The following is a 279,883-nucleotide window of genomic DNA, read 5'->3' on the forward strand; positions in this document are numbered from 1 at the left end:
TGCACGAGTTGCCAGTCGCCGGCTCGGCTGAGCCAGTGCCGGGGCGTAGCAGGCAGCCGCCCGGGAGGGGCGTTGAGGTGGCCGGGCAGGAGAAGCCAGGGGCGTGGGGCTCTCACTCCTCCCCCGACCCTGAGCCAGGAGCCCCCCGGGGGCTGGCGGTCAGCTCACGGCTGCTGGGTCAGGCCCCGGCCGTGGGGCAGACGCGCCCCGCCTCGAAGTGCCCCAGCCCCAGCTGCTGTGACTCCGGCCCTGCCCGCTTTCGCGCCGCCTCGTTCCTCGAGTGGCGCCCCGTCAGTCGGAGGGCGAAGCACGGCTCTGTCTGGGGTTACGGGAAGCGTAACCGGCGGGGAGGGTTTGAGAGCCTGACCCTTGCGGTATCACACAGTGCGGCTGACAAAAGTAGGTCGGGTAAGTTCCTCCCTCTGAGCATTTGTCAAGCAGGTATAAAGAAACTCTTTTCTGAGAAAGAAAGCGAACAAAAGGGGAGTAAAAGGTAAATACACACTAGCTCCTTGTCTTTGCCTTTAAGGCCCCTCACCACATAGCCCTGCTCTCTGGGGTAGAGATTGTCTTCATTAACGCTTCTCTGAACAGGGCCTCATACAATGGGGCTTGGTTGGTATTCCTAGGCATTACAGTAATACAAACAAGTGATCTGAACCATAACGTCAAACATCCTTTCGTTTGTATTCAGAGGATATGTGATGAGCTGTGTCCTCACACAACTCCTAGTTTTCTTTTGTCTCCTAGAGCGTAAACTTAGTTGTCGCAGGCATTATGGTTTCTTTGGCATTCTTTTCAGCACTAAGCACGTTTATTTTTATGACAGGTTTCACAGTAGCAGCCGTGTTAGTCTGTATTGGCAAAAAGAAAAGGAGTACTTGTGGCACCTTAGAGACTAATACATTTATTTGAGCATAAGCTTTCATGGTACAGCTCACGAAAGCTTATGCTCAAATAAATTTGTTCGTCTCTAAGGTGCCACAAAGACTCCATATATTTTTATATTGTTTTCATGGGGCAAGAGTACTCCTACTGGTTCAAGCAGGTACCACTGAGTCAGGACTGCTGGGTTCTACTCTCAGACAGCTAGTGACATGCAAGGTGCCTCAGGCTATTCACAGTCTCTGAACCTCAATTCTCCGTTCTTTAAAATTGGTAAGGCTAATTAGCTTTCTTGTGGGTGTATTGTGACCTCTAATTTATTAATCCTTAAAGTAATGAGATTCTCAGATGAGAAAGTGAGAGATCTGGAATATTAATTAATTGCAAGTTTTTAAAAGAAGTTAGACTATCAAACTCATTTGTATTTTTTTTATTTTCATTTTTGCTCTTTATGCAATGCTCAAAAGAGAGGTACGTCCCACTACTTATGTCCACACTTATCTGGTAGGTTTCAGAGTAACAGCCGTGTTAGTCTGTATTCGCAAAAAGAAAAGGAGTCCTTGTGGCACCTTAGAGACTAACCAATTTATTTGAGCATGAGCTTTCGTGAGCTACAGCTCACTTCATCAGATGTATACCGTGGAAACTGCAGACTTTATATATACACACAGAGAATATGAAACAATACCTCCTCCCACCCCACTGTCCTGCTGGTAATAGCTTATCTAAAGTGAGCATTAGGTTAGGCCATTTCCAGCACAAATCCAGGTTTTCTCACCCTCCACCCCCCCACACAAATTCACTCTCCTGCTGGTGATAGCCCATCCAAAGTGACAACTCTTTACACAATGTGCATGATAATGAAGTTAGGCCATTTCCTGCACAAATCCAGGTTCTCTCACTCCCTCACCCCCCTCCAAAAACCCACCCCCATACACACACAGACTCACTCTCCTGCTGGTAATAGCTCATCCAAACTGACCACTCTCCAAGTTTAAAACCAAGTTAAACCAGAACATCTGGGGGGGGGGGGGTAGGAAAAAACAAGAGGAAATAGGCTACCTTGCATAATGACTTAGCCACTCCCAGTCTCTATTTAAGCCTAAATTAATAGTATTCAATTTGCAAATGAATTCCAATTCAGCAGTTTCTCGCTGGAGTCTGGATTTGAAGTTTCTTTGTTTTAAGATAGCGATCTTCATGTCTGTGATTGCGTGACCAGAGAGATTGAAGTGTTCTCCGACTGGTTTATGAATGTTATAATTCTTGACATCTGATTTGTGTCCATTTATTCTTTTACGTAGAGACTGTCCAGTTTGACCAATGTACATGGCAGAGGGGCATTGCTGGCACATGATGGCATAAATCACATTGGTGGATGTGCAGGTGAACGAGCCTCTGATAGTGTGGCTGATGTTATTAGGCCCTGTGATGGTGTCCCCTGAATAGATATGTGGGCACAATTGGCAACGGGCTTTGTTTATCTGGTAGATACTGACATTATGTGCAGTGAGGTAGAAGCCATCACCACTACCTCTTGTTTACACTTAAGTGATTTAACAAGTGTCTTTGCATTTTTTGAGTGGAGAAAAGGAGAAATACTTAACTTACAAGTAAACTACAGATACTAATCGAAAAGATCTAACAGAAAATTCAGACATGCTTATAGATACTGATCAAATAACTTTTATTTAGATGACCTGCTCTCCACTACGCAGAAATGACCTTATATTCCTCATCCTTTCTGCCCCAACTCTTCCACACAAAACAACTGTGGACCAGTTTCACAGTTAAAAACAAGATCTAGTTTGTTACAGCATCTGGTTATCTGATCACATCTCAGCTAAACATAAATCAATAAGGCTTCCAACAAAGCCCTTTGCTTCATGTGCCAAGTTGCAACCATTTCAGTACATAGGAGGTTCAGAACCAATGTTAGCACTTAATGTCCCAATGAGTTACAGATCATTGTAAAAACTTAATCCAATTTAAAATTAGATACTGAATATTAATACACACCAAGAATGAACATCCTTGATACATGGAGGGAAAACAAATTGCAGGCTTCTTTACTCCTAAATCACAATATTTTTAAACTTAGTTTCAAGTTATCAACCTAGCTGTTTGGCAAAACAGCATAGAAGGTGGGATGTTTTTAGATGCAACTTCACAGCAACTGGCATGTCTCTGCTTTGCTAAACCCTTCAAAATATCTACTTTTTTTTAACCAGAGAAAAACTTTCCCAGAAATAGCCAATCAATGAGGTCTGTGTTGTGCAACCATTTGAAAGATTAAAAAGCAGAAAAGGAACATACAGTGCAGTCACAATAAATAAAGAATATGAAGACTTTAGTAAGCATCTTTCCCTGAACTCCTTCCCCATTGTTATAATTTCCTTAAAAGGTTTGATCAATCAGTTTGCATGCATCATTTTCTTTATAGTATCTTGGCTATCTTATGAACATCCCCTCTTCCCATGCCCTATGTACAGTAGCTCGCATTTACAAAATCTAGCTTTCCAATCAGAGCGGTGGTGAATCTAGAGTTCTCCTCCAAGATTTTAGTAATGGTTGAGGTAGGGAAGAGGTAAGCCATCAACTGGTCTCAAAGTGCACCCTCAGAAGTGGGGAAGAAATACATTCTTAGTATTTTGATATCAATCTTAGCTAAAGGAGGGGAAGGTTTTTCATGGAAAGTGATGTTATCATCTTAGCGCGTTGAAGGAAAAAAAAAGCTGTAGAAGGTTTTTTCACACTGATTCAGTGAAGTCCTGGACAGATGAATGTTCCTTTGTAGTCTCATTAATTCCTTGCCAGCGGGTGGAATTCTTCCCAGGGGAGGCATATTTTTCTTCCACCGGCAGCTCCTTCCTTCAATGTCTCCAGGAGAAATGTGATAAAAAGACTGGCCTCCGTCACAACAGTACAATTTATAACATATAATTAAACCCAGTTGTGTGCACTCCAGCAGATGATCAGCTACTCAGAATCCCAGCCAGCCTGTTCTCCAGCCTCACCGGTGCCCTCAGTGTTCCCTTCACCCACGCGCTTAACGCCATGCACGGTTCAGCAGCTTCACCTGAGCAAGTCTCTTTGTAATCATAGTGGCAAAAACCAGTCCAAAAAGGACACTACTTATCAGCACATAGTCATAGTCATCTTTCAGAACATCAAACTGCTTGGATGGGTAGACTCTGGTTTGGAAGATGTCCAGGCCGTACGCAACAACCTAAAGAAGTGAGACCACCAGTTGTTACAGCAGCTTCAAGCAGAAATCCAGATACATTAATAATAGATAAGGCTACGATTTTGTCACGGAATCTGACTTCCAGAGACCTCCGTGACTTCAGCCCCGGTGGCTAGGAGCTGCAGGGTCCTGCTGCCTCCCACAGCAGCAGGGAGCTGTGAGGTACCCCCGCCGCCTGAGGAGGTGGACCCCCACAGTTCCCCAGCTGCTGCAAAGGGGCAGCAGGGGTCCTCCGCAGCTCCACAGCCGCCGGGAGGGGCAGGCAGACTCTAGAGCTCTGAGCCCCTACGGGTGGTGGGGGCCCCCAGAGCTCCCAGCCACCCTGCAAGCTGCTCAGCCATTTCCTATTTTATCATGGATATTTTTAGTAAAAGTCAGGGACAGGTCACAGGCTTCCGTGAATTTATCTTTATTGCCCGTGACCCGTCCCTGACTTTTAATAAAAATATCCATGACAAAATCTTAGCCTTAATAATAGGCCCATCCCTATGGTTCTGATCAAGCAAAGCTCAGTTCAGGAAATCATTAAGCAATGACTTATAACAAGGCTTGAAGTTGCATACCTTCCCTGAAAGGGTGTGTGATGGCATACTGTTGTAGCCCGCATCATACTTTACAAAAAAAACCCTAATCTAGACTCACCAGACATGTGGACTCTAAGCCAGAGGGGGCGGTGTAAATCCCTCTCATTCGGGATATGGTTTGATTGTAGTTGATGAACCTCTCAGCATGGATCTGGACATCTGGGGAATAGGGAATCAAATTTTCTTCCCTGAAAGACATTTGAGAGATATCAAAACCCAACCAAACACAGCATAATGGCTAAATCCCTAAGCAGCCTGCTATCTGGAACTCAAGTCTGGTGATACAACATTAGAATCTTTATACAGATAATTTAGTCATTCACCCATGGTGCTTGGTAAAGGCTATTAGGACGAGGGAGACAAACTGGTAGCCCAGGACATGCTGTAATTAGGGTAGTGTCCACCTCCTTCTAAAGTCTATGACACCAACCAACCAGGTTCAAGGCCATAGGAATAAATCAGTTAAAGTATCACTCTAAAAAAAATAGATAATTACGTAGAATACTAGTCACTAGTATGACGCTAACAGGTGCTTTTTGATAGCCTTCTGGACTACTGTGTTCCAGACTAATTTATTCACACCTGGACTGGCAGTAAAGCAGTCCAATTGCCAATAAAGACAACAGCCTCTCTAAATTTAGAGTAAGAATAACTCTGAATCTGGCCAGAGAGAACTGATAAATTAATGTACTCCAGACTAAAGCATTAAAACACTCAACCTCCCCCTTCTGGCAGATGCCTGGGAACGGGGATTACTGCCATGGCATTTTGCTTACCTGCTTTGTTCTGTAGGGATCTCTGGGCGTCGAGGATCCAGCAGAGCCTTTGGAAGGGAGAGAACTGAGCCAGAGGGAAGCCCAACTGCACATTAAAAAAAACCAAAGAACTCTCTCTTAGCAGTGACGATTTATGTCTGCTCTCTGATGGCTAATCCAATCGTCCTCCTGATGCATGCCAGAGAGAGCTTGCCGAGTCCACTACTCGGTGATGAGGGAGGGTGTGTGGAAGCAAGCAGAGGGCTAGGCTGAATACTGCTGTTGCTCTAAAGGCAGCTCATGAGGGAAAGGCGAAGGCACAGCCCACGCAGACAGCAGCAATGTCTGAATGCACACAGAAGAGTAGCATGCACCAGGGTTTAAGTCAAAGGAAGAAGGGCTGTAGCTGCAGTATTTCTTCAAATCATAGGCTAGCTTTAAAAATATACTTTCCTCTAACGCAGCCCCTGGGACCGTCATGGCCGATGATTGCCCTAGATACTGTAGTGACCTTATCTTGAATACAAAATTTGACACACATGTAATCCAATCCCTCCACCCTGCCCTAACCCAATTCTTACTGAGCAAGTGACGGCTGGTGATGCCACGTTCAGTGATAGTGGCCTCCATGGCACTGATGGCAGATGGAAAGATATAAGACTGCTGGAGGACCTGAGGCAACAGCGGGCGGTCAAGAGAACTGAAGGCTGTGGCATTATACTGCTCCGTCCCTTCGTACAGCTCCAGCACAGTGAACTCATTCCGGCGCGCCTTAGTATTCCAGTACTGGTACTGAGACAAGAGGGGAAGACACTGTTCAGGAGGGCAGAGCAGAATGCTCCAGCACAAGTCAATTCACACAGAGGGTGGCTGGACAGTCATTGGCGGGGAGTCGGGGAGCATTCCCTGGGCAGCATAGGTATTTGGTAAAGGATTACAAGCAATAACTTTTCCTTACCACAACCCAGTTCTCTGAATGGACAATGTGGACAGGTCCCTTTGCTTTCTTCTGCACAGAAGAGTGGATGATCCGGCCTGTGACTCCATCAATCAGATAGATTCCAATGAAGGTGCGTTCATGGTGCGTATCTGTGCTCTCCGTTACCACTGCCAGCAGGTTAGGGTTCAAAGACTATAACAAGGACAGGGAAAGAGATGTGAGGAAACCTCTAGTTAATAACCATTGTGCCAGCGGCAATCTATGCAGATTTTCCCAGACCTATGTAGCCAAAGATGGTGGCAACAAGATGTCTGTTAGCAGCACAAATCATCAGGACAGATTTATAATCAGCCGCAGCTGTCATGATACAGCAATAGTCTTTAATAGCTGCCTGAAAACTTTTAGAGAGGAAAAATTTCCTCTGCCCAAATTCAGCTTCTCCTGTCTTCCAGTAAAGTTTAGAGACACTGGTGGGTATGCAGAAACCTGGCACCAATTGTCCCATCTCAGGTCAGGACTCAGGACCAGCAGTGCTAGAAATGGGCTCTGAATTACAAAGCTGTGCTCCCCAATCAGGAGAGAAAAGAACTAAAGTTCTATCAGACACTTGTTTTAAAATCTTCCCCCAAGGCAAGTGCCTTGATATGCAATACTTCACTTGCCATATCGCCCAACCAGACAGTCAGCCCCTCCAACCTGGGAAGCAGTTCTGCAAGAATGCAGCAGCCAGCAACATCTTCCTGGAGACCATGCTCAGTGGTTCTGTAACTCACTTGTTCTCTGTTTACCTAGAGTCATTAATCTCCAATCCACTTCCAAACCAATCTCTCGGCTGGAAGCTCACAACACCACTGCCCAGCTAGAATTGTTTGATGGAGGAGGATGACGACGTTGGGAAGCATGAGAGGGAGAACAGGACCATAGCAAATCCAGAGTTAGTTCCTTCTGACCTCCCTTTACCAGTCTGGTAAAAGGCCTGGACAAGTGCGGATGCATCCCAGGATGGACATTAAGTCTCATTATTTTTTCCCACCCCTTCTCCCCCTTTCTCTCGACCTCAGCATTGGTCTAAAAAAAAGGATCAGGAAAATAATAAATAGCAAATTAGACTTGCTACCTTTGTTGCTAATATATGGGCTGCTCCATAAAGAGAATTACCAGACAGCTCAAGATGACAGCATAGCTGGCAAAAACATCTTTCCAACCAGGTTAAGTGTAGCTTTTAAAACATGCTTAGTGTCTACAAGCCCAGGAGGTGGGATGCTCCCCGACGCTTCCATGCCACATTCCATAGAAACCTTAGCATACAGCTCACAGCCACCAAAGCTCAGCTAACAATGTCTGCAGTACCTTATAGAGGACGCTGCGATCACCCATCACACGGCCTTGGGAGTGTACATGCTCATTTGATCTCTTCCCCTTCACAATCACTATTCGCTGCACTTCCGTTGGGATGGTCATCTGCCAGCTCTCCTCTGTTGTCAGATCCTACAGTGGAGACAAGATGCAAAATAAGGTTTCCTGAGCCTCTGAAAGACACCATCTCCATTTATAGGACATATGGAGATTCCCCCCTAGAAGGAGAGTTCCTGCAGTGAATCAGATCAGTGCTCCATCCAGTCTGGCATTCTGCCTCTGTTTTCAAAGAAGATACTGAAATGTGATCATGTAATTAAAGACTATCATAAGGGTGCTGAATTAAAGGCAGCCTTAATTCTGTCTTTCCCAACTTTTTAGCACTTGATTTTGCAACCTTAATGTTCTTGCAGTGTCTTTTTTTTTTTTTGTATGTAATGATATAAATAAAATTCTGTCTCATAAATTATCCAGATACATGTTTAATCCTTTTTGGAATCCTCCTAAGCTCTTGGCTTCAATGATATCATGTGGCATGGAGTTCCGTAGGTTAATTGTTGTCTCAAATACTAAATTCTATTTATCAGTTAAATGCAACAAATTTATAAACTTCATTAGATGTCCCCTCATTCTTGTATTAGAAAGGACAAATAGGAAGGTTCCCTATTTATCTTCTGTACACCCTTCATTCTTTTACATGCTTTTGTTGTCCCCAATCCTGACAGCCTTTCCCCACCTCTAGTTATTTTTGTCACCCATCTCTTGGCCCTCTCTGTTTCTGCTAGATCTTTCTTTAGACTGGGTGATGAGAAGGGAACACAGCATTCCAGGTGAAGGCATATCAGTGATTTATTTGCATAACACGTTCTGTCCCATTATTTGTTCATCCTAACGTTGTTTGCCTTTTTGTTCACCACTGTGCCTTGAACTATTCACAGTGGCAGCCAAATTCTTTTTCCTAGTGGCTACAGTTAATGTCGCCCCCAACACTGTGTACGAGCAGTTCAACTTATTACTTCCAATGTACTTTACTTGGCATTTGTGGACACTGAGTTTCACCTGCCATCATGCCACTGATTTGCTTAGCTTTGTCAGGTACCTCTGGTGTTATTCAGTCTTCTCTAGTCTCAACTAATGCAAACAGTTAAATGCCTCCTACACGTTTTGAGACCTCACTGTTCGTTCCCTTTTATAGATGGTTAATTAATATATTAAACATCACTGGTCTAGTACAGATCTGTGGGTGATCACAACCCTCCCACGTAAAACACACAGATGGAGTTAGAGCCATGTCATTTGCTGCTAGCAGAGAGTGTACTTTAGAGCAGCAGTTCTCAACCTTTTTTTTTCTGACGCCCCCCTCAACATGCTATAAAAACTCCAGGGCCCAGTGTGGGGAGATGACTCAGGGCTCCAGGCCAGGGGTGGGACCCTTGGGCATACGTGTAGTTTGACATCTGGGGGGGGAGCAAGGGCCAGCAGGGCTCAGGCCAGTTCTGCACAGCAGGGTCCAGGGAGGAAGCGCCACCTTCACCCCTGGACTCACCTCAGCCGGCCACTCACCTGTCTGGGGTGGTGTGCTGGTGGGGCTCTGCCAGCCCCGGAGCCAGGTCCCTGCCTGGGCAGTTCTGACCGGCTGCATGAGCAGTCAAAGGGGGCTGGGAGCTGAGGAGCAGCCGCAACCCTGGGCACCAGCAGCAGACGGGGGAATGCGATGGCCACCCACTCCATGGCACCACCAACCAGAGGAGCAGCTGCCCCGCACTGCCTGGCTCCAGCTTCCTGCCTAGGATCTGGCCGGGGGGGGCTGAGGGGGCCTGAGGGAGAGGAGGAGGTATGGGGAGGTGGAGCTGCCCCCATGACTGCCCCACTCTGGGTAAGGCACTGCAGTTTGGTGGGGGGGCAACACCCTCATGCCCCCTCAACTCTGCCTGTGGGCTCAGGGATTCTGCCCATGTTGGGGCTTCAGCCCTACTGCTCCTGCTTCAGCGGGGGAGGGGGAGGGTGGGGAGGAGCTCGGGGTTTCAGCTCCCCGCTGCTCTGACTTCACGGTGGGGGAGGGGAGCTCCAGGTTTCAGCCATGCGGGGGGGCACCAAGGGTGGGGCTTCAGCCCCGCAGGGGGGTTAGGAGTGGGGAGCACCAGGGCTTCAGCCCCAGGCTGCTCCTGGCTTCAGCCCTGTGGGGGGGCCCCGGAGCTCAGGGTTTCAGCGGTGCCTGAAAGGGCTCATGGAGCCCCAGGGAGCCATGGACCCCCAGTTGAGACCCGCTGATTTAGAAGATCACCAGAACAGGTGTCAACCCTTTTTACTAGAGGAAGAGCACATGCTTTCTCTGCCCATTGTTTAGGGCAGCCAAACTAGTTCTCAGAATAGGCAACAGCCTTGGGGAGCTGGGTGGGAAAGATTACTTGAAGTACTGTGCTCTCATCTCGCCTCAGCTCCGAAGTGCATCTTAACAGGGAAATATGGGAGAACTGCTCCCTCTTGTGGAATCCCACCAAACTGCAGGATGGAGACAAGTCTGGATTCTTCAGTAAAACTATTTACAACTGAGAGTTTACAAAGATTTCAGGAAGCTTTTGAGAAGTGTCAGAAGTCCATACCCAGCTCTACTTCTTATACATCAAACCAAAATCCCATACAATGACAGCAAAGATCCACCATACATCCACTCTGTGGGATAAACATGTCACTTCTTACATAGCACAGAGAATCTTCTGTACCTTTAGCAGCCGGAAACCAGAGAGTTTGCCCTGTTCAGCATCCACTATATAAAAAAAGATGGAGTGGACTATTTCCTCTAACTGGCGGAGGATGTTTTTAGTTGCTGGGAAAGCTGTAACCTGGGAAGATAAAGAAGAGTTTAAACAAAGACATTAGTTATCAATTTTTAGTCTCACATATATAAGTAAGCTAGTCTAGTTAAGCTTACTGGGCCCAATTTACCACAGATGTAAATTCCACTGATGTAAATGGCTTGAATTACGGATGAATTTGGCTAAACAAGGGCAGAGGCACCCTGGGTAATAGGGAAGCTAACACTACCCTTCCCTGTTCAATAAATGGCTTATATTTTTGCCTGGCAAGAATATAAGCCATTTACCATCCACATAACAAGGTCTGTAGGGAATCTGCATCCACATAAAGAGGTCTGTAGGGAATCTGCACTGGGGAGGGGGCTGTGGCCTGTGTTTGAAACACAGCTTTCTGATCTGTAAGCCAGAGACTTGCTATATTTTACCTCTGCACCAGGAGGCCAAAAAGAGGGATAGAATCATTTTAGTGCAGATTGAAAATTTAGAGTTTGTTTTAAAAACCATGAGGGTTTCAAATCCTAATGTGACTAAATAGGTTCTCGTGACTCTCTTTCAATTGCAATGAAAGTCATCAGTTTTGGGATGTCGCTCTCCCCTGCAGTATTAAACAACCAAATAAAACAAATGGCACTATGCCACCTAATGCACAAGAGCCAGGAGAGTTACACTGTCTAGAGTCAAGCGTGAAGACAGCGACTGGTTTCATGGTACAAGCTGAATGAAATGGAAGAGGTAAACAAAGCGCAAGAACAACAAGGAGCAAGTTAGATTTTAAAGTTTCTGTGTTACTCTAATGGGGTTATTAGTGACAAAGATAAAGATACGGCTTTAAATATGTGTTTTATCTTGATGAAGTCCCTTGAAGTCAGCCCACAAAGGGAATGAGACTTAATTGACAACGTTCTTATTTCTTGCCTTGACAGGGGAGATATTTATCCTGCAGATGGAGATCGTTTTGCCCTAGGAGCAAGATTACCTTGTATTCATCATCGATCAGAAGTAGCACTTTGGCATAATCTTGATCCATGATGGGCAGAAGCAAAGACTGAAGAATTGGACGCTTCAGAACAGGGGGAGCCACCTGACTCCACTTCCCAAAGATGGGGTTAAAGACATAGAGAGAGCTCATTTTGGTCTCCTGAAACAGACAACAGGATGGGAAACTAGTTAGGGCAAACACAGAGAAGGGTGGTTGTTCTTCTAGCTTATGAAGTTGCCTGCTGGCTTGGTTTATATTTGGATGTAACTCTCTACGCCTCCTTTCTCCCTTCACTGAGCTCCTTACCCTACAGGTGAACATACTGTGCGCTCAAATCACCTTGTCTCTGCTGATCCCACAGCGTTCACGTATGATATATACAATTCGAACGAGACCCTACTGTGGCCTGCCCAGAATGTCACCGAAATAAGCAAGAGTGTTTCTATTTTCTGTGGAGTATATACTGTCGTGTGACCAGCAGAGGGAAAACCTTATTTAACTAGCATACATGGTTTGCTGACTTTCTGCTTCATGTAGTGGACAAAGCAATTGAGTGAAATTATTTATTTTTTTTGTCGTTGTTTAAAGCATTTACAAAACACAAATCTGATATTTTTAACACTGTGGATTTTTCACTATGGGGAGGTAAAACCCACCCGAGGAGGGGGGAGTGGGCGTGTGTGTGTGTGTGTGCGTATAAAGGACTCACCTTGTCCTTAACAAGCAGCGTACATTGTGGGGGGTGGGGGAAGTGGGCCGTTGTTCTCTGGACCATCAGTTTAAAGGAGGAGCCTGGCCTCATATTCTGTAGGTATTGCTTCCACAGGATGGTGCCGGAGCTGCTTTCAATACCAAAGAGCTGAAGCAAAGAGACAAAAAAAAAAAACCCAACGTATGTAACAGCGTGTCTTTCACATCTAGATGTTCCATTCTGCTTTGGGTTCCCTCCTCCACTACAAGACACTCTGCTGGTCTCCTGACACCTTTCCCACCACAAATCCCCCCTCACTATTGCCAGGATAGTATGCTCCATTTCCAGGAATGGCTTCCAGTCCCTGCCCTCCTCACCTTTCCTGCGGCAGTGACCATCACCATCATTTTCTGTAGGTTGAACTCATCTCTCGCCAAGTTGTCAATATTGATCTCATTCTTAATCTGGCTCCGCGGCTTCCTGGCATCATAGAACATCTTCCAGAGATGTGCAGTCCAGGCCTGCAGCAGGATGAGCTGGGAGGAGAGGCGCTTCAGAAACATCCCCAGCAAGCCATCTGCAAACAAGTCAGTGACAACCGTTAGCACAACAAGCAATGGTCCACAGCAGGGGAAACATACACACAGCCCAGCAAATAAGACTAGTGCCTCAGTCTATAAAACTCATGTGCTGCCATACTCGTATATATTAATTAAGAAAATTCTGCCTCACCTTCCACGACACCTGGATCATATTATATCCCATTACCATCATAGAAGCTCCTTTGCCTACCAAGCCCCTAAATACACACTGCCATATCCCACTTCAGCAGGCACTCCGCTCGCCTCAGATCAAGCTTTCCTGCAAGCCGCAACACTACCGTGTGCAGAGTCTCTTCCCTATCACTCCCGCAAGTACCCTTAGTGCACTTGATCTTACAGCTCCTGCTTTCACTTCTCGCATAACAGGAGCCATCTTTATGGAGAAGCACCCAAATCTTGGCAATTGAAGTCTGAATTGGCTTCCAGTTAGGAGCCATGTCCTATGCTTAATCTATCTCTTCTCTGAGAAAGAAACCAAACAGGGAGGACAAAGATCCACCAGCAAAGAGAGGAAAGGAACTGCATGTGATTCTTTGGGTTACCTTGAATGGCTGGATCCGGATGGCAAGAAAGACAATAAAGGCAATTATATTTCAGTCTTCAGGGTAAGACAATACAGGATAATCAAACAGAAGCGTTTTGGTAAGAGCGGGCAAGCTGGTTATTGTAATTTCCCTATCACTCTATGTCTGCTAGACCCAGAGGGATATGGAAAATCTATTAGTAGAGCTTTTATGTGTGATCTCGTTTTAGTTCAAGTTCAACTCTATCTGGCTTCAAGATTAAACAAGATTAAAGATTAAGTTTATGGAGGAGATGGTATGATGGGATAACATGATTTCGGCAATTAACTGATCTTTAAATATTCATGGTAAACAGGCCCAATGGCCTGTGATGGGATGTTAGATGGGGTGGGATCTGAGTTACTACAGAGAAATCTTTCCTGGGTAACTGGCTGGTGAATCTTGCCCATATGATCAGGGTTCAACTGATCGCCATATTTGGGGTCGGGAAGGAATTTTCCTCCAGGGCAGATTGGAAGAGGCCCTGGGGGTTTTTCGCCTTCCTCTGCAGCATGGGGCACAGGTCAGTTGCTGGAGGATTCTCTGCACCTTGAAGTCTTTAAACCATGATTTAAGGACTTCAATAGCTCAAACATAGGTGAGAGGTTTACCGCAGGAGTGGGTGAGTGAGATTCTATGGCCTGCATTGTGCAGGAGGTCACACCAGATGATCATAATAGTCCCTTCTGACCTTAGTATCTATGAATCTATACATAGTGGGTCCTAAGTTCCCTGTAAGCTGCGTGGTTGCGCAGCAGCCCATTTAGCACCACACAGACACTCAGGGAACCCGCCCAGCCAGGACCTGCCACAGCCAGGAGAGGGGTGCCCCTCCCCCAGCCCCAGCCCTGGACCTGCCATGGTCGGGGGAGGGGCGGCCTGAACCCAGCCCAGCTGCGGCAGGCGCTAATTGGTCCAAATCCTCACACCAACTGAGGCGCTGTTTGGTTCGTATTCTCATGCCTCATGGTGGAGAAGGCTCTGATTGGTTTAGAGCCGTGAAGGAGCACAGACTATCAGGCGCCTCCTGCTGGTCCGGCAGGCCCACTCCAGGACATAATGTGTGCTGGGACTTGTAGTCTGCGCTGGCCCCCGCACCCTGGCCCCGGAGAGAAGGCTTTGTGATTGGGTCTCATTGGGCGATGAAAGGTCGTTGCTAAGGTAGAGGCGCCAGTAGGTAGGCTGGCCTCCCCTCCACCAACCTCCACACTGGTGCACATAACAAAATTCATTCCACACACGTGTGGGAAAAATTAGAGGGAACACTGAGTGGGACCCTGGCTATTACCTGCTTTCTTTCCAAATTCCCCTTCCAACTCAGCCTGGGCACCCGTCAGAGGTAGATCCACCATCTCCAAGCTTACCACTTCCGCCAACGACTCCTCCCTGCTCCATAGAACTTTTCCTAGAGAGATACAAAGAAAAGGCAACATAGGTTGATTCAAAGAAAAGAGCAAGTGCATTTCCTGATCTGTGCTATGTTTGTTCCTGAGAGCAATCAGGAGACAGGAAGATCTTACAAATCCAGTCCCTTGAAATGGATTGACAGCTATACCCCTAACACTTGGGACTGAAGGATCTTCTGTCTGGTCTTCACAAACGTAAACAGCTGCTTAATAAATCGCAAAATGCTACATTTCTGAAGCAATTTGGATATTTACTGTCTACTAAAATAACGAACACACTGGTATTTAATCACTAACAACCCCCCCTCACTTCATTACACTAGAGACACTGTTGAAAGTACACACCCATGACTTGAGCACTGAAGGGCTTGCAAAAGGGTTGGAGTAATCAAAAACAAAAGTTTTAAAAAAACCAAACCCACGAAGTTCAACCTCTAACATTCTTGCAAGGCCTCAAAGACCCAAGCAACAGAAATGGACTCTTAACTCCACCCTAAAGTTTAACACCATACTTTGTCTGAGGAATTTCCCTTCTTTTCAAAAAGGCATCGAGGAATAGCTGCTACAGGTCCCTGTTCTGCAATAAGTTCTGTGTGGGCAGAACCCTGAAACCCTGCAGAGCCCCACTAAAGCCAACAGGCTGTTGCTTCAACAAAGCACATTGCAGGATCAGATTCTCAGCTCTGGTAGTGAAGGATATTCCTAGTTTTCTCACTCCTCTATGGGATTTAGCTCAGGAAATAATCTGCTTGACTAGACAATGGCCACTGAACTTGCACTATTGCAAGTGCCAAGAGAGGATACACTATAGGACAGGGGTAACCAGCCAATCTGGTTCCAACATACCTGGCTGCTGGAGGAACATGAGCATGTGATCTTCTGTTTGCACCAGTGCTCGGTAACCTACAGAGTCATCTTTCTTCAAAAAGACCTGGATATAGAGCTGGAAAAGGGAGACAAGGAAAGAGGAGATGATCATGATTATAACCTCCTGCCTGAGACAAGCAAGATGCAATCCAAAGGGGAGAAGAGGAAAGGATTCAAGGTCACTGTTACATTTAAGGTCCTAAAGCAGTGGTTCTCAACACGCAGGCCACTTGTGGCCCAATCAGCACACAGCTGCGGCTCATGTGACATCCTCAGAGCCATACAGGTAGTATATATATTGTGTGGATGTGGCCCACATAACACATAGAGAGCTGCATAGTGGCCCACAATGGTAAATAGGTTGAGCACCACTATTCTAAAGCAACAAATAGATGAGGTGCTACCTTCGGGTACACTTCTCACAAATCTAGAGGCAAACTAGAGTCTGGTTTCATACAGCAACTCTCATACTTCAAGTATTTTAAAGCACCGCGTTAGACATCAGCAGTGCCAAGACCACACTGGCAATTGCAGCAGCTATTTTGTGCTTGGCAATATTATTCTATGGTGTCAACCCTCCCCTGATATATGAGGTCCCATCCAATCCACCATTGCCCCGCCCTTACAACCAGGCTCTATAAACCCAGATATAAGCAATGCCACCATATCTGGATCAAAAACATCATGGGTACATTGGTGGTCTTGCAGTCACTTCTCACTACCAGCAATCCCTTCTGATCACCCAAGGAGCTCTGACCGGCTCTGCCAGTCAGGAAAGGCGGTCATAATATGCAGCACTTTTCAGCTATAGATCTTGTGTTTTACAAAGGTGGGTAAATTTCACTAACCCCCTTTTACAGCTGGGGAAACAGATGCAGAAAGGTGAAATGACTTGGCCACGGTCAAACAACAGTTTGTGGTAGAGGCACTTAGGGGCCAGATCTCCTTGACTCCCAAACTAGTATCCTACCCAACGGATCATACTACCTTAAATCAGGGATTTGTCTGTTTGGCTGCAGCAAAAAGTTTGATAAGCCTCAAAATACAGACAAGTCTGATGTAAAGAGAAACTCCATGCACACATCTCTGACCACGTTCAACAACAGGAGAGAGGCTCCTAACATACCTGCTCAGGCCTGGTGCCACTCTGCTCTAAGCTGAAGGTAATCGTGGTATCCAGCAGTCTTTGCCCAGTTTCAACCAAATACAGATTAATATTGTAGGTGTTGTTGGAGCAGGCTAAGTATTCCTAGAGCATTATAAAAGACAAGCTGACTTAAACACATGTAATCTACTTAAACTGCGCTTTTTATCACAAATGATTCCAAAGTGCTGTATACAATAAACTCTTTACAAGGATCAATTCACCCACCACTGAAATGCAGGCATTTCTGGAGCACAACACAGCAGCTGCTTAACAGCACACAAACAGCACACCAGTTTGGGACAGAAAACAAATTCTAGGTGACATTTGCATCTGCACATGCTTCCATTTGTTTTCCTGAGGAGTAACTACTGTAATTCTGAGCCCATTTGGACAGAACACAGCAGGGGTCTATGATGCCTTTCTTCTGAAGATCTCAAAGCACTTTACAAACAATTATTTGAGGGTCAGCACCCCTGCAGGGTAGATGGTATAGCACACATTAAACTGCAGGATAAACTGAGGCACAAAGAGACTACACAGCTTTTACAAGATCACACAGCAAGTCTGGTAGATCTGGGAATAGAAATCAGGAGTCCTGGCTCCCAATGCCCTGCTTCAAATACCAGGCAGCGCTCTCTCCTAACTATACAGAGGCACTGTTTCTGAAATAAACTTTGATCTTCAAAAAGCATTTTCCATTTTGAGGTGGGGAAATGGGTGTCTACAAAGCAACAGATCTTTCATTTAATGCTGTGAGAGGGTAGCATGTTCATCTAGTTCCATACAGTTTCAGGAAATGAATAGTTTTAAGATGCTTTTGGATAAAGTTTCATGGAGCTGATGCAAAAATATGATTCTCCAGAGTAACAGTCTGTCCCCCTCCGCCATTCAGCCTTCCAAACCCAAGAGACAGGAACAGCCTGTTAATTGCAAAGACTGCCTACAATTCCTGACAACAAGCTCCTTTCCATACCTGTCTATGGGAATGTCCAAAAGTGCTGTCTGCCTGATCAGGAGTTCTAGATTTCTGCAAAGAACATAGGAACAGAAAGAGAACTGGTGAGCATGACAAAGGCATGGAAAACATAAGAACATTAAGTGTCTAACAGGAACAAGTTCTGCCTCCCTGCTCAGCAGCTGCAAACTTGGGCAAATGATAAGTGGTATTGAAAAATGAAGTGGTTAACTGGGTACCTCCTCTCACAAGACTTTAGGTCACTGTTACAGTAGAACCTAAGAGTTACAAACACCTGGGGAATGGAGGTTGTACATAACTCTGGACAAAAAGTTATGGTTGTTCTTTCTAAAGTTTACTGCTGAACATTGACTTAATATAACTTGGAAAAACTTTACTATGCAAAAGAAAAATGCTGCTTTTAACCATCTTAATTTAAATGAAACAAGCACACAGTTTCCTTACCTTCTCAATTTTTAAAAATTTCTCTTTGTTTTAGTAATTTACATTTAACATAATACTGTACTGTATTTGCTTTTTTGTTTGTTTGTTTCTGCTGCTGCCTGATTGCATACTTCTGGTTCCAAATGAGGTGTGTAGCTAACTGGTCAGTTCATAAGTCTAGTGTTTGTAACTCTGAAGTTCTACTGTATATGGAAACTGTCAAGACAAACGGGGCCCAAAATGTAGGTTGTGTGAAAATACCTTACACAAAACCTAAGACCATTTAAAATATGTCATAATTTTTTCCCCTCTCTATCCCAAAGGATTTTTTAAAAATTCCCCTGCAGCATTTGCAACACAAATTTTGCACCATGCTAAAGGGATGGGGGGTAGGGATGGAGGAGATGGTGAATACATGGAGGAAAGCTGTATTATGGAGCACTATCAGTTTCTTCAGAATAGAAGTTTTCTTAATGTTTCTAGCCCTTTGGGTTGTGACGATAACCTTCCAAATGAGACCTGAAGTCGTGCTGGTTACCTGTATCTGCAGACAGGCAGCCTGTTCCACTAGCTCAGAGAGGCTGAAATGACCACATTCATTACAGCAGGGTATTAGCTCTGAAGCCAATAACCAATATTGTTTAATTCATGCTTTTGGCAGGAATATCCAGCTACCCTAAGGCTGTCAGCAGAGTCTGAGGAGTGTTTTTTCCCCCCACTTTCTCTCTTCCCCTAGTGCTCAACACAGGAGACCCTGAAAATGAAAGTGAACGGGAAATTGACTAAACAGAGTTGTAACTGACTAGGATCTTCCATTCCCCTCAGATTGAAAAATGAAGAATAAATAGCATCAGTTATAAAAAGAAAATGGATTTTGTTTTAATTCTTCCATTTTTAATAATCTCTGGGTTTAGTGAAAAATGGGTGAGGGCATTTGGTTATTACAACAGTGCAAAAGGTAGGATTTTGTTTTTTAAAATGATAGTGTCTAGTCACCCATCACCATATCAGCTAGTCAGCAGACTTTCCTTCCCAACACTAAGGTATTTATTTTGCTAAGGGCTTGTCTACACAGCGTGGTAAAGCGCATTAGAGGGATGTGATTTGCAGAGCACTCTAATGTGCTGTGTTCCAACTGCCCACGTAGACCCTGCTGGTACAAACTAAAAAGTACTTAGTTCGCATTAACATAGTGACTATGTTAACCCAAACTTACGTACTGTTTAGGTCATGCCAGCAGGGTCTACACAGGGTAGCTAGAGTGTAGCACGTTGGAGCTCTCTACCTCTAATGTGCTTTGTCGCATAGTGTAGACAATCCTTAAGAGTCATCTCGCTCTGTATATTCATTGCACCATGCTCCATTCTGAGTTTGCTCGGCACTCAGCAGCTCTCCAGAAGCTTGCATGTTGATAGTCACAACAGATGAAACCTTGGCCCCACTGAAGTCAACAGAAGTTTTACTATTGACTTCAATGGAGACTGAATCAGAATTATCAGCCTGGGCCTCTTGTGCCCTAAGGTGTTTAAGTCAAGGTGGTACATTCAGTCTGACAGTGGTAAAACACTGCTCTTCGGTGGCCCCTCAAAACCTTTATAACAGTAAAAAAGCAATACAAAACTAACTAACTAAAAAAGCCCCACAAATTTTTAGAACTAGAAGCAAATCTGAAATTTCCATTGTGCAACTAACTAACCACTTCATTCCTGCAGGTCAGGACAGCAGCCACAGTCTTCTCCCCAGTTGTTGCAAAGTTCACCAAAGCTGCCTGAAAAACAGAGGGGAAATCAGAACACATTTGTGCAGAGGACTGAATTCTCATTTGGTTTAGAACAGTAGCCCTTTCTTCAGCCGATTTCCAACAGGTCAATTCATTTTCAGCATACCAAGCAAATCTGACAGATCGAAGGACTCTAGTAAGTTTCGCTACAAGGCAGTGAAGCAACCTCTGGTACAACCACTGAAGAGAAGGTTCATGCTGGGAACCAGTAACCTTTAGCATTTTATCATTGACCAGTCAGAAGCCTGTCAAAATTCCAGGCACTGCCACGGAGGCGTCTCACCTGCAGTCGTGATTTTCACACTCGAATGCTCGGCCTGAGTCTTCGGAGTTGAGGACTAACATGGTTCCCACCCATAACAGTCATACCATTAAATATGAAAGATGAAACTCAGACGCACAAGAGATGGAAAGCTACCACCAAAGTCAAAGAAAGGAAGAAAAGAACCTAATCGGGAAAAGGTTGTCTTTTCCATCTCTACTTAATAGAAACCTATTAAGATCACTGAGCCCATCCCCAGTTAGCCAGTCTCTTGTAGACAATACTGCACTGAATCTGGAATGGTCATTTCATGTACTTCTGGTCCACTAGAACTACCACCAGCAGTATTAAATGTACGAGAACCACTGGCCACTTAGGTGCTTTCTAGCAGCAAACCACCTCTTTACTCAGCACAGACCCCGTATTAGTAAACTCACACCTTGGTGACAATTGTCAGAAACTGGATCCTCCTGAACTGATGTCAAATAGTTTAACTGCTACCGTACATAGGTTCAACCAATGCTATAGAAAGTATGATTGAAACTTGACCTTCAGCAGCTTGTTCGTAATGCTTAGTGCATGCTTTATGAAGGTTCTGGTTTTACTGGTGGATGGAGCCAGCCGACGTCAATCCACTGAATTTCTGCTGTAGTTCATTCTTCTATTCAGGGATCTGCAGCTGTGTTCGTTTCGTTTACCTGCTGGAAGTCCCGGACGATGCTTAGCAGCCCGTTTCTGTACTGCAGCAGTGTGAAGTGACTTGGAGCCAGCTGCAGGAAGAACTGAGCCCGTGAAGCACTGGCAGGATTGGGCTGAGTGGGCAAAATCCTGGGCTGGAAACTGTCAGCAAATTCTAGGTCAAGGGCCTGAGAAGAGGAACAAGCAAACATGGCAAGATGGAAACTTATTACACAATTCGATCAAACACATCCCCTTCCTCACTAACAATACAACCTTTATGAAGGGTTAGTCCGTATCTGATTGAACGTGAAGCCCATAGTGCAGAGGTCTGGGGTGACTATTAGGCTGCCAGCAATCCATGCAGGATGGAATACTTCCCACGATACAACAAAAAACAAGATTTAAAGAGCTGAAATCATCACCCCATAAAGCAACCATTACATGGAAGCAATGTGATCTCCCCTTCCCTCCTCCAAATTAGTCTGATGTGGATTATGCTTCCCCCACGCACAGCACTTAACTAGTGACCCCAATACCCCTCCCCTCCTCACTCCCCTGGGACTGGTTCAGCAAATCTCATGTCCACTTACATGCAACGCTATGTCAGGATTGCTCACCTGCAGTGAGATCTGCTTCATCTCTTGCTCAGTCTCCAGGGATAAAGCATAGAGCGAGTGTGTGTCAGAGTCCGCACACACCAGCACTGCTTCGCCCACCACACAACAGGCACCACTTAGGCTCTTCATCCAGGGGGCTGACACTCTTAGCTGCAGGGCAATAAAGGGAGAGAGGCAGCAGTTGGAAAACCCCACAAAGAAATTCCAGAAAGAGCCTTGATTGTGTCCATTTGCAAGGGGCCTGTTTCTTGCCAGCCAGTGTGTGATATCAAAGGCTTAATGTTACATTTCACTTCTAAACTTAGTCACACTAACAAAGGCCTGTGTGAAAAGCAGGAGAATCCCATTTATCAATAAACAGTGGATCTTCTCTATGGGATCCCCATAAAGCCAGGATTTTGTAACCCTGGGTAAACTGCCATCCATCTTGAGATTACCCAGGCTGATCTCAACTTTACTATGTTCTGCAAGCCCTGTGTCTGGGAGATGCAGTTGTGAAGTCTCCTTCCAGGCCCATGAGACATCCCATGGAGACAGGATGACATTTTGACCTATGTGCCAGCAATGCAATTAACTTCCCTAGACATCACATTCAATTGACCCAGATGGGAGCTTTCGTTAAATTGGATCCACACTAGAGCCAACCTGGTGACGAGCTGACACCAGGCATCAATGCATCAGTTCTACCTGTTTTGTAATTTCGCCATCTTCTACGCTGAAGGTTACAATGTTCAAATGGCTTCGAGGAGCAACTCCAAGTGCACGTACCACCCCGGTTCCATATGAATACACCAGCTGGTACTGGGTACTCTCACTGAAAGAGGAGAAGCAGCAATGAATCACCTTCTCCAACAGTTGCCCAGAGCTACCTGTAAAGTCCCCTGCTCTAGGAGCCTATTCGATGTCATCACAGGTCTCACAAGGAAAGACCAGCTAAACTAGGTGCATTGGCCAACAGGAGAATTTTTGCCCATCAACACAAATAAACGTTTTAGGGACTCCTCCCCTTCAGCCATCACCTCCTGCAGTTAAACACATTGAAAACCCAGAGACAGTATTGATGAAGACGACTTATTGGGTCACTTTGTCCATCCTTCCCTTAGCCTTCTCAGGCCAGTGCAGGATAGTAGGTGTCTCAGGCAACAGGACTTCCTCCACTTCCCTTGGGAGGCTATTTCACAAGCTAAACAGATTCACCGTTAGAAAGTTTTTCCCCTATCAACTCCACCTCCTTCCTTCAGGTAACCTAGTTTCATCCTCCCTCTCCCACTGGCCTCAGTCCCTGGAACATGGTCAGGTCTCATTTAGCGATCACTGCTTAGCCTAGTTGTAACTATTTAGTAGTTTTAATCTTCCTTCAGAAGTCAATCACATCAGCCCCTTTAAGAACATTCTTGTATATTACAAGGGGACTCCCCCACCTGGGTGGCCCCTGTTTTCTGACTGGAAGCTGCTACTGGCACAAACTGGTTTGTTCGGGGTAATATGCTTAGTTTATTCTTAGATTGCTTTTTCTCCATAAGAGATGTCATCTCCTGATCTATTTTGTCCCACTAATCTAAAAGTTTGTCTACACATGGACTCACTCAGGAATAGCTACTGCTCTTTAAATTCACACCCTATCTTAATCTGAATTGACTCTGAAGTGCAGACAAGCCCTAAGATACCATATGGTCACTTTATCGCAAGTCCATGTTAGTACCATACAGTGCATAAATCACAATGCTGTCAGTTGTCTGTAAATTGCCTGCACTAAAATCAATAAATAGAAATGTATGTGCTCCTGTCTTTATGCACAGGAAGACCCTCTTCCCTCCCTCCCCGCAATTACCCAAATAGTGCTCATATTTTCTCTTCATACTGTACAGTGCAAGGTCCCCGCTCCCGAGGAGTCTATATTCTCATATGTGCAGGGAATGGATGCAATCCCCCCATGTGATACTAAGTAGAACATTTTCAGAAGCAAAAGGGAACAATGGGGTCCTCTTCCCCTTAAGACAAGTTTGTGAGTCAGTGATCTATCCTTGTTTTGGATCTGTACCTTTCTGGTAAATGCTCCACCCATTTCTGGTGGCCGTTGGAGAGGTAATGAAGAGAAAGGGCAGCCTTCTTCAGGACAGCCAAATATTTCACTGTGTCCTGGAACCCCACCAAACTAGCCATCTGGAAACTAAGCACAGGTCAGAGACAGAGGGTGAGACGATCATACTTAGAGACTTTACCCAGCTTGTGGAGTCATAGCAACACTAGAATTATAGACGACAGCCCTGCTCTCCTCCACCCTGGTAGCGGGCACAACACCCACATTTTTCTTAAAAATAGCTACTCTTACCTAGACATAGTTAATATTGTGCAACCAAACCACCATAATAGTTGGCATTGCAGAGAGGGCAAGGATGGGACTGAAGACCAACCATCCCATCAGGCCAAAGTGGCCACTCCAGGTCCAGAATGTTGCACACTGACAGGGGAAGCTTATGTATAATTAAAGGATTTCAATCTTCCTCCTTCAATAAATGTAGACGATTTATTGTAGGGGAATGTACAATCCCCTCCACCCCCACTTCAGCATTGCAAAATAGTCATGAAAATTTATCAGCCCAGATACACCACGTAACCCACTATTCACTCCAAACAGGTGAGAATTTTGCATGGTTACCACAGGATATAGCATTAGTCCTGCTTCTGATAAATGACTGCAAAATTCAGCACCTGGACAATATTCCCACAACGGTTACTTTATGACTCTCATAGCTAATTGACATTGTCCCTAAAACACAACTACACACAAGGAAGGCAAATTCCCCTCTCCAAAGGGTATAGAATGACAGTCCACTGAAGATTTCCCACCTGCCAGTGTCCAGTGATGTCTCCCAGTTCAGCCCTCCAATATTTGTCTCCCAGGAACGCAAAATTCGCCCACCATTAGACAGAGTGATGGCATCTGGCCGGGAGGAGAGAACAACAAATCAAATATTTTTACATTGGCTTCTTTATTCAATTCCCTGCTCATCCTCCAGGTTACTTGCTCTTCCACTGGTATGAATAGAACATTAGATATCAACCACTGCACAGAAGACACCCGGTCTGTTCCATAGTCAGGAAGGTCATTTTATTTGTATAATGTGCAGAGGATTTCAGGTTCACTTATACTCTTAGCACTAGGAGTCCAGGATTTCTAATGTCATGCACAGTCACAAAAGTATTGTGTGTAGCCGTGATCCTGATAGCACCAAGTGGTAAATTAAACAGAGCAGATAAGCAGGAAATTATCCTCAAGTGTCTAAAAGAGGACAGGCCAAGGAGTAAACCACACAATCTTTAACACTGCACCTGTATCCACTACAGGCTCACCATGACTATTAGCTCTAGCAAATTTAGCCCTCTGTCCACGCTTGGCTGGAGGCCTGTAATGGGAACGAACACTCATCACACAGGGAAGGCTAAATGCTTTGCTTACCCTGTCCGTGGATCAGCATGGCATCTACTGCTCCTTCGGGGGTCCCCTTGTCCACGTGACGCCACACTGAAAGGAACAAGGAGTCAAGTGGGAATGAGATTTTTTCCCCCCTGGGGTATTTCATGCTGAAGAAAGGTATCAACTGGCATTGTCACAGACTGACATCCTCTATCTAACCACAGGCCAAGTACAGTATAGATATTGCCAATGCAAGTTTCCTCAAAACGGCCCTCAACTCTTATCCAAAAGGACCACCTCTGGGATGAGACAGGAATTCAGTCTTCATGCCCCATTCAGTTCTTGGTCCCACTGTACTGGTCAAGAACAGCTCTAGATGTAAGCTAGTACACAGACTAGTCATGCCAGCACCTAACAAGTTGATACTTGAAAGTCGGAAATGAAGCCACTAAGCCTGAAAAAAAAATTAAATAAAATGGATACGTATATTTTTAAAAATTCCCCGTCTCCAGGGAAAATAATGTCTAGTTAACCATCCCACAACCCTTAAAATGGACAACGTGCCAAAAGTTAGCTTTGGTGCGAGCAGGAGTAACTTTTAATGTATGCCAGGGCTTAATTTTGGTCCCATGTGCATTAGTTCCCACACAAATAGCAAATCCCGAGTCATAAAACAACAGTTCACTCACAGATGTCTCCGCTCCTAGAATTCAAAGCAGCCATCACATTCTTCTCAGTAGCCACAATAAGCTTCTTGGAGCCCTGTGAAGCTTCCAAGGAAGAAAACTTGAGTTTTCCCACATACTGCTGCCTCCTAAGGAACAGAAAAATCAAAGAAGGTGTGAAAAAAGAACACTTTCCACTTAACCTACTGAAAAATAGGGAAAGGATGATTAAAATTAACACAGGTGGCCAGAACACAAACTATATGGTGGCACTGGCTGCAACTATTAAGGACTGACAGAGGAAAACCACAACACTACTATAATCCTTCTTGCGGGGGTGGGGGGAAATCACTGTAAATGAAAAGAGAAATTGAGTCTGAATGAGCAAGAAAGGAATTTTGTGATATTTTGGAGCTCAGTGTCAAATCTGCTTCTAGGAAATTCACACAAAGAAAACAAAGTGTCTAAGACTCTGTTGCACTGCAGTATAACCAGTCTCATTCTTGCATCTTCACTAAATACTACCAAAGCAAACAATGTATTCTTATCCATGAAAAGAGCTGCCATGTGCTGCTTCTATTAAGATGGCCCCTTGCAAAGAGGAAGTCTCTGGTCTTCACAGCTCTTTTGGGGCCATATTAAATTCTTCCCTGAGCTCTCTGCGTCTTGGGTAGCACCAATGGATTTCTACCATCTGACCCAACAAACATGCAACTGAGAAGAGACATGTAATAAAAGTTTATTAATAATACCTAGCTCTTACACAGCACTTTGCATCAGTAGACCTCAAAGCCCGAAGGACATAAGCATTCTTAGCCCCCACTTTACAGATGGGGAAACTGAGGCACGTGATAGATTACATAATTTACCCAAGGTCACTCAGCAGGCCAGTGACAGAGCCAGAATTAGAACCCAGCTCTCCTGAATCCCCATCCATTGCTTTACTCAGTAGGTCACATCAGAATTGGATAACTTTGCTGGAGAATGTTTTTCCTATTATGTTAAAGATTGTGAGTTAGGACACCATGGATGTGAAATGAGCACTTTGAAAGAGACTGGAAATAAATGTCAGTCTCTGACAACCTGCAAGAACCCATCTTTACAATATCCAAAACAGCACTGGGTATTTTTATGGATATCAAGAATATCCAGAGCAGTCATAATTAATAAAAACAAACATTAAGCACAGAAGAAAGGCCATACTGGGTCAGACCAAAGGTCCATCTAGTCCAGTATCCTATCTTCCGACAGTAGTCAATGCCAGGTGCCCCAGAGGGAATGAACGAAACAGGTAATCATCAAGTGATCAATCCCCTGTTGCCCATTCTGAGCTGCTGGCAAACAGAGGCTAAGGACACCATCCCTGTCTATCCTCGCTAATAGCCATTGATGGACCTATCCTCCATGAACTTATCTAGTTCTTTTTTTAACCCTGTTATAGTCTTGGCCTTCACAACATCCTCTGGCAAGGAGTTCCACAGGTTGACTGTGTGTTGTGTGAAAAAATACTTCCTTTTGTTTGTTTTAAACCTTCTGCCTATTAATTTCATTTGGTGACCTCTAGTTCTTGTGTTGTAAGGAGTAAATAACACTTCCTTATTTATTTTCTCCACACCTGTCATAATTTTGTATCATATCCCCCCATAGCTGTCTCTTTTCCAAGTTGAAAAGTTCCAGTCTTATTAATCTCTCCTCATACGGCAGCCGTTCCATACCCCTAATCATTTTTGTTGCCCTTTTCTGAACCTTTTTCAATTCCAATAGATCTTTTTTGAGATGGGGCGACCACATCTGCACGCAGTATTCAAGATGTACCATGGATTTATACAGAGGCAATATGATATTTTTGGTCTTATTATCTACTCCTTTCTTAATGATTCCCAACATTGTTAGCTTTTTTTTGACTGCCGCTGCACACTGAGTGGTTGTTTTCAGAAAACTATCCACAATGACTCCAAGATCTCTTTCTTGAGTGGTAACAGCTAATTTAGACCCCATCATTTTATATGTATAGTTGGGATTATGCTTTCCAAGGTGCATTACTTTGCATTTATCAACATGGAAATTCATCTGCTATTTTGTTGCCCGGTCACCCAGTTTTCAGAGATCCTTTTGTAGCTCTCCACAGTCTGCTTGGGATTTAAGTATCTTGAGTAGTTTTGTATCATTCTGGAAGGGATGTTAAGCCTCAAGGTTCATGTCTGCCTGCTGCACGGTTCTTACTCATTCCTACAAAACTAGCCGCTGTCAGAGACAAGACTTTGAACTAGATGGACCTTGGGTGTGAGCCAATATGGCAATTCCTATGTCTTTAGGTTGAAAGCCACTGCTGTGCAAAGGTCATTTTCTTCCTCCCCAGTGAGATGGGAAGCAGAAATCGACATCCTCAGCTATCCCTTTGAGAAAAGGGAGACAGGGAGCAGCTTCGTGAGGCAAAGGGCTCTAAATCCTAGACAGCAGGACAAATACCTGATCAGCTAATGCACCTTTCCGATGGCCAGTGCGGGCCTGTTCCCTACAGATGTTTCTGAAGCTGGGGCTCTCACGCGGCCATGGCAAGGTTGGGGGACACGTTTTCCCCCAGAGATACCAGCACCCGTGACGGTGACAGGCAAGCCAGCTCGGGGCCAGGGCAGAGCTCAGCTGCCAGCAGGCTCCTGCTCACCTCGCAAAGCTCAGCTCAGCTGCAGCCGTTCTGCCCGCTTCACACCCAGTCTGGCAGCGGGGTCGGACTCGGGCTCCGATGGGGCGACGCTCAGGATTCGCTTCTTCCCCGCCTCACCCCAAGGATGGGCGGGAGATACCCGGACAGCCCCCCTTGCCCGAGAGAACGGTGGGGGGAGGGGAGATGCCCAGCCCCCCTTGCCCGAGAGAACGGTGGGGGGAGGGGAGATGCCCAGCCCCCCTTGCCCGAGAGAACGGTGGGGGGAGGGGAGATGCCCAGCCCCCCTTGCCCGAGAGAACGGTGGGGGGAGGGGAGATGCCCAGCCCCCCTTGCCCGAGAGAACGGTGGGGGGAGGGGAGATGCCCAGCCCCCCTTGCCCGAGAGAACGGTGGGGGGAGGGGAGATGCCCAGCCCCCCTTGCCCGAGAGAACGGTGGGGGGAGGGGAGATGCCCAGCCCCCCTTGCCCGAGAGAACGGTGGGGGGAGGGGAGATGCCCAGCCCCCCTTGCCCGAGAGAACGGTGGGGGGAGGGGAGATGCCCAGCCCCCCACCCCAGGGGAGGGCGGGAGGGGAGATGCCCAGCCCCCCACCCCAGGGGGCAGCGGGAGGGGAGATGCCCAGCCCCCCACCCCAGGGGACAGCGGGAGGGGAGATGCCCAGCCCCCCACCCCAGGGGGCAGCGGGAGGGGAGATGCCCAGCCCCCCACCCCAGGGGGCAGCGGGGAGGGGAGATGCCCAGCCCCCCCACCCCAGGGGACACGAGGGGGGGGGATTAAATACCCGGATGTGGCCCCAGCACCCACCAGTCGAACTTGCCCACTTGATCCTCGTAGACCGCGGCCGCCAGCGGGGCCAGGAGCAGCAGCCACGGCCAGGCACCGGCCGTCATGGTCCGAGCCCGGAAGCTGCTCCGAGTCCGAGCCCTATCCCGACAGGCAGCGCGCCGGCTCCATCGAGCGGCCCCGCCAGGCGGGGCCTCGCCCACAGAGGCTGCCGTGTTTGGCGCCTTAATGAGGAAAAACACCCGCACCCGGGCAGGGTCTGATCTTGGTGTTGGCACTAATGGCGGCGTAGGGGGAAGCCTCCGCGGGGAAAGGGGCGCGCTGGGCCGGCTGTGGCGGAAGGGAGTACCCCAGCGAGGGCAGCTCTAGTCAGGCACCTCCTCGGGCACCTCCAGGAGCTTCCTATCCCGGCAGCCCTCGCGGCGCACGGGGGCCTTGGAGCGCTCAGCCGGGGCAGCAACGTGCGAGCCATGCCTAAGTCCAAGCGGGACAAGAAGAGTGAGTGACCCCCCCCCCCGCCCCCGCTCGGGCTGACTGCCGGGGCCCCTCTGCGCTGCCCGGCTCGCTGCCCGCCTGGCGCCGGGCCCCTGGCCCCTGTGCCGGCGGGAGGCTCCGGGGTCGGGCGGGGCCACTCGCCTTTCGGTAGCAGCTTCCCTGCCCCGCTGAGGTGGAGCCCCCGGCGGGGCCTGCCCCGCCCTCAGCGGGTACCTGGCTGCCGCAACGCCCCGGTACCCGACTGCGGCGTGGGAGCCCCCAGGGGCTCTGGGCAGCGCGTGACGTAAAAACACTGTGATTTAATTATTAACCACTCAGGCTGCTTTTACTTTGTGATTAAACCTATCGTAGAATACTTGGTCAGTCAGTTTGCTGTGAGAATATTTTATTTATATATATATATATATATATATATATACACACACGCGCGCACACACCACCACAACAACGGATTCAGACTACTGTGTCTCTTTTGGGTAATGTTGTTAATCTGGCTACTGAGGTCTCAGTATCAGAGGGGTAACCATATTAGTCTGTATCCACAAAAAACAACAAGGAGTCCGGTGGCACCTTGAAGACTAACAGATTTATTTGGGCATAAGCTTTCGTGGGTAAAAAAACCCACTTATTCAGATGCATGGAGTGAAAGTTATAGATACAGGCATAAATGTATATACTGGCACATAAAGAGAAGGGAGTTACCTTCACTACAAAAGGAATTTTCCCTCTCTCGGTATTGACACCTCATCATCATTATTGGGAGTGGACCACATCCACCCTGACTGAATTGGCCATGTCAACACTAGTTCTCCACTTGTAAGGTAACTCCCTTCTCTTCATGTGCCAGTATATATATATATATATATATATATATATGTATGTATGCCTGTGTCTAATTTTCACTCCATGCACCTGAAGAGGTAGGTTTTTTACCCACGAAAGCTTATGCCCAAATAAATCTGTTAGTCTTTAAGGGGCCACCGGACTCTGCATTGTTACTGAGGTCTAAGTACCACTAAGGCTGGGGGTGGGGGAAATTGTGTGCTGACATTAGGCAGAATAGGCTGCGTTAGTTGGTTTGGGAATTATAGAACCTATTCCGCAACTTCAGTAAAGATGTTTCCTTTCTATTCATGAGTTCCTTGTCTCCTACCAGGGATGATGCAAATATCTGGCGGTGTGCTGTTGTATGTCAGTGCAATATGAAACCCTGAAATGTTTTATTTCAATGATGGTTTGTAGCTCATGGTTTTAATCAGTAAAGGAAACTCTGATCCTACAACCATGCAGGGACTCCCAGCAAAGCATCAGTGCTAGAAGGTTGCACCTGGTCTTCTAGGAGTGAGTCAGAAGTCTTTGAGGTCATTAAAGCTGATGTCCAGAGTATATTTGGCAGCCACATTTCTGTGCTTTTTAATTGTACTTTCAATAAGCAGTGCCCAAGTTATCAATGATGCTGAAGCTCTTCTTCTTCCTTTCAGTTTCCCTAACAAAAACCACGAAGAAAGGTTTAGAAGTCAAACAGGGCTTAATAGAAGAGGTAAGTAAGAACATACGTCGTAAGGTGCTGCATTTAGTTTTCCATTCTGTATCGGAGAAAAACATAGATATGTTCTTTCCCTTCTGCAGAATCTCCTTCTGTTAGGATCTTACTGTACTTTACACAGAGTAAGTCGCACTACATGCTTTCTAGATGTGGGGAAACTGAGGCACGCAGGCAATTTGACTAGACCCCAGAAATATAGAAAAGAAGCAGTTTGAGAAACTGGTGTCAGATGAATTCATTATTAATCTGTTAAGATTCTTACAAAAAAAAAGTTACAATGCATACAGTAAAACTACCTCAGGATTTAAGCTGTGTGCCACAAGGGTCATAAAAGAATTCATCATGCTGTCTGTGTACTGGGTCATACAGTTAACCAACTACATTACTGAGGCTTCTTGATCTTTTCAGGTATTGGCTTCTACCAGGGGCAGGACAGTGGGCTTAATGGCTGAATTGTGTAATGCAGTTTAGCGGTCGAGGTAGTCACTACAAACAGCATCCTGAACGACAGCCAAGGCCATCCATGTAAATCGGATGATGACATTCTCTCATGCTGGATGGAACGTTATCACAGTGTCCTGAACCATCCTCCAGCTGCCGCTTGTTCAGAGCTGGATTATCTGGCAGTCACTGCGGTTCCAGATCCAGACATTTGTACTGATGTTCCAATATTGGATGAAGTGAAGTGTGCCGTCTCTAAACTGAAAAATGGACGCACAACCGGTGCTGATGGCATCCCCTCAGAGCTGCTAAAATGTGCTATTGATCCTGTAGCAGAATCACTTCTGGCTATCTTTTGTCTGGTGTGGAGAACTGAAACCCTGCCAAATGCCTGCAAGGACGGTACTGTGATCTCACTCTATAAGGGCAAGGGACCACGCAGTGAATGTAAAAGCTACAGGCTGATCACCTTGCTCTCCATTCCAGGGAAGGTGTTTGTACATGTTTTGCTGGCACGCCTTTGCTACATGGGAAGCGTCGTCCCCAACAGTCAGGCTTTACAAGGAACAGGTCCACGTGAGACACCATTTTGGCTGTTTGCTTATTGTCAGAGATACACTGCGAGTTCAGGAAGCACCTGCACGTAGCATATGTTGATCTTAAGGCTGCATTTGATTCAGTAGACCATGTTGCATTATGGAAGGCCTTAAAGGGCATAGGTGTCCCTACCACTCTGCTGGACTTAGAGAGTTTCATAATGGAACCCCTGCCCATGTTCGTCTGGGGAACCGGATGTCAGTACCTTTTAAATCAGTATCTGGTGTTAGGCAGGGTTGCGTTCTGGCCCCTGCACTCTTTTGTTGGGCAATGGATTTCGTAATGCAGCATTCCCTCAGGTCCATAGGCATTGAAATCGGCGATCTCTCACTCAGAGATCTTGACTACGCTGATGACGTTGTTCTTTTAATACAGAGCCCCAACAGGTTTCATGAGGCACTCCAGCAGATGGAGGACGAGTTAGCTAAGATGGTCTCCATGTTTCATGGTCAAACACAAAACTGCAAAATCTAGGACCAGGTCCACCTGCGACTCCAGCCTCCTTGAACAATGAAATTGTCGAATCAGTTTCCAGCTTTTACTATCTGGGTTCTATACTTACCAGCTCCTCCAATTCTCACGCAGAGGTTCTCCATCAGATTGGCATCGCAACATCTGCCATGGGCCATTTACAACAGATATGGAATCAACATCATCATAGTACGACAACCAAGCTGAGGATTTATTTGAGCTGTATCCTTCCCATACTGTTGTACGGCTGTGCAACATGGACACTATGCCGCGCAGACCGGACAAAGCTGGAGGCTTTCCTCACAAAATGTCAACATCGTATATTGGGCATAAAGTGGAATGACTTCATCTGTTATGCAGATGTTTATGGTCGTTTGGGTCTACAGACTACTGGGGCCATTGTCCGCAGGCAGCTCCTTACGCTTCTTGGCCATGTCGCAAGGATGCCACAAGACATTCCAGCGAACTACATTCTCCGGGTGGTTTGTAACATCCGGGATAAAATTCCACCAACCGGGGGGTGGAGGCAGCCCAGAGGTAGACCCCCTATTACATGGGTTCATCAAGTCTGTTCTGATGTTGGACTCTCAGACTGTCAAGCCTTTGCGGTTGCGCAGGAACGGACCAAATGGTGAACGATCTCTGTGGCCGACTGGCTAAGCGTGAGAGAGAGAGAGAGAGAGTTTAACAAATCCTGTGTTTGTTTTATAATACATAGTTTTATTTTAATGTAAAAAAAATTGAGTTTTACAGTTGATTAGTTCAAATGGAGAATCTCGCATCAAAATCATAGTTGTTAGTTCCATGGAGTGCCCAATATTGCTGGGGAACTAGAGATGTTGCCATGAATAGAATTTTTGAACAATCCTCCCACCCCATCTTCTGTGTTTAAGCTGTTGCAGAAATGCATTGGTATGCAATGGGGATTTCTCTGATGTTTGCTATAACTGCTCAATATCATGTTCTCCTATAGTTGCGGAAATGTGTGGACACCTACAAACACCTCTTCATCTTCTCTGTTGTCAATATGAGAAACAACAAGCTGAAGGATATCAGAAGTGCCTGGAAGCACAGCAGGTGAGCAGTAGTCTCCAAGATTGCTTCCCCTCATGGCTGGTGATCGTGAATATTGTGTTATAGGTGTATACATATCTTAGACAGATTACTGTACTTACTTCTGTGGGAGGGGGAGGTAAGCTGCTAAAAGAGCTCTATGAATTTTCTTCTCTTCCACCCCTCAAGATGATAGTTTTCAGGAAGTAGCTTGGGGCTCTTGGCTGCAGTGCTGGGGTTAACCCTAGGATTTCAAAAACGTCAGCGTTTGATGGCAGCTGCATCTTTCAGGCACTGGCACATAGAGCTAAAGTGATGCAATTACTATCACCTGCCTTCCCTCTCCTGTTTGGGGCAGAAACAGTACCTTTCCTAATTCTTAGGTTACAAGAGAGAAGTTTCAGGATCCCCTTCCCTGGCCCTTAAAAAGGGAGAGGCTGCGACTCCCAGATTGAGAACCCGTCTTCATCCCTGATTCAACTCTGCAGATGTATTGAGCCCATCATGATGGATTCTTTTCCTTTTTTTCCAATAGGATTTTCTTTGGGAAAAACAAAGTTATGATGGTGGCATTGGGACGGGGGCCAGCTGATGAGTACAAGGAGAACTTACACCAGGTATGTTCTGATTTCCATAGCTTTTGCATGTTTTGGAAGTGAGCCTTATTTTCTGTAAATCTCAAGAGAAAATAAAGAATTGCTTTGGAGAGCCAGAATGGATCAATACTCTTCTATCGGCAGTAAATGGGGTTCAGATACTTAGATTGTCAGCTCTTTGGGGGCAGGGACCATCTTTCTGCTCTGTGTTTGTACAGCGCCTAGCACAAAGAGGTCCTGGTCCATGCCTAAGCACTACCACAATGATGATAAATGCCAGTCCTTCACTGATATGTAGATCTTTAGGCAAGTTGCCTTTGACAACAGTCCCGTTGCCAGTGTGGGCAGCCTTTTAACTCTGGTGATGGTTAGCTTCACGTCAGTGTAGCTTTGTTCACCATAGGTTCTTCCACTATAGTAAGAAATTTGTCCTTTTTATCAGTTCATCAAAGGAAGGGTGCATGAGGATGTTGCCGCATTTACCTCTCCTCCTTCCAGTATGTTTGGGGGTGAGGGGTAAAATCATGGTGCCTTGCTCACAAGATACCTAATTGAGGACACTCCTTGTTAGTACTATAGCAACTCAATCCTGAAGATCTGGGTTGCAGGTACAAGTGGCATCTCTCAGCCAATACTGCTTAATCTTCTTTCAGTGGAGGCAGAATTGTTGGGAGAGCTCGAAGGACCTCCACCAGTAGATGTGTCTTCACATCTTTTTAGTCTCTCACTGAAGTAGGACTGCAGCCAGTGTCTGAATAGTCTGAATTCATCCATCCAAGCTTTACAAATAATTTGGAGCCTCAGCCCTATGGAATTCTTGCTACAGTTTGAAAAACTAAACTCCAATGCTAAGAGCCCTCACAGGAGTCCAAAAATTCATAGAATATCAGAGTTGGAAGGGACCCTCTAGTCCAACCCCCTGCCCAGAGCAGGACCAATCCCCAACTAAATCATCCCAGCCAGGGCTTTGTCAAGCCTGACCTTAAAAACTTCTAAGGAAGGGGATTCCACCACCTCCCTAGGTAACGCATTCCAGTGTTTCACCACCCTCCTAGTGAAAAAGGTTTTCCTAATATCCAACCTAAATCCCCCCCACTGCAACTAGAGACCATTACTTCTTGTCCTGTCATCTGCTATCACTGAGAATAGTCTAGATCCATCCTCTTTGGATCCACCTTTCATGTAATTAAAAGCCGCTATCAAATCCCCCCTCATTCTTCTCTTCCGTAAACTAAACAATCCCAATTCCCTCAGCCTCTCCTCATAAGTCATGTGTTCCAGACCCCTAATCATTTTTGTTGCCCTCCGCTGGACTCTCTCCAATTTCTCCACATCCTTCTTGTAGTGTGGGGCCCAAAACTGGACACAGTACTCCAGATGAGGCCTCACCAATGTCAAATAGAGGGGGACGATCACGTCCCTCGATCTGCTCGCTATGCCCCTACTTATACATCCCAAAATGCCATTGGCCTTCTTGGCAACAAGGGCACGCTGCTGACTCATATCCAGCTTCTCGTCCACTGTCACCCATAGGTCCTTCTCTGCAGAACTGCTGCCTAGCCATTCGGTCCCTAGTCTGTAGCGGTGCATTGGATTCTTCCGTCCTAAGTGCAGGATTCTGCACTTGTCCTTGTTGAACCTCATCAGATTTCTTTTGGCCCAATCCTCCAATTTATCTAGGTTCCTCTGTATCCTATCCCTGCCCTCCAGCGAATCTACCACTCCTCCCAGTTTAGTGTCATCTGCAAACTTGCTGAGGGTCCAATCCACACCATCCTCCAGATCATTAATGAAGATATTGAACAAAACCGGCCCCAGGACTGACCCTTGGGGCACTCCGCTAGATTCAGACTGCCAACTAGACATGGAGCCATTGATCACTACCCGTTGAGCCTGACAATCTAGCCAACTTTCTACCTACCTTGTAGTGCATCCATCCAGCCCATACTTCTTTAACTTGCTGACAAGAATACTGTGGGAGACCGTGTCAAAAGCTTTGCTAAAGTCAAGGAATAACACGTCCACTGCTTTCCCTTCATCCACAGAACCAGTTATCTCATCATAGAAGGCAATTAGATTAGTCAGGCATGACTTTCCCTTGGTGAATCCATGCTGACTGTTCCTGATCACTTTCCTCTCCTCTAAGTGCTTCAGAATTGATTCCTTGAGGACATGCTCCATGATTTTTCTGGGGACTGAGGTGAGGCTGACTGGCCTGTAGTTCCCAGGATCCTCCTTCTTCCCTTTTTTAAAGATTGGCACTACATTAGCCTTTTTCCAGTCTTCCGGGACTTCCCCCGATCGCCATGAGTTTTCAAAGATAATGGCCAATGGCTCTGCAATCATAGAATCATAGAATATCAGGGTTGGAAGGGACCCCTGAAGGTCATCTAGTCCAACCCCCTGCTCGAAGCAGGACCAATTCCCAGTTAAATCATCCCAGCCAGGGTTTTGTCAAGCCTGACCTTAAAAACTTCCAAGGAAGGAGATTCCACCACCTCCCAATCACATCCGCCAATTCCTTTAGCACTCTCGGATGCAATGCATCTGGCCCCATGGACTTGTGCATGCCCAGCTTTTCTAAATAGTCCCGAACCACTTCTTTCTTCACAGAGGGCTGGCCACTTCCTCCCCATGCTGTGCTGCCCAGTGCAGTAGTCTGGGAGCTAACCTTGTTTGTGAAGACAGAGGCAAAAAAAGCATTGAGTACATTAGCTTTTTCCACATCCTCTGTCACTAGGTTGCCTCCCTCATTCAGTAAGGGGCCCACACTTGCCTTGGCTTTCTTCTTGTTGCCAACATACCTGAAGAAACCCTTCTTGTTACTCTTGACATTTCTCGCTAGCGGCAACTCCAGGTGTGATTTAGCCTAATCTCTGTTTAACTAATTTTTCTTCAGTAATTCTATGACTAGATCATAGTGACTTTTCAAATGGGATTTCTCTGCTTTTTCTTGATCAAACATCTGAGAATCTTGAGCTAAATTCTTTCTTAGGCCCCACTGATTCATACTTTTTCCCTCCTCCCACAATCTAATCTCCTTTCTCCAGAATTTACATCTGGAATGTCCTGCCAAGCCAGTGCTTCCATCAGCCACAGAACAGGTTTCACGCTAGGAGGAAAAGTCTCCTGAAATAGATTTGCCATCTACATCCTGTCCTTAATTTAGTCTTCCTCACAGCACCAAAGGGCTGCAAGACACATCGGGGTTGATGAATCAATATCTGCAAATCTAAGGTTGGGTCCTCTGAATTATCTGGGCTTCCTGAGTAAATTCCGTGGTATTAGGGGGCTTTAGCACAGTCCAAGATAAGTGCGCTGCTGAATTCCACATGCTGCTTATTTTCCAGGTCAGCAAACACCTAAGAGGTGAAGTTGGTATCCTGTTCACCAATCGCACCAAAGAAGAAGTGAACGAGTAAGTATCTGGGGGGGTAACAAAGGGGCTTCGGGCTGATGGCACCCTTGCCACCAGTGTTGCATCTCGATTGAGAAAGAACTAAAGTTCAGACTGAGCCTCTTCTCCCTCACTGAAACAGAAGCCGCTACTGGAAGCAATTCTCTCGCTCTCCTTGATGCTGATCCCATGACAATGTTCAGCTTAAAGTGCTTTTATGCATGCCTCCCTTTGGAGCTGCGATGGGAAAGGCTCACAGTGGAAAAGGCAGGGGGAAGGTATAACAGGTTATGCCGTGATTGAAAAGGGAATGGGAGGTGCTACGCTCTGACTCACGTGGCTGCTTTCTTGGAGATGTTGAACTACGCTTGTCCATTTAAACTGGGTAATCTCCATAACAGTAAAATCTAACGCCACACGGTGAGCAATCTCTGACCACCACCCCACAAACACATCTGACTGGACTTTTCCTTTCCTGAATCTCTTGCTCTAACATAACTTGCACTTATCTGTAAAGTTAGTGTATGGTCGAACAGCTACAAAGCTTTCCAGAGTCCCCAAGAGTTACCTACACACATGGACACTGTACACAAGTACAAATCACGTTCTGGTCTCGCTGGCCTGTGCAGGAGAGAGTGAGTGTGGAAGTAGTAGAACATCTCTTGGTAAGTTGGCCTGTCATCCGTCATGTGGACCCAGGCGAACTAGAGGAATTTTGCTCGGGGTGGGGGAGAGGTAATTGTAAACCTAGCTTGAAAAGGATGTATTTCTTTAATGAGAAAGCAGGAAAAACTGCAACCCTGCTGCCTTCTAAAGCTTTTCCACCATCAACAGAACATTCACATTCAGTCACTCTCTTTTCCTCCATCTCTCCCACCCTCCCCAAGACACATACCCCCTGCAAAAAAAAAAAAAATACTCTGGACTTTATTACTGCTGATCTGTTTTACATGGAAGGTGTTTGGATACTGTAGTGATGGGTAGTACAAAACCCATAGATGCTGATTTCACAATGTCCGCCCCTCTTGGGGTAGGATAGATGAATTCCAAGGCTGACCCTTCCCAAATGAGGTTTATTCCACAGCTGGAGGTTTCTTAAATAAGTAATACTCTTGTTTCCTCCCCTCCAGATGGTTCTCTCAGTTCAAAGAGGTGGATTTTGCCCGTGCAGGTAACAAGGCAACATTTACAGTGAGCCTGGACACGGGGCCCCTGGAGCAGTTTCCCCACTCCATGGAGCCTCAATTACGGCAGCTGGGATTGCCAACGGCTTTGAAGAAAGGTATGTGAGCTGCCTGGCACATATGATCATAATTCCCTCTCCGCCACTAAAATTATTCCAGATTTACTGGCTTTTATTCAATAAATGTTGGTAGCATCTTGGTCAGCATATATGCAGGAAGGCCGGGCAGGGTGAGTGTTAGATGATGGAAGCAGAAGTCAGAGCATATGTTCAGCAGGGAACATCTAATATTAAAAACCCCTTTCTCCTCCTATGGTTGACACTGGAATTGTTTGTTTGTTCTATATCATAAAATTCTTGTTTCTAAGAGCTGGTCAGGATAAGCCAAGCACCTGATGAAAGCCCCATCTCCTGTATGCCTTGGTTTTTCATATCAGTCAGCTGGGCTTGACCTGCAGATCACAATGATTTTTCATGGAGGATGTGATTTATTTACTTCATTATATGCCTTGACAAAGCCACAGGCGGTCATGTGAAGTCTCCTGTTATTTCCGTCAAAGGAACTGGGAGGAAGGAATCAGCCTGAATTAGTAATTGCATAAAAATGGGGGAGCCAGGGGAACTCAGCATTTGGGAGAGGACAGGCATGAAGCAAACACCTGCTAAGAAATTAGTTGCTGAAGTGGGTTTACACTGCATATCAATTTCAACGACTGATACATGCCTTCCATTATATTACATTTCCTCAAAGAACGGTCAGCCTATGTAAAAATCAAAACAATTTATTGTGCTGCTGGATTGAAGTTTCATTACTCTATGCTGCCAGCAATAGAGAACCAGGCTGGGAGCTCTGATTACCACAGCTGCTCCATTTCTTCTCTAACCTCATGTGGTATTCATCCCCCTGACTGGATCCCCTTCTTCCTCCCTGTGTCTGCAGGAGTGGTGACACTGCTTTCGGATTATGAAGTCTGCAAGGAGGGGGATGTTCTGACCCCTGAACAGGCTCGTGTCTTGGTGAGTAACATATTAGCAGCACAGTTAGCTAGCTATAGTTCAGGGGCAGCCACTATTTCCACCCAGTAACAAGTCCTGTGGATCTTTCCTGAAATTACAGATCAGTGTGACCAGTAAATTTAATTCAGTGTGTGAAACCATTTGTGCTCAAATCAAGTTACTCCAGTTCTGAATATTAACCATAATGAATAGCTGCTGTTCATTAGGGTTGTATGCATCCTTAAGAGCTGTTTTGGCTGCTAGTCAATAATGCTTGACTGGGGATTAATGACCAGCTGGAAGAATAGTCCAAGGTGCAAACGAAGGAGCCCAGCTGATAACTTGAGAAATACCCTGTGCTGAGACAGGTATTGCTTAACTATAAGAACACACAGAGAAATGATCAGGCTAATGGATGATAGATCAGGTATTGCTAAAAGAATTAAATGGCTTGCATGTTGAGATTTGAATCCTACCTTTGCATTCTAGTTTTATACTGTGCATTTTGAAACCAGCAGTAAAATCATAGCTGCCTGAGAGTGGCATGGACTGAGGAAGGGATCCATCTAATCGAGCTTGAAGGGAAAAGTCTGCATTAAAATAGCTTCATGCTTTTGGTCTAGCTCAAGTTGAACAACTTATCCTTATATTAAAATGCACCCTTTGATTCTTGCTTACATCCCGTTTTGTCATAATGCAGTTTAAAGGTGTTAGTTAATGTGAGAGCTAGCCTTGCCACAAGGAGGCTAGCAGTATGAGTGACAAGTTCCTGTCTCCCTTTCAGAAACTCTTTGGCTATGAGATGGCAGAATTTAAAGTGACCATCAAGTGCATGTGGCATTCTGAGACAGGAGACTTCCAGCAGTTGGTGAAGGAGACAGAAGAAACCTCAGAGATGGAGGAGGAGGAGGATGATGACGAAGAAAATGGCAACTAACTGAAAGACCTGCTATAGAACATTAGAGACAGTTTGTTCTATTTCAAGAATAGTCCACTGAAGCCCATGGGTACTCTCCCTCAGTTGCAGCAGGACAAAGTTGATCAACCCACAGACTTGCTATTTATCAAAGATGATGCAAATGGTTTATATATAAAATTAAGTAGAAATTTTGGATCCCTGCCTGTGCAGCCTCTTTGAGCCTGTTCTCAGGTTCTGCACATTTTCTCCTCGTTCAGGGATGCTCAAGTTCCACGTAAGAAGTAAAACCCTTTCCACTCTGTGTTTATTGTTCAGACTTGAACTCAGCAAATCTACTTCACCGCCCCATAATCCTTCCCCCTACAGAAAATTGCTTTTGAACTACTCACTTTGCATTAGAAATGAGTTATATAGAGAGCAACTATTTAAATGCAACTTGTCTCCAAAGGAGAAGGTGCTAATTCATATTTCCTAGGATCCCTAGAAGGTTGGGTTTTGTCTTAATTCAAAAGCTAAGAGAACAATCTAGACTATTCCTTTGAGGGCAGATACTGACTAAATTACCGCTGAAGCCAAAGGATGAAGTGTAGTGACTAAGCTAGTTTCCTGTGCCATCTGTTAGTAAGTTCCTTCTGTCTTCACTGAGCCTGTTTAAGAACAGTGCATCACCAGAACTACTGCAGCTTCCCTATTTCTCGGTGTAGAATGGTAACAGAGCAGCAGTTTAACCTTTTTTCATTTGCAGGCCCCTAAAAAATTTCAAGTGGAGGTGCAGACCCCTTTGAAAATCTTACAGTCTGCAGACCACAGGTTGAAAACCACTGTTCTATGGTAATGCCAACCTTTGGCAGACCCCCTAGACATAGTCTTCAGACCCCAGGGGATGTGTGGACTACAGGTTGAAAACCACTGAAATAGAAGAATTATCTTCACTCCAACTTCTAGTATAGAATACCTGTGATTTTCCTGTAACTGATTCTTGGCCCAGCACTTCCAAGGCTTTATGGGAATGAATTTTTTTTTTAAAAAAAAAAAGGGGAAAGAGTCCTAAAGGTTATACTTTAAATGTTGGTGTAACTAACCTCTGAAGTAGAGCTGCTGTGGAAGTGAGGAGTATATGTGTACAATACTCAATCTGTAAAAGCAGGCAAAATCCTGTAGTTAAGACTTTAGGAAGCAGAACTGAGGTTGCAACTACATGACCAAGACAGAAGGGGGCACTGTGGTGGTAAAGTAGTCACATGACCAGTTATAATTAGTGCCTATGGTACTTGCAAGTGTCTAGATCAGTGGTCTCCAACCTTTTTAAGCACAATACCACTTTTTGAATTTAAGTGCAACCCAGGAGCTACCTCAAAGAAAATAGAGAAGGAACAGTAACCACAAACCCAAACACCCTTGCCCCGCTCATTCCATCTCTCTCCCCCCCCCCCCCACCTCACTTTCACTGGGCAGACTCAGGGCTTGGGCTAAGGAGTTCTGTGTGGAAGGAACTCTGGGCTGAGCCTGTGATGGGGGTTGGGGTGCAGGCTCTGAGGGAGGGAGTTTCAGGTGCAAGAGGGGCTGCAGGCTCTAGGAGGGAGTTTGGGTGGGGGGCTTGGGCCTGGGGCAGGGGTTGGAGTGCAGGAGGAATTGGGCCAGCATGTCCAGCAGCAGCTCCTGGGTGCAGAAGGAGAGGCAGCTCAGCACACTACCCTTGTCTGCAGGCAACACCCCCGCCACTCCATTGGCTGCTGTTCCCCATTCCCAGCCAATGCAAGCTGTAGAGGGTGGTGCCAGCAGACAAGGGCAGCATACAGAGACTCCCCCAAGAGCTGCCTCATGGGACTGTTAGTGACCAATCTCCTGGTTTGGCTGCAGAAGGGTTGGCAACTCTAGACTAAGATCAACTGTCAAAGGCTCCATGATCACAATCTACCAGTTGGCAATCACTGATCTAGATTGAACCACAACTTTAGGTTACACGCTGCCTATGGAAAATTCCACCAAAGGTAGGACTAGGGTTGCCAGCCCTCCAGGATTGTTCTGGAGCCTCCAGGAATTAAAGATTAATTTTCAATTAAAGATTGTTGTGTGATAAAATCTCCAGGAATACCCAACCAAAATTGGCAACCCTAGGACTGGTCCTGTGTATGCTGTTCACAGTTTGAGTGGGTTGTCAACAGAATTGAGGAATTTAGAGAAGCAGCTGTGTTAGTCTGTATCCATAAAAAGAAAAGGAGTACGTGTGGCACCTTAGAGATTAATAAATTTATTAGAGCATAAGCTTTTGTGAGCTACAGCTCACTTCATCAGATGCAAACTTACGCACTAATAAATTTGTTAGTCTCTAAGGTGCCACAAGTATGCCTTTCTTTTTTTTTTTTAGAATTGAGGAAGTTACCTAGCTAGACTAGCGTAAACAAAGTGCTATTTAAACAGTTACTTAATGGGCAGGATAGTTCCCCTTCCTGAGCCAACAAACTACATTAAGGTTATTTCTGCAGTTCTACTATTTAACATGTGTTAGGAAGCCTGCACCTGGGCTGAAATTCTGATGGCTTAAGACAGTTTCAGGTGGCCTAGTTTGCACTTTGAAGTTCCTCTCTCCTCTTCAGAGAGGCTTATTTACACAGCTGTTGCCTTGGAAACAGAACAAGTAACTGGGCTAAAGTCCCTTCATGAGTGGACAGCACAAGCAAAATTGGAACCTGCACCCTTCCTAAAAGGAACTCCATTGCTTTAAGCACAACTGCCCTTGTAACTGCTACTGTGATTGGCTGTTAGTAAAACAGCTTGCCGCAGAAATTCAAAACGAAACCCAAAATTCAATTAAACAGGCATGGCCTGAGTTAGAAAATGCTTTATTCTGACAGATGATTGAAGACAAACATCCACAGTCGTAGTTGGAGACTTCAAGTGGCCATATCACAGGGCCCGTCCTTATACGAATTACATCACTGAATCACAACACTATTGTGTGCGCTCGGGTGAAAATAGGAGCTGCCCTATTAAGGGACATTCTCATGGCAATTATGGCTTTTAGTTTTGTTTAAGGAAAAACAAGACACGTTATGGCTTGAACACCACGTGCAGCTGACATTAAATCAGCACAGAAACAGTGAGGCTTGTGATTGTATGAAGAGCTTCAACTCTAGTGTCAGGCAACCCCAATGTGGCCAATATGTTCACTACGTGGAACCCCTGATCCAAGGGTGAAGTTCCCTCTGAAACGCTTTGGGAGGAGTTAGGAGGTCTCAGATGCCAGAATACTTGGTTACCATCCCCACACTAAATTTGCTACCCCCATTTTCTAGCGGAAGTAGTTGGGACAGTCATGTGTTACTAGGTGCCAGGCTCTATCAAATGCTTCCACCACAGCTGGGAGCAGAGGGCCCTCTTCACTGCATGTGAGGTTCTGCTGCAGCTGATCCATGTTGGACATCCCAATGATCACTGCGTCTCCAAGGGCACCCTGCAGTTGAAAGGGAGGAGTTTACCTTATAGGAAAAGCAACTTGTCTCCCATCTTGTAACAAACATCAGACTTCAGCTCTGTTCGTCTTTCAGCTGAATGTTGCTCTTTGGCAACTACTGGATATTTGGGGAAATATGTCGTAACTGCAGTCCTGTTAACAAGGCCAGAACTCAGTGTGCTGTCCCTGCCTCCAAGTCTCGCCAGTCCCTCAAAGGCTGCCAATTCATGCTCTGTGGGTGGCCAGAGGGATGGGAAGAGAACATAACCATTAATTTCCCAGCCATATGAAAAGCCAGTTTATCACCTCATGAGGAAGTGGCTGGCTGAGAAAAGTCAAAACTAGAGCGACTAGCCTTTAACATCTTCCACTTTCCTTCAGGCCATGGAGACAAAATACAGAAGGAAGTGTAGAGCTGATTCACTTCTATAGTCTGCTGTGTGCAGCAGCCTGGCATTGGAAGACCAGAGAAATGTTTCAAAAAGAACAGAGCAGTAGGGTCTGAGTGGATTAAACGACAGATTTCACTGCTGATGTAGACCAGAGAAATGTTTCAAAAAGAACAGAGCAGTAGGGTCTGAGTGGATTAAACGACAGATTTCACTGCTGATGTACTGCAACTGGAAAAACCAAAGAAATCCAGTTGCAGCGTTAGACTTCTGTTGTACATACCAACTGTCTATGTTAAAGTCAAGCAATTACCTGAAGTTTGGAGTGGTTGTACATCCAGCGTAAAGCAGCTGAAGTTAGGCTGGGGGGGTTAGAGCCATAAGCCTCCCCTAATGCTTTCTCTACCTGGGCAATGGCTTGGAAATGGTGCTCCTTCCAGTATCTACAGCAAAGGAGACATTAATGGAGCATTAATTTTACTGACTCAGCTATCTCTGGCTTCCTCTTATGACAAACATGGATCCATACTGCAGGCAAGAGAACAAAGGGGCATTAAGGTCAAAGACTAGTGCATGTACCCAGTGCAGCCCTTATGGCCTATGCTGCCCAAATGGTTTTTGGGTGATCCAAAAGGCAACCTCCCTAGAGATCAGAGATGCTGCAGTCACTGTTTAACAAGCATAATGTTGCCTCTTGAGGCTTCAGACTCAGTAACTTATTTCATTGGTGTGGAATTTAAATTTTTGTTTTAGATTGCTGTATCTACACAATTATACTAGCTAACAAGTTCACAGCAGCCGGCTCATGCCCCTGCATCCTTTCCAGATACCAGACCATTAGTGTACTAAGGATGCACTAGATGTTAGATGGCTAGCTAGAAAAACCTGACTACTTTTTGTTGTTCTTGTAGGCCTTTCATCAAGAGCTGAAAGCACTTTGCAAACATTCAGCTTCAGCCTCCTGTATGGGAGGTCAATATCCCGCATCTCACGAACAGGGAAACAGCTATTTAAGTGATTTTTGCAAGGGCACAGAACAAGTTGGTGGCAAAGCTGGAACTAGATTAGTAGTTGTCAACCAGGGGTCTGGGGCCCCTCGGGGCTATGAGCAAGTTTCAGGGGGTCCGCAAAGTAGGGCCAGCATTAGAGTCACTGGGGCCCTCGGCAGAAAGCCAAAGTCCCGTTGCATGGGGCTGAAGCCCAGCGCCCTAACCCTGCCATCCGGGGCTGAAGCCGAAGCCTGAGCAATGTGGCTTCACGGGGGCTCCTGTGGCATGGGCCCGAGGCAGCTGCCCTGTTTGCTACCCCTAACACAAGCCCTGGCTTTTATATGCAAAAAAACCAGTTAATGTGGCACAGTGGGCCATGGAGTTTTTATAGTGTGTGTGTGGGGAGGGGGGCTCAGAAAGAAAAAGGTTGAGAACCCCTGAACTACAGTATAGAAAGCACCCCTGCTGTAATAAAGACACCACACTTGTTCTCTTTACGATCATTAAACCATCCCTCTATTTAACAAATTCCCACCACCCGAGTGCTGCAGGGGACCGCCAAAGAATAACTGAGGGAGATCACCTGCCTGCGAGCATCATCACTGAACAGACTTCAGTCATTTGTATTTTCTCCTGCATCTTCACTTGGTGATTCATCTAGGCCGAATCAAAGGTAACATTCTAGCCCAGGGATTCTCAATCCTTTTTCTTTCCGAGGCTCCCGCAACGAGCTATAAAAACTCCACGGCCCACCTGTGCCACAGCAACTGGTTTTCTACATGTAAAAGCCAGGGCCAGCATTAGGCAGTAGCAATCAAGGCAACTGCAGGGGGCCCCACGCCACAGGGAGCCCTGCAAAGGTTAGTTGCTCAGGCTTCAGCATCAGCCCCGGATGGCAGGGAGAGGGGCCCCGGGCTTCAGCCCCATACGGTGGGGCTTCATATTTCTGCCCTGGGCCCCAGCAAGTCTAATGCCTGCCCTGCTTGGCGGATCCCCTGAAACCAGCTCGCAGCCCCCGGGCCCCTGGTTGAGAACCACTGTTCTATCCTCAGGAAAGGTCCATCTCTCTGCCATTCTACCATCTGGAAACTTACCTGTCCCTGTAGGTCTGTGCCCAATCATTTCCAAAAAACCTGCCAGTCGGTTGGCCTGTGTCTTTATCGTCATACTTGTACTTCCCTGTCAGCAGCCCTCCTGCAGGGGTTCAATGACATGCTATTGTTAATGGCCAGGATTTTGTGGTGGATGGAATTTTACAGCCTGCAAAAAGTACTGTAGCCTTGTATACCCCATGACCTCCTGCAGCTCTGTACACAGGGCCTCTCCTGCAGCCCAGGCATAAACCCCAGGATGGGACAGGGCAAGAAGAACTGAAATGTAGGGTGTAAAAACTCCACCTATTCAGCTCTGACCAGCAGAACTAGCCCTTTATGGTGAAAGGGCCCTCTGCCCTAGTAAGAGCCCTGGTAAGGCAAGATGGGCTTCTTGGCATCAAGACACTTGAGTCATTACAGCTGTCGTTTTACTTTGTGTAAATATCTCTTATGAATCTAGTGTTGGGGAAAGGTGCCAGCTTGGCAGACCTGAAAACAGATGAATACAGCATGGGTAGCCTCTGCCTTGGCCTGCAAAGGATCAGCTTTCATGGCCCAATTCAATCCTTCATCTCTGCTGACAAAGGGCCTGTTTGTAAGGGTGGCATACAGACATACAGGTAAACTAGGAAAGGATGGGGATCAGCTCATTCAATGGAGACTTACAGGTGGAGGGCTCTATAGCTCATTATCTGTCCCGTCCCCTGAGCCACCCAGTCACCCCACCGCCACCATTGCTATTCACTTCTAAGCCCACTGTTAGTGGTGGCAGTTTGGCTGAAGTGGAGGGAGCCCTATTCAGAGGGGGGCAGGCCAATATCCAGCCTATTTTTGTTTTGTTTGGTTTGGTTTAATTCCCTCCTGCCACCCACCCCATTTAGCAGACCCTTCCTCCTCACCCTTGCCCAGCTCGTACCAGCCAAAGGATTGTAGGCATAGAACCGCATTCCACAGTGTCTAAGGCACGGCAACAGCTCGGTTTCCACTTGGCGAGTGGTTGCATTGTACATGCCCTATAACAAATAAGAGCACTTAGAACTTCAGAGTAGGGCCTGGCTAGCTTATGGGGTGCTAATGCAAGAGGAAGGGCTCCCTATTTGATGGTGAGAATCCAGAAGGCTAATAATGATCCACATGTGTTGCCATCTGATGGCTATTTGGCCACCTATATGAAGTGGCTCAGTCCCGTCCCTAGTGGATTGTCAACACTGTTGGCACCATTTACCTACACTCCTGACATGCCCATCACTGCCCTGCCCCTGATCACCATGGGCGCCTGAGTGAACTGCAGCCTCAAAGCTGCACACAGATTTTAACTTCCCACAACCAACTGGACCTGATTTAGTACTGACAATTTCACAGCCACATGTCCGCAGGGCAAATTAACTAACATTCAGAAAAATGTGGTTCTGCTTTTTCTTTCACCTTGCCTTGTCTACAACTATTCAGAGATAAAACCAAGTGCTCTGGATCAGTGCTCATGGCATTAGCAGGACTGTGCCTTTTGTATAGACAGGCATCTGCCCATGTTAACCCCTTCCAAACATCCTGAAGAAATGTGCGTCCCAGCAGCAAGTTCCTTTGCAGCAGTTATTTAACCATCATTGCATATGCACAGATTGACTCCCATTTAGCTCCATAATGTCTTTGCATTGCATTCAAATCAACAGTGCAAAATTCCAGTGGAGCTGGAATAGCCCTCTTCCTCCTCCTCCATGGATACATTTTGTGCCCTATGGAAAGAGTCAGAACAGAGAGTCCCCAGGTCACACTAGATTGGTGCCTGCTGAAGAACGGATTTCCTGGATCATTGTATGGAACTGATAAACATTACTATCAGTTTCACATACAGGAAATTGCTGGAACAAATGACAGACATGTATCCTCTTAACTGCGTCTGAGTAGCGACCTCACTTTGCTTTCTAATTGCACTTGTCCAAAAAGGTCTTACCAGACTAAATGAAACATCTTTTTGTTCAATGTTTGTAGAGCAACTAGCACAACAGGGTCCCAGCCTGAGACATGGGCTCCTAGAACCTACCACAATACAGCGACAGGTTCCCAGCACTCTTGCAACAAGAATAAAAGTTTGTGAATTTTGACTTGCTTAGGCTTTCCAAACCACCCAGTAAGACTCTACAGCTCCAATTTTCCCAGGAGCTGCCCTCAGTGGGTGACGCTTCATGAAATCATCCTGGAGAAGGAGTAGTCCCCACCTGAACAGCACTGGGACAGGTGCCTCTAGCTCCAGGTTGGGTAAAAAGGGACTAGAGCTGTAGGGGTCTGTGCAGTATCAGGTAGACCATATTAAATCTGCAACTCTCACCTGATACACAGTTGGAAGCACCCAGTTGTTGTACTTGCAGATGGTATAGATTTCTGCCACCTCCCAAGCTGCATAGTTTGACAGACCAAGCTCCTTAAACTTTCCCTGTAGAGGAATACAGAGAGTATTTAATCCCAGTCTCTTGCATCATGTATTTACACACACAGTTTAAGATTAACATAGTGAAACAGACTGTCAACTGATTTTAGTCCCCAAATTAGTTTTCCTTTTTTGATCACCCCTTCTCCAAATGGGGATGACTTACAAGACTCAATAGGAATAAAAATGTTTCCTTTGTTTTGTTTTAATTAGAAGGCCTGGATTTACATCCTTTTAAAACTCATTTCCCTACCTGTTAATGCCAAACATAGCACAGGACCAATTTGCAGGAGGCAAAGATCAGAAATCCTAAAGCTTGTTAGAACTTATGAGATCTTATTTATGGTACTAAATGATTCACCTGGAGATACTATATGGTACCAGCTGTTTATACCTTACACGAGCCATTGATTTTTCTTCTCCCTGCCTTGTGGAACTCTGCCCCCTCACCACTGTACTCACACCACCCCCTGCAATGGAAAGCAGGAGAAGACACAAATAAACCTAGATAAAACAAAACAAAAACCGAGTGGACAAAGTCACAGGTTTAGGCCTCTGCCTTTACCTCCTTGTATAGCTCATTGCAGGCATGTAGTGTCTGTTCCACAGGGGTGTTGTGGTCAGGGGCATGGAGATAGAACAAGTCTACGCTCTTCATCTGTAACCTCTCAAGGGATGTCTCCAGCTGAGACCTGACACTCTCAGGCTTCAGAGTCTTCCCCTCCCATGGATTGGCTTTGGTTGCCATCTTCACTAAGACAGAGACAGAACCAGACTGAAAATAACCAATTCTGTATTTCATCTTTAGTAACCAGGGTGAAGGAAGGATAGGGATAAGGAGTGGGCACAAATCATTTAAAATTAATGCATAACATGGTACAAGCTTACAGAAGCCCCAGGCAAGACTGGTAACATCTGCCAATTGTGGTACACAAAGGGAAAGCCAAATTAATAGGGTTACAGAATTGCTAATGCTTATCTAAATATCCAAAAAAGGGAACAGGTAAAATCCTAGAGGCCCAATCCAGCTATCTACACAAGTTCTCTCATTAGTCTTCTTCGAAGGGCTGGGTGGTCACAGTGGCTGTAACAGTTGTTTTCCCCTTACCCCAGTTCACTTGATGTATAGGGCATAACTCGTTTATTTCAGAGTCAGTTCAATGGATCCCTGCTTCCCCATAATGGAGCACAAAATTAATCTGTAGTTTAGACTGTACACTCTCCAGAGTAGGGACTATGTCTTCATGTGTACAGCAATTAGTACAATGATCCTAAATGTAGCCCTTGCATACTACTAGAATACAGATTGTATAATAACGACCACTATTCTGTACCCAAATATGGCTGCACAAAGTTAGGCACCTAAATCTTGTCCAAGCCAAATGCATCAAGTAAACAGCATCAGTGGTGATTAGATTTTAAAGGGATTTTTCCCTGCAAACATTAAAGTGTTCCAGTAACACAGATGAGCAGTTGTTTGGAGAAACACAGTTTTTACAAGACCTTCAAAGTGAACTCTGTCACCACCTCACGCAGAGCACACCGGGCACGAGAATCATGAGTGCAAAGGGCAAAATAAAGCCTAAAGATAAGGGAAAGGGCTATCGAACAAGCGACCAGAGGAGTGACACCTGGCTCCAGTCTGGGGAACCTGACAACGTTGAGTGTTTTGGGGTTCCCCTGGGTGTGCAGCCGCATAAACGCCAGTCAGTGCTGTGCCCTCTGGTGGAGAGGCCAAGGAGTGGGATGAAGGAGGGAGACAGTGTGTCCACAGAGACAGGCCTAGGTGTTTGGCAGTTCCCAATGCTCTGACTAAAACAACGAGGAGTGCGGTGGCACCTTAAGGACTAACAGATTTATTTGGATATAAGCTTTTGTGGGTAAAAAAACCCACTTCTTCAGATGCATGGAGTAAAAATTCCAGATACAGGCAGAAATATGTATTGGCACATGAAGAGAAGGGAGTTACCTTACGAGTGGAGAACCCAATACTCCCTTCTCTTCATGTGCCAATATATATTTCTGCCTGTATCTGGAATTTTCAGTCCTTGTATCTGAAGAAGTGGGGTTTTTACCCATGAAAGCTTATACCCAAATAAATCTGTTAGTCTTTAAGGTGCCACCAGACTCCTCATTGTTTTTTGTGGATACAGCTTAACACAGCTACCCCTCTGATACTTAATACCCTGACTGTTACCACACACCCCCACACACACCCCCACACACATACCCGTAGGCTCCTGGAAGCCGATCTCTCCACCCAACACCCCACATTTGCAACCCCAGCAGTGTCCCTTCTCCCCTCAGCATGTGGGAGGGGGAGACCCTAGACTGCTCCCCCCTGGGGAGCAGCCCAGGTAAAGGAGATGGGACTCCACCAGCTTCCCCTGGAATGTGGGGAATCCAGGCTCCCTGCTCCACTGACTGCCCATGGGGGGAGGTATTCAGCAGGGGCAGCTCCTGCTCCCCCAAATACCCCCCCATGCCCACGTCTCCACACACACACCATGCCCTACTCCCCAGACCCTCTTACACCACCCCCCACCCTCTTACCCCATCCTCATGTCCCACCCCCCCAGCCCACCTCTCCAGCCCCCCCCGCCCTCTCTTAGCCCCTTCCCCAAGCCCAACTCTCCAGCACCCCCCATTTGTTACCCCCGTGCCATGCCCCGCCCCCCAGACCCCCTCCCCCGTGCCATGCCCCGCCCACCTCTCCAGCTCCCCCCGGACCCCCTCCCCCGTGCCATGCCCCGCCCACCTCTCCAGCTCCCCCCGGACCCCCTCCCCCGTGCCATGCCCCGCCCACCTCTCCAGCTCCCCCCGACCCCCTCCCCCGTGCCATGCCCCGCCCACCTCTCCAGCTCCCCCCGACCCCCTCCCCCGTGCCATGCCCCGCCCACCTCTCCAGCTCCCCCCAGACCCCCTCCCCCGTGCCATGCCCCGCCCACCTCTCCAGCTCCCCCCAGACCCCCTCCCCCGTACCTGCGGGCCCGTCGCCGCCCGCCAGCAGCGCCCCCAAGATGCGCTCGGACGCGCCCCCCCCGTACATATGGGCCGTGTCCAGCTCCCGGTGCCCCCGCTCCAGGAAGGCCCGCAGCAGCGCCCCGCTCGCCTCCTGGTCCGTGCGGCGCCCGAACTCCATGGTACCCAGCACCGAGGCCGGGCGCCGGGCCGGGCCGCCCGGGGACCGCGCTGACTGGGCCATGGCGGAGCGAACGCGGCGGAGCGGCCTGACCGCGACCTCAAACCGCCGCAGCGCGAAGAGCATTCTGCTGCGCATGCGCCCCTGAGCCCGCCCTAGGGAACGAGAGGAAAGGACTCACGGCGCCAGCGGGCGCTAGGGACCGTCTCCAAATTCCCACCCGAGTGACAGCGCGTTGTTCACTAGAAAGGAGCGGGGCCGGCTCACTGTGAACCGATACGTTCCCCTAGTCAATGGCTTCTGTTTTGTGTGCCCAATAGCTCCCTCTCTGTCCCTGGTGGTTGCAAAGGAAACGTCCCCAATGTAAAGTGAGTGTGAACTGATGCTGTGATGGTTGCCTGAGTCTGCAGGCAGCCTGAAACAAAGGAGAGAGGTGTGAACTGCCCCAGGCACCCCAATGGGGGCTTTAGCCCCAAACGCTAACGAAGACTATGTCTTCTCTGCAAAAAGGTGTGTTTTTACAGGCCCTGGAGTTGGGGGCTGGGATGAGGAAACCAAAAAGCTTTTTCTCTGTCAGCTGCCAGGGGATGGAGCTTCACATTTATCAGACACCTGTAAGCCAGTGGCTGATACAACAAAGAGAGCCCCAACTGGGTTCAGGGACAGCACCCTGGTAATAAACCAAGCACCCTTCCCCTCCCAGCACTTAGAGGTGGTTGGGCAGGGCTTCTTGCCAGGGTGTTGTCCCTGGACCTGTTTGATGGCCTCCACCCCTGTCACATTTCATATTTATGGCTAGTTAATAGGTTTGGTCCCCCTGATCAGAGCAGGTCTAGATGACACATGGTCAAAAGCGTAAGGGCCTAGTGCTCTCACTGCTCCTATCGTTGGTTGAGCTGCACTGGTGCTATAGAACATGAGGAAGAATTAACGAAAAACCTCCACGCACACAGACAAGGCCCCCATTGTGTGTAGTTCAAATCCTTTTAGCCCCAAAGAGACTCCTTTTAGGATACTGGGGGGGGGCGGCAGAGAGGGGACAGAGAACTAGTCTTTCCGTAAATAGCATGTGGGGAGGGGAAAGGAATGAGTCCCTGGATTTTTCTTCCTGGGCCATTACTGTCCCTAGGAAGGTTTGTGGGCCTAGGCCTGGGGACAGGGAGTTTATTACACCCATGGGTGAATTGTGTGCTGGCAATGGTGGCACTATTGCCCTAGGAGCAGGTATATGTGTGGGGTTATTGCCTCTGGGGGTGTAACTGCACCCGGGGGGGGTATTGCCCCGGGAGGGGATCTATGTGCCCTGGGGGTGCGGGTTATTGCCCCGGGGGGGTAACTGCACAGAGGGGGGGCTATTGCCCCTGGAGGGGATCTATGTGCCCTGGGGGTGCGGGTTATTGCCCCGGGGGGGGTAACTGCACACGGGGGGGCATTGCCCTGGGAGGGGGGTATGTGTGCCCCGATTACTGCCCCCGCACGGGACCCGCGTGCCCCGGGGACCCTGCCCGGCGGGCGGCTCTGGGCGGGCGGGCAGGGAAGCCGGCGGGTCACATGACCGCGCCTGACAAAGAGCCCGGGGCGGGCGGCCGCGGGCTACGGCGTCTCTCGCTCCGCCCGCCCAGCCTCGCCGGGGAAGCCGCCGAGAAGCCCGCAGCCGGAGCCGGAGCCGGAGCGGTGAGAGGGGCCCCGGCGGGGTATCTCCGAGCGAGGGCCCCGGCGAGCGGCTGGGCTGGGGGCGGCCGGGCGGGCGGAGGCCTGTGGGGGTGGCTGGGAGACGCTGCGCGGCCCCTGACGCCTTGTGGCCCCGTCCCTCTGCCTCTGCCCCGGCCCCGGCCCGGCCCGGCCCCGGCCCCGCCGCCCCAGGGAAGCTGGCGTTCGCGTCTCCCCCTTTCCTTCTCCGCCCGGCGCCCCCACCCCAACGAGCGCAAGTTCCGGTCCTAACGCTGCCCGCCTTTGCCTCCGGCTGCGTCAGAGAGCGAGTGGGGCGGCGGGCGGGGGGGGGGAGCAGCGTCATTATCCCCAGATTGGGGGGGAAACTGAGGCACGGGACATGGTTGGCTCAAGGTCCGTCAGTGACCGTGCGCAGGGACAAGAACCAGGTCTCCTGATGCTGGGCTGCCTATTGCGTAGGGCTCAAAGGAGGAAACTCAAGAGAACTCTCCCCTGTTTCCCAGTGAAGAGCCCCCCTGTCTCTCTCCACCCCCTTTGCAGGGTTCGCTGGATGGTCTCTTCCCCTGTCCCATGGTCGTAGTTGGGACTGGCACCTTGCAATGCCCGGGCACAGGAGAGACTGAAGTAGATTGAAGGGTTGAGTGCGGGAGGGCTTTCCCCACACTAGGCAGAAAGAAGGAGAAGCAGCTGCAAGGGTCCACTGCTATCCCAAGCCAGGGAGAGACTGTACTTTTTAAGCCTATCTCCCACCCTGCTCCTCCTTACTTTAACCCCTGGACGTCATGGGATAGCCAACTGCATTAGCATTGTGGGTTGTTTACAAATGTACCGTTAGCTACAGTGCTGAACAGTCCGGACTGGACTCTAGCTCAGAAAGCTGATCCTGAAGTGTTCAATTCAATGGAAAGTCCTGGAAAACCAAATAAATAGAAACTACTGTTAACACAGGAAAAGCGTGCCCTTCCCACCCGTGATAGGGAACGATCTGTGGCTGAGAGAACTGATGATCGAACACAAGGGTTCTCAGATTTTTGTACTGGTGACCCCTTTCACACAGCAAGCCTCTGAGTGTGACCCCCCCCCTTATACATTAAAAACACTTTTTTAATATATTTAACACCATTCTAAATGCTGGAGGCAAAGCGGGGCTTGGGGTGGAGGCTGACAGCTCATGACCCTCCATGTAATAACCTCGTGACCCCCTGAGGGATCCCAACCCCCAGTTTGAGAACCCCTGATCTAACAGGACTTCAACTGCTATCGACCAATATCCCAACATAATGATGTTTCTCATAGGCCCCTAAACTGACATTTGTGGGCCTGTGGTGGCTGGGAAATGGGATGAACTATAGTATAGTATGGTCACCCACATTCCAGGATGGGTGATGAGCCCTCTGTCCCTTTGTGCAAAATGCCAGTATGAAGTGCGCATTTTGCCTACCTGCAGAATCTTGCACTAGTATTTCTGCCCTGGACCTGCCTTACTAGGAAATACCTAGTGTTCCTGGAAGCACTTGGCACAATTGTAGATGGGAGAAGACAGCTCAGAAGGAACAGGATAAGAGATTTTCACCATTATGGGAAGACCAGAATGACCTGAACCTCCTTTCCCAATTTACTAGTATTTAATAACCTCTCTTTGCCCCTCCCCGCCCCTTCATCTACACCAGAATTTTATTTAATGAAAGATTAACCTAGAAATACAATCAATTGCTATGTTTCATTTTGCTTTAAGGTTACTTTTTCCTGTCACTGTGAGGTGCTTGTGGTTTGGGAGCTTATTGGGCAGTTCTGAATCATCAGACATGATGCTGTTGAAGTTTCAGGTATGCTTGTAGCTTGGGAGGGGAAGTATTATGACAGTGCAAAGGCCGCCCTTGCAGTGTAGAGGAGAGCCAAGTCTCATTAGACCCCACGGAGCTGTGATTAAACTGTGGCAATGTCGGCATCATAGACTTCCGTCAGTACCAGTTGGTACCTCCCCTTTGCAGTTACTATGTTTTCCTCTCTTACAACTGAATCTTTGCTTGATAGATCAGGTGTAGGCCTGGGACTTAAGAGATCTGGCTTCTGTGACTGATTGACTTTGAACAAGCCCCTGAGACTTGGTTTCAGTTTTCTCATCTGTAAAATGGGAATAGCAATCTCACAGGTATTTTAGAGATTTAATTTATTTTTGTAAAGTGCTTTGAGCTCTTCTGATGGAAGAAGAGTTAAGGGATCATTATTAAGTGGGTCGCTGTTGGCACATAATGATCAGCTGCTATGCACCTTCTGCTCATGGGGTGTAATTTAAGTCTTCTGTGAGTGTGTTTGTAAAGCATTACAAACACCATGCTAAATGAACTGAGGAGGTACCTCAGCTGTGTATGAAATTGAGACCTTGTGGTTAGTCATTCAGGCTTACAAAGGGTAGCCAAAGTGCAAGTTTCAGCTGCTGTACTTCAAGGAACAACTTTAGGGGTTTGTAACAGAGCCCTGCTTGGCTTGGGCATAGTGGTAATAAGAAATGGAAACTTTTCTGACCAGCATCTGCAGCTGAGTAGAGTTGACAATGCACAAATGTATTGGCACCAACTTCACCTGATCTCATGTCTGGAGTTAAATCTCTAAACTCTGAACAAAGATCCTTTCACAAAGGTATTTTGGCTGGAGAAGTCATTGTCTCTGTCCTCCTTGGGTAATGTGTAGCTAAAGCTTTGGGTGCATCTCAGTAGCTTGCCTGGCAGTAGATTGCTCTCAAAATACTGAAAACATTTCAATCTACAGTCATTTCTCAGAAAAGGAAGGGGAGAGTCCTGCTTCCAACATAAAATCTGGAGGGAGAGAATAAGTCTACCTCTTTTCATTGTCAGAACACACCATCCCCACTAGTCAGTGGAGATCTGAGTTAGTGCATGTAGCTAGCCTACATTAATTAAGATATGCTGGGGAGTTAGTGGAAGAAAAGAGTTCCAACGGAAATGTCTCAGAATTCCTAACTGTGAAATTTTCACCTCCCCCTGTTGCTTTTGGCGGTGCAGGAGCAATTTCTGTGTGATCGATGCACAATAGGGACCAGTTCTCCACAGAGTATGTGATAACAAAATACAGTAAAAGCTGTTTTATCCAGCACTTCCCCAACCGGAAAGCTCTATAAACCAGCATTTCTGATCTTTGTTGAAATTCCAGTTCATAGCCCACTTGGCGTGGGGCCAACAGGGGGTTGGGACGTGGGAGGAGATGTGGAGCAGGGGCTCTGGGAGGGAGTTTGGGTGCGGGAGGGGACTTGAAGCAGCGGGAGGGGGTGCAAGGTGCCAGATCTGGGAGGAGGGCGCTCAGGCGGCTCCCCGCAAGCAGCAACCTGTCCCAGCTACTCCTAAGCGGAGGTGACTCCATGCGCTACCCCTCTCCACCCTAAGTGCTGAATTGCCTTCAATGAAGAGAAGGCAATTCAGGTGTTCTGATTTGATAATGAGACTCTCTAGCATGAGTTTCTGCACAGCCAGTCAACCAGGCCAGCCTGACAGATTAGCAGGTGTCTGGTTCAGTTTTTTAAAAAAAAACAAACCCAGCCCTTTGCTTTTTCTTTTCTCTGCACTGACTCTTCCTTTGGAAGGAAAATAAATGAGGTCCTAGGGAGTAGGAGGGAGAAATAAATATTCTGTAGCTGCAAAGGGGCCCCCTTGCTGTCTTACTGCATCTCTTATTCAGTCATTACTGATGAACACAGGTGACCAGGGCCAGATGATCTACTTCCTACAGTCACCTGACTCTCCTAAAAATCTGTTTTAAAGACCCACTCTTGAGCATTTGCTTTGGTGAGAAGCACAAGCTGAGCAAGGGGATGTGTGTCATCATCCTGTGGGCTGCTGGAAAGACATGCCACGTAGACCTTACATTTGTTTATAGTGAACTTAGTGCTGGGTTGACAGTTCTGGAGACTGGCCTGCTGATAAAGGAATTCAGTCTGTGACTACCTCTCCACTAGGCCACTAAAGGCCCATGAGATAGTGACTGTTTAATTGCAAGATGAGCCAGCTTTAAACCAACAAACTAGCGTTCAAAGGAGCCATCTGGTCCCTTGTTGTTGTTAATAAAGGCTCTTTCCTTCTCCCCGTTTATTCCAACAGGTTCAGTGTCTGGCTCTGGATAAAGATATCCCTCCTGCTGTCTGACCACTGCAGCCTCCTTCCTCAAGGGCAGGCTGGCCCCTTGCTAACGGTGCTATGGACTCACAGCTTTGGCAAGGTTCCCTAGGAGGGAATTTCTCAGACTGTCCCAATGGCTCCCAATGGGTGTGGGATGTGTTCAGTGAGTGTGCCCAGGATATCCGGGACTTCGCCAGTATTGTGTTGGGTCTGGTTTCCATCTTCTGCTTTGCAGCGGCTTCCTTCCCGTAAGTAAAACTCTTATGCTGCCAGACCAGGTGCATGTCCTGGATGCCCAGTGGAGGGGATTTTAGATCTGGCTGGAGTTTTGTCCTTCTCCATTTGTGATGGCTTCCAAAACATAAAGCCAGGAGCCCTCATTGGAGATCTTGAGCACAGCCACTTGACTGGTCTAAGGGCTGAGTTTAAAATGGGGAGAGGGCTAGTGGAGAAGGAATAGTAGTTCAATTTACAACTTCAACTTTGTCATCCACACAAAACAAGGCATAGTTCGTTGCTAATGCCGCTATATGCTGTTAAACAGCTGTAGCGTTCCATCCACAAGGTAGGTGCATCTCAGTGGTTGAAGTGATTCCTTTATGTGTATTAGTTTGCATAACACTTTGGGCTCCTTCAGGATCAAAACTGTTAAAAGGACAGACTGTAGATTGGATGGCACAAGGAAAATGCAGATGCTCTGAGAGCTTTTTCCATTTCTAAATATACAGTGAGGTTGTCTCACAATTAGAGAGGCAGTTACTCTACTGGAACTTCTGCTTATGCATAAATTGTGGTGAGCAAGTTAGCAGATCAGCAGTGTTTGTCTTTTTCCCCCCCCCCCCTCACCCATCAGACTGACGTGCAGATCACATGTGCAGAAAAACCTCTGAGGAAAGCAGTCTGGAGAGGCTGAGCTCAACAGTCTCTTGAAAGATGAGTTTTGTCCGCAGCCCACATGGAATGGGAAGGTGTGGGTATGGCTGGACTGCCATATTAGGGCTAACCCGCTGTGACTGTTCCTAAACCAGGAAGTGACTCATTCTTGAATTTAGGAATGCAATCCATCTGCATACAATTGATGAGCATGTCTGTTTCACTCTTGCTGTCCTAGACACCCCTATAAAAGGCACAACTGTCAGTGGGGAGATTTGGAAGTGGGTCAAGGCTGGGTGTTTGCTGTAACTGGAAGGCATGTGTCACTACCTTGCAAACTGGTTAAACCCAGTCTATCTGGCCATCAGCTTCCAGCTACCTGCTTAGCCCAGTTAGACCAGGGTGGGTAGTGACTGACTAAGCTAAATAATAGCTAGTGACTAATGGAAAGCAGTCTCTCATTCTCTGCCCTCATAAGGCAGGATCTCCAGGAAGGCACTGATGGCTCTGCCTCCCCCCATAGTTTAGTTCTTGTTTTTCAGTGGCGAGTTCTCTGCCCACCTTCAGGAGCAACTCTTCTCACTGCTTTCACATGTGGGGTTTTTTGCCTCTGTTCTAGACTTTCTATGAAGAGTCTGTGGCAGGTACTAGGTAGGGCAGAGCTAGCCTGCACTTACACTTTGAAGATCCAGGCAAATATCTCCCCATGTGTGCTAGGCACCCGGACAATGAACCGTTTTACAAAACCCAAATCCCATAATGGGCGAGATGCTAGTGTTGCCAGTTAATCCATCAGCAGGACTATCAACACTCCCCCCCCCCCGCATCCATTTTCACCTCCTAAGCTTCCTCTCCCATCCTGTTTTCCAGCTTTTGAGAAGGAAATGCCATCAGCACCTTGGAGAAGAGCTGGCACAATGGTATCTGATCACTCTGTCCTAGCATGTAGACTTCATCCCCTCTTCTCCCATTGTAGGTCCCCTGTCTTTAGAGAGACCAGTTTGTTCCTGGCCCCTATAGCACTGGTGCGGCCCCATCTCAGGTCAGCTGTCACTCTTTCGGGGACTTGGAGGTCAGGTCAGATCTGGAGGTGATGCCAGCATCCTTAGCTAACAACTGCCCTCAGTGGAATCCATTCACCTCTCAAATCATTTTAAAGCTGTACTCTCCCTGCCCAAGGCCTGTTCTTGGGCTGCAAAACCTAACCAAGTGGGTGGGTGCCAATCAGTCCTCTGTGAGCAGGACACCTAACTAACATCTTATTCAGAACAAAAGCTGCCTAGGGAGGCAGCAGCAGTTGGACATGGCGTAGGGCAAATTAGCCCACTGTCTTCCCATTGCCGTTACCCAGTGGAATGAAGTGTGGAGACTCAGAAACATATCCAGGAAGGGATAGATGCTTCTCAAAGCATGAACTGAGCCAGGAGTGAACAGGGCATAACCCTCCCAGGCGCATTGGTGTCTGCTCCAGACCAACAGAGAAAGCATGGTGCAAAGAAGTGAGTTGTTTGGACAGTGACATCGAAGATACTGGAAGACATGCAAGGGATCTGATCTAGGCTCTGCCATGCCAACATCTAAATCCCTATTAAAGATCTGCTTTGGTCAGACTGCATATAGTTAATCAAGTTCACCTCTGTATAAATTGCTTATTTCCTTTTCCCCAACCTCTGTCTTTCCTCTGATAGTGAGCAGATTCGGAGCAGGGAGCACTCTTGGTCAGTGTTCCCTCTAATTTTTTCTGCACATAGAATAACAAAATCACAGGGTTGGAAGGGACCTCAGGAGGTCATCTAGTCCAACCCCCTGCTCAAAGCAGGACCAGTCCCCAACTAAATCATCCCAGCCAGGGCTTTGTCAAGTTTGACCTTAAAAACACATGTGTGGAATGACACATCACCTTCATATTGGTGCACATAACAAAATTCATGGGGTGGGGCTGAGGGGTTTGGAGTGTGAGGGGGGGCTCAGGGCTGGGGCAGAGGGTTGGGGTGCAGAGGTGTGAGGACTCCAGCTGGGGGTCCAGGCTCTGGGGTGGGGCAAGGGATGAGGGGCTCAGGGCTGGGGCAGAGGGTTGGAGTGTAGGCAGGAGGGTTCTGGCTGGGGGTGCAAGCTGTGGGGTGGGGCTGGGGATTAGGGGATCAGGGCTGGGGCAGAGCGTTGGGGTGCAGGGGGTGAGGGTTCCGGCTGGGGGTGCAGGCTTGGGGTGGAGCCAGGGATGAGGGGTTTGGGGTGCAAGAGGGTTCTCCGGGACACCCCCCCCCCCAAGCTCACTCTCCCTGCAGCAGCACCTGGGCTGGGGGTGGAGAGGCGCCTCTCCCCAAAGCAGTAGCTCTTGAGCTAGGGCTGTGGGATAGGCGGCCCGCCCCTGGCTGTGACAGGTCTGGGCCAGGGCTGGGTTCGGGCCCTCCCCCGGCTGCAGCAGGTCCAGGGCTGAGTTGGGGAAGGGGCACCGCAGCTGCGACAGGTCCTGGCCGGGGCTGGGTCACCCATCCCCCGGCCGCAGCAGGTCCAGGGCTGAGTTGGGGAAGGGGCACCGCAGCTGCGACAGGTCCTGGCCGGGGCTGGGTCACCCATCCCCCGGCCGCAGCAGGTCCGGGGCTGAGTTGGGGCCAGCGGAGGGGCCTGAGTGCCTGTGCGGCCCCACGGCTGGCAGCTTATCAGGAACTTAGCTCTTGGTCATGTCTGGCAAGTGCCTAGCATATTACTTCAAATAAATAACTCTTCAATCGGAATAAAATACTGTGCTAAGCAGGGATATGCGCACAACACAACTTGATTTACAGTAAAGTGATCTAGCATTTTCCATCTCTAAAACGCTTAGCACAAATAGAGGGTGACCACCTGTTTTGAGGTGGTGGGAGACAGAAACCAGGATGCCTCTATCCTAATCATCCATACCGCTTCGAAACAAACCAAGGAGCTGTCTAAACTAGACGCTGAAGAGCTCAGGGCTCTTCTCGTACAAGTGGGAGTTTGCCCCAGTGTCCCTCCCCTTTCCCCTTGTTGCCCAGTGTGCTGCATACCTAGCCGCATTTCACAGGGGTTGTATTAAGTTTGGAGTGCCAGGGGCTATATGAGCCCAGCTCAGGGAACGTTCAGTTACCTGCTGCTCCAGAGTCAGCCAGAAGAAGGTGCTTATGGCATTGGTTTGTGGATCCCATTTTAAAATAAATGGGGGTTCAGCCCATTGAGAGCCTGTTTGGGGAACAGGGGCAGGAGGTTCACCTTGTTAGAGGTGAACAGCCCATCAACCCAGCTGAAGGGTGAACAATGCTGCACTGGAAATCACATGGCGAAAAAACTACCAGGGCTGCTTAACACCTGGGGCTGCCTAGTGGAGGGGAAAGTTCTTGCTGCAACTTTCACTGTAGTGCCTGTTATCTGACTTTAATATTTCTGTCTGGATAGATTTAAGGGGGAGATGGGGACAGGCAGTCTTCTACGGTGGGCCTGAAAACCTGCCTTTTGCACATTGGGGTTTCTTTCCCTTCCACCCCTCTTGCAGCCACGCTCTGGGATGTCTGCCTTGAGTGACTTCCAGTTTCCATTGCGAAACGAACTCTTGAACCTACGCGGATTTGGCTGGATCAGCAGATTGTCAGCCAGACTTACTGAGCTGATAAGTTACCCAGAGAAGAGTGAGCAGGAACCATGCTCTAGTCTGATGTGGATTGATGGGCTCCTCCTCCTTGGGATTCTGATAGAAGCCTTTCCTATGTGCTGTGGGGCAGCTTAATAGGAACCAGTGTATCCCCAGGGCCAGCCCAGGAGAGTTCCAGCAGGTGGTTTGAATTGCAGATCACCTGCTGCTACTGCTGGAGATCGGGGATTGGGATCATCATCTGATGCAGTCTTAGCCTCTGTGGTGAAGCTCCAGATACTGTGAGTCAGACTGAGCAGGCTTTTTGCTGGCAGTGAACAATAGTTCTTCATCTCACAATAGGCAAATGCAGGGCAACCTGCTTTTTGAGAAGGTTGCCTATGATGGGAAGCTGTGGCACCTTGTACTTCCCCCTACTGCAAAGTACGGTAAACCTGTTCTCCATGCTGCCTCAGAAAGGGGGAGTGGCCATAGAGGTGTAGCCTGTGTCCCTTCTCTACATGCTGGCTTCGAAATTTGATCAGACCCAGAGCAGCACTGGTTGTGCCTGACTTGTAAACTGAGACACCAAGACTTGTTTAAGATCATACAACGAACTGGTTGCAAAACGAAGAAGAGAAGCAGAGTCCTAGCTCTCAGGCTATTGTTCTAACCACTAGACCTAACATTTCCCTCGTGAAAGTGAGAGGTGGATAACATTATGCACAGTGCAGGCAGGTGGTGTGTAAGCATCTTCCCACACAACCCTGCCAATCCTCCTCCGGTGTGACTTGCACCACCCTTGATAATCCGGAGTTCTGACAGCCATGCCGTTGCTGTCTGCCAGACAGCAGGGTGGCAGGCAGCAGTCATGGGCTATGTGACTAAAGTGGTTCTGCTCTGGATTTCCCACAGCACAAAGGTGATGGTGTTTAACTTGTGGAGTGGAGAGAATGAACTTTTGGATTAAGCCAGTTGATCTCCATACCCTCCTTCCCTTCCCGTGTCAGCCCTCATTAATAGTTGTGCCCTCTGGGGTTAGAGCAGCACTCATTGGTTGGTAGATTAGCAGAGCCAGCTTTCCACAGCCTCAACAAGGTCCAGATTAAGGGCACAAGAGGGGAAAAAATAGCCGTACTAGTAACGCCGATGATGTGGGGTTTCAAGGTTGTGCATTCTTGATGTATGTGACTTGCTATAATGTGGGCTGGGGCAGTGAGGGGAGGGAACCCACTGAAAGCACTCCTTGCAGATCTTCCTGCTAAAACCACAGGTGAGTCAGTGCCTTTGGGCTTGTCTACATGAGGAAATTTACCAGCAGAACTGTACCGTAAAGCTAGACTGCAATAGTTTTGCTGGTAAATTTCCCTGTGTAGATAAGCCCTTAGCCTGGTATCGGTTTGTACTCCTCTGTGGAGTTTAAAAACTAACATAGCATCCAGATCATCAGGGGGTCCAACATTCGAGGAACCTCTGGCCTCTGCTCCACTGGGGTACTGGTGAATTGATTGTGTAGAGCTGACTTTCTCTCTCTCTCTCCACCTCCACAGACAATATTACCAGGCCTGTAAAACAGGTAATATGGACCAGGCTCTCTCCATATACTTCCTGCTGGGATGGCTAGGAGGAGATTCCTTAAATCTAATAGGCTCTTTCCTGGCCAATCAGTTGCCACTACAGGTAATGATTTAGGTATTTCTGTGTGATTTGCGTTTTGGCTGACAAGGAGTAGTGTCCAGATTCTCTGTGTGGGTGGTAGGGAGGAGAAAACCGAGCTCATTGGTATGACAGGGACTCCCTAGCCAGTGCTGTGCGTGTGTGTGCACATGTGTGTGGTGGGGGAGTGAGTGGAGTTAGGACACTTATTAAAAGAATGACCATGATTGTGCTTGCTGTTCTTTTTTTATAGGGCAAGATTGTTACAATAACTAGAGATGGGCCTGAGCCATGCAGTTGGGATCTGAAGCCAAAACTCTCCAATATGCAGGCGTGTCTGGCTCAGGGCTTTTGCTTCAGACCCTTCTCGCTGTCTGATCAGTAAAGATCACCTTCTGATTGACAGAGGAGATATGACCCAGGATAGAGGCTGGTGTGCAGTCTGAGACTCTGGGTCTAGGCTCTGCCAGCGTCTTGCTCTATCCAGCATTACAGGCAGCTAAGATCAGCTGACTTACTTGCAAATTAATTTCTTGAGCACATGGGCAAGAAACGTCTCTTGCCCTGTGGATTTTCTGAAGGATGCACTGAACCAAAGAGAAGCCCCTGAGTTTCTGGAGGTTGTCTAGGTCATGGTTATGGCCTGAGGGAAGGAGGTTTCACTCTGTAAGACCAAAAGATGTTCCAATGTCATGCATAGTCTGTCTCTCTCTGATTCATTTTCTTACAGTAGGGAAGGCTAGTTGGTGAAAATCCAGGGCAGGGCATCTTTTCTCCTGCTAGATCAGGGTGGTGAAAGTGGAGCCCCAGAGTTCTACATTATCCCCATTTTACAGATAGGGATAGTGATACTGACCTCCTTTATAAAGTGCTTTGAGCTCTGCTGATGACAAGCACTGTGTAAGAGATGGGGATTATAACTACTACATTGTAGTGTCCCTCATTCTGGATGTGGCCTGTGGAGACCATAAGAGCCAGTGTGCAATGCCTCTGGCTGGACCAAGGGAGAGTTTCCTGGCTGGGCCTTGTAGTTGCCATTAGCTGATCCTCTATAATCAGACTGAGGAAAGCTGCTAGGCTGAGCAGAGTCTGGGAGTCCATCTGTGGATGAGCTGAGGGAGGCAGTTCTGCCGTATGAGTGACTGACTGTGTTTCCTCCTGCAGGTTTACACTGCCATTTACTACGTGCTGGCAGACTTGGTCATGTTGTCTCTCTACCTCTACTACAAAGTCAAGAACCAGAGCAGAGGCTGTGAGTTGATAGTTACTAATGCAATCCGGCAACACTTACATTTTGCAAATGCAACTTTGAAAGCTGCTTCCTCGGCACTAATGTTGATGGCTGTGGGAGGAGCTCAAGCAGCAGCCTGCTGGGTTTAAACATTTTTCCTGTTCAGCCAGGAGAGCACAGCAGGGATATGGTGACCAAAGGACACCTCAGGGTAGCAGTACCATGAATTTACACTATTACAACTGTTAGCAATAGGAGGGCCCTCTTTCACACAGGGGCGAGCATCTGATTTCTCTCATGAGATTAAGAAGCCAAAAAATTCCCAAAGGGCTCCAGGCTAGAGCCAGCTTAAAATCCCCTAAACACTAATGTATTGAGAGAGAAATACTGTAAATACCAGTTAGCTGTAAACTAGTAAAAAATGACTGGCAACTAGACTAGCAAGTGAAATCACTTACTGGGTTCAAGGCTTGCAACTTAGTCTATAAACATGGAAATAGCTGTGGAGCAGGAGCTCCAGCTATTTCTGAGCTGCTGCTTATCCTGGCAAAGAGTCTGATCTCTTGGCATCCTGGAGCTTCTGTAATCTGCCTCTAAGCGTAAACCAAAGCTATACTGGCCTAGGGCAGTGGTTCTCAAGCTGCTGCCCGCAGGCCACTTCGGCCCAATCAGCACACAGCTGTGGCCCATGTGACACCATCGGGGCCATACAGGTTGTGTATGTATAATATCATAAAATTTGTGTGGATGCAGCCCACGTAACATACAGAGAGCTGCCTATGCGACCCACAATGGTAAATAGGTTGAGAACCCCTGGCCTAGGGCAGAGGTTCTCAACCCTTTTCTTTCTGAGGCACCGCCCACCGCTGCCCCCAACATGCTATAAAAACTCCACGGCCCACCTGTGTCTCAACTGTTTTTCTGCATATGAAAGCCAGGGGTACCAAGCCGAGCAACTACCCGTGGCCCCATTCCACAGGGGCCCCAGCAAAGCTACGTTGCTCTGGCTTCGGCTTCCGTCATGGGTGGCAGGGCCCCAGGCTTCAGCCCCACGCAGCGGAGCTTCAGCTTTCTGCCCTGGGACCCAGCGAATCAAATGCTGGCCCTGCTTGGCAGACCCCCTGAAATGTGCTTGCAGCCCCCGCAGGGAGCCCCTGTCCCTGACTTGAGAACCACTGACCGAGAGTATTTCCTGCAGTATTAATGGCAGTCAGCTGTGCTTTGGGTCCTCTGCTAATCCCCAGACGCTACCCTGTGTTTTGATAAATATTCTGTGTTTGAGCCTAAGTAGAACTCCTCCATAGGACTGGTTTATAGTAGAGTTAGACCTATATAGTGCCTCTTTCCCAGCTATGTTCTAGCTTTGTCATTTACTACGGTATGAAAATTAATTAAGCCATAGAAAAAACACTAAGAGGAGGAAACAAACTAAGAAATATCTTTAAAAGGGTGAGGGGTTAAAACCAGCCTGGTGATTTGCAGCTTAGCCGTTATTGCAGTAATGCCTAGAGAGAAAGCACATGCACATAAAACAAGAAATAACCCTGGCCTCCAAAGAATTCACAGTCTAAATTGACAAATGGATGAAGGGCAGGAGGAAGGGAGTGAGTGCTATTATCTCCATTTTACAGATTGGGGGGCAGTGAGAGGGAGGTTGGAGAGATGACATGGCTTGCCTGAGGTGTCACAGGGAATCTGTGGCAGAGTTAAGAGTAGATATAGGGTTTGGTAGATGCTTTTCCTTACCAGGTATGCAGTCCGGGCCTGAAACTGTTGAAAAGGGCAGTAACAGAAATGTCACTTCAAAGTTCAAGAAGATTTCTCCCCCCCCCCCCTTAGATAGGAGGGGGCACTAGAAAAGAGAAGCAATATGGCTCCATCGGGACATTTTTAGTAACCTGAATATATAAAAGGAATCCACAAAAAGTGGAAACATAGACAAATTGCTAAAGATGAGTACAAAAAAATAGCACAAGCATGTAGGGAGAAAAATCAGAGAGGCTACAGCACAAAATGAGTTACACCAGAATCAGGGCCTTAAGTATGTGCTGTTGAGTATTATTAAGACAGAAAAACCTTAAAGGATTTTTTTTTAGCCTTGGCAGTGTTCCTTTTAAGAATGTTAAGCTCAGAATGATTTCCTTTTTCATAGTGGATGAATTGGCCTTATCATGAGATAGCAAATGTGGTTTTTTAATCTCTCTGAAGTTACTTGGTACTAACTATACAACCACAGGCTTGAAACAGAGTGTGCCTAGAGTGGAGCTGGAGGCGTGACTTCCTGCTTAGACAGAGTATCCACATTGGCATACTCCACACTCCAAGTGCAGGAGGGGCTATGCACTGTTTGCCTAGGGTTTCAGACAGGATCATAGTTGGGGTGGCTAGCCTGTTCTGCAGCCACGACTGCACTTTAGTTTCTAGCATGCTGGCTCAATCAAGCTAGTGTGAGGGTCTCTCTCGTCAAGCCGGAAGCTACGCCTTCCGGCTTCAGTGGAGACCTACCCACAATGAAACTGAATGTAGATTTTTAGACTTCCTTTTATTCTACAGTTTTTCCTTTCTTCACTAGGAGGTCTTGTAATGGCAAAAGGAGGGACCTTTATTCTTTAACTTTTGAGTAATCAAATATCTGCACTGAAGGCAGGTGCTGCTAACCTGTGATGTGTTTAAATGTCTGCCGCATGCATTGCATAGCCCTTCCCCAGTACCACCATGTGAGGAATGGAACTTGGTTATGGAAGGCCTGCCTTCAAGAGAAATCTGAACCTGCCACTGCGGAACTGATGCCTCCCTCTTCTGTAGGATGACACTGGCCCTGGTTTTTCTGGAGGTGATGGGATGCAGATTTAACTGGAATCCAGGTTGCCTCGTGTAGTGCATGGACCCACTCACTCCGTCTCGTTGGTGGCACTTTGTAACTCACCTCTGCTTTCTCTTCCCAGTCTCTGCTCCTATTAATGCAGCCTTTGCCTTCGTTTTTTTGGGAACGGTGTCAGCCACATCCTTGCTGGGCAGAGCTGGCTCCACAGTTGAAACGGTAACATTTAAAGGGAGGACTCTTCTGTCTGCCACAGTGGATGTGGCTGGATGCGAGGTGAGCCCCTCTTGATATATGGGGGCAGGGAGGAGGCTGAGGATTTGTGGGAAAGATGAATAATCAGTTTGAAATGGGAATGTCCCACAGAGAGGGAGAGCTGGCAATCTTGTCATGTGACAGTTTCAGCCAATAGCTAGCCAGGCAACTCAAAAGAACTATTGACCAGGTGGAAAGACAACAGTGCATACCTGGGTTTGGTCAGTCATGGACTTTAAGGTCAGAAGGGACAATTATGATCATCTAGTCTGACCACCTGTGCAACGCAGGCCACAGAATCTCACCCACCCACTCCTGTAACAAACCCCTAAACTATGCCTGAGCTACTGAAGTCCTCAACTTGTGGCTTAAAGATTTCAAGATGCAGAGAATCCTCCAGCAAGTGACCCGTGCCCCACGCTGCAGAGGAAGGTGAAAAACCTCCAGGGCCTCTGCCAATCGGCCCTGGAGGAAAATTCCTTCCCGAACCCAAATATGGCGATCAGCTAAACCCAGTCATGTGACCTCACCTCTGCCACCAGATGCCTGTAAATCCAAGGATACAGTTCTGCATGTGCCTTGTACAATGCATAACAGTTTGGTGTTTTATGTCTTGCCCTGCAGCCTTTCACCAAGAAGGAAATCATTGGCTTCACTGTTGGCTCGATCGCCTCCTTGTTATATCTCTTCTCCCGAGTGCCCCAGATCTACACTAATGTAAGTGACCCACTGGAGGTGGGGATGGGATCCAACCCGCTGCTGGGGTTATCTTTCCTTGGGGAAGGTGAAAGGAGCTCCCTTTCTGCTGAGATTCCAGAGCTGGGAGTAGGGGAGTTTCCTTTATCCCTAAGGGCTGCTGATGCAAGAGGCAGAGGGCTCCAGGCCAATAACCAGCTGTGTTTCCAGAACCTTCCCAAGGGCCATCTCTCTGTATTTTCACACTGGATCCTGATTGATTTAACCTCTTGACTTCCATGCAGCAGCTGTTTCTCCCCATTGTAAAGGTGGGACGCTAATTTTGCTTAATATTTTACAACTGGAGCTGAAAGACTATTGCTATTGAGCCCACCCCATCATTTAGGATTCTGTTATGGTGGATATCTTTGGGGAGTGGGGGGGGGAAAGAGCGAGATGAACAAGGGATACAGATGCTGGCCAATTCTCTAGGATACAATTCCCATTTTTAATTTTCCCTGCTCTTCTTGGAGTATCTACTATGGTCACAGCAGAGCATGATCAAGTGACCCTAAGCATGCCAACACTGTCTAAGAAGCTTGTCCTTCAAAGAGTGGATACCAGCACTCAATAAGCTTAGTCATCATCTAGATCCTCCTCCCTTTGCATATCACCTGGGAATCCATGCCTGGTATATCTAGAGTATTTCCGCTATCAAGGAAGTCTTTTTATTCTCCAGCCCCTTCTAATATGGCTTCCTCTTCCAGTTCAAGAGGAAATCTACCAAAGGTGTCTCATACTGTCTTTTTGCTTTGGTGATGCTGGGGAACTCGCTGTATGGAATAAGTGTGCTTCTGAAGAACCCAGACCGAGGGCAAGACGAAGGCAACTACATCATTCATCACCTCCCCTGGCTGATTGGCAGCCTGGGGGTCCTGTCTCTTGATGTGATTGTATCCTCTTCTAGTAATGCTCCCTGCCCCAAGTTTCTGTGGTGTTGCCAGCTCGTTATTTCTAATGCTCTGCACAAATAACCATTAAAAAGCTGGTCTCTTCTGGGATGGTGAGTGGGCAGGGCTGTTCAGAGGCAGATTTTTGTTGATGCTATTACACAGCCAACCCATGCTTTGCAGCTGAAGTCTCTCCCCTCCGTGTTACAGTGATCTCTTACAATAATGTTGGAACAATACATGCTTATTATAGTTCCTAGCATGAAGGGTCCCTGATCCTCTTTGGGACCTCTGGTCACTACCCTAATACAATGAAATAGTCCTTATTTGTAGATCTCAGAGTGCTTTACAAAGGAGATAACCATGATTATCCCCATCTTACAATGGTAACCATGCACCTCTTGGCATAGAAAGAACCAACCAACCTCTAGTTCCCCCCAGAACTAAAGGCTTCCTCCCTAGACAGAGCTTCCTAATTTCTCCTATCTAGACCTTATGTAACAGAAATAAGGCTTAACACCTCCTCAGATCTCCTTCCAATTCCTTGCCTATCGGAAGGGAAGACCTCGCACTTCTGAGAGAGAGGCCCTGCTTGGCAAGCAAGATGAACCCCTTGACAGCTGACAAAGGAACTGTCCCCAAGCACGAATGGATACTGGTGAGAACTCTGGCTTCAAACTAAGCCATAGCGAGTTGCCATCAGGTTCCTAGACCTGTTTTTGGGTGACTCCTGTTAACAGAAGAAGATGTCAGCCAGTGTGCGGTATGATGCTTCCTGCAGAAAGTGCTTGGCCATCTGTCAGAGGACTTTCCTGGTAGATCTCACCTGCTTGTAGTGATGACTCAAAAGGGATTAAATATTGTGACATTTCTGTACCTGGATCATAGTCACTTTTAAAAACTAGCTGAATTTGATTCCACTTTCCTCCCTCCCTTCCAGAAGGCTGCCCTGAGCCAGCTCTGCATCAGACATTACTAGCAAGAATGAAAAATCTCTAGGGGTTGGAGGAAAGATGAGGCTGTCTACCTTCCTGTTTTAAGCAAATGAACACAGATGCTGAGAGTGGCTGCCATTTAACTTCACCTTTAAGGGTTTATGCACAGTGGCTCAGTGGCTCCCTTTGCCTATCTGAATAATGTTGCACATTCTTCTTCTGGCAGTTAAGGCAGGGAGTGAGGCCAGTGATGGGGTTGGAGAGAGGAGTTTTAATACGTGTGTGTGTAATTTTATTGAAATATTTTGGCAGCCAACTTTCTAGAAAAATAAATCTTTGTCTAACATGCCTCCCTTAGTTTTTATTTTGATTCCAAAGGACACTTCAGTTTTGGCTTGTCTCCATTCTTTTCCACTTGTACAATTAGTCTTTAAAATGGCTTGTGGGGTGACTACCCCCTACCCGTGGCCATTCACTTTCTCCTTGTGAACTTTCATTTGGTCCTCGCTGAGAGTTTTTCACATCCATTCTTTCCCTAGAGGTAAGCTTTTTCCTTCATTTCTAAAGCAGATATGCTGGCAGAGACTACCATAGCTGTCTGCCATGTAAAATGGGCAGTATATCCACACTCACAGCCCCACCTTTCCCATGTTTTAAGTATTAGCTGTCCACGGAGGTTGCTGGGAGATAACTGCTCCAGACAGCAGATGCAGGATGGGCCTAGACCAGCATTTCTCACATGTGGCCACCAGAGGCTTTTCTTGTGGCCACAGCCTCCTGCACTGTGATTGGTGTAGGGGAGAAGGGGGCAAAACTGTGGCTTGTTTCCCAGGGCTGCCAGGAGGGGTTGGGTCCTGCCCCCCTTTGAAGGAAAAACACTAGAGGGGCAGGCAGCTGGTCAATTCCCCACTTTCCCAGGGACGTAGGGGGGCAAGCTTCAGACTCCATGCAGTGGCAGGCTCTGATTCCAGGCTCCGATTCCAGGCTCCAACCCCAGGCCCCGATTCCAGGCTCCAACCCCAAGCCCCGCTGCCTCCCTGCCCATCTCCCCCACCATCCAGGGCTTAATTTGTCCCAGGGCTTGCTGGGGCTGAATAAGTCTGCTGTGAAAAGTGATATTAACAAATATCACTTTTCACAGCAGCAGACTTATAGCTAGAAAATCTTTTTTTAAAAAGCCAACAAAGTGCCTTATGTCTTTCTATTTTGTTTAGGTCCAGTAAAGAATAGACAATTGTACACTTATTACTGAGTCTGAAAACCTGTTGCATAAATAAATTATAACTATGGACAAGTCGGTACATTTTGTTTTTCCTAAAGTTAATTATTTTAGGAAAAATGGTCAGCGCAGCCACTAGCAAGAGTTAGTGACCATACTGTGAGGCCACCCAAAAACATGTTGTGAAAGCTCCTGGCCTAGACTACATTCCCCCTGAGCCATCATGTAGCTGAGGAGGCTGTGGCAGCTCTCTAGGTAATGACTAAGTCAGAGATGATTCTCAAACTTGATCTCTGGGAGGAAGCTACTCTTCCCCCATTCTAGGGTGTTCGGTGACATAGAGAGACTTAACCTCATACTTTGGTTTAAACCAGACACTAACCACCCCTTTTCATTTCACAATCCCTTGAAAGTAGAATTGTTAGTGATAGAACTTGCAACTATTCTGGGTATGAGGCCAGACACGGGCAGTGCTGCTGTAATAATCCTTCAGTGGGTTTTACAGTTTCTGAGTTGCAAAGAGTGCTCCTCTCCCATGGAAAAACTGATTTGGAGAGGGGAGGTAAAAAGCTGTTATAATTCCATAAAAGCTAAATGGAGCACTCACTTTGCAGTGGAGTCTGACACCAGCTCAGTAGTAGCGGGGCCCTTCCCAGGCTGCAGAAACAAGTGTTCTACAACAGAGCCTTCAGAAGAAACAGGTCACCTAGCTGACAGCACCAGTACAGCACAGCAGTGTGTGAATGGGGGAATCTATAGCCACTATTAACCTGGCAGTACTGACTGGCAGAGGTAGGGCAAGCACAAGAGGTTGGGTGCTAGGCCTCTTGTATTCTATTCCTAGCTCTTACTATGACCTTGCAAATTACCTTCTTTGGGTCTTAGGCTTACACATTTGTAAAACGTGAAAAGTATTTACTTATCCTGGACTTTTCTATGGCTTAGAGATAAGAGCTTTACTACAGGCAGGAGTGGGCAAAATCCAGGCAGAACATCCCAACCTGGCACTACATCTGTTTCAAAGTAGCTGGTCTGGGCTCGTGAGCTGAAGAGCTTGAACCCCAATTCCATATCACAATACAGTGCAGAAGCATCTTCTACTGAGTCAAATAGAGCTGTTGTGGCTACTTGCATTAGAGATGGGAGCGTCTCCCAGCCTTGCTCGAGTGGCACCGCTGCCCCTTCAGCAAGGTTTTAATTTAAAAAAAAAGGCAGGGGGGACGTTGTGTCCTCTGCACTGTGGGTCCAAGCTTGGGGGGCTAGCCCTTGCCCCAATGTCCATGTTATCTCTGGTGGGCTAGCTTGACCACTGTTAGCATGTATCTGTTTACCCAGACTAGGAGGTACGCTCCAGCTGCAGTGTAGACGTACCTTAGATCCCTACTACTTCAAACAAGCCTAGGTCACCGCACCCCACATGGGTGCAACAATGGGCCAGTTGGTGGCTACTGATGCACACTTGGCCTTGAGGGGCAGTCAGTACTGGCCCAGTGGCAGGAGGTAAGAGGCTGACCGGTCACAGCTTATATTGTCCGTATCTGTTGTAAAGCAGAGAGGGAGAGAGGCTGTTCACTAGTGCTACACAACTAGCATGTGCTTGCATTCATCATTCAAGAAGCCAGCGACACTGTTATCCAGACACAGCTGGCCCAGGGGATGTGCACAATATGTACACTATATTTTTTTTTTTTTTTTGAAGGAAGAGGAAAGGGAGCACCTACCGTTAAAGCTTCCCTTCCAGAGGTGGTGAGGGGATTAATCTTCAACTCATAACTTTTGTAGGAAGAGGGGGGGAAGGGAAGGTTTTTTTTTAAACAGCTGGATGGTGCACAGTAGGTACAGTTCCTAGAGCAGGAAATCAGCCTGTAGCAATTCTGTTCGCAGTACAGCTCAAGCACAGGCTCTGGCAAGCAGGTGAACACAAGACTTCAGGTTGTTTTCATCATCCTTGACTTAGAAGCCTGGTTCATAGTCCTGTACTTTTCATTATAAAGTATACCAAGGAATTAATATACCTGGCTCACAGTAGCACTAAATTATTAGTCCTTTGCTACTAAAGGGAGGAAAGCTGCTTTTTTTTTTTAAATGAACAGGTACTTAGGGGCAGGATATGTGAAGCTTTCCACCATCTAGCTTTGTAGTTGGTGGCATTGCTCTGCATAATCAGGAGCACTGGTTCAGCCATGAGAGGGCTGTATAACCCCACACAACCTCCCTCATCTAGGCACCAGGTAGCTCTTGGTAATCAAGATTCCACAGCTGCTACAAACCTTCCCCTCACATGAGGTGGAGCAGCTCACAAAAGAGTTCTCTCTAATCTAGGGAAAGAACACAGCCTGTACCTACATACATACTAATCCCTTCTGCATTGTTTCACTGCTGATCTTAAAATAAGGAAGAGGCCAGGAGGACAACTTAATTGTATGGCATGATTATTGAACTTTGGCCAGGGCTCTCATAGAAAGAAATTACGTGTCTTACAAAGGCCCAATTTAAGGGAATTGCCCTAGTAGGAATATTTTTGAGAGATTAGTTAGATTAGACTCTCCACTGCTTGCTTCCATACTGGCTTCTACCAAACTGATTTTTCCAGGAGTTCTCCCACTACTTTCCTGAGGAGAGAGATTAAGATTTTCACCCTAATAATTACTAATTCATGAGTTTCATAATTCCCTCTTCTTTTGTGCCTTTTACAAGAGGATGGACTTAGATTGACTGTCAGGAATAGCTCCTGAACTTTCTCATGCTCACTTCCTCTAAAAATCCTGCCAGTTTAAGAAACTCTTCCATTCAAGTCCATGTTTTAGTTCTAACAGGTGTAAAACAGATTAGCAGGTTTAAAACAGCATATTGAAATTCAAGGGAGCCATGCCAATTCACTGCAGTTAAGGAGCTGGGCCCCTATTTGTAACCAGGTTAGGCAACAATGCTTTGTAACTAAATTCCCTGCCATAGCAATATTTGAAGCATAGACATACACACACACACATATTATATATATATATATATATATATAAAAAAAAAAAAAACCAGCTCTGGGTTAGAGCTGCTTGTGCTGTCATACCTAGACAACTATCTATTGTTGGCAAATCTTTTCTTTCAGGAAAATGGAAACAAAGTAACAGTTTCAAAAGGTGATTAGCAAAGTTTGACTCAAATTTCTGGACTGAAGCCTCAATTCAGCAGAGTGCTTCAATATACTTAACTTTAAGCATGTTCAAAAATATTTTGCTAAATCAGGGCCCTTTACACACAGCTATAGCAGTGCTCATCACTGCAGGATCTGGCTTTACATTAAATGAGGTTTTAGAACTATGGGCTCTGGCCACTTACAGGTGAGGGGCTCACTATTCCTCTGGTCCGGCTACATGATGCTAAATTACTTTTCTAGGTAAGCACTTGCAAATAGGCAGGGAGGTGGGATGCAGTATACTTGATTAAAGTGTGGTCCATGTTTTGAAGATGCATGAGAACCTCTTATTTAGAGCCACACATTTTCTCCAGTCAGAGGCTGAAAGTCTTATCAGAGCTAGACCCTATCACTTGCTAACTATATTAGTCAGCAAGAGGGAGATAATTCTTCCCTGCTGCTGCCCAAGGTATGTTGACAAGGTATTAGAGGGACACCTGTCTTGGGCCTAGTTGATGGTACTTCAGAAGCCAGAGCTGTTCCTGGTGTACTTTGAAAACTAGAAAATTGTATTTAAGGACAAATGGAGATTAGGATCCCATTGTCTTAGATACTATGTAAGAGCCTTACCTAGCCAAAAGTGGAACAGAGTGGGAGTGGAACAGAGTGGGAGTGGGACAGAGTGGGAGTGGAACAGAGAAGTGACTTCCCTCATGGTTACACAAGTCAGAGACACAGTTAGGAATGGAACTTAGGTCTCAAGTCCACCACATTCCCCATCAGACAATGCTGCTTCTGGATAGGTAGCATGAATCTTTCATTTGACTGTATGTAGACAATGCCTTACATAAATCCTACTATTGTAGACTAACTACACAGGTATAGTTAAAGCAGTGCAACCACCCTAGTGTGGATACACTGATGGCTGTACAAAAAGTGCTTATAAGGCTACAGATTATTTTCCTGTAGGGGAATAAGCTATACCACTAACTACATTCACAGTAGGTGATGTATCACTAATGGCTGATTTTAAAAAGTTATATCCCTCACTAGCATAGTTCTGTTAGTTAAGTCTAGGTGTAGACCAGGCTCATACTGCTAGCAGTATAATCCCTCTAACGTATAACATTAGTCTCACCTGTAGTTAAATGGGTAGGAGGAGCTTGTGAGAAAGAAGCTTTAGAACAGGTAACAGGTAGAATTAGAAACAGCAGGGAGGAACATGCTGCTCCCCAGCCTAAGTTGACATACTATTTTCAAACTTCAGGAGTTATTACAAATTTTGCTCTAACTTCAGAAGTTCCACATTACAGAACCAAATGGCAACACCACAAACTCAAATGTTACCCTTGAGGTTGCAGACTTTGAGGGAGGATGTACATTTACTCCTTAGCTCCAGTCCTTTCACATGACCTGAATTAGAGACACCAGAGGTCCCATGGGTAAAAACTCAGGCATGGGGCTTTAATCACATGCAGATGTCTGAATGTTAAATAGGTCACATTGGAACAGCATAATTGAAAGTACTTTTTTTACTCTATCAATATTTATGCCTACATTTTCATTTCACATTCACAGAGGGTCATCCAGAGGATAATTCTGTAGGCCAGATGCTGACAGCTCATCAGGCATTTGCTCCCTTCTCCCTCTCATTGTATTTTATGGGAATTAATCAACACCCACTATAAACAAAAAGTAAGCACAGGACCAGATAGTATGTTCAAAGCTGCTTAAAATGTGTCTCCATAGACTTACTAAAACCCATGTCAGGCCCCATTTGCAACTCAGACTGATGGGAAAGCTTGACTAACCTCTACCACTTCACCATAGTTGGGCTAAAGCTTAAACTGAAGACTGACTACAGCTAGCCAGCTGCTTCAGTTCTGTGATATTCCTCTGAACCAAAAAGACTGTGAGAAGACAGTTTATATTCCCAATAATAGGTCATCTCTGTAAATTAATGAGCAAAGGAAAGAGTTGGACAGATTATTGGCTACTTGTAATGACTTCAAATCTCTCCCACTACTGGTGTATCTGAGCACCTCCCACACATAAATGAGTTTCTCCTTACACCATCCCAGGTGAGGTAGAGAAGTATCCTTGCTTTACAGGTGGGGAACAAGAGGCAAAGATCAAGTGACTTGCTCAAGATCACACATGGAATCCATGGCAGAGCTGACAACTGAATCCAGCTGTCCTAATCCAAGGTCAAGCACAAAACCATTCTTCCTCAAACCATACAGTGCAACTGCAAAGTTGGACTGAGGTCAGTATTAAAGTAAAAGGTGCTCTCCAGTATAATACTGGCACTGCAGGAAGAAAGGAAGGTAAAGGAGATAGGTTAGCTAATCTAGCCCAGAGCAAGGGTGAACAGATGATACGGCAAGGGATTGGCAGGTGTTACCCAGCATCATGGGTCACCAGTGAAAGCTGTTGCCAGCTGAGGATAGAGAAAGTATATGCAGGTCAGGCCAGATTGTTATCAGTTCTGGGGTGAGTCAGATGAAGTCTCCTAACATTTCTCTCACTTCCTTGGCAGCCAGTTGAACAAATTTCTAAGATGTTCATAATCAACTTAATAAAGGGAAACATTGGCAACTCCCTTACAGCATTAACTTAAGCTACTCGAAGTAAGTGTGTTAACATAAGAACAGCCATACTGGGTCAGACCAAGGGTCCATCGAGCCCACTATCCTGCCTTCCAACAGTGGTCAATGCAAGATGCTTCAGAGGGAATGAACAGAACAGGCAATCAAAGTGATCCACCTCTTCTTATCCACTCCCAGCTTCTGTTGATAGCTATTAGGAGTTGAGTTATGAAGAGGAGTCACGCCCCCATCTTCCTAGGAGTGCTGCTTGCTGGGGGAAGACTGAACCATGGGACAAATGTCACTCTTTACAAAAAATTAAAGCCTTTTACTTTCTTCCATGAGCAGCCCCCTGGATTAGATTTCCCAAATGACAGTTAGTCAAAGCCTGACCTGACTGTGAGGGTGAGATGCACTTTCCTATTCCTACCAAACCACCCGCCATCTTACATCCTGGCCTTTCATGTCCCTCCTTCAACCCAGTAGCAAGTAAATACTGTCAAAAACCAGAGATGAGACATGGCGGGCTCAGTCGTTTTGTGGTGTAGTGTGAGGCTGTCTGTCCACTATGCACCCCTGCTGGTTCTCTCAGGAGACAGGCCATGGACTGAAGGGACATGGAAGCTGATGGTCTTATGGACATGGTTCTTCCAAGAGAAAGGCCTTCCAACTGCCACTTAAAAGACATTCTTGGTGTGAATAAGTAGATTTCTGACCACAGAGCTACATGTCTTGCTCCTTCCACAAGCACTAAATTCACTTATGTAAGTTAAAAAGGTGTCTAGGTGGAAATGAAGTGGCCGAACAGCTTTTCACTAGTGCCATTGCTTAGAACTGGCCACATTTAACATTGCCAAGTGTTGGTTAAGCCTCTCTTCTCCCCGAGTGCTTTAACAAACAGGTTTTACCTCAACTATGTTCAACATACGCAATGATGCCAGATATTCTAATTATTCTCAGAATACATCTGTTCCACATTTGCTATATGCCTGAAGCTCCAATCCCAGAATGCAGCAGGGTGCCAACATCCTCATGCCAACATCTTGAAAGTATGGCAAGCTAATGAAAAACACAGCCACATAAAGCTGGCGAGATGCACCCCTTCTGTGACTAGCAAAGTAAATCAAATAGTCTCCCTTCAACCAAATAAGTTTCAGCTGATCTTGGTGTGAGACAAGAAGAACTCACTTGCTTTCTGTGGCCATACTGTATAGTAGTTTAAATTACAAACGTCTGTATATAGACAGGGCAGCTGCTCCCTACTCCCATAAAAGAATGCATCATGAGCATAAACGCTAAGCAATGAGACAGGAAGGAAGAAGAAATAAAAAGGACACTGGATGCACATTGCTTCCCAGGATTTTATAATTTTTATTTTGTGGGTTTTTTTGTTTTTAGTATGGAGGCTCAAGTATAAGATGTAGATTCAATTTAAGCTTTACAAAAAACAAAAATCAAAACAAAAACCCCTTTTGCATTCCATAAAAATTGACAGAAAGGTGCCTTGGAACAGGCTATAGAAGAGCAGAACTTTCAGTGGGTCCCCAAATCAATGCTTCCTTGCAAGTCTGGTTTAGTCAGTATAGTACAACACTGAGGAACACCCTCTCTTCCCTCCCTCCCACCAGCCGTCCCCCATGCCCAGTCCCCACACATACGTGGAATACGTTTTTCCAGTTTTTCCTCTTTCACACACCACAGTATTTAATAAATTTTGTTTTACATTTTTTACACCAATGTAACAAAAGGCGGGGGGGGAGGGGAGGAAAAGAAACAGAATGAATGGTGTTTATGCATATAAATGGGAGAAGAGGGGGAAAAATGCATGACTTCTACAGAAATATATTCTAAGGTCTCGATAGTAAAATGTGGTGCAAAGTAAGCTTCAGAGACTGAAAAAGTTTGTACAGCTTTATTCATGGGGAGATGGCGGCATATGGATAGTAGTGGATGCAAATTGTGATGTAACCAAAAAGGGGGGTCTGGGGAGAAAATGAATTTTCTAAGAAAGGAATCTAATGAGTGCATGGCATGTCTTGTTAGCATGAAGAGTATTTTAACTTTGCTGCTTTTTCTTCAAAGCCTCCACCAGGTCATTTTTAAGAGCATCTTGTTTTGATTTGTCTGCAAAAGTCTGCACAGACCTGTTGGGAGGAAGGAAACAAATTAAAGTGGGACATTTGAAAGCAGTGATTTTTAACAGGTATTCTTCTGGGATTTGAGGCAATAGCAGGCTTAGAGGAAAAAACCTCTATTTGCCTGTGGCAAATACGGAGGACAAAAGGTAAAGTGAACACTTTTCCGCAAGTATAGCAAAATTCACTCTAACGGAGTCACCACAGATATACTTCCTCTGAAGTTCCACTACCTCCAATTCTTGGGGGGAGAATCCCAATCCTTTACATTAGATCTTGGGAACATCTAGTTGTCCCTCAGACTGTGTGTTAGAGGGGATCAATCTCAAAGTGATCATGACGTTAAGGTAGATAATCCAGCAGTTATTCTGTGGCAACTCTGCAATGGACCTGTTTGCAGGACCTAACAAATAGTCCAGGTAATGAATATCTCAGTATGTGGCAGCCATGCGTCATACCATCCCTTCCAATGCATTTACTCATGGGAAGAGCAGAAGCTGCTTTACAGAAAGACTAAGAAGTTTCTCTCTTCTTAGGGCAGAGTCCAAATGAGAGTTGTTTTAACTCTGGCTTGTGAAAGCTGCTTTATGGAATAAATTACCAAGATAATGAATCTCTCATGTATGTCCATGTGCTTCGAGACACAAAGCATTAGGTTCACCTAGGCATTCGGGCAGCTATTGCTTTAAGTTTAAACAGATAAAAATGTACATTAGAAAGCTAGAGATTTTTAAGAAGCTAGTCTTTGTATTTTCCTATGAGCTACGATGTAGCTGTTGGAAGGAAAGTACTCTTTCATTATGGAATGGAGGCCCACTAGCTACAAACCCCATCATGGGCTTCTAGCAGAACGCATCATATAAAAAAAAATTCCAACAAGGAACTCTTGGGGCTTATGCTGTCACTGGTACCCTAAGCAGGAAGTGTTCAGTGGCATCTCTGCTGCTGCTCTGGGGATCGGGGGAGAGTATTTTCCTTCTTAAGGAGTTAGCAACTGCAACAAAGCAGACCACTAGAGCAATTGTCAACATGGGATTGCAAACTCCAAGAGGATGGTGAGCAGATCTCAAGGGGTCGCTGTATGGGAGAGGTTGAGAGCCGCTGATATTAGAGCAGTTTAACTTTTAAAAATCTTTATTTTTGAGCTGAAGCTATAGATCTATAACAGATGAGATATTTCCGATATCTGCTGGCAGTTCTTGAGAAAGTCAAATGATGAGACAATTCTGCTTTACACATACTATTCCTTTATCCCAGTTCTTTACTAGGGGTACAGCATGTCCAGAGATTTCTGTTCAGGCATTTATTTGCATCTCCAGTTTATTCTTTATCTACAGTCATCAACTGCAACCAAAGCAAGTGAAGTAGAATAGATGTGATAATGGTATTGCAGACAAAATAGACCCCTGGCTTTCTTAGTAAACGGTTTTAGAAAAAAGCCACACATTTAAAGAATCACCTTGATTTTGCTTATTAATACTTTCATGGACACGGCTAAAGAATCTTTCAGCTGTTACAGCAAGGTACAATAAAGATCCCTAGTTAAAAAAGGGATTTTATAACTGATCAGATAACAGAACAATGGCATTGGCCTTTTAAAGAGATGCTAACACCTCAGGGAAGCTATTAGCATCCAATTTAGTAGACTCCTCTCCATATATTCTATATTTTACATTCTCTCCTATGGTCAGGGCTATGTTATTCCTGGGTGCTCGTTTCTGAAAAGCAAGTACATTTTTTGTATCAGAGAGTTATTTTTCTAATGTTCTTAGAAAGTATTTCCATCCTCTCGTCTCTGGAGAATTCAGTTGATTTAACATAAATATATACATTTTATATTTGCATTTGTCACAGGTTAAAGTAATGGTTCTGAGCCATCATCAACAAACAGTGCTCATTTTCCCCTCCGTCAGCTTAGCATGTTTAAGAAGGCATCTGTAACTCATTAGGAATTGGAGTGGAAGGTTAAACTGGCCCAGGGTTAGTCACTGCCATGCATCCTAAGCAATCAAAGCTCCAAGAGCAACCTACAGTATATGAGCAAACCCCTTTATAACGGGCTGTGCACGGCACAGGGAAATGGAGGCTAGAAACATTTCAGTAGCGTGAGTGGAGCTGAATTTTCAAGCTCCAAGAAAGACTCAGATATACAAGGCAAAAAGAGGATTCGGAGGGAAGGGGGAAATCAGCATTGGTTGCTATTGGCCTTGGAAGTACCAAGACCAAAGGGCCCTTTGTATTTCATCATTTACAATGGAAAGGACAGCTATTTACTTCCAAAACCTTCCTTCTATTCAGAGGGAAAGGAGTACTGTAAAATTACAAGGAATGAGTAGTCTATAAGATCTGTATAGCTGCTGGAAAAAAAAAAAAAAAAGTGACGGTGCAATTGTAATGGAGCCCTAGGGTTTTGGGTCAAAACAGTGAATATGAGCTACCACCACTTTGGGTACGTGGCCATCTACTGTATAATTGCCCCCCAAGACAGAGTGCAAAACAAAACTGGCAAATCCCCCCACGTTTCAGTGCACAGAACTCCATACAGTGGGAATAAAGATCAAGGCATTCATTGGTTCTATGAAGGTGAAACAAATTAAAAGTTGGTCATCAGTCTGCAGGAGTTACGGGTTAGTTCTGGTTTCAGTTGTCATGCATAGGTAAGACAGCCTGTTCTTGGCAGGGTGAGTCCTAGTTTAATGCTGATTGTCACACCTCACAGGCAGGGGTACCTGGATTGGTTTAGTTATCAGGCTGGATGTAGATCTGACGCTGGGTCAACACTTGAGAAAGCTCCCTCTGCAACTGCTTATACTTTTGGTTGTCGGGGATAGCATCAATAGATCTACAGAGAGTAGTTCAGAAATGAGTGAAGTAGAATAGGGAAAAGAACAGTCAGAAGAACCCAGTAACAGACAGCTGGCATCCTGGAAGCCACTAGGAACGAGTTCAGGAAGAACAAGTGTAAATACACGAGTCAGAGGAAACAGGAAAGGTGAGATGGAAAAGCCAGACCCAGATACTCTGGGTGATAACAGATTACCTCATTGACGCACAAAATAGTAGCTCTTTTAGACTGAGGTATTGGAGAATATATTGCATAGATTCAACTACAGGGATTTTCAGCAAGGTTCACACAGGAAAAAATAATCAGTTACATATTTCCATGTGATGTTAATGGCAGCTGCCTGGCCAATTCCCCACATACCACAATGAAAATGAGGGACAATTTTCAACCAGCACTTCATTAAATAGGTCTGTCAAGTACTAGGACCCACTCCAGCCAAACGGCCATTAGGAAGGCAGCAGAAGTGTTTTATTAGCACCATAATTCTATCATTGCAGGGCAGACTTGCTGATGCTTTCATACATCAGTACACACGGAAACCGCAGAATCTGCATATTTGTCTATTGTGTTTTCTGCATTATTGAACTATGCTGGGGAGTCTAATTTACAGGGTGGAAGAGTTTACTTAGCATCAAAGACCTCTCAGTTCTGCACTTCCCCCCCAAGAGTTAAAACACACCAACCCAGAACTTGCTATGCAAAGTTCCTGATTGGACATGATCAAGGTCCAAAGCCTCACACAACTTCCCTGCAGAAATACACAGCAGGCTCGGCTCATTCACTTGGTCTGCTCTGGTAAGCTACATTCCAGCCTGAGGGAGTGGGGAAGAAAAGAAGTGGCGCATTTTAAAAAACCTATAAACTCTGTTTTCATAGAATCGCCAGTTCCTTATGATTGTTTGGCATTTGAGAATTATTTGTAAGAATAAGTTTAGGTCTATGAGTCAAAATTTAATTACCCAGCACACAAAACCTTCAGTCTGAATAATTAAGCTGCCCATTAAAAAATAATCTCATCAAGCTACAGTACCTTATTGTGCTATGCTCTTCTTGAACAGGGAACAAGGGGTTAAAGCGCTGCAAATTCCTGTAGTTGAAAGGTGTAAGAGAAATGTTCTCTAAATACACCACTACTGGTGAATGTTTCCAAAACCCAGTGAGGTGACTAATTGGAGATATGGAAAGGGGAAGTTCTAGCAAAGGAATGCCAGTCACTGTTTGACTGTGGGACAATACTGCAGGTGCTGCTGGGAGAGGGAGAGGGGCTAAGTGAGTTCTAAGAGCCAGCTGTGGATGGTCCATTACCTCAGCCCATTAACGATGTCCTTTGTTTTTCCAAAATAAATCTCATTCAGCGTACTTCTGATTTTGTTTTCCATGTCCTAGAAGAAAGGGAGAAGCCAGCCTATTAATCATTGCAGTTGTTTCTATGGTTATTAAAAGTTACTACAGTCTCTTATGAGTACCCCTTCACCGGCTCAGTTGACTGTATTGAGATGCAATGCTTTCCACAGCATGATTTGGCCCACTGTATCCTGTTATTTAAGTTTTCATGTCAGACTGTGTGCCCCACTTCTCCTAACAGCTGCAGATTCAGCTCACATTAGTGTCTGAGGATTCACTTTGCTCCTGGTTACTGTGGAAGGCTATATACACAAAATACCTGTCTAGAACCACAAGAGGGCAGTTTCTGTTCAGGGATCCAACTCGTATCCCACTGCAAACAGGACAGCCCATTCGCCCCCTCTTAGTTCCAATCCCTAACAGAACGAACTCCCAGGTTCTGAGTCAGCCATTTAAGGAACCCAAGAAGTTACGGGTTCCATAGAACGAAGTTGAATTCTCTGAGTTGGTGGCTAATGGCACAACTGCAATATGTTTGGAAGTGATACTTTCTCCCCCAGCAACTTCAGTCTCGCCTGAATCACTGGCCACCCCTCCTCTGACAAAAGGACCAAAAGCAAGTGTGTTTTATCCTGGACGCTTTGAGTGTCTGGTGGTCTCTAGCAACAGTATTATGTGCACACACTCATTTAACTAAGAATTTTCTCCCCTCCTTCCACAGTGACTATGAAGTCTGAAATCGATGAGGATAAGAGCTTCTTTCAAAAATATGGTGTGCTAAAACAGCAGCCAACCAAGTGTTGCTCCACACCCCTTTTCCAGCAACTAATGCAATCTTAGCCTTGACTCTTAGTACACTGAGGATAAGACTGACAATTGCAATGAAGTCAAGTTCTGTGAAAAGCAACTGCAGAGCACTTAATGAGCACTTCCTACGCGCTGAGATGTCAGCTGAAAGGGCAGCTCTGTATACTATGGCATGGCTTTCAGTAATTCTGTCAAAACAATGACTCTGTAAGTGACTCCGGGTGGGAAAGTGTTTACTAATACTAAGGACACGGCCATTTCATTTCCAGGAAGGTTATTACTGTATTGAGTGGGGGAGAGAGGTAAGGAAGGAGTGACTAGAATTGTGCAGGAAGGACTTTTCACAGCTAAGAACTATTGTGAAGCACACAAAGGGTCTTAACTCATTAGACAGCAAAGATGGCTGGGAAATATAGCCTCGGTACAACGTAAGTTACTAGAGCTACGATGGTCCCAGTGTACTTACCTCTACCAAGCGTCCAATATTGGCTATGTGTGGAGAGGAATCGCTCACAGTTTCATCTTTCTCCATCTGGAGAGAAAAGAAATAGACTCAGTTGTAATGGAGAAACAAGGTGGGAAGGGATACATGATAATTCCACATACTAACAGCAGGGATGGGAGAACGTGGGTAAATGCCAGTGTTGTAGAGTAAACGCAGCGTTTTTCAGAATAAGGTCAGGTATAAAATGCATATGGTTTGTTAGCCAAATGGGAAACCCCAAAAGTACAAATCTCATTAGTGAGCAGTTCACCAGCTAACTCAAGCAACCATCTAGCATGAAGGACAAGTCGTCCCCAGACTGGAGACAGAGTCATGTTGGTGCGTCCTTCAAACATTTCTCAGTAATCCCATTTCACCTGCAGTAACCCCACAGTACCATGAGAGACCCTTTCTGTTTGCACCAGCACTCACCTATCATCTCTAAAGGGGATACGTGTATACTGCAGAGTTGGCCATGCACTGTCCATTATGTGGCTGCAGTAGATACACAATGCATGCAATTATTCTTTGATGGGGACAGAAAGAAGGGGGACACACAAGCTGTCTGGATTCATAGCCACTGGAGCTATTGATGAGGTGCACATTGCATGGAGCTGTCAGTCTAAAATCTGGGGTCTGTCCCTGTAAAACAGCTGTTTTTTTATTCTTCATCTCAGCACTATTTGTAATCGCATATGGGAGCAAATTCGGTATTTTCAGATCATCCCAGTTATCTGCACTTTGGAAATTATTTATCTTCTAACGGAAGTGGGAGCAAGACAGTGGATGTCCCAAGCTGCTGTGGTTTGGGAAGGCAAGACCACAGCAGTCTGCTAACATTAGTGATAATTTAGGTTACTGCCCACCTTCAGCTGCTACCAAACTGCAGGCACACAGAAATAGGAAGTTCCACCAAAATTCATCTCTTATTAGCAAGAGCAAAGGTGTTCTAGACACTAAGTACTTGGCACAGAGGGTTCTACTTTGCAAGGCACATATAATTAAAACGCCAAACTTTTAACATGAAGTTTCTGCAACCAAGACAAAGCTTAGCCCCACTATTGATGCTATTGTTTTAATGAGTAAAATCCCCAGTTATGCACTGCAGAACACTTGCTTAGGGAAGTCTGAACAGGGGACAGCCAATGAGCCAACTGAGACTTAGAACCCCTTTCCCCACTGAGAGTAAGTTAGAGCTGACACTAGAATACCATGTTCCCTTTACAAGCTCTGCCTCTACTTAGAGCAACCTAAGGCAGCATTCATCTGGAGACCGCAGCCAGCCCCGTGTAATCTGTAAACCTGTGGTGCTAGTGAAGAGATTCGCTCCTCTGCTGCCTTAGGTGAAAATTCTTCTTGCTAAATGTAGATATGCTGCCAACCAGTGAATATCAATCCTAGGACAGGCAACCGATACAGATGTGCTGAGAAGGCATGAAAACGAAGAAGGGAAAAAGATGTTGTAGACAGGGGATTCTTCAGAGAGTTTCAGTAATCCACTGAATTCTCTTATCCATCTGTTCCTGTCCCTCCCTCGAGGTCTAGTCTGGAAATCTAGTGCAGCTACAGGTTTCTCCTTTTAAGTTAAGTGTCTATCAAGCCTGGAGGCGCATTTAATTAAGTTGGAGCCTTGAAGACAAAAAATAACCTGGGAGGTGAGGGGAGAGAGGGGGAAGAAGAAAATTTAATTTTCCCCTTAGTCAGATTGTTTACATACAACGGAGACATGTTGCCTAGAAAAAGAATCTGACCGCGGAGAGGATGAACATAAATCTGAACTATAACAAGCACACATTATGGTGAGGTTGGGGGGCCATCAGTATATTGACCAAATGTGGGACACTGAGGCATTGGCAATGGTTGCTTTACTTCCACAGGCTCCCCACTGAATCTCCTCCACACCTGGTCAGGCCCCGCTCACTGGCAAAACACAATCTGAAAATAGAATTATTTTTGTAAAACGTATTTTATTACGTCTCCATAAAAACTGCTGCCAGAAGGAAAACATTTTTATGTGCTGTAGAAGCCCAGATGTTATGAGAGACTGTTTTAAGGGAGTTCGGAGTCAGTCCGCAGCCATGTTATACAAACAGCAGCTTTTTCTTCTTTTAAAGGCTCCTTCAGTGGGCTGTTAACGTAAGATTTCAAGCAGAAAGCCTGCAGCTGCTATAAAAGGGGGTTAATTTACTTTGGAGGGGAAATTCCATTCTGTAAGTTGATGTTAACAAGCAGCTCATCTTCCCACTGTCACTCCCCATCTGCCAATGAGCTCAGTCAAAAAAAGCTAACACTCCAGAATGAGCCAAGTCCCATCTACATGTCTCAGTCACTCCTCTCCCATCTGAGATGCACACGAGCTGGCTTCCTTGCCTCATTTCCCGAGCCATCTGCTGCAAGTCCAGCTCTGAGGGAAGTTCGCTCTTCTGGGTATATTAAGCTCTGGATAGCTAGTTGAAGACTTGGGATGTCTCACATGCAGAATACAGCAGCTCTGTGCTGCTGTCTGGACTTTTTGCAAGGTTATTTGCAGGAAAACAAGACAAGATGAAAGAGAAATGTAAGCTGGATAAGTATTTTGGTCCATCATGAGTGTCCCTGAGAATAGTAGAAAAGATAAGAAGAAAATTCATCCATGTCACCCCGAAGAACCCCAATCAATGTATACAGCTGTTGTGGAATGGAGCAATGCAAACTTCTCTAAGGGAATTTAAAATGACCAGTTTTGCCCAAAGGTCCACAAGCCAAGGCCAGCAGGCAGAGCATGGGATTGAGGTGGGAAAAATGTCAAAATGTTTGGACACCAAGTGATGCAAAACTTGGCAGTTTCCACTAAGTTTCATTCTAAATTCAAAGCAGATGCCTCAAAGTAAAATTGAGGGTGTAAACTCCACATATCTCAATACTGCCAGTTTTGCAGAACTCCACTGAAGATTTCTGTTTGTGCATGGCCTTCAAATGCACCTACTCAAGCACTGCAGCCTAAGTATGCCCTTCCTCTTTCCCCGAATTGTATATTCAAAGCCTTAAACTACCCATCTTGTGATGGTAAACCAGTTCTGCACCCTGCTGGTCTATGCATGCTCTTCCCTCCCTCCCGCTCCCATTGTAAAACCAGCTATTATGTGACTGGACAACTGGAAAGTCTGACAAGTTCACATGAAGAAGCAGAAGGAATTCCTTGTGCAATTACCAGTGAATCTCATCCATTCTATTGTACCCAAAAATGTTACGCATGTAGCAAACAGGCCAACCCCAGAGCAGGGACAATTAGTTCAAACTAGTTTCAGAGTACCAGCCGTGTTAGTCTGTATTCGCAAAAAGAAAGTACTCCTTTTCTTAGTTCAAACTAGTATTTTTCCTTGAACCGGATCTGAACTTGAACCATACATTTTGTCCTACATACTGAGCCTGAACTGGAACAGAACAGGAAAAAAAAAAGGGTATTACTGGTTAGAATAAAGGTTCAGCATTTTTTAAGCTGAATATTTAAAACAAAAAAAACCCAAAAAATCCCACACACTACTGTTGTTTTATAATGAAAATAAGATCACATAGGCATGCGATTGCTATCAGCAAGGCCTGCCTCTGTAGAATGAAAAAAAAAGGTATTCGCCTTCTCATAACTGTTGTTATGTGGTGTTCACGTCCTTTCCAATCAGCTGTATGTGCGCGCATGTGCACGGCAGCCAGAAGATTTTTCCCCTAGCAGCATCCGTCGGGTCGGTCCAGACGCCCCCCGGAGTCGCGCCTTCATGGTGCTCAATATAGATCCCTGCCGACCCGCCACCACTTCAGTTCCTTCTTGCCGTCTACTCCTACAGAGGGGAAGGTGGGTGGGTATTGGAATGGACATGAACAACACATCCGAAGAACAAGTTATGAGAAGGTGAGTAACCCTTTTTTCTTCAAGTGCTTGTTCGTGTCTATTCCAATCAGGTGACTCTCAAGCCCAAGCTCAGGAGGTGGGGTCAGAGTCTTCCACTGATTGGAGCACTGCTCGTCCGAAGGCTGCATCATCTCTGGCCTGCTGGGTAATCGCATAGTGCGGGGCGAAAGTATGGATGGAGGACCACGTCACCGCCTTGCAGATTTCCTGAGCCAGGAAAGCTGTTGATGAAGCCTGCGCCATGGTGGAGTGTGCAGTGATTGGAAGTGCAGGAACACCTGACACGTTGTAGCACTCACAAATACAGGACGCTATCCATGACGAGATACGGTGTGACAACACAGGGAGACCTTTCATTCTGTCCACCAATGACATGAATAACTGGACTGATTTTCTGAATGGTTTCGTTCTCTCGATGTAAAAGGCTAGTGCCCTGCGGACATCCAGAGAGTGGAGCCTCTGCTTCCTGCTGCTGGAATGCGGTTTAGAATAGAAGACTGGGAGAAAGATGTCCTGGTTGATGTGAAACTGCAACACGACCTTTGGGAGGAAAGCAGGATGATGTCTGAGCTGAACTTTGTCCTTATAGAACACAGTATAGGGAGGGTCTGATGTTAGGGCCCTGAGCTCAGACACCCTCCTGGCTGAGAGGTTTGCAGAATGCTACCTTGTAAGAGAGGTAGAGCAGGGATCATGTCGCTAATAGCTCAAAATGGGGGTCCCATGAGCCTAGAAAGGACCAGGTTGAGGTCCCAAGCAGGAACAGGCTGATGGATGTGAAGGTATAGCCTGTCGAGCCCTTTTAAGAAACAGCTGACCATAGAGTTAGCAAACACAGAGCGGCCCTCCGCGCCCGGGTGGAAGGCCGAAATGGCGACTAAGTGTACTCTTATTGAGGACAACGAAAGCCCATGCTGCTTCAGGTGGAGGAGATAGTTCAGAATAAATGGCAGAGGCTAGCGTTGGGGACAAATGGCGCTGCGCCAACCAGACTGAAAATCTCTTCCACTTGGCAAGGTATATGGCTCTCGTAGAGGGTTTTCTTCTGCCAAGGAGAACCTGTCTAACCTGGTCTGAACAGGAAAGCGCCATCGGGTTCAGCCATGGAGCTTCCATGCCATGAAGTGAAGCAACTCCCTGTTCGGATGTTCAAGATGACCACGATCTTGTGCCAGAAGGTCCGGGAAGAGCGGCAGGGTAATTGGGACTTCCATGTCTAGGAGAGATGTGAACCAGTGCTGATGGGGCCAGGCTGCTACTATCAATATGACTGTTCTCTCCGGATCTTGAGAAGTACCTTGTGAACGAGCAGTATGGGCGGAAAGGCATATAGAAGACAACCTCCCCATGGGAGGAGGAACACATCTGCGCTGGAGCCTGGGCTGTGATTGTGGAAGGAGCAGAACTGCTAGCACTTTCTGTTGTGTCATGTGGTGAACAGGTCCATCTGAGGAAAGCCCCACCTCTGGACGATTGAAACCACCACATCCGGGAGAAGATACCATTTGTGGCTGTGAAACGACCTGCTGAGGTGGTCCACCAGCTCGTTCTGTACCCTGACGCTTGCAGGTGTATAGAATGCTCTCCACAGAAGTCCCACAGCATGAGGGCTTCCTGGCACAGGGGAGAGAAGTCTACACCCCCGTTTGTTTAAGTAGAGCATTGCTGTTGTATTGTCCATCATGACTGAGATTGCTGTCAGTGCTGAGATCAACAGAGAGTCATTGGTGCTGAGGCCTGTGCTGACAATGGTGCCGCAGCCGATGGTGCTGGCGTGCGGGTAGGCGCCGAGGCCGGCTGCGTGGTTGATGGCGGTACTAATGTGGCTGAGGTCACCGAAGATGCTGCGGAGCAGTCCCCTGGGATCCCTCCCTCGCTCTCATGAAAGGCCCATTGGGTCCAGAATGGCCACTGTGGTGGATTCTGCCACTGAGGTGGCCACGCCTGGAGCTCACACCTTGACCTCGATCATCGGCTCCTACTCCTTCAAGAGCAGTAGGAGTCAGACTCTGACTCCGAGGTCTCCAAGACTGAAGACCACGGAGGAGCTGAGCTTCGGTGCATCGAGTGTCAAGAGTTTGGGGAGCAACTAAGCTCTCTGTCCGAGTGGGCCGGTGCCGAAAGACGTGGAGAGGGCGAATGCCTGGACATCACTGCCGGCTTCCCCTCTGACGGCGGCTGGGGTGGGACTGCCAGCACCGGAGGTTCCTCCCTCTTAGGGGGCGCCATAAGGTACAGCAGATCCCGAGCAGCTTCAAAAGCTTCCAGCATCGAAAGAAGTGGCAGCTGTTGGCCCGGAGGGACCGGTGAACGTGGGGGCCCGGGACCCAACTGCTTCGCCTGGGCAGGAGTCAACGCGACCTTAACGGGGGATCTCGAGCTGTGGCCCGCCTGGGGTCTCACTTCCTTAGATTTAGCCAGGGGTGACCGACTGCCCGGCTTCTTTTTCTTCCGAGGCAATGGCGAGTGAGAGCGGTGCCTGCTCTCTGCTGGGCCTTGGAAGGTGCCGCGCCGGTGCTGAGCGTCCGAGGACGAGTCCTTTCTCGGCACTGAACTTGGTGACAGCGCCGGGGCACTTCGCGTCGACGAGCAAGTGCTAGGAGCCAGGTCCCCTCAACCTGGGTCCGAATGGGGGCATAGAGCTGCCTCCATGAGCGTCACTTTAAGTCGCTGCTGCCTCTACTTACGAGGCATGTGGATCACTTTTTGGCATGCGCTTCATGCAGACCACACCGTTGTTAAACCCCAGGGACTGAGGCATACCATGGCTCTGGGGAGTCGGAAGGGGGGGAAGAAACCCCCAACAACTCTAATTACTAACTACTAAATACTAAGAGAAGCTAACTATGTACAAACAGCTGGAGTTGAATGCGCTTGCTAAAGCAAGGGCTCCGGGAAGTTCCAGCCTACCGTCACTGGCGTAAGGAGGAATGGAGGGGGTGGCGGGTCGGCAGGGCTTTATATTGAGCCCCATGAAGGCACGACTCCAGCGGATGCCCGGACTGACCCGATGGATGCTGCTATGGGAAACATCTTCCGGCTCCCGTGCATGTGCGCGCACACCTGATTGGAACCACCATGAACAAGCACTCAAAGAAGAAGAGGAGGCGGCCAGCCCATGGACAGGGAGAGGGTAAGCTTAGGAGCTGCCTGCACGCCACATGAGGCAGCCAGAGGGCACAGAGGTTGAACCGTCATCTCTGGGTATATCCACACAGCAATGAAAAACCCACAGCAGGTCCCAGAGCCCAAGTCAGTTGGCTCAGGGGGCTCGGCCTGCAGAGCTAAAAATGTAGACTTTGGGTCCAGGCTGGAGCCTGGGCTCTGAAACCAGAGGTGGTGGGATGTTCCAGTGGAGCCTGCATGTCTACATGGCTATTTTTAGCCTTGCAAGCCTGAGCCAGCTGACCTGGGCTCTGAAACTTTGTGCTTTAGGTCTTTTATTGCTGGATAGAAGAACCCCCTGAGGCTCCCCCCGGGGGAGAGAATGCTCCCTGGTCCCAGAATACCACTCCAAGCCCAAGGTAATGGCTCCCCAACCCTTCTCCCCCTTAGGACAGGCCCTCCTCCCACCCATCCCCAGCAGTTTCTCCCTCCAGATGCTCCACTTGAGGCATGGCCCATTCCCCAAACTCACATTTATCCATTCACTGCAAACGTCCAATATGAAAGAGCAAATACTGGAAGAGGTTTAGTTCACTCAAATAAATACCTAATAGGAAAATAATCATGTTTATTTGACAACAGAAAAATATTAGGAAAACTCATGTAAAGTTGAAGATAAAAACAAACAAATGGCCAAAAATCAAAATAATTTCAACTGTAAGTTTCAACGCTCTCTCTTTTTTAAATTTACTTCCAATAAGACTGAAATATGATTTGAACCAGTTCAAACCGGTAACTGAATTGGTTTTTTGGGTGGCTTGAATTGAAATTAAACCCAAATACACAGAATGCAACTGAACTCAAACCTGAACTGAACCAAAGTAATTACCAGTTCGATTCCCTGCCCCAGAGACAGCACATTTAGGAAACCGGGCATCTGCTAAGGGGGAGCACAAAGTTTGTGACTACCACAAGTTTTAAGAGCCCTCTGGTGGAAATACATTCCCCTACTTCTCACTTAGTTCTACAACATCTGGAAATCAGTGGGATAGGCCTTTACATGAAAGCTCTATTTGATTAAAATATATGGCTTGCCTAATTGCAAAGCCCAAGCTTGGGAGGATTTTCCTATTATGATAAATGGCAGAATGTCTGTACTGGTGTTTTACTGCACAGCGATATATCACAGAGTACTTCTTCCTGAACACAGGGAAAGCTCAGCTTGCAACAGACCAGCCTTCATCCAGCAGTGCAAGTGTTCCACCTTCACTATTTATGTATTTCAAATCTGAATATCAACCCACACATCTGCAGTGCTTTAATCTGAAATCCCAGGCTAAGTTTCCCCCCCAGATTTATATTCTTCCCTTCCCACACCTCCAGATGTGGATAAACTATAGCTTGTGAGCCAGCTTCCTTCTCAGCAAACTAGCACTTCCTTGCGACGTTCAACCTCACTTAACAAAAAACACACAGGTTCTTTGTGCATAATAAAAGTCTCCAAAAGGCACCTGTTAGTCTTACCTCTAAACTGGGAGCATCAAAGCTTTGCCCAACCAAAGGCTATTTTGACTATTTGCCAGGAGCCTGAAGGCTACATCTATTTTACTTAAACTGGAGCAGGATTGAGCAGGCTGCTCTTATCTTGAATAAAAGTGCAGACTGCTGAAATCACACCTCAGTTCCCGCCACCCCAAAAAAAACATTGCCCGTCACACTACTCAAGCAATTCCAATGTGTAAAAAAAGGCAAAGCCATCATGTCTGTCAGAAACTGATACAACACACAGCATCTGCCCAGATTCAGACTTGAACATGTCTGGGGTTTACTTGTATCCACTGGAGGACAGCATTTGACCTGAATACAACTGGTATTTTTTCTGTTCCCTGTAGGAGCTGGACCTTTATCTGTAAGTTAAAGATGGCCTGTTTCACTTTCAGCTGTGCACTACTTCCTTCGGTTGTTCCCAGTCAATGCAGACTGCATATAAGTGACCGATTCACTCTGTCCCTTCCTGAGTTGCAACTTCAGCCCTCATATTTACTGAAGCCTGCCAATGTTGGATGTGAAGCTGGAAGTTACTTCCTCCATCCTGGCCTGCACTGCCTCAATTTGGAGTTCTCTTGAACTGCGTCCAAGCTTGTCTTCAGAACATACAGTGCCTGGGACTGCATCCTGGTTTAGGCAACTGCAAAAATAAAGTTTTCATGCTGACACTTCATGCCTTTTGGGGGAGGACTCTGGTGATAAAAGTCTATCTTTTCTCCTTTCAGTCCAACAGAAGTCTAGTTCTGCAACGAATCAGAGGGCGTGTCTGATTTGGAAAATAAACAGTTATTCTCAAACTAGAATACACCGGACCCTCACTAGAACGCAAGGCTCAGGATCCATGCACGGGACCGCGTTATCGCAGGGGCTGCATTACCATGGATCCCAATTTAAATACTTAAATTTGGGATCCATCACCGCGACGGTGCTATATGCGAATCCGCGCTATAGCAATGCGTGCTCTAGCGAGGGTCTGCTGTATACATTTTTCAGGAATAACCTAACTGTGACCCTTCACATAGATAAGCAGTTTGGACAGCAACAGGATTCTATAGCAGAAACGCAGAGAACCACTCTTCTAAAGAAAACACAAAAGAGTCCAGATGAAGGCCAAAAAAAAAAAAAAAAGCAAGGAAGAAGTCCGGTACAGGACTTATATGGTTCTTGTGCTGGGCAACAATACTCCGCCAATGGGAAATGACTGCAGAAGAGAGGTACACGTGAGAATGGAGAAAGAAAACTCCCTGACCCCACCGTCCAGGCATGTAACAGTAATGATGAATTGGCCACATCAAGAGTAACCTCAGGCACAGTACAGACAACAGGAATGGGAATTAGTGAGGAGCAAGCGTTTCCATTCCAAACTGCACATGGTTCCCATAGCACAGCACCATAACATTTCAATGTGAGACCTGCCCAGCTATTTGTAGCTGCCAGAGCGGGTAAATTTGGATGCATTACATTAGCTGTTCCTTTGCACCCGCTTCCTCCACCGAGTTAGTCATTGGTGGAAAGTACACAATTTGTGACAAGGAGACCAAATTGGTTTCAAGCTATGACTCTCGGTAGAATTCCCTTTTGAGGCATCAAAAACTTCTCTGCCATCAAATCACAAGACAGAGGATTCTGGAGCTAGTGAACACTTAAAAGGTTGCAGTGAAACAAGGACACATCTGCTATTCTTGTTTCAGGCCTCAAGTTGGTCAATACAGTACTAATTTAAATGGAGAGTTAACCAAAACAATTAAATAGCCAAAGTTATTTCAAAACTATACTGGTGAGCCTAAAATATAGTGTCTTGAAAATGTCAGTGAAAAGATCCAATTAAGGACCTGATTAAATTAAAAACATGATTTTACATGTTGAACTTTATGGTAGACTGCAAAAAGCCTACCAAGGAAAATATATAGTGCTGTTCCTAGGCATAAGATACCCCCTTAGGTGATGGGATACACAGGGTTTAAAGCATGAAGAGAAAAGTACTCTAGCTGACAACTCCAGCCACCTTAAAGCAAACTGCTTACGCACGATACCCTAGACAGACATACAACTACCTCAGAACTCCTGCACACACAGCATGCTAGCTCTTCAGAAGAGCCTAAATATTTGCTGATTATTCATTTGCACTGGATTCTGACAAAGCTATTTTACATAAATAAAGCTACTATGGCATTTTCAGAGCAAAAAGTCTGAGACCTGAAGCTAACTTGAGTTTCAGAGTTTTCCATTGTTTGTATAGAGGTAGTGCATCATTTCCCTAGTGGCTTTTTTATAGTTACTTACATTGGACGCAGGCCTCTGCTTTAATGCATCACATATGAATTACATGGTCTGCTGTTAAAATGACGACAGAAGCATGAATTTCCTCATTAAAGCTCAAAGAGTGAAAGTCAAACCAAACAAAGCCTAGTAGTGCAGGCCAAGGTGTACTGAGGACAATCACTCTCAACAGGCTATTGTTTTCCTTGGCACGAGCTGTCATGCAGTGCAAGGCCATGGCCACGGCCAAATCCTTGGTCTCCATTTCACGGCTAAGACTGAAAGTATTAGGAAGGCCTAACGATAATTATTTGTCCCGGTGAGCATAATCAAGGCATAATTACTATAAAGATTTTAAACAGTACGTAATGCACAACTGTCTCCAGATGCATATTTTTGCTTTCCCATCAGTTTCTTCTGTAACATCAACATAGAAAATGCATGCAGGTCTATGGCAAATTTTTGGTGCTTCCAATAGCAACACAGTGCTTCAGTTCTGCAATGTGGATACATGTCCCTTTCCCCCTTCACACCTGGCACAGACAAAGCAATATGAATTGTTCTATTCATTTCAGAGTATGCATTGTCTGCCTTATCACAGGCACTGTGTGTTTTGGAGATTCTCATTGTGGAGCTGAATTGCTGGCCACCACCAGTATTTCCATTAACCGCTACTGCCCATAAAATGTGCCTTTGACAGCAACACTTACGACTATTTAGACAAATTGGACACCCTACTCTCAAAAGGTTGATCTTTTTCTGCAAAGGCAATGCAATTAAAATGCTGGTGTGAAGAACCAAGAATTAAAGGGAAGGATCAATAGGATTTGTTTTACAACAGTCAGGTACAGTAGCAGCCAAACACTTCTATGAGTACTGTATGTTTGAAGTCTTAGGAAAAATGCAAAGAAAGTTATTATAATCAACAAATGAAATAATCCTACAGAATACAGGATTAATCTCATAGGCCAGGTTGGCTTTAGATAGAGACATTTTTATAATTCAGCCTGATCTTGTAAGGGCAGGCAGGAGCAAAATGAACAAGTCCATCTGTAATTATGTAAGATCTAACCTAAAGGATATTAATCAGGAAAGCATGTAAAAGTAGAAGCTGTGAAAATTCAGCAAGCCCACTTCAAACACAGCATTAAAAGACTGACAAGGAAACCCAAATTCCTACTGAATTTATTATTTTTGTTAACAACATTACTACCACCAAGAGAAACTTCATATGGTAACAGGATAACCATTGAAAAGTGTACTTGTCTTAATGAATTGTGACTGCAGGGAACCCCAGCGTATACAGCACCTAGTACAATGGGGCCTCTAATCCTGATGGGGGGTTTTGGATGCTATTGCAATACAAACAACAAAGGACATGCCTTGAGTTTGTAAGGCTCTGGGTACGTCTACAGAGGGATTACAAAAAAGAAGAAAAGCAAACCTGTAGCTGGCCTGGGTCAGTTGACTCTGCTCACCAGGCTTGGGTTCCAGGGCTGAAGAAAGATAGCTGTACAGACAACTGGGCTTGGGCTGGGGACCCTGTGAGGGTGAAGAATCCCAGAGCTCAGGCTCCAGCCCGAGTTTGACAGTCTAACAGCGATTTCTAGCCCTTCAACCCAAGCCCCATGAGCCTGAGTCAGCTGTGGGTCTTTTATCCCTTCGTAGACATGTCCTCTAATGCTAGTATATTGTAGTACCTGTCTGGTAAGGCTTCCTCCGAGGTTCATGGTACCGGAACCAGTTTTGTTAGTTTGCAGCCATAACATCACCGTGGAGGTCAACTTGTAATGGGCAGTGCGACCACTGGACTTTTCCTGAAGGGGAAGAGGAGAGAAAGAAGATGGAGAGACAAATTAAAACATAAAACCTAAAAGATGGCAAAGCATGGGGGAGTCACATAGCAGCCACAGGATTGCAAAGCATAGCTGAATGGCCAGACTGAAGCCAATGTTTTATATTTTAAAAATGCTCTCTCTCTCACACACACACACACACACACACTTACTTTCCTAAAGGCAAATCTAGTTCAAGCAATTTACTCCCTAATGCCCCATTTTTATTAATTAGTGATGTTTATCTGCAGACCTTTACATTAAAATAGTGCATGGTTACATGCACAGAAAACAGCATATTTTCAGTCTTTCTGGGATCCTTTTGATTACAGCCCTGACTTATCTTCATCCAAATTGCTTACGGGACTTCAAAAATTAATAGAGGAAAGGTTTACACAGCCCCAACACAACACTGCATTGTTCAGCTGAGCACCTGTACGCCTTTATTGTCTGGAATTAACTGGCTTTTGTTTTCATTTAGGAATATCAGCTGCCTCACAGGATGTACCTGAACTTCCACCACATGAATGGAATCCCAGCATCCCTTAATCTTCTTTGATCCGTCTCCAGCTTTCTTAATAAGGATCACACCAGCAAAGCCATGATCCAGATCCCAGAGGTAGACCGAGGAGACTCCACCTTCAAAATACCTGCAGGAAGAGAGCCAATAAAGATCCCAGATAAGCAAGATCCCAGATTCCAGAACGTTTTTTTTAAACTGCTGTTGAGAGCCTAATAGATACCCAAGAACTTCAGTTTACATAATTTTACAGCATTCATTTTAATAAAAATGATGGTACTTTTCTCTTAAGGAAAATAAAAAGCTTACATTGGTTAGTGAGAAATAGCTATTTATGGATGTCTATCCAACTTGAGCAAACAACTCCTCCGATTCCAATTAACTGCAACAGCTGTTACAGAGCAAGCTACAAATCAGCTGAAAGTAACGGCTGTATTTTATAGTGTAGTTTTTCCTTCTCACTACTGAGTGTGTTTGGGAGTTCTTTATAGTAAAGTCTGCTAATTAAGACAAAAGGGAACCAACAGGTGGCTTTATGCTACAGTCTGAAGTTTGTGTAAAGAAAGCTGACAATTTTGATTTATTGCCATCAGAGTTAGACTGAAACCAAAGTTTTTAGAAACGAAGGGCCAGTCAAACAGTCTACAGAGGACCGTTGGGCCAGCCAGAGTGACCACCACTGATGGTGCCACACCAGGCATGGTGTAGTGAAGTTTCCAGATCTGGCTCAATCCTCTGAATACACAAATCTCTGGGGCGGCCCTGCAGGCTGTGCCTGGTGTCCATGGACAGTTTGAGTGTATGGTGTGCTGGAATGTTTTTGTCCATCCCAGCAACATGGCTGAAAAGAATGCACCTCTGCTTTTGAATATGATAAGTGATTGAAGGAAGGCCAGATCTCTAGGAGATGACATTTTACACAAAGTCCAACCAGTTTATGTACAGGATTTGGGACTGACCGCGCATATAGAATGTGTCTAGCCACTCCAAGTCTGCTTGTAAGAGGTTTCTGACCCATACAGCAACACAGACATGGATTTCATGCAGGAGGCTGGTACTTTGCCTGATGCCCACACTTAACGGCTGATGTAGGCCAATGATCACTGGGGTTCCAAGTCACCTTGGAGCAGCTCAGGTGGAATACCATCAGGTCCTGCAGCACACCCATGCCATAACTTTTGGATGGGTGTTTTACATTTTGAGTGATGAAGGATCAGTGTTTGTCCATGGATCAGCAGCCATGTGCTTTGCCAGGTCTCATAGCTCCAGACAGACAGTCATCGGAAATGCCAGGTTCAGCACATTTTCATAATGTGGCGTTGTTTTCCTTCTGTCCGGACCTTGTCCACTGATGAAAAGGGAGAGCCATCTGATTTCGTGATGGGAATGTTAGAAGGCTGTTTATGGCTCCACAGGCTGATGCAGATTGTCGTACTTCAAGCTGGCCTCTTCTATCTCCCAGAGAGTTGATGTAGATCCCACGGTCACGTTTTGTCGTGGCCCAGAAAATGTCTTTCAGCCATGTACTTGGACATCTTGCTTGTGTGCTTCTGCCTTTCTCGCTAATATATCAGAGACCTTTTCAGAAAGCCAAGGTTCCTTACATGACCCTCTGAAGCTAACTGTTCCATTGGTGGACATGTAATATAGCAGTATGTATACCACTCCAGGCAGGCACTTTTCATGTTGTCCGAGAAGGTACTGAGGGCCACTGGCTAGGTTTAAATATTAATCCACCTGGTATCCTGCTTGGGAGCAGGTATAAACCAGGAAATAAACCCAGAAACATTGAATTCCTTTTTTTTAGTGGCCAAAAAGTACATTCTTGCAAAACTGTGAGAACTATGAACTCTGTAAAACCCCACACCTGCTCTTCCTGCTGATCTAACTGCTTTACGCCTTTTGTACCACATTATACATGTGGTGGATGAAACATCTACTGTAAAGTAAACAGATATAGTAGGGATTGGGGAGCATACGGTTTACTTTTTGCTTTTAGCAGACTGCTAGACTGTAATCCTATAGCATTTTAGCACAATTACTACAATTCCTTCAACCCAACTTAGCAAGTGTCAACAGTGAATCTCAAGCTCTCCTTATGCAAGAGATGTAAAGCATGAATATTCTCCCACAGCATGCAGAAAACTGAGATTTTAGTAATTTAACTACTACGCAAAGAATTTCAGTCCCTGCTTCTCTTAACTTTGTACTTATAGGTTTTTCCATGACTCACACAGCTATAAGAGTTCAACACTCATATCATAAGGCTTAAGATTTGTCACACCATTTAATAGCATGATTTTAATTTGGCTTTTGTTTCTGCTTTACTGTTTAACTAGTCTCTCATACTGCTAGCTATTAGTCATGACAGGACCTAATGTGTATACTACCAAGCTGACTGTTCATAATAGTGTGGTTCTAATGCACTGTCTGCTGTTCACTCAGTCTGGTGCAAGTACAGGAAGCTGAAAAAGCCAAGAGACAAGTGCTCATATAGCTATTGACATCTAGTTCATTTTATGAGTGCTCTTTATTCATATGCTCACCATGTACATTTATGGGTGTACACAATATCAGAGAATCCATGTTTTGAGGAATGCAAGAGCAGATCATGCAAGCATCTGAGAAGGCTGCTTGAGCGGTAGCCCCCACATTGGAATAGAGGCTCATAGCCAAGGGAAGGAAAAAGTCATCCAGGTTAAACAGTTTTGCAGCCCTAACTTTAGCTGCCTTTTGAGGAGCATGTTCATTTAAATTTACAAGTGATTTCATGTTTCCCTTCAGCAAGAAAGGAAAACCCCACTCCATTATTAACATGACAAAAATCTTTTTATTAACTGCATTCAAAGTTTGATTCCATGTGCTGTTCATTTTAGATCTCCGGATATATTACAGACAGTTCCAGAAGTAAAATGTGTCCTCCCCACCCAGTGCCCACAGAATAGCGTGAACAGATAGAAAGATTATTGTAAAGGAATATGGCCTACTCTGCTCAGATATTCTCTCTGCATCTGTAGGACACAAATCAAAGCTTAAAAAAACCCCCCCCACACACACAAAGAGACCCCTGTGCTGCCCAAATTCTTCCTTATGGCACATATCTACCATCATACCAAAGAATGCTGAAGACTGGGAGACAGGTATAAACAGTTAATTCAATATCACAGCAGTTAGTGTCCAGTGAGGGACCTTCACTATGGATCAGCAAGCACAGATTTGGCATTTAGTAACAAAGAAGCATATAGTACTGTCCTATGAAGTATTGTTATCCAGAGACATTACCCCTATTAAAAAGGGAACACCTTTCAACTGAGCAGACATGCGAAGCCAGAATTCTGTTGGGTTACAAAAAAAAACCCTCACACTCTCCTGAAGCATCTGGGAATGGATTGTAACTTCTGCATTGATCAGTGTGCCTTGCAGTTCCTCAGAAACCTGAAGTTCCAGCCTGTCCGATGCGTCCTTGGAGAAGAGAGCAGAAAGGCTGAAAGGCTAGAGAATAGAACCTACATCTGCCTCCATAGCAAGTGTGCTAAAAATCATTGAGGGTGAACTGGCAGTCAGTGAGATTACTTAAGGGTATACAGACAGTTTCCCCATTATACATTTTATGAGCTTGCTATGAGCCCGAAACATTAATTAAGAGAAGGACTACAACAAGGTTTTTTGGAAATTTATTCTTACCTACTGTACTTTGATCTCAATGACATGAAACAGGAAAAAATAATTTTTATGTGGCTCACATTTATGAGATTTTACATAAAGGCTTTTGTGGGTATTTTAAGAATGTGCTAAAATGTTGTTTGAAACCACATAAAACCATCTGAAGAACCTCCCGCCAGAACTAACAGCACACACATGGAAACACTTTAACTAGTCTTTGTATATTTAATGAATCAAATATAGTATTAATATTGTTTTAAATACTAACATGCTATTTCAATAAAGTTAACTTTGCCACAGCCAGCTTCAGTATCTTGAGACCCAAACGATAATGCAAACAATTGAATACAGTCGTGTTTAAGGGATAAATGTTAGCTGTGTGCTTCACCAATATTTGATTATTCCAAAAATTCACTGGTTTTCCTGAGAAGAAAGTGTATATCACTGATCAGAAGCGCTAGATTTCAGCCCAAGTCACATGGAGACTAAATTTTAGGTTTCAGGTTCTATTCCTCCCTAATCCGTTTTTATAACCCATACTGATGTCGGACATGTCTGATAAATACAGAAACCCAGAACAACATGCTTAGAGAACATTTCTTTAAGCTTACTTTCTCCAGGAAAAATAAAGATGATGCTACAGGTTAATTGGCTACTACGTAACAGAAAATTGGACAGAGATTGGCAGGATTTGAAATCTATATTTGTAAGCATGGATTTGCTGCACAAAGACTGGACTATATCCAAGAAAGCTTTGTCAGCCACAGATAAGTCAGAGGAACTTAATAAAAAACTAAGCAGAAAGGTAGGCAACTGACTTGGAAAATTCTGCTGTATGACATAAACTGATGCCTTCTATAACGAAGAAAGGAAATGCATGAGTGAACTGGAAAGCAGGACCAGGTCAAGGGAACTAAACACAGTGAAGAACTGGAATCTACCAAGGGGCTCCTAGAACTGCTAGAACCTTCTTCTTTGAGGTGACAGTCTACATGAATCACTACTCTTGATGTATGCCCCTCTGAGCTTTCTAGATTGTTGTACCTGTAACTGCAGTGTTGGGCAGATTATTGTACATCTTCCTCAGAAGCATCTGGTTGCTACTCACTGTCAGAGAGAGGATACTGATTAGATGAACTACAGGTCCGATTCAATATGGCAATTCCTATGTTCCCGTGCTTTGCAAGGCTTCCCAAATGTGAATACATTTTTCCAAAGCTAATAAGAATAGCTAGGAACTCAAGACTTCTTCAGTTTAAGGACTGGATATCTCCAGATTATTCTTTGGCATGGAGGAGGGGGCAAGATTTTGCAGTAAGAGACTACTTAAAAAAAAAAAAGCATGTTGGTTGTACTAGCCAGCCACCGCCTTTATTAGAAATCAGAAGACCGCACTGCTGGTTGACACACTCCTATATTATGGAGGCTTTAAGGGGTAACCAACCTTCAATAAAGAATGCTGAAACTGTTTCAGAGACTTAAAGTTCTGTTTCAGGAAATATTTACTGTGCACAAGAGGTAGATCCCTGGAGTTACTGAAAAGGCACTAGATCCAATATATCAATAACTCTCGCCATCTAAAGTTCAGAGTAGCATGCCATTTTTCATTGGAACCCCTTTATAGTTTGAATGTCGTGGTCAGGTACACAGATTTTATGTCCATTACTCTTCAACCACAGAATTCCTGGAAAAAAAGTCTTTTTACACAAAAAATGTCACACTTAAAAAAAAAATTACTTTTTTTTTTAAAATGACCTACTTTATGAATGTGAGAATAAAAAAATATTTAAGTTGAGAAATCCAAAGCTTTATGAAGTGTTTGAAGTTTGTGTGGGTGGACACATAGGATGGAAACTTGTTTAAGGAACTCTAGAGAGTAAAAGCTTGGCAGAACAAAGCTATAACTTCAAGAGAGTTGGGGAGGAAGTTTCCCTTCTCCCCAATAACACACCCTAAAAAAAAAAGGGGACAGATTGATCACTTTATTTTACCATTAAAGACCAGATTATTAATGATGTTGTTTGGTGGCATTGGAAAGCTCTTTCCACAACACTTGGTATGAATTTTGGACTAGGCACTGGTAAAGTGAGTTTCCATCACACTGCAATGAAAACAAGCTATAGCTCTCAATTTCACTAGAACCAAGTCACATCCATAAAAACACTTGGGCATTTTCCAGTGGGTAATCTAGTGCCAAAGACAGCGGGTGGGTTTTTGTATCTGGCTCACGACTTTTGCAGCACAACATTAAGCCACAAAACCCAATGCCAAGTACCAATACCATTTGTTTATGAAAACCATTTTAAAATGTTAAGTGGTGCTTTAGACTGGATTTGGTAAAGTGACACTGTTCACTTTGATTTTTTCTAGATATTTATATAGATGCTTCTTGAAATTGCAGAGTGTAACAGGAACAGCTGGTCAGCACCTAGAAGTGAGTCTAAGTCTCTTGATATAGATAGAGGAAAGAGTCCTATTGTCTCCCAAAAATGCTTTTGAGCATTCGTCTACAAGCATTAAAATCACCACCAAAAGGGCTGCTGTTTTCTGGCAGTTCTAATGGGTGACTGAATACCTCAGGGAGGTCAATGGAGGAGCCTATTTGAAGGCAGAAGTTTAACTGGCTGGTAGGACACATGACAGCACAATTTTCATCGTGTACCTCCCCCACCCAAAACCGAATGTTCACTTGCATTTTTGCTTTTTAAGTATAAAGAAAATGGCCAGTTTCAGCAAGTCCATTATTCAAACTGACTACATATTACTAGCTCATGGATGGAAAAAGATTTTAAGGCTACAGAAAGAGCTCAGTTTTGTCATCAGGTAATTTCACCGTTGACCTTCTCACGATCCCAGATTTACGGCAGCAAGAAAATACAGAATACTGTTCAACAATAAAACGAAAGGCATGAGAATGCACAGGACAGTTTGAGATGGGAAAAATGAGCAGGATAGAATGCTTTTTACTGGCTCAATTAGAGATGATTCAAAATTCTTTTATTCCTTTCCCCTCATCTCACACACAATCAGGAACGTGGCCATATGAAGTTCTTTAAGGACGTTCCCTGAATACAAGAAAAAATAAGATGTGTGTCTCCTCAGTCCAGTTTAATGAACACGTCCCAAAATATGCCTGCGGATTCTGTACAGGTATTTTACAGAAATTATTTCCAGCACACACAGGTGCAACAGTCCTATGAGCAAGCATACCAATAAAATTAGGTATGTGTAACTTCAATGCCAGTTACACTTAACTGCACATCTGGACTGTGGCTGGATGACAAACTGCAAGGAGAGCTATGAAGACTAATAACGCTGCATGTTAGGACAACAGTGTTCAAAACAATGGAGCAGCTAAAAGTCAGAAGTGGCTTAGAATCCTGGCGTTTGTGGCTTTCAATACACTACCATTGTCAAAAATGACATTCCCCATTTAAAAGAGGCAAAGAGTCCTGGGGCACCTTATAAACTAACAGACGTATCAGAGCATAAGCTTTCGTGAATACCCACTTCGTCGGATGCATGTAGTGGAATTTTCCCAAACATTCAACTGTACTTAGTGATTGAAATGTCATGACCAAAACCTCTTTGAGAAGTCACCAGCAAACTACCATTAGCCTCCAACACAAAAGACTAAGTCACCTTGTAACACCATGGTCTATCTCCAGTTACAGAAAAAGCTCATTAAACCACAGGAGGCAGAGACCTGCTTGCAAGCCTTTCACCTATACTCAGTGTGACCAACAGCAGGCCATTCTGTAGAGAGCCCGCTGCATATTTAATGAAGTCGCAGACAAGTTTTACATTCTGCAAACTACAATTGCTCACACATGCTGTTCCAAAATAAACTAGAATGTCAGTCTCTTAAGAGGCAAACTGCAGAGGTACACAAAGGAGTCCTAGACTCATTTAAACAAGTAGTTCAGCACCTAGACGTACATAATGATAGGTTTCAGAGTCGCAGCCGTGTTAGTCTGTATCCGCAAAAAGAAAAGGAGGACTTGTGACACCTTAGAGACTAACCAATTTATTAGAGCATAAGCTTTTGTGAGCTACAGCTCACTTCATTGGATGAATCCAATGAAGTGAGCTGTAGCTCACGAAAGCTTATGCTCTAATAAATTTGTTAGTCTTTAAGGTGCCACACGAAGTGAGCTGTAGCTCACGAAAGCTTATGCTCTAATAAACTGGTTAGTCTCTAAGGTGCCACAAGTACTCCTTTTCTTTAGACGTACATAGTTACAGAAAGGGTCCTAGTGGAGGCAGTGCCATAATCAGGACGGGGTGAGTGGGGCAGCTGTCTGGGCGCAAAGCTGGGAGGATGGAAAAACAGTTCGGGAACACAAACATGCTTGTTCGCCGTAGGCACTAAAATGCCTAATTACAGCTCTGTGTGTAGGTCCCAAAATCTAAATACAGGTAAGTGCCTTCCTTCCCTTTCTTCAGGGAAATTATCACAAATACAGTACAGGGGTAAACAGCTTCAGATAGCAGTCTTGTGACAAACTACAGCAAGATACGCTGAGTTACAGGTCTGCAATACGTTGATAGGAATTAGATCTTGAAGGCTCTCAAACGATTTACACCTTTACAAACTAGGCTGGAGAACTCTGAAGCACTACTGGCTACTCCACCTGCTATTTGGGTGTGAATCTAGGAAGTGCAGGACAAGTCACCCTGCTGCTTTAAGGAAAGATGCAATAAACCTAGAGTTAAGCCTCCTTAAATTCACCAGTCATTCACCTTTACTGATCTACACAGAACAATCTCTGTATTTCAACTTACCACTTGGGAACATGTTATTTTTATTTGAAGCATAAAACTGAATATTAAAATATATTTGGCAGAAAAGATGGGAGGCCTAAAATAAACTATTTCTTGTGCATGAGGCATTAAATGTACTGAAATCATGCTTGGCACAGATATTGTATGGCATATTAATTCATACATCAAGTTTACTCTAGCCAGTCAGGTTACAAGAAGGACTATTATTCACTGATGAGTTAGCCTTTTAAGTAGGGTTGCCAACTTTCTAACTGCTGAAAACCAAACTCCCCTCTCCCCCACGCCCTTCCCCCATCGCTCACCCTCCCACCCCCGCTCCCTCTGCTCCAAAGCTGCAGCCTGACACGAAGCCTGCCTGCCCACGAGATGCAGATAGGAGACCGCCCTAGCTGAGTAGGGGCTGACATGGGTTGATGGCTTTGTGCCACCTCCTCCCCCTGCCCCTGGCCCCCCCACCCTCCCCCCGGAGTAACTGAACTTTTGGTGTCAGGTCATGCCGGACACTGCTAGGGGTCCCCTTTTTGACCAGACTTTCTGGTTGAAAACCGGGCACTTGGAAACCCTACTTCACAGTCTGATACTAACTTATTCATTAAAAACACAGCATACTTTTAAAACGCTGTGGGAGAGCTTTCAGAGGTGCAAATGGCAGTGTAGTACTCAACCTAAACTGAAAGTATCCTCCACCACTTTCTAGGTTCCTGCCTCCACCACTCTCTAGGCTCCCCAGTCTGGATCATAACCATCAGATAGTCCAAAGGCCAGTTTCAGATCTAGTTCCTTTTTACTGTGTACAGACCTGTAGCTCAGTGTACCTTGACTTTCAAATGGAGTTAGGAACCGTAATCTGTGCCTTTGAAAATCTCCCCTTGTACTTTTAAGAATAAACTGCTCTATTCTGAGCATACATGTATATTCTCTAACCCAGATGCAGATGTTCAGCAATAAGACAAACAGCTATATGAGCCAGAAAGTTTATCATTAATCAGTCTCACTATCTTGTTCTGATGCATCTGTCTGGCCAAACATTGTCTTGAAGGGGGTGTCAAGAGCTTTGGAATTATCAAACGACCAGCTGCACCTACAAATGTATGGCGATAAGCACTCTAAAGTGGCTCAAGAACGGGGACCTAGCAGTATTAAGGGGTAAGAGTCACTAAACATCTAAGCTTGGGTTTTCAAAAGAGCCTAGGGGAGTCTGGAATTCTGATGGACGTCAGGCATCCAACTTCCTGAGGCTCTTTTTAAAATCCCAGCCACACAGACGGTAAAGCTGTAATGTTCAACAGGCAGCATGGTCTTTTGCAAATTAAGTTTGTCTTAAGGAATCAAAATTTTTGTAACTATCACAAAATTAGAAAAAGTAAGTGCCATTTCAGGTGGAGTTCAGTAAAACATTTGATTTTGCGCTATAAATTCTTACTTCAAAAATCATTTCAGATTGGTTTGGACAGAAACATGTGGCTCAAGAATTGGCAAAGAGCACATACAATACAGATAACCGTGATTTAAGAAAGTATCTAATGGCATATCCACAGACTGGTATTAGGTCACTTCTTAGGTAGTGTTAGTGTCTTATTAATGATTAGCACATTAATATGTACACAGATTCTGCTGAACAGAGAGGAGTTCAGAACACTAACCAGAAATAAGCCTATTGTTAGAGAAACTGATGGGTTCTTTCTCTGAATTCTAACAGTGATGAGAGGCTGGAAGCATACATTTGCTTAGGGGAAAAAAAATCAAAAGTAAATGCACACATCTTGATTAAGAGGGTGACTGGTGGGGCATGAGGGGAAGAGGATATAAAATAACCCATAAATAACTGAAGATTGAAATACCAGAGAAAGGATTTCAGTGTGATAATGAGGTAGCCAGTAAGAACTGGAGAAAGTTAAATAGAAAATTTAGTGTGAATATTACAAAAGACTTCCTGATAGTGAAGAAGGACACTATAAAATGGTTTCTTAAGGAAGTAGCAGAACTTTCATTGCTTGGGACACTGAAACCTACACTAGCAACATGTGCTGTGAGGCCAATGCTGCATCAGCAGGGATGACCTAACAGGACTTCTCCAATTCTTGTGTTCAGATTTTAAGACACTAAGGATAGTGCAGCAAGGGAACCCAAGGGAGAGAACAACTCTGATGAGCATGGTCAGAATGCTCAAAGGTGCTTTAGAAGGAATTCTGCATATAGATGCACCAAAAATGAAGCATTGCAAAAGAATCAGGTCAACAGCAACTGAATGATGTTTCCCGGTATGCTCATCTTGCTTTCCTCTCTCACCCCTTTTAAAAACTCATCCCAGCCTGCATAATTACACAGACTAGTGCAAAGCTGTCTCTTATTAGGCTTTGAGCTGGCTAAAAGCAAGTTAAGGAAGGGACCCTGATTCGGCCCTAACTGCATGCTCTCTGAAGAGTTTGCTGGCATAACTGTCCTGTTTTTAATTCTGTAAGCATCTGAACATTAAAGTGACTAGCATTTTGGTGATTTAAGCTGGTCTTACGAGATGTCATCTTGTACTTATCAGTCGGACCCAGAGGCAAGACTCATGGGTGACATAATCCTGATGTCACACCCTATTGTGCAAAGCCCCAGCCAGCAGTGGGATAGAAAATCTCAGGTTTCCTTAGTGCTGGGATGCATAACAAACACATCTGGATTCAATCTGCAGAGCCCTCACTGTGAAAGCCACAGTAACTATCATGCCTGAAGAGAAAGCCATCACAAAGGGCTAGTAAGCATTAATGAGGAACAGTGAGCTAATGGTAATAAAGTTACTTCAAAGCTTTCCATGGTTTTTAGTTTGGGAAAACTAGGTTTACATCTAAACACAGACAGAACTCTTACATAAAGAGCTCACAGCTGCCTAATCACTTCAAGAGCTGAAAATTACACTGCAGGCTGGAGAAATCTGAGCTTCAGTGATTGTACCCCCCCACCTCCAGTGCACGGTACTGGTGGTTGATGTAAAAACTAAATACTAATTATGTCTCCAACACATGGTATACTCTATTTCCTTAGTGGAATCAGGATTGCTCCTCATACAGGAAACTCAGCTGGTTAAGCACACATGTAAAAATGTTGCAAGTGGTGGCATATTAGTATTTCTTTCTGGTAGCACCCAGAATGCATTAAGTATTTTCATTCAACAAGTTTCCCAATAGGCTTTACAACAGAGCAGTGTCTTTAGGAGGCACTAACTTAGTAGCAGCACTGCAAATGAGCTCATATAGGGGTAACATGGAAAAAGGCACAGCCATGTATGTGTGAAAAGCTGACCAAGTAGGTTCACAAGGGCTGGCAATATTCCCTCTAATTTTTTATATCCATGTGCAGAATCAATTTTATTATGTGCACCAATATGGAGGTGGTGTGTGACCAAGGGGTTTGGAATGTGGGAGGGGGCTCAGGGCTGGGGCAAAGGGGGGGGCTGGGGATGAGGAGTTTGGGGTGCGGGAGGGGGCTCGGGTAGAGGTGAGGGAGGGTGAGGCCTCTGGCTGAGGGCTCTGGGGTGGAGCCAGGGATGAGGGATTTGGGGTGCAGGCTGCCCTGGGGCTTTGACAGGGAGAAAGGCGCTTCTCCCTGCCTGCACGGCCCTTCACAGCCTGCTGCACAGCTATGCAGCCGTGCAGCTTAGAGGGAACTTAGGGCTGGCACCATCAATAGATCAAAGTGGGTGTAGAAAAGCGGGATAACATAAATGTGTATGAGAAGCAATGGGAAGAGTTTTGAGGATGTTTACAAGGAACTTGTATAAAGCCAGTGTAGAGATTTAGAGAGAGGAGCTGATGCACACGGTCAAACAACAAGGAGAACTATTATTTGACTTCAGCAAATGAAGTCTGTACAATACAAAGTGATTAAAACGATAGGCAAAAAGAGGCTGCACTGTTGACTCTAAAAAGAACGGTACGATATCAGCTTACCTAGGTCAATGGGATTTCATTGCTGTTTCTGACCAACAATCACCTCAATCCATCTACTAGGAGTTTTATATCTATGTAAAATCATATGTATAGGGGAACTTGGTTGTAACACTTCTTCCTCAAGCTGGAAGGACAAGAGTAGTGGGCACTTCACTTGGGCCATGTCTACTATACTGAGGGCCTCTAAATCCATGATCTAAGATCTCTATGGCAGCAGTATCGGCAGCAGCACAGTTAATACAAACTGAATGCTTGAATAAGTTACTCCATTTTGGACACTAACCAAGCCTGCAATTCAACAGGATAGCGGGCGCTATGAAGTGTTACTCAGCCAGTGCATTTTCAGAAATGAGATGATTAAGACTATGAGAACACTTTGTGATCTTCAAGTTGTCACAAACAAGGACTTAATAGATCCTATTTAACCCAAGACCGACCAAAGAGGTTCCCTAAAATGGAATGTCAACGTTTAAACTTCTCCCATGTTACTGAACTAGCCAAAGGCTGCCAAGACTCATCTTCCTGAAATCATTTTCTAAAAAAAGCCAGACAAGAGGCATCTTTCCACAGGGAAGTTATTTTAATTCACTTCAGAAGCCTCTTCTTCCTAACAATAAGGGATGATTAGATTACTTAAAGCATTGATTATCTCCAACCCTAAACAAAGGAACGTGGAATGTAAAATAGTTACAGTACATGTATCCAGACTCACTGGTCCTCATTATGCTTTGATTTCAATCAATTACACATATGCCCGTTAAAGGCAATAAATTACAACCACATGTTTGAAGGAATATTCTTCTCAGTTTGGGAAGTGGAGAGTCAAGGATTTAACCGAATTGGGTGAGATGCTAGACTGCATATGGGAGTAATAAACTAATGAACAAAAGGATATTAGGGCATTAGCTTTAGGCAGTATAAGTGTTAAATCTGGCAGCAAGAGATCAAAACTAAAGTTACCATTTCAGCAAAAGATCTGCGTTTCTGTGAAATATATGGTTTTAAGATTATTAATTGTATGGTATGTATCTGCTAGGGATTGAATTAATACCAAGTTTACTTCTTCAGACTCAAGTTGAATTCACTTCTGGTTTCCACAAGTGTTAACCCAACCCTACCTGCCTGGCAAAGTGTTCTCTTTTCCCCGCTTGGTTTCTCCCGGATTTTATAGATTTGTGAAATTAACATGCACCAACAACTGTCTGAAGAGTCCTGTGAGAATTTAAATTAAAATCAAATGGAACGGGGTAAGGTCATAACTGGCAAGGAGAGAGGAGTTTAGCACGGCTGAATGAAGTAATGATATGCAGTTATGAAGGATTAAACAGGAATAAGAAGGCTTACTGACAGAAAAACTGGGAGACTGTTTCACAACAAGGGATATGGGGCAATCCATGGAATTATTTAAAAAAGATTGGACAGGGCACCAGGTATACATGGTAATGAACAATTCTGCAGTGGCTACATAGACTGAATATTCTGCAACCTCGTAGTATCTTAATGCTCAAGATTCTACTATTCTAAGCAATTCTATATGATTTTGTAATACAAGCTTTATCCAACATGTTTTCAGATTAAAGTGCTGACATCAAATGAATTGCCAATAAGTAGTCTACGGAAGACCAAAATTTAAGACTCTGACAGTGAACAAATAAGAACAGATTATCTAACAGATTATTTATATAAAGCCCTAACACTGTTTTCCTGAAGCACTTCCCAAACAGTATCACCACTTGCTACATAGGTTCTGATGGTTCATTCATGTAGGTGACTTGTTCCGCACCTGCATATAAAGGGTTAGAACAGTATTCTAGAGGATCTAAGGTGTAGGCTGAGCAGTTCTGCCGAGAACCTTAGGAGCAGCCAATTCTTTGAACAAAGTCTGAGCTGAACTTCATGCAGTATTATTGTTAATTTAAATTAATAAAAACCAAACCTCAGGAAAGGGGAGAGTCTGAACTCTACATCCTGTTGCCTGTATTTGAAAAAGAACCTGCTCACAAAAGCACTCAATTCTTCAAGAGATGCATATATTTCTCTTCCACCCCGAGAAATGACATTGGAATAATCTGTCCGAAATCTTTTAAAACCAGGAAATAAAGCATATGCCATATGGAACGAACTCTGAGAACCGAGGTCTTAGCATTACTTTGGGCCTGGTCAAGAAGAGCTTTGCTTTCATCCAACCTATTATTCTTGCCTGCAATCTCGCAGACTGACTGGTGTGCAGTCAAGCCTACTACATTGTCTGACAGCAATAATTCCAGACAACTGCTTACTAATGATACAACTTCAAAACTCAGATTATTCGAAGATGACAGATCTAATCCAGAATTCAAATTCAGAAAGCACTAGGAGAAGACAATATGGTTCCCAATTTTAAATTATCATTCAACATCAGAGAGAGAGCTCTACAAGGGTCTTCTAATCTGTGCTTCCTGGTATGCTAGCAGCATCTCTGGTGGGATTTGCAATATAAGTAGTTTTGCTGTTTTAAGTCATCTACACAATTGATCTATGTTGCCATGATGAACAAGTGCATTGCAGCATCTTACTGTCATTGAGGGCTATGACAAATGACCAAACAACTTACGTTACCTTGAGAACTGTGAGCAAGAGGTACCTAAAACTAATCAGCAAAGGAAAGTGCTGGAGTTAAGATAAAGCAACGAAGCCCCAAAGTGCTTGTGCAAACCCCAAGATGAACCCTCACTATGGAAGACTTTAACTGCCTGGGGAAATATATACTAGAGCCTGGAGTTCTCATTAAAATTCTTCTCTCAATTTTTTTTTTTTTTTTAAAAGTTCAGAAATTATACTTGATGTTTAAATTTTATATTAGCTGTTGGTAACATGTCTGTTACCCCTCTGGCATAAACATAACAGCACAACTGTTTCAGGCTGCACTTTCAAGTACTGCATATAAAATATCCTCTAAACTGGAGGAAGAGGGAGATGTTTACCCTTGCCTGTTGAATGACTGTTGCAATACACTCAGCATCTGCTCTAACAATCCCAGAGGCATTGCTGTCATCAAGGAAGTTCTGGGGTTCCCTTCTCATCATCTGCAATGCAGAAGACAAGCATAACAGTGCAAGCAACGCAAGATACCTTCACAAGTGTGGTTTTGTTTGTTTTTTGTTTTTAAGTTTGCCACACAAAGCGTGGCTAAAAGTTGTATCACTTGAACAGAGAACCTGTCTGTTCAATGTGACTGACATTCTGAAGTGGTGAAAATGAGTTTCTAGAGCATCATTCAAAGCATTTTTGTATATTTCCTGCAACTTGAAAAGTATTACTAAGGTGTGGTTCCTTTAGAACATGAATTTCCCCCTTTTTTTTTTTCCCCACACGCAAGAGAGGCTGTGTCACTTCAATATAAGACAGCACTAAGACAGTCAGCAGCCTATTCAGGTTTCTAGGTTAACACACAATAATTCCAAACCTGGTTTGAGACATTTTACAGTGTTGGGAGGGGTCTGCCTTTTACTGGGAATGTATAATCACACTTGCCCAGTGTATTGGAATTGTTGCACCATTCAGGACTTGACCAGTGCCACAAAAAAGCACTGCCAAACCAGAGGGACCAGTGACACCTTTATTCAGGTACTTCAAGAATCAGAGCTACTTCTGGTTTTCTCATACGTGTGCAGCATTTTTTTCCCCCAGCTATACCAGACCATCAGAACTGCATCACCGCGTCCTATCACATTGCTTTCCCCTTTCAGCTCTCCCCACACTTAAATTCCCATGATTTCAGCAGCTGTTACAGTGGTAACTGCTGGAGTCAGAAGCAGTATTTATTCTATCTGAAAGCTTGAAATCCCGAGTTTTCCAGTAGTATGTATTGTTCACATCAGCTGCTAAAGTCATATACAACTGAAGAAAGACAAGAGGCTGTTTTTTAAAAAGCTCCAGTCAATCTGCCATGACTAGGAACATGTTGGCAGGACCTGTTTGGTGGCCAGCAGGATCCGTGAACGCTGATCAGAAATATTAATTTTTAGTTATGCATTTTTTAAAGTCAGAGCAATCGTGGATTGCTAACAGCCAAACCCAGCTGTGTGTTTAAGGAAAATTCAGACTCAAGGACTACTGTAACAAACTACCTATGCTGTTGACATCTCTCCATGCCTGCTTTGGCTAAAAAAAACAATTCCAATTTCAGGCATAATGAACATTTACAATGGTCACGTTTCCCGATCCCTGTTTGAAAATTCTCCCTAGGCATAAAGGAATTTTTGCATAATTCAGGAAAATAGAAGCCATACTTTTCTTCCATCAGTGCACTTCTGAGATGATCATAAAGTTCCAAAAAGAGTCCTGCCTTCACAGCCACTCTTATTTACTCTGACTGCTCTGCATGTCAGTGTGTAGTGTCTCAGTCGTTTCTGACTGATGACATAAGAAAGAAGTCTGCGTAAGGAATGCCTCACACATCCCCTCTAATAACGAAGCCTCTCTAAAAGTTGGCCTGCCAAACTGAAAGATTAACTTTGAATGCAATTTCCTTTCATCAATTTTTTTACTTCTGTAGATTATGTTGTACCACACTCCAAACCTGTTGCAGGACGGTTCACCTAAATATTAAAGAAATCTGTGTTGTGTGTTGCTTCCTGCAGATTAAATTTGTTTTGAAAGGTAGTAAATCCATCTGATGAGACAAGGGTACAATTAGGACCACCTTAGTTCCACAGACCAATTCATTTTCATCTTTTTAGGATCTGGTCAGCGACTAGAGACTTCTCTTTGCTGGAAAAACATGATCAGTGGATTGCTAGAGTCCTTAAATATTGTAGTAAGTAATTAACAGCATCTATTTTCAACAATGTTAAGTCACAACTTGCTTTCATATCAAGTTAAGTGTAGTAATAAAACTATGGATGCAGTTACAGTTTTAATCTTGGCTGCTGGGATGCATGGCTGAAGTACCTTCAACTCAAGCAGTAAAATTCTTGAAGTTTTTTTTTTTTTAATTAAATATACAGGAAGAGAAATGTGGTTAGTTATTTCCAATTTCATGCGCATACTGAATACTCCCTGTAAAAGAGCATGATTGGCTCAGTTTCCCCATATGAATGATGGGCATGACACTTCGTGATGTGTACTTAAATCCAATACTAGCTAGTCAAACTGTAACAGCTGTGTTACATCGTGTTATTTCCCGAGAGTGACTATGATTGAGTATCATTGCATTTAACCTGCAGCACTGCAATATGCAATGGAACTAGCTAACTAAAATGATTGGTTGAATCAGTGGGGATAATCCCAAGCATCCAATAATGAGAGCTGTTCAGACTTGATAATCTATGTTTAAAGTAACTAAAAACATTCTCCTCCCTTCAGACTTAAACTACAGGGGGCAGAGATACATTTTCCGTGCAATGTCGTTCCAATGGACAATTAATTCAAAGACTTTGGTATCACAAATTACTCCAGTGTTCTTCATGGTTATGCTCTCAGAGTCCTCTTGATGAATAAAGAGTTTGATAGGTCACACTTACCTAAATAGCACTGTATACACAGATACAGCATAATAAGTGCAGACTTTATGATCTTTCATTTTAACTGAGTACAGTCATGGCCTACATAGTGCATTACAGGAAGCACAGATAGCAACATCTATAGTTAAGGCTTCCCAATACTTCCCATTATAAGACCCTACTTTCACTTGCTAATAACTTACCAAACTAACCTTTCTGGCTGAAGTTTCACATGCAAAGTGGTTTGTCTCAAGCAGATAGTGTTTATTTTAAGTTTCAGAAAAAAATGGTTTAGCCATTTCCAAGAACAAAATTAGGGAAAAATACATGGCTTTACCCACATTAAAATTTTTTTTTTGCAACCATTATGTTTGAGAAACTAGCACTACAATACTTTAGAGCAGGAACTTGAAATTTGGAAGGGGTTTGCCTGTATGTCAGGGATGTGCCCTTTGTTATCCCTCTAGAAAAAGGCCCCAACTTGCACAGATAATAAGCCTCAGAAAATTTTCAGTTTGCACATGCTCAGCAAAGACTTGTTAAGGAGTTTGGCAGCTAAATTCTCTGAAGATATCCTCCAAGCTCGCTGGAGGGGCTGAGAGCCGGACTTTTGCTGCAACTGTTGCTCTCAACTACTGAGGATCGCTGTGGTGCTGGGGTAATAGAAATGAGAGCAATGAGCGTGCTCTCAATGCTTCCCCTACTGCCACCCAGGTAGACTGGAATGCAGAGGGGACAAGAATTTGAGCAGGGTGGGGCAGCAATAGAGGGAGTAGACTAGGACCAGGAGTTTAGGAGACAGGGATGTAGACTAGGACTGGCTGGGCAAAGAGTGAGGGGAAACTGGCCAATGTGGGGAAGGGGCAACAGAGATCAGACAAGGACACAGGGAGAGGAAAATAGTTTGTGATCACGTAATTAAAGATTGTATCATAACGCACAAGTGGACTGAATTTAAGTTGCACGGTCAACCTTAATTCTGGCATTTCCTAACTTTTGAGTGCTTAATTTTGTAACTTTAACATTCTTTTGATATGTGTGTGTGTGTAATATAAAAGTGTTACAGAACATGAAGTCAAAACACAGATTTAAGAATCTCAGTGGTATTCTACAGAAGGCTACCCTTTTTTAAAAGCACCAAGATTCAATATTTTGCCAGAGAAACATTGATAGCAGGTCAGATGAACAAAAGAAAGGAAGTGGTCAAGAACTAAAAATCTTTACTTTTTGCCTGTATTTGTTAGTGCCTGAATAGTCTAAATATTAACCATGGTAAGTAACTAAGGCTGTGTTTTTATCACTGGCTTCTGGTAACACGTCCATAAGTCATTGACATTTGCTCACATACTTTTTATAGTAGTTAGAAATCTCCAATAATATGGCATTTATATTTCAGTCTACTATCTATGCGTGCACGGTGAAATTAATAGAATTACTATTTACATCCCAGCAGTGACTAAGAGACCATGGACTATACAAACCCCTTGCTAAATCTGATAATAAATCAGGCCCTATGATGAAAGGGGAGTTAAAACCCAGTCCAGCCTCAGCTTTCAAAAAAGTTATTCAGTAAGGAAAGCGATTTAGAAATGTTGCCACTAAAACCTTAGAGAGACTGTCAATTTACTACTGCTAAACTGTCCCCCGACAATAGTTTTTCTACATATGATCTGGTAATTCCCACTTTCCAGGCACTTGGAATGGAAAGTAATGGAGAATTAGCCAGTCTAGCCTGCTGGAGTCCAGAAAACAGGGTATTCTACTTTGTTTCAAAGTTTTTAATGGAATTCTGTCTCTACTGATGCGAAAAAGGAGCACCTGACCGTTTGGATACAAGTCTTTCTGAATGATCCTTGCACAAACAGCAAGGTTTAAAAAAAAAAACCCACACAACTGAATATATTTCAGTATGCCTGCAAATATTGTTTTACAAATGGATGTACAAGTCACTTCAAGTCTCTTTAAAATTTACTCTCTGCTGTTGGGATTGTTTTTTTTTCCAGAGGACTCAGTTTTGGAGGGCTGGGAGAAAGAGGAAGAGCAGATGGCTTAAGACTGAACCTGATCAAGACAAATAAGAACACAGGTCATTCCAGGGCAGGACTGCAGTTAGAAAAAGAAATGCAGGTGTGCCAGGAAAGAATTCTGCCCCGGTATCCCCTTCAGAGCTTGGCTTCAGTAATAGTTGAAATGTTTGATCACTCTTTACTCTACTAATGTTACAAATGGATAAAATATATCGACAGTCAATAAGCCTTTGTGTGCCCTTCTACCTTCAATACACACTCTCAAAGGCTGCTAGTGAACGTATTTCCTAGACTCAAGATATGTAAATGATGGAAGCAAAGAAAGCAGAGGTTTCTACATGGTAGAATTGACCTACAAGTCTCTGTACTGGTCAAAGGCATTGTTGGCTTCCACCTCCAGCTTGCGCAGGCGAGCGGATGGCATGGCACCGTCTTCTAGAGGAGGATCGTATTTGTTACTCCATGGTGATCTGTGGGGAGGCAAAGAGGGGAAGAAAAAAAAAGAAACTTAGATAATTAAGTCAACTCTGAAAGGCTTTGAGAAGTGTAGGCTCAAACCACAGATGTTTGAACTTGCAACAAGAACCATTAATCTGTCAGAACTGGATCATAAACAGCCATTTCTGAACATTGATAGAAAGGGGACCCAGATTCCTAAATCTTCTAAATAGCTTCTAACTTTTCCTATGGATCACCTCTTATCTTTTGTTACCAGTATATGTGCAGTCATGTTTGGGGCTTGGTGTGTTTTTTCAAGTCTGAGTAATTTTCAGTAGTGGCTCTTTGGAAGTGTTGTGTGTTTATTTGGGAGTTTTTGAACACCATGAGATTTGTCAGGATTTGAGTCAATATTATAGCCTACAAATAAGATTCACTTTCTCTTCCACTAACTGGTTTTATAAAACACACTACTATTTTTGTGCAACCATCAGGAAATCATTTAAACATTAAGCAAGAATTAACAGGATTTGTAAAACTGCAGGTTTTTTAATGAATTTCTGCAGGTGGCAGAGATTGCGTGCTCTCAGTGAAATGCTTGGTATTAAAGGGTTGATGGAGCCTTGTGCCTGCCTCTGAGAATTTTAGAATTCCCATTTTATAAGCCCACATTCTCCTTTGCATTTCCCCTGTGAACAATCAAGCTGCGTATAACCATTGCTAGTTTAAAAAGGTATCCCTAGCCTTTGCAAAGGTGCTTTTTAAAAATGCTCCAGCCTGCTAACACACATCAGATTTATTGTAGTCCATATGCAAGGGCCTTTTCCTTCAGTAACTGCCATTTGTTATTAATTTCTCTAAGAGGTGTCTAGCTTGACATCTGTTTAACGCAACGCACAAAGAATAGTCTGTTCCCCTCTGGCCTCTGCTTCCACCACATTTCACTCCCCTCCTACTCCTCTCTGCTGGATTTGGCTCAACAGGTGAGACACTAGGAAGAGTCAAGTCATTGTGTCACATCCAGCCACAGAAAGACTTTTCAGGCAGCAGTTTCCCATTTAAAAAAAAAGAAAACTTAGCTGCTTTAGTGAATGTTACAAGACTGTATTACTTGTTTACCAGATAATTCTGTCAAGTCAGAAAGATTAAATACACAAAACAAGCATTCCCCACCCCCAAAAGAACAAACGCACACGTAAGACAGTACAAATATAGATCTAAAATCTCAAACCAGACAGCATCAGAGAGTTTCAAACAGGACATCAGCCTCTATCATGCACCCTCTGGAGGAATGAATAAAATAGAACCTGCACCCAGTGCAACCTGCAAGTATCCCATACAGTCTGCAACATTCATATAATATATATATGCTGTTTGTTCATAGTTGCAGCCTCTGTTCCTAAATGCTGCCCCCACCCATCTTTTTTTCAAAGCACATAAGTCCTGAAAAGTAAGTTGTCTTTCTGCAGTTCCAGATGACATTTTGCTACTCCCCCAGGTGAAAGGGAACCAGTGATCAGGAAACCAGTGTTGACGAGACATGTCCCTGCAGCCCCCTCCTCTCCAACAATCAATTATGCATTACTTAACATGGACACTGAACACCTTTTCCCATCAACAGTTCTTTTGCCCTTCATAACAGACTGGATCAAATATTCCAGTATCCAAACAATTGTTTATTGGGTGAAAAGAGGTCAGGCGATCACCTGTGAGGTGGACAAATGTTTTACTAGGACCAGCTGTGAGAATTAGGTCCTCAGAGCCCTAGGAACATGTAGAAAGCAGCTACTGCAGAAGTGAACATGGTAAAATGCTGTCTGACTTATAATCTGAAACCTAACAAATTTATAGACTCAGTCAAGGAAGGTTAGTGAAGGTTGGTGACTTTGTGGGGAGGTTGATCAATTTTTCTTGGGTTATCACTGGGTTATTTGATTTGATCTGGGATAACTGATGGGTCTTTATTTATAAAGGATTATCAAAGGCATCCAAAGAAGTAGGTGGGCATTCTTAAGACACTGCTAAAAACTCAAATATACTGGGTAAAACTACTAAACAAGATAGCATTTCTGAGTTTGTCTCCTATATACTTCTGAAGAGAAGCATAGTTCTGACATCCAAAAGTTCCAACTGAAGTGAAACATTCCTCAAATCAGCAGAAAGTATCCAAGTGTAAAAGACAGCAGTGCTCTGAACAAAATCTAATATGCAATTAACCTATCCAAGCAGGTTCATATGGCTACTCCTTCAGTTTTTATAGGAACTAACTATTTACACAAAATGTACAGTTATTCCATACAAAAACCCAACCATCTACTCTTCAGGCAACAAAACCTGGAACTATGTACTTACCATACCATCTCCTTCATTCACATACAGAATGTTCTTACTATGGTGTCTCCCAGCATTTTGACTTCTCTTTTCCCAACATTTATTAAACATACTGATTAATCTAGTTTTAATATAGCAACAATATACAATGTCAAAAGTGATGCACCCATTCCAACTCTTGCTTCAGATGGCACATGACAGCATTTTCTTGGTCTTTTTCGTTGTAATCTTAGAAGTGCTCAGTTTGGGATCCAAATTTTGTGCATGAATCAATCAAATGCCAACTGCAACCATATTGTCTAATATATTCAGAGCCCTTTAAGCTGGCAAGAGGAAACACACAAGGCTGCCTATCCCCTATTATAAACATTGGCCTCTGAACCCATGGCTATCCCCATTTCCATCACCTAATCTATTGCAGGAGTCAAAATTGGAAACGTGAAGTTTTACTTTTGCTGGACAACTTGCTAACATACTCAACCTCTCCACCCTGGAAAAGAGATCTAACTCCTTTCTTTTGGGAAGCTGGGTGGTCTTAAAATTAACTGAAAACTGCACCCTTACAAAATCAGACACTAATAAAATATTTTCAGTTATGATGGGCACCTATAGAGTTTTTATGTCGAGGGGTAATATCAGTAAATCTAAACAATATCTTTTAACACTCCACCACTACTCAACAAAATTCAGACTGACCTGATAAACAACCAGCGTCTCCAGCCTTCATTATGGGGCAGTGTTCATTTAGTTAAAATGAACTTATCAGCAAGACTGCTACTTACAAACCTTCCCCATTATAAAAATTCCTGGATCAAGTTATCAAACAATTTTTGTGGCGAAAGAAACAACATAGGATTAACCTTACTAAGTTATAATTATCCAAGGAAGTAAGGGGTCTTGCTCGTCCAAACAGAAGCTATGCAGCATAGAATCATAGAAATTTAGGGCTGGAAGGGACCTTGAGAAGCCATCAAGTCTAGCACTCTGTGGCGCGTCAGAACCAAGTAAACCTAAAACATCCTTGGCAAGTGTTTGACCAACCTGTTTTTTAAAACATCCACTGACAACCTCCATCCACACCCTCCCTTGGAAGCCTATTCCAGAGTTTAACTATCCTTCAAGTTAGAAAGTCTTTCCTTAATCCAAGAGCTCCCTTGCTGCAGATTAAGCTCACTGTTTCTTGCCCTATCTTCATCGGACATGGAGAACATCTGATCACCATCCTCTATAACAGCCCTTAACATACTTAAAGACTTATCAGATCCCCCTGCTCAGTAGTCTTTTCTCAAGACTAAACATGCCTAGTTTTTTAAATCTTTCCTTATAGGTCAGGTTTTCTAAACCTTTTATCATTTTGTTGCTCTCCCCTCGATTCTCTCCAATTTGTCTACATTTTTCTTAAAGTTTGGTGGTCAGAACTGGACACAGTACTCCAGTTGAGGCCTCACCCATACTGAGTAGGGTGGGACAATTACTTCCCAGGCCCTTCCTGTTGGTCAGAGTCAAGTCTAAAATGGCTGTCCCCCTGGTTACCTATTCCAAAAAAGTTGTCCCTAATACATTCCAAGAACGTATTGGAAATTTTATGTTTTGACATATTATTAACTAGCCAGACAGCTGTTAGAAAAAAGTAAAGTAAAGTCCCCCATTACTACCAGGTCTTGTGTTTTGGATATTTCTGTTATTTATTCTAGAAATGCCTCATCCAACTCTACTTCCGATTTGGTGGTGATGGTAGCAGTCTACTATAGATATCATCCCTATTTCTTACCCCCATTATCCTTACTTAGAGACTCAACTTGTCTGCCTCCCATCTCCTTCTCAACCTCAGAACAAATGTATATTTTTGAGGTAAAAACACCTCCTCCCCTTTTACCCTGCCTGTCCTTCCTGAACAAGCTATGCTCCTTTATACCAATATTCCAGCCATGAGACTTATCCCACCAAGTCTCTGCCATGCCAATTAAGTCATGATATTATGTACTAATACTTCCAGTTCTTTCTGCTTATTCCCCATACACCTGGCACTTGAGCATAGATATCTACGATGTTGAGCAGATTCCCCCCTTGCTGCTCCTATGATCCGTTAGTAATTTTCCATGTTTCTCTCCATCCTCCCAAACATCTAACTCTCTTTTAAGGTCACCTTTTTCATACTTACAGGTGGGCTTTTGTTACCTGCTCCCTTTGAACCTAATTATGTTGTGATATGGGAATAGTAACACTTCGGCTCTACCTACAAGCATTAGCATGGCAAATGATTGAACAAGATACAATTCCTCCAGTTAGAGTTATTTAACCTGCCTAAAACACGAGTTACCCAATATTGCTAAAAATAATCTGAACTTAACTCTTCTCTTGCAGAGCTGAGGGTCAGAAAGGTCCTAAATTTAAAGAATTGTTTACTCCCACGCCTACTACAGGATTTGTTCAATGTCATCCAATAAAAGAAAATGTTTCAAAACCTTTGCCCATAAAGGAATTGTAACTCTGAATGGATGTTTCAACTTCTTTATCCCCTTCAATATATAAGACACAATTTTATCTACACTCCTAATTAAAAATTTGACTAAGGCCAGTGCCTGCGCTTTCATCTCATCCAAGAAACCGAAGCAGTGCCAATAAACAAGAAGTCCTAAAGCATTTTATTTCCAAATGTTACATAAGCTTATGGACACGAGAGAGACTGTAAAAATAGGAACAAACAGGAAGAAAAGGCACCAGCACAGAAATATTAGAGGCTGACTTGCTATCATCCAAAAGGTCTATATTCAATAGATTCCTATGCTGCAGTATTAATTTGCCCATAGACTATTTCCCTGCAAACAAAATCTGATCAGAACTAACTGTCCAAATTGTAACTCACCTAGCATCACTGGGTCAGAATAGCCCATTGTAATCCACATTTCTGGGTCAAGGTTGAAGATTGTTTTGTAGGAATGGCAAACTCCCCAATGCATTTCATCCCAGCTGTTTGTTGGGTAACACCAAAGATACTAGTGAGTGTGAAACTGATAACATTTTCACAGACAGCAAAAGTGTTTATCCTACATTTGTAGATCTGTGATGCAAAACCAGTTTTTGGCACCTGGAATTTCTATGTAACATTGTTCACTTAGACTCTCAGCCTAAGGACTAAACCGGACCAACACATTCCACAGAATGAAGACTGTTCTGCATTCACCTTTATACTTGATCATAAAATACAGCCCTAGAACGGAGAAGCACCCCAATCTATTATAGATCAATTGTGCCTTCTTTCTCCAGATGTTAGCCTGTAACATGAAATCTTGTACATAATGGATTAGCTATTTCATGGCCATTAACCCTTCCTTCCCGATTCCTAAATATTCTGTTTATTCTTCATAGATATTAAGGCCCCACTCTTCAAAAGAGGCTTCACCTTTTCAGACCCCTGTGCCACACAGCCCAATGAGGATGTGTGTGTGACCAGAGCCCGTGCAAATCAGTAACCATCACTAAGTAGCAGTGGTAGTTATTCGTTTCACTCACCTTCCCAGATGAAAAAAATAAAATGACTACATAAAGATATCCTAGGACTTACACACTTCACAAATAAATATGAGCAAGAAAAAGCAGCATGTATCTCTGCTTCATTTAAATTTAAAAAGACAGGACAAAATTAATTTTCTGCCTTTCAACATTCTCTTCATTTTGCCTCTGAAGCAGGCAATCTCTGTGCAAGTGTTCCAATTTTCCTTCAGGTGGGTATGATTTAATTGCAAGTATTAGATCTCTTTTGCAGACGGCAGGAATGGAATTTTTAAGAGAAGCCTATAACTTACATTTTTTCTGGCTAGTAGATCGTGGCATTTTCAACCTATTACAGCTGGAGCCAGCAGTAATTTTATCTAAAAAAATTCATAACCCTACCCAAAATGTTTTTGGTGGAAGAGCACTCAGAACACATTTAAAAGCTTAAATGGAGACTATTTGAAGAAAGACAGATGGACAAAAGCACTTAGATTTCAAAAATCAGGCTTCTAATTTCCTTGAGAGAGAATGCTTTTTGTTTCAGCTAACAGGTTTCAAACTGTGCTGTTGGCACCAGCCTCCCCATAAGGATTCCATTTAAGCAAACGATCAAACATACTTAGGATGGAAGTGTGTGGAGAAAGTCAGAGACCTTGAAGTTTTATATCAAAAAAGCTCTGCCTTCACGCTCTGGATTCCACTGCCAGTTGATATCCCCCAGACACCTTTGTCATTGCAGGAGAATGCAAATCAGTGCCTACAAGCCTATATGAATGTGCAGCTGCTACCAGAGCAGAAGCACAATAGGATAAGCAAAACAAAAAGCCAATCACTAACCCTATCACCACCAAAAGGAGAAGATACTTTAATTTCCCTCTTCATATTTAATTAAAATTTTAGTCACATGGAATATCGATTAGTTAAAATTACTTTTTAAAGTCTCAAGTTTTTTCTAAAAATCCATTTAGAAAAATTGTAATTCTTTTTCTACTCCACTTTAGTTATTTATAAAGGGATCTTTTCAGCAAGGGAGATAATCTGAGTAATTATACAGAGAAAATAATGAAGTTGACCTTGTAGAAAGGACTGCCAAATGCACAAATTAAACACACACAAAATAACGGGGAGAAAAATGTTTTTCTCTAGTGCCTTTCAGTTACCAAAATCTCAGGTCTTTCAAGTAATTGGAGCAGGTACAATATTGTCACACAAGTGTCATTTTCAAGTGAACAGTGCCCATTTAATTTTAGGGATAGTGAAAGATGCTTGGCTGCATCTTGAAGACTGAAGTTCTCTACCCATGGCACAGATGCAGCACAACAAGCATTGCCAGCTTTCCATATGCCCTGCCAACATGCATCAACTCTGATGAGGAAGGACCTCTTGGAGGGAATAGGGAAGTGCAGTCTCCATGATCTAATCCCCTTTTATTTTGAGGCTGCCAGAGAAGATGCCAGTGTGGCATATGACAGATATAGCAATTTCCTGCAACATCTTTGCGAGATTTTACTGTACTATTTTTATACACCACTGTGGGCCAGAGATTGCATGTAATTCCATGGGGAAGTTGACCACAGCTCCTCCAGATGCAAAGAACAGTGGGAGGTGATTAAGCAAATTCACTTAGGTTTTAACACCTCCACAGATATACCACCACTGGCTCACATACATTAGTTCAAACTGGATTCTCCAGAGACCAACAGACAAAGAAAGGACTTTTGGATAAATAGCTGAACTGACTCAGGGCCTTCTTTCTGATCCAGCAAATGGACAGAACCTTCTGTCCAAGGATGAGTGCGGGGGCATGAGCAATCCTTCCTGGGAATGGTTGGACGGACTCTGGCCTACTGAGGCCCCATAAGACTGACTGATGACCTCTTGTAAGTTTTTGGCATGTGTATAGGAACTTATTGTTTTTATAGGATTTCTCTGTAATGCCTTTACCTTAAGAAGAAACGTGCTTGTTTATGGTTATGTGGTAACTTATGATGACTGGCAATCATGTTGTTTTATAGCCTTCTAAGAGAAAGCAAAGTGCAGATACTGGCCTGTTTGGGTAGCCTGAGTTACTGGGAATAAAACACAGCCTGGAAAAGCTCTGGTCAGGAGGAAGACACACACAGGGCTCTGCCAAGAGAGGAGACAGTTAAGGATTTGTGAGTCTACCGTGGGTGTCCTTGGTGAACCACAAAGGGGGAATACAGGTGCAGTTGCCCTGAATGGATAGGAATGTCTCCTTCTGGAAGTGAGGAGAGACTACAAGCTTGCTTTACTTAGGCCAAACATCAGAACGTAACCACTTCCAGTCAGTAATCTAGAAATGAAATGCTTCTCTAACCTCCTCTCATGGCTTTTAGTTCTCCCCCTGCCCATACTGACCTCAGCCAGCTTCCTTAGGGTACCTGTTGGGCAAAGGAAATGCAAACATACTTTGGGTACTGACCAACTTGGATACAGAAACCAATTAACATCCTGGAGTTTTTCAAAAGTTTCCAGACCCTCTTTGCTGGCCTGAGCATATCATCTCTGTTGCAGCAATATCTCATGGAACTCCAATGAACACTTCACCTTAGAAGGTTCTTTCTTTCTTGGCTTCCTGTCATAGAGAACATCTAAACAATTCACTACAATTTATGCAACCTCTGCAATTCAGACAAGGCTACTTACACAACTTTGCATCCAATCTGCAATTTCCCAACCTCCCTTCCACCCCTCAACCCCCAAAATAAAAGGGCCTCAATATATTCTCCACATCCATCATCTGTAGTTAGGATAATACTTTGCATATATGTCACATCTTTACATGGATCTTGAAGTGCTTATGAAAGACCTAGTATTATAATCAGGGACCTCCGTAGGGAGGCCTGGGGTAGAAGTGACAAATCCATCACTTTCGGGACCCACCCATCACTTCCAGGACCAACCGCACCGGCCAATCACACTGGCTGGCCGGGCCCCCCAAAGAGCAGAGCCCGGAGCAGTCGACCCGATTCGCCGTACCCCAGGGACGGCTCTGATTATAATTCCATATAAATGGATAAACAGACACAAAAATTAATTTGTTCAAAGTAGGTCAATCTCAAAACTGGAAGAAAACCTGTGATTCCAAGTCTCTTACTACCACTAGATACACTGTCCATTCTTGGGAAAAGTCAATCCCCGCCCCGCTCCCCCCCAAAAAAGGCTGTTTTCTGAAAGTTCATCTTGGAATGGAATTCTTGGACCATTCTAAGCAAGTAAGTGGAAGCCACCTCTTCGTGTTACTTTTTAAGCAAGGCATGCCTGAACTACTGCGAAACATTTTCAGTTGTCACCACTAAAGAATGTGAGCTGTTACTTTAAAGTAACAATGGAAGCCAGAACCTTGGAATGGAACCCTTTCTCATCACAACCCAGAATATATACATACTCAGTGACAGAGGTAAAAGGGCTTTGTTTTGCTAACCTGGGACAGAAAGATTAATTATGGCCATTACGTAGTAGTTTAGTACTCCCATGTAAGAGAAGAGTAAACAGTAGGCAATTTAACATTCACAAAACTTTCTGGAGCACAGGTTGAGTCTCTTAATAAAATCTTTGGGACTATGCCACTATTATTACAACCATTAGAAGGAAGTAGGTATTGGATAAAAGGAAACAATTTCAATTTAAGGCTCTGCAAATATTTCCATTGTGACCCTCCAGTCACCGGTTTGTACTGCTGGCACCATTTACTCCTGGTTGAAATTTAGAGCAGAGGATCTTCATCTGAAAGCATTAAAACCAAAATTTAAAGAACAATTGTAAAAAGATTAAAATAAAACCCAAAATGAATGAGGGGAGAACCTGGATCAGTATGGGTACACAGATCTGGGTATAAGTCATAATCACAAACCCTCCTAAACAAGAGAGTTTTCTGCACAATCATTCTGCACAAGTCTCTCCTCTGCATATTACGGAATATCTAAGTAGTTAGTCCACAATGCACATTAGCTATGGGGAATAGATATTTTTAGCAGTATTCCTCTACTGAAAACTTAGGGTGGGATTTTCAAAGTGAGCTATTAATGTTAGGTGCCCAAATAACATTTGTCCCCTTTGAAAATGCCAGTCAAAGTTTCCTTTCTAGGATGGAGGCTCACCTAGAGCTGTAAGAATAGACTATTTTGTTTTGAGTGCCATCATCAATTTCTCCCACTGTCCTCTACTCCAGAGATTTTCCATCCTGGAGACCACAATGTATCACCTACAGACAGCATAAGTAGAGTCCCCTTAGATGGCCAGCTCTGGTGTTAACCCTCTAAAACAGAACTGGATGATAAAAAAGTACAGAGCCCAGAGGAATCCCCTTCGCATCCATCCCAATTCAGCAAGATTCTTGAACATGTGACCAGCCCCACGAACTTCAGTGAATCAACTAAGGCCACAGTATAGATTCCAGTGACTCAGAAGCAACCAACCTAGTGCATCATCTGTGCTAAAATGGGTCTCATTCCTACCACACAGTATGTAGTAGCTCTCCCACTCCCCCCCAAAAGATATCAGACTAATGGCAATATTGCCAGGTTCTTGGAAGATTAACTCAGTGGTCTTCTAGTGCTGAGTAGAGGGGCAGGAGACGTTAGGGATTGATTCTGACACTCTTACTCGTGTTGGACAACACCTTACATGGTTCCACTGGTTCTATTGGGACTACTTATATAGTAAGGTATTGTCTAACAAAGGTGGCAGAATCAAGCTCTTCATTAGCAAGTTGAGGTCAATCTCAGCTCAGCTTTGCTCAAAAACAAGAGGAGGAAGGGAAAGTGATGCTGTCTTTTAGTAATGATTTGCACTGCGATCCTTCCGTGAGATCAGCTGCATTCCTGGGATATGAGCTCACCTATACGAGTCTCCATCTCTGTTGTAGTCACACAATAGATAGTCCTTTCCCACCACTTTATCTCGAGCAATCTTCAACGGCTGGTCAACAGAAGACAGGAGATCTTCACAGAGGCTTGGGACCTAATAATAAAAGAAGATGAGGGGGGCAAACATTAAGATTAAAAGGGGTCGGTTTCTCTACTAAATACAGGTTGTGTGATTTGTGGACAAACTTTTAAACTTTACCACTTAATATCCCACCTCCACACTGTTTAAAAAAAAAGCCTAAATTGTTTTCTAAAATCTATTTATTCTGAAGTTGCCCCCAAGAAGTTGCACTTATGATTTTTTCTACCCTATTTCTCCCTTTTCTGCCCCCCCCCCCCTCAAATAATTTCAGACTTCATTATCCAGCCACTAGTATGGTCTACTAAATTTAAATACATACATTCTCAGTGTTAGTTTCTTGCCAACAAAGACCAGTGAAGAGATTGTTGAGAACTGATGAATAAAGGTAAATATTTATAATGGAGTGGAAACCAGAGAGCTGCTAAGAGAATAAGCTGTCCATGCACTAGGACTTATTTTTCAGAGGCTCCTGCTCTGGGTTGAGTTTAGCATATTTTCCAGGCAGCCTGCCAAACATTAGTATGCTGGCTAATAAAAAAATATCAAAATATATCTGCTACACAGGTAGCTTTTAAATGGATCCATAATCCCAGCTGCCACCCTGTGCTTTATCTGGAGAAATGAACAAATCAACATCTAAATAGAACATGGCAAAGAATTTTTGACATACTGCAGGGAAGATGTAATGACATTTTGCAGCACAAAGCTGGTGTAAGCCTCAGCACAAGTAAGCGAGCAAATTCTCTCCCCTGGTCTCTAGCACAAAAGCTGACATGAGCCACACCAGCAATATCAACCTTCCCTCTGCTGCAGGCTTTTTCAAATTTAGAATAGCATCTGCCCACTCGAGTAGTTTCCTCAGTACGCCAACTCCATCTCCCCTGTACACAGTTTAGAATAGCTATTTGTCACGCTAGAGTGTGCCATATTCAGTCTGGTGGCTAACTATCAAAACACTTCCTAGAGCCACTATTAAACACAACTGGTGTATCTTTCCTTTCACCAGGGGGGAAAAGAGGGAGTTCTAGAATTTAAGAGACAGACAAAAAGATAACATTTAGATGTAAATACTGTTTGTTGTCACACATATAATTAAAATAGACAAGATTTTGGTTGTTTGAAGAGATCTGAGGTGCGTGTTTGTTTTAAGATTCTGCTATTATTTCTTCTCCCTTATGTATACACTTAAATGAACATTAATGCTAAAATATAAATATGCAATTTCATGCTGGCATGAAATCACTATGTAAACTGATAATTACATGTAATCTTCTGATAGTATCCCGGACAGGATAAATTTAAAACATTGATCAAACAAATGGCTTTAAAAAAAAAAAAAAAGCTGACAGGCACATTAGTAACAGGAGATTATACAGGTTAAAAATCAGACCCGTCTTGGCTGTCATATAAAACATATATCAATATGTGGAGAGGGGAGTTAGGTGCACCTACATTAAATTCATGAAGTGGTTTTAAACCAAGATTGCAACATTTTAGTATGCTCTGATAGTACTGTATTATAATCATTAGAAGGGAAGACATCAGCAAGTCTTAAAATACCTTATGTTGACATCTATAGACAATGAAATGGTAAATGGAAGTGTCATTGCGGCTGCTGCACTGACAGGAAAATAATGACATTCATGTTGGGTTAGTACACGCTTCCCATGCCCTTAAGAATAACAGAACAGCAGTGCAAGCAAATAAAGTAATAGAAGAATGACTTGCTCTAGCAGTATCATGCTATATTGCCCGTATAATGTGATATCATCTTGGCTTTTCCATTTGTAGAGGTATTAGAATTTTACAGTTAGCTCAAACTTCATTAAAAGTTAGCTGACCTAAGTGTCTTTCAAACTGCTACCCATAGGATTCAAAAAGTTTTGAAAGATGCACCTAAAAGAATTAGGCTGGGATTTTTAAAGGAAACCAAGGGAGTTGGGAACCTAGCTGCTTTGAAAATCCCAGCTGTAGCAAACACCTGTTTTCCTACTGCGAAGGATCTGTGGTTTGACATAGCTAACGTATGGAAGTTGTGGGAGCTATTTAGCTATATTATTGCCTATTAGCTTTTGATATTTGAGTCAAGGGTTCAAATAGCAGCATTATATTAGAGAATGTTTCCCAATGAATTTAAATGGCTTATAGGATATTTCCTTAAATTTTAGATCTGAATGTCAGCAGCTGCTCGCTACTGTAGGAGACAGAAGATCGGCTGTAAGCCCGCTTGGTGTAGGAGCCTTAGTTAGGTGATTTATCTATGTAGCTTGCCAAGTTAAACACAAAATGGATTCCATTTTTCTTTTTAAATAAATTTCCTGTAGAAATTCAGGGGACGAAGTAAATCCAACAAGCTCTACTGGGCACCATGTACAAATTACCTAGAGGTTATGAAATTGCCATGCTCTCAATGGGACTGTATCACCTCTCCCCATAAGCAGGCAGAGTATTTAATCCCAGCAGTTATGTGCCTTGGTCAAGTCCTGCGATATGGGATATACAAAGGTTCAAGCTAGGAGACTCAGCTACTTCTAGGGGACAAGGGGCTCAAAATTGCAAGTTAAAGAGCGTGTGTTTAAACACAGGAGTAAAAAAAGTAGTGAGCATTTTCTAGAAGAAACTTTCCTTTTTCCAAAATTGGACAAATCCAGTACTCTGAGTTGATCATACAAAGGAGATACAAATCAGAAGTGTCATACCACAAACTACGTGAAATGATGTATTTGTGTACATTCGCCCATCTGGTTCTACTTTGTCTCTTCCTCCTCTTTTCCATTAGCTATTAGTTTTACAATCGTTATTCAGGCAGAGAGCAACTTGAGATGAACTCTTCAGCGAAATACACAGCAATTTCAGACGCATGTACAATACGATCCAAAATGCCTTTGTCTTCAGGAACTATACTCCCTCTACCTCCTAAAACTGGCCAGCTGAATACATTCCATCTTCTGATCTGCTTTATGGCCAAGTGCCCATCCCAGAGAGATGAGAATCTAGAAACACGCTGTTCATTTTGTTGCCCATTTAGATGAGTAATAACGATGAAAACATGATTGGGAAAAGAGTGGCGCTCTTCCCAGACTCCAATTCCAATCCACTTCTGTTCCTATCACTTTTGTTTGGAAAAAGCCCTACAATGCAAGTGCAGTAGAAGACCAGCAGAGGTCTCTTTACTATTCTTCATCAGGCAAAACTGAACTTTGTTTTAAAAAGGACACAGCAGATTGAGTCAATTCCACTGCAAAAAAGTTGCTACGTAGCCACCTGGATTCCCCTTGCAAAATCAGCATAAGAGAAGATGTGACTGCAATTTCGCTGTATTCATGAGATGGTTTAAGCAACCTGGCTTACTTCTGCCAGAAAACAAGAACACAAATACAGCAGTGAGACTGTATCCACATAAGGGCACAACCTTAACGAAAAGGCTGCCTAGAGCTCTGGGATCAATACAATGGTCAAAAACTTTTCTCCTCTGGCTCAACGGAACGCTCTACAATAGCGGTCCCCAACCTTTTTAAGCTCAAGATCACTTTTTAAATGTGAGGGCAACCAAGGATCTACCCCACCTCTTCCCCAAGGCCCTGCCCACTCCATCCCCTGCTCTCTTCCCCGCCACAACTTTCACCAGGCTGGGGCAAGGGGCTGGGGTTCGTGAGGGAGTGTGGGCTCTGGGCTGGGGCCAAGGAGTTCACAGTGTAGGAGGAGGCTCCCGGCTGAGCCTGGGGCAGGGGTGCAGAAGGGGGTGACAGCTACAAGCTGTGTAAGGCTGGTGGGGCGCAGGAAGGGGCTCCGGGCTGGGGATGCAGGAGGGGGTATGGGGTGCTGGCTCTGGGAGGGGGCTCAGGGCAGGGGCTTGGGGTGCAGGAGGCAATTCAGGGTGCAGGAGGGGGCTTGGAGTGCGGCCTCCCACCAGGCAGCACTTACTGCGGTCACTTGTCCATTGGGTGCTGGCTCTGAGAGGAGGCTGTGGACAGGGACTTGGGGTGCAGCCTCCTACTGGGCGGCACTTACCGTGGGCGGCTCCCGGTCAGTGGCACAGCAAGGCTAAGGCAGGCTTCCTGCCTGCCCCAGCCCTACGCCACTCCGGGAAGAGGCCAACCAACTCTGCGGCCCCTGGGAGGCGTGTGGGGCGCATGTGGCTCTGCGCACTGCCCCTCTCTGCAGGCACTGCCCCCAAAGCTCCCTTTGGCCACAGTTCCCCATTCCCAATGGGAGCTGTGGGGACAGTGCTTGCAGGCAGGAGCAGCACGCAGAGACCCCTTCCCTAGGGGCGGGCTGGCCGCTTCCGGGAGCGGTGTGGGGCCATGGCAGGCAAGGAGCCTGCCTTAGCAGCAGCCACGCTACACCCCCGGAGATTGCGATCGACCAGGAGAGAGTCCCCAGGATCGACCAGTTGATCACAATCAATGGGTTGGTGACCACTACCCCACAATAAGCATCTAGAGCTCATCTGTACAGGAGACAGAACTTTCTCTGGGACCAGACCGAGAAGGGAAAAGAACTTCCCCAGAAATTATGGGCCATCACAAACCACACCACCTTCACTCTGAAGTGAAAGGTGCATTCCTTTGACATTGCTTTCTCTAATAGATACATAGCAATTAGTATACAAATAAAACCCCCACCAAAACAAGATGCTCCACTGTACACCCTTCTCCCTTCAAAGAGAAGACGAAAGAACAAACTGCCACATGACAGATATTAGTCATATCACCTAAAGCACCCAGTTGGCGCTCAGATACTATGGCAACTATTAACTATTTAAAAAAAAAAAAAAAAAAATACAATGCAGCGCTTTCAGGGACAATTGCAGGACAATCAACGACTTAACTCCAAAGAAACTGATTAAAGATGGGTTTCAGAGTAGCAGCCGTGTTAGTCTGTATCCGCAAAAAGAAAAGGAAGACTTGTGGCACCTTAGAGACTAACCAATTTATTTGAGTATAAGCTTTCGTGAGCTACAGCTCACCACTGCATGCATCCGATGAAGTGAGCTGTCGCTCACGAAAGCTTTTGCTCAAATAAATTGGTTAGTCTCTAAGGTGCCACAAGTCCTCCTGTTCTTTTTGATTAAAGATGGCATTCCTTTAAGTCCCCCAGTTTACCCACCTGTCAAATAGGATAATGATGACCTCACAATCGTGCTGTGAGGTTTACTTTAGTGCGTAAAGCCCTTTGAGGGCGATTAAAAAAAGTTTATAATAAATTCCCATCTCACAAAAGTCTTAAAAGCAGTATTAAGAAGCTAATTTAAATCCTGAAAAAGGCAGAAAAATTCAGTAGTCAAGTGTTACGGACAGTATTTCCCTTAAGAGCTACATGGGCAGCGTCATCCACACTTGGAGATTATTTGCAATACTACCTGCACAACTGGACAGGCAGGCTCAATTTTTAGTCAGCATTTCCCATCTTTCTGGTTGAAATCAAACCATTTCTGGACTTCCGTGAGGTTGCATTGTCTGACCCAAGCGTATGTCATCTACAGATAATCACAATAGCTTAAGTGTTGATAAGAATTGCAATCTTTTCATCGTCCTTAGATGTATTGTGGTAGGAATTATTCTGCAAGCTGTAATGGGTAATCAATTGCAATGATGCACTTACTGGATTCTGTCCCTTTTTCTGGCACAGACTTCCAAAGTGACTTAGGCAGGGAAATTTATGCCTCAATTTCCCTAGGAATAAAATGACACTTTTCTACTCCAGAAGAAAGTTGAGAGATTTAATGCAGTGATGTTTATAAAAGATCTGAGATACCTCGCTGAAGGGGTTACACAAGGGCAATGTATTATTCTTGTTCAATTAACAAGACTCTTAAGTGTGGCCCAGACACCCAACGGGGCGTTTTAAAGTATTTACTACATCAACTATGTAACAACTGCTACGCTATTTTTCTCAGAGAGGGTTCCAGGCATACTTAACACATTGGCCTTCACAGTCCATGTTGTGGAGCTGCTTATATTGTGAAAGTGGTGTTTCAAAGCTGTCTGTACAAGTTATTTATAGCTTTAAATGCTTCAGCAACACGTGTACTAGGAATGGAGTATTCCAATAGGCGTGAGTCTTCTGCAGAGTTCACACTAGCAGTACCTTTAACAATACAAGATGCTAAATGTAACACACTAAGGACAGACACTAAATAAATACAGCAATAATTTGATCTTTGGGTTAGTATTTTATACCAAAAAAAGCACCTTTCATTAAATCTCTTCCTCCTCCGCTCCCACTTTAAGACTGTCAAATACCCAGCCCGGCCCGCCCCATGCACTTATATGACTAGTGCATATTGAGATTGCGTGGAATAAGTTTTCAGTTAAATAGAAAGTTTCCAAGCCTCATGATTGCAAAGAAACAACTTGCACTGGAAGGTTAACCAGTCTGTCATCAGGAATTTACAGACAACCTGAATCATTGGTTCTGTGCTATGAGAACCCCCTTACCTATACCCTCTATTCATTTTACTGGGTTATTAACTGGAAAACCCGATGATATTAAGTATCATTTCAGCAGACGGTCGGGGAAAGTAGGTGGGATCAAAACTCAAGCGGAGGGAACTGGTATTGTTACAAGGAAGGAGATGGAGAAGAAAGTGGGACGCTCACAAGGAAGAGGTAAAGACCAAGAGAAAGGGGAAAGGCAGAGAATCAAAAGGCAAAAATAGTGGCTGATTCTAAAAGGTGATCTTATTTTCCACAATTAGTGACGCTGAAGGGAGACAAACTAAATTTAGTTTCTACATACAGGTCATACTGTACCCTTTATCTTTTGCAAACTTCCCCATTTATAACCAAAGAAGTTCTGCCAAGGACTGAGTTGAGTATGTAATCCTATCTTCCTACCCTGGGCCCAATGATCACAATTAAAATTTAAGTTTGGCTTCCTCTGCACTGTTTGAGGCTCCCAAGGTGTCTTCACTTCTGCAGACAGGCATTCAAATAGGTATGACTGCCCCTTCACACGTTGGTGTATGAGACCACCCCCAAAGTAAATTTAAAAAAAACCACGAAAAGGCAAGTCTCCAGGGCCCAAATTCAGTTGTTCAAATGGGGCTTAAATGGCATGGCTATTCACAAGCATGTACCATGGAATGAAGTGGTGGTACTTTTTTTTTTTTTTTTTTTTTAAAGTAGATATACAATGAATGAGTAGTATAAAGGAAAGAAACTGAATGAAAATGAGACCACCACATTATAGTGCATGTTGGTTGAACAAGGATTCTATTGTCTTCTGTGTAACAGTATTCTTCATTGAGTTAGTGAGCCAGGTATTTGGACAGAGTTTTAATTAAGTTAACCATTTTCATATCAGCAGTACAAGTGATCACCTGTGTCCAGGCTGAAATTGTATACCTTCTATAGCAGCCAGTCAGCCTAATAATTGTTCCTTTCTGATACACTGCTTGACCAACAGAATCACCTGCATAATCAAGAATTAAAAGGTCAAGAGCAGATTTTATATCTAGATACGATCTAACTTTAAAAACAAAAACAAAAGGAGAGAGAGAGAGAGCGCGAGCATGCTTGTGTATTGATGGAATACAAGAGTTAAACTCCAACATTATATATATAGGCCCCAAGTTTGTCCTGTGATATACCCAGGCAATTTCTAGTGGAGCTGGATGTGCATGACAGTAGAATTCTCCCCCTTGTGTACTAAGGATGTATTTAGCAACACAGATATTCATCTGAAATATTAAGTTTGCAATCTCGGTGGGGCTAGGTTGCTACTAGAGCTTAATTTTGTCTTTACAGACTTCAGTGTTTACAACAGTAATCCTAATGCTATGCGATGTTAATTTGCATATAAATAGCGTGCCTGTCCAAAGACCAAATTACAATGTGCACCAGCCCTCCAGTAACCTCATTTTGGAAAGTATGTACAAAATTTGGTGATGTTTAAGGTCCGATGAATTTTGCCCAAGGACGAGAGCTGGAAAGGAAGGCTCATTAAAGTACGCATAGCTCCAGCTTGACCGAGTTTCAGAAAAACAGTAGACTATGCACTTGGACCTGTCTGCCCTTTGCATTAGACTCTACAACATACAGGTGTCTGCAGAGACGTAAGATGCATGCAGCTTTTTAAATAAAAAGCAAACATCCCCAAATTTAAAAACAAAACATTTTAATTACATTTAAGTCTTTAAGGCTGTTATTTTTATTTGAATTCTTATAAGACTTATGTCACTGTATGGAAGTGAAAAAAAGATTGTCAACATCAATCAGAAAACCACTTGAATGCAAAAAACAGCCAACACTTAGCCAGCACTTTCATAACAGTGATCATTTTGGCATGCCACCCAGTTCAGACTGCATTCCTTCCATTTTGGGCCAGCATCTAATAAAATTTCATTATAATTCTACTGAGTCATTCTGCAGCCTTAGAATTTCCTGTTCCAGCAGAACACAGACATAGCTTAACGGATGTTGCGGAAACTTAAAAAGGAAGCCTGGCTCCACTCATATTGTGCTTACAAACCACCACTAAAGTCACTCCCCCAAATCCACATATGCTGCTCAACCTTAACTTGATCCATCATATGTCCATGCTCACAAATTCGACACAAGCTTTGTTTATTAAGTGAGACTCAAATGGACTTTGAGGCTCAAGACTCAGATGTAAATTATATTTGCAACAGCACACCTTTATACATGAGGTGGGTTGGAAGGGTCTATGTTAAATTTAAAACTGCTATATATATAAAAATGAATTTACTACCACAGAAAGGTGCTAGTCTGACAACTCCGCAGACCTGATTAAAAGTTGCTCAGTGCATAAGAGGTACATCATAGGCAGTGTGACACTTAGGTTATTTGCAGAGCACTGAAAATAGACCTCAATTCTAATCTCTAGGGACCACATTTAACGTGTTATGGTAGGTTACTCTTCATACCCATAAAATCCCTGGCCTTCTTCCTGTGACTGGCAACATAGCGATAGTTGTTGAAGCACCACCTCATTCCACGTAACCCACTGAATAGCTGAAAGTTGCCATCTGGCAGGCCCCAACCGGCCCTAGATTTTGACCAATAGCCTACAGGTGAAGGCCTTTATACCAGTTACACATCCGACGAGCAATCACAGTGTAACAGCTTGATTTTTATTACATTACAAATTTGGTTGATAAGGGCAATAGTATTGATCTAATGTTGTCTTCTGTAAGGCATTTGACTTGGTGCCACATGGCATTTTGATTAAAAACTAGAAAGATAAAATTAACATAGCAAACATTAAATGCATTAAAAGCCAGCTAACTGATAGGTTCCAAAATGTAAGTAAGCAGGGAATCACTGAATGAGTGTTTCTGCTGCAATCCCACAGGAATCTACTCTTGCCCTATGCTATTTAACATTTCTGTTAATGAGCAGGGGAAAAAAAGTCACTGAAAGTTCGCAGAGGACACAAAAATTGGGTGAGGAGTAAATAAGGATGGAGGACAGGCCACTGGTATAGTAACCTGGGTCACTTAGTAAGCAGGGCACAAGCAAACAATGTGTTTTAATGTAGCTAAAAGTAAATATACCCATATAGGAAGAAAATATGTAGGCCATATGGATACAATGGGAGACTATCCTGGGAAGCAAGTGACACCAAGTTTTGCGGGTCATGGTGGATGATCAGCTGAACAAGAGCTTCCAATGAGAGGCTGAGGCACTGGAAGTGAGATCTCACCTTTGAATCCACTCTGCCATCAGCAATGCAGTTCTGTTTTTCAAAGGGCTCATCAGGTGTCACAGAATGTTTAACATTCTGCCCTCTCCAGATATTCAGGTAACCACCTATTCACTTGCCGAGGCCAAAAGGGCTAATGCAATGCCTTGGATGAACAAATAAGGGAACCTCAAGTAAAAGTAGAGGTTATTTTACCTCTATATTTTGGGTCAGAACCCCTAATTTGAGAAATGCTGTTCTTCCCCTGTGAAATCTGTATAGCATAGGGTAAAAGCACACAAAAGAACAGATTTCACGGTCTGTGATGTGTTTTTCATGACGGGGAATTTGGTAGGGCCCTAAGAAGGATTTAAAAGCATGCCTTATAGTGATAAGGAACTCTGTGTATTTAGCTTGAGTCTGACAAAGACAAGGGTAAGGGGTGACTATTACAAGCTATAAGTATCTTCATGGGAAACAAGTATTTAATAATGGGCTCTTCAATATAGCAGACAAAGGTGTAACACTATCTACCCAATGGCTGTCAGTTGAAGGTAGACAAATTAGGAGCGAAAATAAGGTGTGAATTTTTAACAGTGAGCGTAATTACTTGGAACATCTTGCCAACGATCATGGTCGATTCTCCATTGCTGACCATTTTTAAATCAAGATTGGATGTTTTTCTAAAAAGTTATGCTCTAGAAATTATTTCAGGGAAATTCTATGGCCTACTGTAGACAGGAGGTCAGACTAGATCACCACAATGGTGTATCCCTTCTGGCCTCAGAATCTATGAATCCCAGGAGGTCTTAACTACTTGTGTCACGAATCCAGCAGATGTCACCAGTAACAAAAACAACTATAACTTAGAGAAGCACACTAATATGAAAAAAGAAAAGGAGTACTTGTGGCACCTTAGAAACTAACCAATTTATTTGAGCATAAGCTTTCGTGAGCTACAGCTCACTTCATCGGATGCATCGAAAGCTTATGCTCAAATAAATTGGTTAGTCTCTAAGGTGCCACAAGTACTCCTTTTCTTTTTGCGAATACAGACTAACATGGCTGCTACTCTGAACACTAATATGAAGTGCATTATAGCGATGTACCTATTCCCCAGCTATTCCAGTTTTCAAAAAGGGAACTCAATTTTTGATCAAAAATTGAGATTTGTATAAAAGTCCAACAAATAAAGGTATGGATTTCTTTAAAGTTCCACAGAAGGTTATTTAAAAATAAATAAATAAATATTCCTTCAAGTATTTGCAACCCAAGCACTGCAGTACTAAGAGAAAGTGATTTAATTTTTATCCAAGCTTAATACAGAGAACAGAAAATGGAATGAAGAAAATTAGATTAAAATGACAACTTAAGATTGTTAGCAAACAAAAAGTTACAATGTAATTTAAGAAGTGTCCCTTTAACCATTTACATATATTAAATCAGGATTGAATTACCATCAAGGTAATCTTTCCTAACTAGATGAGTTTCCATTTACAGCCACTTGAAAGGAAAACTGGCTGTCACTGAGACTTTTATTCAGTGTGCCTAAGCCCATTATTTTAGGCAAAAACACTCAGTTTAGAACCTCAGCAAATACTTAAACATCTAGCTGTTGAATGCCCACTGCTGATCATACTAGCCAACAGTTTCTGAAGGAGCACCACATTAGAGATCTCACTTTTGAATCCACTCGGTCAGCAATGCAGTTCTGTTTTTCAAAGGGTTCATCAGGTATCTCAGAATGTTTAATATTCTGCCCTCTCCAGACAGTCAGGTAACCATCTATTCACTTGCTTGTCTGAATTATGTTTCATGTTATCTAGTCTTCAGGACTCCAAGCTTCTAAAATGAGTCTCAAAAGGCTTCACCTATGGCCTCATGTTCTTTGCAACCTGTGCAGCCTAGGAAACAGGAGTCCTCTATAGGTGATTTATGTTTTTTTATACCACTTAAAAAAAGCATCAAAAGCACAAGCAGCGATGAGGTGCTTCATTTGTCTGAGTGCACTTTTTTTAGCTGCATCATCAAGCTGGTTCTATGTCAACATTGGTGTGATCTTCCAAATATCTGAACTTGCAAATTTAATGGTTATGTTTTTATCGATCAGTTAGGGATTTTTTATACATAAAAAGAAGAGTGATTTAATGTATTGGGCTTCTATGAGCTGGGCCGTCTGCGTGCTAATTAGCAGAGACCACAGGGGTGCACAAGGCTTATAGGGATCCACTGGGTCTGGTCTCTCCATACTAGTTCACCAACAGGCATCATATGTGAGTTCTCTACTGAAAGCTTGTGTCACACTGAGCATCAGAATCATGAAGTATATGTATGCATAATACATAAGGAATCATTTATATACTGACACTTATGTCCTTAAGGTCCGGGTTAGGGATAGTGACCAGAAGGTGATAAACATGTTTATTTCAGCCAGGAGATGGTTGCCTACCGGTCTTGCTACATATAGACTGAGTTGTATATTTCAGAATGAATGCCTATTTACAGTCTGAGCTGGATGCTAATGAAGGGATTGTGAAGTCTTCAAGGAGGGAAATTTACTGGAAGAAAAAACAAGAGGGTACTGTTTGTAAGTGAAGAGAATAAAGTAAAAAAAAAAAAAAAACCTAACTGTAGGGACAGGGACAGACTCTGCATCCTTCACCAATAGGACAAGCTGCCACCTGGCTTGTCTTATGAATGGAGGATCTAAGCCAGTTTGGCTGTTTGACACTGGGAGAGAAGTTTTTGGAGAGCTAACCTTCATGAAATAGGGAAATGTTTTGTTACTTAAGTTTAAGGTCTAGAAAGCATGTTATGATTTTATCTTGCATATAACCATTTGTTTCCATTAATTCTACCTGCTTCTTCTCAACTCTGTTAGATATGTTTATGGTAAAAACAAGACATTTCTTTACATGCTGTGTGTTGAGCAGAGTAGTAATCCTGCAGTGTAATAGCATGTACTATTCCTTTGGGAGTAGCGCATCAGAATTCTGTGAACATCCAGTGAAACAATGGCTGGACACCGCAAGGGGACACTTGGAGTGCTCGGGGCGTGCTTTGTGAGCTGAAATACAAATCCATCCCTCACGCGGCGTGTCTGGGCTCCAGTGGGGAAGCAATTGAGCTGCACCCTAGCCAGACCTGCTCCCTGCACCTATTGCTGTATTTATAGTGTACGGATCCACTCCCCTCCACTCAGCAGCTGGGAGTTGGCTGACGGACCAGAGCTTCCTCCTTCACCTCCAATAAAAGTTTTTTGTTTTTTTTTTAAAACAATTACCTGAAAAGAAAGAACAGGGCCTGCAGAGGCCTGGAAGGCAGTGCTTGTGTTGCTAGAGGCTGGTGGATTTAGGGAACTGATCCACAGTAGGCCCAGACAAGGCTTCATCTCACTCAGGGCTGATGGTAGGGAGATGCCTTACAACCCTGGGTTATCTCCAGGAATACTACCGCTTCTCTTTTAAGAGAGACTTTTTTTTTAAAAAACAGCTTTCCTGGGATGAAGGTATGGGAGAGAGTGGAAATTACATCCATTTCCAAATCTTTAGACCAGAGACATCCAACTAAGTCGCTGATTGATATTCTACACTTTTTGATACATACTGTTGGCAAGTCTAACTTAATGCTCATGAAAAAATATTTTAGTGTAAGTGCTTGTTCCTTTTTCTGCATTTTTCTTTTGTATCATAATTAGTACCTTTTAATTTGCTTTCCTAGTTTATGCAAGTCCTACCCAAAATTCAAACTCCTCACTCTTCTGCTGTAATATGAATTTGAGAACGACTCATACTCCTCCTAGGATTGATGTTTATTTCTGTGCAGCTGGCCAAAAAGTCAAAATAAAATAAAAAAAAGTGTACTTGTGAAGATTGAGCATTGTACCTTTGACTATCTTTATGAAGACAAAGGAACTGGTGGTGTGCACTGTGACTGTTTTGTTTTCAGGTATTTAGCAGATCAGGGCTGAACATCTTTAAAAAGATACGCCAGAGACAGGAGAGAGTATAGAGGCTAAAGCACAAGACTGTCTTTCCAGCTACTATCTTGGTGCACTGTCTCTCATTTTAATTTGTGACTCAGTTTACCTATTAAGTGGATCTTAAAAACCCCTTTACAGTAGAGAGGCGTTTTGAAGTTCAATTAAGTTTTGATAAGCTGATTCAAGAGCATCCCAGGTAAGTGGTGTTGAGCCAAATAATATTCATGCTAGGTACACATTAAATTGGAGTTTAACTTAAGTTGTTTCCGAGTGAACCAATGTAATGGCTAGCAGTAAGTTTTCCTCTGTCTGGATTATTAACAGCTGGAAGAATTTTTTGGAAAACCGTCTTTCCAAGAGAGTTAGGGTTGGTCTATACTTAAATTTTACCAGCAGAACAGTATCAGGAAAAGGTATGGTGTTTGTTTGTACGTTTTTTGCTGACAATTATGCTAGTAAGAGCCCTAGAATAGGTGTAGTTACACTGGTGTAAGTGTGCTTACACTGGCATGGGAACCAAAATAAGCTACACCAGTCAAAGCACCTCCACTGCCATCCTTATTAGGGGGTTTGCCACTTTAGCTATGATGACACTGAAAGCTGCAAAGCTTCTTGCACAGACAAGCTTTTAGTTTTAGGGCTCAACACAGACTAGTCATCTCACAAAATGCAATTTTGGAGAATTCTATTCTATTTAACGGTTCTTAAAAAGTATTATTTTAAGAGGAATTACAATATTAATTTTTACATCTGTGTGTGTAAGACAGGCTCTGGGGTTACAACCCCACAATATTGCCATTAAATATACTTCAAATTGTACACTGCAGAAGAAGTTTCACAGAATGTCAGAACTTAATTTTGTATATATATAGAAGAAATATCCACTTAAAGTAAATTATTCTAAGCAAGTCACCCATAGACAAAAAGAAAAATATTTTAATTCAAAGTAACTGAAGCCTGGATTGTATGTACTAATTTAGCGCGTTAAGATCAATTTGCCCTACAACCATTAACATTTACCAACTGTCCATAGACTTGTTTAATAAGTAGGGCTCTGTCCAGGCGATTTTTCAAATTCTTATCCATCTTGTAGCATAAATGAAAAATCTCAATCTCTATCCATAATATGTTTTATTGAGACTTTCAGCATCCATAAAACCTTCATGTGTGATGCAGAGAATTCCAACATAAATACGACAATTATTTGTCCTTGCCAAATACAAATCAATCTGGAAACTGAAAGAATCACTCACAGTTGGAGGAAGGCTCACACTGAAGTTGAATACAAGCCCAAATTTTTGTCAGTGTTCTGACTACAAACCACTTCCTTGGACACTACCCGATACTCTGTACAGACAGAGACGGCTTTCAGTCTATTAGAAGACTTGCTAAGTGGTAAACCCCTGGAAAAGAACAAAAAGATTTGTGATGGAAGCACTGAACACTTTTCAGGGGCCCTTTAATTTAGGGAACTGCATGCAGAGCCTATGGAGCAGTCTAATCGCCCCTTCCTTTCTGGGGTGAGGGAACGCTTGAATAAGTGGTTTAAATATGCTCTAGTTTCTGTGGACACTATTGTCAAAAATCCATTTGGCTTCCCCAGCCATCTCTGAAGAATCAGAACAGAGCCACAGGCCATATAGGCAGGTTTATACTACTGCTTAAGTTGATCTAAATTGCATCACTCAGGGGTCTGAAAAAGACACCCCCGGAGTGACGCAAGTTACAACAACTTAAGCACTGTCCACACTGGCTCTATGTAGCTTCTGCCTCTCGCAGAGGTGGAGTAATTATGCTGATGGGAGAGCGCTCCCGCATCGTCGGCATCGAGTATCTTCACCAGATGCACTAGTGCCACAGATGTGCTGAGGTACCAATTCAAGTGTAGACCAGCCCTGAGGCTCAGTGTATTTTTAAAAAGTACCTTAACATCAATGCATCCTGGTGCCCACCACTGCCCTATTCTAATACGAGTTAAGCATGTATAGTTGCATTTGTTGCTGCACTGCAGGTTAGAACATGAATGGCTGAGAGGCAGCAACAGCATACCAGGGCTTATGTTTAAGGATAAGAGAAAGCATGCACAGTACTTCAGGCTATATGTAGAGGTTGGGTAATGCCCTCTACTTGATATCAAGCCTTTAACTTTATAAGGTGACTAGTTAAAATCAAGCAGGACCATCTACTCAAACACATCTCTGATGCATCTGTTCAAATGGTGTTCCACCATGCAGGTACCTCGATTACCTCCAATCGAGGCAAAGACTGTAACCCTTCCTCCTTTATAGTAAGCTAGTTTGTGTAATTAAAAAAAGTAAAAAGGTTCAAGCTCAACTTTTTTTTTTTTATACATTAAAGACCCAAAATTGTTAAGTTTGCTTGTTTTCCACCTTGAAATATTAGAAATATCAACTCTGGTCTTGCACTTCCACAAACTGATCCACTAAAATTTCAGAGCATCTTTATTGTTATTTTCAATACCTTAATTGAAAGGATGGAAGATGAACAAAGATCCTCCTTCTCTACAAAGGAAAAGAATTGATGTTATAGGTGTTTAAAAACAGTTTTAAATTGACTAAAATTTCATACTCATCTGAAGGCTTGTCTGAATGGGGACTTTAGCAGCATAACCATATTCCTGTAACTCCCCATGTACACTTGGAGAGTCCAGAGAGATATAATTGTAGTGGTATATACTGGTATACTGCTCCCCACCGCCACTTAGACAAGCCTTCAGAGGCTCAACTTTCATTGTTGAGGTCATTTCCAGGGTGGATTTGATTTAAATCACTAGTCAGGAAGACTCGATTCAATCACTGATTTCTACATAAGAGTGCATTCTTGTTGGTTGTTATAATCTTAATACATATTCTTCACAACTCAGAGATAGATGTAGGTTTCATTTCTAGAAGGTACACTCTAGATTTTTGAAGTGATTTATTTTGAAAAACCTTTTCACATTAGTTTTACAGCTATATCAGAAAATGAATGATTGGTTATTTCATTTACCAAAGGTAATTGAAGCACAAATTTATGAAGTCATTGGGAGGTGAACTATCTCCAATTCAACAGGTTAAACCATTAATATTTGGAGGATTTTCTTGCCATGCTGTATTAAGAGGAGATCACAATCAGCCAGCCATTTAAATTGTTTATTTAACTAAAAACAAACAACAACAACGTTATGTAGTCTAGGCTTTTTTCTTCAACAGCAAACAATATTTTAACAAAACATGCATAAGAATTTAATTTAGTTAAACATTCAAGTTTTTTAAAATCAGGTTTGTTAAAATTGTTTTCAACTAAAATAGTTAATGAAATATTTAAAAAAAGCAAAACAAAAATTAAAATTGACTGCATCAGCCAGGTCAACATGAGAAACTTAAAGTATTGGCTTCTGCAGCTAACTCAGTCGTCTTCACCTTCATTTTCCTGTTTGTTCATAATCTGGAAGAGAAAAACAAGCTTTCCTGCTTTTTCAGGTCCCAAACAATTTATCAATTTGGAATGAAGTAGTCCAAAGGAAGAAAATATTCTTTCTACACTGGCAGAAGAAGCTATTGCTGTTAAAAGTGAGATCATCACTTCCAGTCTCTGAATCCAAGTGCTTAAATGACTTCCACCAGTTCACAGGTGAGACTGTCTTTAAAACATCAGCAGCAACCATTTCTTGAATGGCTCTTATTCCCAAACTGGGTCTCTTTTACAGCCTGCTGCCATTATAGGTTTCCCTTTCTAATGAGAGAATGGTATGGTAGATCTCAAATCAATGAAGGCTACACTCAGAAAGACCTCAAGACTTCTGGAATATGCTGCTCAAAAACCGTTTCACTTTTGTTTATACTGCCTGTCCCTCCCTTCTCACATTTATCTCTAGACTTCTTCTCCTTGCCCAGAACTATTTCTCCCCCAACAATCTTCTATTCATTGAACTTTTTGAAACTTTGCACTTTTAGAGAGGTAAGAGATTGACTGTGTACACAAATTTGCAGAGGGACAATAGGGTTGAGGTCTGTGATTTCTCACCTCTTATATCTGTATTATTTATTTTAAACCATTTTTGCTGTTAACAGGCATGTTATCTATAGAGACACAAATCTGCAGTTTGAGAATTGCAAAACTAATGATGGTTTCAAATCTCTGATGGTATCTTCTAGACTGAGCACCGAGTCCCATTGGGTAGATAAAAAAATTAACCTAAATAATATATACAAAAGCCCTTGGAACCCCATAAAATTAGGTCTCCAATCCATGAACTATTGGAACTCCTTTACAAAATGTTTCTTAAACATTACATTAATATATTGTCTCATACTATAGAATTAGAATTTATAATCTATTCCATGATGAGATATCTTTGAGCTATAATGTATCTTAATTAAAAAACAGTCTTTAGATAAAATGCTTTTTGAGGGGGGAAAACCTATTAAAATCGGATTTAAATTAAAAAATTGGATTTTATTTTTAAAAAGAAACACTGATTTTTAAATCCACCCTGGTCATTTCCTTCATCATCATTTTAAAAGGTTCTTCTACAGCAGGGGGGAAAAAACCTATTTTCTACTGTAAAAGTCTAAACAGCTTTCAAAGCCTTCTTATAAACCAAAGCAAAGAAGGACTTAAGCACCATTTTTTTCCATTTTGGTAGATCACTGATAAAGTAATCATACCTTGAAGATTGATGAAAAGTTGTGGCTGTAAGCACAACTACTTCCCTTGGCCAATCTGCATGTCCACTGCAGCCAAGAAGTGTATTGCTTTTAATTAAAATCCTCTATTTTACAGGGCAAGTATTATCCTTTTTCCCCCTAGAACTAAATTCTCTCAGTCTATACATGTACAATTTAGATTAAAGAACCCAGCCAGGTTAACATCCAGATTAAGTATTCAGTAGGAAAATCCTTCAGGCACAGGGGCACTAGTGGAAAGCCTGATTAGACAGCATGCTGAGTAGTGAAGGTTAATGCTCTTTTGGGGACTTGCTTTGTCAGGAAGATAGTCTAGTCAGTCACCCCGCTAAAACAAAAGGGGAAAACTTAGTAACAGTGCTAAGGGGGAATCCACGTTAATAACCATTTCTGATGTCTTTTAAACTGGTAGAGACTGGAACATCTGCAGAGCTGAAGTACCAGAGTCAAAAACAATCCTCCCAGACTAAAGAGGGGCACCTCATTTCCATCCGATTCCCCTTTTTACACTGCAGTTATCACGTGGGTCCTCAAGAGCACGTTCTCCCAATATCTGAAGAATGGAAGTAGCCATGCATTCATTGTAAAACACTGGAATTGCTTCAACTATTCCAGGGTGCACTTCATCTTTTAAATATCTTAGAACCACACATGAAGGATTTGAGCTGCTTCTTGATCCTCATTTTTCTTTTTATCATGTTGCCCTCCTTATGGGAAGACTACATCAACTCTATACTAAGTAGTATACCACGTCAGCACTCTTCTGATGAATGGTCTGCAGAAACTAAGCTTCTGCAGATAGTCAGCCTGCAAGGATAGAAACTTTAAAACAAGTTTGCATCCGTGGAATGTTCTCCTGCCACAAGCACACGGATTCAGAAAATGTTTCATAAGGTGACAAACTACTCCTTTTCATTTCAATAGGCATCATCAACTTTTAGACAGTCCTCATAAGGCTTCCTTGTCATATTTTTAGCTATAACTCTGAGCATGTTAAGATAACCATCCAGCTACTCTAAAACTGTACCAAACATGAAGACCACCAGCTTCTTTCCCCTTCCCCACCCAAATCTGACACCCTGTTCTAGGTGAAATAATTTGATCCACCATACTCATACTACGAATCAAATATCATCCAGAAGGGGTTTCATTCACTACCTTCCTTTTCTAGAGAAATCTGCCTGCCAATTTGGTGTGAGAGAAGAAAGTAGATGCATGCTTGAAGGTTTTTTTTAAAATTATTATTAAAAAGGTGGAGAATTGTTGACAGCACAAGTTATTTTCTCAAACAATGAAAACACCAACCTAAGGGAATAAATAATTGAGGCAATATAGGCTATGAGTTAAAGTAAATACATAGCAGGTACTGTTACAAGACTTGTATCCATGTTTTTGGGTCATTCCACTTGGTCCATCATCATGGCAATTCAGTTTAAGTGAACACTGAACAGTTTAATGGACAAATACAGTACCTTCTATTAAACACCAACATACCCCATGGACTGCTGTCAGGTACCCATTTCAAGGCTTCAGTTACGCTAACTTCCTGCTTAAAAACACTGTTCTAGTTTAAGCTAATGATCCTTAAAAAGTAGCAGCTTCCTACCCTAAAGTCTTTTTTCGAAGTGATTTTAAAGTTATCTTGTGCATTCTGACAGCCTGTGAGTAGTCTGTTTACAAATAATTACTAATTAAATTCGAAGCAGAGCGTTCCATGCCAAGGCACATTACCAGCACCATGCACAGGTTCTTTCAGGCGGGACTTCTGGAGTCTCATGATTGACAAGGTCTCTAATGAACTCTAATTGCAGGCTCTGCAGTGGGAGAAAGCAACAACAGATGTGGCAAAAGGGTAAACCACAAACAGTTTTGCTAATGAATGAAAAGTGTTTGGTCTGATGAGGGCCAGTGACCCAAAAAAGTTTCAGTCTTCTTCCTACCTTATTATTTCATGTTCAAGTCTGACCCTTTTCCCCAGTCAACAACACTTGATGGCAGTAATATACAGTTAGTTTTAAGGGGCTGCACAAGTTCATGTTGGCAATGAGTTGTTGAATTTTTATTAATATACTTAATGAGCAGCAAACGGATACCACCTTGACAGAGAGAAGAATTTTAAATGAGGGAATTTAATACTGGTGTACTTCTGAACAATTTGACAAAGCATAAACCTACAGATGTCAGTTTTTGCCACATTAGTTATTGAAACTTTTGCATGCATGTAAGACCCAGACCATCTTCCCTGTTTAATCTTGTAATGTTGTCAGCAATATGTTGGTTATGACCGTGATCTGTACAAAACCCAACTGAAAGATGGCACACAGGATCATGGGTAAATTTTTCAGAATGCTTTGGGACATGGGAGGATAAAAATCATTTAGGCCCTTTTGAAAATTTTCCATATGCATCACAGGAGAAGGTGGGTTGTGAGCAAGCTTTTTCAAAATGCAGTATCAATTTCATAAACACAGTAAATGTTTTGTGTTTGCACTCTTTCAATTTAAAAAAAAATCCACAATTAATACAAGCTAGGGTGACCAGATGTCCCAATTTTATAGGGACAGTCCTGATTTTGGGGTCTTTTTCTTATATAGGCTCCTATTACCCCCCACCCCCATCCCGATTTTTCACACTTGCTGTCCGGTCACCCTAATACAAGCACATAGTCCATGGCAAATATATTTGTCTACAATTCTTAGTCACTGCCAGAATTCAGAAGGTAGAAGAAAGAAATGTTGGTCATAACCATTGTTAATCACTGGAAGTGACTTGTCTGTTCAGGCAGGTGTCTAAGAGTTGCTAACAGAACTAAGTAGTAAATACCAGCTGGGCTAAAAGGGAGCACAGCTGCATTATTGTCAGGACCTTGAAGAGGGAAAGGAAGAGCTCTCTGCAGGTTGTGAGTAGCCTGGGAAGGGAAAGGTACCTCTTGATTAACTGGCAAAGAGCTGCAGACAGACCAGAAAAAAAGTTTGGGTAGGAACAGGAAGGACAGAAGTGGTTTTAGCAGGGAACATGGGAAAAGTGATAGAAAAAGGATAGAAACAGAAGGAGACAGCTATAAGATTATATGGCAAGAGATGCCGCTGCTGACATGTTATCACAAGTTTAATTTTTTTAAAGCTCCAGCTCCTGGAGTCATGTGATTGAGAATCTGAGCTTTCATTTAAAACAAAATGAAGTTCCTATCCCTACAATGTTACAGTGAAAAAGTTGAAGACATGAACTCTAAAGGATCAAAACAAAGCAGCCAAAAAAACAAAACAAACCCTCCAACATTAGTTGAGACTAACAGTCTCAATTTGGGGGGGTCCTGACTCAAGATTTTGGAATGTGTAGCACTGTTAATACCAAAATGTGCTTCTCCCCAGAAGTATGGGATTAAGTACATCATGGGAGTACAAATGGACAAAATTAATGTAAATATATGGAAATAAATCAAAATTAAGTGCAGGCGGAGGTGGGGGGGGATTAAAATCTAGTTTAAAATCAGCAAGCAGGAAACCTTGATTTAAAATCAATTTTAATCTGGTTTTGCATTTGTACTCAACCTATTTTCCTAAAGAAAGATTCAAATTGGTTGGTACAAACATTAAAGCATGTTGATTGGCAACTAAATATTGCCTCCTGGCTAGCAAAAAGTACCAAACGTAATGGTAAGGCAACACTATATTTAAGCAGTTATAAAGGCCAAATATTTATTCAGATACTCCGTTTTTACATTTTTTTTTTTTTTTTGTTATGTTAGAAAACTCAGGAGGGAGGAAGGTATTTGTGGCAGGCTGCATTTAGGTGGAAACTGGAATTCAATTAAATGCACAAATAGCACTTTGTTTAATTAATAAACAAAATTACCTTAAATATGTTGGACACATTAAAAACATCAAGATGGGTTTTGCATTTAAAAATGATTAAACAAAGAATGCACTAACTGTAGTTAGTGAATTGATTGTTTCAGTCCCTTGACTTCCACCTCCCTCGACTTCAACCTGGCTTCAAAGGCACTTATCCTCTCCCACCTGTTTTTTATTGATAGATAGGAAGAGGAAAAACAAGCTTTCCTGCTTTTCCAATTCCTATTCAATTTCTGAAATTTGAACCAACTAGTCAAGAGAAAATACTCTCTGCACCTACTAACTAAACTGAAGAACAGTATTTAAGGCAAAATCTTTTCTGAAGAAAAGCTGAAAGTGCTTACATTTGGAAAAATGTAAATACCAGCACTCACTCCACTGTAAAGAATGAAAATAGATATTAAATGTCACAATGTAATTTACTGAATTATAGAACTTGAACAGATCTCAAAAGTTAAAGATGTTTTCCTTCGATTCGGTATCTAGTTAAACAGCATCTTTTAACTCACTGAAATTTGAAGGCACAATGATGCAGCCTATTTAAATTAGTACATCATAATAAACTAACGTCTTAAGTATACTTTCAAATAAAATGTGAGGTTTGTTTTTTTTTGTTTTTTTTAAGAAAATAGGTATTAACAGAATTATTTTTAAAAGGAGTAACTGATTTTTATCCACTTTCAGTGCAGACCTCTGGCTCTTGGAGTGGTGACCATGTGACACCGTGTTGCAAGGGTTGTGTACCCTTACCCTATGGCAATCTGACAGCGCGGACGAGGAGGTGTTCTAATAAATCTCAGAGAGACAGCTTCATGTTCAGTCTCCAGCAGAGACTGCACTGTCACTAGTGGGGGAAATACCACATCATATGGGCTCGTATTCTAACGGGAATGGTCCAAACTGGTCTGTTTCATATTACCCTTTCAATATGAACAAGAAGCCTATAGAGAGTGTTGCTGATGGAAAGCATGCAGAGCACTAATAAGCACCTTCCAAAAAGTAATTCAAACATTTAGAAGTAACCAACAATTTTCAGCGCTATTAGAAGATTCAAACCAATTATTTAAATCAAGACTTCCCATGAAGTTTCCTAAACAACTTGTTCTGGATATTTTTTGTACTGGCTCAAGTTTTAATAACTGTTTATTCTTCAAAGCTTCACAAGAAGCAAGATTTGCCGTAGTCAGATCATTGAGACCAATAAGTCTGTATCCTACCTTTGGCTCCAGCAGGGACAAGCGACTTCAGGAGATTACCAAAAACCCAGGTTATAAAAATCTAGCCAGTTACAAAGGGCTTTACCTGCGAGTGGGCTGGGAAAAAATTCCTTCCTGACCCTTGCAATGAATAGCTTACATCCTGGCACGCAATGTGGATTACCTTGACCTTAGCTTATTTAACCACCATCAGGAAATTTACCCAGCTTTTTTTAAAGCCAGCCATGCTATATGAGTGAATTCATGTGCCTGTGAATTCCACAGGTTCAGGAAACCCTAAGTGAAGGCAGAGTCTATTTTTTCCTGATTTTACCAGCTATTAGTGACCTGTTGCTCATTGGGAGATTAAAATGAGACTAAGCACACAATTATACTTTAGATTCAACATACGGAGTCTGAGGCAGCAGCAGCAAGAGCAAGAATTACTTAGAAGACAGTGCTTCAAGTTTTGACTCGGCATTTCAGCTTTAACTTTAAGAAACTTCTGGAAAGCAGCATCTTGGAGGTCACAAGAATCTTCTCTGCTGAAACTGCTCTTAAAATCTTATAGCAACGCTTGGAAGGTTTAGATTTTTATCTGTACGTACTGGTTAACATTAATTTCACTGTACACACATAAAACGACAAAATATTTCCATGAACAACAAACTTATAGATAGGCAAAGAAAGAAAAATGCTGCTTAAGAACTTAGTTTGACTTTAAGGATCTTTACTTTTGTCCCAGGAAGCTTTTAATGCCAACTGGCAGAAGGAACAGAGGGTCATAGTGGTACAGGGATCCCTTGGATTCACTAAAGGGGGTCATGTAAGGTCTCTACTGAAAGCACGTGTCACAGTGGTCACCATAATCATTGCAAGATGCATGGAAAATATGTAAGCAGTTCTATATGTTGAAAGTTATGTTGCCTAAGCCCTGTAGTTAAAGGCAGGTCACTCACAGGTAGCGTTTCCCAAGACAAACTTCTCCAGACAGGATGTGGGAGATGTTTAGCTTCCTGGTGAACCATTGTGTATCTTACAACAGAAGTGTTAGCATATGGAGTCTAATGCTAATGAAGAGCTTTTGGAGACTTCAGAAGGAAATTTAAAAGGAGGAGGTAAAGAGGGGGCAGCTGTTTTCAGGTGAAGATCAGAAGTCTGTTATCATACATAAGGGGTGTAGAGAGATGCTTTGGCATCCTTCACTCTGTGAGAACAAGCTGCCAGCAGGCTTGATCTTAGGAAAGGGGGATCTCAGCCATGCTGGCTGAAAGTGCTGAAAAAGTATTTGGGCTAAACTATCCTGTAGGAAACAGGGGAATGTCTTGAGTTAAGTTTAGGTTCTACAAAGCATATTATGATTGTTTTATGTGTAACCATTTGTTTCCAATATTCTTACTTACTATCAGTAGAATATGTGGGTTTGTTTGTTTTTTTTTTTTAAACAAATATATTTAGATTCATACGTTATGCCGAGTGGTGATCCTGAATTGAATATTGTATAACTTGTGTGTACTATTCCTTTGGGAGTAAAAGAACATAGTTCAGCGAAACAGGGACTAGGCATTCCAGAGGGACACTTGGAAGACTTGTGGGTTGCTGTGTGCCTATCGCTAACTTATACAGAGTGAGGCCTGCATGCTTGCATTGTCACAGGCTGGTAGAGTCAGGGAGGTGATCTGCAGCAGGCAGACAAGACTCCCTCACAGCAAGGGCCTCCTCCTGCATCTCCCTATACTTTGATACCAATTAATATACCATCTCCTCTTAAAACCTTGAAGTGCTGCCAGCCACATCTGGACACCACCTTCTGGGTCTCCTACCTCCGATCTTCAATCCTTCTGTTCTCATTTGATGGGTCCTCCTCCGCTTTTCCACTTTTGGTAAGGATCGTACAGAGATCAGGCCATGATGTCTCCATCACTAAATGACTGTGTCCACAATTTTAATCCCAATGACTCAAGTCAGCACTTCTATTCTTGAGCTGTTTCCGTCCATCCTGTTCCATGTCTCTTTGACAGCTGGCTCAAGGACCTTTGCCATCAACTTGACCAAAACTGAGCTACCAAACTTCCCTTCCAAAAAGTCTTCTCTCTTCCTCCCCACTCCCTTACCACCCTCCCCAATATCACCTCTCAATAGCTCAGTGCCACAGTCTGGCAGTACACATCTAGGTCCTATCCAAATATTGCCATTTCTTCTTCCATCGTTTTGAGATCTGTCCTTTACTTTCACATCCATTGTGTGATCTCTTGTCTAGGCCACAAACACACAACTTTCCTCCAACTTCTGCAGCCTCCACTACAGCTATTCCTAGCAATTTACATTAGATGAGCCCCACTGAACTTTTCACATTGCACTCTGACCTTTTCCTATCTGCTCTCCTATCTCCTGGGTCAGCCTTCATCTGCTGAGTTGTTTCTCCCACAAGAGCCTTCTTCCATTTAGCTCCTTAGAGTGAACACTCTTCTCCACATTAAAACCTACTATTGGCTTCATGGTAGAAAATTGCCAACTGATAATGGCTAAGATGGTGATCAGTTCGGACAGATTTAATATTTAAAAATAGCCTTGAATCTGCTAGTTGTGCACACAGCTTGTCTGTGACCAGATGTTCCGAACATTATAAACCTCTGCCTTCATCCCCAGCCCCCTCTGATCACCCACTTGTTTTAAATTACACTAAGCCCTTTGGTGCAGACTGTCTCCTGTAAGTTTGTACAACACCTAGGACAACGGGGGTGATCTTGATGGGGCCTGATAGTCACTGTAATAAAAGGTTAATAATGGGATAATGGCTACATGTTAGATTTATTACCAGTTTGGTATCTTACATTTTTCTTTGAAGTTGAATGAATGACTCCCAGTCAGCAATAGAAGTATTATAACATTTCAGATTAAACCATGTTCGAATGAGATGCCTCCAAAGTGTGTGGTGGCTATTTCCTTTAGGATAGTTCTGTTTTCTTTATCTTCTCTTCCTGCCTCCATAAATTCATTAAGCCAGTGCAACACTAGAGAACCAACTTAAGTCACAGCATGGTATTAGCAGCAGTTTCCTTGAACCTTTTCACATAACCTGCACATGCAATCTAGTTGTCGGTCTGACCCAGATCAGCATACACATTTCAACAGCTTGCAGCCCCTTTTGCAGTTTCTATTTCTGGAGGGCACCTCCAGTTGCTGAAGGAGGAATATGCCGAGAACATACTAGATCAAATACCAAAATCCTGGTCAAGTTGCAAGGTCTTTTCCCTTTCTGCACCACCCCTAGTTCCCAAGCACATACAACTGCACTGATTTGCAAGACTTGCTTAGACACTACAAATCTGAACAGTTCCTGTGACATACTACCTTATCCAGAAGGGCCTGGGGCCCAGTCATGATAATACTTTATAGCAGACCTGTCCAGCTACATTAAGAGCAGCCCTCCAGACAAAGTCAATTGAACCCAAGCAGCAACTATTCTGTATATAAAACACGAGAAGCAGCTCGGACACTTATACTAGTGTTTCTTGCTCTAAATATTAAGTCAAGTCGTGACTATCTGCAGAAATGTTAGCTTCGAGAAGTGAACTCCCTGGTGCAGGGCTTAGGGTGTTCCAGTGTCAACACGTACTAAGACTGGACTCTTCTTGCCCATGGATTATGTTAAGCCTCCCCCTCTTTTAAATTTAATGTTATATTACAGTAACAAAGCCCTGGTCTGCAAGATGCTCTTTGAGTTACATAGCCCTGCCCCCCACAAAGCTTGCAGTACAAGCAAGCCTAGGTCAAAATATCAAACTCAAAGGAAGCCTCTTTGGATTGTTGTACGTATTTCAAGAGAACAGAATCAGTTTTGCCAGCTATCATAGTAAAATAGGGTGTGTGCAATATATCCATATTCTGGTAATCTGCATCTGCTTTGTTTCTCCATAAATGAGATTGTGTATGTGGCACAAATCCAGAGTTTTAAGGGAGATTTAATACTTCATGCTAAGAGAAAGTGACCGGACAAGTAACTGTACAGTCTGGCAGAGATCTAACTATGCTTTTTTCTCCCCTCACAAGGGATTTGTTTCCACCCACTGTAATTCACCAGGAAAGCGAAACATACTTTGGGGGAAGAAGGGAAATCTGACCACTTACACAAAGTTTAAACTAGTTTAAAAACGTTCACTGGACTGCAGACCGCATAGTGTGGAGTCATTTTCTCTTTGAAGTATCTGATACTCTTCAGAAATCCCAGGTTTCCGAGTCTTCATATACTAGCATTATAGCAATTCCCTTGGAGCATGCACCATACCAGCACATCAATAACTTACAGTTCTAACACATATGTAGACCAAAAGGTCTTTCTAGAGAAAAAAGTTAAGCTTCCCAACACCCATCCAAGTTTGTTAGAAGAATATTCCCACTAAGTATTCACATTCACCCTCAAGCCATTTGAGCATGCATTTGTCAGCAGCAGAAATAGACCACCTAGAGTGGGCTGCTCTTCTCATGTTTAAAAATGGGGTCCTCATAGCAACATATGCTGAATACCCAGCCTACAGCAATCCAATTAATTCATCGGCTTTTGAATATCTGACATCACTCTAACGCAGGGGTTCTCAAACTGGGGGTTGACACCCCTCAGGGGGGCATGAGATTATTACATGGGGCGCAAGAGCAGTCAGCCTCCACCCCCAAACTCCACTTCGCCTCCAGCATTTATAATAGTGTTTAATATAAAAACTGTATTTTTAATGGGGGGGGGGGGAAGAGAAAGAGTCACACACAGAGGCTTCCTGTGTGAAAGGGGTCACCAGTACAAAAGTTTGAGAATCGTTGCTTTAACTACAGAAGAGGCACTTGTGTCAGACTTCAAATTGTGGCAGCCCAAAACGGATTTGGGACTAGCACAAAGGCAGTCTGAGGAGTAGCATCCATTATACAAATATCCTGGTAAGTAGTGATGGGAAGTGCATCATACAAAGTTTTGATGAACTACAGCGAAGAAGTTACATTGTTGAGTATGGTCTTTAAAATTGGGATGACCCTACATTCCGAGTGTTACTAATGCCTACTCGCCCAGACTTAAAACATGCATGCATACATTAGTGTCCTTTTCAGAAGGTTCTCTAATGATTTTTTTTTAAAAAAAAACCATCAAGGAGGAACACCCACTTCCGATAAGAAATTAAGGAAAGCCAAGTGACCTGAGAGAGAGAAGTGGCTTTCCCAACAAGGTCAGGGACCTACCTCTGATGCACGGTCAAAGCTATCTGTTCAGTTGATTTCAGAGACGGAACTACAAACAAAGCCACCACACCTCTGAATGGTCACATAATAAACCATCTCTCTCCTGCCCCACCTATGGATGCTCAGTATTGTTTTAGCCCATTAATGCCACTTACCAAATCAATCAGGTCACTGAGGTTTTTCTCTATCTGCTGAGGAGGCAGACGCCTCATTAAATCCAAGGCACAATCCAGCTGCTGGTCACTCTGGGGAAAGAAGAAAAATTGGTCACTTGCAATTAGTGCAGAAAAGTAGTGTGTGTTCAGTCTATGAATGCGGACAATGCATCACAGCTAAACAAAAAAAAAAAAAGAGAAGCACTTCAGTTGCTTTCCATCACAATACTGTTCTACATACGGCTAGAGGATTTGGCTCCAGCTGCAAAGAGTGTGTCACCTTTTAACTATGTATATATATTTAAAATAGAATTTAGTAACCTCTGGTGATACCAGACAACTAACTTCATTCATATTCTATTGCATGAGTTTCCTACAGTACAAGGACTTACTTCTGCATTACTGAATATGGCATTAAAAAAAGCAGATGCAAAGGAGCCTACTTTTGAGTCTTCCTGTTCAGATCTTTAGAATCATGGGTTTCCTCCAAGTGGCAGCTAATGCTACTGCAAGCTAACAAGACTTCAGCCACCACATTAGGTCAGGGCTTAAAATGCCTATCAGGGACAAGTTCAAGTTCCACGCTAACCACAGCTGACTACCATTCACTAACAGCTTCCTATCCAAGTGTAGTAGACACTTATCAGGGCTCCATCAATAAATCTAGTACACCAGTTCTTTTCATTTTTTTTAGAAGACACTAATGTACCAAAACTGACCAAAAAGGTGAAGTAGAAAAGGTAAGAAGGCCTGCTTGATATTATTCTAAGTCAAAATAGGCCAAACAGCCTAAAAGTTGCCCAGATCATAGATATAGATATCTGTGGAAATAGTTGGCCTTGCCTTGACCCCTGTGCATGACAATACAGAAGACATTACACAGATTAAGCCAACATACTATGACACCTCTGCATCTTGAGGTAATAGATTAAAGCCCTGTTAGAGCCCTTCATTACCCTCCTTTACTAATGAAAATATAGGTGTTCATCAGTCCAGATACACATGCATCCTTTGATACCCACCTCCTGTGGTGGAGTCTGCAATTTAACTGGCCCGAGAGAAAACCCTGACAGAGTTGTGGATCTCCTTCAGTAGATTGGTTAGCCATTGTGTGTTCCAACACGGTTTTGTGTGCTTTATCAGGTAACACCATAGTATACACTATTTAAACTGTGGACGCACAAAATATCTAAATAAGAAATACAGCAAGAAATACATAGGCTGCTCCTTATCCAAAAGGTAGAACGAGACTAGATGCAACCAGGCATTCTTTGTCAGACAGCAGCACAAAAACACCCCTCTTGTTCTCAAAACATCCCTGTCTTCTACAGTGATTTTTCTCCATATTACCTAGTTGTATTTATTGGCACTTTACACATCAGTTACATAGAAAAACAAACCATGTCCTAATTTAGGCCTTAAGTAGAATCAGCATTTCATCACTTGTACCAGACAAATGCAAGCCATGCATAGGGTTTAGGATTGGATATGGAGATACAAGAGTTGCAGAAATCAGAGGTCTCTGCAGCGTTTCCTCTCTGCCCCCCTCCCCCCCCCCTTGGAGATGAATCCTGAAAACACATACACTGAAGAGTAAACACTTCACAGTACAGTAAGCAGAGGCACAATTCATTACAAGAAACCAGAAACTTCCAATGCTTTTTAGTGGTTAGAGTCATCCTTTTCCATTGCAATGCAAAAGCGACCAAATACCACATCATTAAAATGACCCTCCCAATTTATCCAATTCCTCTATTTAACTAATGCCATAGATATTAATTTGTGATGAATAAAGTTTATCTGCAGCCACACTCAAGTGTGCCCTTTATTTCAGAACATTTCTGCAACAGTAGGTTCACCAGCTGTACCCTGTTCCTGCCATCTCCTCAAACATACACTTCTTACTAGCAGGCACACATCAGTAGAAGCTGCAGCACTGTACAAGCTTTATCCAGTGGCATCAGAGGTAATCTCAACACCACTTTTGCTCATATTTTGGTTCAGCAGGTCAGTAGAATAGGCTGGTTCTTCATTTTTATCAAGCATTTCCAGCATCACCTTACATTGCTCTTAGTTTTCGCTCTCTATTGCTGTCCCCAAACCCACAGAGTTCCCATTCTCCAAGAGTGTCTTGACTATTTAAGTAACTGAGTTAACAGTACTAGAGCACCCGCAATACCTTAGAGGGAACCAGGAAGAGTTTCCTTTCTGCTACAGCAGCACCTTAGCAATTAGGAAGGAACGGAGCTCCAAATTTAGCAGACAGTTACTATGCTCTGCAAATAAATAAAAATAAAAAATCCACCCCTCTATCCATAGCGTTCACTATCAAAAGAAGCGCTAGCTATTTTATGCTGTTTTTATAAACCTCCAACAATCCTGCTGCATATGACTGTTCTTTAGCTGAAGTTAAAGCTGATTAGAGATTGCTTTGTGAGGTACAAATTCAGCTTCTAAAGAGCATTTCACCACATCAGTGTTAGTGCTTTTGAAAATTTTACCCTAAAAATCTAAGTCCCATTTTCAAAAGTGATTGATGTGTGCTTAAGTTCCACTAAAAGCCAATGGCGACTAGTTTGCGAGAAGAGGGAATGTTTCCAAGCTAACCAATTAGAGGAATTGTGCCATCTTACTTGACAAGTGGGAGACTGATAAAACAGATTTGCTTTTCATTATGAACTTAAGTCTTCAGACAATCAAGGCTAGGGCACTACAAATCTAGTTAAACTAGGCTGGCTATGGGGTTAACTGGACAAGTCGGATTGCCAGACAAGGATTCAGAAACTCACAAAAGACCCCAGGATGCTCCTATTTCTTATTGTTGGGATTTTCAGAGGATCTTGAGTTAGGCATCCAATTACAATTAAAATAAATGAGATCTAGGCATTTAAATCCCTTAGGCTCTTCTAGAAATCCCAACCTCTACCTTCACTGAGAGCAAACTGATATAACTAAAAGGAATATGGGATTACATTATAAATGGTAATAGAGTGTTATTCCATTAACAGAACACCCTTCTCTTCTCTTAGAGGGGAAACATTTAAAAACAGGTTGCACTAATGCAACAAAATGGGATTGAGAAAAATATACACAAGGGGAATCTATTTGGCCACTTCATACTTGTTCTTTCAAAATAGTAGGGTCTATAAGTCAATCACGATGAAACACTGCATACTGGGAGATGTAGTTTCCACCTGTGTTACAGAGAAAATGGAGCAGATTTCACCTGCCATTATTTAAGTTACAGTATCCAGCTCTAGGTCTACAAATTGCAAATGTGGCCCTGCCATCAGTTAAATCAAATCACTTGTTTTAAGTAGTAACTCTGGGATTTGAGTTGAACACATGGACTTCCTACAGAAAGCCTGATTTCCGCCTTGAATAATGAGAATATGGCAACTAGACTGGAATGCTAGAACATTAAATGTTTTTGATACTAGGTATGCTTGTAAATTATGCAAGTAATAGACATAGTCAGATATTTATTGTGAACTCCAGTCACTATACTTGTCTGTTTCAAGAGGATTTGTTCACAGAACAGGGAACTCACATCACACAGAAGGGAAGCACATGGACAGTGATCACTTCCCATCCCTTCAGTATTAAGGAACAAGCCCTTGCTCTTCAGATGGCAAACACAGCAAGAAAAATCCAGTAATCTAGAGCAGCCCACTATCTTTCAATGAAGAAAAACAAAAGGTTGAACGGTCCAGTATGTCTTCTTGCTGCTTTGCAGGAAAAGTTTTCTTTGGCTTTATGGTTTATAGATCCACACTTCACATATGAGGAAGAAAAACCAACAATCACACATGTCACTGCTTCACCACAGGTACAAGATGTTTTTCCCAAGACTACACGAGAGCTTCATTTGTCTAAGTAGATAAACCTCTAACAGTGCCTTCCAGCAAGGAATCAGAGAAACTGAAACAATATACTTTTCACATCTCCATTATGCAAGCATATCCAGGCCATAGACAGAGGAAAGTCTTGAGAAGAATGGTATGAAATTCTCTTCTCTACAGTTACACAGATTACAAAACCTAAAAAGATATACAATAGAAAGTGGCACCTTAGAGACTAACAAATTTATTTGGGCATGGGCTTTCATAGTTTAAAACCCACTTCATCAGATGCATGCAGTGGAAAATACAGTAGGAAGATATAGATACATACACAGAGAACCTGAAAAAAATGGGTGTTGATATACCAACTGTAATGAGACAAATCAATTAAGGTGGGCTATTATCAGCAGGAGAAAAAAAAGATTTTTGTAGTGATAATCAGGGTTGCCCATTTCAAACAGTTGACAAGAAGGTGTGAGTAACAGTAGGGGAAAAATTACCATGGGGAAATAGTTTTTCCTTTGTGTAATGACCCATCCACTGCCATGGCTACCACTCTGAAACCTGTCACAATAGGAAGGGACATCCATTCCAAATACTGTTAAATGGGTGTCTTGCTATGACATTACAGCCCTAGAATTCACTTCATTCCTTTTACCATTCAGAAAGAGGAATACACTCTTTCACCAAGCAAGCTAGATGCTTAAGATCAGCAACTAAGAGGTTCCCAAATTTTTTTCCGTGAAACCCACCTGTATAGTTGCAATAGACGCTGTGGCCCACTACTAACATGAGTCCATCATGGAGAGGGGCCCCACAGGACATGTGCAGCCCCTTGCCTCAGCAGGGACCAAGGCCAGCAAGAGAGCAAATCAGCCAAGCAGATGCCACAGCTAGCCCCCACTGACACCCTCAACCTCGACAATCCGCTGAATGCCTTGAGCTCATCACGTGGCAGCCCTCCCCCAGTCACCCACTCAGCCACCCTGGAACACCTCACAAGCTCCCCCTGCCCAGGAACAAAGGAAGGGTTTGGGGACCACCACTGCCGGGCAGAGACAGGTGCTCGGGCCAGCCCAGACATTACCTTGATGGTCCCAATCACAACAATGTCAAGGCCTGGTTGGGCCATGGGGCTGATACTCCAGCTGGCCTGACAGCCCCAGATTGCAGAGTGAAGTTGCTTTGAGCAGGAACAGCCATGAACTCTTCAGCGACCCTGGGAGCTGCCACCTCTGAGGGCTGGCCCCTTGTCCTTTCCCTCCGCCTACTGCCTGATGAAGGTGATTCACCCTCTGCTGCCCGCCAGGGATGCTAGGTTCCTCCAGCCCTGGGCAGGCCCCCTCCCCATCACTGGCTGCCACTCTGCCCATGTATACGGTTTGGAGGCAGGGGGGCAGCAATGCCCCCCCAACTCTGCATATAGTGGCCCACCCAGGACAGTCACAGCCCACCTTTGGGATGTGGCCCACAGTTTGGGAACCCCTGAGCTAAAGGACACCTTTTCTCTAGTTTAAATTGACATTTTTTAACAAATGGGTCCAACTTCTCAACTCAACAGTGGAATCTACTATAGCTGACAAGTTGAGAGTTGTCTGGTTTGGTTCTCTTCCATTCTTCACATTTAAAGAAATCAATTTGCTTTCCCCTCCTAACCTCTCAATCCCTAGAGGAAGATACTGTTTAGATGGCCTATGAATGCCCAGCTCCAGCAGCCAACCCCAGGCAGGGGATCCTTCTAACCAAGTATTGTCTTTACCTCCCACTCTCTCATGTCAAGGGAGGACAAGTGGCACATGGTTGCAAGGTCATGCTCCTCACTTAAGGATCGTGGGAATGCTTAAGGAAGTGCTTGTTCCTGCTCTGCCAGCTGGAATTGTTTAATAGGCAGCTAGAAAACTAGGGAGAGGCCACACTAAATACCATCACTAAAGAAGAAGTGACTCCTAAAGGAAGCGTTTTACCATGTGACTGGATTTTGGAATAAGTATATTGAGTAAAGTAACGTCCATACTGTCTGCAATTTGCGGATTAAGGGTCTGGACCCATCTGTTTGATAGCAATGAATTGTAATGAAGTTGTGTTGTAACAGACACGTGCAAGTTGTTTATTTAGCGCAGGGCTTCTCAAGGGAAGAGACAGCACGCACATGTGCAGACTAGCAAAAATGGTTATGGGTAAAGGCACAATGGTATCAATTATCCAGTGCAGAATATTAGAATACAGTGCATTCAGTCGACAGATCTGATTTCCCAGATTAAAGAGTGAAAGTAACCCAGCAAGGCAGTTAAGGAATACTATTGTAGTTGGTCCACCTGTTTACTTAAGCTATATTATATATATATCTCCAAAAATGCACCATTTAAAACAGGGGTCTCAAACTTGCGGCCCCCGTGCCATCTGCAGCCCGCGAACCTCCCCAATGTGGCCCATGGGGCTCCAGCAGTTTTGGGGCCAGGTCTCTCCCTTGGCCCCACCTGCCACCCCCGGGTGCTCCCCCACCCCAGGTGATTTACAATGGCCCAGGGGGTGCAGCGGAGCCGAGTGGCATCTGCCTGCTCGCTCCACTGGCTGCTGGCCCCTCCCTCTGGCCCCAGGACAGGGATGAACTGTGCCTCCACGCTCTGCCCGCGCCCCAAGCACCCCTGCGGCCAATGGGAAGCTGGGGGGTGGAAGCCCCCACCCTGCCCCACCTTGGAGCCCCAGGTAAGCACTGTGCCCCCTGACCCCCTCCCAGAGCCTGCATCCACACACCCCCTCCTGCCCCCAAACTCCCTCCCAGAGCCTGCACCCCAATCCTCTACCCCACCCAAAACTCACTCCCGGAGCCTTAGGCAGGTGGGGGGGGGGAAGTTTTGGGGAGTGGGTTCTAGGTGGCATGAGTGACATCATTGGCCCGCTGGGAGGACTTGAAGACTGGCACTGGCCTTAAGGTAAACTGAGGTTCAGACCCCTGATTTAATTCTCATTCCCTCTTAAGTTTAGATGCTTTGCCAGCAGACTTTGTAAATATTACAGGCTTGTTGCAAATGTTTTTCATCAATCACATCAGCCACACTTTCAGAGGCGCATTCACCTGTACATCTACCAATGTGATTTATGCCATCATATGCCAGCAATGCCCCTCTGATATGTACACTGGCCAAACTAGACAGTCTCTACATAAAAGAATAAATGGACACTAATCAGATGTCACGAATTATAGCATTCAAAAACCAGTCAGAGAAAACTTCAATCTCCCTGGTCACTTGATTACAGACATAAAAGTCGCAATACAACAACAACAAAAACTTCAAAAACAGACTCCAACGAGAGACTGCTGAATTGGAATTAATTTGCAAACTAGATACCATTAAATTAGGCTTGAATAAAGACTGGGAGTGGATGGGTCATTATACACAGTAAAACTATTTCCCCATGCTTATTTCCCCCCCCTCCACTGTTACTCACGCCTTCTTGTCAACTGTTGGAAATGGGCCATCCTGACCGTCACTACAGAAGGTTTTTTCCCCCCCTCCTGCTGATAATAGCTCACCTTAACTGATTACTCTCATTATAGTTGGTATGGCAACACCCATTTTTTCATGTTCTCTGTGTATATATCTATATCTTCCTACTGTATTTTCCACTGCATGCACCTGATGAAGTGGGTTTTAGCCCACGAAAGCTTATGCTCAAATAAATTTGTTAGTCTAAGGTGTCACAAGTACTCCTCGTTCTTTGTTTCTTTCAGTGTTTTCTATGCTGTCATGGCATTTCCCCTCTTCGGCACAGAGAAAATGGCTTGGCCTTCCTTAATGTCACCACTTTAGAAATAAAGGGTTTCCGAGTCAGTTACACATATTGACATCCTGCTGTCTAAGTGTCTTACATTTATGCACATTCCTATGGAGAAATAGCAGCATTTCGGTCACAAAAAATCTTTAATCCTTTTGAAGTATGAAGAAAAAGGCTTTTCAAACAAGACGGACATGAAGGGTACAGGTGGAGAGAAAGGTTTCATGTTTAGCCCACGAAAGTTTATGCCCAAATAAATTTGTTAGTCTCTAAGGTGCCACAAGTACTCCTCGTTTTATGTTAATTAAGGTTTCTGATCCAAGTCTTCATCATGTCATATCGCCTCTTAAAATTTGCCTTGTCCATTACATTTTGGCCACAGATAATATTAGTGCTTTTTTAAGATTGAACCTCAAAATACGACACTTTTGAAATGGATATCAAAATGCTCTGGTACCATTTTGCAGATGTTGCTGATCTGCTGTTAAAAAACCCTGCTTGTGGCTGTCAGAATTAAGAGGTGCATTGAACTAGGCAGGTTTTGTAGAGCCACCACTTTGTTTCAGAATTCCACTCCAGTTAAAGTGCACAGGGAAGCAAGCAGACTGCCTGTGATGTTTGCCTACACAGGTGCACGAACTGTGTTTAGTGATGCTATAAATGGTGGTGGTGACGGCACATGTACCCTTCAGATGGTGAGGAAAGTTGCTTTTATTATCCTTTTTTACATTAGTGAATTGGCAAGTGAGACTCCAAGGGCTGCTCATGGACACTGTGAAAGTGGAAAATCTTCACAACCTCTGTATGAAGAGGAGAAAGGAGTTCTCTGAGGACTATCAATATGTGGTGTCAATCTGATTATTCTATATTTGACCAGGGGCAGAGTTTAGGAAATCTAAATAAGCTTATTTCCATACTGTCCATCTTCCCTGGATTTCCATTTTCACTTAAGGAGAAAATAAAGTTAGACATTAACAGGAATCACATCTTAAAGATTGTCTAGAAATCTAGAGAACTCATCTATAGATACAGGGAGGTACATAAACTCCTACTCAATACTCACTGAGTGGTGATTAGTCACTATCTCTTCGCCCTCCCCCCCAGTGGGAGCTGCAAATTGAGTCAAGCTCTTTGAGGTTGCAGGACTTAATGAGTTTAGTATTTCCTGGATGAAGTACAAATAGTAGAAGACTGCCTCATGTCAAGTAATGACTCCTGTGGAGGAGGGAGGGGGTGCTGAGGAAAATTCTAAATGAAGTTTTATTACAACTCAAATCACTGAAGGATTTAGCAATCATAGGAACCTCAAAGACATTATTGAGAACATTAGGTTAGATTAAAGCTCCTTTAATAAGTTTCCTGTAAAGATGTTTTGCTATCTAGGATCTTCTCCTGAGAATCTGTTTTAAGTGCTGTCTTACAGAAGAGAATGCCAATAATAAATTTAAGATAAGTCTATAGAAGTAGTTAATGTTTGTTTAGTTTCCTTCTGTATCTGGTATTCTTTTCAGTCTTCCCCTGTCACCCTGCTTATTTCCAGAATAGAAGCCCTCTGCCAAGACTCACATTAATTGAAGTTGCAATGAAGTAACTATCAAAAATGTAATGCCTGCTAAATCCTACTGCTATTTTCAGAAATACCATTCACCCTGTCTTTACTGGTATTTATGCCACCATTAGGACCCCATGTATACAAAAACAGGGTCAGAAAAAGGAGTCTCACTGCAGTCATAAGTGAGGATACAGATTGCACAGATCACATTGCACAAAAAGCATTATGGTTTCCCTGATGCTTTTCAAAGAGATTTTACCCTCAACAGCAATTTGACCAACACCAGTTAATATTTGGCAAGGATACAGTAAGTTGCTAGTATCCTAGAATCAGCAAGAGTTACTTAAGAACAAACAACCCTGCATCAGTAAACTCCAGCTCTAATGCAGCTGTTCAGGCTTTGCAGCAAGATGTGCATTGGCAGCCTCCCAAGCATGAGCACTATACCTAATTTGCATTATAATTTACATACAGTTTTAAATCAGAGACAAATGCGGGTATTTGTAGAGCCAAGACATGCACTTGCAGACCTCAAAGCCTCAATGGCAAAACTGTTAACACTTCTCAGAAATCAGCTTAATGAATTGTCTGATTTAGTTTTTAGGTGGTCACTCAGTATGGAATGTAGACTTCCGTTTGCTCCATGAAGAAATGAAAGACTGTTCAAATGTTTTCAAGGAAAATTGCACAAATGGCTACAGTAGAACCTCAGAGTTACAAACAACTTCCATTCCTCAGGTGTTTGTAACTCCGAACAAAATGTTATGGCTGTTCTTTCAAAAGTTTAAACTGGACATTGGCTTAATACAGCTTTGAAACTTTATTATGCAGAAGAACAATGCTGCTTTTAACCATCTTAATTTAAGGGAACTCTTTCTGTGCTTGTTTCATTTACCTTGTCAACTTTTTTTTTTAAACTTTCCTCTTTAGTAGTTTATGTTTAACAGTTCTGTACTTATTTGCCCCCCCTCTTTTTTTGGGGGGGGTGAGGGGTTCCTGCTGCTGCCTGATTGCATACTTCTGGTTCCAAATGAGGTGTGTGGTTGACCACTCAGTTCATAACTCAGGTGTTTGTAACTCTGAGGTTCTACTATATCTTCCACAAGTAAATGCCATTACCTGCATGTACAGAAAGTCAAAAGGTGCATTCACAAGATTTGGAGACCAGCCCACTGCAAGTCAGATTAGTTGAGCTTTGGTCTGTGCCTCTTCAGATTCAGAAAGTAGGTTTACAGACGCACTTTGAGTTCTATCCCTTTGACAGACTAATCTTTTATTTAAGAACCTAAGGGCTTCTGAGAAATCTGAAAGGTTTAAGGTCTGCAGACACGGACATGCCACCTGTGGGGAGGCAAAAAGATACCTACAGTACCTCCACAGGCTGCACAGCGCTGGTTGTTCGCTTAACTCTGCTTTCATGCCTCCTGCCAGTTAGGCTATATTATTGCTGAGCATGAACAGAATTAGTCTATTCAAACAAAAATAAAACCAGAGTTAGTTTCAGTCCTCTATTGTAAAAAGCCTCCCATCTAGCTACCAGAGAAGCAATTATTTGGGCTACCTATGTCAGTGCTAAGTAGTAGGCTTTCCCTAATTTAATCCCTTCCGGTAAACAGGCCTTTTACACTGCACTAATTTTCTAAACTAGACTACAGAGCCTATGATAGGACACTCCTAGTATAGGCATATCAGCAACTGAGGGGCAGGGCAGAGCAATACTGCTTTAGGAGATCTTTGGGTGATCTGAAAGTGACAGAAATAGCTTGGATTTCACTCAGACTCAGCTGCATCCTGTAATGAAACTGGTTAATTATTTGGCTGCACAGTTCCCCTCCAGCTGGATACACCTGGTAGGTCAGTAAATTGGTTTCACTGGAATATCAATTCACCATTCACAATTTTGCTCAAGATGCCTAGATACCAAGCAAGTATTCATAATTGCAATACAGAAGCAAGATTAATGAAGTTCTTAACAGCAAGAAGGCCTTAAAATGGTTTGGTTTTATTAGAAGCCACATTTTAAATATTTACAGGAACCTAAGATACAAATTGCACCTCATTCAAAATTAAACATAGAAGTCGCTGGTTGCACAGAGACATCACCAGGCAGAAAGTTGGTTTGGTCATACATGTCCATGAGACACCCCAAGTGACCACACTTTATCCAGCAATACTGTCATTTTGACAGTCATATTGAGAAAGTTTAAGTCTTCAACAGTTTTCAAACGCAATGATTCATTCTAGAGAGTTTCTAGGAATATTCTTACATGTGTGCCACAAATACCTCACAAAGAACTATAATAATGTTTCAGTCTAGTTATGCCACTAGTCCCATCATATTCAAGTACAATTTGATTGGGACCAAACCATGTTCCTGTGACACACTGCAATACGTGTGGAGTACAGAACTAGCCCAGTTCCTAACACATTTCAGCTCCATTTATGCTGCAAAGCTCCTTTCCCCAATCCCCCTATGATAGTATGTGTATACTAGGGATGTAAATATCATTTAAAAAGTTAACTGTTTAAACTATTAAAAATATGTCATTTAAATGGTTAGCCCATTAAGGGGCTGGCTGGCGTGGGGCTGCTGGGGCCAGCCATCCAGCGCATGGTTAATGGTTAAGGCAGGTTAACCAGTAAGATTAATACTTACCGGTTCACCTTTTACATCCCTAATGCATACTGGCATTTTAATCCTCCATTGTGGACTGAGCCTAGATCTATCCAAACTAGGTTTTAAGAGTAGCCCAGAAGATCATTTTAAGAACTATTGTGTTCTCTCCACATAGACTTGTCTAACACAGCCTAGGCAATTTTAAATGCCAACACCATTTAATCCCCAATGTAGATAAATCAGTTTCCAAAGCAACACTTCTGAAAAAGTCAAGGTGTTAGAAAACTCTACTTATCTTCAAGGACCAGGAATACTCAACCAACAGGTGGTTTATTTATTTTAAAAGTTGCAGACCTGTTCTCTAGGTTGCAAGTCAAGTGATTTCAAGTCTGTTCACCCCATTTGAGCTCTGGATTACTATTTTCCAGCTTTGTTGTGCCAACACCAAAGGTTTTGTGTTTTTAAGTTAAATGATACACTCTACTTCTCAACTAGCCTGTCTTTTTAATCCTAGCCAACTCTCAGGGCTCACAGGTAAAAGACACATTTGCTGCTCCCTTCTGAAAATGACGTATAGGAGAAGAACTACTGTTAAGAGAATTTCAGCCAAAGGAATGTTTACTGCCATCTCTGTACAATAAGTAATATTCAGTGGTTTCTGTTAAACTGTAGAACTCCCAATTCCTCCACCTCCTTCCATCCCCTCTATGGCAACAAGATGCCATGGAGGTTAGCTTTTCAGGCAAGTAGGGAGGGAAGGTGCTCAACCAGAGTACTACATAAAAATTCCATTAACTTTACCATATCCCCAGTAGTCTATTCCCTACCTCTAATATAATTTCTCCATGGCATCCATTCAAGTATTCTGCCAGATACTATCAAGGGTCATTTTTAACGACCACTTACAAGTGTGCTATCCATTTCCCAACCCCTCTCACCAGCCCACCTTGCTACATTTTCTTGTATATTCTGGATTGGCAGTACAATTAAGTAATGAGGGTTCAGGATACTCTTGGTTGCTGATCGTTTTCAGGCTTATTAGATAGGAAGGTGAAAAATGGCAAGCTAAGTTGAAAGTACTCCAGACCAGACTGCTGGCCCTTGACTTCTTTCATCTACGTGTCGTACAACTTGAGAAAAATAGCCCAGGTGGTTTTCATTATCAGCTCTGACACTTGGGATCATACTCAATGTATGTGTTTAGAGCAATATGCTGTTATATTGATATTGTAGGTGGGACTTCGACCTAGACGAAAGAGCAAGTGTTGGATGTCCACTTGAAGGATCTCAGATGAAAAAGAAAAATTGTTGGACTCCAAGTTTAAGCAGAAGCTTGTTTTAAAGTAAGTGTGGAACTGCTGTATGATTTTTATCCTTGATTCAGTGGAATCCAGAATAAAAAGGAGACACTTTGGGGCACTGGGTCCAAGTCATGCTGCTGTCCAGTGAGTGTCCCACTTGGCTGATACTCTTGTTGGGAGAAACAATCCATTATTGATAGATTGTCAATGTTTCTCTTTAGAAGGGCCTCTGCTAAAGAAGCCATCTCCATTATTGTTCTGCTCCGATTGCTCAAGGAAGATAGGATTATGGAAAAGTAGTTTGACATTACCTGGAGCACTGAGATTGCCTTCAGCCATTTCATTGGGATATAGGCCTAGATATGGTGAAGAGATTGGCTAACAAGACTTGCACAATGTGTTAAAGATCAAGTGTTCATGGTATTTTTAGGAGGTTCGGGGCTTTTGATTCCACACAGACCATACAATGCAACACATAGGTTGATATTAACAGTGAGAAGCCAGGTGCTCAAGTAGCTCTATTCTTCTGAAAGGAGCTATAGGGAATAGGATTGGTAAATTACATGCTGGCTCCAAGGGCCCTCCTGTGGGAAACTAATCTGCCAACCCTCCTGTTAAGAGGAGAGGAAGTGGTTCAGATTTCACTGCCATCAGTGTACTGATGTCAATCTGAAATGCTGAGCGTGCTGAATGTCAGTGCTATCTGACCTAGTTCAATCCAGGTGAAACAGAGGTAAGGATGGTAGTGTCTAATGCGGCAACCAAAGATAACCATTCCTTCATTTAAGCTCAGTAAGAGCTGTGATTTAATTGCTGTCATCTGGTGCCAAGAAGAGTCCTATAAACAGGAAAAAGTAATCATTGCAAAAAGTAATCATTGCCCAATAAATACAGCATTAAGATTAACGTTTGTATACAATCAACTAACACTGAGAAATGGCTGACCACTTGCCCTCACAGTGGTACATTGGAGTTTGCTATCTAGGGGGTCTACTGGATCCCTGATGGTTTCTTCATGGCTAAGTGCAGTATGCAAATCTCCATCTTTGCTTGGTAGGGATTAGTCTTTAAGACATGTAGCTCCCCCGAGTTATTCAGACCTTGTTAATTTCAGATTGGATTACTGCAATGCACTTTATATGCAGCAGCCACTTGTAAAATGTAGCTAAGACAGTTGGTGGAGTCTCAAGCTTGGAAACAGCATCAGCTTCCACTTAATTTCCTGGTGAAATTCAAGCTGTTTGTATTGGTTTAATAAGTGGTTTGAGTCACATATCTGGAGATACCACTCTCCTTGTAGTGCAGCTCATTGGGGATAAACTGAATCCCTAGATTAGAAAGTGAGCGCATTTGACTCTGGAATTCCCTGGACACGAAGAATCCAAGGCTTTTTTTGAGGTGGGTTAAGAACCAAGGGGTTAAATCTGTGTGTGTGGTTGTTTTAGTGGGATTTATTTAACTTGACACATTGCCTATTTAAGCAGTATTATTAGCAGGCCTAGAGATGCACGTATTCAACATCTACTAAAAAGAAAAGGAGTACTTGTGGCACCTTAGAGACTAACCAATTTATTTGAGCATAAGCTTTCATGAGCTTCATCATGCATCCGATGAAGTGAGCTGTAGCTAACGAAAGCTTATGCGCAAATAAAATTGGTTAGTCTCTAAGGTGCCACAAGTACTCCTTTTCTTTTTGCGGATACAGACTAACATGGCTGCTACTCTGAAACCTGTCAATATCTACTGTATATTATGTGTTTGGTGCCTCTTTACTACTACTACTTTAAGGAATGAACTTCAGAGTGGGAATACTTCAATCTTCCAAATCAGTTTAACATCTGCCAATATTTTAAATTTATACAAGTTCAACAGGAGTTTCTCAATTGCCTGTCCAGTCAGAGCTGAGGAGCACACAGAAAGGAAGAGGAGAAAAGCAAAGCTAAATTCCTACAGTGCAGTCACACATGCACTGGGAGTATGTTTTGGAAAAAAAGGTTATTTTTCTTGACCTTGTCATAATCACTACGATTTCTGCACCAATGTTTATCTTTGGAATACTAGAAGGGATGTTTATTTATAAAACTTGCCATTAAACATGACAATGTAATTTAATTGCTGTCATCTGGTGCCAAGAAGAGTCCTATAAACAGGAAAGTTTCTGCAAAAAGTAATCACTGCCCAATAAATACAGCATTAAGATTTAATTGATTGCATACAAGCATTACATTGAGAAATGGCTGGCCACCTGTCCTCTCCCCGACTTCCCTCCATTGCCACTTTTCCCATTTTATTCTTTTAGGTACTTGCACTTCAGCCTGACACCTTTTCAAACAGTTCCAGCAATTTTCAAAAAGAGGTAAATTAAGAACTTTTAATAAACTGGTTAAGTGTTGATTTCATCCAGGATGGAGCAATGTGAATCACTGATTTTAAAGCACAATTTAAGTTGTGGGTTTTTTTAAATGCACTGATTTAAAATCAGGCCAAAGCTTTTTAAAACTAAATTTGAAAAATTATACTAATACATTTTAATCTAAAGTTGCAACAAAGTGCTCATTTTGTTAGATGCTTCTACTAGTTCAAAGTCATGAATTTTGTAAGAGTGCTATAGCTAAAGTCAAAAACAAAAAGACTAAAAAAAGTTAAGGCCCTAATCCAAACACTTAACCAGATAAACAACTGTATTCAGGCCAGTCCTTGCCTACAGACAGCCCCCCAACCTGAGCAAATACTCACCAGCAACCACACAACAGAACCACTAACCCAGGAACCTATCCTTGCAACAAAGCCCGTTGCCAACTGTGTCCACATATCTATTCAGGGGACACCATCATAGGGCCTAATCACGTCAGCCACACTATCAGAGGCTCGTTCACCTGCACATCTACCAATGTGATATATGCCATCATGTGCCAGCAATGCCCCTCTGCCATGTACATTGGCCAAACCAGACAGTCTCTACATAAAAGAATAAATGGACACAAATCAGATGTCAAGAATTATAACATTCAAAAACCAGTCGGAGAACACTCCAATCTCTCTGGTCACTCGATCTCAGACCTAAAGGTCGCAATATTAGAACAAAAAGACTTCAGAAAACAGACTCGAACGAGAGACTGCTAAATTGGAATTAATTTGCAAACTGGATACAATTAACTTAGGCTTGAATAGAGACTGGGAGTGGATGGGTCATTGCACAAAGTAAAACTATTTCCCCATGTTTATCACCCCCCCCCCTGCTCCTCAGACATTCCTGTTAAGTGCTGGAAATGGCCCACCTTGATTTTCTCCCCCCCCGCTTTCCTGCTGGTAATAGCTCATCTTAAGTGATCTCTCTCCTTACAGTGTGTATGATAACACCCATTTTTTCCTGTTGTGTGTGTATATTAATCTCCTCACTGTATTTTCCACTGAATGCATCCGATGAAGTGAGCTGTAGCTCACGGAAACTTATGCTCAGATAAATTGGTTAGTCTCTAAGGTGCCACTAGTACTCCTTTTCTTTTTGAGAATACAGACTAACACAGCTTCTACTCTGAAACCTGTATTCATATAAGCGGTCCCATTGACTTTTGAGATTAAGTCAGCAATTTTTCAGACTTAATCTCACTCTATAGGAGTAGATCTGTAGGGGTGGGGGCGGATTTTAAGCTAAACAGGACACTATACCTAATCCTCTTGGCCACCCTTTTTTGCTTTTCATACTGCCCCATGTGCATTGAACAATTGCTCATTTCTTGTCCATCAAGCACTCATCCTCATCCCTTCAAATCTCTGATTAAAACCCACTTCTTCTAGGAATCCTTCGCACTCTCACTTAACTGTTGCCCTATGTATTATCAGATGTAAGCTCTTTGGGTAGGGAACACATCTAAACTGCCACGAAAATTTAAGAAACAAGGTGGGTGAGGTCGTATCTTACACTGGACCAACTTCTAATATCCTGGGACAACATGGTTACAACAACACTGCAAACAATTAAAATGTATTGCTGTTAGCCAGTGCATCTAGGTCTCACACACCGAATTCATAGGTATTATGTGCATGATATGAATTGAGTATTGAGTAAACATGCTAAATTGTATTATTCTTACTCTTGCTCATTTATGCGAAGTATCCCACAATACTTTGTGACAGTACAACTCAGTATTTGGCCTAGGTAGATAGGAAATCTGTAGGACAAAATTCATTAATGCTTTACCCTGCTATGTGTGTGAAGTGCCTTCCAGTTTGTAAACATGTTTGAAAACAAGAGATAGAAGGTGTACATCAGGTACCAGAAAAATGAGGCAACTGGGAAATAATCTTGCATGGTGTAAAAAGTGATACCTAACTTGAAAACAGGCACCCCTTATGTAAGTGGTTTTAGGGGTATAACCTGGGAGCACAACTTCCGCGTAAGATAAAAACTGAACATGCTGTGAGAATCTGCTTCCTGGGATGGGTTAACTGTATTAACTTGTCTGAAGACAAAACAGTACAGGAAAGAAAATTTGGGTGAGCTTGGTTATTTAGTCTCTTGAACATTAATACCAATCAACTGGCTACACATTTTAACCAATGCAGCACAATATAAATATTGGATATGTTTGCCAGAACTCCATTTGCACACCTTCAACGTTACTCCACTGTGCAGCACTCTACCAGCATCCGTTAGACCTTCACAGTGGTCCAGGACAATAGACCTTGGAAATTAAATCTGTTTCTCCGAGTCAACTAGAGAACAAATGGTCATCACAACAATTTTGGAAGTATCTTCTACACAGAACATGGAACATTTTGCTAACTGCTAAAGGATATCTGTTCTGCAAATCTCAGACACATTAGCCACCCTGAACTTAAGGCAAAGATAGACCAGAATGCCATCTTGAGACCATTCTTTTTGAAAAACGGTATTTAGAACACCTGCAAATGCTTCATATATTTGTTAGGCTTTGATATGAGCTAGCAGAGATCTGATGAGGTGTGTATCTATCAAAAGAACAAGTTGTTTTAGTTAGGAGTATTTTGGTAAGGAACAGCTGTCATCTATAAAAAGAAACCAAAGGCTGCAAGAGAGTGGGCTTTAGGAAGTCTCCTGAGAACAAAGCTATCTTTCAGAGTGTTGCCTTCTAGGAACCACAATTGTTAACACTTGTCAGATGCATTAAGTGTATTATAGCCACGGCTGTCAGCACCACCAGTATTAAGGCTGCCTGACACTTTTCCATTATAAGACCCTGTTTTCAGTTGCTTATAAAAACTTTGCCAAACTAACCAGTTGGGCTGAAGTTTTGCCTAGTGGTTGCCTGCCTCAGGCTAAATTTTTTTATGAAAGTTATAGCCAGAGTAGTTCAGCTATTAGAGAAAAATATGTTTCACCCATATTAAATTCGGGTGACCTTGTTCACCCATGTTAAATTCAGGCAACCTTAATTTTTGCATTTCTTAACTTGAGGGTTTGAATTTGCAAGCCTAACAGTATCTTAACATAGTATTTTCATATTACACCTCTCTATTGTATTTCTCTCCATTCTTTCTAAGGCCTGGTCTACACTAAATGTTAGATCAACCCAGCTACATTATGTCACTCAAGGTGTGAACTTTCACACTTCTGAATGACTTAATTAAGCCAACCTAACCCACACTGTAGTCAGAGCTATGTTGACAGAATTCTTCCATCTACCTAGCTATCACTGACACCCTGGCACCCCCGTATTCAACGTGGTCATGTCATTAGGATATGGGGGGGGGGATAGCTCAGTGGTTTGAGCATTGGCCTGCTAAACCCAGGGTTGTGAGTTCAATCCTTGAGGGGGCCCATTTAGGGATCTGGGGCAAAAAAAATAAATAAAATAAAGCTGGGGCTTGGTCCTGCTTTGAGCAGGGCGTTGGACTAGATCTCGAGGTCCCTTCCAACTCTGATAGTCTATGAGTCTATATGTTTTGTACAAAGTATGCCTTGTGAGGTATTCTAAAAAGTCTTGATCTGCTAGACATTAGATCTCATTGGATTGTATGTGCTATCATCATATGTGAAGTTATGAAGTTTGGCTGTGTGTGTTACTGAAACATGTGGCGAGGTTGAAAACACCCACAAGCAGCCTTTCAGGTACAACAGTAAAAAGGCCAAACAACGTGAATGGCTTATTGAGGAAATGCACACAAGCAGAAGGATTACCCCAGGAACTGTGTACAACAGAAACTTCTCAGAGATAGCACTACACAATAGGAACTGTTGGACCCAGGTCAAAGCAAGAGAGCTTTCCAGCAACTGAGAAGAAGATACAAAATTGGAAAGGACATCCTGTCGTCACCTCACTCTCCCTACAACAACACACCTGGAAACACCTGAGGAACAAAGACTTAACTGGTGGAAGTGATGGTCCCAGGCTAAAGGGATTTCTAGCCTGTGTATGAAAACCTGGGAAGCCCAAGTTGAGAAGCAAAGGTAGTTTGTACACCTCTACCCTGATATAATGGTGGAGTGGCGGCAGCACACTCAGGGGAGGAGACGGAGGTGACCTGAGTTGGGGAATGGTTCCTCTGTGCCCGCCCCGCCACTTGCTGCGGCCCTCCCACCCCAGCTCATCTCCGCTCTGCCTCCTCCCACGAGTTCGCCGCAGCTCCACTTCTCCCCCCTCCCAGGCTTGCTGCACTAATGAGCTGAGGGGAAATCTCAGCTTCGTAAGCACAAGTGTGCACAGTCCTCTTCACATTGATGGAGAGGCAGACCAAGTGTTAAACCCACATACTGGCCAGATTTGATCAGGGCAGGACAGTACTGCTCTGGGGTCCTAGGCTGGAAGGCTAGCAGTTACCCAGTTGCAGTTACATGCGGCCCTTTGTGTCCCTACCTCTGTGAATGCTGGTGAAAGTGCAAGCTTGGAGGGCTTTGCAGCTTGTCACAGCAATACAGTGTGAGCGGGAGCCCAGGCTGGTGGGTCAGGGGGTTCAGTGGTAGCCCAGTTCCAGGTGGCACCCCGGGGGGAACCCATCACAACCACCTAAGCCAATGGGAGAACCACTCCGATCAGCATAAACAGCATCTACACTGAAGCGCTGTAGCATTTCTAATATAGACATGCCCTAGCCCTTCTCTCTCTCTCCCCCAGGATCAGATTTGTGTCATTGCCTTTGTACAGAATGGCTGACCAGCAAGAGCATTAGCTCAAAACCTGAAATATCCTAAGACAGTTTAGCTCCACTACTGTCGAAGATGTGCCAGATGCTGCGTACAGATGTATAGGCCTGGTCTCATGCCATTATTGGGGCAAGTAGTTGTGAAGAGGTGTGATCTAGATCAGTGATTTTCAAACTTTCAACATATGTACTCTGGGGGGGGGGGGGAGAGGGGCGGTGTTAAGAGATCGCTTTGTGACTTGGGAGTCATTATAGACAGCTCAGTGAATATCTCTTCAGTCAAAAAAGCAAACATGTTAAGGATGCAGAAAGAATGGGATCGAGAAGATGGAAAACTATAATGCCGTTATATAAATCCACAGTGTAACCTCATCTGGAATACAGCATACAGTACTAGTCGCTCCATCTTAAAAAGGGATATTGCAGAACTAAATGGGGCTCAGAGAATGGTCTGGAAAAAAATCTCACATGAAGAGACTGAAAAGATTGGGATTGTTTACTTTAGCAAGAACACTAACAAAACACAAAGATGTAAAATGAATGTAGAGGGGGAAAAAAAAAAACAGGAGCATCTGTTTTCCCTGTCTCATAACACAGGAACAAGGGGACAATGAAACTAAAAGGTAGCAAATTCAGCACAGATAAGGACACTCATGGGTAATTAGACTGTGGAACTCATTGCCACAGGAAGTCATTGGTAAGCTTGTCTTCAAAATTCAAAGAGAGTCTGGACATTTATATGGCTGGACACCCAGAGTTATAAGAGCAAATGCTAAATTCTGGAAGCAAATGCTCTTGTTTCAAGGTTTAAGCTAATCTCTAACTTTAGAGCTCCAGCTGAGACCTTATGTGAAGAGCTCTGTGTAGCTCAAAAACTTGTCTCCTTAACCAACAGAAATTGTTCCTCCCACTTTGTCTCCCACCAACATGGCTACATGAACACTGCAAACAAGGAGTGAGAGTAACTGAGAGCTAATAAGAATGTTTTTCCCCTATTAGCTCTAGAAGTTATCTGCCAAATTAGAAGCACTCTGACAACAAATAGCTCTCTAGTCGTACATTGTACTGAATTTCTCTTTTCTTCTCCCCTATTAAAGAAGTCCCGGCTCACAAAGCATCACTAGATATCAGTTTACTGCCACTCATTGTAACAGTTTAGAAAACCCAATGATGTGGTGGACTACAAATACACAAAAACTTTTAAAATTAAAGTGGTGTCACAAAAATCTTACCAGGCTGAACTTAAAGCAATGGAAATGTAAGAACCGACCTGAGAAGTAATGGGAGAGTTTAATAAATTGCAAAGACATGGATTCCTCCCACTACTTCCTTCAATCTCCTGATAAAGGAAAGTAATCTCTCCAACTGCTTGGTTTTGACTTAGTAAAAAATACTTATCAGATTTATGACTTCTACAATACTTCTAACTATTCAAGTTTTTACGAAAAAATTCTGAGATTTTATAAAAGCCATTATTTGGTTTTTACTGATTTTCATCTGAATTTTGGGTCCTGGGAGTTCTGGCACTCCCAACTCTAGCATCCAGAAAGAGAGGTGGCAGCTCAGTAACCGTCATCGCTCCTTGCAGAATGGGAAACTAATCTGGACTCGGGGGGGGGGGGGGGGGTGTGCCGGGCGCCACCCATGGTTCCAGCTACACTCTGAAAGGAGATATGGCACCTTGATAACCAAGTTGGTCCTGGTTACCAAGCCATCATCTCCTCTTCCAGAGCAGGGCGTCAGCTCAGAAGTATCAGAATGGCTTCAGCACTAGTGTTCATACTGTTTGTCAATCCTATGCCCACATACACGTTATCAGCTTTAAAAGATAACTATCCATGCCATCAGCATTTGACAAAACAAAAAACACCCCACCAGTGAGCTACTTTCTTGCTAAAATGGGTTGGAAATGAAACATGCTATCCAGCTACCTTTCAGAACATAAGGGTTTGGGGTTTGTTTTTTGAAAGTTTACAAAACAGGAGTGATTTACTTCAACACTTACATAGAAAACTGCAAAGTTATTTTGCACCTGTTACAAAAATTTTAAAAAGGGTTACAAACACTGAAGTCCCCACAAAGTTTTAAACAAAAACTGAAAACAAAAAAGGCATCATATTCCTAATCTTGAAAATACCTTTAAACTTATTCACGGCTCTGAAGACATTAGCTTATATTAGCTAGTTTGGCCCAGCTATTGTAGGCAGAGTACAAGCTTTCTCCTACCCCATACTCTAAAAGCAAAACAGGTTCTTGTTCAAAACTATCATTAAGAACAGATCTGAGGTGCACTACTGGAAGAACCAGCATTTACTCTGCAAAACTGTTCATGAGTAAGGAAATGATTTCATCATGGAGCTCTGGGCTGTCAGCCTGCCCCTCTCCCATGGGTGGTGGGGGGTTCCAGGCTGTCAGCCAGCCCCCTAGACAGGTCACAGGCTTTTGTCAATTTTTGTTTATTGCCTGCAACCTGTCTGTGACTTTTACTAAAAATAATCATGACAAAATCTTAACCTTACTCATGAATTATTTTTCAGACGTTATTTTGAGCCATATGCTTAACACTAGAAGTTTTTTTGCATAATTTCATCTTTTGGCAAGTTAAATTAAAGACTTAATCCCTCCTAGTTAAACAGATTTTCAACTAATTTTCAAACAGCTACTTGATGTACAGTTTGATCTCTGCAATGCCCTTATAAACAACTCCAGGGACTTGACCTAGAAGGACTGCCCTTAACTACACGGGTTTTGAACAGTCATCCTGCAAGATATTTTGGTAAGTATTCAGTCACTTGTGTGAAAGTTGGTCAACTGCTAGTGTTACAAACAAAGATTAGAGGAAGTGTACCCTGTGCATTTAATAACACTTCACCATCCACCCTGTTTAGTTCATTTCCTGTTTTGGGGACGGTCATTCACACAGCAGCAAGGGAGGGAAACTTCTACATAAAGTGATTGTAAAACCAAAAGAATTGTCAGGGGAATTCATGTGCACATAAAGCACCAAAAGTACTTTTCACAAATTTCAAGCTGATTAGGTTTTAAGATGATGTCTCTCTGGATATGTTTTCTGACTTGAGTTGGCTATCTTTCACCTTTCGCAGTGAAGAAAAAGCTTTTAGAAGTAAATGCTTTCTAAATGAAAGGTATTCTGGGATTTTTAGGTAATTTAATCTTACTGCAACAGTGCAGGATATTATTGATCCTAAAGCTTAAGTGTATGAAAAAAAGCTTATGTTTTTTTTTCTCTCAATGCAAGAGATAAAAAACTTGTAAGTTCACACTTGGACAATTCTGCAACTCAGTTCCTGTGCAACTCAGTTTGCAAGAAGCTTGAATACAAGGCATGTGCCTCTAGACACTGAGTGACAGCACTTTGAGAAGACATGAGACCTTTCAGGGTACGTCTACACCACAATTAAAATCCCAAGGCTGGCCCATGCCAGCCAACTGAGGCTTGCAGGACATAGGGCTGTTTAATTGCAGCATAGGCTTCCAGGCTCAGACTGCAGCCCAAGCTCTGGGACCCTCCAAACTCAGAGTCTTAAAGCCCAGGCTCCAGCCTGAGCCCAAAAGTATACACTGCAACCTGCAGCCCAAGCTGTGAGAGCCCAAGTCAGCTGCCACAGGCCAGCCAGGGGAGTCTGACTGCAGGGTAGACATACCCAGAGAGAGCACACTACTTTATACCTGCTTGGAGCTTCTCATTAAAATCCTTCAGTTTTAGGCCTTGTTATTTGACACTAATGAACCATGAGAGAGCGTCCATTGCTACAAAAGTCTGTGCTAAGCGATCTGACAGAATAGGGTCAATCTAGTGCTTTTACAAGAAATAGAATGACAATGATCTCATCTGCATTTCATATTTGGAACCTGTTTTCCATTGCAAGCTGTAGAAACAAAGGTCAACTTGGGTTTGCAATTCAAACTGCTTCCCTTGGAAGGCTGTTTCAGAACTTCACTCCTCTGATGGTTAGAAACCTTCATCTAATTTCAAGTCTAAGCTTCCCGATGGCCAGTTTATATCCATTTGTTCTTGTGTCCACATTGGTACGGAGCTTAAATAATTCTTCTCCCTCGGTGGTATTTATCCCTCTGATATATTTATAGAGAGCAATCGTATCTCCTCTCAGACTTCTTTTGGTTACGCTAAACAAGCCAAGCTCTTTGAGTCTCCTTTCATAAGACAGGTTTTCCATTCCCCGGATCATCCAGTAGTCTGGAAAGGTTGAGAGCCAGAGTCTAGATAATATTTTTATTGCCTGTGCCACAAACACAGCAAGAGGAGAGTATCAAACTGCAGCCACGAGTCATCTGAAGTAACGACAAGCCACTTTTAATTCAAGTATGCACCAATACAAAAATAACCAGGGAAATCAGGTAGCAGGATATCAGTTTCAAACTGAGTACCTCCGTCAGCTGGAAAGACGGCCAAGTACCAGTTAAACAACCAAAAAGGATCATCTTCTTACAGAAGAACAAAATTAATAGTGGGCTCTGGATTACTAACGGTATATTTGCACTGCAGAGTTAACCTTGGCTCTTACTCAGGTGTTGCCCCAACCCCTTCTTGTCCTCATACAAAAGTCTTTCACGTAAGTGATGCTTTCAACCAGGATTAGCAAGCATAGCAAGAGGTGTAGTTTGCTTTCTCACAAGCTGGTAACCAGTCCACTTTGCAGTGAAGACACACAGACACAACCCCTCGAGAGATCTGAGTTGGAAGGGCCCTTGCTGAAGTAGTGTTGCCCACATAGCATCTTCTGCTTGGATGGGTGAAGTCAGAGACCTTATTCCTTTGGTACAGACTGCACATGAAGAGGGAGGCCCCAACTGATCCAAAAAGGAATAGTGGCAGGCCCCCCACTCCCCTCCACAAGTCCAGAAGTGAGATCATGTTTGTGGCACTTGCCACTACTCGTTCAAATTGGAGACAGGTCCATGGCTGGCTAGAGCCACAGAAACAGGGCAGGCCATAGGAACCCTTATATGGTGGTGTGCCCGATTCTCAAACTAGTTTTTGTTCTGGCCACAATTTTGACAGTCAAAAATACTATACTAGTGACAGTCTAGTAACATGGTTATTTGGAAGTGTTATGTAAATATAATAAATCTTTTCAATGTAAATATTTACTAAGTTACAATTATTAATTTTTTTAAAAGTTTGTAACAAAATTTCTTATGCCCCCACAAAAGTCACGGTGCCCACACTTCACTGGACTAGGGCCCCAGATTGCCTTAGCTGAGCAGGGAGCTGTGCCAGGTCCAGAGTCTCTCTAAATCTAAAGAAAGGCTTTAAAAATACTTACATCAAGCATTGGAACTCCTCCGCTCTGAAACATCTCAATGAAATAGCAACCCAAGTCTACAACTGAGATTTGACACAATACCCAAATTACAAGAAGCAGCACTAACTGTTACCAGTTATATTTCACCTGCCACAGTTACCAACATTAAAAGAGAACCCAAGTATAGTTCAGACTTCATCATACCTTTGGAAGTTCAGTAGTATGGATTCTTCATTTTTAGATTAATTATAGAGGGGATTCAGTTTAATGATTCCCAAGAGAATTTCCAGGCAGTCAACTCTGAGCCGGAGTTAAACTTGAAAAGTCTGCCTACATGACTGGGGCAGAGGCTAGGTTGTTTGGGTATATTAACTGCATTTGTGTTTTCAAACATTTAGATGTTTATAAAGTTAAAATTCTAGGTTTTTAAAAATTATGCAACATTTGTGTAATTGTGTGCACTCAAACTTCATCATAACTAAACTTTTTGCCTAGAAATGTTTGTGCTTTCTGGACCTTATGCACAATGGAGCAATACAGAGTTTTTCACTCCCCAGAATCCCTGGCAGGGAGACATGGGAAAAGGAAGCCGCTTTTTCACTCCTAGACACTTCCTCCTCACCACACTACTTGATGAGGCCAAGTTCCCCTCGAGTCTTCACATCACATTCTTCTTCCAGTTCTCCTCTTTCAACATAGATTTCTAATACACTTGCTTGTCTACTGTCTAACTCCAGTCGATGAGGAGTCCTAAATATTTCTCCCATCAGAGTGCTCCATGGTTTAAAACTTACCCATTCCTGCAAGTCTAATATGATATTTGGGTTTGATAAACTACCACAGTTGAGCACATACACGCACATCACAAAACCATGAGATGATAGGAGAAGTGACAGGCAACTTTTGCTTAAGTTGCATATACACATCTTTAATTCTATTGCTCCAAATTATCAGAAAAAAAAAAAAAAAAGATGTATACCTAAATTGGTTAGTCTCTAAGGTGCAATAAGTCCTCCTTTTCTTTTTGCAGATAGAGACTAACACAGCTGCTACTCTGAAACCTAATTTGAATAAGCATCAGTGAGGTGAAAACAGAGCTTAGCACAGAAGTTTGAAGCCCACCTTAACCAGGAGGTCAATACAAACACCTTTCATAACTCCACAAGACCTTTGCCTAAGCATCCCACAATTAATGCTATAAAAATACTATACAATGGCAGATGTCCACTAAAAGTACTGATTCTCTAGCAAGTGAGATCTAAAAAAAAAAAAAACCATCAAACCCCACTCACATAACTTTTAAATTAGTGTGTATGATCTAATCATCATATGTAACTATGGTAGAGAAATTCAGGTTCCCATGGAACCTAATTCAAGGGAGAGTAGGGGGTTATTTTTGTTTTACAGTTTGTGTACACAGAACAGCGCCAGAGTAAAAGGAGAATATAGACGCAGGTGCACAGACCATATTCAGAAGTAAGCATCTATCCAGTCAAACCTGAATTGGACTGGTATGTTGCACGGTCAAATCTTGTAACAGATCCAGACGTCACTATAGTAGTTCTGTGTCCTCACATCTCTCACCAGCTGTCCAATGCAGAGCAAAGCAGACTGACAGAAAGCATAGTTGACAAAAGTACAAGTAGAAATTTAATAGGGCAGCAATGCCTCCCTCCTCCAAAAGGAGGCATTTCTCTGTGCAAGTACAGTACTAAACGCTCTAAAAATAGAGCCTAAACTCAATATTACACTGTATATTTACTTTTACAGCTGGATGCTGAATAGTGTAATGCCACAGGACATCTATACCAAATATGAGGAAGTTATGTCTGAATTACCCTAGTTTAGGGAATGAATTATTCTACAGATCAGTACAGCAGAACAAGCTAAAGAAGGCAGCATTGTGTAAGAGGACATATCATTGGGTTTAACACTAAAGTTGATTTTCAGACTGAATGTCTCAATCTGATCAAAAGCAAGTTTTCAACAAGTTTAAGATAAGTTCATTTACACACTTCATTTGAATACTAAGATTAGGTTGGATATTAGGAAACACTTTCACGAGGAGGGTGGTGAAGCACTGGAATGCGTTACCTAGGGAGGTGGTGGAATCTCCTTCCTTAGAGGTTTTTAAGGTCAGGCTTGACAAAGCCCTGGCTGGGATGATTTAGTTGGGGATTGGTCCTGCTTTGAGCAGGGGATTGGACTAGATGACCTCCTGCGGTCCCTTCCAACCCTGATATTCTATGATCTCATGTGCTGTTCAAATCATAAGTCAATATTTCCCAAAGGACGGGGTACAAAAGACTAACCAGTGGGCATGGAAGACATAACCTACGACAGTAGGGCTTCAACCTTAACAGGATGGGTTGAAAGAGGGGTGCATTTGGTTTGATTTTTACAGGGGTTGGGAAACAGCTTTCAAAAATTTGGGAAACAGTGTCTTAAGTGAGAAAAGAAAAACTAAACCATCTAATAACACTGGTTTGCTAGCAGCTCCATAAACGAGACTTATTTATTTGTCAAGCACCAATGTGCCTGCACAACAGCCCTTTCCCTGAAAAATCTTAAACTGCTTAAATAGTGCACCAAAAACACTTACCCTGGTATCAGCATTATACCCATGCATCACTAGCCATGCTTCAGTGCTTTTTAGCTACCTCACAAATTTTAACAAATGAAGTGCAGGCAATGATTCATTAGACAATTTAAATTGATATTTAATTTGGGGGGGTACTCAGATTTTGTTTACACGTCTTTGCACGAGGTAGCAATAACGAAAAACTGGACGTTTGTGAGCACAATTAGAATAATGTATCAACTATCTTTAACATGCTACCATTGGAGTTTACGTAGTCTGGCAAGGAAGCTTTTAATTATGCAAGCCATGACTGAATTCCATCCACTGATGACTTACAATGGGGTCTGAGTCTTGGTTGGGGCCCTCTAGAAACTACTGTAATACACAACATAAACATTTAAATTGTACAGCAAGTGCAAACTCCTTATTACCAGCTGATTTGAAGAAAAATAAAGGACTGTGCCTTACAGTTCTTAAAAGCATCCGTGAAGGTTTCAGATACTGATACTGCATAGGGGTAGTCCCCAAAACAAAGTATTATTCTACAATATCAGTAGTGTCTTCTCAACCAGTCTTAATACAGCTATATTAATTCCCTTTACACCTTCAACTGTAAGATTCAAACTATTCTACCACCACTCTGGGGCCTCAGTCTTGCTATCTGCTGAATGCAAGGACATCCTTCACACATGAAGCTGCATTACCTTAAGTGGGGCTCTACACAGAAATGAGAGTCTGTCCAGGCAAATCCGACTACTACATCAGATCCTTGGTCACTGTTGCCAGTCTTGTACTTGTTTATATCTGAAGTACCTAATGGAATCTATGAAGAGTAAAAATTGCTGTCCATTTTAAACAAAAAGTTTAAAATAATTGGAAGATATTGAGGAAACAGGTTTCAGAGGAAACAGGTTATTCCATTCACTAAACAGGCCTCAGATCTCCTTATACAAGACTGATCAAACCTATGTATCCATATAAGAAAATAAAATTCACAGTCATGATATGGTCTTGCACGTGAGCTGAATTTTGCACATTCTTAGAGCTAAGTACAGACTTTCCTAGGAGGAAAGATCAGCTTATCCTTCAAGATGTTTTAAAGGTATTAAAATTATTTACTAAATTTTCAATCCACTTTAATAAAGAAGTCTGCATGTTTTGCTGAGAACCCCAAGCCTTATAATGACAATTCATGTTTTATAAGTAAGTAGCAGTAACAATTTAGCCCGGCATCTTTGTTAAGGATTGCTACTATATAATCACAATAGCTAATTTTAAAAGCTATAGCTGCAGAGTTACATTTGTTCTTCAGTAAAAATACACAAATCACACTTCCATTTAAAACACAGGATTAAAGTACCAGTCCTGAAAAGCTGTAAAGGACTAAACGGTATATGTTCATTTGATAATGTGATAACAGAAATGGACAGTGAACTGTAAAACAAGCTAACTAAACATCTTAACACATGCCCTGTTGACTCCTGAAATCTTGGCATTCAGAAATTAAGCTTTGCAGTAGTTCACAACATTTGTGAAGAACTCCAGTACCTCGTCCATTACAAACATCAACAAGACTCTCATTCTCACCATTGTAGCTGACATCACCCTTCTAACCTCCTGAGGTCAAGATTTAAAGAGAAGAATAAGTCACTATGTCAGACACCACACACCACCACGAGTGCAGAGTCCCAAGCACCATTCAGCTCCTGGAGCCTTTTCTTCCTCCTCCAAGCCTCTCCCCTTGCAACACCATGCAGCCCTCGAGGCACCTGCCAACACATCTATCCCTCAAAGCCAAATCACACTAGCAGAGGACCCCTACCCTACCTAATCTCCCCCCCGCCCCAAACATCATGTAGACCCTGGAGCCACCTCTTCCCAGACCCTGCCCAAACCACCACCCAACCCGGTCACAGCCCTTCCCACACTACTCTCCACCCACGAAATCCGCCCTCACTTCCCAGCACCACCTGCCAAGAACTTGCTCAGAGCCCCAGGGAAGCCATGCCCGCTCCGCCCGGGAGCAGGAAGCACAACGGGCCCCGCCTTAGGAAGGGGGCCTCCTCGCCCAGGTCACCCATTGTGGGCCAGGCTGCATATGGAAGGATGTGACTGGAGCGAGGGGGACCATGCGACAAACGGGGGGGGGGGGGGTTCCGCCAGGGGACAGGACCGAGCGAGGGGCGACAGCCACCGGGTCCCCAGGGGAAGGGGTCACGGGGAGCTGGGCCCCAGGGCAAGCGTGGGGGCAGCCCCGCTCCGGCGGCCCTCAGCTCCGAGCCGCTCTTACCATGATGGCTCCGCTGGGCTGGGCTCTAGCAACGGCGGCGGCTCCCGGTCCCGTCCGGTCTCTCTCTGAGCCAGGCCGCGGCCCTGCCACTTCCGCCGTGCCCGTTGCCTAGGAGTGCACATCCGGGTCACTACCGTTCGGCCCCGCCCATCGCCGCGTGTAACCAATCAGAACGCGGTTCGCTGGCCATCGCCAAGTATGGAGCGCAGCACGGGCCCTGCAGGGGGAAGGGAGGAGCTAGGAGCGGGAGAGACCATTCTCTTCCCTGGGGGGAAAGAAGAGCTCAACCAAGACAGAATGAGGGGGAAAGGAGAGGCAAACCCGAGGGAGGGGGGGGTTGAGGTGGGGAGGGGAACAAACGTAGAGAAGAGAGCTCAGGGGTTGGGGGGAAACAGGAGGGGCGAGAGGGAGCAACCAACTGCACGGAGAGTGGGGGAGCCAGAAGGGAGGAGAGCGCAAAGGGAGTGACCAATCAGGGCAGGGAGGAGGAGAGGCCAATGGGGAAGTAAGGCTGAGACCCAACCCACAGGCGAAGGGGTGTGCTGGCAGAAAGGTGTGGGGCGTGTCCCTGTGTAAAATGTTACCCCTTGGGCTTCAGAGTAATCTTGTTCCTTTGACGTAAACAGGTGGCCAGTCCCCTCTCTCGCAGCTGCTGTTTCAGGCTGGCTGCAGGCTCAGACCGACGTCACTGCATGTGTTTAAACTTGGGGTCAGGTTTGGAAGGCTTTTCCCAGCAGTAAGGGCGAGGTGTAGATATAAGCTGAAAAAATGTTAAAACAATGTGCCTTCAAAACTGAGGAAATGGGAGAATAAAGGTTGCTCATGCAGCTGGGATTTGGTCCCTTTGTGCATATGCATTATGATACTGGCTTTAATTACATTATTACACACTATTCCACAGGACCTCTTGCTCAGTCAATGCATGGGATGGATGGTGGTCATTGAGTAAGCAGATATTCAGTATTTTGTTTTAGCCTCATGATTTAATGTGTGGCCCCAGGCTTTATTTAGTTAACAGTATTCAAAACCTCCTCTGAAAACAGAAATATTAATTTCCACATAGGCTTTTCTGTGGGACATATCCCCATATAGCTGAGCACTTCAAAAACGTTAATGAATTTAATTCCATAACACTTTCTGTGAAGCGAAGGAGTGGTGTTATTTCCATTTTACAGATGGAAAACTGAGACAGAGATATAAAAGTCAGAAGTGTCTACTATTTTTGGGTGCCCAGTTTCAGGTGCTTTAAGTTGTGATTTTTTAGAATACTGAGTATTACAAAGAAGTTCTTGTGTTCAAAGCACAGCTTCCATTGACTTCAGTTGTAGCTGTGAGTGCTCAGTACTTCTGCAACTCAAACCCCAGTTCAACTGTACAGCAAATGTAACTCCACTGATGTCAGGAGAGTAACACCAAGGGAGAAACTGGCCCATTGCATGGCAGCACTTTTCTGTATAGCTTTTTTGGAACAAGTGTTTGGCCCGTGTTTCACAAGAGTTGGAGTGCCAAGTTCCGGAGAACCCTCTGTTAGTGCTTTTTGGCATCCGAATTGCAGACTTGACTCTAGCATAAACCAAAAACCCTTTTGTCGCTCCATTTACTTTTCTCAGCCTGGAGGTGCTTGCTGTGGAAACTGGAAATGCTGACGAGGAGTCACAAAATGCTTCCTCTTCTGATGTAATGTCACTGGAGCTGGTATGAAATTCTCTGATATGTTGTGGGAGTGCAACACTTGCATTAAGATTGTAACAGAAACTCTGCATTCTTTGGGGAATTACTTCAAATTTTCCATGGACATAATATCATGCCTGTATATCTTTTTGGCTGGAGATGATGAGGGAACAGCTCTGATTTGACTCTACTAGGTTAACATCATTGTCCATTGCTTGAACCTAAATGTCATTAAATATATCAGATATGTTACAGTATTTTTCCAAAGGGAAAGAGCTCTGCCATTGTTCATTTGTATTTAATGTAACAGAGCACAAACTAAGCAGCTGCAAATTTCAGTTTTGAAAATGGATAGGTTTTCAGACAAATTTTAGTGCACACTTACCACAGCTACTAGGTGAACTGGATAATAGTACCTACAATGTGATAAATAGGTGACTTTTCATGAAAAGTTACCCAAATTGCACATATATCATCTGTCACTGCACATGCAAGTTAGATATGCAGTTACGCACATTTTGTATTTGCCTGACAATTTGATACTACCTTTTTTCTAAGTCAACTTGTGCCCTTTTGATCTCCCCCTCACCCCATGTATTTCTGTGCTGCTAATTTGAAAATAATGTTCCTTTTAGCTCAGTGACAGGGGGCCCCTGGAAAGTGGAGAGTTATTAGGCTGTATCATTGGGGAAATGCTAGAAGGGGTATCACTTGGGGCATTTAAAACAAGACAGGGCAAAACATTTTCACATGTACAGTAGGGAACAATCTTGCACTATCTTGTAGGTGGGTTATGGACCTAATATCATTTTTCTAGCACTATGTTCCATGGACCACATCCTCAGCTAGTGTAAATAAGTATAGCTTCATTGAGGAGAGTAGTAGTATGTCCATTTACACCAGATGATGACTGAACCTATGACTTTTGCCTCAAAACACCATAGGTAGGCCAGCACTATCAGGCTGTATATTTAGTTGGGCTCAGGCCCAGCCTCCTTGCTTATAGGCTGTAATTGCACCTTGCTGTTTAGCGAAGGAACATACAGCAGGAGAGGGAAATTGCAGCCTGGTTTACTTTAAACAATTTCCAAAGTCCAAGTGAACTTTGAGGCCAAGAGGATGTTTTTCTTTGTGGCAGAAATACAAGCATCCTGGACTTTATTTTCCTGCTAGAAGGTATAAAGAAGAATAAACAGCTGCTTTCTGTTTTCCCAGAAATATTTGCATTAAGATAATCTGCAAATTCTTGCTCAAATTGATGGAACATCTCTTTAAATGAGGACCAGCTGCTTGCTCTGCTTGTTTATGGCACGACATGCTTGAAGGACTTTTTGTGTTTGTTTATTAAGATGTGGGACCAGAGTCTTTCTGGTAAACTGTAATTTGCAATCTGGGTGATATCATAGACTCATAGAATACCAGGGTTGGAAGGGACCTCAGGAGGTCATCTAGTCCCACCCTCTGCTCAGAGCAGGACCAATCCCCAATTTTTGCCCCAGATCCCAAATGACCCCCTCAAGGATTGAACTCACAACCCTGGGTTTAGCAGGCCAATGCTCAAACCACTGAGCTACCCCTTCCCCCAATAGCTTAATAAGGAGAGAGTTTTGTGCATGTAACTATAGTTGCCACCATCCCACCCTCTGCTGTGATTTGCTGAGATCCTGTCAGTTAAGTAAGGCTTGGCTGGATCAGTTTGTGAATGGGAGACCTCCAAAAATGTGTAAGCATTGGTGGAGGTGGTGATAGTGATTTCAGGAGTTCATATTGCATCCAAGTAAGGCAGGGGTAGGCAAACTAGGCAAACTTTTTGGCCTGAGGGCTGCATCTCGGTATGGAAACTGCATGGCGGGTCATGAATGCTCATGACATTGGGGGTTGGGGTGCAGGAGGCAGTGAGGGTTCTGGCTGAGGGGGCAGGCTCTGGAGTGGGGCCAGAAATGAGTTCAGGGTGCAGGAAGGTGCTCCAGGCTGGGACCAAGGAGTTCGGAGGGCAGGAGGGGGATCAGGGCTGAGGTAAGGGGATTGGGGCACGGGAGGAGGTCAGGGGTGCAGGCTCCAGGCAGCGCTTACCTCAAGCAGCTCCTGGAAGCAGCGGCATGGCCCCCCTCCGGCTCCTACTGGAGGCGCAGCCAGGCAGCTCTGTACAGAGCCCCGTCTGCAGGCACCGCCCCTGCAGCTCCCATTGCTGTGGTTCCTGGCCAATGGGAGCTGCAGAGCTGGTGCATGGGGTAGGGGCAGCATGCAGAGCCCCCTAGTTGCCCCTGTGCATAGGAGCCTGAAGGGGGGACATGCCACTGCTTCTGGGAGCCCTGCAGAGCCATAGCAAGAGTGGAGCAGGGCAAGCCCCCGACTCCGCTCCCTCGCGGGAGCTCAAGGGCCACATTAAAAGGTCTGATGGGCCAGACACAGCCCGCAGGCCATAGTTTGCCAACCCCTGATGTAAGGGGTACTGTGTTACTGAAAGTGCCATCTTTATTATGAGACCTGAAAAAAGGGGGGGAGCACTTCTCACTTGGAGCCATTAAACATCTCATAGTACTTATTTGCGGAGAGTATGTGATACTAGTTAACCCTAACGTCTTGGGGCAATTCACACTTGGGTAGTTACACATTCCTTCCCTAAATTCCTTTTGCAGTTTTCAGTTGGTTACAGGATTTTTTCCTCTATCCTACATTGTTGCAAAGTAATTCCTTTGCTCTGTTAAAACAGCTCTTGTGTTCTTCCTCAGAGGTGTATACATTTCAGGGCTGGGTGAAGTGATCTTGTTACATTTGTCTCTGTATTATTTTTGATTTGTCTGAAAAGAGCCATGCATGTTTATGTTTCCCTGGTAATAATAATAATCAATATATAATTTGTGTATTGGTTTTGAAAGTATAGAGATGAAAGGCAATATATGTGTGTGAGGCAGTAATTAGTATCCCTTTTACCAGTGACTGGTTTTCTCTTAACTAACAGAAACAAATTCAGTTGGGAATGCTGTGGTGTTGTTGACAACAAAGACTGAGATGAGTTTTCCCAGTTCTGTTGTGTAGCACACTAATGTAAAGGCAACAGATAGACAGCTGGAATAAAGAGGAAGGGAAATGGGAGTCTCTGTTCAGGGAAATGCCTGACACTGACATGGTGCTGTACTAAAAAAGAGTGAAAACTGAAGAAAGCAAAGGGAAGCACAGGATGGAATCAAGGTTTAAACATTACCCAAGAGAAGAGACTTCAGGCTATGGTCACATGTAAAGGATGCACCTCAACAGGCAGCTAAGGAAGCCATCTTTCTGGGACCCATAAGGCAGGATGAGGAAATGAGGAGGACAGAGGGCAAGATGGATAAATGTTATTAGCAGCAGGGATTTGTGAGATTGGAAAGTGAGTTATAGGTAGGAACCAGATTTCTATTGCTGTGCACTTTTACACTGTGTGCTGTGGGTGCTCAACCTCCCCCGCCCCAACTCCACCTCTGCCCCGCCCCCATTCCAACCCCTTCCCCAAAGTCTCCGCCCCCTCCCTGCCCCTCTTGGACTCCTTCCCCAAATCCCTGCCCTGGCCCCGCCTCTTCCCCACCACACCACATTCCTGCTCCTCCCACAACCCTCCCAGAGCTTGCCACCGTGAAACAGCTGTTTTGCAGGGGCAAGCGCTGGCAGCTAGGGGGAGAAGCGGGGACGCGGCGCACTCAGGGGAGGAGGCAGAGCGGAGGCAGAGGTGAGCTGCGGCAGGGAGCTACTGCACTCACCAATTTTTCCTCATGGGTGCTCCAGCCCCGGAGCACCCATGAAGTCGGCTTCTATGCTACTACATTGGAATGGTAACATCTGATATCCCCTTTGCACTGGTGTAAATGCCTGCACCGTGTGCACAGCAACAGAGAATCAGACCTTTAGAGTTGCAGGAGTCTACCGGGGAGACAAGTTGACCAGCAAGACTTCAGTTAGCGGGAAGAAGCTCAGAGCCCAGAGAGATGAATTCTGTTTCCAGCTGTGCTACTTACTTGCTGTGTGAGCTTGGGCAACCAACTCAACCTCTCTGTAACTCAGTTCCTGCATCTGCTAAGCGGAGATGCTACTTACATCTAAAAGGTATTTTGAGATCTTTGAATGGAAAAGGTGCTACATGAATGTAAGATGTTATTTTTTATTATTATTATTTTATTTCAACATCAACAGGTAAGAAGTTGATGCTAAAGATTAATTAAGATCCAGTGGCATATGGATGTCTCAACACAGCTGTACATTGATTACAACCACAAGAAAACAAGACATTCAAGCTCTGGCTTTTGTCACCAGGTTCAGTTGCAGCAGAAATCTTTGGGCTGGGGGAAGAGGGAGATACCGGTAGCACCGGACTGAAGAGAGAGGAAAACAATGGTGGATTAGCTGTTTCACCACCTCCAGAGACAGCACCTTGCTCAGTTCCATTGGATCAAGGTTTAGTATACTGCATACATCTCCTTCACATGATGATATAGGATCATCCACCACAAGAAAAACTGAATGCGCTCCGAGGGGCTTAGGGTCAGGCACAGAGTGTCTTAAAAATTAGAGGAATATAAACAAAGGAGACAAACAATGATGTCAGTTGACAGTTTAATAGTTCTGCAAGGTCAGATTCATGTGCAATTAATAACGGGGCTTTTGATCTTGCAACCAGCGACTATAAAATCCACGTGCTTTCCCTGTAAACTTGACTGTATTTAAGGAAGCAAAAGGATAAATACTTTTTTATTAGCATTATGAAGTGCTTTTCACATTAAGCCAGAACTTTGTAAAGCATTTGTGGTCTGACATGACATGCTTTTAATTTCATCCTCCTGCATGTATGGAATGCATGGTGAAATGCTTTCTGTGGTCTCTATTCCAGTGCTTAGCATGGGTCAGGGAAGCTGCATGGAAGAGTTTATTGGCTTTGTGACAGAGGTCCTACAGAAAACTTTTTTGAGTTAATTGAATTTTCATTTTTCTTCCTATGTAAAGAAATAAAACTAGGTTTTTGAGGTTCAGCTTCCCACATCAGCTATTTATTTGTTTTAAGCTTGTGGCAATTTAAAAGCATATGAGCTTTCATGAGGACTTCTCATAAACCCACTGTATTCTGAAATTCAATTTACCGCTGAAAGAGCCTCCATTTCTAGCCATGGTAAAGGGACAGTTCTGTGGTTTTGATTGCTCAGAATTTGTAAACCAGTGACACTGGCTGGCTTGAGGCTGAGAACCTCAGTGCTTCTTGGAAATATAAAGAGTGAAAGTGGTGTTTCAAAGATACTCACAAAGCTACCCAATGGTTTTGAATTCCACACTCAACCCCACAGATAGTGTATTCTAGCAGCAGTCGCACCAATGCCAAATATAGAGGTAAAATAACCTCTCTGTTCCTATTTGCAATTCCCCCATTTATGCATTCCAGGATTGTATTAGCTCTTTTGGCCACAGCATCACATTGGGAGCTCAAGTTCAGCTGATTATCTACCATGACCCCAAAATCTTTTTCGGAGTCACTGGTTCTCAGGATAGAATCCCCCATCCTGTAAGTATGGCCTACATTCTTTGTTCCTAGGTGTATATATTTATGATTAGCCATAATAAAATACATTAAAATACATATTGTTTGCTTGCGCCCAGTTTACCAATCGATCCAGATCACTCTGAATCAGTAACCTGTCCTCTTCATTATTTTCCACTCCTTAAAATTATGTGACACCTGCAAACTTGATCTGTGATGATTTTATGTTTTCCTCCAGGTCATTAATAAAAATGTTAAATGTGGTTAAAGTAAGAGAAGATAATAAACATTATGATTTTTATTTATTACAGTAGTACCTAGAGGCCCAATTGAGATCAGAGCTCCACTGTACAAACACATAAGACAGGGGTGGCCAATCTGAGCCTGAGAAGGAGCCAGAATTTACCAATGTACATCGCCAAAGAGCCACAGTAATATGTCAGCGGCGCCCCATCAGCTCCCCTCCTCCCCTGCCCTGCTCCAGCACCTCCCACCCACCGGCAGCCCTGCCAATCTGCACCTCCCCCTCCCGCCCCACACCTCCTGATCAGCTGTTTTGTGGCATGCAGGAAGCTCTGGGGGAGGGGGGGCAAGAGGGAGGAGCGAGGGCACAACAGGCTCAGGGGAGGGGGCAGGAAGGGGTGGAATGGCGGGAGGGCCTGTGGCTGAGCCAGAGGTTGACAGTGAGCACCCCCTGGCACATTGGAAAGTTGGCACCTGTAGCTCCAGCCCGGGAGTCGGTGCCTAGACAAGGAGCCGCATGTTAACTTCTGAAGAGCCACATTTGGCTCCGGAGCCATAGGTTGGCCACCCCTGACAAGAGATAGTCTCTACCCTGAAGAACTTACAATCTAAATAGATAAGACAAGGAATGAGTGGAAATAAAATAAATATCATAATCCCCATTTTACAGATAGAGAAACAGGCTCAGTGACTTTCCTAATGTTACACAGAGAGAATCTGAGATGGAGGAATAGAACCCTGAGATCCAATCCATTGCCTTAACCACACAACTTATCTTCCTTTTGGCATTATGTAGTGTTCCTGTGCACTGTCAAAGAGTTGCTTTATTTCACCCCAGCAGTGGTCAGTCACATATTAGGAGCCCCTGTTGTTCCCAGACATGCCTTGGAATCCTTTGCAAATGTGCCCTGGGGCATGGCTACACTTGCAGATATAGAGCGCTGAGAGTTAAACCCGCCTTCGTACAGCACTGTAGGGAAAGCGCTGCAGTCTGTCCACCCTGACAGCTGCAAGCATACTGGCATGGCCGCATTTGCGGCACTTGCAGCGGCATTGGGAGCAGTGCATTGTGGGCAGCTATCCCACAGAGCACCTTCCCCAGTCTGGCGCTGTGGCTTGTGGGAAGGGGGCGGGGAATGCGGGGCATTCTGGGTCCTGTCCCAACGCCCCATAATGCATTGGTTCGCATCCCAGCATTCCCTTTGCTGCCGTCCAAATTTGGCACCACCTTTCAACAGTTTTTGTATTGTGCACTCTATCTTCCCTTTCCATCTGCAGGAATGGAGCCCAAACTGCTGAGGAATATGCTGATGAGTCTTCCCAGCGTGTCACATTTGGCAGTCAAGTTATTCCTCAAGATCCAAAGTGACAGCGAGGATTCCGACGATATCGACTTGAGTAACGCAAACCACACGAGTTTGCTTGGGGCATTCACAGACATGCTTGCCACTGTGGAATGCTGCTTTTGGGCTCGGGAAACAAGCACTGAGTGGTGGGATCACATTGTCATGCAAGTCTGGGATGATGAGCAGCGGCTGCAGAACTTTCGGATGAGAAAAGCCACTTTCATGGGACTGTGTGGGGAGCTCGCCACCACCCTGTGGCGCAAGGACACGAGATTGAGAGCTGCCCTGATGGTGGAGAAGCGGGTGGCTGTTGCAGTCTGGAAGCTGGCAACTCCAGACAGCTACCGATCGGTTGCTAACCAGTTTGGAGTGGGGAAGTCGAGTGTTGGAATCATGTTGATGCAAGTTTGCAGGGCCATTAATCGCATCCTGCTCAGAAGAACCGTGACTCCAGGTAACAAGCATGACATTGTGGCTAGCTTTGCACAAATGGGTTTCCTTAACTGCGGAGGGGCGATAGATGGGACGCATATTCCAATTCTGGCACCAGCCCACCTAGCCTCTGAGTACGTTAATCGGAAGGGCTATTTCTCTATGGTTCTCCAGGCACTTGTGGATCACCGTGGGTGTTTCATTGACATTAATGCAGGCTGGCCCGGAAAGGTGTATGACGCACATGTCTTTCGTAACACTGGCCTGTTTGGGAAGCTGCAAGCCGGGACTTTTTTCCCAGACCAGAAGGTCACCGTAGGGAAGTCGAAGTGCCCATTGTGATCCTTGGAGATCCTGCTTACCCTTTGATGCCATGGCTCATGAAATCCTACACAGGGAGCCTTGACAGCAGCAAGGAGTGGTTCAACAACAGGCTGAACCGGTGCAGAATGACTATGGAGTGTGCTTTTGGCCGTTTAAAGGGTCGCTGGCGCTCTCTGTATGGGAAGCTGGACCTGGCCAATAACAGCATCCCCGCGGTTATATCCGCGTGCTGTACCCTCAATAACATTTGAGAAGGGAATGGTGAAAGATTCACTCAGGCATGGAACTCGGAGGTTCAACACCTGGAGGCTGAATTTGAATAGCCAGAGAGCAGGGCTATTACAGGGGCCCAGCGCAGGACTGCAAGGATTAGGGATGCCTTGAGGGAGCAATTTGAGGCTGAAAGCCAACAGTAATATCTGGTGTGGTGCCCTGCATGGGAGTGAAGTCCGGTAGGAATCTCTGTTTGCTACATATGATACACTGACTTGCAGTGCCTGTTGCTTTCCTGGGCTAAGGTTTCTTTTACATTCTGCAATAATAAAGAATGTTTTCAAAGCCAAAAAATCAATTTATTGAAAAGAAACACAACACAATTGCTTGGGAAACACAAAGGGCAAGGGGGTGGGGTGGGGAACGGTATAATCACAGATTTGTGTATGTCCTGTCTGGAGTGTTGTGCAATGCATGCTGCACTTCAGGATGGCTATACTGCATGGTGATGGGGGTTGAGGGCAGTGGGTAAGGGTCGTAGTTTTCAGAGCTGGGTGGTGAAGCTACAGGTGTTGGAGGCAGCGGGTGGCGGTAAGAACCTGGGTGTTGGGGAAAGTGGTTTGGAGGTGACATGGTGGCACAAGGGAAAGAGTTTTGGTACAAGGGCTGCAGGGGGATGCGGGTGCGGCAGTGCTCCACCTGCATGGCTACGAGCGCCTGGATCAAGTCCACGTGGCTCTCCATAATGCTTATCAGCTGCTCTGTGCTTTGGTGCTGGCGAGCCGCATTCTGCTGGCGGACCCTCCTTTCACTCTCCCGCCGCTCCTGCTCTTTTTTATTTTCATTAGTTGAATGCTGCATGACTTCATGGCTTCTACGTGGCCTCTTCCTGATTCTTTGCAGCCTCTCGGCCGTTGATAACATGGATGGCTGAGATCTCAAGGTTGCATCTGTAAAGGCAAAATGCAACACTTAACAGAGGCAGCATTGTTCACACCAGACAGAGCAATGATTCCCCCGTACTCAAGGGCAAGCACAGTCTGCACAATAGCATAATTTGCCTGTCCCAAAGTGAGCGCACATAACCCACGGGAGCCCCAAAATGGTGAGTAAGCACAGGGTCAAGCGTGACTGATTGTTTCACAGCTGTACTGTCCTCTGGGTTTCTGTGCCTTTGGGAGAGCCAACAGCGGCAGGGGGCCCCTATACTGAACACTGTCCCCACATTTTCAGCAGGAGTTTGTCCTGGAAGATATCTCGCTGCTGAGGGTGACCAGGGAAGCAAGGGAGGGTCTTCTACTGCAATGCGGCTTCCGCCCTGGTCCACATGCTTGTCTGTGTACAGCAATGGTCCCCCCGCCCCTCACGGTACAGAGGCATGGACAAGTTAGCCTTACTGGGATGAGGACAACAGTGGCTCTCCTGAAAAACCTGCACAAGTGCATTGCCCGAGTTCTGGCTGAGACCTTTGAAGAGATCACTGAGGCCAATTACTGCTATGTGAGAGAGCACATCAACGCCCTATTCCGCATCTAGGCATGCATGCAGCCCTAACCCTCCTCGCCCCAAGAGCCCACACCGAATAACTTCCTTCCCAAAATAAAAGCCACTTACTGGGAACCTCCTCTGGTGTTTGTCCTTCCCCAGGCACCGGCCACCACGACTGGCTACCTTCCTCCTGGCTTGAGAACAGCTCCTGGCTGCATGCATCTAGGGATTCCGGGGTGTCTTCCTCTGCCGGAGCACCCTCGCTCCTGCTTTGCTGCTCCTCCTCCTCTCGCCTTGTTGAACTGGCCTCTGAAGTGTCCATGGTGGTATTCAGCATGGAGGTGGGGTCGCCCCCAAGTATCTCATCCAGCTCTTTGTAGAAATGGCAGGTCGCAAGGGCAGCACCGGAGCGGCTGTTTTCCTCGTGGGCTTTGTAGTAGGCATTCTGCAGCTCCTTCACTTTAACCCTGCACTGCACTGCATCGCATCCTGGTCATGGCCCCTTTCCATCATGGCCCTTGATATCTGCCCGAAGATATCGTAATTCCTGTGGCTGGAGCGCAGCTGGGACTGGACTGCTTCCTCCCCCAAACACTGATGAGGTCCAGCACCTCGCTATTGCTCCATACTGGGGCTCGCCTGGTGCGTAGAGGCATGGTCACCTGGAAAAATTTGCTGAGAGCACTCCACGCCTGGCTGAGCAAACAGGAAGGGGCTTTTCAAGATTCACAGAGAATTTAAAGGGCGCGGGGTCTGATGGTTGGTCACCTGAGGGCAGGGCAGTAGAGTTCAAAGTGATGACCAGAGTGGCTAGCACAGGCATTGTGGGATACTTCTGGAGGCCAACCACAGCACAATAACAGACCTGGGCATCCACCCTGGTGCCGTGGTGCTCCAGTAGTGGTGCAGCAAACGTTATTCCACGTGCCGAGGTGGAGACCAGCAGAGCTATAGCTGCGGAGACAGAGCGCTCTACGTGCCTTGCCAGTGTGGACGGGGAGTGAGCTAGTGTGGCCAGGGCTCCCTTATTGCCCTGTAACTCGCAAGAGTAGCCAAGCCCCTAGACGGTATCCTGCAGTGGTGCTTCACATGAAGTGCTGGAGCAGATAGGTGAACGATTCTGAGGCACACCTGTGATCTCCCCATCATGACTAAGGAGAAACAGGGATACCCCTTCAGTGGCGGACTGCCACACAATTAGAAACTACAGCCAGAGAAGTGCATTTTGGGACTAATGGCTCTTTTTAGAAGTATTTTCCTAGATGGCTGCCTAATATATTAGTCTGTACTTACAAATCACTTGCTTGCTTAAGAGGCCAGGCATTTCAGAAACAGCCAAAGTGAGGTTAGTTCTCAGAAGAACTTCTCTCAGACTTGCTCACTGAGTATACCTTGTAATTAAAAAAGAATCAAGGAGAGGCTGATTAAATGCACCAGATAGAAACAAAACTTTCCATTCCCTCACTTTTTCCTTGACACATTGTACTTCCTTTGGAACTTACCAGTATAGTAGTCAACAGAATCACAGGAGCCTAGGTTCTTTTTTAACAGCGGAGTCATGGTTCACTGGTCAGAATGTGTATGGAATTAGCCACTGATGTGGAACAATGGAAAAGATTAATTTATAGAACTGAAAAATTTGTGTCCATTTGCAGTCTTGTTAGGAAAGCTCTATCAATATGGTCTTCTTTTTACTACAAAACAAACCACAAAAGCTATCACAGCACAGTACAGCTCAAATAAAGTCAGAAGCATCATACTGGTGCTTAGATACCAGAGAGAGAGAAAAAGCGGTATCTTTGAACATCTTAGAGACTAACCAATTTATTTGAGCAAGTGAGCTGTAGCTCATGAAAGCTTATGCTCAAATAAATTGGTTAGTCTCTAAGGTGCCACAAGTACTCCTTTTCTTTTTGCAAATACAGACTAACACGGCTGTTACTCTGAAACCTATCTTTGAACATGTGAGTTTGCAAACACTCAGATCAGTCTTTCCACATGCATGCAATTTCCAACTGAGTGTTTGGGGGTAAACTTCACAATCATAGCACAAACAACTTGAAACAGAATGAGCAACCAGCTGTGGTAGAAGTTGTTCCATTTTCCAAAGTTCCACTTCAGTCAGCCTTACCTGAGAACTGTAACTATTAATACAGCTTACTGATGAAGATTACATCAGCCTTGCAAAATTGTTGTGAAAAATGTATTTGCCCAGGCATAAAATCTACTTGCCCATTGCTATGAAGATAATGACAAAAATTGAATAATATTTTACTGGCTTCTGGCTGCACATGAAGCATGTGTGAAAAATTTCAACGAGGGTGGGGAGCGTGGAATAGAATTGTTTTGCCCCAATCTGATTCTCTTTAAACTCATGCAGAGATTGTTCTTTTTTGTGAATGGAGACCCAGTGGGATGGGGTCTAGTGCTGAGGCTGTGTGAACCATGTGAAGCAGATGCCTCCTACACTCCTGTCCTACGCAGATTACTGCTGCTCTTGGAAAAAATAATCTGTGCATATGAGGGGATTCATGAAATATCAGAGAAATTAAATCTGTAGCAGAGTAGGTAATGGTCAATACAATGCTAAAGGGAATAGACAGGAGAGATGCTACAGGACTCTGAAACAGTGCCAAATACAAAAATAAGGGGCCATGTACTCATCCTATGGAAGAGTCAGATATTAAGGAAATTTGCTTGGAATTTCTTAACCAGAAAGTATTGGAATAAACCACCGATGCAGCAAAAACAGGAGACTGTGTAAATAGTTTAAAAACATAGACCTGTATTTTAAGAGGAGGGAGAATGTATCCTAAATTCTGGCTAGTGTGAGGGAAATGCTGGTATAACAATCCCCCAAGTAACAGCTGATAAAACAGTACCTATATTTTGGCTGTGAATAGTCCTTTGAATAACTCCTCATCCCATCCCTTACAGGAATAATGGGGTGGGGGTGGGGGGAGGCTGTGCATAAGGGGCCATTACTGAGATAAAGGACATATGCAGGTAAATGTATGGGGGGCCAAGTCCCCAAAACTGGACCTGCCCAATATCAACTGTGAATGACTCTTGTCATAGAGGGTCAGCAGAATGGCCTTATTGATAGAGCCCTGCAAATCCGCAGATATGGATATCCATGGATCATTTTTGTTGATCGTGGGTCGAATGCAGATACAAATTTTGTCTCCGCACAGGGCTCTATTTATTGAAGAATCACTTTAGATACATTATACCCACTGGCTTTGAGTTGTCGGGTGGGCACTTATGCACCGAGGCAGTGGTTCTCCACCTTTTTCTTTCTGAGGCCCCCCCAACGAGCTATAAAAACTCCACGGCCCACCTGTGCCACAATAACTGGTTTTCTGCATATAAAAGCTGGGGCCGGCGTTAGGGGGTAGCAAGCAGGGCAATTGCCTGGGCCCCAGGCCACAGGGGCCCCCTATGAAGTTACATTGCTCAGGCTTCAGCCCTGGGAGACGGGGCTCGGGGACCTGGGTTTCAGCCCCACGTGGTGAGGCTTCGGCTTTCTGCCCTGGGCCTCAGCGAGTCTAATGCTGCTGGCCCTGCTTGGAGGCCACCCTGAAATGTACTTGAGGCCCCCCAGGGGGCCCTGGACCCCTAGTTGAGAACCACTGCACTGGGGGACCTAATCAGAAGGTACTTAAACACATGCCTAACTTTAAGCATATGAGTAGTCCCATTGATTTAACACATGATTAAAGTTAAGCACATGCTTAAGTACATTTCTGAATTGATGCCTGACTCTGTCAGAATTTGGCCCTTTGGGGGTAAGTGCTAACTTAAAGGCAAACATGGATTTTGAAAGGATTTCTGACTTGCCTGCTCTCAAACCTCCTCTGTTCTTTTACAGATATATACTGTATTCTGCTCACAAAACAGGCTAAAAGGTGGGGAAAAGGACACAGTGCATATTAGACTGTGAATGCAAAAAGATGTTTTTCAAACAGCATATTCTAAACATCACCCTAAATTCATATGATAATAAACAGTCAATATTGCATTGAAAGGATCTAATTGCCAAGTAACTGTGGCAATGGAGAGAAAACTCTGCCTTTGGACATATTCCAGTCTACATTAATTTCTCCCAGGAGGTGGAATGGATTCTAGATTGTTAATGGATAATGTTTTCCAGTGCCCTCTCTGATCACTCAGCAACTCCAGTATTCAAAAGAAGCAGACAGAATTCTCAAAGGGAAGCTGGATGTTGGAAAGTATTACACTGAACAATTTAGAACCATGTCCTAAAAAAAAGTTTTGTACATCAGGTTCCTGATACAAGGCTGTCATATACATTGAGACCCATTATACAGCAATCTGAGCCTTAATAAAGTGCACCTCACTCAGAATCCAAATGCTCAGCCCCTGTTCCTCCACCCTCAAAGAAACATAGCTTTACAGTGAGCCTACAACATCTGAAAATGAGTAAGTGTGAAGTGAGACTGCACATTGGCCTGTGTCAAGCATTTATTTTTGCCAAGAAGAAGACTGCATTTTGTGGTTATTTTAAAATATTGATTTCTGGAATTTGATTTTTGGGGAAAAAAGGCATTTGGAGGCGCCAGGCATCTTCTCGTGATGCTTTCCAGAGCTGATGGTGCTCAGAAATGGAGGGTGGAGTTGGCACATTGGGATGTACCATTGGATCTGTGGTTTTAGAAAACACTTCTTTATTTGGGTGGGGAAAGAACTGCCAGATCCTACTGGTATTTTCACAAGTAACTTGGTACACACCGCTATTTTGTATACTAAGGATAAGGCAATGTTGTTTGATTTTGAATAAATTTGCAGCAAGGGAAGAAAATATTCCCTTATAGGGGGACTGGGATACCCTCCTCCAGGAAAAGTTTTTTTAAACTGACTGCTATTTGGGGCAATCTAATGCATTTCAATGGCAAAAAAATGTGCTTATAATATTTATGAGATAAACATCACTGCTAACAGGGCTGGTTAAGCAATTTCTGGGAGAGAGGGTGTTGAATAAACTAAATATAGTGAAATCTTCCATTCTTGTTTTAGATCAAAAACTTTTATGGCACAAGGACAATTTCAAAAACAACAACAGAAACCTCTGGAAAATTTTGGCAAACCCAGCAGGGATATTTTTGAGTTCTAGTCATGGCCTTGTTCTTTTGTTTTATTTATCTGATTTAATTTCTAGAAGGTCCATCTTCCTGGATCCAGTTCAGAAATAAAAAATCTGATGAATAAAAACTAGATTTGGTGACCCAGAAAAAGAAGCCTGTAGCAGAGTGCTGTCCTAGAGGACATCCCCTTTAAGTACAGCATGGTCCTGCAGGTGCTCCACCCTCAGCAACCTTGTGGTTTTTGCAATAACTCACTCAGAGACCAGAATAATTCAAGTAAGATAAGGCCTGGATCCACTAAGTGACTTTAGTGTTGCAACGCTCAGTATCATGGCACCTAACTTTACAGTGCCTAGAAAGTCACAGGAAGAACACTGTGATCCACAAAGCCTGAGTTAGGCAGCTAGGCTCACTATACAATGAATGGGGAAAGACAGGTATCTTACAATGCAGGCCACAAAAGTCGGCATGCTAGGCGGGGAGCCTCCTAAGATAGCCAATGGGATATGCTGATGGGGGGGGGGAGGTGATAACGCCACCCAGATAAGCACCTAAGTCTGGGCTCCGCAGAGGCACCTAGAGATCCATGAATGGGAACCTGTCTAGAGATCCATGAATGGGAACCTGTCTCATGGAGTCAGGTAGGTAGGTGTTGTGATGTTCCCCAGGATACAATCTGCACTGTTGAACAGCTGTGTCCCCTTAATTCTCTATTCTAGGGTGCCTTTTACACGACTTACAAGTCTCTACCAAGGGTCTATCTCAGTTGGATTCACTGAACAGAGCTCATGGTATGAAGCAGGAGTGATGAAACCCCAGAGATGCAGTCTTAGGAGGCAGTGAGGTCATGTGGCCTACCTTGAAGGAATGGTGAGAACCCTTGAGGGCTCTGGCACATTGAAGGGGGTCCTCCAAGAGACTGTTCCGAAGCTGGGGACATAGCACCAATCCTGTGGATGCATGATAGTAGAGCATGCACCTGGTATGTGGGAGACCCAGGTTCAATTCCTTCCTCCCTCCCTGTCAGAGGTGGAGTAAGGATTTCAACAGTGGTTTTCCATCTTTCACGAGAGTACTTTAAAGTATGGGATAATCTGATGTGGGCTTCCTCAGTCGCTCCTGTTGAAACTGTTCCACAGTGGATAAATAATTAAAAAGTGATTGGACCAGGGGGACTAGACCCTGGGACTCCCACTTCTTGGGGGGGGGCCCTAACCACTGGACTTCAGTCATTCTCCCTTTCTCTCTCTGGTCCAATGAATATTTAAGTATTTTTCCAGAGTGGACCAAATACCAGATTAGGCTCTGTGCATGACAGACAAATGCCTGTTTGCGAAATGATCTGGGTCTTAGGCAGGTGATAGGTGTTCAGACACCTGGCTAGAGGCAGCAGTGTGCATACTCAGGTGTAGATCAGTCTTTAATTTCAGCTTCTAAAATTTAGGTTGACCTACCTACACCACTCAGTGGCGTGAAAAATTCACACCTGAGACGTAGGTAAGCCAACACCACTAGGTCAATGGAAGAATTCTTCCATCAACCGAGCTGTCACCTCTCAAAAGGGTGGATTTACTACAGCAATGGAAAAACCCTTTCTGTCACTGCAGCAACTGTCTGCAATGCACTAGCGGAGTGTAGCTGCCGCTGTGCTGCTGTAGCACTTGTAGTGTAGACATACCCTTACGTGCCAAGCGAACTTTTACCCTGAAAACTGAGGTGCCAAATGAGTTTAGGTGCCTACTGGTTTCAGTAGGAGTTTTGTGGATCACAGTGGAGCCTAAAACTATGATTTAGGTACCTGAACCCAAGATTTTCACACCAAAGTATCTTTGTGGATCAGGACCTAAGTCTTTTCAGATTATGTTGTTTGGCTTCTCAGTCCCAAACCCTTCTCCTTGGTTCAGGAATCCCACAGCCCTCTGCTCTGTGATTAACACCATCTTCCCCCAGCCCAACAGTAGCTATGTTCCAGACCTGCTTCACAGAGCCCCTCTTTCACTTAATTCAGGGGGCCCACAGCCATCATAGGGAGTGTGAAGAACACCACAGCATCAAGCAGGTATTCTCCCCTCCCCTGTCTCCTTCTCTCCTCCCTTGGCTCTCTGGAAGCTTTTCTTTTATTACTAATTACTATCGATTTAACCAAGGGTGAAAGTAACTTAAAGGACTTACCAGTACGCCCGAGTCCTGAGTGGGGGCGTGGTCTCAACTGGAAGAGGCGATTTAAAGGTCCTGGGGCTCTGGCTGGGAGCCCTGGGGTCTTTAAATCACCCTGGAGCTACCAGCTGCAGAGGTGGCTGGGAGCCCCGGGGCTCAGGGTTGAATTAAAGGGCCCGGGGCTCCAGCCGCCACAGAGCTCCGGGCATTTTAAATCCCTGCTGGAGCCCAGCTGCCAGAGCCCCGGGGCTCCGGCAGCTGGGCTCAGGCGGGGATTTAAAGGGCCTGGTGCTCCGGCCACTGCGGGGAGCCCCCGCCCGAGCCCTGCTGCCAGAGCTCCGGTGGCGCTTTAAAGGGGCTGGGGCTCCCCACAGTGGCAGGAGCACTGGGCCTTTTAAATCACCACCGGAGAAGCCAGTCCGGTCCGGCACGGCGTACTGGCTCTTGCCGGTACGCTGGACTGGACTGGACCGGCTTACTTTCACCTCTGGATTTAACCCTAGTAGCTTTTCCTACCTAGGGAGGAGAGCTGAAAGTGAGTCACAGATTGGCTGGGCACATTATCTCTTAAAGGAGCTGGTCACCATGTGACATCACCAGTCTTTAGTCAAAAGTCCTGTGTCTCTGCTACAGTAGACTGTGGAAGGATTTGAACTTGTCACAAACACAGTTGCTGCTAAGAGTTTCCTTAATGAGTGTGAACAAGGGATTTTATCCCCTGAAATTTGTACTATAAACTATAGTAAGGCTTGTCTAGGATAATTCTCTGGAAAAAAATCCCTGTTCACATTAAAAACTTGCTATAGGAACAACTATGCATGAAGAAAAGGAGTACTTGTGGAACCTTAGAGACTAACAAATTTATTTGAGCATAAGCTTTCGTGAGCTACAGCTCACTCACGAAAGCTTATGCTCAAATAAATTTGTTAGTCTCTAAGGTGTCACAAGTACTCCTTTTCTTTTTGCGAATACAGACTAAGACGGCTACTACTCTGAAACCTGTAACTATGCATGAGTTTCTTTTGTGCTTATGCCCCAGATCCTGCGATCCATAGGGGCAGACTGCTGTGTTCAGCAGGGTTGCCAGGCATTCGGTTTTTGACCGGAACACCTCTTCAAAAAAGGACCCTGGTGGCTCTGATCAGCACCGCTGACTGGCCCATTAAAAGTCTGGTTGGCAGGGGCCCAGGGCTAAGACAGGCTCCTTGCCTGCCTTGGCTCTGCGCTGCTCTCGGACGTGGCCAGCATGTCCCTGTAGCCCCTAGGTAGAGGGACAGCCAGGGGGGCTCTGTGCACTGCCTCCGGCCCAAGTGCTGGCTCTACATCTCGTATTGGCCAGGAACCACAGCCAATGGGAGCTATGGGGGTGGCGCCTGTGGACGTGGGCAGCGTGCAGAGCTGCCTCGCTATGCCTCTGCCGAGGGGCAACAGGGACATGCTGGCCGCTTCCAGGAGCTGCTTGAGGTAAGAGCTGCCTGGAGCCTGTACCCCCACAACCTCCTGCTCCAGCCCAGAATCCCCTCATTTCTGGTCCCACCCTGGAGCCTGTGTAACAGCGACAGACCCTGGTTGTCGGCGAGCGGGATTGAACTGGGGAACTCTAGAGCTTAGTGCATGAGCCTCTACTGCATGAACTAAAATTGAACTGGCTGCTAGCTAAGGCTGTACAGCAGACTCATTTAACTCTCTCTCTAAGTGGTCTCAGTGCCAATAGATGGGACAGAACACCACACCCAGGAGGTGTATGGGTTACACCTGCACCCCCAGCCGGAACCCTCACCCCCTCCTGCACCCCAACCCCCTGCCTCAGCCCAGAGCCCCCTCCCACATTCCAAACTCCACATTTCTGGCCCCACCTTGGAGCCCGCAGCCAGAGCCCTCATCCTTTCCTGCACCCCAACCTGCTGCTTCAGCCCAATGAAAATGAGTGAGTGAGCAAGGGTGGGCGAGAGCAAGCGACGGAGGGAACGGGGATGGAGTGAGTGGGGATTGGCCCTCGGAGAAGGGGTAGGCCGGGGTGTTCAGTTTTCTGCAATCAGAAAGTTGGCAACCCTGTGTCAGTGAAGAGCTCCAGTGACATTTTCCCCCTTACCCCCAACAATTCTGCACTGTCATATGATGTCCCCGCGCTTGACCTCGTTTTAGGAATCACAGATTCTCTCCCCCAGGGTTTACCCCATCCTCAGACACTCCCACTCCCCACCTCTCGTTTTGGGTCCTGTGAGTGGGATGCAAGATCTCCTCCATGCTGATCAAACCAGGATGGCCCCCCAACAATGTAATCTGCGGGACCGGGGTAGGCAACAGCCTTTACCTGCATGTCTGTGTCATGGGATGGGAAGGCCACATGGGGGTGATTGTCCTGCAGGAGGTACCGGGTCCTGCCAGGAGAAGGCAGTCCCAAGGGACAGACTGGGCCCTATGAGGAGACAGGTGTCTTGTAGGAAAGACTGAGCCCTCTAACAGGGTGGGGGGTCCTTCAGGACGTATCTGACCCTACAGAGGAAAGGGGACAGGCTGGACCCTCCACGAGGGTGGGGGTAGCTGGATAGAGCAGGCCCCATGGGCTGGGTGGGGGCGTGGAGACCAGTTTACTCCTTATTATGGGATGGGGAGCTGGGGAAAGGCGCGGGGACTGCAAGGACAGCATCTCCCCCCCAGGCCTGGTCCCAAGGTCAATCCCACGTCGGCGCCAGGGCTTGCCTAGCAGCGGTAACCTTGGCAACCCCAGCGGGGGCCGGAGAGAGCGCCATGTGCTCGCGAGATTTGCGGAACGACCTGTAGCAGCTCTCGCGATGCTAGCCGGGCCCCAAAGCGGGGAGGGGAGTTGAGTGTGACCCGCGAGTGCCGCTGCTTCTCCGGGGGGGAGGGAACAAGATGGCGTCGGAGGGCGAGTTGGGCAGGAAGTGGGATCGGTGTCTGGCCGACTCGGTCGTCAAGCTGGGTAAGGGGGGGTTGGGGCGCCGGGGAGAAGCGGGGGCACGGCAGCTGGGTCAGTCACGGGGTAGGCGGCGGCGGCCCAGGTACCCCTGCCGTGGGGCCTGAGTTAGGCCGGGGGGCGGAACCTGGGAGGTGGGTGGGTTTGTGGGGGCCGAGCCGGACCCTGGGCGGTCAGTGCAGTGGGGAGGGTACATCTCTGGGGAGGGGGACCCGGGACCCTGGGTGGGTCCGTGGAGGCAGTGTGACTTACACAGGCCGGGTAGATCTAGGATCTGTGTCACTTCAGGAGATTGAGCCCCAGTTTCCTGCTCGGATGGTGACACGCAGCCTAGGGCCTGGGTAAGAACTGCAGGGCATGAAACAGCAGCAGTGCAGGGCGCTGCCAGTGGCTGGTGCTCATTTTCTGAAGTACGGCTAGGTAGCCACAGTATTCTTCTGCACCGCCTTCCTCCCAGGTGTTCCTTTAGTTGATACTTTTATCACCGTATCACAAGTGCCAGTGCAAAATGTGAGTTTGAAAGGTGACCTTGGTGAGATTGTGATGACAAGCAAGAGAGCTGTGCCTGAAAGCTGCAAGGTTTTCCATGTGGATCCCCAGTGCAGAATGGTTCTTTCTGTGCCAGCTGTATGCCTGCTTGTGCCTCTCTCTTTATTTCATACTCTTTCCCTGTTGATTCACTCATACTGGCTTTTGACCTCCTGGTGACTTCCTTTTTAAGATTGGCTTGTCTGTGAAAGACATGAAGATCTCCATTCCTATTGAGTACAAGACGCCCAAATAGTAGGCTGATCCTACTGAGGCTCCATGAGGCCCTGCTTTGCCATAAATCCTGTCTTTGCTCATTTCATTCAGGATGGGGAAACAGTTTTAAAAATCTGTTAACAGACTTCTGTCAACACATACATAAAATGTAACTTTTTTAAACAAAAGTTTTGATACTATCTTATGTGCTGTTAGTTTTGAACCAGCAATGTACATGGTACAGGACTGTATATTCTGTAGTGTACATTCTATGAATAGCTTTGTCTAATGTCTGGATCTTGCTACACAAAGTCGCAAGTATTATTCTGAAACAAAGAAATCAAAGTAATGAAATACCTCAATTAGGATCTCATATCTACTAGTAGCACTTTACATCTAGATGGTGAATTATTTCAGTTTTTAGATTCCAACTCAAAAGCCTTTTTTGGTCCAGATACTGTTAATATGTCTTCTAGAGGTGTTAATGTAATTACATATAAAAATACATTAAAGTATTATTTAGGTTGCAAAGTTGAGAACAGTAGGGTGTTGCGCACCTCCCCCCATGTAATTTCCTACTTTCTCTTTTATAGAAAGGGAAAAAAAAAATAAAAACATTTTCTGGGCAATTATAACAACCACTCCTTTCCCCATGCATCAGGGGTAGGGTTTGAACTGTGAGCCTTCAGCATAGCTTGACCTACAGGACTAACTACATTAACTGGCTGCAGCAGAGGGCTGTTATACCAGGTGAGGGAAATGGGTCTCTGGGGCCACGTGCTGGGTCTAGAGCAGTGGTTCTCAGCCAGGGGTATATATACCTCTGTGGGTACTCAGAGGTTTTCCATGGGGTACTCAACTCGTCTAGATGAGTGTTTCTCAACCTGGGGGTTACGGAATGGCTTTGGGGGGTGGCAAGGAGGGCAATTACATGCTTCAGCCCCGGGTGGCAGGGCTTTGGCTTCAGATAAGGCTCATAAGTGAAAAACAGGCTCAAGTATCACACTGAAATGTAAGTACGCTATTCATACTCCAGTTGATTTATTTTATAATTTTATGGCAAAAATGAGAAAGTAAGCAATTTTTCAGTAAGAGTGTGCTGTCACACTTTTTTGTATTTTTATGTCTGATTTTGTAAGCAAGTAGTTTTTAAGTGAGGCGAAACTTGGGGTATACAAGACAAATCACACTCTTGAAAGGGGTACAGTAGTCTGGAAAGGGTGAGAACCACTGGTCTAGAGTGTGACCAAGGGGGAACCTGATCCAGCTCTTCCCTCTCTCTCCGCGCCCCCGCCGCTGCCCCCCCCCGCTTTCAGGAGCTATAGGGAACTTCTGCATTTGGTGGCCCTAGAGGTAGAGGGGAGGAATGGGCCACTGGAGCCATGTGTTCTGTTGTAGGGAAGCCTGGTTCTGTTCTCTCCCAACCTCCTGGAGAGGCTGCCTATTTCCAAGGTTCCCAGCATAGTTTCAGTTTCCTCAAAGAAAGACTGAAAAAATCTTTTATAATGGAAGGTATTAGGCAATCTAAATAGAGGTCACTACTAGCTCCTATAATAATTCCTTTGCACATGAGACTACAGTTAGTGATAAATACAAGAATACAATACAACAGATATTCCACTTCCTGCCAATCATTTTGAGAAGACCCATACTAATTTACTTCACAGGGATATATCTTTTGATTAAATCTAATTGTCAATATAAGATTAGTAGAGAAGAAATCTGTGTCTCATGGAATCCAGAGAGAAGACTTCTAACTAAACCTACAGACAGAGAGGGCTGGATTATTATAACAGATAGATCATAAATACAGGAGAGTCTTCAATAAATAAGTGAGGAAGATTATTTTAAAGTAAATGTTGATTCCACTTTTAATTGAGATACTATTTTGAATAAGTATTTTGAAAGATATTGAATTGATACGAAAACTTACTGATTCAAAATGTTAAGTTTCCAAGATGACCTGTTTTGTACTCATTACCTTAGGGCTTGTCTACACTTACATGGGGATTGATGTGCAGCGATTGATGCATCGGTGGTCGATTTAGCGGGTCTTTGACCCACTAAATTGACCACAGATCCCTCTCCTGTCGACTCCTGTAGTCCACCAGATCGAGAAAAGTAAGGGGAATCGATGGAAGAGAGTCTCCCGTTGACACTGCGTTGTATGGGCCCCATGGTAGGTAGATCTAAGCTACATCGACTTGAATTATGCTATTCATGTAACTCAAATTGCGTAGCTTAGATCAACTTTTCCCTGTAGTGTAGACAAAGCCTAAGTCAAACACCACCATGGATGCACACATCATTGACTTTCCAGCTGAGGTGAAATTCTGGTCCCACCAAAGGCAACAGGAGTTTTGCCTTGACTTTATCAGGGACCGGATTTTATACCAGGTGGGCCTATACTTTCAGGCATGACTAGAACTGGTGCTTAAAGTTAGGTACATGTGTAAATAAATCTTGCTGAACTGGGGACTTATGGAGTTTTATTTAGCCAATTTTTATTTACTTTCTCTCTCTTTTCTATTGTTTGGAAGCAGTTATTTTGCTCATTTTGGTGGCACTTAATAGTACTGTTGTCAGAGTGCTGCAAAAAAAATCCTGAAAAGGTCTGTGAAACAGCCTTTCCCCAGTTCCCCCATTCTTCCTACCTCATTAATTTTGTCTGGTCATGACTCCTCAGTTATAACTTTCTCCTTTTAGAAGGATTATCTGATTAGTTTGATAACCAATCAGGAATTGTCTTGATAAACGCTTAGTTTGTTAAAAAGAAAAGGAGTACTTGTGGCACCTTAGAGACTAACACATTTATTTGAGCATAAGCTCACTTCATCATTGTTGAGTCTTTGAAGCCCTGATCCTCCAAACATGTGGTGTTAGCTTTAAGCATGTGTGAGTGCTGTCATTACAGTGGATGTGACTACTCTCATGCGTAAAGCTAAACACTTTGCATTTTCAAAGCCATGTATGCACATTAAGCTCTGATTCTGCAAGTTGCTAAGCGCCTACAATTTCAAGAGAAGTAGTGTGTGGAGAGTACTCTGCATCTTGCAAGATTGGGTCCTGTCCCTTAAAACACAGCTTCTCAGGGGGGTAAGTATTATGTTCATTTTATAGATTAGAGGCAGAAAGGGAACTGCACAGAAAATGTTGCCCCAGGTGCTACAGCGAAGCAGTGACAGCTCTGGAAATAAGTGGGGAGTTCCAGACCTATAGTAAGTTCAGTAGACCAAGGTGCCTCTTGAGATAATAGTTAAAAACCAGATTAATGTGCAGGGTTTTTTGTTATGATGTAATCAGTATTTAGCCTTTATACTGTATATGATAAAATATTTGAAGCCTATTTTTATACAGTGTTGTCTGCTTTTTGGGCAGTTGCTGATTCCGCAGTTTATTTCCTGGGACTCTTATTATGTCTTTTGTTTCAACCATTGTCCAAATTGCTGTCAATACATCTTGATAGCTAAGTAGTTGTAACAAGAGTGCTCAGCATAGACCAAAAAATATAAAATGGGAGGATGCTTTTTTTGTGTCTAAACAAATTAAGTGTAATCTTGGCTCTGTTAGATTGTGCCTTGGTACATGTGTTTGTGACATGGTGCCAAAACCTTATTGCCGGAAATTTAATGGGAGCTAGAAGTATTACATTTCAGGATTGATACGTTCTTGGTCTTCATCTGTGTATGAGAATAAAATTAACAAATAGTCTTTGTCTTGGTAGGGTTTTCACTTATTTTAATCAGTGTGGGTTTTTTACTGGATATACATTATTTCAGGGATTAAATGTATTTCTGCAATCCAAAGAATGTTTGACAAATGTTTATCTTGTGTGTAATGTAAATAAAATCTGCAGTAAGCTGTAGAAAAATTACATGGTATCACTGAGAGAACTTTGACTAGAATTGATATCAAACTCATTAGTCCATCAGAGCTATGAATTGTAGCAGACTTAGTGTAAAAATCCTAAAGAGGACATCTTTCATGAAAATTGATATCTAGAATAGTATGTGTCACGTCTTAAAAAGTGAATAATCTTCAATAAGCAGTATAGTATTTATACACTGAATATATAATAAAATGATTACTTCACAATCATTTCATTATGTAGCTTTCTTACAAATCACATTAACTTCACTCTAGTTATCAAAATTCAACTTGTGGAAAATGGGCCTGCTGGAGTCTGTTTAGCAGAAATGTCTCCACTTCCATTCTGCTCCTTAGCTATTGCTGCCATCTGAGGGGTAGGGGAGCAGCTTGTAGCTTACTGTTAGGCAGGGTATATAAAATGAATGACTTAACAAATCCCAAGATTAAATAAATAGGTCCTTAAAACCAATTAAAAAAAAAATTCTAGTGTGGCAAGGAGACCAGAGAGAGGAAAAACAAAAGCTAAATGTGTAAGTTTAGGATATGTTTTTCTCGACTAATGATTATACTTGTTGCTGCCATTTGGATGGGTGGTCAAAAGAAACTGACAGTATTATAGGAAGATATTTTATCTGAAAGTTTGTGGAGGAGAAATGAAATGTAAAGCCTTGATGCTGAGGGTGGAAAATTTTGCCCATTATAGTGCCAAAATATGCACTGCACCCATCTGGGAATGAGGGGGTTGAGGTGCTTAAAACCACTCTGAGATTTTTTTTTTTTTGCATTAAAGTTGCTATGTTAGTAATACAGTATTAAAATGTAATGTTAAATATTAATGATGCAATATGCACTGTGAAAGCATAGGCATAGTACATGAGCCATCTAGCTTACTGATGCTTAATTGATAACTACTGAAAGTAGTGATGGATGTTCAGTGTAAAATGAATTGGTGGCCTTAGTCCAGTGCCTGATGCCCAGGTGCTGAATTCACAAACTATCACCAAAAGTGACATACTTGTTAGAAGTCCCTGCAGAGCTACCAAGGACTGGATGGACATGGGGACTAACTGACATTGCATTGTGGCTACCCATACTCTGTCAATGGAAGATTTCAACCTCCAGGGCTGTCAGCTGGTAAACTCTTTTTCCCTCCTGGTACTTCTCTGTTCACTAAATTCACTTATTTAAAAAATGCTGCGTGAGTAGCTTTTTTTAATTAAGAAAAACAAAATCGAGAAATCAAATGAATAATTCTCATTTGAAGATCAGATAATTTTGATAAAATATATGGGATACCATCAATTAATGGTGGGCTACCCAAAGTTTCTCTAGTTTCCTTTTGGTAGCCAATGGCTTCAGATTTCACAGTATTTAATATGATGATCCAAATTTAGATTGGAAATGCATGCTCAGGATAAGGTTAGTGTCCATTAATTGTGGAATCTATAAAAATATTTTGTTTTATTGCCAGAGATATTTTTCTAAGTGATGGTTAGGGGAAAAACAAATATTTTGGGTAGCTCTGTACAATTTTCCCATTTTACCTAATTCAAATGAAAGAAAATGAATCTTCTGAAGTCCTGGTTGTTGGAGAGTTTTCCAGGTTCTGTTGTCACAGGAAGCCGCAAATGTCAGTCTTTGAACAGTGGTGTACTGAACATAGGATGCAATTTTCATACGTTGGAGTGGGGAGGAAGCCAACAGCAAATGTTGACGTGTCTTGATTAGTAAAGGTAAACTTTTGACTTATGGCTGGAGGTTTGCACAGCCAGTCCTCTGTCTTGTGTAGTTTGTCATGCTTTCCTCTACAGTTGTTTTGAGACAGCTTATTTGTAATTATACTGTATTGTTTTACTTGGAGATTAACTTCCTGGAATGATTCCAAGTAAACTGTCCAAAATATATATTTATACATTTCCTCTTGTACTTCAGTACTTTATTTTTGACTTTTGGGTTGCTACTCTGTCTGCATTTCATAATTTACTGTTATTTCTGCTTGTTTAGACTTTGTTTTTTTTCCATCACATTAGAACATATTTTCATTTTCAGTTTAGACAGTGGTTTATTTGAAAGAGCAAAGAGTGTTGTAAAACTTTAGGTATATCTGCACAGGGCTTTAAAACCATGACTGAGTGTGATTTAAACCCAATTGTGACTGAAATTGATTGCAACACATTTTTGACAGACACTGGGGATAGGCCAAGGTAGAGATCTAGACTAGGACACTTCTCTCCCTCCCCCACCTTTAAATCTAGTTACAGCTCAAGTTAAGTCTGATTTACTGTGGCAAGCCAAACCGTGTTATAATCTGGGTTGCCTAAATCAATTCACCCCAGCCTGCAGAATGTCAAGAATATTTACCAGCCCACGCACACATTCTGCTTGCCTACACTTACTATGGGGGGAAGGGGAAGGGATTTTCCTGCTTATCAAGAGAAAAATATCTTTCAAATGTGTTAGTGTATGGAGGGGAGAAGAGGGAAATAAGATTTTGCAGGTCTTACTTTTAAAATGCAAAAGCACAACTTTAAAGAAGACGCCAAATTAAAATTTTAAGTGGTTGAATTTATGGGCAACCGGATTATGCACAGAAAGACACTAGCACCTTCAGGTTCTACATAGAGTAAAATAGCGGTAAACTTTTTGCAGGCAGAGGAGGGAGACTTCATAACTGATACATTTAAAGCCTTCTCTGTTGGAGTATTTGAGAAGTTACAATGAAGAGAACTTGCAATAAGCAAATAATTCACCTAAGGTATGAACCAAAAACAGTGTTGCCCTTTGTCTGTGTTCAGTGATGTACTGTGAAAATAGACCTAAAATCCAAGTGTCTAACATATTTTAATGGACCTAATTTAAATGTAACCTGCCAGTCATGCTTAGTACTTTGAAAGCTATATCATGACTGTTCAGTATAATTAATTAAATCAGTTCAAAACCCTGAAGCAGGTTTCTTTTAGACAGAACTGACTGTATCAGAGGAAAATGTATGTCAGGGCTTTCACTCATTTTTCAAATTAAATTGCCAGTGGTTGAAAAAAGTATTTAACCAAATAGGCTTGTCAATGCACCTTGTATTGCAAGGAGCTAACATCATATTTGCTTGTTTTTTTTAACTCAGCTTTGATACTGGTGTAACCATAGAAATATAAAATGTCAGTTTTTTTCCAAACCAAACTGCCTTTATAAAATCAGCAAAACTGAAAATGGAGGCCATTTTGTTGACTTCCTGACTCCTGTGCACTATCATATTGAGATTCCTCTTGGCTGCTTTGGCAGCCTCTCTGCATTTGAGCTGGTTGACCTGAACTGCTACTGTCTTCAGAGACTTGAATGCTAATACCTGTTATGAATCTTAATAAGTTTGCATGATCCCACTTATGTTTTTTGTTTAGACACTATATTTTCCTGCCACCAGTTTTTTTTATACACACATGCTCCAGTCTCTTCCTCCTAATGCTCTTCCTCCCAATTTGCAAGTCTTTATATTCCCACTTTTGACCCCATTAGTCATCCCAATAAATTCTTTCATTACTCCTGACTTTCAGCAACAGAAATGTGCCTTGAGGGAAAGTATAAGAATGCTCCGTCTTTTCCCCATCAGAATGGGGAAATACTCTAATGGTGTGTGAAATTAAGATGTGCCACATGATCTGTGTTGCCTTGAATCAGTTGCGCACTTGTGTGCTATGTGTTTGAAACATAAATACTTAAAAACAAAGATGTCAGTAGAACATGCTTGGTGAAATCCTGGCCCATTGAAGTAAATGGGAGCTTTGCCACTGACTTCAGTGGATCAGGATTGCACCTGCTGTTTCTAATATGTTAACTTCTAGCTTTACCAAGATTGTCTGGCCTCTTTAAAGGGAGAAGAACTTAAGTAGTTTGAATTCAAAAATTTGCAATGTTTACAGCCCAAACCATTGCAGTATGTTACTTATGTATGACAGTTGCAAAATGAAACCAAAAAGAAATACATTTGTCAGTTTCATTTCTTTATATTGTCAATGTTTATTTTCCAAATTGAGTGAATTGTGAGAAGAGAACTAGATCTTTATTCTTTTACTTTAAATATAAGGAGTTTTAAGTGACATTTAAAACTGTTCTAAATGATCGTTAACCTGAATTTATGCATTTAAGATTATATGAGAAACATCACTTAATCAATTAATTTTTATTAATTAATAGGCTGAAAATGCCATAGCTACTTCCAATATGAAATTAGAGAATTGTGGAATGTATAAATGGTAATATTTAGTCATGCAGTTAGAATGTCAACACATATGGCAAAAGCTCTTGCTTGAAACTATATTACAGGGGTTTTAAAAAGGACATGTGAACTTTTTCATCCAAGTTATGTCATGAACTATTACTGTGACTAAGGATGGGGAGGTAAATACAGTGTCTTTTGCTTCTTTTGTACTGTTGATTAAAATCTATATCAAAGACTTCTAGGTAATGTGTATTTATTCTGAATGACAATAATTGCTGAAAGATTGGCAGATTTTCTTCACTTTGACAAAAGGGTACTAGTTTGAACAACTGTTTCTTATTGTTGATGTTCTCAGGAATATTTAAAACAGCAAAGGTCCCTCTTTGAAACTGTAGTATAAAGGATTTTCAGATGATTAAGTGAGGTAAATGATTTAAACGCTATAATCCATTTGTCACTAAGAAGTAACCCTGGGAAAGCTGCTGGTTTCTTGGCTTCTATTTCAGATGACTCTGTTGAAATCCATTATTTGGAGGATATTGTACTATTTCAACATATGCCTGTACATGACCAAGCTGTGGCCTAAAAACTCATAAATAACCCACCCTGACTATAGTGGTAATATTAATTTCCTTCTAATCCTCTGTTTGTTTCGACATCTGAGCATGAAATGCCTCTAATCTTCATTTCATAATGTTTTATGAGAGAAAAAAGGCACTTTAGCTTCTGCAGCAGCTGAAATGTGATTTCTCTTGGCTCACATCATCTTGTCTGTTTTTGTATATTGAGGGTAAAATCTCAAACTGGTTCTAGTGTCAGCCTATTCTGTAGTCTGAATGATGTTCAGTAAGATTGTCTGTATTGCAGTGTCAGCTATTATTGGTAATCCTTCCTATGGTTATGAATGGGGTTGATTCTGTGTATTTACTTGTAAAACTTTATTGACCTTTCTGAAAACTGGACTTGTTACACAACTTTTTATGTAGTGCACCTGGTAATTAATTGAATTAATAGTTTACAGCTTTAAAGCACACAAAGTACGGCTTTAGGATAAAGACCCTGTTCAATTTTTATTCCACTGAATGGTTCTTCTAAATACTGTCCAGAAACATGTTTCGCCAAGTGGATATAGTTTTGGTAGATTTGAAAACCTGTTAGCTCTGCTCTTATAATTATTGTTGCATAATTCTCTAGAATTTTAGTTTATGAAATTGAATGCAAACTTGGAAGGTAAACTAAAGATCCTTCTGAAATATATATGTTAGAACACTGTCCTATGGAGAATCTGTTAGCTGTATACAGAATGGTATACTGTAGGTTTGAGAGCTCACTGTTTTCATGCCAGCGTCTCCCATTGTGCCGTATAAACGTAAAGGGCTTGCGCAACTTCTTTAAATAAAAAGTGCTAACTTGCCTTTTCAATTTTTTTTAATTTATTTTTTGCTGCTTGATTTCAAATGTCATCTTGCATGTTAGCTATCATTTGGAGTAAAAGCCTTGTAAAAACTGTCTTTAGCTGTATCTGGATTTCTTGTATTGCCGCCTTGTCTTGTGTAAGGACTCTAACATGTTCCCCCCCCCCCTTTTAATTTTATTTTAAGGAAATCAGCAATGATTTTTACTACTGCCTTGGATAACTACAGAAAAATTACTTTAAATAATCAAATTTCAAAACCTCATTGGAAAGTACTTGAACGTTTAAACTGCCTGTTGATATGAGCGGGGAAGTTGTGTAATCTCTCGGGGCTGCCATTTTAATAATAGCAACAGGAAGTGCAACTTGATATCCTTCAGGATAGAAAGATCAGAGACAGGTTTCACACTCTTGATCCACAGGATACTGCTCTGACAGGGGTGTAGTATATGAATATATATACAATAAGGGCCTAATCTGTCTTCCATCAAAGTCAATGGGAACATCAGTGGGATTAGGATTGGGCCCTAAACCAAAAATCCCTGGAAAAATAATCAAACTCAAATGTAGAAAATTCCTGTTCCCTGTTTTTCCCCCAGCTCAGATTTTCCTGTCCTGATATACAACAAGCTGACTACAGCTGCTTCCTTTGTAATGTCTTCATAATCAAAATTAGACAATGTAATAATAATTTAAAAAATCAGCTAATTAGAAACTTTTTAGAGTACTGCATATTTCCTTATGTCTGTCTCTAGTTTCCTCATATGTGTAAGTCATCAGAGTCCTTGGCAAAGGCACAGATAAAGACTAGTATCAAATACTGCTTTCGTTACCCTTCGTGGACAAAACTCTGTCCTTAGTTACACATGGGCACGCCTATAACCCTATTGCCTTAAATAGAGTTGCATGTGTGTAACAACCTTTTTAGGTTTCAGAGTAGCAACCGTGTTAGTTTGTATCCGCAAAAAGGTTAAGGAGTACTTGTGGCACCTTAGAGACTAACAAATTTATTTAAGCATAAGTTTTCTTGGGCTACAGCTCACTTCAGTGGCACTGAATGCATCCAATGAAGTGAGCTGTAGCCCACAAAAGCTTGTGCTCAAATAAATTTGTTAGTCTCTAAGGTGCTACAAGTACTCCTTAACCTTTTTAGGTATGTTCTTGTTTAGAGACTAGAAATATTTGACTTTTACCTATAAACTACTGCTATGTGGTATTGTCCTTAGGGTGTAAAAGGTCAAATTTATCTTGTAAAAAGTGACCTACACAGTTAGTGAAATCTTAGTCATTCCATATTTCTGTGCTGACTGCCCCCCCCAACCACCCAACCAACCATCTGGGTTGAACTCAATTTTCAGTGTAGCTTGACAATTCACTTGGCAGGTTTTACATCCTCACTAAGTCACAACAGGGGCATTTCTAAGGTATACTGATTCCATTTATCGACATGTACACTAACAGATAAGCAATCCACATCCTGGTGTAACTCAAGTACAAAACTTGCAGCCGTTGGAGCATAAATAACTTGTTTGAGGAGAAGTGGGACACCTTTTTTGTCCCTTTTGTTTTGGAAGCCTGTTTCACGGAGAGGAGAGAGAACAAGTTAGAACTTTAAGAGGGGAGATCACTTCTCAGTATAATATAGAATGTGTGCCCATGAAGCCAGTTCTGAGGAAAAAGCACTAAGTAAATTATGGATGGGTACAAAATGATCCTAGGGGTACAAAATGATCCTAGAAAAGATATGTCTCTTAGACAGATGGCTTATTTCAGTACTTTACTTAAAGGGGTGTTTACCCTTTCAAACTGGAAATTCAGATTTTAGTTGGGGGGCACATCTTAGACCCAATCTGAAAGTTGGTAGCTGAACTTCAAAAACAAGTCCCACCCTAAAACTAAGTGACTTTTATTTTTTCCCTTCTTTGTAATCTTTTTTTGGGGTCCTATCTTGCGGGGAATTTTTTATTCCTTTGAATTCTCCATTGCTTCTATGTGTTGCTCTCTGCTGCTGTCTTTATTTGTGCTGTCTCTCCTTCCACATGCTGCAGCTAATGGAGGACTTAGCTTCCCTTGCAGTTTGAAGTTAGGGGAATATCTTCTGGCTTACTTCTCATGCTGCTTTACACCAGGGCAAGGACTCAGTGCTGAGCCAGGACTCTCTTCCATCTCCATTCAGCCATTGGAGGTTGGAGTTGAAGTTGTATTTTCAGAACTTGGCTCCTCACATTAACTCGTGCAATTCTGGGGAGGGAGTTGGGGAAGGAGAAAAGCTGCCTGAATTGGCGATCAGCTTGTGTTCAGTTGTTTGGCCAACTATAGGTGTCTGGAAGCAGCTCTGAAGATGCTTCCCTCCTTCCTAGCTCCATCTGGTCCGCTAACGACCTGAAGTTGTGTGCAAGAAGAGAACTGAAGTTCTTTTTGGCCTTCACTTCAACCTCCACAGCTGCAGGGTGGGACTTTTTTTTTTTTTTTTTTTCGAGGAGAGAAGAGAAATTGGGGGGTAGTTCTGAGTCTGGATTCCTATGATTGTGCAGCCTGTTCAAAAGCCTGGACAGAAGGAGAAGGTCTGCTATGATGGAAGTTAAGCCAAATATACTGACTTCCTGGTCCGCTATATTTGTACAGTGATGAGGCCCCAGCTGTGCATTCTTGGGGAGTTGGTACATAGCTGTGATGTTGCCAAAAAGTCCAATCAGCCAGTGGAAAGGGACTTCAGCCAACTGGTGTCCTAAACCATCCACTCATTTATTTTATCCCTGCGACACGATGCCAGTAGGTGGGAATGTTTCCTGGCTCTTAATTCCTTGATATATAAAACTTATTTTTGTAAGAAATCCTGAGCAACTTAAGGACTACTGGCACTTGTCCTTGTAAATGATAAATTCCTCACTGGAGATTTGAGGAGGATTTAGGCTTCTTTCCATGGCATTTCCTTTAGTGAGTGAGACACCACTGTAACATTTTTCCCTCTAAATTATCCATACATGTTTAATCTGGACAAAAGCCTTGGTGTAGTATTGACAAGATGCTGTGCTGGCCTGAGTTACACATAGGCCTCCACTCTTGTTTCCTCCCCCCACCCTCTTTAGCAGAAGCAGGGGGATGTTCTCCCTCTGCCCCACCAGCCTTTCACCATTGGATGTGAAATGAACTAATTCCTGCTGGAGCTACCTGCCTATACGATTGTATAGGTTTTTATCCAGGATGTCTGGAAAGCGTGTGGGTAGCATCTTTTTGTTCCATTGTGGAAGTATTGAATAGAAGCTGGAAGAGCCTTTGTATATCTAACGCCAGCCTTTGGATACCAGACAAACAGCAGTAGGATTGGGGGTGCCTGGAAATCCATGTTTGGATTTTTTGTTGATTTTTCTCTTAAAGGGATGACTTAATCACAACTACATCTGGAATTTTTAAACCTATTTCAAGTACTTCAAATCAGTATAACAACCAAGTAAAAATGCATTTTGCTGTATATTTTTAGAGTACTTTGTGTATTTGACAAGACGCTGTGTATATAATCAGTTTCACTGTTTTCCCCTGTGTCATCCTTCAGTTTTCCCTGTTTGCTGTGTGAACAACATCAACAAAGTAGAGGAAAAGTGGCTGGTGGTTTGTTTTTTGTGTTTAAGACGACATTGAGCATTGGCACTTGGGAAAATCTGATTCCTGCCTCAAAAAGATTGAGCAATATAGTTTGGAGTCTGCTTAAATGACTTTGTTGGACCCTAAGCACCTCTAATAAATGAAAACTAGTTCTTAGAAATGTAATTCCTGCTGAACTGCCCTGTCCTAATCTACAAAGGCATTTTTGTACAACAGTTATTTGTATATAGGTCTTGCCAAACTTAACTTCTTCATTTGGGGCATGATAAGGAAGGAAAGACGATGGGGAGCACCCTGTCATAATTCTGATGAAAGAATATTGCTTGTAAATATTTATGCAAAAAGTGTTGTTAAATACAGTTTTTGTAAGTTACAAAGTAGAAGTTCTAATATCTTACCTAGCTACTGCATTGATATTTACTCAGAACTTATCACACTGAATTTTTAATCCTTTTCAATAGCTTTTTAATTGAAGGCTGACAGCTGCCATTTTGCCCCAAAGCTGCTGCTACCACCACTTCAACAGTGAAATTGACTCATTATGGTATGCTGAAATTTCCAGACTTTAATGGTGGCCATTGTTCCAGTCAAGTTGGCTTTATGAAAGATCATTGTCCTTTTTCTAACTAGTCCTATCCAGGTCTGGATCCCAAAAGGATGACGCTAGCTCTTCAGTTCCAGAAAGCTTAACCTGTACAGACTAGTTACTACTTTCTTACAACTAAGTAGCTATCTACCAGCAGCTTAATTTTGTTTTTGTTTTGTTTAATACCGTAGCTCTTTATGTAAAAGAACAAAACCTGAAGGGAGGGAGATGCAGTTTGCTATTTTTGTGTATGTAGTTGTCTAATGAACTACAAAAGAAAATTGCATTAAGAAACTGGAAAACCTCTATGGGACATAGTAACAGCAGTTGTCACTGAGCATATTTAAACCTTTCACCTTCAGTCTCACTGTCTTTTTAAGAAGAAAACCGTATCTAAGTGTGACTGTTAGGTTTTTATAATTGCTTAAGCCCACTGTTGCTTGGGCAGACTATTAAAACTCATGGTAACTGCGTGCGTTGAAGGGAGCATTGATAAACTTTATAGAAGAATCTTTTCCCAGATGTACTATTGAGGCATAAGTCTGTCTCAAAGATTTGCTTATCTGCGATCCTCTTATGATATCCTCTTGGGTATGAAGCACATGCTCTTGTGTATATTAGATTGATTTTGGGTATAATGATCTCTCTCTCTGAAAGTACATGAGCCAAAGTGTATTTAAAAAAAAAAAAAGGGCACAGAGCCCAGGCTTAGAGGCCTAATTCCAGTTCTGTATCTGCTTGTACATAAACAGCCTTTACTGTTAGGCAGGAATAGGATAAGAAGATATGCATAGAATCTTAATGTTCGCTGTCTGTATTGACTATAAATGGGTTCAAACTGAAACGACAAAGGGCTGAAGAGGCTGTTTTTCTAGTTAAACATTTAAAGCTGTCAGAGAAGATGAAAAATGTTCTTTACACTTTCCGGTGGCCTTTTCTTCCAAAGAGGCTCTGTTGAGCAAGAAGGTGGCGGGGTGGGGGTGGGGGAGGTGAGAGAAGCAACCCAGCACAGATCAAGCCCTTAGCTTTTTCCATGTTCGTTTTGTTTTTATTGTAAGATAAACCCTTCATGTTTTATTGTTATGAAGTTAAAGCCTGGCCCAGAGGTGCCCATCTTTAGTGGAAACAGCTGTAGAGTTAGTGTCGCTGATCAGGTGGGAGGCTCTTTGAAGCAACATGTTGCTTTTTTAAAAGGAAATTGAGCATGTGAGAACTTGAACCTGTAAAACGCATCAGCAGGCTCTCCCATTGTTTCTCTGTAGTGTAACTCTGTATAGAATTAAAGTGAAACACACTTTTTGTTTCCAAGAAAGAATGACTTAGGGCACCCCTCCTCTTTTTTTGGAGACGCATAGGAAATGACCACATAACCACAACTACTTCCTAGTGGGATGATGATGAGTGACAAATTATCCACAGTAACAGTTTCTTAACCCGGCAGGATAAAAACATAAATGTAGCTTAGGCTTCTGTTTAAGTTTTAAAACCAATATTTACAGGCAAAAACCAGCCAGGAAAAAGCAGACTCACCATAAATAGTGGTTTCTGTGGGTGGGGAGAATATCTGAACACTTCTTACTGTTCCTGATCACAACATTTCCCACCAGTTGAGAGTTCAGCATTGTTTCTAGTCCATTCCCCAGTAGGGAGCAGAGTGAAGCTTGACAGCCTTTGGGATTGGGAGCAGTGATCAACGAAACTCAGATTCTCCCTCTTTAGCTTCATATTTGTGAAACTTCCTCCTCATGTAGATGATAAAAAGCATTAACAGTAACAGACTTCTGCCTTCACCTACCTCTCTCACTCCCTAGATCTACCAGCTAATCCAAACCTCTTACTCCATTTTCTAGTACGGATCTGCCATTTTACTCATCTTCCAGATGAAATAGGATGGAGTAAGCATCCTCAAAGATGAACATCATGTCGTTCCACAGGAGGCAGGCCTAAACCAGATCTCCTGTCCCTTCCCTGAAACCCAGGCTTGTCACCACTGTGACGTGTTTGAATTTCAGCAGCCCAGATAACGAGAGCTTCTAGCTTTCTTCCTAACCCAGGTCACCTATTTAGTCTGCTGCACTCCCACCAAAGCAGTGAGCTCAGTAGGAATATGTTCCTGTCCCTAGCAGAATATATTTTCCTTTCTGTATTAAAATGTCTAATATGGCTTCGCCTGGCTGCGTAGTGTGGAAAGATGTGGGTTCCGTTCCTGGCCCTGTATTGCTCTCTACTTGTACAGGCAGTGCCTTTGCATGTTCATTCTATAGTTTCCCTACCAGCCAGCTAAGAAACAGCATTGATGGGTTTCTGTTTAGGCCAGTGATTGAGTGGGGGAAAAACTGAGGGGAATCTTAGTGGTTCCAACAAAGATGGAAGACTCCTAAAGGTGAGGGGACATGTCTGATATTATTTTGGGTTTATTTGTCCCCTGCCTGCCAAGTATATAATTCTTGTCACACCCTTCAAAACTTACCCCTTTGCCACAGCAGCGGCAAAGAGGAATATGGGTTTGACCGACAGCATGGAAATGTGGTGACACTAGCAACTACTTGGGCATTGCGTGTGGCTGATGTAGAATTTGTCATTCTGCAAATAATTTCTCATTGATTACTTAACTGTTTGGATTGGCAGAGAGAATTCCTCTTGGACAGGAAGTATAAAGCAGTATCGCTGCATGACCACCCTTCTCAGCTGGACAGTTCAAACAACGCCTAGTGCTGTCTGTCCAATTTCTTGAAGTAATCGCTTTCAGTTCAGATTCAGATTTTATAGTCCAGCAATCAAACCAAAACAAAAAGACAGCATAGCCCCATATGGTAGGAAAGGATCGTCAGAAGGCGCCCAGGATCAGGAAGCCAAACAGTTTGTCCGTTTGATGAATACTCATAGATTGTTTATGCTATTAAGGATAATTACTTTCTGTTGGAGCCAACACCAGCTGTGCTGTTGCAAAGGTACTGAAGAGAAGCTCCAGTTGGGGAAAAGGCATAACTGAGCCATTGCTAATGGCGACCCACTATTTATCTCCCAGATTGTACATCACTGACCAGAGTTTTTATATACAGTCTGAATGGTTAGAGTTGTTTACACAAGAATCTAGTAAGTATTGTGTTTGGTAGTGTCCCCAATTCAGAAAATGCATGAAAGTCTGACCAGGCGTCTAAAGAGCTCTGAGGAGTTCAGGTTATTTTTTTAAGCTATGCAAACTGCACATGGTTGAGGAGAGTGAAAATCTGTCCTTCTGTGAAATGTTCAATTGCGAAGATGTCTGGGGGTTTGATGTCAGGACTGCTTGGCAAGCTGTCATCAAACCTCTTCCCTTGCAGTTGCATGTTTTGAAATCCTGCCCTGTAATACCCATAATGCCTTGGTAAAGTAGTTACCTCTGCGATAATCGGTTCTGTTGAAACGCTGTAGTAGAGTGAAGAGAGCTTTCAGAAACCATTCTTGTTTCTAGCTCTCGTTCTAACAGGATAACTTAGGTTTTCTGAGAGCCAAGGTCAGTTGTCTCTGTTCAGACCAAGTCATTATCTCACCTCCTAAAATGCAGTGTTTTTCTATAATAAAAGCACTTGTGATGCTTCACAGATTATTCACTAAGGCAGCGAAGTGCAGAGCTGCTTATTGGAGCAAAGAGTGATGAAAGAGTGGGAGCTGTCATTACTTATTTTTTTCTTTGCAGGCTGTGTAAGTTGGCCTGGGGAGTGGAACAAACTAAAAAGGGGACTCAGCCCACACAGAAGCGGCTGTAGATGTATGCGATTTTTGGGGGTTGTCCACTCTAGGTCCTGGGGCCATTTTGCTTAGCTGTTTAAAGTCCCAACCCGCAGTGAGAATATAAGGTGGCCCTTATTCAGTGATGCATGTAGTAGGAACCATTCTTTAGTACAATATAATCCTTCTAGGTGCAGACAGTAAATGATGAGATCTAATAACTTTAAGAATGGTGGGGTTTTTGCTTAAAAAAAAAAAAAAAAAAAACTAATTCAAGCCCAGACACTTTCTTTTTTACTTCTAAGTGTGTTTGAAACTTTTGTTCATTGGCTAAATAAGTGCATATGTGGCTGAATTTTGCTATTCTACCTTTTGCAGTCCCCTCTAAAGTCAGTGGCCTTGCCCAGGTAATTGAAGGCAGAACTTTCCCATTGAACTAGAATTTTTAGCTATTTTGTTTAATGGTTCTTGAAATAACAAAAATCTACTGACAACTTCCCCAGCTCTTCACGAAATTCGGAATATTCATCTTCCAGGGAAAAGAATTTTCTTTGAGTTACAGAAGCGTTTTTCTGAAACACGCTAAATAATTTCCCAAGTGGTGATGGAGAAATTCTGAGCTGTTACAACTCAATCAGTGTAAGTCCAGATCCACGCCCTGGTTGTGGGAGCCTTGGGCGCATGGGACCCCCACAACGAGCTGAGAGTGAGTGGAGTTGGTCGGTGCTACACCTTTCTCATGAGACGGCTCACGGTGTCCGATCAAGCGGTCCAGAGACATCTACACGGAGCACATCAAGCGGTCCAGAGACATCTACATGGAGCACATCATGGGCCACCGTCAGTACTAGGACAAGTAAACGAGACCACTGGTCAGGGAAAATAACCCCCTTCCTCCCCTGATGAACCAAGGGGACGCACCCCACCCATGTACCTATTTGCTACAACAACACTGACTTGGACTCTAAATACATTCTATGGGTGGCAAGACCACTTTTTCACTGACACTTTAAAAACTCCTGCACCCCAATCTGGGTCTTTGCTGGTTATGTGCTATGTATGTATCTTGTGAACCTTGCAACCAATACTTATAACTTCTCATAACTCAAGCCTGACCCCAGAGGTACAGTACCTTCCCTCTTAACTTGTGTAAATTTGATTTTAAACATTAGCTTTAATAAAATTTTTAAATCTGTCTAGGATGTGAAAAGTATTCCTTCCCAATCTGTTTAACTACACTGGCTAATGAATGCTGTGGATGTAAAAGAAAGCAGCCCAGAGCTTTCTTTTGTAAGATATAGAATAGTGGGAAGCATCATAAGTTTATTGCCCTGAGGACGCACATTGAAGTAGTTAGAAGTACTTACAGTACAATAAGATATTAATCTGCAAACCTAAAAGGGAACTAATTTGGTTTTGCAGTGAAGGTGTAACTGTGTGTCCTTGAGCTTTCTCTTCTTCTGACAATGAAGCAAATTCTGACTCAATTGAAGTCAGTGACAAAATTTCCATAGATTTTGCTGGGACCAGGATTCACTCTCTAATAATAAGAAATGGGGGATATGTCATGGGATGGTCTCTTGTATTTGTATGGTAGGTTTCTTAGGTATGTGTCTATATTTGCTTAAATCTAACTTTTAAAGCATTTTTTAAAAGAAATATTGCCAAGCCTATAACCTACCTGTTCTTTAGGTGTGGAGAAACCTAAAAGATTGGGATGGCATTCCTGAGCCAGAACAAGTAATTAATGAAAAGAATGGAATTGATTTCCATTTGTACATATTGTCTGACTTCCTCCTTTTATTGCAATTTTCTCTTTGCAGGTGCTGGTTTTGGATTAGGAATTGTTTTCTCAGTTATCTTCTTTAAAAGTAAGTATCCCTATGTGCTCAGCTGTTTGTTGTCATGATATTAGATTGTTTGGGTACGCCTCTTAAACAGAATTCTTTGAAGCGTGTAAATGTTAATTAGTATGTTATTCCAACGTGTCCATTACTTGTCCAAATAGATTAGTTGAAGTGAAATTAGCTAGACTTCGAACTGTGGTCAAACAAGGTCACTATATATTAAACGTCTCCGAACTCAGGCTGGGCATGGAGTCAGGCTTCTGATTACAAAGCTCTGGAATTATGAGAGACCCTGCATCAAAATACTAATTAGCCACATGTTTAGACATCAGCCCTAACACGTCCTGCGGGGGTTTTAATACTTTCTAGATAGTCTCCGCTCTCTTCATTTACTTTTTTTAAATTACTTTCTTGATACTAGAATAATCTTCAACTCTAGCGCAGGTAGCAGAGCACATGTTGTTCCTGACTCTAGATTCTTCCTAGGCACAGAGCCGAATGACTTCAAAATGCAAACTGTGGCAGACTGGCAGGTTCTGTTTGCTCTGTTAACAGTGTTTTGTTTTGTTTTGTTTAATGGTATGATCTAAGTTATGAAATATTCTTCAAAATGCAGTTATTGTCAGAAAAATAACTGCTTTTCTACTCAGTAAACTTGCTGTTTGTGTGTATTGTTTGTCATTCTGGTAGAGGTGAAAGGACCCAGTCAGAGTTTTGGCCCCTGCTAGGCTCTGTATAAATGCTTACAACCGTGTCTGCCCCAAAGAGTTAACAGTAACTTTTACAACTTCTGTTAATGCTGCAGAGCCAATACAAGGCTGGATTCTATTCTGCTAACTGAATTCCAGTTGCAGGATCCTTTTATTACTGGTGATGCTTGCATGTGTTTTTTAAAAAAGAAAAAAACCCAACCACATACAGACTTTCAAGATTCTGGGTCAAAATCATAATGAAAGAAAAATCCTCTTATTTTTAAGATGAGCAGATTTGATCTGGAAGGCACTAAGATATAATGGACCAGATCCTCAGCTGGTGTAAATTGGCATAATTGTTTTGAAGTCAGTGGAGCTATGCCAGTTGACACCAGCTGAGGATCTGGCACTGTGGGCTTATCAATACTTGTAGAGTACTTCTGAGATCCACAGATTGAAATTGCTAGTTTAATGTGACTTCTTTAAATACTGTACCATGGATTTATTCCCATTAGACTCTAAATTACATTTGTTGCTCTCTAATGCAACTTTCTAAGATTTTTTTTTTTTAGGAGACTTCAGAATACATAGAACCTGAAAATGCACACTGCATGTTTTCCAGTAATCTACCACTTATTGCCATTATGTTTGATAAGAAGTTGTCATTATAACTTGAAAATTAATGCAGTGTTTCTCATTTTTATGTTCAATATCTCTTGTTTCTCTGCTTCTCTTCCACACAGGAAAGACATGGCCTATTGCATTTGGGTCAGGGATGGGGTTAGGAATGGCTTATTCTAATTGTCAGCATGATTTCCAGTCTCCATATCTTCTCCATGGCAAGTTTGTAAAAGTAAGTATTTGAGTAAAATGTGTGTAGGCATCATTCAGTGCTTAAATATTCCTGTCTAAAACAAGTGTAGAAGTAATACGTTGCCACTAGTTGGAGGAGAGCTCCTGTGTGTGGCATCTTTTTTTGTCAAACTTTTCAGATCCTTTCAAATATTCAGTGTATTTTTTTTTTTTTTACTTTACTTATGCTACATACCATCTCTCTTTGAGGGCATTGGAATCTCCACAGGATCAGTTCAGATGCTGCAGGTGGTTCTTCCACAATGTACAAGTGTGTAAGAAATATGGGAAAATTAATCTTACCATAAACGGCATGGCCCCAGTCTTGCAATCGGAACTATGAGGGGAGGATTTAATTGCCTGTAGGTAGCTCTTTTGACTTCAGTGGGGCTCTGCACAGGGTTCTGTACTGGTGGATCTGATTGAAGGATCAGGGCCTTAGTGTTTTCATGACTCAAACTAATAAAGTCTCCTTTGTCCTCAAGGATGTTAATGAACCATAGACTGTTTGATCATATGAAGTTGGAATCATTAGAATCTAGACATGGCACAATTTAAAAAGGTGACTTTGGGTCCACCCCCTCTAAAGAGGGTTGTGTTGTAAGTGGCTTGGGGGAATACTGATACTAGCCAAGTGGCTGGTACAATTTAATCTAGTTTTAGGATGTTAGGCATGATTATGGTCACACAAAGTGACCACCTTAGAATGATTTTTGCATTGGTGGTAAATATCCCCCACTCCCTCACATAAAAATTAAACATAAAATAGGGATTATTTCTGTGGAATGCACAGAAAATATTGTGAAGGGATGCATCATTGAAAGCACTGAGATGACACAGTAGCAGAGGCATGCTCCTGAGCATGTGTAAAGTTACATTATAAAACGTCAAAGTGCTCACTTAAAACCTTCTGCCAGAAAACTTAGAAGTGACCTTTCAAAAGGGGGCTGGGGAAGGGAATGGTCCTATGCCTTTTTTTGCTCCTTCATGATGGATAAAGAAGGGTTTTTCTGCCCGTTTTTTACCTCAGGAATATGAAGTCAAATCATCCCTGGATTTATTGAATGATTAGCCTTCAACAGGCTTTTACAGTCCTAGCAAATCCACCTGGTTCAGAATATTGTACTGGAAATGTGCTCTGCCACTGACTGTGTGCCAACCCTTTACATTAAAGAAAACTTTTATATTGGATAAAAACATGGAGTAGCTGGCATCTTATATGAGTGAAACAAATGTAACCCCGTAATGTTCTAGATCCGTCTAGGAGTGTTTGCCACAGAAGTGTGTGAGAGTTTAACATAAAACCATTGTGGGGTGTTGTCTTATTTTTGTGGACTTCAGTCAGAAATAAATTGGAATGAAATTTCTCCAGTTTAGACTCTGGGTGTGTGAACACCCAATCCAGAAACTCTAGGAAACACTCTGTCCTTTGGAAGATGCTTGTTATGGCAAAATAACTGCCTGAGAACATTGAGAAATAGAAGGCTGACTTGAGTCTAGCCTGGCAAGGGTTTATATTTGTCTTAAGGAATAATCTCAACTCTGTAACAAGGGTGGTCTCTCTGAAAATGAGGTCATCAGAGGGACACTGCACAGAAGAAGCACAGCTGCCTGCGTGGCTCTAGAGCTGAGGACAAAGTTTCCAGCACGGTCTCTGCTGGCTTTCCCTGGCACAAAGAGTCTGAGCATGTTGGAGAGAGGGAAGGGAGAGATGAAGCTATCTAATGGTTAATATCATTAATTCTCTCCAAAATGTCTGGTCATGAGTAAAAGCTCCAGGGTTATTAAAGTGGAATTATTTCACTTCTGGTAGTTAGCAGTGTGGAAAATATTGTTGCATTATCACACTCATCTGTTTTCCTAGAAAATGATGTTAGAACTTGATTTTTAACTTTCTTATACAACATTTGAATCCATTCTGTGGGTTATCAAAGTGAATGGGGAGTGCAATAACACCTGCACAGGAGACTACCCTTAAATCTAGACACTGCCCCCCAAAGTATCCCCGAATGTATTCAGTGAAGTTCTACTAATTGTGGCATAAAGCATGAGACCAGGAAGTGCGTGATCTAGGTTCTGTTTCTACACTTCCTGTGTGAATGTGGTTGCTTAACCTCTCCATGCTTCAGCTTTTCCATCTATCAAATAAGGATCAAAATTCTGACCTGCCTCATGGGGGTGCTATAGGCTAAACTGCTTGCTTTGAGCTTCTCAGGTAGAAGGTGCTATAGGATACAAAATGTTATGGGAGTCTTCTTGCTTTACAGGAACAGTGACTAATGACTTAAGAACATCCCAGTGGGACGAAAGGAGAAATCATGGTTATTCCTCAGGAATATTGAAGTGCCCCTGGAGTAAGCCAACGTTCTTCTGAAACACTTATCAGTTGCTCTTTATACTCCAACAAGCTGTTTATGTACATGGAACAAAGTTCTGCATCTTGTTTTGTATTTTCTCTCCAGAAAGTGCCAGGAGGAACTCTTCTGAAAAATAAATAAAACAAAAGTGGACCCCCCTGGTGTTTTGGCTTCTTTGCGTGTGAGTGGAAGGAGAGGACTCCTATTGTAATGGTAGCAGCTGGGACCACCTGGTTAAAGCCACTGTTCAAGTCCTTGTGAAATGGCAGCTGTTGTGTGTTCCTTCCCACTCTAACAGGCAGCCTGCACCAAACATGCAGTTCACAGAAATATCCCCACCTCACATCACTTGCTGGACACCCAGCTGCCTGGGCTGGTTTTAGGAGGCACACAAATTCCAGTGTTCTGTCCCTACAACAATTGCTGTTAAGACTTAAGTTCTGTCCTCTCCAAGCATAGGAGAGTGCAAATCTGACTGTTTTACTGGTTTACCTAACTGATGCTGCTTCTTGAAACTTTAAAGAGTCTTGAAGTGAGCTAGGCTTTGAAACTGTTCCCTGCATAGTGACCTAATTAAACAGATGCATGTGCTATCTGACTGAGAGCTTTACCTTCACATCCCCGGCCCCCAGTCTCTTTCTTTTCTGTATTAAGTCTAAGGTTTTATATCTGGAATGGGACAAAGATGGTACTTACAGCTCTTTATGCTTTGGCAATTAATTGTGCCAGCTTCTCTCTGGAGCTTAACATGTAGTTTAAGGTAAATAACTGTTTAAATGCCCCTCCCCCCCCTTTTTTTTTTTCTTAAACACTTTTTTTTTTAAAAGTACGCTATTTGTTCTCAGTTTGCTCTCTCCTAGCTGACCTCTGGTGGAAGGGTCTCTTTTGCATTGTCTCCACCCACAAGAGGTACCAGCTGTTAACTTCTACTCCTGTGGACTTTTTTTTGCTTTCACTGAACTCAGATCTATTCTCCTCTTCTTGTTGAGGCATTTGCCGCAAACTTTATCCTTTTGTAGCACAAGATGAGAATAATTGTTACTGGAGAGCTTCCTGCTCCTCTCTTAGTGTATGTGATCTATCACATGTTGTATGTCCACTCCACCAAGGCATCCTGTATGATAAAGGGAAAATTTATATAGGGCTTATTTTATAATCCTGACTTGTTCCTGCACTGGTAACTTTAACACTAACATTAAAGGCCTGTGTTGATTATATTTCCTTTTTGAAAATTTATTCTGCTCCATGGTGAGCCAGGCAGAGGAAAGAATAACTTTCTCTCCAAAAAGAACACACACTGGAAAATAAAAATTGCACAATGCTTTTAAAATCCTCGCCAAAAAAGGAGGGGGGTGGACTTTGAGGAGGTGCTTAGAGATCAGAAAAGGCTTGAGAAACTCCTTCCTAATATTACTGGGCAACAGTAACTGGAGTTGGTATGGGCATTACAGTAATCATCCACCCCCACATCCCTTTGAGGGGTTTGAGTACAAATCTCACTTGCCAAAGAAACATGCCAGGCTGTACCCAGAGTGAGCAACAGATTCATTGGATAAAACTGTTTCAGTGCCAGAGCAGGATTGGACTCTACCAAACCGTGATACCATCCAGCACCATTGCTAGAGCATGTCCTTGTTTTTTCCACCTCCTCTCCCTTGTTGGGCAGCATTAATTAGTCATTAAAACAGTTTATTGGAAACAGTAACTTTTTTCTTTCCAATTTTGAATCATTTTATCTGGCCCCAATTTTTAATTTGAGCTGTGTACTTTGGAGCCACGGCTCCTCTGTGGCTTGGAGAGGTTTTTTTGTTTAAGTTCTCTGTGTGCTGCAGCGCTAATAGCCTGGGAAGCTAATGGGTTTAGCCAGAGAGGAGAGCATCTCTGGGTAAACGACAAAAGAATCTTAAAGCTGTGGTGCCCTAAAAAAATATTCTCTGCCAACACTTGTGTATGAAAAGCGCTAGCTGATTGTGCGGCTTGGCCTTGAGAGAGAAATTGAACTAGTTTAGGTGACCTGCTTTTGCAAGGGTCATAAAGTTAACTTCCTTTCACAAAACAGCATGTATTGTCTGTGTGCTCTGGAGAATATTGCCCTTTTAAGCATTACTGTAAAATTCACCATTGTACGTACTGCAGTGCTGACCTCTTTCAATTTGCAGAAAGAAACTGTGACTTTTAAAAGAGGTAAGGACTGGAAAGGGATAGCTAGCAATTTAGATTGAATGTTCTCTTTTTTTTCCAAGACCTCTCCGTTCTGGGTTTGTTGGTTTGTTGGTTTTTTGTTTTTTTAACTAACCTGTAATTGGGCTTTGTTTGGCTTAATTTAAATTGTATTGGTTCAAAAATAGGTCTTGAACCTGTCCAAATAAATTATGCAAAATGGCTCCATGTGAGGGCAGGTCTGTCTCACTCTATGGAGTAAGACTGTAATGTTCCTAACTGAGGTTGGACTAGGAATGGCTTCCTGCTGCTTGATTTCTAATTACATAAATGGAAGGGGAAAAAGTGGAAATTCTAAGTACCAAAAGGAATGTTAAATTTAGTATAATATGCTCATCTGGAAGCTATCACATTTTTCCTCCTTCCTTAAGCCTGCTGAAATCATTGCTTCCCCTCAGACTCTGTAGCATAATTTGGATCACTATCAGAGTGCACACAATATAGGCCGAAAACAGGCAGGTATTCCCACTGAGAACTTAGTAACTTCTCCACTAAGAGAACTACTTATGTCATCCCTGGTGCAATTTCAACATAATAGGAAAATAGAGGGTGGGAAGTGAAGAATAAAGAAACCATGTTTCCATCTTTTTTCTTTTTCTTTTAAATTGCTGACTAGAACTGTTTTTGACTGCTTAACAGCTCCCTAAGTGCCAGACCAGCCACAAATCTGAGACTCCTTAACAGCTTGATTAGATGTCGTCCGAGGCTTTGAAATGAATAAACAAGTCCCAGAAAAGCAGAGACTGCTGGAGGGGAAAAAAATACAAATGCAGCTTGATATTGTTGATCTTGGTTCTTAGTGTGTTGATCAAGATACTGTCTTTTCCTTGTATTTCAGTGGTGCCTAGGGACCCAGGGAGCTTGGTGATGTAAAAAACAGTCCGTGTGCAGGAGAGTCTTTAATATTAATAAAAGCAGAGAGTGGTACGCTTAGCCCCACTTTACGGATGGGGATCTGAGGTGGAGACTATAAATTATCTTGCCCAAAGTCTCATACACAATGTGACAGAGCTGGGAACTGAACCCAGGACTTAATTAGTTGCTTTAACCATCCTTCAATTTTGATTTATTGTCAGACTCTCCAGAAAGGCTGCTTACTCTTTGTAGTTTGGGAGTCATCAAATTGGAGTTATGCTACAGCCCTTTCAGTCAGCAGACCTCATGTTCCCCGATTTATCATAGTAAAGGGAGATAGCTGACTGACACTGACTAGTCTTAGGGGTTGAGGGGATCAGGATTTCTATATGCTAGTCTTGGTTCTCCACCCACTGACTCTGTGTGACCTTGGAGTAAGACTTCTAACCATTTTGTGTTTCTGTTTCTCTTGTCAAATAGGAATAACTACTCCCTCTCATGAAGGCTGTGTTTGTGAAACACTGTGTGCCTCAGGTATAGATGGCCATTGCATTTGTGTGTTTACCTAGAGATAAGGTGTGGGCAGAGAAGGGGATGGTGGACGGAGCATTGTGGAACCCCCAGCTGGAGGGAGGAGAAGAAGATGAGGAAGATTTTCTGAAGGACTCACTGAAGGCATGATTAGAGAGAGAATACCACCAGGAGAGGACAGAGTCATGGAAGCCAGGAGAGGACAGGATTGCAAGAAAATTGGCGCATGAGAATGGAGTACTGCTTCTAAGTTGGGCTAGCAAGAGGTCATTTGTGACTTTAGGTGTGCATTTTCTTTGCTTATCGAGGAGAGTGGCTCCATACAGGTGTTATGGCTCAGGGGTTAAGCTTTAACTGTGGCCTGCCCCTGTATTTAGGCACACCTGCACTGGTCTGAAATGCAATCGCACAATTTCACCCCACTTTTAAATTACATCATCATGCTACAGCACTCCCTGTTTCAAGCAGTGTTACCTCCAGCTGGTCTGACTGACTTTGGACTTCTAATGACAGCAGGGACACCAGCCACCTTGTTCAAAACAAAATATTTGTCTGTACAGATATATGCTGGGAGAAAAAGGTTAAAACAATAGAAGTGTCAATGCTTATTATCTTACCTAAGCCTAGCATTTCCCTTAAGCTGGTTCATATGACCTAGTTAGCCTTTGTGTTCCTAGCTGTTGCCCCCTTCTCTTCTTGAAGATCAAGATGCAGCCTGCGGACTTGTTTCCTCAAAAGCAGCTTGTAACTGTTTTCAAACTGTGTGAGAATTCCTACCCGAATGCCCCTGCGGTTTCAAGGTTGCAAGCTAGGATCACTCTTCTTCTTCTTCTCCTTCCTTCTGCCCCCCAAGTCCAGACTAGTGGAGGTAAGCCTCAAAGAAATGATCACCTCCACTGTTCCTTGAGTTCTGGCCATAGCTGCTGTCTGCAGCTGTTGCCTTTTGGTTCCTGCAGATCAAAGCAAGCAAAGATTGATTTTAAACCTTATTTACCCTTTAGCCAGCAACACCATTACCCTGAAGCCTACAGCTACCTAATATTCTTACAAATGTAACATAATTCTCATATTCTTCACAGCAGTGGAGCAGGATCCTTACCAGCCCATCCTGCCTCTGCCCCATTGGGCCTCTGTAAATCTGTTCCTAGCAGAAAATTGGCATGCAGGTACCTAGTCTAGGAGAGGATTACTATTTATCACTGGCCCTGAATGCTATAAACAATGTCCTATGGGTCTCCATCAACACAAGGGCCTCCTCCTGTCGCTCCGTGACTACTACACTTCCGTCCATGAGCTCCTGCCCACTCCAGAGAACAAGAATTCAAATGGGATCCAATCCTTTCTCTTATTCTGGATCAGTAGCTTGATCCACCTGGTGGTAGGGAAATAAAACAAACAAATGAACTTGCACCTATTTCCTGTAAACTGCTGAAGGGACTGGTACTGAATTTGGCAAATGGACTCAAGTTCCAGCAGGCAGGAGAATACAATGCAATGCTGACTGTGTCCAAGTGCTCTGAGAGCCCTGCCTTCGGGCCACCCACAGTGAAATGTGCAACTTGAGTCAGATCAAAACTAAATGGGAAAACAGTTTATGGAAATTCAGCTGTGGATTCCTGTTGTCTCTACTATGACTGCTGGCTAGCGGTGTACAGCCCAACACAGGCAGCTATTTAGATCTGTATGTTCCTCATGGCAGCGAACCGTGTCCTCTTCTGTAGATTGTAAAGATGCTGAGAAAGTTGGTAAATAATAGCACTCCACCTAAAATCTCTCCAAACAGCAGAATTGGTTGCAGAGGCTCTCGGATCAGGACTAGGAGTACTTGCCAATTCCTAGAGATGGTCATGCGCAAACCAATTCAGATTCCATTTTGTAAATCTTTTTCCCTTCCACATAATGGGGAATGATTGTTTATTCAATAGCTTTAGAGTGCTCCTATTTGGATAACAGCCATCAATTTAAAGTTAGAGAAAAGCCTGAACTGTGATGTTTGGATCCTAGGGCTTGTTTTGGCTCATTATGGAGGTAAGGGACAAACACACAATTCAGATGCAGATCTGAGCAAAGCTGAGAGGGCTCAAATCCATCTTTGTGTAGAGCTGCCTGCAAAAGATTATTCTCTAAAACTTTGTTCAGTCTGTAAATGTATTCCAGAGCAAAGCTGCTGTCCAAGGCTGGATGATTAGGTTCCATCTATTCTACAGGATGGAACTGTGTTTTAACTAGGATAGGGGACATCCATGATGAGGGACACACTCAGGATCACCTGATGAGGAAAAATATTGCGGTATACGTGATCATAGACCCTCCCTAATCTGTAGGTACAACCATATGAAAGGTTTCAGAGTAACAGCCGTGTTAGTCTGTATTCGCAAAAAGAAAAGGAGTAAGTGTAAATTGGGTGGCCCAGTTACTGCTACCACTGTCCAGTGTGTAACCAGGTCTCCCACCATGCAATTTTTCTGGAGCATAAGTGGGACTTTAGATTCGTCGGCTAAGTATCTGTAAACCCCTTTCAGTCTTTGCCCTTTCTGTTGAATCTGCCAAAAGAGGTGCCAAGCATGGAAGTGGACGACTGTCCAGGGGGAAACTAGACCAAATCCACCACATTATTGCAGAGAAGCCACCAAACGGCCATCAGATACTAACAGTATTATCGGTGCTGACTCAAGGAAGTTAGAAAATTGAGGTAAAAACAATCACCACTTTGTTTTTTTCATAGATTTTCTCTACTACCAATTCAGGGTTGGATTTGAACTAGAGATAAACCGCTTAGTGACCCAAAGCAGGCACCTATTTCTTGAGCCTAATCCCAGCTCTCCCACTGACTCATTGTTTGGCCTTGCATGAGTCACTTAATTGCTCTGTGCCTTCATTTCCCTATCTGTAAAATGGAGATACTATCAGTTCTACCTCCCAGGAACATAAACTGATGGGTGATTATTATGGAAACCTGGGTTACTTTGTGTTCAGGCATCTGTAGAGCACCTCTCACTGTGGTGTCTAAATGTTTGCGGTCTGTGCTCTATTCCTGGCTCCAATACAGACTCCCTGGGATCTTGAGCAACTCCCTTAATCTCTCTCTCCCTCCCCCATAAAATGAGCCTAATGGTACCTACCCACCTTGCAATGGCATTGAGGTCTAGTTCATTCATGGGTAAAATTCAGCTTTGTGCAGTGAGCCAGCATAAAGTCTATGAACCACTTAAATCCTATTTTGAGTGTTAGCCATCTGCACAGGGTTGAATTTCACCCTAATGTTTATAAAGTGCTTTGAGCTCTCCCGATGGAAGGTGCTATAGAAGAACAAACTATTATGCAAGTACATGTGTGATTTTTTGAGTCACACTTTATAACCATTTTCCAACACTATGCTTGACACCCAGAGCTCCTGGATAATAGAGCATTGGTGTAATAATTCATTATCCTGCCAGCAGGAATAGGGATATTGGTCTCCTCTCCCATGTCACTTTTATAGAGTGCAGATACTAATGCTGCTTATTAGAATGGTGTCCGTTACAAATTACACAGGAAGACGCGTGTCACTGGGGATGGGGGGAGGGCAGAAGTTTGGAGGGTATTGCTTAAACAGCAGAACCATACTATTTTGTGACCCAGTGGTACAGAGGCAATGCAATGTGCTTACGCGCAGGGGGTCTGTTATCTGATCTCATGCTTCCTCAGCCAGCTGGAGGTGTGAGTCCTGTGATGGGAAACTACTTAGCCCCTGATGGCAGGTGAGGAATATTGCACTTTCCTACCCCATTCACGCACTTTTTCTGCAAGGCAAAGTTGCTGCAGAGCAATAAGGAAGAATGGTGTGGGGGTGGGAGAGGGTGGAGCTCCTGGGGCATGGGGGAGGGAGAAATGGAATGCTCTAAGCAGGTGGGTTAAATGACACAATGGGTTAGCAAAATAGCCTCTTGTCTTTGAAGCCCTCCTCCCTGAGATGCAATACTGGCTGTGGCCACAGGAAAAGAATTTTAACACGAGTTCCCCATGTGATGCTGTGGGCCACTGCAGTCTCTTGGATGTATAACCAGGGGCGTACCGAGTAAGAGTAGGGATGTGATTTTTACCTCTGTATATGGCATTGATGAGACCGGAATACTGCATCCGGTTCTGGGGTCCACATTTGAAAACAGGCGTGGAAAAATTGGAGAGGGTGTAGAGAAGAGCCACAAAAAAATATTTGAGGGCTTACAGTGAAAAATTTGAAGAGCTCCATCGGTTTATCTTCAGAAAGAAGATTGCAAGGTGGCTTGATTACAGTGTACAAGTGCCTTCATGGGGAGAAAACACTGGGTATTAAAAGGCTTTTGATCCTAGTGGAGAAAGGTATCACAGGAACCAATGGCTGGAAGCTGAAGCCAGACAAGTTCAAATTGGAAATTAGGTGCACATTTTTAACACTGATGGTTAATCACAAACTACTTGGAACAAACTACCAAGGGCAGTGATGGATTCTGCATCTCTTGATGACTTTCGATCAAGATTGCATACCTTTCTGGAAGATATGTGCTAGCTAAATATTGGACTAGAGCCAAATTATTGGGCTCCATCCAGGGGTAACTGGGTGAAATTTAAAGTCCTGTGATATTCAGGAGGTCAGACTAAATGACTGAATATTCTAATGGTCTCTTCTGGACTTAAACACTCATCAGTCTTCCCCCAAGGCCATTAGAGGTGACTGAATTTTCCTTGGTCTCCATCCCATGGTTTCATCTGAACTGAACGGGAGGCAAGGCCCTCTCGGTTCAGGAATCCGATTTGTGGGACTCACACACTGGATATGTCTGTGGCTCCCTTTGAGGCATAGTGTAAGCTATTTCTATTCAGATCCGTATTGCTTTGTCCTCATGAATGTTACCAGTTCTTCCCTTTTGTACTATGTTCTCTTGCCTGTTTTAATTTGAGGAAATGTTGATGGTGTTTTTGTTTTGTTTTCCGGGCATAAGGCCCAGATTTTAATTCTCTCTGAAGATCGTGTGGTATCCTAGATAATCTGCCTCAAGATGGAGTATTTCCTATGTCAATAAATGCATCAGTGAACGAGGGGCAGTTGGAGAGTGAGGGCTGGCAGAGTTAGGTAGGTTTGCAGGTCAGGACTGGAGGTGCATTTCGAGGCCTGTGTGGGAAAGTTTGCACAGTGCCTTTCCCTGCACCACATAAGACCATGTGCAGAATATGGAATTTGCTGTTGTTTCAGGCAGAAGGAATAACACTCCTAAATCCTGGGAAACATGTTAGTGTCAGGAGGGCTAGGGGGAGGATCCCGTTCACTATCTGCTAAAATGTGAATTTTATAGCCATACTTGGCATAAGGAGAGGTAGACTGGCAGACAGAGAAAAGGTCACTGTGACTTCTATAAGCACAGGAAGAACCTATGATAATATGTAACAGAGGCTTTCTTAAAGTAGTCCATGAAATAATTTGGAATGTTAATTCTTGTCCTGCAGCAATTGTTTCAGCAGTGGCTCTGATTTTTAATGATTTGTTTTGTCTGGACTGGGAACTGCCTTAATTCCATTTGGACAGGTTTGAGACACAGCCACAAGTAGAAGGGGCTTAGAGTGAGGTAGAACAAGGCAACATGGGGCAGGAAGTAGTCTCTCGAGCCCCACCCCTTTGAAGATGTTAGCTGTTTTACCAAAACCTGCTTGAGACATGTCTCATCACAGGGAGCATATACGCTAGGGAAATACATGTGGGTTAGCTACCTTAACTTACGCCTCAACCATTATTCTAGTGTTGGTGCAAGTTCATGTCTTCTACATCTATGTAGTTGGTCCAGGTCTATCCTAGGTAGACCAGCTGTCTTGAGGTCGGAAATGTTAACTTGTGTATACATGAGAGAAAAGGTGGAGATGTACATGGAGGTACCAAACCTCAATGTATCTTCCAGTGAAGACAATCCCATGGTTGTTACCCATCCAGTGACACTTCTTGCAGATGAAGAGGTATTAAGATAAGTCTCCTGGCCAAATCACTTGTGGCACCTTAGAGGCTAACAAATTTATTTGAGCATAAGCTTTCGTGTGCTACAGCTCACTTCATTGGATGCATGCAGTGGAAAATACAGTGGGGAGATTTATTTCATGTTCTCTGTGTATATAAATCTCCCCACTGTATTTTCCACTGCATGCATCCGATGAAGTGAGTTGTAGCACACGAAAGCTTATGCTCAAACAAATTTGTTAGCCTCTAAGGTGCCACAAGTCCTCCTGTTCTTTTTGCGGATACAGACAAACACGGCTGCTACTCTAAAACCATTAATTTTCCAATTGGTTACACTAGTATTACCAGCCCTAAGAATTCAAAAGTCACAATTCATGAGATTGGCTTAAAAATCATTATTATTTTTTAAAAAGTTTAAATTTGCTTTCTGTTGTTTGAGCCTTTACAGGTCACCCTTTTCAGGTTTTTCTCACTAACTATGATGGCTAGAAGCATACTTTTTGAAAGAAAAAAATGAAAGCTGAGATTCTCATGTAGTAGCAGGACTCCAGAAGATAGAGCACCCAACTTTGTGTGACTCACCATAAAATCATGTGAATTTACAGTAGTCTTCTTAACTTCCTCTATAATGTGGTATTCCTTGGGCCAAGTCACCAGGTCGATCCAGTGCTGGCTGCATTCTAGTTGTGGACGAAGTGTTCCCTGTGTCTAGGTACATATTATTAGTTTGTACAGTCTGCAAATATTTTGTAAACTCTTTGGTGCAAGAACATCATCTTACTGTGTGAATGGTGTCCAGCATGAGGGGGCCCTGATCCTGGCTGGGGCCTGTAGGCATTTGTGTAATATAAAAAATTACTGTAATAAAAAAATGTTTTGAGAGAGATTTGGGAGGAAAGCCCTGTAGGAAAAGTAAGATCATTATCAGAAGGGATTTAGCCTTTTCTAACTGAGTAAAAGAGAACATATTTTTAAAGTAGACGAAAAAGAGTTGAGCTCAAAGGCAAGGCAAGAGGGCACCTGTGAATTAATGCCAACACCCTATTCCCAGATCCTCTGATCAAAAGTGTCCCTGCAGCCATGGATTTAATAGAAGACAGATTCTGTGTGACCTGAGTTACCAGCAGCAGGAAGGAGGGAGGGAGGAAGGGGCCCTGGATGCCTGGAGGCAAGAGCAATTGGGCAAGGTGGAAAATGAAGTGATTAAACACACTTGGACTTGCTCAGAGATGGGAGGGGAGCTTTTTTTTTTTTTTTTTTTTAAGTACTGCCCCAGGGCCCCAAAATGTGTTAACACTGCAGCACAGAGAAACCACTAATCCCAGCCACTAAGGGGTGGGAACCGGGCTTTCTCTCTCTCTCTCTCTCTCTCTCTCTCTCTGAGTTTTTGGACCCCTGTCGAAGGAAAGGCTGATGGGATTAGAGGAAACAGCTGGCTCGAGTCTTACCCTGCGGGAGCTCACATTCTCAAGACTCAGGAAGAGAGGAGCTCCCCACTGCTGAGGCACATTCCAGATCATTTGCCAAGCCCAGATGTTTTCTAATGAGTTCTATGATAAATCCTTTTAATCAGAACCAAGTTCAGCCCTGCCACAGGGCTCTCTCCATATAGGTCAGACACTACACCTCACCAGCCAGGTCTCTCCCTATTGGTCAGTCCCTACAGCTGGGTCTGTCCTGCATCCCTGCTCCTGCCAAGTGGGTCTCTCCCTAAGCTCAGGCCCCACGGGCTAGGTTTGCCCTATATGCTGGGCCCAATAACCCCTGCCAGGCAGTCTGTTTATGGAACTCAGGCCCTGCCAGCTGGCTCTGTGCCCCTAAGTCAGCCCCTGCCCCCACACTAACCAGGTCCCTCCCTACAGCGTGAGCCCTGACAGTCAGTTTGCCTTGTCAGCTCAGGCCTTGCCAGCTGGGTCTACCCATACCACTTATACTGAGCCACCCCATTGGCCAAGTTGGCCTGTACAGCTCAGGCCCCAAGTCAGGTCTGTCTGTTAACAAAGATTCAGCTAAAGGCTTGTGTCTCTCTGTTCTAAAGCTCACAAGATGGGTGAGGTAATATTTTTTATGGGACCAGCTTCTGTTGGTAAAAGAGACAAGCTTTTGAGCTTACCCAGAGCTCTTCCTCGGGGCCGAAAGCTGAGCACTGCATGAGGCCAAGTAGCTCAAATGCCCCAATTGCCTGAGGCCTCCCCTCTATCCTCTTTCCCAATATAATCTCTGCACAGCTCATTCAGTCAGGTGCAGGAGTGGCCGAAGCACCCTAAAAGGGGCAGGTGCCCATAGGCACCTGAACCATGGCCCCATCCCCACACTGCCCCTTCTCCCCAAGACCCCTCCACCATCCCACCTCTTCCCCCAAAACCCCGGCCCCCTGCTCACTCCGCTCCACCTCCTCCCTGTTGCTCACCCTTATGGCTAGTAAAAAGGGGCAGGGGGTGTGGAGGTGGGCTGGGATGGTGCCCCTGGCCAGGTGCATTGTCAAGCCAGTCTTCTGAATGCACAGAGAATAGTCTGAGCTGTGTAACACCACGTCCCGACCCACATGGCTTGGGGCTCAGCTAGAACATGACAGTGTAAGAGGGGTTTTACTAGTGCTACAATCCATAAGAGTGTGTGATACACACACAGTTCTCAGCTCCTAGATGTGTGACTATGTGACTCGATAGCCACACACTCCAGCGTGGTGTGGTGAGGGCTCCCTCCTTATACCCTCGTTCTTCTCCCTCCTTTCATCCACCTGAACTCGGAATAGGAAAACCTGGACCATGTGATCTGTCTCCTTTGTTGCTCCATTAAATCACTGCCTGCGTCTTCCACCGTGAATCCTTTCACCTCATAGGTCTCAGATTAAGCGTCCTGTGCTAATATGTTGGAGCGATCTCGGGTTTATTCTGAACCTAAGTTGGTGCAACTCCACTGATTTTAGTGAGCTCCTCACTCCACTGGGAGAGAATTACTAGCTATTTGACTCCTGAAGGAAGCTAGCAGCTGCTGGAAGATAAGGCTGGCTGCACATGTGCTATGTATTTCAGTACGTGGAGCCTCTTGCTGCTAATGTCGGGGGTTTTTGGCTGCAAAAGGAAGTTGCATCTTGCTTCAGCAGATAATAGTCCCTGTACCAGAGAACCTACGTTCTCAACAGATAGCGGGTGTGAAAAAGGAAATCTGCTATTATCTTCATTTTACAGATGGGGAATAGAGGCCGAGTGAGATGAAGTGACTTGCCCAAGGTCATGCAGGATGTCTGTAGCAGAGCCAGGATTTGCACCCAGATAGGCTGAATCCCAGACCAGTGGATTAATCATAAACCCATCCTTCCTTCTGTGCCCTCTCTTGGACTGGCCAAATATCTTGTATCTCCATCTCATGAAGGTCAGGTGCCCCTTAGAACATGTCTGTGAGGTAGTGAGCAACATGTGGGTTAGTGGAGGGAGAAAGAGAGCACAACCCCAGCTGCTGAGACATCTAAGAGAACAATTCTTCTTCTCCTTGCCACGCCCTGCTGCCCTGGATTCTCCCTGTTCCCAGCTGCTTTTCCCAGCAGGTGTTTTCCAGAGTCCCAACCATGGGCAGGGAGCCATAGAATTGGCATTAAAACAGAAATAAAAGAAAGAGTTTTATTTTTAACTTTTAATAAACTCTTTTAACTCTCACGCCCACAGCTTGTAGTCCTGTCCTGACAAGCTGGGAGTCCCTGGCACTGTGGGTGCACGTCCGCGGGCCTGGAACAGCAGCAGTGGGTAAGAGAGTGAAGCTTCCAGAAGGATATAAGCATGTGTTCCTGGTAGGTTTCCATTGCCCGGCTGTAATGCCCAAGCATGCATTTTACAAGGCAGTGGCCCTGCAGCAGTGCAAAGGACTAACTAGATAGGAATCGACTGGATAAGCAGCAGTTCTGCAGGAAAGGACCTGGGGATTACAGTGGATGAGAAGCTGGATATGAATCAGCAGTGTGCCCTTGTTGCCAAGAAGGCCAATGGCATATTGGGCTGTATTAGTAGGGGCATAGCCAGCAGATCGAGGGAAGTGATTATTCCCCTCTATTTGGCACTGGTGAGGCCACACCTGGAGTACTGCGTCCAGTTTTGGTCCCCCCACTACAGAAGGGATGTGGACAAATTGGAGGGAGTCCAGCGGAGGGCAACGAAAATGATTAGGCACATGATTTATGAGGAGAGGCTGAGGGAACTGGGGTTATTTAGTCTACAGAAGAGAAGAGTGAGGGGGGATTTGATAGCAGCCTTCAATTACCTGAAGGGGGGTTCCAAAGAGGATGGAGCTCAGCTGTTCTCAGTGGTGGCGGATGACAGAACAAGGAGCAATGGTCTCAAGTTGCAATGGGGGAGGTCTAGGTTGGATATTAGGAAAATCTATTTCACTAGGAGGGTGGTGAAGCACTGGAATGGATTACCTAGGGACGTCGTGGAATCTCCGTCCTTAGAGGTTTTTAAGGCCTGGCTTGACAAAGCCCTGGCTCGGATGATTTAGTTGGTGTTGGTCCTGCTTTGAGCAGGGGATTGGACTAGGGGGTCTCTTCCAACCCTAATATTCTATGCTGTGCGGGGATATGTACACATTTGAACAATCCTGCATGAACCAGGAGCGTCCATGGGGGGAAAAACAAGAGGCCTAACGAATGTGACCTCACGTGTGGGTGTGAGAATCAACTGCTGGATCTTAGGAATCAGTGTATTTTGCTGCTCAGCTTTCAAAATAATCAGCATGGTCTGTCAATGGAACATTTAGGCCACATGAGCATAAGGGGAATGGGGAAGTGGTGAGTGAAGGGCTGCCGAGTTGAAGGAGGCACATTCATTAATACTAGTCAAGTCAATGGGTCTGATCCAATGTCTGACTAAAATGAGGGCAGAATCCTGCTGCCTTTTACAGGCGCTGGATCAGGCCCCATGTGACTATCTTCTGTTTCCAGCTTCAGTATTGAACTGCCAAGAGGAAAGGAAAACGGTGACCGAGGCATGTTCCATGAGCTAAGGCAGACAGCCATCTTGTGCTCCCATGCAAACCCTCTTGTAGTTTTTTTCCGACCTAGACAGCTTTAACTCCATCTTCTGTGGTATGCTGTGCACAAATCTACAAATTTGCTGTATTTCTCCCTTTTCTAACCGTTACAATTACTCTGCAAACCACACAACACATCCACACACCTTGCCAATAACAACACAGTATAGTTCACATGTATCAGAGTACAAAAATTAAAAACCTCCTTAAAAACATGTGAAGTTCCAAAGCACAAATAATGCCCAGGCCAAAATCACACAGACTAGTAAATACAGACTCTGTCCACAGAGGAGCAGAGTTAAGGTTGTCAGCGTGTCACTGTGGTGACAGCAGTTGGTAACTGTTGATTTGCTTGCAGTGTGGATGAGTTGTGTTTGGGAGAGGGTGACAGTGTGCGTGTGAGGAGATGAGGTCTGTAATTGGATGACTTTACTCTGGTTTTCATGGGACTGATTTGGGTATTATTTGTCTTTAGGAGCCTTAATTGTTTTAATAAAAGTTTTTTGGTATCTTTGAACTGGTATTACATCTCATCATGTTGCTTGCAGTTTCAATCTTTTCAGAGTATTTTGGAATGTAAGGGCTATTGTTTTGTGTATTCGCTACCCCACTGAATTTGGTTATGCTGGCATGTTCGTGTTTGGTCAGTGCTGATTTAGAAGGAGATTTTCAAAAGCCTCTAAAGGATTTAGTGCACTTGGGAGCTTTTGAAAATCTCCCCTATAAGAATTCATGATGAAAAGATTAAATTGCATGGGTCACAGTATGGTGCCCTATTGGGACCCTAGTTACTACAGTCCTTCTATTTGAGGTTCTAACTATTAATGCCTCTTCATAATCTTTCCCTCGGATAATTTTACATCAGTGCTATAGTATTCTTATCGATTTGGGATCTAGCCAACATTGTACATTGATACACTGTGCTGAATGGCTTTCCCCAAATTTACTGTATTCCCTTTGGCTACTAAATCAGTTCTTTTTATCAGCAGCATTTTTGTGACAATCTCTTCTAGCATTGACTATTGGTAAATTGATCTGTTGTTCTTGAGATTCTTCGTATTACCTTTATTTGAACGGCTAGCACTCTTGTCCCAGCGGGGTGCTATCCCCTGCTTTTCAAACACTGCAAACAACAGAGTGAACTATTCTAATGCTTTGTAATCTAACAGAGCAAACCAAAACCAACTCCATGTCGTCTGGGTGCATTTGGAGGAGGTGTATATGGAGCGTAAGTGACTTGCCTAAAATAACCAAGCAAGTAGATAGCACTAGCGGAGCTGGCAACAGCATCCAGAACTCCTGCCTCCCCTTCCCCTGTGTTCACCTCAAGTCTGAACTCCGGTTACAGGGTTAGCGATAAAACAAAGCGAAGACCATGAATGGGCAGGAAGCCAGCAACAGGCCTCCTCGCAACCACAGTTTTCCTATGGAGAATTCCTAATACCCCTGTACAGCTAACCGTGATCCTACATGCCTACCACGAATCAGGTACCACAGTGATGGGCATGGTGTAAGCACAAAGATAAGAGAATAATAAAACCATAGAAATACTGCTCTTACTAGGTTTAGGTTGCCAATGCTCCAGGGTTGTCCTGGAGTCTCCAGGAATTAAAGAGGATTCTTTAATTAAAGATTATGTCATGCAAGGAAACCTCCAGGACTTCATCCAGCTGGAATTGGCAACCCTAAATAGGTTGCAAAGTCTCAGTAAAATTTACTGACATCTAAAACTAACATTGAAAACTGATGGTCAGACCGAGTCCATCAAAGCTGTGTGTAGGCAAAAACAAAAGGATGCTTCCTAAGGTTATTTCCCAGCAGGTATAGTTGCAGTGGCTGACTTATATTACCATCTCTGCTACCTACTTGCTGGGTTATTTTAGGCAAGTCACTTAGAGGAGACTCAGGGGGGGATATGATAGAGGTCTATAAAATCGTGAGTGGTGTGGAGAAAGGGAGTAAGGAAAAGTTATTTACTTGTTCCCATAATATAAGAATTGGGGGCCACCAAATGAAATTAATGGGCAGCAGGTTTAAAACAAAAGGACGTTCTTCTTCATGCAGCGCACAGTCAACCTGTGGAACTCCTTGCCTGAGGAGGTTGTGAAGGCTAGGACTATAACAGGGTTTAAAAGAGAACTGGATAAATTCATGGAGGTTAAGTCCATTAATGGCTATTAGCCAGGATGGGTAAGGAATGGTGTCCCTAGCCTCTGTTTGTCAGAGGGTGGAGATGGATGGCAGGAGAGAGATCATCTGATTGTTACCTGTTAGGTTCACTCCCTCTGGGGCACCTGGCATTGGCTGCTGTTGGCAGACAGGATACTGGGCTGGATGGACCTTTGGCCTGACCCAGTATGGCCAGTCCTATGTTCTTATGTTCTCTGTATACCTCCTTCTCTCCCTATAAATGATAAGAATAATGATAACAAGAGCCCCCAGTTTGTGAGACTTCACTAACTGATGTGTGCAAAGCATTTGCAGATCCCCCAGGGAAAGGTGCCACACAAAGAAAGAGTATTGTCATTAAATCATGGGGGTGTTGCCTAAACGAAGGGAATCATACACATGAGACAGAGAAAACACCTTTTCAGATCACTGAGGGTCCGTCTATACAAGTGCTAGAACAGCACAGCTGCAGCTACACCACTATAACACTGCTGTGTAGACACCCGCTGTGGTCATGGGAGGGGTTTCTCCATCACTGTAATAAATCCACCCCCCACCCCCCCCGAGAGGCAGTAACTAGTCACCAGAAGAATTCTTTTGTCGACCTAGCAGTGTCTACATGGGGGCTTAGGTCAGCTTAACTACATCTTTTAGGGCAGGGGTGGCCAACTTGAGCCTGCGAAGGAACTAGAATTTACCAATGTGTGCCAAAGAGCCACAGTAATATGTCAGCAGCCGCCCATCAGCTCCCCCGCCCCGCTCCCAGCACCTCCTGATCAGCTGTTTCATGGCATGCAGGAGGCTGGGGGGGGGGAAGGGGTGGAGTGGGGGCAGAGCCAGGGGTTGAGCATTGAGTACCCCCCCCCGCACCCTGGAAAGTTGGCACCTGTAGCTCCAGCCCCAGAGTTGAAGCCTATACAAGGAGCCGCATATTAACTTCTGAAGAGCCGCATGTGGGTCTGGAGCCACAGATTGCCCACCCCTGTCTTAGGGTGTGAGCAATGTAGCAAAGTCGACCTAAGTTTTAGGTGGAGCTCAGGCCTGCATTGGCAAGAAACAGTGCGCAGAGAAAGGACATAACAGGTATTAAACTGAGCCTACTCTTGATTGTACCATAAGAAGCCAAGGCCATCTCATCAGCTAAACCATAAAATGGTGCCAAGTTCAAAGAGGTCCATGAGGAGGCTCTCACGATCTCACTGGCAGGGATCCCTTATGATGATGCTGCCAGAGAATTAGGACCGTAGGAATCGCCAAAGTGGATCAGGTCAGCAGTCCATCTAGTCCAATATCCTATCTCTGACAGTGGTCAAAACAAGATGCCTCCAAGGGAGGTAGAATAGGCAGCTATAGAATGACCTACCTCTATAAGGGAAGCTTCTTCCTCGCCCCCACCAAGTAGAGAGGACAGTTTATGCCTCAAAGTAGGGCAATTTATACTCCTTCCAAACTTTTATTTTTAAATTCTTACTAATTAACAACTAGATCAAGTCAACTGGATCTCTAACATCCCAGACACATTGAAAAACTGAACTCATCAGTAATCTACACCACCCCCTCCTTAGAGGGGTCTCTTCTTGTTGCTGGAGCTAGCGAGTCTGAGTGGTGGCTAGGGAGAGGAGCACAAATAAAGGACTGGATTGGAGTTAGTAATCTCTGGTTGGAGGTCAGGGAAGAGCATGTTCGGAAAAGGAGGGGGGACGACAGAGGAGGTGGCTGGGGATCTCTACAAATTAAAAACAAATAGTCTGAGGTCAAATTAAAACCACTAACAACAACACACCCTCTCAGTGTTTTTTGGAGTGTTCAGATGATCTCTGGCCCTGTAGCTTAGCTGCAGCTGGCCCCTCTCCAGGGTGAGCTGCAGAGGAGAGAGAGAAGCGTAAACCTCTAAGAAATTGGGCTGAGGGCACTTTAAATCTTTCCTGTCCCTGCTTGCTCATTCCTGTCTAGTACAATATAATCAGATCCTCTCAGAGTCAAGCCCCTTTCCTTACTGAAGGCAGCCTGGAATTGCTCTGCTTGTGTGAGAGAGAGAGACAGACTGATTGTGATTTTCCTGTGCAGTGCTGCTGTCTCCATTCTGAGCCTAGCCAGGAGGGGACAGAGAGCTCTCTGCACTAGAGTGGAGTTTGCCATTTGCTGTGGGCTTCCTTGCCTCTTTGGCATTTCTCCGCGGGCAGGGAATCTTTGGGAGCAGATGCCTTGGAGGGGCTGGATCCTTCCAGTACCAGGTTGAGCTTCCCAAGCCCCATTACCTTTCTCGACTGGGGTTTGGTTTTGGCTGGGGGTTTCTGCAGCCTTTCCAGCCCAGCTCTTGCCTTTCACGCTAGCGAACTGGAGTGAACTGGGGCTCCTCTGATTTTTTTTCTGGAAAGTTTTTTTCCTCCTGTCCAACCTCCCCCCTCCCCAGTTGATTGTGAAATTCTGTTTGGATGGGCTTGAACCTTCTGCACCTTTTGGATTCTGTTGCCTGACTGAGGCTCTCACCCAGGCTCTCAGCCACTTGTTATTATTCATAATTATTTTTGCTCCTTTCCTACCTGTTGGCTTGTGGCGGAGGAAGTTTCTGCACTTCTGGGTTTGCGAGGATTTTGACCTTCTCAGTCCCTCTGGATTCCCTGCACTCCAGGATGCTGTTGCTGCTGGGGATGAGGATGTTATAAACTTCTAGAGGGGGCAGATATATTTTCTCCCCCCCCCCATTTCCCTATTTGGAGAGGATACAGATCTGAGGTGTTGAGTTTGGCTTGCTCCTTGTTTTTTTGTTTTTTTTTTTCTCCTCTGAGGAGATTGAGGGAAGATCTCAGTTCTTTTTAGTAGCTGATTTGCTGGGGCAATCTGAAATTTCTGTCCTCGGAGAGTGATCTGTATCGATCTGCTGGCTTCCCTTGGAGCTTCTAGCCAAGGACCTTATGGGATTTTCCTTCAGTCGACTTCATGGTAAGTAACCCCCTGCACACACCCTCCAAAGCACTTTTCATCCACATAAAGTTGCAAACTGCTAGGCATTGTTGCAATTGCAAAACTTTTCTTCTTCTCTGAATTAAATAAAAAATAAACCTGCTGCATTTTCTTCCTGATTTATCAAGACCAGATTTTTGCTTCTTCTCCCCACCCCTTTTCCCCCCAAACTGATTCATGGCTTGAAGGATGAGAAATTGCCACAAACAGAAATCAGATACAGATGAGGAAGACTTCAGGAGATATGCTTTGAAATCATTAAAATATTTCCACCAACACCCTAGTCCTTCCTGCACCCTAGTCCTTCCTGCCCCCCGAAAAGTAAAGAAAAAACATAACAACCCCCACCCATTAGAAGCAATTTAATTTTGTATCATTTGCAAATTTTTGGTGTGCAGATTTTCTGATCAATTTTCATGAATTTTTTGGATGCAGATAAGAAAGGGTGGGGGAGGGATATTTAATCAAAATCCTTAAAGTGCATTGATTAACCGGAATATCAGAAAAATGTAATAGTTTGGGCAAAATAATGAAAGGAAATGTTCCTACTGGAAAGAAAACGATCATATTGTAAACTTACCTACAAACGTATTTCTGTATTACAAATTTATTACGTATATTGTACTGCTTTTACATATATACACACACCTGACAAATACAGTAAATATTTCTTTTAAAACCATTGAAATATTATGCAAGCATTGACAAATGAATGTATATGTTATACCTATATCTATTTTGCATGGTAATCATAGCTTAATAATAATAATAAAAATAAATTTCATATTTGATAGGTTCATTGTAAATATTTATAATGCTATTAATTTGTTACAGACATAATTTCCACATCTTCCATATATAAGGATAGTTCAGTTGTGATATTAGTGATATATTTCAAGGACAGAATTTGCTGTGCTCTATTTTCATGTCATATAAAAGTTGACCTGGACAACTCCTTACACTTTAACATGTTTGTTAGCATTTATCTTACCAGAATATCATCCTCTTACATACATATAGATCCTGATCCTGTAAATGCATGGTCATATGTGTAAATTTTGCTTATATGAGTACTCTCATCGACTTCAGTGGAATTAGTTCATGTGAAAGAACATTACACACGCAGTATATCTTTACAATATAGATGCCATGCGTGAAATCTTGGCCCCATTGAAGTCAATTGCAAAGCTCCCACAAACTTCACTGGGGCCAGCATTTCACCCTATATATTTAGACAAAGAGCTATGTATTATATGGAATTTTCCGACCAACTCAAAATAAATTGCGTGCAATCTAACCTTTTTGCAGTGCAGTTTCCCATCTGGACGAGAGGTTTGCCCCAAATCTTAAAACTTCAGGCCAGGAAATGGAATTCAGCTTAAATGTAGAGACTCTCATTTTTGCAAATACCCCCAAGGAAGGGCAAGGATCGGGGCTTCACCTTGTGTCGTGGAGTCCAGTTTGGTCATTTGTGGTGTTGCGGGGGGCTCGGGTGGGTTAGTTATGCTTCTTGAGGGCCCAATTCTGTATCCCGTGTGCAACCAAAGTCCCTACTGAAGTCGATGAAAGTTTTGGGAGCGTAAGGAATGCAGGATTGGGCCCAGAACCATAGTCCTTTTAAATCAGACCCTGAAACTTGCATATTACTAGGCCCTATTCCTGCTCCTTTTGAAGTCAGTTTACAGAGCTTCCAGTGATTTCAGTGTGGGCAGCATCAGGCCCCTAAAGTCTCTCAACCCCAAGGTCCAGGAGTCCAATTCTGCAAGGTGTTGAGCACCTCCCATGAGGTTCTGAGTACTCCCAGTTCCCAGTGAAGTCACTGCAGGATTGGGCTCTTAACCTAACAAGTGAATATAGGATAGTTATTCTTCTGGGGGTTGAGTCTAGTGGGATTTACACTCAGCAGCTGGGACTAGGAGCTAGTCTTTCTGGGCTTTCCATTAGCACTGCTGCTAATTGCTGTTTGCCATCTTCCTCAGACTTTTGTTTCTCTACCTTACCAGCTAAGCGGAGATTGGCTTTTAGTGTTAGAATTTAGTCTGGGACAGACCCTCTGGTGGTGTAAATCAGCTCCATTGACTTCAAAAGAGCTCCACTGATTTACACCAGCCGCAGATCATGGGCCTGATCTTGCTGGAGCAAAATTCCCCTTGAGGTCATTTGGAATTTGGCCTTGGGAAAGACTGTGGGATTGGGCCCTTGATTGGGGTGCGTTCTAACGTGCGTCTTTAGTCTTCTCATCACGTGTGAGGAGAAACCTCCCACTCCAATGGCTGTGGCAGTAAGACGACTTGCTCAGCTTGGAAACGGTTTATGTTTTGGTTTGCTCCTGATCTCACTGAAGCCAACAGGCCCAATCTGGCAGATAGGGAGGTGGGGAGAGTTTTGCTCTGGGGTCAGGCTCCAAGGCCTTTTTGGTAATGCTTGAAAATGCTGCTTGAGCTGAGATGCTGGGGCTGCTAAGTGACTCTGGGAACCCTATAGAAATCCCCAGGCCTTGATACTAATGCCAAGGGTTTTTTATAATCAGTACTGGTGATATTACAATGAAGACCAGATCATTGTACCTAACGCTAATGCTGCTGGTTCAGTGCCACTGGCATTTCCCACAGCTGAAAAGGCAAGTAAACAAAGTCAGAGGGTGAAATCTTGACCCCACTGAAGTCAATGGGAGTTTTGCTGTTCACTTTGGTGGAGTCAGGATATTGCCCTGGTTGTTGGGAAGGGATGAATGATCCTGAGGCTTCTTTGAAAGGTCCAGACCTTTAGCCCCAAATTCCTTCCTCTGTCAACCCCGTCTCCTCCTCCCTGCAGCTCGGAGCTGATCCTGAGAGAACCCACCATGAGTGAGCACCAGGTGTTCAGAGTCGAGTTGAATCAGTCCTTTATATAAGTGCTGTAATAAATGACTGACCCAGCTAAAGGCATCTGTACTCTGCATCAGAGACAACGTCTGTCTCTGGCTTGAAAATGGCTTTCAACTGTGTCTATATTCAATTAAAAAAAAAAATCCCAGTGCAGTTATTTATTTTAAAAAATGGGTGTGATCGAATTCCAATTGTGCTTGTTTTGAGCATGAATACGCTGTGCCAGATTCCAGTCTGTTACACCAGTGCAAATCTGGAGTAACTCACTCCAGATTTCCGAGGTTGTAAGCGAGAGTAGAACTGGGCTGTGTGAGGAGTGAAAATCCCAACTGTTAGCTGGATGGATGTCTCTGATGTCCCGTTATAAATCAAGCTCTAGTGTGAAAGCAAATTAATTTCAAGAGCATTCCTGAAGGTGGTTTGGATTGTACTCTCAACTCTCTTGAAAGTGGCTGTCAGTGTGGCACAGATGAGAGGGGGCTGTAACTTCAGTAGGGACAGCATGATGAGAAATGCTACCACAGGGTGCAACTCTGTGAGCTTCCCGCTGAGCCAGGTGCTTTGTGGAGACACAATAGGGTAATTGATGTATTGTTAGTGAGCAAGCCCTGGATTAAGGATTCAGGGGGAAAGGAATTTGCTTGGAGTGGTCAGTGGAGTTGCAGCTCTGGAATATGGTGGATAATAATACTTACCCTCCTTTGCAAAGTGCTTTGCGATTTGGGCATCTAATTCCCCTGTGCTCCTTTGACAATCCCAGCCGACCTCAAAATGTAGTGCCGGCTTCATTCTTCACTTTGCAGCAGTGAGGGTTTGAATTGTTCCTTGGGAAAATGAGTCCCTCTGATCAAGGTAAAAACACAAGAGGAAGTTAGCCCTGATTTGGGTCTATACGTGTGAGCCAGGCCTTTGCCACGCTACAGCTGAAACGATGCTAGCTGCTGTGTTTAAAAATGCCTGTTGCTTCCCAGTGCAGAAACCTATAAAGCTACATAAAGAGGTTTAGGGTTTTGCACCATGCTACAGACTAAACCCCTCTATAAAGGCTCTGTAGCATGCATTTCATGCATCCCTGCCCGCATCATTAGTGCACCCTGATGCTACCAAACCTGGCTCCCAACCTCCGCTGTTGCTAGCATGGTGTTTGAGGCAGTAACGAGTACATTTCCTATGTTTCAAACATAGGGTCTCTCCTCACTTCCACTGAAGTCAGTGGTAGCAAGATTACCACAATGGTTAGGTAGGACAGCCGAGCTCTCTTAATGGAACAGGTGTCGGGAGAAGAAAAAATCTCAGAGATGGGAGGGGAGAAAAGAAAATATTTTTCTGTCACAGGTTGATACAATTTACTGACTTTTGATCATATTTAGTTTGAAAGAAAATTAAAAATTAAGGTGAATTATGAATGGTTTGTGTTAACCACCAATTGTATATGGCACACCTCACACTCTGGTAAGCAGTTACTTGTGCTTTTTCCACCACCTGCCTATTGGAGTCTGATCCAAAGCCTATCCAGGTCAATGGAAGTTTTTCCAATGACTTCAGTGGGTTTCGGAGCTGGTTTTGCAGATGCATGAAGCTAGTTTATCAAGTGCTCAGCAGATGCAATGCGGGGCCAGGTTTTCAAAAGAGCCACTCAATGTATTGAACTCTTCTGAAAATCTGGCCAAATTGTGAGTGCTAAGCTTTTCTTCAAATTCTACCTAGAATACACCATTTTCCTCCATATCTGTTTTATTGCTATGAACTTCCCAAGCTCATGTGAGTGGGAATGAATATGTCAAGGAAACTTGCAGAGGGATAACACTTAGACTCTTCTGGGTTCCAAAGGATGCAACCAACCAGCCCCAAAGTGAGAAACGACACAACACCCATCCTGTTTCAAAGATTATTTTTTTGGGTTCATTTTTTAAAAAGAAATAGACCTTCCTCAAGTTAGATTTTTTTTTTTGCATTTCCTTCCAATCTTCTGCAGCTCAGTAGAGCAAGACCAAAGCTCCCAGCTCAAATTGGATTTCTGTGCTGGGTTAAGCACTTGTCTGTCTTGCTACCCCTACGAGTTATTTCAAGACATTTCATGTATAACCCCCTCCCCTGTCTATTTCATTGTGACATTTATCAAGTTAATTGGGGGCTTGCAAAAACAAGTGTGGGATCGGAAAGAATTGGTCTCTTAAAAACTTTTGTAGTTTGCATTTTTCTGCGACGGAGTTCAAAAAGAAAAAAATTAACTATGTTTTAGTGAAAAGCAGATTCTTTTAAATTAAAAAATGAAAATTTTCAAGTAAATTCCACTGGTTTTAATTTTTGTTTAAAGTATTAGAAAACTTTTCAGTTTTGTCAGCTTTCATTTAAAAATGTTGTTTGCTCAGAATGATGTGAAACTTGCCCTTGTTTTGTCTGGGTAAGTAAATGAATATTATTTGACTTGGGATTTTTTAAAGTCCAGCTCTCTGTAATCACCAAGAAGCTCTGCCTGAATAAAGTTCCTTATTTAAGAGGAGCGATACTCTTGAGCTTTCTGAAGCATATATGTGTTTCTTCCAGTTGTTAACGGGCTAGATTTTCAAAGAAGCTTGCTTCTGTTTAGGTACCGAAGTAAGTGATCAGATTTTCAAACAGCTCAGTGTATTGGATTTGGAGCTCTTTCACAAATCTGGCCATAAATGTCACAAGGGGACTCAATGCAATCTGCTGGGTCCTGAGCACTTGTAAATCTGGTACTGGGCTCCTTGGAAAGATCCCTCCCTAGGAGGAGAGTGTGGGTAACTTTTCTTATATATGAAAATGACTGAAGAATATAGTGGGTCAGTGACCTGGAATGGCTAATCAATTGCGGGAACAGAACAGAATTTTTTTTAAAATAGTGCCCTTGCTAGAAAGTCCTTCCTATAACCGGGGATAATCAGCTCAGGACTTGGGCTGATTGGTTAAAAGGACTCATGAGAATAATCCCATTCAAATCAATGTGAATGCAGATGTTTGGGTGACTAAGGGTTTGCAGGATCGGGCCCCTTAGATTTTAACATGTGCTTGCTAAAGAATACATTTAAGCTGTTGCCAGCCATGGGACCGGGCCCTTTATGGTGCTCTGAGCTGCGGAGCAGACTTGACTCTCACTGAAGGCAGCGGGAACTGAGGGCACTCAGCGCCTGGCATGATTGGATCTCCCCATGGACAGAGTCTTCATTAAGTAATGTTTATAAAGCCCGGGTGTTGGTTAGGCACCCAGAACCCCAGGATGCCATGTGTGTGTCCGTGTCCGTGTGTGGCCTTATTCACAACTTGTCTGTGTCCCTGTTTTTATATATTTGGCAAAATCACAAGAGTCTGAATAAGGTAAACAGATATAAATAGATTTTTATTGTAAACTGTTCTGCAAATGGTACCTCCGCCCACCTGCTAGGTTGTCTGATATTTTGGTGTAAAATTCCCTTTGGAAAAAGGGGGTAAAATCTTACAAGATCTTTTCATTTTCCACAAGTGTTTGATTTCCAGATGGCTTGGAACAGCTGCAGGCTGGGAGGTGGGAATGCAGCCTCGGCGGTCATTCCACTGGTCACCCCTCAGCTGATGTTAGGGCCCTCGTTGTCTCATATGCTTCCATGGGTGGAGAGGATGCTGCTGGGGGAGGGGAGAATTGCCTCCTTGGCACTGCCCCCCTGCTCTCTTGAGGGCCCTGCAGGGATCTCAGGGATTTAGGATGGGATGGGAGGAGATGCTCTCTGAGGCACTGAGTATCTGGGCTTAAGTTACTGGTGCTTGAAGCACAGTTAGTTTGAGCTCCATGCCCATAACCCTTCAGCGAGGGGAATTCTGCAAAGGGGCAGGGTGCTTGGAAGTTGCCAGCCTGGCTCCTGAGGGTGCTGCCAGGGAGGTCAGAGGAGCAGCATGGAGCTGTGGGTGGGGTGTTCCCACATTGTTATGGCTACCACCTGGCTGCGACTCCCTCAGGAGCCGGATAACATGGTGTCCATATCTGCCAGAGAGGTTTGGAAGTGAAACATTCCCTGTGCCCAGGGCTTTGTCTCTGCAGCGTGTGCAGCTCATGCTAGCCTGGGGAGCAGAAGACAGGTCCTGCTTCTCTCAGCTCCATGCAGAGCTTTGGGCCCAGACCAGACTAGGATCCTCCCAGACTGTCTTATCCAGGCAGACTTGCCTGAGTAATGCAGCTCTTGCTTTCTGGGTATGCTGGTGTGATGCGAGTGTCTAGCCCCGGTGGACTCACATGTACCCAACCCGCTCTCCAGAGCACGCCCAAGGCTTCAGCACCCATCTGCAGGCATGCCGAGTCCCATCTACAGCATGCTGCAAAATGGGATCGTGCTTCAGCTGGCTCAGAGGGCGAATGTGCTGTAACATGCTCCCTTGATGTGGATGTGTCTGTAGATGGGACCTAAACTGCTTAACCCACTGACTGAGAGGCCAGTTTTCAAACCTGAGCGTTCAGAACTGCTCTTAGATGCCAAGGTGAGCACTTGGGCAATTGAGTCCCGACGTGATCCCTGAAATACAGAAGGAGGTGCCCTTGGTTCACTGCCAGCAGTTGAATATTGCACACCCCATGTGAATGTTAAATGCTGAATTTAGGATAGTAGGGATGAGTTAGTGGCTAGAGCAGGAAACCAGGAGTCAGGAATTCTGGGTCCTTTTTCCAGTTCTGCCATTGGCCCAGCTTTTGGGTATATCTGTTAGGCCTTAAAAGTGTTAGTGCAAGAGTGTACATGCACAGATCTCCACATTTGCATGTGCCCAGCAGTTCATGCACACTTCCAAAAACGTTGACCGTATGGCTTTCTGCCTCAGTTTCCCCATCTGTATAATGAATTTCATGGGGATTGTGAGACTGGGCTAACCAGTGTAACTTATGAGCTCCTCCAATGAAAGCTGCTGTAATACTATTGTTCACTGAGATCTAGTAAAATGTCTTTGTCTTATAAAGGTGCTCCAGCCAACATTTTGAAAAAAGGCCGTAGACTTTAGGTGCATTGGTTTTGGATGCCAGTTTGAGACACCTGGAGCCTGATTTTCAGAGATGCCAAGTCCCTGCATTTCCCATTGACTTCAACTGGAGTGATGGGTGCTCAGCAACTCTGGTAATTGGGCTCAAGTTTGGCATCCAAAATCACCTCTGAAAATTTCCCACTCACTCACCCTCAACCCATCTGTAATCAGCTAGTGTTTTATTGCCTCAGAGTCATTCTCCATAAAATATATTAAATGCATGTTTAGGAGTCTTCACTGAAATGATCTCTGTTTGCCATGAAGAATTCAAATGTGCAAGCTTCAGATTCACCTTCTGTATCTTCTTGTGGGGAAGGGAAACACTGGTGAACAAACACTCGCCATTGTCAGACACAAAAGGGAAGCAAACATGAGGACAGAAAGTTAATGGACAAAAATTCCAAGAAAAGTTTGCTCTATTTCTAGCTCCTACCTCCATTCAGATTTGTTTGGATATAACTTTGCCACTCTCCTTGCCTTTGGGCTGATCTTTAAGGTGCTTCATCTCTGAGGTGGTTTGATCCTATCTTTGTCAGCTGGAAAGTGTGAGTGATCTCGGTTCAGCCGCATGGGTGCAGGAAGGGCTGGAGGGTCAGAGATACACTCTCCCTAACCCCTGTAAATTCTGATCGGGAATTTGGAGGTAGGAACACCCCACACGTGCGACCGCATTACAGCTGGGACTCAAATTCCCCATGAGTCTATGGGATAATAACAGCAGTGACTCGCCTGTCATGCCATTCTTCCCTTTGGCCACCTGGTTCTTTCCCAGATGTGCTCCCCTTTGGTCTCTGTATCGGTGCCGTTCTCACTCTGTGCTGATTGAAATGGCCCTGGAAGTTTTATTGATCTAACTAGCCTCACACAAAGGGTCTCTTGAGCCATACAAAGTGCTCAGTTCAGACAGTTGGGGTTGGGCTGCTGGACGAAAAGTGGCAATGTCGTTACGGGACAATCAGGAGCGAAAGCTGCTTTTGGTCCTTTCATCATGAGAACGCAGCTGCGATTGTGCCGAGCGGCTGCTGGACTCTTTAGGCCAGGATGCGCTGGGATCAGACGCCTGCTTGTTGGATTGCTCTTTCCCCTGTGACTTTCTGGGAAAGGATTAGGGAGTTGGGCTGTAATTGAGTAAATGTGGTTTTATCTGATTTCAGCACATGGTGCCAGGTTAACTGACCCTGGCTTCCGTCCTGTTTGGTAGATTGGGGGTGAAATACAGTGGATACCAGATGTATTGCTTAATACAGCATCTTCCTGCTTGAAAGACACTCCTTGGCATTCTTCTCCATTACGGGCTCGCATCTGATCCCGCAGGGAGTGGCCTGCCCCTATGGATTTCGGTGGAGTCGCTCATTTGCAACCGAATGAGTGAGGTCAGAGTCTGGCCCCAAAAGGAAAAGAAATGTGCTGGATTTGGGGGTCTGCATTGCCGTAGCGACTGCAAAGGACGGAGAACGGTCCATGGGGGAAGTGGAGATTGCGGTGCCCTGAAGTGAGGGAGGAGGGGGAACCTTCACAATCCCTGAGAGCTTTGCTGGAACCGAGCTGAACTTTCTGCTTGAAAAAGGTTTGCCTCGGAGGAAAAAATGTGGCCCTGTGTGGAGAGGAGAAAGAATCCCTGTGTGCGCCGTCTCGCTCTCTGGCAGACCGGGGGTCAGCGCTGCTAGGAACACGCTTGTTTCTTCAGGGGCTGGAACGTGTAATTTAGCTTGTCACGGAGGAATGCGGTCAATGTCTTTATTTAATAAGAAGATTGTTAACCTGCTGTGGTGCCTCATCTTCCTTCCTCTCCACCCCTCCAGGCCCAGGGTAAGAAGGAACACGGCGCTTTTGTCTCCCAGCCGGTGGCTGCCGTCGGATGAGAAGGTTTAGCGGCAGCTCTGTTCGCATGACTGGCTTGAGCTATACCAGATGCAGACATGCCACAATTACATGTTGGGCTGGTTTTCAGCCCCAGCTCTAGTCCCTAACTCCCGCAAGTAGGATATTTTCCTACCCATTTGAGTCAGCCCCAGTGCTCCCTAGAAGCTTGGGACGGGGGCCTCAACTGCATGCCTAGCAAATTAAAACACCATGTGAACATGGCCCGTTAAAGGGCTAAGGGTTTGATGCTCTCGTCAGTGAATCAATGGGATCTGAGGGTGCTTTGCACCATGCAGAATTGGGCCCTTGATCTGGGCAAGGAAATCTCCTGTAGAGAATCCCCCTGCTGGCTGAGTAGGCCTTTCCAAATGAGACCGTTTGCTGCGCTGTTAGGGGCCCTGGCTGGAGAATGCATCCCTCCCTGTACAGGGAAGGACTGGACTTCAACACATGCTAAAGAGCTTCCCTGAGTGTGGGCTGGGGGGGGCTGTGCACTGGCTCAGCAGGAGTACTGCTCGTCTTTCACACAGTCCCTGAGTGAGGCCGGAGCCTAGGTGCTGTGGAATTATCCTGGGCACCCCTGGTGATGGAGCTGTGATGACGGACAGCAGAAGTATCATTTCACGGAACCCTGCCCTTCCCCAGGCCTCAAGTGCTGACAGAGCTCGCTGCCTCACCACAGGGCAGGCTGGGACTGGCCTCTGGGCGCAGAGAAGCCTGAGAAGCCTTCTGTGGAAAGAAGGAATCGCTTTTCTCTTTGGAATATCTAAGCAAGTGCCACGCCAACCCCAGAGGAAATATTAACGCCCCCTCGGGGAACTCCGTGCTGCTCTTTGGGTCTCCAGGAGCCCTGATTCTGCAATCAGATCTGCACAGGCAGGTCTGTAAGCCTGTGTAGAACTCCTCCCCACAACCGATAAATATCTTAAAGGTTAACGATGCTGCTGTGCAATTCGCATTGTTTTTTAAACGCAATTATTTGTGGCCTAATTGTGCACTCTTTCAAGGAGCTGGCAAAGTTCCCGTTGACTTTAATGGGAGCAGGATCGGCCCCCCACGATTCAGTTTGGGAGAAATGTAGAACCCGAGGTTGAGCCGGTGAAGGGATTTAGCCACCCAACTCTTCTTAAATTTCAGTGGAAGCTGTGAAAAGGCTAGATCCCCGACGCAGCTCACCTGGAGCCTGCAAACTCTTACTCACGTGCGGAGCTCCATTGACAACTCTGGAATAATGCATGTCGATGAAGGCTACTGGTGTGAGTGAAGCTTGTAGAGACAGGCTTTGTAAGCATCACGTATCAGCGCAATAAGAAAAAGATGATTTTTTTCTTACATCATGGCTAGTAAATAAATGAAACTCTTCATAAATTTCAGCCTAAGGGCTGGTTGCCCAAGGTGCTGAGCACCCCTTCAAAGGAGCTGAGAGATGACAGCATTCAGACTGCCCACCACTTGATGTCTTTGGATCAAGACTGGGTGCCTTTCTGGGAGATAAACTTGAGTCAAGTTATTGGGCTCAGTGCAGCAGTAACTGGGTGAAAGCCTATGGCTTATGTTATACCAGGAGGCCAGATCAGATGATCTAAGGGTCTCTTAAAATGTATGGTTTCAGAGTAGCAGCCGTGTTAGTCTGTATTCGCAAAAAGAAAAGGAGTACTTTTGGCACCTTAGAGACTAAAAAATTTATTTGAGCATAAGCTTTCATGAGCTACAGCTCACTTAATCGGATGCATGAAGTATATGAATGTATGAATCCATGAGTCACAGGAGCTGCTAAATAAGACTATCGTATTTTACAGAAAACATCTGGGGACTCTCTAATCTGGTACATTTCACCCTGCAGAGTTGCATACAGATTATCTGAATGACAAGAGGAGGGGCAGAGGGTTGGGACTCTCTTATCCAGAGCCTCCTCTGACACTGGGCTGTAATTTTTTGTGTGTTTCCAGCAAATATGCTTCCAGCAAACCTTTTAGGGCTGGATCCATGTAAATCAGTGGGATTCTTTCCATTGGCTTCTATGTGGGTTTTGGATCAGGCACTGGATAAATAAATAGACGGAAATAACAAATCAAATGCTTTTAACTAGTATTTTAAGTAGTCCAAATGTCTGACTCCAGCCACAACTCCATCCAAACCCTCTGAAGGAAAAAAAAATCTCTTATTTCCATGGAGCCTGCTTTTCGCCAGTGATCGGGGTATTAATAGCTGGCACTTTGGTCCAGGCCTCTCTCTCCATATATTCTGTGTTTCTGGCCTAGAAGGAAACATATGTCTGGTGGCAAGTAATATTCGACGCTGATCAGTGTAGCAGGGTAATTTTATACCTCCACTCTCAAGAAATCCTCCAATCCACAGACTGAGTCCCAGTCCTTGTGGTTAATGCAAATCGAAAACCTCACCCCACTCGTCACTAAATTTGAATGGGTCCATAAAAGCAAATTATATAGATTGGGCATTTCCCTGGCTTCCTTGCATGCAGCCTGAGGTTTCCTGACCCCACTACCTGGTGTTGCCCTGCAGCGACACCTGCTGGAGACGTCTGGAAATGAAGCTGTCTAGTTCTCTGACTGCTAAGGAAACCTGGAGCTTATATGGAGGAGGTTCAAGAGTGTGATTTCGGAGTCCCTAGCTTGTGCCTTTAGTTCTTTCCGTCGAGTAAACTGGTTGCATCTTGTTTCTGAGCTAATGGAAGAAGCCATGGAAAGAGGGTTTGTTAACAGTGACTGTGGTTTGTCTTTTAATGGAGGTAGCAGGAACTGGGGACAGTTCTCTCTCCCTGCACCTCTCCAGTCTAAATACACATTTTACAACTTTCAACCCCTCTGGAGTGGGAAGGAGACAAACTCTGCTCCCCTGATGGGGCAACTGGGAAGAACCTCTGGGAATGGAAACGCCTGGAGTTTCTTAGCCTGCATGCAAGGAAACCCGATTGTATATGGAAGGCAGCTCTAGATAGCGAAAGATCCCTTTGCTCCTCAGCGAAAGGCCGCTGTCTGTAAGTGGCACACAGCTACACCTAGGCAATAATTCACTGTGCTTTCTGATCTAAAGAGGATGAATTCCTGGTCCTGATGCTGCAGCTATCAGAGGCCTGTGCTGTCGGTGTTTGTGGCCCTAGGCCATAATAAGAAGCATTCGCAGCTCTGAAGGACAGTTACACTAAGCTCTGGCCTGCTTCTTAGGTGCTGCCAACCTCCTGCAGGGCTGCTTTTAGCACCAGAAGTCAGAGCGGTTTCTTCACTTCTAACTTCTGAGCTCTCTGCTCCCTGGCAACGAATGACCATGGGTGATTTCCTTGTTGGCCCTGAATATAAAACACACAGAATGATGCACTGCACACTTACCCTAACCGAGAGCTGCAGGAGGGGTCAGAGAAGTGGCCTGGCTAGCCCCAGAGGGAGGGGAGTGAAACAGTCACGGGATAATTTAATATTGCCCGGCAGCTGGAGACCACAGAGAGCGGTGAAGGGATGTTGTCATGAATATTAACTAGGAAGAAGGCTGGGGTGGGAGGGAGGTTTGTAATGCAAGTGCTTAGACTCTAGACCAAGCCCCAGACAGCAGCTCAACCTCTTCCTGTGATGCTTTTTCTTATTATTATTCGGGCACATTGTGAGCAGCGATGGAAGGATTAAGATCGCTGCTGGCACAGGTAGGCATCAGCTGCTGGCCCTGAGTCTGTCTGCGATTGAACGGGCAGAGGGTTATGGTGGGATGAGGCAATGGAATAGGCCTCTCCTGCAGGTCCCTTTCTCAACCCAAAAGTGAAGGGTTCTCGGGGCACAGGGCGCCCTGCTCGGTGGTTTACAGGAGAGACGCTCATCTCCCCAGCTCTGCTGCTGTCAGTGCTGCCAAGAGACGGACTCAGCCCTGAAAGCTTTGGGCCCATTCGGATCTGGACTTGATGGTTCAGGCCCATCTGTACCTACTGGGCTTTTCTCTGGTTCCTTCCACCTGGATTTCAAGGCAGTTTTGTAACCCAAATGAATAAGCCCTCCAAAGACTATGGTGAGGTGTTCTTATCTCCCTTTTACTCTGTGTGTAAACTGAGGCATAGTGCCCAGGGAATTGGTTACCCCACAGCATGTTGGTGGCAGAGCTGGGAACAGATCTGTGGTCTCCTAACTCTAAGATGTTTGCTCTCACCAGTGGGCTGTGCTCCCTCTGGGGTGTAAGTGACTTCTTTTTCTGGATAAAAGCGCGTGGTGCAAGGTAACCCATGTAACCAGGGACCAGTGACTGTGAATTCAAGCCCTTCCAGAAAGCTGTGGTTTGGCCCAATGCCTTCAGTGTAGGGTTCAGGTGATAACTGACCTCAGTCCCTTCCCCCAGTCCCCCAGGAGAAACTTGGTGGGAGGTTCTGTTCCTGCAGAATGTCTTAGCTCTGATGTGTTGAGCTCCCTCCTGCACCCATTTCTGCTCCATCTGGTTAGGGGTGACAGCGGCTCTGGTGTGCAAACAGGGCCAGGTCTGCAAGTGCTCAGATCTCTCCACTGCGTGAGGGGCCGTGCCTGCTGGCACTGGTTGCTCGGCCAGTTCTCATGGCAATGTGTGGAGCGTGTATGCAGCAGAGAGGTGATGCACTAGATACAAACCCCAATCTTCCCTAGGAGATGGTTGAATCTCTGCTCTCCCTACTCAGCTCGCCAGGGTCTACCAAGGTGTTTCTGGCCTCCTCCCAGACTGCCAGCTGCTGAGAGAAGGGGCATCCTGTCATCCCAACCCCTTCCGTGCCACCCAGGTCCACGCTGCGCAGTGCGGGACCTGCTCATGCGCAACAAGTCCCTGTGCCCACAGCAGGAGAATAATGATGGAGAGCATTAAAAGCTCGGGGCGGGGGAAGGTGGGGGCGGATGCAGGAGCAAGGAAACAGGAAATAATGGGGCAAATCTCGGTCCCTTGTTGCTATTTTCTGTGTGGCTTGTAAGTTCCTCAGGGCAGAGCAGCCCTGGGCCTTATCTGCCATGCTCGAGAAATGATCCGTTGTCATACTGAGGCATACATGACACTTTATACTGTGTCCATGGCCCTGGGGGTGCCGTCACCAACCCCCTGGGCGCCGGGCTCTGCTGCAGTCTCCATAGCAGGACGATGCTAGGGCTGTGCCAGGTACCACATGCCCCTCGGTGAGGATGCACCAGGTGCCGGGGGGGAGGGAGAGATTGTTGGAGGGGGGTTTGGCCTCTCTGCTAGCAGGTCTATCTGTGGAGCAGACCGCGCTGGAGTGGGGCGAGTGCCTTTTCAGGACAGTAGGTGATGGGAGTGGTGCTCGGCTTCCATTGCTGTGATCCATCCTATCCCCCACCACCCATTGCGGCACCTGGGTTTGGTCCCCAATAAAGCCCAAGAAAATGATTCACCCAGGCCTCCTCCCATCAGGAGCAACCCCCAGCTTCTGCCCTGCCGTTCGCTCCCGTCCCTCTAACCTGGCTTGTGATGGATAAATGCCTGGCTCGCAGAGAGGCCAGTACTGCAGAGGAAGGATGGACCAGACTCCAGCACTTACAGCATCATATAGGGCCTGATTTATAGGGCACATCTGGGTGGGATGGGCGAGTGCTCACTGTCTGGTCCCCAGTCTGAGGCAGGGCCCACAGGAACCTAGGCAAACGGGTATTACCTCGCTCCTTCCTCCCAGGGGGCTTGTGGGGCTTAGTGCAGGAAGGATCCTAAGGCGCTTTGAGATCTGAGGGAGGGGATGGAGCTCACTTTCTCACCTGCTCAAGCTTTGCTCTTTGGATTCTAGTTCTAGGGTTTCGGTGGAGCTGGCCATGATGTTACGGTTCCTGGTGAGCGCCCTCTTCCCAGCTGTGATCCTGGCTGCGCCACCTCCCATTAACAAACTGGCCCTTTTCCCAGACAAGAGTGCGTGGTGTGAGGCGAAGAACATCACCCAGATCGTGGGGCACAGCGGCTGTGAGTCGAAGTCCATCCAGAACAGGTACGGGGGGAGCAGGCTGAAATGCAGCCCAGGGCTTCTCAAGATGCAGCTTGTTTCCTTTACCATTCAGGTTACTTTGCCTGATGCAGACTCCCTGCTAAGGGAGAAGATTTTGAGTCGATTTCAGGATCAGAGCCCTAGTTGGCACCGTCTGGATTTAGCAACACGGGGCTGTAGTAGGGAGTCGACTGGTTGGGTGGCAGAGCCAGAACTAGGAGGAGGTTCCTAGAACAGGTTGTTACCACTCTCCAAGCTGGAGTCAGAGGGAGACACTGACGGAAATGTGCACTCAAGCCCTCATTTCCCCCTTAAGAGATGTAAAGCGCAGTGTGACTCTCTTGCAAGTGACTTCAAGCTGCAGTGACCCTGATGATGTCCTCTCCTGGAAGAGTCCAGGAACAATGCCACAGCCCCTGGGTCCTGCTCTGGTCACTGACAGCAGGATACCGTAACGAGCTGGCGTTTGTGTGCACACCACTGCCCTCTACTGGATGGATTCGGAACTGCTCAGCTGTGTCATAGACCCTGTAGTGCAATTGGTTTTTCCCAAGTGGCAAGCTGGGCTCTTGATGCATGAGAATCTGAGTTCTCCCCCCCGACATCCCAAGTGGCTGTGGGGTGTGCACAGTGTTTATGGCAATGCAGCTTTATCTTGTTCAACTGGGTCACGCTTTGAGTCACTCCTTGAGCCCAGGGGTCACACATGCAGGCCGTATGTGTCCCAGCATAGGAAAGCCAAGGCAAGGACTCCTCCTTCCTCTCCCCACCACTTCCGTCCAAGTCCTTCAGTCCCACCTCTGCTTCTCTGGCCCATCGGATGCTGGCTCGCTGTAGGCATACGGGGAGCTTTTCATGGGGCGGAGGAGAAGGGTGCTGCATTGAGACGCTACCTGCTTCATCACTGCTGGAGCAGCTCTGGTTGTGGGGCTGAGCGGCTGCAGAGAGAAGCCCTGGCTCTTTTCCCATTGTGACAGCTCTCTAGCCACCTATCTCCAGCCTGTCCCGGTAGAAGACCATGATCTTGCTACCTCCCCCGCCTCCGGCAAGCACTGCCTGCTACCAGAGCCCTAGGCAGGGAGCGTCTCGTGCCTGGTTTGCATCAAGCTCCCAGTCCCATCTAATGCTCTGTTACATGGGCTTTACTCCTGCCTTTTCTTCACAGGGCCTGCTTGGGACAGTGCTTCAGCTACAGCGTCCCCAACACCTTCCCTCAGTCTACGGAGTCCCTGGTGCACTGTGACTCCTGTATGCCCGCGCAGTCCATGTGGGAAATCGTGAGTAACACCTCCTGTTCTAAGGCCCTCTGAGTACCTGGGGATGGCTGGCTTTGCAGTTTGGGTGCAGGCCTGGGAATTGAGAGATCCGGATTTTAGTCCTGCCTGCTCCATGCCTCAGTTTCCCCACTGGTGCCATGGGCATGGGGTGATTTGTTGACGTCTCTCAAGTGCCCTGTGATCCTTAGATGGAAAGTGCTAGTCCAGGCAAGTCTATCGTTATGAATAATAATAAATACATAAACGCTTGCTGAGCCATCCCTCCGCCCCGTGACTCCATGCATTATTCATTTCTGCTGTCACGCCCACATGCCCTCTCGTCTGATCCCTCCCTTTGTCTCCGTCTCCCACTCGTGGCTTTGTGCCTTCTTCCATGCCTGAAACAGTCTCCCACATCTCATCTGCCAGTCACCCACCAATCTCCTCGCCAGCAACGCCTCTGTGCCCTCGCACGCCCCAGGCATCGCCCCATTAATCCGAGTGAGCCTGGGACCCTGCCTTTGGTGCTGGTTCAGGGATGCCCCCAGTGCATGTGAATCACTAAATGCATACGTGGGGCTCTAAAGCCAGCTGGTCCTAGGAGTCAGGAGAACTGGGGTCTGTTCTGAGCTCTGCTGTTGACTCGCTGGGCGCCTTTGGGGCAGGTGACTTAGGGCAAAACTTTCCAAAGCCACGTCTGATTCTGGATGCCCAGCTAATGGGGGCATTTGCAAGGGCCGGCCAAGTTTCTTATTATTTGATATTTCTATTGCAGTGGTGCCTGGCTGGGGACTCGCTGTGCCAGGTGCTGTACAAATGCAATTCCTCCCCCTTGGCCAACATCAGGGATTGAACTGGGGCCTCCAGAGCTGAGAGTCTTTACAGTAGTGGTCACCAACCAGTCGATCACGATCCCCGGTGGCAGCACAATGTGGCTGCTGCTAAGGCAGACTCCCTGCCTACCCTGGCCCCACACCGGTTCTGGAAGCAGCCACTTCAGCCTCGCAGGCTGGGGGGTGGGGTGGGGGCAGGGGTCTCCCTCTGTGCACTGCTCCTGCCTGCAAGTACCGCCCCCGCAGCTCCCATTGGCCGGGAGAGCTGCAGGGGCGGTGCTTTCAGAGAGGGGCAGCGCATGGAGCCTCGTTCCCCCCTCCTCCCTATCCCAGGGGCTGAAGGGGTGCAGGAGTGGTGTGGGGTCGGGGTAGGCAGGGAGCCTGCCTTAGCCTCCTGCACCCACCAACGACAGGGAGCCACAGGACGTAAGTGCTGCCCAGCGGGAGGCTGAACCCCAAGCCCCACCCTGAGACTCCTCCCAGAGCCAGCACCCTATCCCCCTCCTGCACCCCAAGCCCCATCCTGAGCCTTCTCCCAGAGCCAGCACCCCAAACCCCCTCCTGCACCCCAAGCCCCACCCTGAGCTCCCTCCCAGAGCCAGTACCCCATACCCCCTCCTGCACCCCAAGCCCCACCCTGAGAGTCCTCCCAGAGCCAGCACCCTATCCCCCTCCTGCACCCCAAGCCCCACCCTGAGACTCCTCCCAGAGCCAGCACCCTATCCCCCTCCTGCACCCCAAGCCCCATCCTGAGCCTTCTCCCAGAGCCAGCACCTCACACCCCCTTCTACACCCCAAGCCCCACCCTGAGCCCCCTCCCAGAGTCAGCACCCCATAACCCCTCCTGCACCCCAAGCCCCACCTTGAGCCCCCTCCCAGAGCCAGCACCCCAAACCCCCTCCTGCACCCCAAGCCCCATCCTGAGCCTTCTCCCAGAGCCAGCACCTCACACCCCCTTCTACACCCCAAGCCCCACCCTGAGCCCCCTCCCAGAGCCAGCACCCCACACCCCCTCCTGCACCCCAAGCCCCACCCTGAGCCCCCTCCCAGAGTCAGCACCCCATAACCCCTCCTGCACCCCAAGCCCCACCCTGAGCCCCCTCCCAGAGCCAGCACCCCAAAACCCCTCCTGCACCCCAAGCCCCACCCTGAGACTCCTCCCAGAGCCAGCACCCTATACCCCCTCCTGCACCCCAAGCCCCACCCTGAGCCCCCTCCCAGAGCCAGCACCTCACACCCCCTTCTACACCCCAAGCCCCACCCTGAGCCCCCTCCCAGAGTCAGCACCCCAAACCCCTCCTGCACCCCAAGCCCCACCCTGAGCCCCCTCCCAGAGCCAGCACCCAAAACACCCTCCTGCACCCCAAACCCCACCCTGAGCCCCCTCCCAGAGCCAGTACCCCATACCCCCTCCTGCACCCCAAGCCCCACCTTGAGCCCCCTCCCAGAGCCAGCACCCCACACCCCCTTCTGCATCCCAAGCCCCACCCTGAACCCCCTCCCAGAGCCAGCACCCCACACCCCCTCCTGCACCCCAAGCCCCACCCTGAGTCCCCTCCCAGAGCCAGCACCCCACACCCCCTCCTGCACCCCAAGCCCCACTCTGAACCCCCTCCCAGAGCCAGCACCCCACACCCCCTTCTGCATCCCAAGCCCCACCCTGAACCCCCTCCCAGAGCCAGCACCCTGAACCCCCTCGTCCACCCCAACCCCCTGCCCTAGCCCGGAGCCCCCGCCTGCATCCTGACTCCCTCCTAGAGCTTGCACCCCTCACCACATCCCGAACTCCAACCCCCTGCCTCAGCCCGGTGAAAGTGAGTGAGGGCGGGGAAGAGCGAGAGATGGAGAGAGGGAGGGATGGAGTGAGCAGGGCGGGGCTTTGGGGAAGGGGCGGGTTAGATCCTGAGTTGCCCTTCGGTTCAAAAAGTGATCTTAGGTGTCAAAAGGTTGGAAACTGCAGCTCCGCAGCTTGAGGCTCGCTGAGCTGTAACAGACGTGCATCCTCTGAACATGGGACACTGACCAGTGGGTTTTGCAGACTCCTAGGAAATGACGGACCCTGCCCATAAGAGCTTCCAGCTGGACTGGGGCAGAGTGGGCTCCGAGCTGCGTGCCCCGCCCAGCCCTGCAGTGGGCTGGGGGTATGTTTTGGAGGGGAGGGGGACCATTTCCCGCTCACTCCCCTCCTCTTCCTCTGATCCAGGTGACGCTGGAGTGCCCGGGCAACGCCGAGATCCCCAGAGTCGACAAGCTGGTGGAGAAGATCCTCCACTGCAGCTGCCAGGCCTGCGGGAAGGAGCCGAGCCATGAGGGGGCGCTGTTCAACGTCTACCTGAACGCAGAAGAGAACCTGCCCGCTGAGGGCCCCAGCCCCCATCACTACGCGCACCACCAGCAGGAGGCGGAAGAGGCTCCTGTCTCCAACCACCACCGCGAGGAGGGGCGGGGCGGCGAGGAGTGACCCACGCTCTCCAGGACTGTCCTTCCAGCCTGCAGTGCGGACGGGGGGTGGTGCACGGGGGAGGGGGTGGGGCTGCGGGGTGTCTTACCTGTCTACTAACTACCCATCATGCTTTGCTCTTAGCGGCGCTGTGGGGTGGGCAAGAACGTCCGAGGTGCAGACGGGGCTTGGGCTGAGACGTGGGGATGGGAGCGTGGGGGGGATCTGAGCAAACCTACTTGCACATCATAGTGATAATATATTGTGAGAGGGCGGGAGGTTAGGGGCAGCAGCTGGGAGGGGCAGGACGGGACCCCTCAGGGGCTGAGGTTGGCACAGGCTGGCTCTGCAGGGTTTGGAACCGGGCTTCAGAGCCTCTTATGCTTTCTCTTCCTTTACTTCCGTAGTTTTAACGGACTCTTGCTGGGGGACCAGCCTCTCTTTGCTCCACGTCCTGCTGCTTTCCTGGGATGTCTGCGAGGGTGAGCTGTTTCCCACAGCCTCCTGGGAGTGGGGTATCCCTCTAGCCTCCTGAGGGTGTAGGGCAGGGGTGCCCTGCCTCTCTGTTGTCCCTCAGGGGTGGGTGGTGTAGGGAGACTTCAACACTGAGGCCTTGGCTAGGGGATAAGAAGATCTTTCTTTCTCCATACCCAGAGGAATTAGCTGATTGAAACTGCACCCAGCTCTGGGTTCAGGCAAGTCTTGGTTCTTGCTTTGCCCCGAATGTGACTCCAGGAGGGAAATGGGGGCGCCTAAGAAGGGTTTTATCCCCAGTGCTGGTTATCCGCGGGACGGAGATGGTATGTGCTGGGCATGCTGGGCTTTGAGGGTGGGAGGAGATGCACATGCATGCTGGGGCCTGGGACAGGAATGACATGGTGGCCTATCAGGGACCAGGAGGGCTGGTGGAAGGGAGTGGGGGGGGGGGGGTCTAGGGACTCTGTATTTCTCCAGCACTCCCATGCGCTGTATTCTTTGGATCTTACTGATCTTGCCCCAGAAAACAGTGTGTTTCCACTTGCTCATGTCTCTCAGTTTACTGATGGACCCTGGCGCTCCCTCCCATCCCTCGTCCTCTGGTGTGGGTCAAGGAGAAGCAGAGCAAGGGGCAGGAGGGACTCTCCTTGCTTGCTGCCTAGTCTGAGTCCACTGCAAACCTGGTGTGCACCCAGCTGAGAAGGAAGAGCTCCCGTGGGGGAAGGCACTGCTGGGGAGTGTCAGGGGACTTGGGGGAGGCCAATATTGCTTAGGGGAGAGGAGAATCCAGGCAGACCTGGCATCTCCACAACTTGGGAAGGGTCAGTGACTGGGAGATATTCAGCCACTCAGAGTCGGAGCTGGATGCTTGCTAGCCTGAGTTGCTGGTTGCTCCCTTCCCAGGGCCCAGCCAGAATTGGGGCTCGAAGCCTAATGTTTTACAAGTGGACCCAGAAACCTTCCTTCCTCTCCCCACCTCACCGCGCAGCCAAACCTCCTGCCATATTTGTGTCTGTTCCCAATGGTTTTGTAAGGAGCTGTTGGGCATGGAGGGGTCTCTCTCTGCTCCGCCTGGCACCTGAGAGAGGGGCCCTTCTGGCTCGCCTGCCTGTAGAGCTCGTGTGCACCTCACTCTCGCTGATGGGAGGGAGCCAGGGTGCACAGTGAGCACTGGGGATCCTCGCTCAGTATGGAGCTCGGTTGAGCCAGCGACAGATTGGGTGGCATCCCTATACCAGGGAGTCTGGGCACAGCTGGGGTACGTGCCATAGACTCTTTTCCAATGTCCCCTTCCCGCCTTGGCTTCTCTGCAGCACTTTAACAGACAGTGGAGGGAGGGGTGAGTTGATCTCCTTGACGGGAATGGAACTTAGCTGGGAATTGCTCCTTATCTCACCTTCACACTGCGGGGGATCGGGAAGACGTTTGGTTGGGGACCTGGGGGCCAGCCCTGCCTGTCTAGCTAGCCACCTTCGCTCTGTTGTATAAAGCTGATCTCTTTGTTGCTGCTCTGACAAAAGCTTCCAGAGCTTGTAATCAATATATTTTTCCTTTTGACGGGATTTTTTTCTTAAATAAATTAGTTTTAACTTCCACGCCTCATCGTTTCGTGGTTCTTTGGCAACGGAGCCGAATGCAACCCTACTGATGCCCAAGAAGTGGGGTGTCTGCTTATGCTGGGTCTGAACTGGGTTTATTCCGAGCAAAGCTAGGGCAGAATGGAAGCTGGTACTGGAGGACCTGGGACATCTCTGAATTTCTGCTGCACTTAACCTATTCAGGGGAACGTTTTAAAAATAATTGCTCAGTTTATTAACTTCTGCCCCTTGAAGCCACCATTACACAGTGAACCAGTGCTGCTGACCAGGAATGGAAACAGCCAACAAGCTGCGTCCCTGCGACTGGGGAGAGCAGGAAAAGTCACTGACACAGCTGGTATATTTGATGTCCAATAGCATCCTCTGGAGTAACAAGCGCAGGGACCATCTCTCCACAGAAACCTGAGTGGTTACAACTAGTTCACCACTAGGTGGAACCCTTGGTCCAAAGAGAATATCCATGAAGTCAAGAAAAGTTTCTGGGCCTCTTAGCTGGAGCAGGGCATGTTTGAAATTCTTCTTCCAGGTTTACAAAAGGCGGAATCTGGTAGGATCGGGTTAAAATGACTGGGATAGTCTCAAATGACTCCTGTTCCTAAGGGTTTAACTACTCGGGGGCACTGATCCTTTTTGGAGCTGGGTTCCTCCTCTGAGGGTACGTCTACACTTGCAATTGGAGGTGTGACTGCAACTCGGGTTGGCGTACCTGTGCTAGCTTTAATCGAGCTTGCCCGGCTAAGATCGGCAGTGAAGATGCCGCGGTGTGGACCCCCGGCACGGGCTAGCAACGCTCCAGGTGGTTTGAGCAGAATGGAAAGATAAAACCAGCGGAAGGTAAAAGCAGTTCGGGGGCTGATGAGAATCTAAGGAAGTGTGTGAACATGCTCCAGCCACCTCTTGACCTGGAGAGACATCTACAGAGCAGGGATGGCACAGGCATGCTGTCTGGGCACTGGGACTATCTCTAGGGATCAGAGAGGCGCTCAGTCTCTATCATCCAGTCCCATAGCTGGGAACACCAACAAGGGGGACAACCAGTGCCAGTTGTACAGGACGCTTCTCTGCTAGGAACTGGACTGGGGCCACCAAACAGCCAGTAGCCATTAACTTTCCGTCCTTATCGATGACAACCTCGAGATGACACTGATCGTCTCCATCTTGAGCATAACAGGGCCCACAGTGTTTGAGCACCTCGCAGTCTTCAGTGGCTTTATCCTCACCACTCCCCTGTGAGCTAGGGCCGTGCTACATCCCCCATTTTACAGATGAGGAACAGCGAGGCTGAGGCCCAGATCCTCAAAGGGAGGCTAGGAAGTTAGGACCCGAAATAGCGATGAGGATCTGGGCTTAAATGACTTGCCCAAGGTCACATAGGAGAGGCAGAGCAGGGACCTGAACATGAGTCCTAGGCTATAGCAGGAACCATTGGGCCACCTCTCACTCTTGAACTGCCTAGCTGTCCTGTCTGGCTACTCCTTCCAAATCACAACCCCATCTCTGTGCCACTGGCAGTGAGGTGGCTGCTGTGGAAATTGTGATGCCCCTGCTAGGAGATCCTACAGTAAAAAGAGGGAGAAGAAGACAGCAAAGCTGACTCTGTGAAAGCCAAGATCCTTTTGTCCTGCAAATGTTCCCAAGAAGGGAGAGCTGGGAATAGAACCGATGCAGGGAAATGCAGCCCAGGCTGGCAGGCGTGTCTCTGCACTGAATGGTGTTCATGGGGCAGCAGCAGGATTTTTACGTTGTGTTTAAAAATGCGGCTTTAATCAGCCTGAATTCATCTCTGCAGCAAACAGAACAAAATGCTGCACTCACAGACTTCAGCCGTTCTTAGCAACCGAGGGCCTGATTCAGAGCCCCACTTGCACCCCTGTACATTGACTGAAGTAAAACCGGTATATTGCTAGTCGGGGAAAGTGGGATGGCTGCTAATCTCAGCAAAAATGTGGCCATCAACTAAAGACCCCCAGATCTGCTTTGTAGCAAGTGTTTTGCTGACGAGAGCTGCAGTGTCTCCTAAGCAATTAGGGCCAGATCCTCAGCGGGTGTAACTCTGCATAGCTATATTGACAACAGTTAAGAGTCCGGTGCTGGCTGACGCTTTCCTTGCTCTCAGCACAGAGCATGGTTGGGGCTGAGGAACTGAAGGTGTCCTGGTGTAATTGCAGCTCTAAATAAACCTCTAGCAGCAATCAGCACCTAGTCTGCCCTGCCTAGGCATGTCAGCCAGGGGGCCATTGGCACAGAGGTGTATAGGAGGGTTGGTCTGTGTGACTCCCACGGGGAAATGGGGTCCCAAGATTAATGGGGTAGAGGAAGCGCTCACCGAGACAGCTCCGCAGAGCCATTTGTCCTGGGTGCATCTTGATTTGTCCGGGGAGTTTGCTTCTTCCAGGCATGGCTCTGCAGCAGTCTCTGGTTGCAGTAATGTCCCCCAGCGGTGCTGGTTCACAGTGACCCCCGAACCTTGGGCAGTCTGTCCCAGCAGCTCATTTCCAGTGAGCTCCGAAACCCCTGAGATGAGAGGGCTGGCCGAGGGTAGATGGTAGAGGGGGGTAAGAGGCCTTAGCAAGGCGGTTTCAAGCTTCATGGAGCCTAAGGAATGGTTGGGAGCGCTTCCTGTGATACAGAGAGAGACAGCACTCCCCCTACCCCACTGAGCGTTAAAGGGCCAGTGACCATTATTCCACATCAGTTGTATGCATCCCATGGAAGCTCTGGGGCAGTCTGAGATGGGGCTGGGCCCAAGCACTCTGGGGTAGGACTGGGCTGAGCTCTGGGACCCTGTTTCAGGAGCCGTCAGACCAGCCCTTCCCCGCCTCTCCTTCCCAGGTGGGTTTGACATTGTCCTTTGTACCAGGAAGGAACAGAATGAAGTAGAAGGGTGGTTCTTGGGCCTCTCCCTGCGCTGATCAGGCTGAGATCCTGTCTTGGCCCCATCCCTACCCAGCCACTGACCCAGCCGCCCACCTTTCCTGCAGCAGCCAGAGTGCCTGGAGACGTGAGAAGGCTGGTGCTAGGAGCCAAGATGGAAATGAACTCAGATTAATGTGTGGAGACAGCTGCCTGGTCACTCCCCTTCCCTGCCCCCATTTTGGATGTGGGCTGTTTCCCTGGACATGTGGACTCATTGCCTGCAGCTCCCGTCGCTCTGATCTCTCCACCTGGTGGGGGCAGGGGTGAGTAACAAAACAAGACAGATCCAGCCCTTCTCTGCACCCTGCCTGGTTTCGTTCTGAACGTGTTCCTGCACGTCCTCGTGCGGTGCTCAGCAGGGAACTCACGGTTATTGTGCTCCAGCGTAGAGGTGAACAGACTGTCCGCGGGTGCAAGTGAGGCTAGGTGCTGGGTGCAGCCTTCTCTGCTGAGTGGTGGGACGTCTCCGGCCCCTTGGATCTCTCTTGCTCTGAAGAGAGCTGGGTGCAAAAGGGGTCAGGGTGTGGCTGGAGAAGGTGGCATTTGACATTTGGTCTCAGGTGCGATTCTTACGCTAACAAAGCCGCTTGCTCCGAGGCTCCCTTCCTGCTGCTAGTCTGGGGCAGCCTGGTG

General features: G+C 44.5%; 8 protein-coding genes across 9 annotated transcripts; 4 read left to right on the top strand and 4 right to left on the bottom strand.

The window, feature by feature from the left end:
* Positions 1–3,934: 3,934 nt before the first annotated feature.
* EMC1 (ER membrane protein complex subunit 1) lies at positions 3,935–29,248 on the bottom strand. The gene is made up of 23 exons (XM_077837049.1): positions 29,129–29,248; positions 25,685–25,809; positions 25,038–25,103; positions 24,428–24,521; positions 23,619–23,747; positions 22,265–22,391; positions 21,578–21,727; positions 20,978–21,145; positions 19,934–20,005; positions 17,812–17,865; positions 16,818–16,940; positions 15,671–15,767; positions 14,707–14,823; positions 12,631–12,830; positions 12,272–12,421; positions 11,560–11,721; positions 10,491–10,610; positions 7,762–7,899; positions 6,430–6,603; positions 6,053–6,263; positions 5,493–5,577; positions 4,775–4,904; positions 3,935–4,114 (listed from the first exon to the last, which is right to left on the bottom strand). Exons 1-23 carry the CDS (start codon positions 29,212–29,214, stop codon positions 3,935–3,937), a joined length of 2,958 nt encoding a protein of 985 aa, XP_077693175.1. The 5' UTR covers positions 29,215–29,248.
* A 284-nt stretch (positions 29,249–29,532) lies between these two features.
* On the top strand, positions 29,533–40,996 carry MRTO4 (MRT4 homolog, ribosome maturation factor). The gene is made up of 8 exons (XM_077837371.1): positions 29,533–29,605; positions 31,084–31,142; positions 33,631–33,734; positions 34,246–34,327; positions 37,657–37,724; positions 38,834–38,985; positions 39,827–39,903; positions 40,667–40,996. Exons 1-8 carry the CDS (start codon positions 29,578–29,580, stop codon positions 40,817–40,819), a joined length of 723 nt encoding a protein of 240 aa, XP_077693497.1. The 5' UTR covers positions 29,533–29,577; the 3' UTR covers positions 40,820–40,996.
* A 2,611-nt stretch (positions 40,997–43,607) lies between these two features.
* AKR7A2 (aldo-keto reductase family 7 member A2) lies at positions 43,608–52,432 on the bottom strand. The gene is made up of 7 exons (XM_077837290.1): positions 52,135–52,432; positions 49,718–49,905; positions 49,054–49,158; positions 47,644–47,740; positions 46,728–46,827; positions 44,958–45,087; positions 43,608–44,255 (listed from the first exon to the last, which is right to left on the bottom strand). The coding sequence occupies exons 1-7, from the start codon at positions 52,430–52,432 to the stop codon at positions 44,094–44,096; spliced, it is 1,080 nt and encodes a 359-aa protein (XP_077693416.1). The 3' UTR covers positions 43,608–44,093.
* A 1,425-nt stretch (positions 52,433–53,857) lies between these two features.
* On the top strand, positions 53,858–71,422 carry SLC66A1 (solute carrier family 66 member 1). 2 transcript variants are annotated; one of them, XM_077837291.1, is made up of 9 exons: positions 53,858–53,968; positions 55,701–55,791; positions 58,078–58,343; positions 64,102–64,231; positions 65,372–65,459; positions 68,384–68,535; positions 69,139–69,231; positions 69,957–70,142; positions 70,668–71,422. In XM_077837291.1, exons 3-9 carry the CDS (start codon positions 58,174–58,176, stop codon positions 70,761–70,763), a joined length of 915 nt encoding a protein of 304 aa, XP_077693417.1. In that variant the 5' UTR covers positions 53,858–53,968; positions 55,701–55,791; positions 58,078–58,173; the 3' UTR covers positions 70,764–71,422. The 2 variants fall into 2 exon arrangements, with proteins under 2 accessions (XP_077693417.1, XP_077693418.1); XM_077837292.1 differs by lacking the exon at positions 70,668–71,422 and having other exon boundaries at positions 69,139–69,518; positions 69,957–70,074.
* Positions 71,423–79,362: 7,940 nt separating this feature from the next.
* On the bottom strand, positions 79,363–189,175 carry CAPZB (capping actin protein of muscle Z-line subunit beta). The gene is made up of 9 exons (XM_077837293.1): positions 189,027–189,175; positions 158,657–158,746; positions 129,798–129,919; positions 119,029–119,142; positions 98,768–98,909; positions 98,125–98,241; positions 85,609–85,674; positions 84,297–84,373; positions 79,363–80,155 (listed from the first exon to the last, which is right to left on the bottom strand). Exons 1-9 carry the CDS (start codon positions 189,027–189,029, stop codon positions 80,068–80,070), a joined length of 819 nt encoding a protein of 272 aa, XP_077693419.1. The 5' UTR covers positions 189,030–189,175; the 3' UTR covers positions 79,363–80,067.
* Positions 189,176–199,187: 10,012 nt separating this feature from the next.
* LOC144277051 (uncharacterized) lies at positions 199,188–201,803 on the bottom strand. Its single transcript, XM_077837574.1, has 3 exons — positions 201,746–201,803; positions 200,370–200,732; positions 199,188–199,705 (listed from the first exon to the last, which is right to left on the bottom strand). The coding sequence occupies exons 1-3, from the start codon at positions 201,801–201,803 to the stop codon at positions 199,188–199,190; spliced, it is 939 nt and encodes a 312-aa protein (XP_077693700.1).
* Positions 201,804–210,299: 8,496 nt separating this feature from the next.
* Positions 210,300–234,485, top strand: MICOS10 (mitochondrial contact site and cristae organizing system subunit 10). Its single transcript, XM_077837401.1, has 4 exons — positions 210,300–210,449; positions 230,408–230,455; positions 231,867–231,976; positions 234,243–234,485. Exons 1-4 carry the CDS (start codon positions 210,383–210,385, stop codon positions 234,249–234,251), a joined length of 234 nt encoding a protein of 77 aa, XP_077693527.1. The 5' UTR covers positions 210,300–210,382; the 3' UTR covers positions 234,252–234,485.
* Positions 234,486–269,560: 35,075 nt separating this feature from the next.
* On the top strand, positions 269,561–274,280 carry NBL1 (NBL1, DAN family BMP antagonist). Its single transcript, XM_077837366.1, has 3 exons — positions 269,561–269,733; positions 270,896–271,007; positions 274,023–274,280. Exons 1-3 carry the CDS (start codon positions 269,564–269,566, stop codon positions 274,278–274,280), a joined length of 540 nt encoding a protein of 179 aa, XP_077693492.1. The 5' UTR covers positions 269,561–269,563.
* The last annotated feature ends 5,603 nt before the right edge of the window (positions 274,281–279,883 follow it).

This window comes from Eretmochelys imbricata, chromosome 18 (assembly GCF_965152235.1).
Source record: "Eretmochelys imbricata isolate rEreImb1 chromosome 18, rEreImb1.hap1, whole genome shotgun sequence".
NCBI classification, from domain to species: domain Eukaryota; kingdom Metazoa; phylum Chordata; order Testudines; family Cheloniidae; genus Eretmochelys; species Eretmochelys imbricata.

What these genes read in the sequence shown, in the direction of transcription:
- LOC144277051 (XM_077837574.1), bottom strand. Translation starts at nt 201,803, where the DNA reads ATGACTCCGCTGTTAAAAAAGAACCTAGGCTCCTGTGATTCTGTTGAC. An exon ending in TTCTGTTGACTACTATACTG is followed by an intron (nt 200,733 to 201,745) that starts GTAAGTTCCAAA and finishes GGCCATGACCAG; the next exon opens with GATGCGATGCAGTGCAGTGC. An exon ending in AACACCAGAGGAGGTTCCCA is followed by an intron (nt 199,706 to 200,369) that starts GTAAGTGGCTTT and finishes TTGCCTTTACAG; the next exon opens with ATGCAACCTTGAGATCTCAG.
- NBL1 (XM_077837366.1), top strand. Translation starts at nt 269,564, where the DNA reads ATGATGTTACGGTTCCTGGTGAGCGCCCTCTTCCCAGCTGTGATCCTG. An exon ending in TCGAAGTCCATCCAGAACAG is followed by an intron (nt 269,734 to 270,895) that starts GTACGGGGGGAG and finishes TTTTCTTCACAG; the next exon opens with GGCCTGCTTGGGACAGTGCT. An exon ending in CGCAGTCCATGTGGGAAATC is followed by an intron (nt 271,008 to 274,022) that starts GTGAGTAACACC and finishes CCTCTGATCCAG; the next exon opens with GTGACGCTGGAGTGCCCGGG.
- CAPZB (XM_077837293.1), bottom strand. An exon ending in TTCATGTGGTGGAAGTTCAG is followed by an intron (nt 98,242 to 98,767) that starts GTACATCCTGTG and finishes CTTCCCCTTCAG; the next exon opens with GAAAAGTCCAGTGGTCGCAC. An exon ending in GACATCGTTAATGGGCTGAG is followed by an intron (nt 80,156 to 84,296) that starts GTAATGGACCAT and finishes TCCTCCCAACAG; the next exon opens with GTCTGTGCAGACTTTTGCAG.
- MICOS10 (XM_077837401.1), top strand. Translation starts at nt 210,383, where the DNA reads ATGGCGTCGGAGGGCGAGTTGGGCAGGAAGTGGGATCGGTGTCTGGCC. An exon ending in CGACTCGGTCGTCAAGCTGG is followed by an intron (nt 210,450 to 230,407) that starts GTAAGGGGGGGT and finishes TTCTCTTTGCAG; the next exon opens with GTGCTGGTTTTGGATTAGGA. An exon ending in CTCAGTTATCTTCTTTAAAA is followed by an intron (nt 230,456 to 231,866) that starts GTAAGTATCCCT and finishes TCTTCCACACAG; the next exon opens with GAAAGACATGGCCTATTGCA.
- AKR7A2 (XM_077837290.1), bottom strand. Translation starts at nt 52,432, where the DNA reads ATGCGCAGCAGAATGCTCTTCGCGCTGCGGCGGTTTGAGGTCGCGGTC. An exon ending in TGCCTACAATCCTTTGGCTG is followed by an intron (nt 46,828 to 47,643) that starts GTACGAGCTGGG and finishes GAACCCCTGCAG; the next exon opens with GAGGGCTGCTGACAGGGAAG. An exon ending in GCACAGACCTACAGGGACAG is followed by an intron (nt 45,088 to 46,727) that starts GTAAGTTTCCAG and finishes CCTTTGCTGTAG; the next exon opens with ATACTGGAAGGAGCACCATT.
- SLC66A1 (XM_077837291.1), top strand. Translation starts at nt 58,174, where the DNA reads ATGGACTCACAGCTTTGGCAAGGTTCCCTAGGAGGGAATTTCTCAGAC. An exon ending in CCAATCAGTTGCCACTACAG is followed by an intron (nt 64,232 to 65,371) that starts GTAATGATTTAG and finishes TTCCTCCTGCAG; the next exon opens with GTTTACACTGCCATTTACTA. An exon ending in TGCCCCAGATCTACACTAAT is followed by an intron (nt 69,232 to 69,956) that starts GTAAGTGACCCA and finishes TTCCTCTTCCAG; the next exon opens with TTCAAGAGGAAATCTACCAA.
- MRTO4 (XM_077837371.1), top strand. Translation starts at nt 29,578, where the DNA reads ATGCCTAAGTCCAAGCGGGACAAGAAGA. An exon ending in AGTGCCTGGAAGCACAGCAG is followed by an intron (nt 33,735 to 34,245) that starts GTGAGCAGTAGT and finishes TTTTTCCAATAG; the next exon opens with GATTTTCTTTGGGAAAAACA. An exon ending in ACCAAAGAAGAAGTGAACGA is followed by an intron (nt 37,725 to 38,833) that starts GTAAGTATCTGG and finishes CCTCCCCTCCAG; the next exon opens with ATGGTTCTCTCAGTTCAAAG.
- EMC1 (XM_077837049.1), bottom strand. Translation starts at nt 29,214, where the DNA reads ATGACGGCCGGTGCCTGGCCGTGGCTGCTGCTCCTGGCCCCGCTGGCG. An exon ending in GGAATTTGGAAAGAAAGCAG is followed by an intron (nt 12,831 to 14,706) that starts GTAATAGCCAGG and finishes ACTTGTTTGCAG; the next exon opens with ATGGCTTGCTGGGGATGTTT. An exon ending in ATCCCTACAGAACAAAGCAG is followed by an intron (nt 4,905 to 5,492) that starts GTAAGCAAAATG and finishes AATGTCTTTCAG; the next exon opens with GGAAGAAAATTTGATTCCCT.